Source organism: Capricornis sumatraensis, chromosome 2, assembly GCF_032405125.1.
Source record: "Capricornis sumatraensis isolate serow.1 chromosome 2, serow.2, whole genome shotgun sequence".
Taxonomy (NCBI): domain Eukaryota; kingdom Metazoa; phylum Chordata; class Mammalia; order Artiodactyla; family Bovidae; genus Capricornis; species Capricornis sumatraensis.
Window position 1 is genome coordinate 25703219 of NC_091070.1, and position 274642 is coordinate 25977860.

A 274642-nucleotide genomic window follows, 5' to 3' on the forward strand; every position below is an offset into this window, starting at 1 on the left:
TTTTAAATGGATGAAAAGCTTGAAGACATGTCACCAGAAATAATACAGATAGCCAATAAGTACATGAAAGGATGTTCAATATTATTAGTCATTAGGGAAATACAAATTAAAACCATAATGAGATAATACTATCTGCCTTCTAAAACGACTCAGATCCAAAAATCTGCCAATATCTAAAGCTGTTGAAGAGATGGAGTGGCTGGGGTACCCGTGGTGGGAATGCAAAATGGTACGGCCACTTTAGAAAACAGTTTGGCAGTTTCTTATAAAAATTAATCACATATTTAACACATGACCCAACAAACCTGCTAGGTAGTTACCCAAGAGAAAACTTACATCTACACAATGACTTATACAAAAATGTGTACAACAGCTTGACTTATGATTACAAAAAGCAGAAAACAAGCCACATTGGTAAATGAAAAAACTGAGGTACAGAGGAGTACTACTCAGCAAAGAAATGGAACAAGCTACTACAAGCAGCAACAGGGATGAATCTCAAAAACACTGTGCTACATGAAAGAAACCAGTCATGAAAAGCTCCCTGTTCACTATATGATTCCATTTATTAAGATTCTAGAAAAAGCTAAGTGATAAGGACAGAAATCAGATCAGCAGTCACTTGGGGCTGGGAGTAAGGGCAGGAGATTTGCTACAAAAGGGCAGAAGAGAATCTCTGGGGGCAATGGAAATAGTCTACATAATTAATTATTGTGATGATGCTTACATGACTATGTACATTTGTTGAAATTCATCTAGCCATACACTTTTAAAGAGTGATTTTACCATAGTATGTGTATAAGTATAATTACTATATAATGATATGCTAATTTTACTTCATCAATCTGACTTTTAAAAAACCATATTGTAATAAATACCAAAGAATATTCGGGGTGAGTGGAAGCAATGCATTCTCTTTAGAAAAATTCAAATAATCTCAAAGTATACATGATAAAAAAATGAAAATCCCCTCTCTGCCTTCTTCCATCCCGTTTCTTTTGTTTGTGTATATTGTGTTTTTTTTTAAGATTTTTTTGACAGGGACCATTTTTAAAGTCTTTACTGAATTTGTTACAATATTGTTTCTGTTTCATGTTTTGGTTTTTTGGCTAAGAGGCGTGTGGAATCTTAGCTCCCCAACCAGGGATTAAACCCTGCATTGGAAAGCAAAGTCATAACCACTGAACTGCCAGAGAAGTCCCAACAGTTTGTGTATATTTTTCAGATATTTTTATGCAGACTCATATTTGAAAAAATACGTAAATGTGGTACCATGTTATGCATTGTTTTGTAATCTACTTCACACGTGTCACTTTTCATTGCTGTTTACCAGCACATAAAAATCTCTCATCTCCCACCTCAGCACACCTTGCTGACAAGGGTACAGCAGGCTTTCCGTAACTGTTGATCATCACCATAATCACGAGTCAACTTGCCAGAGAGGGTCGGCCTGACCGACAAGAGAAACAGACTTACTCCAGCAGCTGTCAGTGTCCAGAGGACACTATGTTCCTTGGACCTATTACCAAACCAGCCAGGTCAGTTTCTCCTCCTATTTCAAAGCAAATTTCCTCCCATACTTCTTGAATGGCCATGGCATTTGGCCTGTAACTATGCTGCAGGGTGGGGGAAGAAGGGACTCTGGCCTAGAAGAAAATTTTCCTATAAACACAGAACATCATCATTCCTCATGATTTGTTTTAATCAACGTGCTTAGAGCTTAAACAACTCAATTGATCCTTGAGAGACTTGTTCGAAGTCAAATAAGCCACTGGCAGTGCCGGGAAAAAACAGGGTGAGAAGGCTGTGCTGACTGCAGCCAGCAGACTGGCCATGCCAGCACTGCTATCCCTACCAAGCCCAGAGAGAAATGCCAGAGGCTCAGGGTTTGCTGTTGGCGGCTGGAAGAGACGGCTGGATTTGGGGAAAGCATAGGACAGCTTAGGCAATGTTTTCTCCACTCACCCTAAGAAAGAGGACCTGAGTGCTCTGGACACATAACTGTCTACTTCACAGCCTGAACCTCTCGGACGACTGCCTTTCATTCCCCGAATACCCTTCACCTCCTTGGTAGTCAAGTGCATGGCAACTTCAGACTGTACTGATCACAGAAGGGTCCCACATAAGGAGTTTGCAAACCAGGGGTCTCCAACTCACTGTGCTACCAAACTAGAGAGGACAGGGAGCTTATCTATCAATAACTTGGTAGAGGGAGCGGCAACTGTGCTGAGTTTGATTAAAAGGAGTGGTTTGGGGCCGCATGACTAGGTAGGTCATTTCCAAAGTTTCCTTCCGTTCTAAATCTCTCTATTATGGTCCCAGCCAAGGCAGCGGTGCTGTGCTTAAGAGCAGGCATTTCAGCATCAGAGGGGCTTCCCAAGTGGCCTGTGTGCTTATGTGTGCTTAGTCGCTCTGTCGGTCCGACTCTGCGACCCCATGGATTGTAGCCCACCAGGCTCCACTGTCCATGGGGATTCTCCAGGCAAGAATATGGGAGTGGGTTGCCATGCCCTCCTCTAGGGATCATCCCACCCCAGGGATCAAACCTAGGTCTTCCGCATTGCGGGTGGATTCTTTACTGTCTGAGCCACCAGGGAAGCCCCAGGTGGCATAGTGGTAAAGACTCTGCCAGTCAATGCAGGAGAGGCAACAGACGCAGGTTCAGTCCCTGGGTCAGGAAGATATACTGGAGGAGGAAATGGCAACCCACTCCAATATTCTTGCCTGCAAAATCCCATGGACAGTGGAGCCTAACGGGCTACAGTCCATGGGGTCGCACAGTTGGACCAACTGAGCGAGCACACATGCACACAGGGCATCAGAGAGGCTTGGGTTCGGATCTTGGCTCAGCCCTTTATCAGCTAAGTGATGCAGGGCAAGTGACTTGACCTTGCTCAGCCTGTTTCTTCATCTTCACCGGGCTATTGGGAGGCTTCTGTGACACGATGCAGGACTCAGTCCAGCACCTGGCGCAGCAAAAATGCTCAGTACTATGGCTGCTATGCTATGCTTAGTTGCTCAGTGGTGTCCGACTCTTTGCAACCAACCCCATGGACCGTAGCCCGCCAGGCTCCTCTGTCCATGGGGATTCTCCAGGCAAGAATATTGGAGTGGGTCACCGTGCCCTGTGGCTACCATCATTATTACTATTTTAAAAAGTCTCTTTCTGGGGAAAACACAAAGTTTTTCTAAAAACCAGGATCCTTCCTTTTGAAACTGAGTAGAATAAAAGAGGATGTGGCAATCTGAAGGTTCAGCTGGTTCTTTTTAGTTTTTACTCTAAAAGGTCAGAGGGATAGCCATAAGGAACAATCCTCAGAGGTAATTACTGAAGGAAAGTGAGAGGGGAGGTCAAATGACTGCTCAAGGTCACAAAGCTAATTAATTGGCCAATCTGCTCTTAATTTCAGATTTCTCCTGTGTCCCAAGCAAGCATCCTATTTGAGCACCACACTGCCTAACTCTAACTGTGCTCTGAGATACCTTGGCATTAGAAGTATCACTCGGAGTCTCTGGGTTGTATTAGTATTAAGCTACCCTGGTGGCTCAGAGGTAAAGAATCGTCCTGCAATGCAGAAGACACATGCAGGAGAGGCAGACTCAGTCCCTTGGTCAGGAAGATCCCTTGGAGCAGGAAAAGGCAGCCCACTCTAGCACTCTCGCCTGGGAAATCCTGGCAGGCTGACAGTCCGTGGGGCTGCAAAGAGTAGGACACGACTTGGTGACTGGAAAACAATAACAATAACCATTTAGTAAGCACTTGCGATTTGCCTGGCACTGTACTTGAATTCAGTCCTGTTCATTCAGTCCTTAAAACACCCCATGTATAAGCATCACTTCCCTAATTTATGACAGAGAAATTCAGGCACAGAAAGGTTAATCATGTTGCCCGAGGTCCCACAGCCAGTAAGTGGCAGAGTCAGAATTCTGGCAGTGAATTAATTCAGTGGATCCAAGGGAATCAGAATGCAACAGAGTCCCTGTCAGCTCTAAATCACACCATATGGATCTGAGGAGTTAGGATTCTAAGGCACTCTGAGGCACCCAACATTTGAAGCACAAGATAAGCCCCCTAAAACTCTGTCTCTTTGTGCTTCCGTGTGGTGTTGGGAATGACCCACATCAAAGCAAGAGCTAGAGAGAAAGAACCCGACCCGTGCTTGGCAGCACACTCTCAGCCTGACCTTCTCAAACTAGAAGAGAAAGGTCATTCCACTGGACTTCCCCACATTCAGCAGGAGGCTTTCTTTCTAGAATATTCTCCAAATCTTCTCCAAAGACACAATGTGCAGCTTACAGCATGATTCAGAGGAAGCCAGTAAGTCTGAGAGCTGGGAGCACAGCCTGGCAGGGTAGACTTGTGGGTTTGGACTAAAGGAACAGCAGCGGAGCTCAGGGTTAGCTGGCAGAAAGTTTCATATCTGCCCATGTTCCAGCCTGGTGTCTGTGTGCAAAGAAATGCAGAAGGTACAATCTTAGAAGCATTAATAACTAGCAGTAACTCTCAGCAGCTAGGAGGCTAGCGCAGGGGAGCAGTTAAAAGGGTACAGTGTCTGGAATTCAGCACACTTGGATTTTATTGCCTGTGAGGTCTCTTATGAGCTGGGTTGTAATTGGTATGTCATTACCTTCTCTGGGCCTCATGTCCTCACGTGTAAGGTGGGATCATAACAGCAGTCAGTGTGAAAATACATGTAAAACAGGAAGCCCAATGCCCAGGACATGGAAAGTGCTCAACAGATGTCTGTCCATATTAACTGGGATTCGAAATAAATACTTTCCTTTGAAGAATTGCTCCAAATACTCAGTCAACCTTCTCAGCTAATTTCTGTGGCCTCTGTTTGTTAGTTTGGCAAACAGATTTAGAGTTGTCTCTGAAAATTCCTCCCAATACTGGGTAAGTTACTTTCTACTTGCCTTTAAAAGTGATGTGTAGAATTTTGACTTTTCAAAATATTGTCATACAAACTTATATATTGCCTCTGGGGATGCAAAATAGTACAGTCACTTTGAAAAACAGCCTGACAGTCTCTTATAAAATTAAACATACACTTACCATATGACCCAGCAATTCCACTCTTAGGTACTTATCCAAGAGAAATGAAAACTTATGTTCACACAAAAACCTGTATGCAAATGTTTATAGCGGCTCTATTCCTAGTTGTCAAAAGCTGGAAACAACCCACATGTCCTTCAGCTGGTGAATGGGTAAACAAGCTACTATCTCCATCAATGGAGCACCGCCTCACGGTAACAAGAACGACTGGTCACATATGCAAGAAGCTGGATGAATCCCAAACGCAAAGCGAAAAGGCTACATACTATATGATGCTGTTTCTGTGATATTCTAGAACAGGTAAAGTTACAGATATAGAAAATAGATCAGTTGTGGCTTTCAAAGGCTTGAGGGCATGGAGGGTGTTGACTAGAAAGGCATAGAAGAATTTGGGGGGATGGTAGAACAGTCCTATGCTTGATTGGATTGTGGTGATAGGTTGCATGACGGTCTGCATTTGTCAAACTGGCAGAAATGTACACTAAAAAGTGAATTTTACTTTATATAAATTATACCTCAGTTCTTAATAAACAAAAGAGAATATTGGCACATGCATAATCTCATTTTATCTGCATAGCTCCATCCCCTAGGGCAGGTTCTCTCCTGTTTGCTCTGGGATAGAGGCTTGTAGAAGCCCTGGGGCTCCAGTAGAATCAGGACCAACCCTTTACTTAGCTGCATCCACTCTGACTGTGGGGGACTCCAGGGTAATAGCCCCTACAGTCACTTCTTTCTCCCATCTTTCCTTCTCCATAAATATCTAATGTTTTGAGCCATCCATTTAAATAACACCAAGAATTAATCAATTTATTTGTTAATTAAATGTTTGGTGGTGGCTGTTTAAATTCCACAAAGCTTCAGAAAGACATATTCCTTCCATGGTCCCCAGTTTTGTCACAGGCAGGAGACAAAGGACATCTCTTTGAAGAAACCACGTGCCCTGGGGCATACATGTTCCTCTAATGTAAAAGGAACTTGGAGTTGGTAGGCAAAATGTTCTTGCCACAGTCAGCAAGAAGCTGGATCAAAGTTGCAAAATCTATCATATTTGATACTTAGTCGTGATTTCCAAATTGCCTTGAGGAGTACATTTTGATTTTGAAGAGCCTCACAATGAAGACTCTGACTGAAATATTATTTAAAATAAAAGCTGTTGTCCCATTCAACCTCAAACATCTCCATGAAAGATCTGTAATTTCTGTTTGTTTACTCTTCTTAAATTGGGCTTTGATTATATGGTCAAACATATGAGAAATATTATTCTATTATATTAAAATTTCTCCTACCTAATATGAAAAATATTATTCCATTATACTAAAATTTATCCTACCTAATAAACTATTGTATTCATATACCATACCAGTAAGCCAAAGTGATCAGTGTAACAACTTCCATGAACAAATACCAATGTCTATAACGAAACTAGCTTTATCAAACAAAACATCCTCTGCAGGCCCTTAAGAAAGCTGTGAACAGATGCCTTTGCTTTTCTGACAAAGGAGTCAAATTAGTTCAAGGACTACAAGAAAAGCATAGGCTAAACACAGATTGGCCCTTGACATAATCTCCTCCTCTCAATTCTGACCCCTAAGTCCTCAGAATTATTGAAACACATTTTGAGAAGAATTCAGAGCAGGGCATTATTAGCAGGGACTGCCCTGCCAAGCACAATGTGTGGAGCAAAACCCAAACAAATAGCCTCTTTGTTTCCTATCAGCCCCAGGGATTCAGGTCAGGTAGGGAAGCTCTACTTAGCTTTCTGGCAAAGAAGAAACCATTTTCATAATTCTTTCTCCAGATACTTCTAAGAATGAATTAACATTTACTGATGGATTCTGTGGTGTTGGAGAAGACTCTTGAGAGTCCCTTGGACTGCAAGGAGATCATACCAGTCCATCCTAAGGGAAATCAGTACTAAACATTCATTGGAAGGACTGATGCTGAAGCTGAAACTCCAGTACTTTGGCCACCTGATGCGAAGAACTGACTCAGGAAAAGATCCTGATGCTGGGAAATATTGAAGGCAGGAGTAGAAGGGGATGACAGAGGATGAGATGATTGGATGGCATCACCGATTTGATGGACATGAGTTTGAGTAAGCTCCAGGAGTTGGTGATGGACAGGGAAGCCTGGCGTGCTGCAGTCCATGGGGTCGCAAAGAGTCAGACATGACTGAGCCACTGAACTGACTGACTGATGGAGTCTATAAAGTATGATGGCCTTGAAATAAACAATTCTTAGGTTCAGGCCTACACTATTTATTGTGTACTTGCCACAGGCCAGCTACCATGCTAGATGCCAGGGATATGATTAAGAGCAAAATAGGCATGGTCCCTGACCTCACAGAGTTTATGGTCTAGTGGGGTGATAGTCCATAAACAAGTAAGTAAATATCAAATAAAAACAGATGGTGATTGTCTTAATCGATTCATGCTACTCTAACAAAATACCACAGACTGGATGGTTTATAAATACCTCTATCGCCCCCATGGTTCTGGAGGCTAAAAGTTCAAGGTACTGAACAGTCTACTCTATTCTGCAGAGAGAAAAAAATATAGTAGGAATACTGTGGCTCTGTGCTTCCTCTTTTATTACCCCCTAGAGGAGGAGTGACTCATCAGCTTGGAGAACAAGAGGAGAAACTGATTGCCTGTGGCTCACTCCATTCCCACTAATCCAGCTCTGGAGAATCCAGGAGAACTTCCTGGAGGAGGTGATGGCAAAGTCCCAAAGGATGAGAAGAAAAGGTGAATACGTGGGAATGGTTTTGGGGAGATACCAGAATGTGGAAATTCCTAGAGACAAAAGAAAACATGGTTGTTTGGGGGAAAGGCAAAAAGTTCTGCACAGTTGGAGTACAGAGGGTAAGAGATTATGAGCTAAGAGACAACGCTGGCAAAAAAGCCAGATCATGAAGAGCATTATGTGCCAAACTATAGAGTGTAAACTTTATCCTGAGGGCATTGAGAGGGATCGTTGGCCCAGTCTCTCAATCGTGTCTGACTCTCTGTGAGCCATGAACTTATAGCCTGCCAGGCTCCTCTGTCCATGGGATTTTCCAGGCAAGAATACTGGAGTGGGTTGCCTTTTCCTTCTCCAGTGGATATTCCCGACCCAGGGATCGACCCTGGGTATCCTCACATGGCAGACTGACTCTTTACTGTCTGAGCCACCAGAGAGAGATAGAAAGGTTTAATGAAGAGAGTGAAGATATACCATTCCTAGATCAAACTGGCTGGAGGGCAGAAAACAGACAAGGATTGCAATTCTTCCACGCTCTCTGAAAAGGTGAGAAAAGGAGGCAAGGGTGCTTTGCTGTGCTGTGTCATCTTCCTTTGGGTCCGCCACATCAGATGTCCTGGGCCCCAGCTCTGAGCTCCTGTCAGAGGGCCCTCTGCATGCAGCCCTTGTCCCAGCTCCAATAACCACTCCTTCCCTCGCCCCTGCAGGCCGAGCGGTGGGCACAGAGTCCCCACGGTTTTGTGCGATTCCTTGCAGTTTCTTTACACCCTGCCCACATATTTGTAAGCAACTTTGTTATTAATAACCCCTCAAGTGATCCTAATTTGAGTATGCCAGCTGGTTCCTGCTGGTATCTCTGTGGCTACACCCTCCGTCTCCCCTGCAAATAAAGAGAAAGCAAGCATAAGAGGCGTGGAAAAGGAGCCCTCCTCCTCGAGATGATGGCTTGAGAAGTTTGCTGCTTAGGAAAGATAACTGACTTACTGAGATAGTGCTTGTCTTTTAATAGCCCTACTGTTTGGGTGAGAATGATGCTGCTCACTTAAAAAGGAAAGAAAAAGAAAAATCTCTGGAAACCTCACCTCCCAGAGGCAAGTACTACTAACATTTTTGCTCCATATTCTCCTACATATTTCTCTGTACATACATACTCAAACAGATACATGCAACTTTATATAAATGAATTTTACTCCAAATGCTGAGCCAAACCTACTTTTTCTCATTCATAAGCCTCAGGTTTTGAGTTGCCTGTGGGTGATTCCAAGTAGACCTGTTGAGAAACAAACTGACTATAATCATGTAGAGTTCAAGTCTTGGGGCTGCCATCAGAGAGAAGAAAGACAACCATGAAAGCCTCAGAAGGCAGAGGATCCTGTCAGGCAGAGAGTAGGAGGGGAAGAGGTGGGGGCCACCACAGAGCCACTGGACCTCAAACACTGACAGGGCAGGAAGAACCAAAGGGTACAGAGAAGGAGCAGCTAAGGCGGTAAGAGGAAGCCGGAGAGTTCCCGGCCTTTGAGAAATAGGGGCGGTCCACAGTGAAGAAGGCTACTGTCAGCTCAAAGGATTTACCAATAAAAAGGTGGCTGGTAGCCTGGAAAAGAGTGCTTTTAGGTGGGAATTCCCTGGCAGTAAGTACCATAGCTAGGACTCGGTGCTTTCACGGCCAGGGCCCAGGCTCGATCCCCAGTTGGGCAAGTAAGATCCAGCAAGGAGCGCAGCGTGGCAAAAAAAAAAAAAAAAAAAAAGGAGAAAGAGTGACTTTAGTCAAGTGGTGGAGTGGAAGCCAAATTGAAAAGAGCTGAGGAGAAAATGGAGGTGACCTACTCTCCAGTTTGCTGTCCCCTTCCCCGCTCATCAGAGCTCTTGCCAACCCTATTGAGTTTGAAACTCTGTAAATCCACCTGAGCATACTGTTACAGTTCAGATCTGATTTGGTAGGTCTGGAGTGGGCTCTGTATTTCTAACAAGCTCCCTGGTGATGTGGATAGCACTGAACCAAACTTGAAGTAGCAAGGAGTGCGACTGGGCTGCCGAGTCAGTGTCAAGGCTCAGTCTTGATGAGTGCCTTACCAAAGACACTCACATATACAGAGATAAAAACGAATTCTTAGGGTCTTACATTATCATCCACATCAGAAAAATACTAAAAAGGAAAACAAGAGGAAATCTCTGCACTCCTATGTCTGGTTCTTTCCTGTATATGTGCCATCCTCATGAAAGTCCCTCCATTTCGGTCACTTAAAACTTACTAGGATTTTTAGTTATTATTTCCATTTTAATTGCATTAAGGAGCCTGGTAGCTACAGTCCATGGGGTCACTAAGAGTCGGACATGACTGAGCAACTTCACTTTCACCTTTCACTTTCATGCATTGGAGAAGGAAATGGCAACCCACTCCAGTGTTCTTGCCTGGAGAATCCCAGGGATGGGGAAGCCTGGTGGGCTGCCGTCTATGGGGTCGCACAGAGCCGGACACGACTGAAGTGACTTAGCAGCAGCAGCAGCCAGAACATGCTAAAATCGCAGTCCTTTGAAATTTGTTACTATTTGCTTCACGGCTCAAAACATGATGAATTTTTGTAAATGCTCTGTGAGTGCTTGAAAAGAACATATTCTGTAATTGGGTTCAAGGCTTTATGTCTATTAGGTCAAACTTAATAACTGGGTTTGACAGGTCTTCATAATCTATTGATTACTAAAATGAAATCTGTTAAAATCACCATTCTCTCTCTACCTGGAAAGTCTTTCCTCCTCACCTCTCCAACTTGCCCAGTCTTCCATCCAACAACTGGGGATTCATGGTGACCAAAATCTGACCAGGTCTCTGCAGAGTCAGTCCTTCCCCTCCTGGAGCTGACAGTCTAAGAAGGTTTATCTGGTCAACAACACCTCAGTTGTTGTTTTTCAGTCACTCAGTCGTGTTCAACTCTTTGCAACCCCATGGACTGCATGCCAGGCTTCCCTGTCTTCACTGTCTCCTGGACTTTGCTCAAATTCATATTTATTGAGTCAATGATGCCATTCAACCATTTCATCCTCTGTCGTCCCCTTCTCCTCCTGCCTTCAGTCTTTCCCAGCATCAGGGTCTTTTCCAATGAGTCAACTCTTCGCATCAGGTGGCCAAAGTATTGGAGCTTTAGCTTCAGCGTCTGTCCTTCCAATGAATATTCAGGGTTCATTTTCTTTAAAATTGACTGGTTTGATCTCTTTGCTATCCAAAGGACTCTCAAGAGTCTTCTCCAGCACCACAGTTTCAAAGCATCAATTCTTCAGCACTCAGCCTTCTTTAGGGTCCAACTCTCACATCTGTACAAGACTACTGGGAAAACCATAGCTTTGACTATACTGACTTTTGTTGGCAAAGTGATGTCTCTGCTTTTCAATACACTGTCTAGGTTTGTCATCTCTTTTCTTCCAAGGAGCAAGCATCTTTCAGTTTCATGGCCAAAGTGATTTTGGAGCCCAAGAAAATAAACTCTGTCACTGTTTCCTTTTTTTCCCCATCTATTTGCCATGAAGTGATAGGACCAGATGCCATGATCTTAGTTTTTGAATGTTGAGTTTTAAGCCAGCTTTTTCACTCTCCTCTTTCACCTTCATCGAGAGGCTCTTCAGTTGTTCTTCACTTTCTGCCATAAGGGTGTTGTCATCTGCATATCTGGGGTTATTGATATTTCTCTTGGCAATCTTGATTTGCTTCATCCAGCCTGGCATTTCCCATGATGTATTCTGCATACAAGTTAAATAAGCAGGGTAACAATATACAGTTCTGATGTACTCCTTTCCCAGTTTTGAACCAACCCGTTTTTCTATGTCCAGTTCTAATTGTTGCTTCTTGACCTGCCTACCAGATTCTCAGAAGGAGGTCAGGTGGTCTGGTATTCCCATCTCTTGAAGAATTTTCCACAGTTTGTGATTCACACAATCAAAGGCTTTGGTGGTATAATCAATAAAGCAGAAGTAGATGTTTTTCTGGAAGTCTCTTGCTTTTTCAATGATCCAACAGATGTTGGCAATCTGATCTCCGGTTCCTCTGCCTTTTCTAAATTCAGCTTGAACATCTGGAAGTTCATGGTTCACGTGTTGTTGAAGCCTGGCTTGGAGGATTTTGAGTATTACTTTGCTACTGTGTGTTGCTGCTGCTGCTAAGTCGCTCAGTCATGTCCGACTCTTAGTGACCCCATGGACTGCAGCCTACCAGGCTGCTCCGTTCATGGGATTTTCCAGGCAAGAGTACTGGAGTGGGTTGCCATTGTCTTCTCTGGCTAGTGTGTGAGATGAGTGCAATGGTGTGGTAATTTGAGCATTCTTTGTCATTGCCTTTCTTTGGGATTGGAATGGAAACTGACCTTTTCCAGTCCTGTGGCCACTGCTGAGTTTTCCAAATTTGCTGGCATATTAAGTGCAGCACTTTCACAGCATCATCTTTTAAGATTTGAAATAACTCAACTAGAATTCCATCACCTCCACTAGCTTTGTTCGTAGTGATGCTTCCTAAGGCCCACTTGACTTCACAGGATGTCTGGCTCTAGGTGAGTGATCACACCATCATGGTTATCTGGTTCGTGAATACCTTTTTTATATAGTTCTTCTGTATATCCTTGCCACTTCTTCTTAATATCTTCTGTTTCTGTTAGGTCCATACTGTTTCTGCATGAAATGTTTCATTGGTATCTCTAAATTGCTTGAAGAGATCTCTTGTCTTTTCCATTCTTTCCTCCTTCCTCTGAGCTCTTACATCACTCACTGCCTATGTAGCTAATGTAACACTCAGATTGTCTTCATTGCAATGATTTGTGTTCATAATTTACTCCAGCTTTTAAATTCCAGGTAAGCCAAGGTTATCCTGTTTTCTATATAACTGCTTTATTGAACTGTAATTATTGACAAACCATAAAATTCACTCATAAAGTATAAGATTCATTGGAAGAACATCTTATCTGGTATCCTCTGTAGCAGTGGTCCTCCATCTTGGTTGCATGTTGGAATTACCTGTAGATTTTTTTTTTTTTAAGAAACCCATGTTACCTGGTTCTCACCCCCAAGAGGTTCTGACTTAATTAGTTTGGAGTGTGGCCCAGGCATCAGAATTTGTAAAACCCCAGAGTGATTTTAACTTGTAGCCTGGGTTGCCTATAGTGCTTTGCACATAACTGCCACTCAATAATTGTAATCATGAATTAGTCCTAGGTTCCAGCCAATTAACTCGCCCAAGAACTACCTGCCATCCCTGTTTCCCTCTAGTCCAGCAGCTCTTACAATGATCTGTTTACGTCTATCTCCTCCACTTGGTGTGAAAGGAAGACTGAGACAAAAGTATTTAGAAAAGATAAGTTTACTTGCAAAGATGTGCAGATTTCAAATACAACAGATATTTAAAGGAAAAATGTAAAGATTACCATGTTTACATTTATCTCTTAGGCACAGATAGTGTGCTTACATGGGGAGATATGTCACAAATGACATATTTCCAAATTTCCATATTCAAAAGTCAGGAATAAAATGGTTCTCATTATAGATTCAGTAACTGATAGGGAAAACTCAAGATTTCATTCATTTCAGACACCAGACATAAGAGTAGCTTGGTAACTGTCTTAGGCTTGAAAGTGTCTTGCTCTTCTTCTATTTTTTCCTCCTGTGGGACTTAATATACACTTTTTTTTTTACAGTCCTCTAGATACGCTTTTATTTCCAAGGCAGTAATGTAACCATCCTATTTTAATTTCCAGTTGTCTCCATTGATGACATTAGACCATAAAGAATTTTTACTTAATCTTTCTTTCCACACTGCAGTAGAAATAATCCTAACATACAATGAAGACAGCTTTATTACGAAATCTATTTCCAAACTGCTTTCGACAATTTAAACATTCTAAGGTTTTTAAATTAAGGATTTATTGTAAAGGTACACTGTTAAAATTACAGCAGGGCAGTCTCACTTTTGCTTCCACAACTGTGAGCGTCATAAAGACAGGGTCCGTTCCAGTGTTACACATTATGTCAGTTCCATGCTGGCACATGTTGGATGTTCAATAAATATTAGTGAAATAGATACGATCACACCTCATGCCACAATATTTAAATAAGAGTTTAACTAGATAGGGAGCTGCATCAGTTTCCCATTTCGGTATTTTTTGCAGTTCTTAATTATAGTACTCTGAACTGGGGCACTCCTTAAACTTCTTACTCTACAACAAATTTAGAAGGCGCTTTTATTCCCATGTAAAGAGCCTGAAAGGATGACCCTCAAGTAAGGAGCAAGATGGTCAGTCCCGGATGAATGGACACTAGATTCTCGTGACTGGGAGAGGTTTCTCAGCGAGGCCGGTGGTCGGTCATTTTGCCAGGCCTGTGACATCATTCAACACCTGCCATTGACACCTCCCCAATGCCAGATCCCCAGGGTCTGCGTGGGCAATCGGAGCCGCGCCCCCTAATTCGCTGCTGTAGCATCCCCCAGCAGGAGGGTCACGCCCCAGGGAGCAACGCAGAGCGAATCAGTCATCCAAAGACAGAGTAAAACCAGTCGCACCAAGGAGAGGCAGCGTTATTTAGGCAGCTGGCTACTCCTCCAGAGCCTCCACCCTGTCCCCTGGGCCCGGCGCCCGGCGCTCAGCCTGCGCCCGGCTCCAGGAGCCCCAGCTCCCTCCACGTGTCCTGTCTTCCCAGCAGCCACCTCTGCCGCCTCGGGAGGAAAATCTCCTGACAACTCGCGGTCTACGGACTACGACTCCCAGCAAGCACCGCGCCGCTTCTCTCTCCGCCCCCTCCACGGGGCACGCAGGCGCTCTGGGCTCCGTCAACAAGCCGGGCTGGCGAAGACTGGATGCAGTTCCTTATGGGATTTGTAGTTTTTGTTTACTTAGTTGGGCCGTAAGTCAAAGGGACAAGAACTACAAGTCTCGGCGGCCCCAGCGTGACGAGCCCGGTCACGTGGCAGGGGGCCGACCGGGCGTGCGTGCCGCCGTTGATCCGGTGCTGCAGTGAGGAGGTGGTTCTCGCCCGTGTTGTGTGTGTGTGTGTGTGTGTGTGTGAGTGAGAGAGCGAGTGAGTGAGTGAGTGAGTGAGTGAGTGAGTGTGTGTGGGGGGGGACTCGGCTTGTTGTTGTCGGTGACTTCCCCCTCCCCTCCACCCCTCCCCCTTCCCCGCCGCCGCTGCAGTGGCCGCTCCCTGGGCCGTAGGAAATGAGCGATAACGATGACATCGAGGTGGAGAGCGACGTGAGTCCTGGGGCTTCTTCCTTCCCTTGCGGGTTGTCAGGCTGGGACAGCGGTCGGGGTTCTCAGCAGGGCGACGGCGGCAGGGGGCCGGGCAGCCGCCGCCTCCTTCCCCTTCCCCCGCTGGGCCGGGACCCGTCGCGCTCCCGGCTCGCTCGCTCCGGGCTCTTGGCCGGAGCGGCCTTTTGGGACTGGAGGTGGGGAGGAGACACGCGGCCTCTGGGACCCCAACCTCCCCCAGTGGAGGAAGGTGCTGCGGCCTCCCGTTCCCATCCTATCCCGTTCAGGATCCGGGGGACAGGGACGGGGTGCGCCGGGGATCCCATTGTCTGGATCATGGGGAAGGGGGACTGCGCTTAGGACCATGCCCCGTCCGCGCGCGACCCCGTGCTCCCGTGACCCGCGGATCCTGGGGAATGAAGGAGGGCGGAGAGGGATTGGGAGTGCCCACATGCCATGAGCTGGGTGCGAGGAGAGGAGACAGTGCTCTGGATCCCCTTCTGTCCCGGGTCGGATCCCGGAAGGTGGGGCGGCGCTCGAGACCCCCCTGCCCCGCTACCCGATCCCGCTAGGGGGGATGGGGGCGTAGGATGGGGAAGGGGGGGTAGGGCTGACTCCCCACCCGCCGCTTCCTCTGACGCCGGCATTTTCTTTCTTATTATTGAATGTGAAGTGTAAAAATAACTTCTATATTTTCTATTTTTTTTTCTCTCTTATTCCAGGAAGAGCAACCGAGGTTTCAATCTGCGGTACGTCTCCTACTCTCCATTTCATTTTCATTTCCGTTCAATTCTAGTCCTTTTTGGGGTCGGAGAGAAAAAGAGATTGTTCTGTTACTTGTAATGTTGTAGTAAACTCACCTGTTAACCGCTAAGGTGAGGTGGGGCCTTGCTCTGGGGTTCTAGGTGGTGGTGGGGGCGGAGGGTGGTTTGCGAATCTCATAATTCTGGAGTCTCAGGTGATAAGTTTCCGTGAATGTAGGTGAGTGAGAGAAGTTGTATGCAAGGAAGTGAATCCTTCCGTAGTTTTCAGATGGGGGCTCTAGTTGTCACTATATAAGTGGGAAATGAGAAGTGCATCATGCTGAAGTAAGCTGTAGTATTACTTCAGGGAAAAGTGGTCAGATTTACTTAGGAAGAAGTAGGTTCTAAACCATGGCTGTGTGAAGTTGAAGCCACATGCAGTAATCACCTTTAACCAAAAGTCATGTGACTGCTGTAGACCTATGGAATCTCTCACAATCTGGTGTTACTCTAATGCAGACATTGGGGATGTAGAGGAGCCAAAGGTTGAATCTGAACGTGTCACATTCAGCAGCTTATTGTGGTCTGACTATATTTTAGTTGAAGGAGCAGTATAAAGGCAATAAAAGAATGTTGAAGAAAAGCGGCATTGCAGAGAGAGGTTTGCTAAGAGGTGATGGTTGAGACTGTACAGTGTTGTTAGTAATTTCTCAAAGTTTTGTTATAAATCTTCTCAGTAGATGATTCTGTGGATTTAAGATAGACACTAATCTCATGTCCTTGAGACAGTACTATGGGTGTTCCATGAAGAGAAGGAAAAAAGAATAGATACAAGATAAATCATAATCAGGGAGGAAGAGAAATAAGTAAATCATGCTAACAGTTGACAGATGGGAGCAGTAGGGAGTGGATAGAATGGAGCCCCAAAATTGAGATGCTTCCAGAGGATCCAGGCAGTGAGATAGTCAGGAATGCAGTGGAGAGCAGAGGTGAGAACCGCAGCGCTAAAGAACACATGCGTCTTCTGAAAAGGCAGCCACTGTAGTCCAATGGGTTGTTATGTGAGAATCAGGCGAAGTGTTGTCTTATCTTCCTATTTTGGAAGAAAGATTAAAAATCCAGACTTTTATGTTATTTTTCTGATTTTTAAAATGATGTTTGAGACAATCAAGTTGTTTAGGGGCTTGTTAGAATTTCAAGGATGCCACTTAGAGACCTCTGGTCTAAGAATTTATCACAGAGTGAAAGCAAGCCCTCTTGTACCTGCTCAATTCTGAGGTTGTCAAAGCAGTTAGGTATTGAGAAAAAGTGTACTTGTTGAGAGCTGGTATTTCTGTAAAAATCCAACAATGCAGTTGTTCCAAATAGTAAAAAAGAATTTATTTTTCCTTGGAGTATTTGAAGACAATACTTTGAATATTTGCAGTATTGTTAGATACTTAATATCTCTTACATACATTTGAAAATTAAATTCCTTTTATTCAGTTACTATTATCCTTAATAATATAAACATGGAATTTCATGTTTGAAATCTGGTCTGTTTTCCTCCAAGTCTCCAGTTATAAAATCTGCCCTAGGGCTTGATCAGAATTGGAGAATAGGGGTTGTTTAGGCTTCCTTTGAAGGATTATTATTTAAATTGAAATTATATCAGCTTTCCACTGTGAGAAAATTTTTCTTTATGGAATTTTGGCGTATAGTTCCTGAGAGCTTTCTGCTTTTCAAAATATCCATGCACGTGGTTGTTGATGTAAATTGTTTTACTAAATTATTAAAATGTTTCCACTCTCCTAGAGTGCTAATCTCATTGTTTTGTCTAGATATTTTAAGTTTGATGTTAAGGTAATTAGGTTTTTCCCTTTTGATTTTGGAGGGTGGGCAGAGGGAGTGGGTTTGACCCTTTGTTTTTAATTTGACACATCTACTTGCTGAGATGTTTAAATGTTATCTGTTGTAAGATAATCACACTGGTATAGAGAGAAGAAGCAGTAGGCAAATTTTATAGCATATCAAGCAATTATTGTGAATACATAGGGTTAAAAGGATTTTATTTTTTTCCAGGTGTGACTATATCTGTCTATCTCCTGACATTTAATATAGATAAATATATATTTTTTTAACTTGGGGGGAAACTGTTAAGCTTTGCCTTAGTTCGGAAAAGGATATGGACTGTGAACAACCAAATATTTAGGACTACAGAAGAACTTTTAAGAAGTTATTTTGAAAAGGTCCTGTGGGTCCTAATACAGAAGGAGAAATTCATTCATGTTTTATAATGTAACTATAATAGCTACGGCTTTACTGCATAAGAAGTGTTGGATATTCAGCAAGAACAGAGGCTCGAAGTAACAGAAAGTGAAACTGACTTGACGAGTATTTTTTATTGTTGCCTCAGTGCAAACGGAAAACAGGTTCTCTAGTGACCAATAAGATTTGTTAAAGGAAGTAATCCCAAACAATAATTTTTATTAGTAAATTCACTGTATCTCAGAATGTCACTGATATTGTCTTTTTATTATTCTTTGGAAGAAAAAATTTGCATTTCAGAGTTTTCTGGGGCAGGTATATTTCATGCAGGGTAATACTTGTTTTATTTCTGTTTGGGATTTTTTCTTTCTTTTTTTTTTTTTTTGAAGGAATGAAAGTATATGAGAAACATAGGGCTAGGGTTAGTGTGTTAGAAACCCACGGTCTTTTTCAGCTTATTTTTCATGACAGCTGCACGTGTTTCAGTTACAGCATATCTATCTGGAGGGTGGTTAGAAACAGATTTGTGAAGTTCTGTTTCTGGAACTTTCTGGTATGAAATATTTTTAACCTCTCAGAGCTCTTTGTTTTTTTAGGAATTGCAATGTATTCAGAGGGGAATGAGCTTGGCTGGTCACCTTTGAGATCGAAATATAGTCAGGAAATTAGTGTGTTTTACCCTGAATTAGTTGCATGGCGAAAGTGCCACATGATACATGTACTTTGTGTCAGCTTAGAGTGTTCACAGTGATCTGGATGCCAAGTTTGGTTCCTAAAAATACTTATGGAAGGGTGATCTTATATATAAGTCGTTTTCCAAGATGCCAGTAATAGTAACATTGTTGGTCAAGGAAAATGGCTGTAGAATGATGGCATATTTATATGATATGTTTCCCAAGTTTTTTAAGGCACCAAGTGATTTTTTTGAGTAGCCTAGAAAACACACATATTTATTGGATATTAAAAACGTATATCAGGCAGTTGGCTTCAAGCTGGAAAGGTGTTGGGAAGTTGCCATTTATATCTCCTATTAAGGACCTTAGTGAGTTTCTCATCCAAGCTGCCTATAGTTTCATGTTGCAGTTTTCATGTTGATTAAAGTGAATTAAGTTGCTTAGAAGTTTTATTTATCCTATCTACTTCCCATCAGAGATAGTAAATCTTTTCTGATGAGAATTTTGAGCCTATGTATTTCCAGCATTAGTGTTAATAAGAATACCTTATTAAGTAATCATAAGCAACACTATCTTCCTTCTAAAATATAACTTTTAAATTTCTTGAAGGCAGTAAATGTTTACAGAGCAACTCTTAATCCCATATATGGTGGGAGTTTTCTATATTGATTCGAGAAGATTCCCCTTACAGACAGAATTAGGTGTCAGGTAATCTGCAAGAGATGGCATTGCTCTGGAGAACCTTAGGCATCCTTGCATAATGGAACATTCATTTCCCCATGCGATTTGCCTCCGTAGAACTTGTGGGAAATAATGCTGCTGTCTGATGTAACACCTCAAAGGAAGATGTAGTCTCTGTGCCGTTAGTTGGAAGGAAATAATTTTTTAAAATCCCTCAGTTTTGAACAGCTTTCCTTAGCTTGAATAACCTGCTGCCAGCTTAGCAACTTCTTGGCTAAGGAAATAATGTTTGCCTTCAACATTTAACAACACTTAAGATAACACGTGCTTGTTAGTGTCAGAGATGGACAAATTGTAGGTGAAGACTTGTGTTCTGGCTGCCAGTATGGAAAGTTTGGGGGAAATAATACTGAGAGGCTGAAGAAAAACCTTGGCAGAGATGTCAAAGCTGGAATCGATTTGGTGTTGGAGTTCCTGTTGAGCATCTGTGGGCCACGCTTCAGTATCACACGGCCCTTTAGTGTTGCTGTTAGCCTGGGATGCCCCGAAGGAGGGCTTGTCTGGCAGAAACTGCAAATCCAGCTTGCTTAAAGAGTGACAGCATCCAGCCCGCTCCTGTAGGATGTATAGGGGAGGTATTTGGGGGCCTGCTGTACAGCCCAGAATGCCTCTTTTGTCTTCTAGAACTTGTCTGGTAGCACCTGTTTTCATTATCAAACGTCTTCCTCAGTATAGATAAGAGAAAACTGACTCATCTGAGTTGAGCTTTATTTGTTCAAGACACACAATTGTTTGGCCCTTTCCCACCCACCCCCTTTTTTTTTCTTAATTAGTTTTGCATTTGTGGAAGGATCTCAGGTGCCTTATACGGGGAATCTTTACCCAGTTTTTCATTCTCAGTTCTGAAATCTTGGCCCTTTCAAAAAGGGTTGTCAGCAGGTGAAGATAGTTAATAAAGCAATGATAAGCCTGGCAATTGGCCCTCCATTTGGATGAATTGCGGGGGAGGGGAATTCATCCTGCTAGACATTTGGAAATTGTTTCCCAAACAGAATTCTCAGTCTTGTATAAAGGTTTTTCATACGGTCTTTCAAGCCACTAGAGGTATTATTTAATCAGAGTTGCCTGAAATTAGGCATGTTAGTTCTGCATGTTTTTAACTTGCTCTTTCAAATGAGGCTTGAGAAGAAGAAAAAATACATCATTGACATTGTCTCAGAGAGCTTTAAAATGGCCTCTGGTTAAGTGGAGCAGCTTGGGGATGGACATGGCAGCAGGGATTGGTCTAAGATTCCACTCTTCTGCTGGTTAAATGGGGCCTGGAACCACCGCAGAAATTCCATCCACTGCTTTGAGAACAGCGGTCCCCAGGCCAGGCTTTCTACCAGGCAGTGGACTGCTGCCTTTCCTTGTTGAGCCAACTTCTCAAAGTTGGCTGGCTCCCCAGATGAGAAGCCAAGATTTCTGCTGATGGTCCACAGCCAAGTTCACTTACAGTCCTCTAACCGAAAGACTTGTCCATTTGAGTCCTTTCAGGGCTCAGTGAATGGGAAGGGGGTAATGCATTGTGGGGATGATTTTGGTGTTAGATTATACTTAGCTCCACCCTTCTAGTGCAGGCCTGAGTGAAACCAAGTCCAACTTGATTCTAGCCATTTGAGATTTGCAGGGCTCTCCCAGAAAGAAAACAGACAATTAGAATTTTATGTGTATCAACAAGAAGGATTATGGGTAACTGGTGTCACTGCTTCTGTGCACAGCTCTTAAGCTGGGAGGAGGGCCAGGAATCAGGGTGATTTAGTAGACAGGAGTATCTTGGGCTGCTGCTGGATACCAAAGCTGGACAATTAATTTGCATGTAAATAAACCATCTTAGGGAGTGTGTAGCAAACACAGGGGAGACAGACAGATGCCAAATGCCATCTCTTAGCCCTCTGAAGTTTTTGGTCTAAGAACCAGCCCAACTTAACTACCTTATCAATAGATGACTAGAGGGAATGGTAAGTTAGATAAAGGACTAGGTACTTAAATATGTTTAATTCCTTCAAGCTATTCATACAGCTGACAGAAGGTACCTGCAATTTTCTTGCTCTAATGCTATGTGATACCTTCTAGCCTCAGGTGATCTGGTCATTCCCTCAGTCTCCCCGTAAATTCCACATTATCGCTGAAGTTCAGCAGACACTCATTTTTACAGAGAATCCAGACGTAAAATTAGGAGAGCTTTAGCTGTGTTCCAGGCATCTGCCCTAAAAACAAGCGCTATGCCATGGAGAACCGTGGCTGTGATGGGAACCGTGTGTCCTGTTCAACAGAGCTGTAGGTGAGGTGTTGTGCTTGAGAGACCAGGAAGTGACTAAAATTACCGCAGCTGCTCCCAGCCTCTTTTTCCTCTGTCATGACTCAGACTTTTAGGATTAGATACTAGGATTTCAAGTCCTTTCATTCCCGTAAGTCTTTTCTTTATAGACTTTTATCTGAGCATCTTGTCTAGTACAAAGATTCATTTGAGGCTTTCTTGTGCTAAGCCAATTTGCTCACTCCTGTTGCTTCATTTTTAAAATTGCGGGTTCTGTGTCTGGGTAGGTTAAAGCTACCTGAACTTCCTATGTCCAGACTTCCTCTTTAGGTTAGCTCAGTGCAGCCTCATGTATTGGGGGTAAATTCTCAGAGTACAGTATTTCCACTAATTCCCGAAGTGTGGATGTGACATTCCTGCTTTGGGTTAAGCCAGCATTTGCACTCCATTGGAGGGACTGCCCCTATAATGGGGATCTGCCGAAGCTCCCTGCAGTGTTCACCCGCACTGTCTTCCGTCTGAACCTAGTGTGTTTTGCCATCCCTGATTTGTTGGCTGTCTTTGCCCCTCTCAGCTGATTGTTCTTTGTGATTCTAAGCAGGACAGGATAAGGACTTTGGTCTGTGGGTATTTAGCTACTGCCAAATAAGCATGACATGCCACAGGTGCCTGAAGAAATTTATTCAGAGTATGTGAGTGTCAGAAGGTTTGCTGTCTAAGAACTACCTTTCTGGCAGCCTGTGAAGGGAAGGCCTTGGCAGAATAGCACTTGGATGCACTTAAAAAAAAAAAAGGAGCTCAGAATGCAGTTGGCGTCTATATCAGCTTTGTCATGGTGATCTCAGATTCATGCTTCTGGGTTTTCCAGAAGTTTTAGTTTCTCATATATGATTTGGCAATCAGGTCTTAAAACTAGTACCCTTTAGCAAGGTGGAGACCAGAGCAGACTCACGGTGATGTTTTCGCATGAAAGAAGTGCTGTACCAGTGACCTGACTCCTTTCCTGGGTCCCCACCAAGGGGAATCTCTTACAGTGGGGGTGATCACCTCTTATGAAGGGGCCCACTGCAGCTTTTCCCTGGCCACCTCCTAGCCATGGGACTGGCAGCTGTTGTGTCACATAAGTAAGTTGTGGGAGAAAACTGATGTTCCAGGAGAGTCACACTTTGTCCCCGTGAATAACTTTTATTTTACTTATGCATGAGCTGGATGCATCGAGCTCCTTTGGATGTTCCTGTCGCAAGCCTTGCTCACCCCTTTCTCCCCCTTTAGCAGAGCCTAATTCTGGAGACTCCTAACTGCCCACCTCGACAAATCCTTCCCAGTCCAGTCACCTGGGACTGCGCTGACAACACATACTTCCAGGCTGTACCCGCTCAGCTGTGCCCGGCAGGAGGAGTGCCACTGCTAATGTGATGTTTTTCCCATTCTTCCAGGCTGACAAACGGGCTCATCACAATGCACTGGAACGGAAACGCAGGGACCACATCAAAGACAGCTTTCACAGTTTGCGGGACTCGGTCCCCTCACTCCAAGGAGAGAAGGTGAGTTTATTGAGAAAGCTGAGGAGCCACCACTAGCTTAGAACGTGCTGTGGGGCTTAGCAGGGTGCTCAAGTTTCCAGAAAGAAATGGAGTCTGGGATATTTGGGTGACATGGTTTCCTTCATCTTTGATTCTTCGGGGAGTCATCACACACCTTACTTATTCTCTAGTTCATCCTTAACAAACGATGTCAGATGTAATGGAGCTGCTTGTTAAGACATCAGTAGGAGCTATCTTTTAAAATTAATATTACATATAATAAATTACTCATTCAAGAAATCATTATAACAAACATACAGTAGTTTGGGATAATGCTAAGGATTTCTGAGGTCAATGATTCTGTGGACCTCCATGGAAATTCTTTTCGTATGGTTCAAACTGGTACTCATTTTAAATGAAACCTCCCAGGAATGTATGTAAACCCATCTGGACATCAGTGATCTCCCAGTCTAAGAGTAGTTATTATTCCAAAGGCATATATAGAGAGAGCATTTTAAATGTGAACTTGAGTGAAGAGACATGTTCACACAAAATGAAAGAGAAAAATAACCACTATTCTTCCCTCATCCCCCTACCCCATTGGTGGCCTTCCAGAAACTGTTTTCCCTAGAGAGGTAGGCACCAACTGTTTTTACGTTTGAAAAACAAAGTCCAAAGCTTTGACTAAAAAGCCTATAGGTTAGGGTCAGTCCTTGAAATTTGGAGAAGATATGTGTTTGCACAGTTAGTTCCATCCTTGACACACAATATAACTGGCTGCTCTCTGCAGCTGTTCAGTGGTGTAAGTGGCAAATTTGGAAGAGGACCTGTTTTTTTATTTGTTTGTCTGTTTGGTTGTTTTGTTGGTTCAATAATGCAGTGTTTCAAGAAGCAACCATGTTAAGAAAAACCACTGCTCTCAGGTGTGCTTTGGGCTGTCTAGATTTAGCTCTGAGGTAGGAGTTTTGGGTTTGTTTGGTTATCCAGAATTAAACCTGGGCCAGTGAAACTGGATGCCATGATGGTTTCATTTTATTTATACTGCCACTCTGGTAAGCCATGTGCTGTATACCTAATCTAAGGTGTGACTGTGTGGTTGAAGCATGAGGTGGGTCTGACCTTTATGAAAAACATAAAACAGGCCATGTAAATACCTAGTATTGCAAAACCAGAATTTGCCATGGGTTAGGCCTACTTAGTGTGGACTTGACTTAATGGCCTTGGTACAAGGTGCTTACCTGGAATAACAGCATTCCTGGGTACAACACTGTCAGAGCACCACAGGAAATCTTTATGATGGGGAGAGAGGCTCACCCTTTTAGTCAGAGTGCACACATGCAAAGGATTATCTCTTGTGCTTACCTGAGCTGTTGACGTGGGTGTGTATTCATGTGCCATGATACCAATTAAAATGGCCTTGGTGAAGTAAACGGCCAAGAGCTACCTTTTTCCAAGTCTCACATCTAACAAAGAGTGGTGCCGCTACAGTATATCCCAAGAGATGGCCTGTAGACCATCTCCCTCAGAATCACTACTGAGTCTGTCTTTCTGGAGGTAGTCCTGGAGATCTTTATTTATAACTAGCAGTCAGATGATTCTTAAGTTTGAGAGCACTTTGGGAGAGGTCAGTTCTTAAGAGCTCAACTCTACCTTTTTCTTACGTAGTCTTTTTTACATTATTGTAACATTCTTCCTTAGGTCCTTAAAAATCACATTACCATAATCCTGTTGTCTCATTTCTTCAAGGAAGTTGACAGTTTGAATTTGGTAACCTTACAAACCTTACAGATAGTCGTCATTCATTGTAACCCATTCATTTACTCACTGACTCCATTCGCAAATACTGGGGATCTGCTGGATGCTAGGCATTGTCTTAGATACTAGGAATACAGCAGTGAACAAAGCAGCTCTTAGTCTGGTGAGGAAAAGATTGAAAACGAACTAATAATTAAATATATATATGTATTATGTCAGATAAGTGCTATAGAGAAAATTAAACAAGGAAAGCAGGGTTGCGGGTTTCATTGGGGCAGACCAAAAAAACACACACTGGCAAGACCATAGACTTCAACCATGTATCTGTCTGGTGAAGAGCATTCCACGCCAGGGGAGGCAAGTGGAGTAGCCCAGGGGCGGGAGCCTGGGAGCATCCCTGGGCCTCTTCAAGGAGACAGAGGCCGGGGTGGCCAGAATGGAGTGAGTGAAGGGATAGTGGCAGGAGATGAAGTCAGAGAAGTAGCAGGAATAGGGGAGAGGAGTGGTCAGGGGCCAGGTTTCTTTGAGCAGATGAACGGAGCACCAGTGGCAGTTTACCAGGTTCCTTACCAATTTCGGGATGCTTCTGTGGGTTCTAGTCCAAATGTTCGTGTTGAGCATGAATAAAGGAAGTGGCTATTACCTCTGGTTGAACCCCAGCCCTTTCCCACTAAGTTTCACAATCTATTATTTTGCTTGTCTGCTGACACTGTTCACAGGTGCTGTGCTGAGTCTCACAGAATACTCTGGTCCCTCAGACTTCCGAGTTTTCACTAAATGTTGCAATTTTTTTTTTAAAGTGGTATTCAAACCAAAGGAAATTGGCTAATTCTTGATTGGGATTGCAGCAGTCAAGGTTCTGACATTATGTAAATAATCCTGAAATGATAATTTTGCCCTGCGAGTTGTGGGGGTGCTTAGATCAGCTTTTTGGGAGGGAGGGCCCCTAGTCTCCTTTGGTTTGTGCATCTCTATGTTCCAGGTGACTTCTCTCTTAGAATTGGGACTATTTGGCCTACGTGTTCTAAGCCTTTTGTCTTTTAAAGGGAAACTAATACTGATTGAATTGGATCCTAACCAAGAATGGGGGATACTTTATGCTAAAAAACACCCCTCCCTCCAAAAAAACAGCTTTAAATGTGAGACCCAAACCCTATCCTTTGTTTCCTATATTTTACTATAAGATGTTCACCTTTTGCTTAAATAAAATGTCAGTAGTAACTAATATTTGTATTGCAATATAAGATGAAGTCTGCACAGTAGTTCTCTGAGGTGAGTATTACACACTGTCATAATTGGACAATTACTACTGCTAGCTCTTGCCATTGTTATGTATGAGAGATGAGGGAGCAGGCTACCACACCCTGGGGATAAACAACTTTAGAACATTTTAAAGAAATTTCCTTAAATTCTTATACCTTGTCTTCATATTGGGAGTTTCCCCTGGATAGAGCCAATATCTTGGCAGTGTGTCATACTAGGGTTAGTACAAATGTTCTCCCCTGAATTAGAATATGTAGGCAACACTGAAGTGCAGAGTTAAGCGTCACTGAAGTTTATAAATTTGTCTGGGTCTGTATTGCTGCTCTGAGGAATAGATGATTATAGTTGGCAGTCTAGTTGGGTTTTGCCATAGATTGAATTGTTTGCAAGTGGCCTCTTGAGCTCCTGTTGCTTGAGTCTTGTTTCCCATAGTTTTTCAGCTGGACTTGGAGCCCACAGGAAAAATAGAATGGAATTAGAACTATAAGCCAGTCAAGGAAAGTGAGTGTAAGTAAAGTCGCTCAGTCGTGTCCGACTCTTTGCGACCCCATGGACTGTAGCCTACCAGGCTCCTCCGTCCATGGGATTCTCTAGGCCAGAGTACTGGAGTGGGTTGCCATTCCCTTCTCCAGGGGATCTTCCTGACCCAGGAATCAAACCTAGGTCTCCCGGATTGCGATTGCTGGCAGACGCCTTACCGTCTGAGCCGCCAGGATTAATGAAACAAGGGCAAAAACAACTGTGACCCCATTTTGCAAAGGAAGACACTACTGTTCTTGAACAGGATTATTCTTTGTTTTAAGGGTCCTTAGTTGGGTCCTAGGGAGTGTTGCCCAATGGCTTGCTGGCTCTGAGCTCACCCTGTTGTGTGTGTTTGGGGTGGGGTGGGGTGGTGGGGAATGGTATACCTGGTGGTGAGTGTGTCAGTTTGCCTTTCATGGGGCCCTAACTCTGCCCCCACCCCCAATAAGTTAGCTCCAGCCCCTGCACCAGAGAAATTGCTTCCAATCACAGTGTCTGCTTGGCATGGTTGACTTTAGTGATACAAGGTTCTGTTTCAGCATTGCCATGTGTAGCTAAACGGTGGTTTATAGTAATTTCTCATCTTCTAAGTCTCTTCCTAAATGCCTGTTGATGATACTTCATTACTGTCTTAGGCATTGGTGCTCTGGATTTCTCCTTTTTGGATACAGCTATATTAAAAAGAGATTATAACCTAAGATGAAAATAAAGGAAAACAGTGTTTCTTCTACTCAACAATTGAGCGTTCTTCTAGGCAGTGAGTCAGAGTCCCTTCTATTTGGGTGAGACTGTGAAGACACTGCCTCTGCCAGCTCCTGTCACAGACTCCAGCTCGTGGTAGGTCCCCAGGATGGAGCTGAGGAGTGAGCGCCAGAGGAAACTGAGCTTGCTCAGCCCTGTGACAGCACAGCCAGCGTGGTTGTGCTCATGTGTTTAAATATGAGCATCGTAGAGGTTTAATACATGGTGTCTGCTCTTGAGCATCTAGCTCTCTTGTTAGGGGAGAGAATTATACGTAACACCGATAACAACATGATGAACATCAAGTAAGAGGTCAGAACACAGAGCTGATTTGTTTCATCTTCATTAAAGCCCAGTGTCCTTAACAGGTAAATGTTGAAATCAAATAGTTCCCTTATACCAGGAAACAACAGTTCCTACAGCTGAATATCCCTGTTAAACTCACTTAGCCCTGTGGCCCAGGCACTTATCCCAGGTGTAACTGTACATGTGTTTGTGTAGTTACTTAATGGCTGTCTACCCATCTCCCATATTTCACCGTAGTAAGTACTGAAGGCAGAGAGAATATCTTTGGTCGTATTTCTTCCCTTGGAGCCGGGCACACAGTAGGAAGCAGAGTGAGTGTTATTGGGAGGGGCTCACTCTGGTGGACACCCTTTGAGGCAGGCAGTTCATTTGGCAGCACTATTTCTACATCATATCTGGGCTGCTGAAAGGATTGTCTTTTAAGTGAAACGTAAACCACAGCCCTACCCATTTCACCTCATTACCCATCAGTTAGTATCTGACCAGACTCCAACTTGGGCATTTCTTCTTAAAATTTCTACATCTTAAGTTGTTGTCCACAGTTGCCCAGATTTCCCTTAAGCTCTGGGCTCAGTAACTGTAAATGTACAGTTTGTATCTGACTTCTTCATACTTCTGCACTGTGAAAGCCTCCAAGGGTTTCTCAGTGCCCATCGAGGTAAGGACTGGTATTCATGTTCTCTAAATAAGGTTCCCAGCTTGCCCTCCTGCTTTTTCTGCTGCTTCCCTTGCTGTGGAGCAGTGCACGCCCTCCTCTGTGCAGGAATGTCATCCTCAGGTTTATCTGAATTCTTTCCTTCCGCCAAGGTCCCAACTCCAGCCTCACCACCCGGATGACACTGGGGTTTCACAAGGAGGAGACCCACTTCAAGGACTCCCAGCTCCCTGCGTTTCCTGCTTTTGTGCCTTCCTGCATTTCTGCCTGCCAGTCAGTCTCCACCTACCCGTTGTCACGGCCCACATCAAATGCCTCAGCACCTTGAGAACCCTGGATATCACGGTCCCTGACACCCCAGTGGACCTTCACAGGGCCTCTCCTCTGTCTTCCTTTTTTTTGTGTGTAACAATCTTATCACCTAACTGAAGGGTGCACTCCCTGAGGGCAGGAACTTTGTCCATCCTTCTGGAAGTCTGTGCTACACAGTGCTAGAGGGCTCACTACGTACTGTAGAGCCATGAAACTCAGCAACTTGAAAGGATAGGAATTGCTTACTAGGCCTTCCCTTTAGCATGTTTTTTCTTTTTTCCCCTCTAATAAAGTTGCAAAAAACTGTGGGAAAATGGGAAGAAAAGGAACAGCCCTTCCATTCCTATAATAAAACTACAACCTTTGCTTTATTCTAAGATTCTAAGATAAGTGGTGTCCAGTGAAAGTTCAATGTAAGCCACAAATACATTTGAAATATAATTTAGTTTAAATACAACTAAATTTTCTAGTTGACATAGTAAAAAAACAAAAATAGTAGATAAAATTAATTTTAATAGTATGCTTTATTTATGCTTCCTGGGTGGCTCAAACATTAAAGAATCTGTCTGCAGTGCAGGAGACCCAGGTTCAGTCCCTGGGTTGGGAAGATCCCCTGGAGAAGGGAATGGCGACCCACTCCAGTATTCTGGCCTGGAAACCAATACCACCAGTTTGATAGACAGAGGAGCCTGGTGGGCTACAGTCACAAAGAGTCAGATAGGACTGAGCAAGTATTACAACACAAAAATAAGTATGACTTCCATATGTAATCAATATGTTAAGAATTACTAATGGGATTTTATATTATTTTCTTGCACTGTTTTATAATCTAGTATGTTTTATACTTACAGCACTTCTCAGTACAGACTAGTCACATTTCAGTACTCATTAGCCACACATGGCTAGTGGCTATTGTACCAGACGATGCAGTTCAGAGATACACTCTCCCATCCCATACCCCATTTTAATATGACCGAAGTTGGACATCTCCAAGTGGATGTCGCACAAAGGTGGCTGCTCTTCCCTCTCTCCCTAAAGCTGCTGTTATTAAATCCATGTGTCTGCTGATGGAGTCTCAGAAGCAGAAGTAAAGAGGTCTGCTCCTGGCCTTTTCGTATGCATGCTTCACATGGGTAAAGGCCATAGTTTGTTGCTTTCACATAACATGTCCTTTCCCCAAGTGACAGAATGTTCATATATAGACATCAGGCATGTTTCTTTGGACTATTTTGGTTTCCTCCAGTTTTTTAACTCAACAAATAATGTAGTGATGCACATCCTGGTGCATGTGGCTATTTCCATAAAATAGATTCCTGCAAGTTGGGTTGTTGGGTCTAGTGGTAAAAACACCTGATTTTTTGCTGTATTGCCAAAACGCTTTCCAGGAGGGTAGTTTTCATATGTTTTTTCTTTTCATTTTCAAGTAAATTCTAAAGATTAGTCTTTTGGTATTGTTTTGAGAGTACCGATTTTGCCATCACTGGGTTTTTTTTTTTTGAAGGGGGTGACTAATTTAGTAAGCCAAAGATAGTAATTAATTTTGTGTTTTGTCTGTTGCCTGTGAGAGTAAGTCTTTTTCCACATGTTTATTTACTAGTTGTATTTCCTCTTTGGAGGAGCCCTGTGATCCTGTCCCACGTGATCAAAGTTGGATGGGACAGTGTCACACCTTCATTTCAAACTACCAAGGGCCCAAGATAAAAGAATATAGAGTGAAACGTGACTTGTGTTGACCCTTAAACAGATGTCTGGCTCCCAGCTTTAACTAGGTCCTTTATGGAGTGTGATACCTTTGCCTCCTCTAGTAATCAAGAACATGGTCCCTTGGGCTAGGCACAGGAGACCTTGGCGGGGCCACACAGCTGTGCTGGTTCTGACCCCACAGCCTTCTAGCCTCCCTTGTTGGCACTGATGGTGGTTCCATTTTGGAATGAACTAGTTTACTGCAGACCCAAATTTATTGCCTATTTAATTTTTGTTTCCAGAAAATGGCTTAATCAGTTGAAAATATATATCAGCTTTGCCCTAGCCCTCCCTTTCTTTACCATATGTAAAAGTTTGTGCAGGTTTCAGAAAATAATGGTTTTATTTTCTTTAAAATAACTAGTGTAAAATAAAACATGTCAGTTGATAAGTCAGCCAGTGGTTTTTCATTCCTCAGGATATGGGGTTTTGGTTCTTAGGAGAACAGGGCAACTGTCGCATCAGCCCGGTAGGATCTGATTTTGACAGGAGGAAAAAAATGATAAATTCAGCAAAAATGACTGTTTCTTAGATCAGCATTAGGACCCTAGGGAACAGCAATGACGTTTCTGTTGTTAACAATCTAGTACGTCTTCTCTTCCTCACCTTTCCCCACCTGCTTTCTAAAACAACTTGGACTGATACACAAACACACACAAACACAAAGATGTACAGCTCCAGGAATGTATGGGACTCTTGCCCTGTATGAAAAATTTTGAGAGCCACTTCCTTAACTGGGATTTAATAACCATGGATGTCATTTTAAACATCATTGTTAAGTACTTCAAGAATCATTTGGGACCTTTAAAAGGTACAGATTAGAATCAAACTCTTGGGTTTGGAGCCTCTGGTGAAATACGTAGTTGATTCTTGCCACAGCACACAAGGTGAGTGTACTCTGTTCCCAAACAGAGTTCTGTTCACGTGGGCGCCTTTGGAGGCTGGGGTGGCCTTTTTCTCCATCTCCTCGCTGCTCGGGGCACAGATGCAAACAGGCAAGCAGCTGCAGACGAGCAGGAGGAGGCAGGAACCGCTGGGCCCCTGAGCCACGCTGGGCTGTCTCCACTATCCATTTTAGTTTTCTCCTCTTAGGTGATAAAGCCAGAGCAGTGTGGGGAGCCCGCATCTCCTCTTAGCCGTGGCCCGAGTTCACCCAGTTCTCTTCAAGCTAGCTTGCATGTTCTGGCTTTCCCTCTATATTTGCTGCCTCTCTGCTAAGAGACTTTTTGGGTTTCACTTGCCTCTCAAAGAAAAAGAAAAATAATCTTCCTTCTATGCTGCTATTATTATACACTACTTTTTTTTTTCCCATTTCTTACTTTTTCAACCTCATTGTAAAAACCGGTCTTCATCTTTGCTTCAGCTTCAAGTCACTTTTGCACCCATTGACCTATGTGAGGATGATTTGCCTAAACTCACTTCTTTAAGGAAACCACCCTCACCAGGCTCTTCACTGATGTCCTTATAGACAAATTGGGCAATTCTTTTGTAGTCCTTGTTTTCCTGCTCTGACTCTCCAAATTTCATTGATCTTCTTCCTTAGTTCCACAGCCTCCTCTCTGGTCCCAAAATAAGGGTGTCCTAGAGGCCTGGGTTCAAATCTTGACTATATTACCTACTGGTTATTTAACATCAGACAAGTTACAACTCTGTGCCTCAGTTTCCTTGTGTACAAAATAGGGGAACTAACACATCAGAACTAATGCAACAAAGGTCCATCTAGGCAAGGCTGTGGTTTTTCCAGTGGTCATGTATGGATGTGAGGGTTGGACTATGAAGAAAGCTGAGCGCTGAAGAATTGATGCTTTTGAACTGTGGTGTTGGAGAAGACTCTTGAGAGTCCCTCGGACTGCAAGGAGATCCAACCAGTCCATCCTAAAGGAGATCAGTCCTGAATATTCGTTGAAAAGACTGATGTTGAAGCTGAAGCTCCAGTACTTTGTCCACCTAATGCGAAGAACTGACTCATTTGAAAAGACCCTAATGCTGGGAAAGATTGAAGGCAGGAAGAAAAGGGGACGACAGAGGATGAGATGGCTGGATGGCATCACCGACTCAATGAACATGAGTTTGAGTCAACTCTGGGAGTTGGTGATGGACAGGGAGGCCTGGCGTGCTGCAGTCCATGGCATCGCAAAAAGTTGGGCACGACTGAGCAACTGAACTGAACACATCAGAAGGTTGTGTGAGGGTGCCTGACATTGTGTAAGTCCTCAGATGCTGCCATTGTCCTCATCATTGATACTGCTGTGTGCAGCCATGGCTCTGGAACACCATCTGGCAAGGGTGTCCAGTGTCCTTTCACGTGGCTCCCAGAGGGAAAGAGAAGCCTCAGTTGCTGTGCATTAACTCACTCAGCTATCCAGAAGGCCCAGTGCTGCTTCAGTCCCACAGCCACAGACCCTCCTGTGCTGGCATTGCCCAGACCATTGGAGGGTTCTGTTTCTGCTAGGAAAAGCAGATAAGAATTAGTGCCTTCTAATTGTAAAAACTAGCAGGAAAGATTATTTATTCAGATCCTTCCTGGATACCCAAAGGCAACAGTCGATCTATGGACATGTTGATCCTACCAAGTATTATCTGCTCAGGGACACTCACAGGAAGACTGCCGACTCAGCAACTGGGCACTGTTTAGAAAACAGAAACCGAAAGCCCAGGGCCACTCCATAGTCCAGGCCATGAGGCCCAGGATTCTTGCAGGCTTCATGTTTACTGTTCATAGTATAAATTCATAAAGGCAAGGTCCTGCCCACACCTTCCCCCTGTGGCCGGTCACATGATCTTGTATGGTTTGTTAAACTAGGGGGTTGGTTTGTAGAGGGGGGGTTTTCAATGAGTCTGTCCTGTTCTACCTTCAACCTTTTGCTTTTTCTTCCCTGTGGACTTCATGCACTTGTAAATTTGGGAGAATTCTGTCATTTGTACTTCAAATTTTTTCTTGTGGGATTTTACTTCTTGTTGAGAACACTGGAGAAGGCAAAATAAAGTTAACTGAACCATGCTTTTGAACTTGCTAAGGGGGGGGTCAGGGACAACCTGAAGTGGCCTGGGTACTTCTGCTTAGCAAGGGGTGGGTATGGAAGAAGGGCGGTGCTTGTTAGCATTCTAGAGGGTGCTGGGTTAATTCCAATCTCTCCTTCAATGGAGGCCTCTTGATCCTAATACATTCCGTTTTCTGAGCAGCTATGAATTGTATTTTCATCCAGAAAATGCCCTGAAGTAGAAAGACTTCCGTCTCTCGTGGCATCTTTCTCTTTGGTTTTTTGCGCTATGCTCACAGCTCACGTTTCACTTCATGATTTCATGTATGAACACCTCGTGATTTCATGTATGAACGTGTGAAGAAGAAAGTGGTAGCACTCAGGCCGCTACTCAGTGTGGTCATTTGTTAAAAATTATCACTAAGCATTTGCAAGTGCTCTCCTGTTCAGAGATTTTGCTTTTTTCCCTTGTGCTAGATAACGAATGCAGAGTTAAATGAGGTTAATGTTGCATTCTGGGAGCAACAGTTAGTCGGGGAAACAACAGCAAATTTAAAGAGAGGCTGTGATATAAATATGCATGGCAATTAGATCAGTGATGGAATGCATAGAATTTGGAAGGCTCAGTGGGGTCAGAGAGTTTCTTGTCAGATAAGAAATAACCCTGCGAGAAAGACTGTGTCTGCGGTCCCAGAGCACCTTAGGGACAGGACTCTGGAAGCACCTATCTGCTGGATTCCTAAGCTCTTCTCCCCACCCTGCCATCCTGCCACCTATCCGACTATACATGTTCTTAATCCCCTCTCTAGCATCCAGAGAGGCAGGGTATTTTAATTAGTCCCTTCTAAATATGTGCCCTTTCCCTGGCCCCCGTTTTATCACCCAGTAATTAACCCTAATAAGTCTCCTTTGGCAGAAATGGGAAACAGCCTCTGAAGTGGCCTTGTAATGAGAGTCGCATGCCCTGCCCCCCACCCCCCACTGGTAGGTGCCTTCACTTTCTCTCCATCAGCTGACTTACTCAACTGAAGATGGAGACCTGGTCCTGTCTCCACCCTCATGCCCTTGTCTACGCTGTTCTCCTTGCCCAGAGCAACCCTTTTTCACAAATTCTGCCTCAGTCTAACCCACCCTGACCCACTGGTTCAGATGGGAGCCTTTGTGTGCAGAGCCAAGGCTAATTCCTGGCACACACAAGGTGACCACCCCGGCCAAAAGCCGTCCTTCCCGTGGCCTTTGTAATCTGTACCACTCAAGTTACGCTGGTTGGTACTGCCCTGTGATTTGTCTGTATATAGATATGTTTATCTCCTCAACTAGATAGTAAGTAAGCATCTGGGCAAAGAGGCCATGACTAATACATTTTGTTTCCCTACAGTGTCTGCTCTGTGCCCGACACATAATTCACACCAGATAAAAATGGTTGAATATGAACAGTTTCCTTTTGAGGAAATTGCCTTAAGGATGCCATAAGAGGAAAGCCTGGAGACTAGTACTTGTGAGAACTGGTGAATAAACCTAGGTCTTCCAAACCTTTCTGATACTTGGCCATGCTGGAGTCTATGAGTTGCGATTGTCAGGGTTTACTACAAGTGGGTATAGTTTTGCTCGCCCAAGTGTGGCTGTTTTCTTTGCCATTTCAGAAGCTTTGCTCCTGCTCAGGAGTCTCAGTGGCATGACTGCCAGACTTCAGCCACTAGACTAGCTTGTCTTGGGCTTCAGTTCTCTGGGCCTTGTACCATTTTGCCAGTTCAGTCAGTTGACTGCTTGGTCATGAGTAACTCAGGCCATGTTTGCAACCCTGCAGGGAATCTCCCAGACAAGTTTGACCTCCAGGATCCAAGTAACCTGACATCCATTTTATTAGCTCATTAACTTGTTCCTCTACAGGGCAGTCCCTAGGCTACCCTCAGCCGTGGTAAAGGTGTGGTTGCTTCCTGAAGTGGCCCAATCTCATGCCCTTCCTGTGTTGACACCAAGCTCTGACAGCTTTCACAAACGTCTCTTTAGCCAGAGAGGTTGAAATAGTGACTCGGTCACATGGCTTAGTTGGAACTAGTTAACAACGATCTGAGTACTTGTCTGAAGTCTCAGACCTTGATGAAAACCTTTGTACCCGTCCCCATCCTGAGCCAGCTCCAGCTGAGATCTTGATTTTGTCTTTCTGGACCAGCTGCCTATAGCTAGGCCCAGCAGAGAGTGAGTGACCTTAGCTCTCAGTTAAGTAGTAGTTTAATTTTTTCAGAACAGCCTGGCCGAAGACGTGAAAGCAACCTAAAGAACCAAAGGGGCTGGCTGGGAAACAAGTTCAGGGTTGAGACAGAGCTGAGTTTGAATCCAGACTCTACACCCTTTAGCTGGTGATTTTGAATAAACCAGTAAACTTCTCTGAGACTCGGGTTCCTAGTGGAACCACCTTTCTTAGAGTGCCAGTGAGGTAAGCTGTGGAAAGCAGCTGGTGCCTTAACCGGCATAAAGAAGATTCTCGACAGCACTTAGCGCTTCGTGCCCTTCCCCTCCTACTTCTGTCCCCTCACATGGCCTTTGCTGAAAGGAATGGTTTCCTTGCTGCATGGACTAGGTCTTTATTTTGTCCCCTCTGCTTTTTCTCATATTGCAACAGGCATCCCGGGCCCAAATCCTAGACAAAGCCACAGAGTATATCCAGTATATGCGAAGGAAAAACCACACACACCAGCAAGATATTGATGACCTCAAGCGGCAGAATGCTCTCCTGGAGCAGCAAGGTGAGCAGTGGAGCTCGTGGGGCAGCTGGCCCTGCTGTGCACCAGCCAGGTCAGGGCCTCACGCCGGGGCCTGCAGAGTCAGAACCAGTGACGGAGCCATGCTCCTGAGCAGCTGCAGCCCTGCTGCTTGGGCCTGTAGTCGAGTGTAGCCATCCTGAGGAAGGACCTGAGCCCTTGGTGAGGGAACAGTGGAGTCTAAGGCTTAGCCATCTGGATTCTTTTTTCTGACCTGCTCGCTCTCCCCTTCTTGGGGCTCAAGTGTTTCACTGGTAGTAGAGATCGCAGCTGGCCTCAGGTGCCTCAAAAGAGCTGTGAGGTCTTTGGATTGGAGTGTGCTGTGTAAGCGCCAGAGACTCCAGGTGTTCAGGGACAGTGAGCGCTCCCCATGTCAACGGTAGTCCACTCAGGGCAGCCCATGGGCCAGGCCCATGCTGTTCTCCAATGCTCACACCCGCCTTTTCCTACAACCACAGGGGAAAGCGAGAGCTGATCAAGTTCTTTGTTCCTGGGGAATTCACTTCTCTTCCTCCCTCATGGAAGATGCAAGTAAAAGGAAATGCAAGTAACCATCTGGGTTAGAACATCTCAAATAAAATAAACTAAACCAAAATAAATGGGTTGACCTTCCAGGCTCAAGACGAGCTGAACCGAGGGATGGGCAGTGGGAGGCGGCAGCGGGTTGGTTACTGGGCCAAGCAGCCTGCATGTAGGGGCTCCGTGTTGGAAAACCCAGGTACTCTGTATATAGGTGACTTGCTTCCAAGTGTCCAGCTTGTCTTTCCAAGTGGATCTTGTACATGAGAGCTAAGCCAAAACTTTTCTTTGGCTGGTACATCTTCTGTCATCCTTCCCTGCTAATGTGTGACCCTCACACCCTTGTGGAGCCAGGCATTGCTGGGCCAGCTGCACTGTTACTGCACTGCTGGGTCCCGCAGCGAGCTCGTGTTCCTCTCTCTGTACTGGGCTTCCACGGCAGGATGGTGACCTCACACGCCTTCTCTTCAGGGTTGGGTGGCCTTGCAGAGTGGCTGGCCGTATCCACTGAGCACTCGTGTCTGGCTGGGAAAGGCGAAGGGAAGTGGGAGTGTGCAGGTGGGCCAGCCAGTGGAAGGGAGTTACTTAAGAGCCACCCTGAGCCTCAGGGGCCAGCATGCCCTTCGGAAGAACAGGCTGGACCCCAACCCAAGACTCAGTTCCTCCCCTAGTCTCCAGAAGGCTGTAACCCGCTCGCTTGGTTGCCTTTCAGTCCGTGCACTGGAGAAGGCGAGGTCGAGTGCCCAACTGCACACCAACTACCCCTCCTCAGACAGCAGCCTCTACACCAACGCCAAGGGCAGCACCATCTCTGCCTTCGATGGGGGCTCGGACTCCAGCTCGGAGTCAGAGCCCGAAGAGCCCCAAAGCAGGAAGAAGCTCCGGATGGAGGCCAGCTAAGCTCCACGGGGCAGGCCAGCAATAAAAACTGTCTGTCTCCTCCGTCGTCTTATCCTCCTTTCAGTTCATCTTTAGAACTCTCAGAACCATTTAAGAGACTCTTTGTTTTTTTTTTTTCCTCTTTCTCATTTTTTTTTTAAATTTTATTTTTACGTAGAAGCTCTTGGACAACAGCTCTCGTTCTCCTTCCCCGTTTCCACTTTTTTTTTTTTAACGTTTCCCTTCAGGGATTCCCTGTCCCCACCAGGAATTTTTAAACCAAAACACCCCAACTTGGCAGCTTTCTCTGTGGAGGACAGACGGCCGGCCAGACCTCTGAGCACATGGTGTCCTGACCACCCACCAGCTCCTCCAGCCCCTCCAGGCATGTGCCCGGGGGACTCCTGCCCCACCCAGGCCTCTCCTTCTGGGCCATCCTCACCTCTGTTTGATAGACTTTGTGAATCTGTGGACTGCTCTACTTTCAGAAGATGACCAGTTTGGAGTAATCAGAATTATTCCCCCTTCTTTTTAAGGATTTTTTTCCCCCTAAAAGGCTATTTATCGCTCCTATTGAAAGACCAGATCCTTGGAGAAGTTTGTGGTATAAAAGGAAGTGGGGACAGATTTGCAGCACAGAGTCTCGGCCTGCTTCACTCCTGCTTCTCTCAGCTAGCTTTAGGGAGGCCGTGTGACGCTTGTGTGGCGTGAGGGGACGGCAGCAGTGGAACAGGAGCTGCCAGGGGGTGGCAGAGGGTGGGTGGGCCAAGGAGGGAGGATCGGGTTGGGTAGAGGTTTTGTATTGAGGGCCAGTGATGATGTTTTGATATTTATTTCCTGCTACTGAAATTTGAACCCAAGTGAATTGTCCCTATTTCTGATGATGTCGGTATGGCAAAGCGACAGATTCATAAAGTAATGATCAAATCTTCCTTTCTTTCCGTGTGTATTTCTAAGAAATAGAGCCAACTGATTTTGTATGTAAATACCAAGAGCAGTTCACCTCGTACTAAACCCGCACCCCAGTGCGGACCCCTCCCCACCCTCGCCCGCCCCTCCCCTTCCGACTGTCCTGGAACCTGTCCCCATTATGTGATCCAGCCCTGGTTCTGGCTGCGGTCAGCAGATCCCAGTGAAGGGTTTTGTGTGTTTCGGCCTCATTTCTCTGTCTTTTTCCTACTCTGTTCCCGGCATTTGCTGATTTCTAGTGTATACTCTGTAGTCTCAGTCCGTGTTTGATTCCATTCCATGGAAATAAAAAGTATGTTGTACATACTGCTGAAGAATTGTCTTGCAAGTTAAGGCTTTCCCCTTTACTATAAGACTATAAATAAAAACTTATTTTATCCTTCTTGGTGGTGGTGTCTTCTTGCCCTGGCAAAGGCCAAGATGGTGGAGGCCACTGGGCCCATGTGGGGGCCTGAGAGAGGAGCCCACAGGCTGGGAGCCACCGTAGCCGGAGTGGTTCCCTTTGTGTTTTAAGGACTCAGCCTGGCCCGAACAGGGTGGGGGGTGGATAAACCAGTGGTGGTGACTTTGCTCATTGCATGGAAGCTTTGAAAGATCCAACAGGGATGGGGTTATCCAGGGCAACATTTCAGGATCCAGCTCCAGCTAAATAGATGACCCTTGGGGAACTGGTAGTGCAGAGCTGTGGCTTTGGGTTTCTTTTGGTAATGAATGTCATGTCCAGTCCAGGGGCGACTGGTATTCTCTAGGACTTTCCAGTTTCTAGAGAGTTCCAACATAGTAATAGCAGGGCTGCTATGGGCTGGAAGTCAAAGAGGCTTCAACAGCATCCAGTTAGCTCTCCTCAGGCTAGGGACCAACCCTGGCCTGAATTTGTTTGACCTTGAAAGAAAGGATTTATGGCCAGAATACAGCTCAGCTATGGTTTTCCTGTCTAGTTGACAGGAAATACTGCTGCTCCTGGACCAAGGGAGGGAGAGAAGTCAAATCAGGCCTTTGATTTGTCACTCTTTAGAGTGGTGGTGCCAGGGCTCCTATCTGTTGGATGTCGAATCTGTAGCATCTCTTGTGATTAACGGGAGTTGACAGGTGGTGGACTGTGTTTCTTTAAGAGGCATTTTTACAATGTTGTGTTAATTTCTGCTATATGGCAAAGTGACTCAGTTATATACATTCTTATTCATATTTATAAGAGGTGTTTTGTAACGTGACAAGCCAACTCCCAAAACCATGATCTCAATAAGGAAAACAAGGATGCAGGGAGAGAGCAGAATCCTGTTTATTAATGACATTCCTTTTCAAGACAAAAAGAGACATGAATAAGGGAGAAAAAATAGGGAATGAGCAGTCTGGTGACTTCCTCAGCCTTCAAAGTGAGTGTGCTTTCTTTCCTTCCCCTTTATTGCCCCTTGCTACATCCCTTTGTATATCCAGACTTCTAATTATAGATTCCATATTACACACAATGGCCTTGGTCAGGGTGGGCATTAGAACCAAGCTGCAGGTGTGGCCGTGTTGGTGAAGCAAACAGTCGAGCCATCCTGGAAGAGGTGGCGTCCCCGAGATCCAGTCCCCGGCTCCAGGATATTGGCTGGAAAAGGAGTTGAGTTTTAGGCGTCTCGAAATTCCCATAAACCAGTTGGAAGAAAAAGGCCACAACAGGATAGCGGGTTCACCTGGGAAAATCGAAACCTGGCTGGTGCGCTGACAAGCCGTGGAGAGGAAGAGGTGTTACTGGGAGCAGCTGCCTGAAAAGGAGAACCAGGTAAGAGCCCCTGGGCTGGAGGCTGTGCTCGCTAAAGGGAAACAAGTGAAAGCCATGGCTTAAGTTCCTTCCGGTGTGCGTGTCTAGGAAGCCAGTGTATGTCCCCCAGGTCACCCAAGTGACCACGGTTCACTTGCAGGTTACTCTGTGATTGGTCCTCAAGGCACTGCACTCAGGACAGCCAAGCACAAAGCCAGAGAAGCTGCTGAGGACTTGGTCCTGTGAAAAGCCACCTCTGTCTCTTGCCATGGGGAGAGCTTGATATTTTCCTCCCTTTACAATTTGCCCCAAGGGCAAGGGTATTAATGGCCCGGTTTTTAAAATTCTTAATATGCTAATCCCATCTGTAGAGTAGCTACCACTTCAGCAAAGAATTGCCTAAAGCTCACAAAGCTATCAACTCAGAAAGACTTAAAAAGCGGACTAGAGCAGATGATAGCCCTGAGCTAGGACTGAAGAGAGCTGAATTCGATCTCTAATATTAGAGTTGTAGTGTATTAACTCTTGGGTTCTGAAGTCTGCTTGCCTGAGTTCAAAATTCTGGCTCTTGTTTGTCGCTTTAATTTTGGGCAAGTTACTTCTCTCAGCTCAGTGTCCTCATATATAAAACGAGGATAATAATAGCTTTAACCTCACAATGTGATTGTGAGAAGCAGAGGAAATAATGTTTATAATGCACTTACCTCAGGACCAAGGGAGACTCGGGTGCCAGCTGCCCTTATCACACAGAACATGACCAGAACTAAATCTGCAAGATACAAAAAACCCAGGTCTCCCCTGGACTGCATGAGGGTGGACTTCTCCATGTCTCACAACTGCTTCCCGCCCGAGATGTGTGCTCCCCATACAAGGCAGGCTGAATGAAGAGAGGGCCAGGACCCCAGAACTGGTGACAGCCCAGTGCTCAAAACCAGAGAACGCACCTTAGTTCTGTTGTCACCCCAAGTGAGGCTGTGTTATCCCCTCCTTCTGCTACTCAGCGGTGGCTCTAAACTCGGGACGTTTGGTACTCTGGTTGGCAGAATTGCCCAGAAACCCCCGTGGTGATGTTACTTAAAGTGGACCCTTGGGCCATGCCCAAGGGTGCTTGTTAAGAGGATTCTCAGGCTCCTGCTCCCCTGACCAGCAGCCCACCATGGCCCTCCAACCAGTCGGGCTGTTTAACAAGGTGGTTCTTGTGCACTCAGGTTTGACTCCCCAAGGCAAAATAACCCAGAGAACAAAAGGAAACTGTTGGGACAAGTGAGTCAGCTGAGTTGAATTACCCAGGTAGGTCTGAGACCAGGCTCTTGAAGGCTTGGGGAAAGGGGGCAGGGAGACGCTTATTATAAGTTCGATGGATAGAACTACCTCAACGGTGTTTCCCTTCTCCCAGTGGTGCTCAAACGCTCATGAGGGCTGCCTCGCCACTTGTTGAAGCCCCAAGCAAAGGTGATATCATGGGGCAGCACCCATTTTTATGCCACACTGACTGTCCTGTGTCACCAAGCTGGTTTATAAGCCAGCCGGAGCAAGGCTATCTCTCAGGCCCATTTGTCAGGCTCCATTTTGCACAGCATGAAACTAGAGCTTTTCGTTGCTCAAAACAGTTTCTCTGGCCTGAGGAGGAAACCCATGTAGGCAAGAGGAGTTTGCCAGCCTCTACGTTGGATACACAGTGGAAAAATCATGTTAGGAACTAGGAGCCTCTGACTCTGCTGGATCATGAGTGGGCAAGTCAAAGTGTCCTTCAATTTTGAGGTTCGATAGTTTGGAGTTTACTGAAGGCATGGGCTTAATTAATATATCCCCATACTTTCCCTGGGAAGGGGATAAACAAAAATATTTTCTAGTTTATTTCTCAGATAGAGAATCAAATTGGCCAACTCATTCCCAGACCAGCTTGGAGAAGCAGGCTGAGGTGGACACAGGACTGACGGCACTGGGCAGGCCCCTGCTTGCCTTCTCTGGAGGCTTTCCCAGCAGCAGCATCACCCAGTGGGCAAGTGTTGTCATTGCTCCGTTAGGTCAAGCTAGGGACAAGGAGACAGAGCTTCAGAACCAGAGCCTGGGTGGTTTAGGTCACAGGCTCTGAGCCCACCTGTCTGGACTGCCTGGCTCTGGATGACTCTGCCATGGTTTCCTGAGGCATGACACGAGGACAGCAGTAGAACAGAGTGCCGCTGTGAGGCGTGAAGGCATAAGTTGGAACGTCTGGCACTTGGGGAGGACACACACGTTAGCAATTCTTAGGTCTGTCTGCCAGCATAGGTCCTGGCCATGCAGCCGTTTGAGTTTTGTTGAGGTATGGAGTGAATCAGCTCTCTCCTTCAGTATGTTAAAATTCTCACAAAGAAGGGGCAGTAAATACTTGTTGAATACCAAACGGCATGGTAACAGATAGGTTTTGTTTGATTTCTGAAGGGACTCTAGCAAAACATGGTCTGCTATTGTTTGAAAATATCTCAACTTGGGAAATGAAATACACCCTTGCTGTCTGGGTCAGAACCATTAGCCATGACCTTTCTGGTTTCTTCACCCCGTTCTCCATCCCGGTTTCAGTTCATATTTCTGCAGTGCCCTCCTGATGACCTGCATTAAGCTAGCCACAGAGACACTGAGAACCATCCTGTGCCTGCCCTGTGTTTCCTGCTGGGGCCTCGTTACGATAAGGGTGGAACCTTGGTATTTACAGGGCCCCTTGAGCAGGGGTGAGGTGGGGACAGACTCACCTGCTGGCTCCATGCGGTCTGATGACTGGATCCAGGGTCCACATGCTCTAGCTCTCCCTGGCTGACGTGTGTGCCCTGAGTGCACACACACACACCCCCCCAGCAGGACGGGTGTGTCTAGAAAAGAGCCAAACAGGTGGGCCTGGACAATTCACAACCAGCCGAGCCAGTTCCCTCCCGTGCCCATGTGGGATGCCAGCCGCACCAGCAGGCCCAGGTCTGACTGCCAGGCCCCATTTAGGGTTGTTTTCCTCTGATGTCCATTGCACAGGTGGGGCCCTTGTACACCTACAGCCTTCTCTGGGCCAAATTATCCAGCACAATCTCTGCTATTAATTTTTTCCAGTAAATTAAAGGCCAGAGGAGGAAAGAAAAGGAAACGAAGAATCAAGGATCCCATGTTAAGAAATCTGTGCCAGAACCTTCCACTCCAGCGCTGAACATGGTGAGGGTTTGAGCCTCCTGCCAAGAAAAGCAGAAAGCTGACAGCTCCACTGCAGGCCCAAAGGGAAAGGTAAGCCCTTCACAAGCCAGTTCCTGCAAGGCCCCCATGAGCCACACACAGTCTGGTTCAGAAAAGAACCAAACAGGCGTGCAGAGCTGCCGCCCACGCCCCTGGGCGCTCATCAGCAGAGAGGAGTCCAGCTGGCACTGTGGTCCCACACACAGGCTTGAGAGTCTCATTGTTTCGTATCTCCCGGAGGCATCAACGACTGGGAAGTGGCAGGGACAGATCTGGGGCTAAAGGACAGTGGCCAAAGGCTTTCGGCCAAAAGGCCACAGCAAGGCCAGCCAGCTGAGAGGAGGAATGTCACGTCCACAGCAGATATCTACTGCAGTGGAGACTTCGGGTACAGGAACTCTGGTTTGAATGACTTGACTATTCACCAACCAGGGAGTGAGTCCAGGGCCCCGTCCTTCTCAGAGAGCTGCCATGAGCCTTTCGGCAGGCCTTCTTTCCACCTGGTCGCTCCCACGAGCCCAGGTCTGGTCCTCATGTTTGCTGCCGCACCCCGAGCACAATGCCTGGCCTGTCACCAGTACCCCACGCATACACAGGAGTGTGTGGGCCAGTGGACTCCGGCTCTCTGGTGAATGTCCGTCTCTGAGCACTGTTGGGTTCGTCCTGGGGTCGGTTCTGCATAAGTTCAGTCCATGGGTATTTGAGCAGCCTGTATTCTCAGCCCAGCACTGTGTCAATCACTGGGGGGATTCGGGGCAGCTGATGAAGCCTGGGCCCTGCCTCCAAGAAGCTTAGAGTAGGTGGAGAGCAGATTCAGGCACATGGCACAAGTGTGCTTGTCCAGGCTACAGATGCCAGAGGCGTTCAGAGGCTGGGTTGGCATGTGGGGGGGGCAGGGAACAGGGCCAGGTCATCACTTCTCAAGCTCTTCCTGTGCTCTCCTTCCTGCCTCTCCCCACCACAGTGCCAGCCTCAGGCCCCCAGTGCATCCGGCAGAGGAGCAGGGTGGAGGCTATGGGGGGGAAGGAAGGTGGGCCAGAGCCTCTACCCTGCACGGGCTCCTGGCCTGTAGGCCCAGGCCATCACAGGTCTGGCAGATGGCAACATGAAGTCCCCCATCCAAGGTAACCAGCACGCAGTACCTTTTATTTTGAAAAGAATTTAGTTGTGACCAAAGATTGAGAAAGGAGTCTACTGAACCCTAAGGTACCCATTTTCCAATGTTGACAATTACCTACCAACATGCAATACTTCTTGAAAGAAAAAGAATAGAAAAATGCATTATTATTAAAAGAAAGAATGGGTATGAAAGAGGGACACAGGAGCCAATTGAAAGAGCTCCTAATAGCCAAATCTGGAACAATTGGAGCAGTAAAATAAACAACACAGTATTAAAACATTGATTTATAACCCAAAGTATAAAATATTAATCATGATATAAATGATTGAATGAATAAATAGAGCATAGATAAACTTCCCAAACGAACTGCAAATAATTTATGTAGCTACTCCGCCCTCAGGGATGTGGGGTATAACTCCCCACCCCTCAGCTGGGGTGTGCACATGGGCTTCCTTCTAAAGGGAACAGTGTGGAAAGGGGGAGAAAGAGGAACCTTACGGGGGGACAAACCTCAGCCAGGTGGCCAAGGTTAACAACGTCAGTGAGAGGCCATGTTGATAGCATGTACCACTGATAAGATGGGATGAAAAGGCACTTGACCTTTGTGGTCTTTCTCCCCAAAACTCAGTCTAATCATGAGAAAAAACTGACACAAATCCCAGTGGGTGGGCGGCCTGCAAAATACTTGATGAGTCCTCTTCAAAACTGTCAAGGTCACCCAAAGCAAGGTGAGTCTGAAAATATCACAGCCAAGCGCAAGCTAAATGTCATGAGGTAATGAGGTATCTCGAATGGGATCCTGGGACAGAGAAAGGGCATAGGTAAAAATGAAGGAATTCCAAATAAAGTATGTGCTCAATCATGTCCAACCTTTTGCAACCCCCTGAACTGTAGCCTGCCAGACTCCTCTGTCCATGCCATTTTCCAGGCAAGAAACTGGAGTGGGTTGCCATTTCCTTCTCCAGGGGAAATAAAGTATGGGCTTTAGTTAATAGGTCAATATTTGCCCTTAGTTATGATGAATGTACTATATTAATGTGAGATACTAACAAGAGGGGAAACTGGGTAAGGGGCAGAAGGGAACTCTGTGAAAGTTTATTATTTAAAATGTATTATTGTTGTTCTTTCTCACAGCTGTGTGTCTGCAGAGGGCAGAGAAAGTGTCCCATTAACCTGGGCTGTTGATGAGCCCTCCGCCCGCCTGCCTGGTTTTGTTGTTGGACGTGCCTAAGAAGTAGGAACGAGGAACAGTAGCCACTGGGTCCTGTGCTCTGAACCTCCTGCATCAGCTGGTAAAACACAGAGCCAAGGTTACTGCGAGGAAGTGAAAGAGGATGTCCAGGAACCAGTTAGGCGTGCCGGGCTGGAGTGGAGAAGGCTGGCTGTGGTCAGCTCCCGGGAAAACTGACTCACCGTGCCTTGCCTGTGAGTCACACCACGTCACTCTGTGCGCTGGGTGGCCCGCACGTGGTGCGGAGAGCGCTGCTTTATGCTGGGGACTGACAGTTGAGCGGTGGGGATGGCAGGGGGACTGCCCAGAAGGGTAAGGTGAGCCTGCCCCGACTCTTCATCATCATCATCCGCATCCTGGTGGAAGACGGGAGTAGGCATTCAAGGCCTCGGTCGTCCACCCTGGGGGAAACTCATGCACGTTTAGTCTGCTCCCCACCCCCTGAGACCACCCATTTCAGAGACTGGGAGTGGTGGGAGCACGTGGCCTTTGGAGGCAGCAGACCTGGGTTCAGATCCAGACTCCACTATTTGATAGCTGGTGAGTCACTCCAGCTCTCTGACCTGTTTCTCCAGCTGTAAAATACAGATAACACACCTGCCCCACCCACCTCGAGACTGAATCAAGCGTCAAGTGACGAGGGGCAGTGACCAGGAGGCTGTCTTCCCTGGGTTCTTGTTTGGATGGAGGTGGCAAGGACAATCAGCATTCTTTTTTTTTCTTTGTCTGTCCTGGGTCTTAGTTGCAGCATCAAGGATCCTTAGCTGTAGCATATGGGATCTAGTTCCCTGACCAGGAATCAGAGCTGGGCCCCACGCATTGGGAGCACAGACTCTTAGTCACTAGACCACTAGGGAATCCCTGACAATCAGCATTCTTCAGGCAGCAGGTGAGGACTCCGTAACTTGGGGGCTAATCTGGGATAGAATTTTGTGTGTGTCAGGATGCTTTTGGTTGCAAGCAATAGTAAATAATCAATCCAACTCAAATTGGCTTACCTAACTGAGAAGTCCAGAGGTAGATCCCGGCTGCAGGAGCAGTGTGACGGCGCTGTGGCTGTTTCTCAGTAAGTCTCTCAGGGAGTCTGTGTGGACTGGCCTCTAAGACAGGCTTCCTTCTAGGTAGGGAAATGGTTGTTGGAGTTCCAGGCCACACATTCCACCATCCCTAACAGGAGAGAGCTGCTTTCCCCAGTCATCAGATGTCTAGGGCTTCCCTCTCTTTGGTCTATTTTAGGCCACATCGTTGGCTCTAAATCAATCACTGAGGCTAGGACAAACCATGCTGGTTGGCTTAGGCCTGGGTCATTATTAAACCTGAACAAGCTGCTGAAGCAGGATAAATTAAAGTGATTGGCTTGGGCCAATCAGGACCTGGCCTGGATGGGGGTTGTGGGGGAAGACTCGCACAAGCCTTTTGGCTGCCACAGTTGGGGAGGGAAGGAATGGATGCCACAATGTCCATGACAGGCTTCTAGAATCCACCATTATGGAGAACATAATGATTAGATCGCTAGCATCCATCTCTCCCTTTTAAGAATCAGCCTGCAATGCAGGAAACCCTGGTTCAATTCCTGGGGTGGGAAGATCCACTGGAGAAAGGAAGCTCACTTATCCTTAAGATAAGCATACCCACTCCAGTATTCTTGGGCTTCCTTGGTGGCTCAGATGGTAAACAATCCACCTGCAATGCGGGAGACCGGGGTTTGAGCCCTGGGTTGGGAAGATCTCCTGGAGAAGGGAATGGCTACCCATTCCAGTTCTCTCGCCTGGAGAATTCCATGGACAAAGGAGCCTGGCAGGTTATAGTCCATGGGGTCACAAAAAGTCAGACACAACTGAGCCAATTTCACACACACTACGTATTTGTACTGAGGCTTCATTCTTTCCCCATTCTTGGTCTTTGTGCTTCTGATGGAGCCCCATTTCCTGCTCATGGGAGAAGCATGTGATCAATCAGTGTATTGTAGTCTCCTGGCCATGGGATTGAGTCTCAGAAAAGCACTTGGCTCGATCAAAGCCAGTGAAATGCTATGATACTCACTGGGAAGGAAGTGCCTGCTGCTCTTGTCTGCTGAACTTGACACTAAGGGTATGTAAGGTTGGAGTTATTGCTGCTGCCATTTTAGAATCATGTGGAGAGAGCCTGACGCCAGAGCTGTTATAGAAAGATGGAGAGAAACCTATTGAAGCCACTCACAAAGCTACACTAATTCCTGAACGTTACAGTTTATGAGTCAACACATTTCCTCTTTGCTTTAAGCCAGTTTGGGTCCGGTTTTCTGTCAGTTGCAACAGTTCTTTACATCATACAATTCTCCTTCCTGTTCAAGGGCAGTGAATGACCTGACCAATGCACACTGGTGGTTAAAATGTTTGGGCTGAATGTTAGCAAGTACATTTTGTCATTTAACACTAATATCATGTACATGGAAAGCATCCCAGCCATGAGATGTGGGAGAATGTTGAATGGGATGGGATTTAGCCTAGATTTCAGTTCAGTTCAGTTCAGTTCAGTCCCTCAGTCTTGTCCGACTCTTTGCAACCCCATGAATCGCAGCACGCCAGGCCTCCCTGTCCATCACCAACTCCCGGAGTTCACTCAAACTCAAGTCCATTGAGTTGGTGATGCCATCCAGCCATCTCATCCTCTGTCATCCCCTTCTCCTCCTGTCCCCAATCCCTCCCAGCATCAGAGTCTTTTCCAATGAGTCAACTCTTCGCATGAGGTGGCCAAAGTACTGGAGTTTCAGCTTTAGCATCATTCCTTCCAAAGAAATCCCAGGGCTGATCTCCTTCAGAATGGACTCAATGGATCTCCTTGCAGTCCAAGGGACTCTCAAGAGTCTTCTCCAACACCACAGTTCAAAAGCATCAATTCTTTGGTGCTCAGCCTTCTTCACAGTCCAATTCTCACATCCATACATGACCACAGGAAAAACCATAGCCTTGACTAGACAGACCTTTGTCGGCATAGTAGGGGTAGGCAAATACAGCCCATGGGCCAAATGACCCACTACATTTTCATAAAGTTTTATTGGCACATAGCCATACTTTGCAGCTGTCTTGTACTACAATGGTAGAGCAGAATTGAGTAGTTGCTTGCAAAGCCTAAAATATTTTATCAATAGCATTTGGCCACCTGAGGTGAAGAGCTGACTCATTTGAAAAGACCCTGATGTTGGGAAAGATTGAAGGCAGGAGGAGAAGGTTGAGATGACAGAGGATGAGATGGTTAAATGTCATTACCAACTCAATGGAGTTTGGGTAGACTCCAGGAGTTGATGATGGACAGGGAGGCCTGGCGTGCTGTGATTCATGGGGTCTGAACTGAACTGAACTTTGGCCTTTTAGAGAAATTTTGCTGCCCCCTGGTGTAAATGGTGGAAGAATAAAATATTAGCAGAATACTTCCCCCAGATGAATACCCACATCCTCAGATGGAAGCAACACTGAATAGCCCTGAATCATAGACCCACTAATCCCATCCATATCCAGCCCTATTCAGGAACAGAGATGCAGTAGAGAGTGGGCTTGTGGACACAGCGGGAGGAGGAGAGTGGAGCGAGCGGAAGCACTCAGTGACATATACACACTACCCTGCTGTGTGAACAGACAGCTAGCAGGGCGCTGCTGTCCAGCACAAGGGAGCTCAGCTCAGTGCTCTGTGATGGCTTAGGGGGGTGGGGGTTGGGGAGCAGTGGGCGGGAGGCTCAGGAAGGAGGGGATATGTGTGTACACCTAGCTGATTCCTGTTGTACAGCAGAAACTGAACACAACATTGTAAAGCAATTATATTTCAATAATAAAGCAAAAGGGAAAGGTCTCCAGAGTAGCATGGAAAGAACATGTGATTCAAACCCTACCATCAGCTTTAGGAAAGCAGTTTCCCAAATTTATCCCAGAATGGTATGTCCTGAGTCTTTGTTAAGATGTCAGCGCTGTTATCTATACATCTGACTTTTGAAGCCAACGGATTCCATGTCTACCAACAATAAGCACACGTAGGGCACTCAAGAAGCTCCATTTTTAACTCCCGGCTATCAAGCTCCTGCCAGAAGTGCAGCGTAGTTAATACTGATGAAAACAGCCAGGGCCATGTAAGCCACCACCCTGCCAGGGGTTTATAAACTCCATTCCTCTGCCAAATTAAATCACCAGGAGTCAGCATATCAAGATCCAAGGCTAGACCTCCATGGAAGGCTATCACAGAAATGTTATTTAATAGTATGGCCTCTGCTTTTGTGTGAGGTTTTCCCAAGAAGGTCTTCATCGAGGACACTCTTGCATTGTTACAGCACAGTGGCCATCATCTAACTTGCAACTTCTCAGAAATTATACCAGAGGGCAGTTTAATAACATTGTTGACTCATACTGTCATCTCAGTCAAGTTTGTGCTGGCTTATCCACAAGGACCCCTCTCTGCTCATAGTAGTCTGGCAGGCTTCCCAACTTACATAGCATTCAAGGTGGGTCTGGGATAGGTTCCAGGGGGATGTTGGGGCCCATCTGGAGATAGAGCTCTGTAGTCAATTTCTTTATTGATAGAGGAAATATTTGGGGCAACCTACCTTGAATGCTGTGGAAGTGCCTCTAACTTAAGGATCCATGATAAATCTGAGGACCCACTTGGAATGCTCTTTTAAGTCAGGAAACCCTCCAGACCCAAATGGGAGCAGAGAGAGGTCTCATGGATACACCAGTATAGACTCTCCTGAGGTAAGAATACCAGTGAACGATCCTCTCTTTTCTACCTTGCCAAATTTCCCTACCCTTCGGGGCCTGGCTCAAATCCTCCCTCCTTGGGATAAAGCCAGTGTAGACTGAAGCAATCCCTTCTCTTAACCACACCAATTACTACTGCAATTAATCTCTTAATACCTTGAGGCTACTGGTGTTAGAGGGCTGGCCTTTCATTGTAGTGATGGGAGGGTGCATTTCAGCATGTTGCATTGTAGCCTGAACATTTGTTAGCCTGGCAAGAACAGCACGAGGACAAGAATTACAAGCCAGGATATGGACCTGGTCGATCTCCACCTCTGTAGGCACCTTCTTCTTTCCCATCAAGGGGGGACAGGCCACAGAGCACCCGCCTTCTTGGCTTCTCCTTGGGAGAGAGTCTGACCAGGTGAGGAACACCAGGTGACTGCATGATGCCGACCTGCCCCTGCAGCAGCTGCCCTGCCTCTTGCCAGGATGTCACCCACTGCCGAGTTCCTGCATGAGGACTCAGCAGCAAGGTCCCTGCTCATAGCCAGGTGAAGGAGACAGACACACAGACCGGAACCTGTGTGTGTGGAATGCTGGACGAACTGAAGGGCTCCAGGGAGGGTGGAGGGCACAACTTCTCCCCCTCTTTGTTAGGTACTCCCTGTCCTCGACTGGAGAAGGTGTGGGCAGGAGGAAGCCAAGTCACACCTCTTTGTAAATACTGACTCGCCCGGTCTGGAATCACATACAGGAGGAGACAGGTGACCCACAAGCAACTTGGAGAGCTCCTAACGCTGGACACTCGGGAGTTTTCTTGGTACCAGTCATGAATGAGAGACGTCATAGAAAAGGTTATTTTTTTATTATTTCAAGGAGGTAATACATAGCTCAATACGCCAAAGCACTAGGAAATTAGAGGCAGCAGATGGCCAGAGTTTTTGAGATGAGCCTTACGCTGCATCTCTGGGTCCCCATCTGCCCACAGCCCACGGCTGCTTACAGGAAGGCCAGACCAGCGACATGGAGCTTGCTGTGACCATCGGAGTCGGGTGAGCCAACACCACCCCCACTAACCGAGAAAGGGTTGTTCTGTGTGGGCAGCAGGGGCCCTGCCAGGCTGGACACTCTGGGCAGCGCTCAGCCCTGCCCTGGCAGCATCCAGCTTATCTAGCACTAGGTTTTCTTTCTCTGAGCCTGGAGTAGGCAGGATGCAAATAAATCCTGAGTCAGAAATGAAGGTGAAAGACTTAGTAGTGTTAATACTCGGGGTGAGAGAAGACAACACTGTCTTTCAGAAGGGTGAGCAGGGAGTCGGGGCAAGAAAGACGGAAACAGCCTGGCTGAGGGCTGAAGGTGCTGCCTTGCAGTCTTCAGAGGGGCTGTTCAGGGCACGTGATGGGGTGGCTCTGGGGCTGCTTCCTCTGGCTCAGAGTTGAACAAGAATTTCGTTTTCCATTCATAATTGGTTCCTGGGTCTAAGCTACCACAACTGGGGCCGAGGCAAATCCTGCCCATGCGGCAAGCTGGCCTTGGAGATGTGTGGTCAGTGCCCAGTCTGGAGAGGGAGGGACTCACACCTCCCGAGCCCTTCTCCCCAACCCTAGCTCCTTCCCCTTGCAAGTAATCAGGCTGGGAGGCGAGGACCTTGGGCACCTCTGAGTGAAGCCCCAGCATGTTATTTTCCTGACGAACTCATTTTGGTGAGACTCAAAGCCCCTGCCTAGGCATGGAGCAGACTTCTTTCTGCCCACAGGAGGCCATCTTCCTGGTGACGCAGTGGTAGCACACGTGAGATTCGCAGCAACAACTCTGAATGCTGCAATACTCAGACGTCATTCATTTCGATGGACAGTCGCGCTGGCCAGCTGGCAGGGCGGGGCTGCTATTCCAGCATGCACTGCTCCCCAGCCAACCCTGGCCGGGCCAGAGCCGGGTCCAGATGCTACACAGCTGGTAGGTTTTTGGTAGGACGGGAGTGGAAAGAATTTTTAAAAAACCACACCAATGTGTTCTCTGAACCAAAAGCCATCAGTTTTGTTCTGTTTAACAAAAAAGGACAAAGAACCAAGCTTCACAGCGGCCAAGGCTTGTGCAGCACAAAATGCAGTATGTATCGACATGTATAAACCTTGGTCTGACTGGGGAGATGGGTGAACACAGAGCTGCAGGACCCCGTGTCCCCTAGTCAGTGGCAGGCTGCGCTGATGCCTCATCCTCATGTTCCTCAAAGCCTGGAACCGGCTTCTGCAGAAAGTACATGGTAGCCTGGATCACTTTGTCTGGTCCAATATTGTACACAGGGTGAGTGGGCTGCTGCAAAGGGAAGAACAAATGTCTATCAGTCACCTCATCCATGGTCCTTGGACATGTGCACAGCCTTTGCCCATTAAATGCACTTGTAAGAATATAACAAAAATCAGAGCTACACATGGAGATTTATCTTACAAGGCCCTAAGGTTCAACAACAGGGTACTGGTAAAAACATGTTCTAGCACATGGGACACAAAGGAATTATAGAGCCATTAAAAAAAATATGCTTTCAAATATTTGATGACATTGCCAAGTACTTACATTAAATGAGGATAACAGTATGTGTGATATCCCAATTACTTTTTAAAGTGTTTGTAGATGTGATGTATATAGAATATTCCACAATAGGAGCAGTGACATGACTATTTAAAATTTTTTAATTTATACTTGTATATATATCTCAATTATGAAAACAATGAACATGCATTTATATTTATAATCAAGAAAAAGGTACACAACCCTAACATTTAAGTAAATGTGTCAGGCCATATATAAATTATTTTATCCCACTGCACCACAGAGACTCTGGTTTGAGACAGGGTACAGTCCTGGGCCAGTATTCAGGATTCTTCCACTCTGGGACAATGAAGAAGGGGACATAATTGCAAGAGATTTAAAAACTTCAAAGAAAATACCGTCCCCAGCTTCATGCCAAAATATAAAAATTTTGATAAACTGAGCAGCTTTATAGAACAATATGGATTTTCAAAACTGCTCCAGAAGAAATTCTTTAAAACCTATATGAATAAGTTAAATAACAATTGTTTATTCTGCTACAACCATTTCCCACACGCCACCAAATACTAGGTCTACCTGTTTTTTCAAGCAAGTGTTAGCTTATGATCTCTAACTTACACAAAATTTTCCAAAGAAAAAGTAGGGTAGGAAGATACCTATCTAATTTTATGAGGCTATATTATCCTGAAACACAAACTGGAAAAGAACAGTACCATAAGATCAATCTTTCTCATGAACACACATGCAAAAAAAAAAATCCTACATAAAAACATGAGCCAAAAATACCAGCAGGGCAACTTCAGCAGCGTGATAAACCAGCACACACACACGCTCTCTATTATAACCAAGTAGGGTTTATCCTTCTAATGTAAAGTTAACATCACAATGTGTATTAACAAAACATAATACAGATTAAAGGAGAAAAACCCAGATGTGGAAAAAGCATTCAATAAAATTTAACACTAGATTATGATTCAAACAAAAAACAACTCAGCAGACTAGGAAAAGGGGGGAATATCCTTAACTTGACATGAAATATTTATCGAAACCTCAGTCAGCATCTTCCTGAATGGTGGAATTATAGAAGCTTTTCCATTACAATCTGAACACTTTCTATTACCACTTCTGGTCAACACTCCACAGAGCGTTTAGCCAACATAGCAAGATAAATAAAATTATCTTACATGGCAAGATAAATAAAATTCTTAAGCATCAGGGAGGAAATGGCAAAACTGTCCTTATTTGAAGATGACAGTATGGTCTAAATAAAAAAATCCAAGAGATTCTGTAGACAAACTATTAACAACTATTAGGAGGATTCAGTGGGAATTCCCTGGTGGTCCAGTGGTTAGGACTCCAGGCTTCCATTGCAGGGGGGCTGGATTTGACCCCTAGTCAGGTAACTAAGATCCCATAAGTTGCTTGCTGCTGCTGCTGCTAAGTTGCTTCAGTCATGTCCGACTCTGTGCGACCCCAGAGACGGCAGCCCACCAGGCTCCCCCGTCCCTGGGGTTCTCCAGGCAAGAACACTGGAGTGGGTTGCCATTTCCTTCTCCAATGCAGGAAAGTGAAAAGTGAAAGTGAAGTCGCTCAGTCCTGTCCGACCCTTAGCGACCCCATGGACTGCAGCCTACCAAGCTCTTCCGTCCATGGGATTTTCCAGGCAAGAGTACTGGAGTGGGGTGCCATTGCGTTCTCCAATAAGTTGCTTGGAGCAATCAAAAAAAAAGAATTCAGCAAGGCTGCTGGGTGCAAAGTTAAACAACAATTATCAACAGCATTTCTATACATTAATAGCCAATTATAAAATAAAATGGAAAAAAATACTGCAGTCACAATAGACACAAAAACTATACATTTCTTAAGACATAAATCTAACAAGATATGCTAGTCCTTTGTGGGAAATGATAAAAGACCATTAAAATATAGGTAAAAAATCTGAAAAATATTAAGGGAAGCCTTAATATTAAAGTCAGTTGTCTCCCATTAATATTACATTCAATGTAATACAAATTCCACTAGCTTTAGTGTTTGTGTGGAACTTAATAAGCTGATCCTAAAATGCACAGGAAATCCTAAAATGCAAAAGGCAAAGGATAATGAAACCAAAAAAAAAAAAAGAATGGGGTAGGTGAGTGAGACTTGCTTACATGCATTTAAGATTTGATAAGACAGTGAAGATAATAAAACAGACCCATGGAACAGAGTGTCCAGAAACAGAATCAACTCATAAACAGAAACCTGAGTATGTAACAAACATGTGATACACATCAGTAGGAAAGGTTGTAAACTTCAGTAAATGGTGCTGGTCAACTGGTATCCAAAACAGGACAAAGGTAAAATTATATCCAACCCTCACTACAGATGGAAATCCATTCCAAAAGAATTTTAAAAATTAGATGGGAAAAGCAAAATTTACGTTGTTTAGAAGAAAATGTGTTTATGACCTCAGGTAGGAAAAGATTTCTTAAGTAACCCCTTGCCCACCCAAACCTTTGAAAACCAAAAAGGCAAATAAAATTATTCACTTCAGAGTTAAAATCTTCTATTCAACAAAAAACACTAATAAGAAGGTGAAAAGTCACAAACTGGAAGAGACTCACCACACACACATACCATTGACAAAGAGCCAGTATCAAGAACACACAAAGAACTACAAAACGTATAAGAAAAGAGCAAACAAAATCACAAATCAGTAAGAAAATGAGCAAAGGCAATTTGCTGGCAATTTACAGAAGACGTAACACAAATGGCCAAAAAAATGTCTGAAAAGATGCTTAGCCTCACCAGTAACCAGGGAAATGCAAAACAAAACTGAGATAGCACTAGTCAAGTTAGCGGAAAGGAGATATCTAACCACAGCACAACTCAGCTTGGTGGTGTGTGAGTGAAAAAAAACCCAGTCACACAGGGGCACAGTTCAGGGCCATCCAGGGAAGATGAAGGTGGGTGTCCCAGAGAAACTGGAACAAGAATGTTCACTGCAACACCTCGTGTCACAGCACAAGCTGAAACCATCTCGATGCTGACCAACAGGAGGCTAGAAAATGCAACGAGTACACCTAGACAAGGGGATACCATACAGTAGTCCAGATGAAGAAATTAAAGCAATATACATGAAGTCGGCTAAACCTCAGGGTAATGTCAGTGAGAAAAGTGATGCAGAAGATACCTGTTATAAAGCAACGGAAAGCATACAAAACAACTCTATTATTTGTGGATACATACCTCTGTCGTGATAGCACAAAAACATCTGCAGGCATGATCAATGATGGATTTAGGATGGGGTTACAATGAGGAAGGAGGGGGGGAAAGGAACGGAAGAGGGCTGCGTAGCAGGCAACCACATGAGAAAACTCAAGGGTTGCTACTTGGATTTTCTCAACCAATTAGAGAGGCTGAGCATCTTTTCATCCACCTACTGGCCATCACTGTTTCTTCTGCTGAAATATTTCATGGCAGTCTGCACGGGCACATCATCTGATGGCCAAGGACAGTCTTGGTCAGAGCCAAATCTCAGGCTCCTGGCTAGGTTCAGAAGCATCGCCTATGGCCAGGCTGGCCTGAGGCTGGATGCCGCGGTGAACAACCCGCCCACAGGGGGCTGATGGTTTTTGAGGGAAGCAAACAAAACCCAGTTAAACACACACATGACAAATTGTGCTGGTGCTATGAGGGGCACAAATCGTGCTCTGGCCGAGCGTTTCTGGGCATCTCATTTATAGACGGTGGTCTGAGAGGGTTTCTCTGGATGCAGGGCTGCATGTTGAGAGCTCCAAGAGAAGACATCAGCCACACGGGGAGGGGCTGCTGCTGCAGATGCAGAAACCACTGCCTCCGAGCCAGCTTCCTCGGAGATGGGGATTAATGACAAGTGGTCTGGGTCCTAGACTCTGGGACACAGGCACACACCCTCCATTGCAGGCTGGATCCCTGCTTAGAACCTTGAGTTTGCCGGTCAGGTGCTCACAAATGGGGAATGGGCTGCAGACGGAGGGGGTGTGGGGATGGCGAGCTCACCAGCCCGTCCATGGAGGACACTCGTGCCTTCGGTTCTGGAGGCCCCACAGGGCTGCTCTGCCGTCCTGCCAGCCCCGTCCTGGGGGCCCTGTGGAGAAGCGGTGGTAAGCCCCAACCCCGCCACATCCCACCTTACCAGGGCGTTTTCAGGTACACCCAAGACCACATCGTGCAACATGGCTCCGCTGCCGAAGTGCTGGGCTATGGACAGGCCACTCAGGCAGTAGCAGGTGTGGTAGAAATCCCGGGACCTGCAAGGATGCGGTAGCCCTGAGCAGGTATCCTCTGCTCCCCACCCACCTTGGCACAGCCTCAGACAACAAGGCCACAGATGAGGCCCAGGAAGCGCTCAGGTGACCAAACCTGCCCTCCACAAGCCTAAAAGCCTGGCTTCCCCCAGCAGCATTTTTCAGAGCTCCACCCTGCCTGACCGCAGGAACTGTAGGTCCTCCTGACTTCCTTCTAGGAAGGGCTCTCCAGGGTAGTGTTGCTAAATTCATAGAGTACATTAAAAAAAAAAAAGCCATCCATAAAAAAACCCCACACCAAAATTTCTAGAAATGGGTCAAATTCTTTCTTCAAATGGGTCAAAATTTACAAATGGGTAAATTGCTGGGGGGCCAGCCTTCAGCTGAGCCTTCCCCTAGAGGCATGCAGGAGGAGGCAGGGTGTGGGGGTGTGTGTGTGTGTGCAGGGGGCAGGGAGGGGGTCAGGTCGGGGGATGAGGGGAGTGAGCAGCAAAGAGAACAGGACTTGACTGGCTTCCCTTTCCCTTTCAGTATATGGCACCTAAAGGTGTTCAATCTACTCTATGAAAGCTGTGATTATAATCTCTGTTTATGACATTCTTGAGAGTCCCTCAGACAGCAAGGAGATCAGTCAGTCCTAAAGGAAATCAACCCTGACTATTCATTGGAAGGACTGATGTTGAAGCTGAAGCTCCAATACTTTGGCCGTCTGATATGAAGAGCCAACTTACTGGAAAAGACCCTGATGCTGAGAAAGATTGAGGGCAGGAGGAGAAGGGGATGACAGAGGATGAGATGGTTGGATGGCATCACTGACTCGATGGACATAAATCTGAGCAAACTCCAGGAGATGGTGAAGCACAGGGAAGCCTGGCATGTTGCAGTTCATGGGGTCGCAAAGCGTCGGACTCGACTTAGTGACTAAACAACAGTGTGACACCCAGGAGTTTTAAAACCCTGTATCCTGATCTATTTAGGTCAGTTTGGTTAAATAAAAGAGGAAAGAAACGTTACCCACGCAGCAATCTGTTTACCTAACTGGTAAGGGGGTGCAGATAAGCCAGGAAAAGAAGGGAGCTGGGAGCGCAGGATGGGCGCATGGTGGACAGGGCTGCTCCGTGCCTGGTTGCTCCCACGCCCTGTGGGCACTAAGCAACTGCATGGAAAGGGCTGCCCCGTCGGGGTCTGAGCAGGCCGGCGTGCTCAGCCCCCTTGCCCCGCCCTCCCCAGAGACAAAGCACTCACTTGCCGGGTTTATCCAGAAGCCCCCCGGTGGGGCATTGGCAGCACATCAGGATGTACTCCTGCAGGGCCTGCTGGTGAAACATCCAGCGGCTCATGCTGAGGGCAGGGTCACCTGCAGAAGACAAAGGGTCAGTGCACGCCTGGGCCTGGGAGACAGCCGGCGGCAGGTCAATCCCTACTTTGTATTTTATGATCCAATAGGAAGTCAAGGTTTCCCCCCATTCTGCTTGGACTAATCTTGAAAATCACATTCTTGGGACACGTCCCTTCTCCGGAACCTTAAAATGGGTCAGAGAGCAGCAGGTCAGAGCAGCACTTGACTTTACCTGAAGCATCTCCTTCTCCTTACCTTGGACGGCAGTTCTAAACCACATGATGAGCTTTTTAGCTCAGCTTTCCACACTGACCTCTGCTACTGCGCCTGACTGGGTTCACAATTCCTCCCTTGGGCTTCTTAAGACTTTTTCTCTAGCACGTCTCTCTTGTCAACCAGACTCTTGATTAGCCGAGAGAACTCCAACAGGGGTAATACTGGCTGTTGCCTCCATTTCTCTTAGCCTGAATTTAATCCATCACTAAAGGGAATTCTCCAGGTAGTCTCTTGGCTCAAAAAGTTTCTCTAAGAAGAAATCTAATAACCGCCCTCCTGCATCATATGATAGTCTAAGCAGAAATTGGGATTCTGGTGATAATACTAAAGTACTGGCCAGCAACTGAGCTTCTTCACTCTGAAATTCAACCAGCGGTCAGAGAATCTGTGGACACGGTTATCAGGGGAGGAGGAGGAACAAATTACCACCCAGCAGATGTGCATGGAAACGTTTATATGAGAATTGTTTTTAAAAATACACATATAGGATGTGCATTAAGTCTTCAGTCAATTTTATACTTTGATGCCTTGGCTACAAAGGTAGTGAGTGAACACCCTGTAAATGGCAACTGAAAGATAATTTTTCTTTCTGTCTTTTTTTGTTTTATGCATTTTTCTATACAGGTATGATATTTTCTATACAGGTATGAAAGACATATGATTATGTCTTTCATTTAACTCTAGAGGCATACACTTTTCTGTTCTGCTACGTAATCTTCACAACCATCATTCTGAAAAGCCACAGAGTATTTCATAAGTGGACACATGTCACGGCATCAGTATAGGCACTGGACCCAAACTCGCACATATATGTGTAGAGAATCTTCTATGCTAAAAATTCATCAAAGTTTATAGCAAATGTGGTACATAAAAAGAACTTTCCAAAAGAGTTAATTTTGGAATATACATATACATAGACTACTACAGAAAATAATCATTTTCAGATTTCTTAAATGAGAGATGGGAGGAGAGATGGGGGCAGTTGGAAAATGACCGCTATCCCCCGGGTTGAGTCCTGGATGATGTGCACGGTCGGCTGATGTTTGGGGGCCACATACAAAAGCCACTCATCTTCAACACTCAAGTCCTGCCCGGCCCCTGAGATGCTCACACTGGAAGAGGCACACGGGAACTGAACCTAAGGAAGAGGAGCGCAGTCAGGGCCCCCTGCTTGTGCTCAGCCCAGGACACACACTTCCTGAAGTGCTCACAGTGTTATAATTGCTTTCCTCTTTGTTCTTTCTCCACCTGTGAGCACAACGCTGTAGGAGATACACACAGATATGATGGGACTTCTCTCTAGCGTACTTGTTGCCAAGGCTGTTTCCAGTTCCTTGCAATCATAAAAAATGCCGCAGTAAACACCTCTGTAAATCTTCTCTATGTTTAGGATTATTTTCTTGAAATAGATTCAAAGGAGTGGAATGATTCAGTTAAAAAAGAACAAACATTTTTAAGGCTTTTCATAGATACTGATAAACTGCTTTAAGACTTTATATAGCTGCCAGTAAAATTTAAGATTTTTCCTGTACTACCTCCAGCATTGGTTACTTTTAAAAAGTTCTCAGTGATGCATGTATAACTGAATCACTTTGCCATACACCTGAAACTAACACAGTTAATCAACTATGCTTCAGTATAAACTAAAAATAAGATAAAACATCATATACGGAAATAAGTTTTCAGCATTTAAAATGTTAAAGAGTACCTAATCATTTATCTTGCTTTTAATTACTAATTAGGGTGAAGTTTTTTCATAACTTGCTTACTAGTTGTATTTCCTTTTGAAAGTATCCTTTGTCTTCTGAGATACAAGAGTCGATTTTATTAACCTAACTTTTAACTATATTTACCCTTTATCTGTATCATATGGTATACTTCTTTCTCCCTTTTTGCTCTATTTTTTGGCTAAATGGGTTTTTTAAATTATATAAATATAGTTTACCTATATGCCATATGACACTTAATTTTTCCTTTGTGATTTCTTCTTTTAAGAAGCACATTCAATGGGCACAGTGATTGCGGCAGGGTGCGGAGGGGTTGGGGGTGGTGCATGAAAATTCTAAAACTGATCGCAGGGGTGGTTGCACAACTCTGAAAACACTAAGAACTGTTAAATTGTACACTTCAAATCAGTAGATTGTTCAGCCTGTATATTATATCTCAAGAAAGCTGTTATTTTAAAAAGCATATTTATCAAACTTTAGGATTAACTGTATGAAACATTAGTATAAAGTATACCTTTATTTCATATCCTATAATAAATAAAAGACTGTTACCTTAAGGTGAATGATAACCTATCGCTAAAATTGGAAACTGAGAAGAAAATGCTATGTTTATTATTAACTACATTATAGTGTTGCAGTTACCTCCTACATTTCTCAAAGTTCATAAACTCGACAAGAACTTCCTGAGATCCTGAATTCGCACGCATAATCACAGAGGGATAAAAGGAGATATGATTAGAGAGTGATAACTGTACCTTTTAAATCCTTTATCCCTCTCCCTTAAAATACAGATTCCCATTATAATGTCATTTTGCATTTCAAACATTCCTTTTATCTGAGAAATCAAAAGTTTTTCCAACAGTAACTCACAGGTACAGCCACATGGAGCTCAGTCTTGCAGGTGGACAACTATGGAGTATTCCCAAGCCAGCAACTAGTAACTATCAATCCAAACAGAAACTTACAGGCCTGTTATGGTCTTACTGCTCCACATCCACACGAAAAACAGCGACTTAGCATTGGACATTTTAAATATATTAATAATAATTCATTCTTCTACTCAAATACTGTCTTCTATGCCTAAGGCAGCCACCTCACGGACTACTGACGGCCTGACGACCACTCGCCAAGTCAGGGACGGCCTGGGTTCTTGTGCCACAGTGTGCTGGTCCCACGGCATCGTTTTAATTATCAGTGGTAGCATCATCACCTTCGAAAAACATGTTTGTTCACTTACTAAAATAAAAGTAATGCACATGGTAAAAGAACTGTGGTGTTGGAGAAGACTCCTGAGAGTCCCTTGGACTGCAAGGAGATCCAACCAGTTCATCCTAAAGGAAATCAGTCCTGAATTTTCATTGAAAGGACTGATGTTGAAGCTTAAACTCCAATACTTTGGCTACCTGATGCGAAAAACTGACTTATTTGAAAAGACCCTGATGCTGGGAAAGATTGAAGGCAGGAGGAGAAGGGGATGACAGAAGACGAGATGGTTGGATGGCATTACCGACTCAATGGACATGAGCTTGAGTAAACTCTGGGAGCTGGTGATGGACAGGGAGGCCTGGCGTGCTGCTGGCCATGGGGTTACAAAGAGTCGGACACACCTAAGCAACTGAATTGAATTGAACAGTGGGATATAAAACTTTAAAAGTATATTTCCTGGGACTTCCCAGGTGAATTGCATACATACTGCTTTGAAACCTAACTTTGACTACAGTATATTGTGAATATCTTTCTACATCGCATCTCCTTCTGATTCCCAACATCAGTATTTTGTCCACCACTCAAAACTTCCTCCCAGATCCCTGCCTGGTCCAAGTCCACTATTTGCTGAGAAGTGAGCTACAGGCCTAATATGGGCCTCCTCCCAGGGAGTGAAAAAAGCTAGAAGCACCAAAATTCACAGACAACAGACTTTCTTCCACAGGCAAATGTGGAAATATGACCAATCCTCCAAAACTTGTGCTATAAAAAGCAAAATGTAAAGCAGGGACCCTGTGAGGACTTGGGCAGGTAGGGCTCCTGTTACCCTCTCACCAGATTCTCCCGACAGCTACAGAATGACCGCATCTTATCCCTTCCAGGGACAGGCTTGTGAAAGGCGGAGGGTACTACCAGAGGTTTGACCTCACCAGTTCCAAAAACAGAGATCACTAAAACCCCAAGTTATTTCTTGTTTTGAAACATTGGACTCTCAGGGAATTTCTGATTTCCTACTATAGTGTCCAAAGCAGAGACCATGCAGGCTCCAGAGTCAGCAGGAGGCCTCAGCTCATCACCTTGAAACCTGGGCTCTAGGCAGAGGAATCTTAGGACAGGCTGCAACAGGGAGGGTGGGGTGACGGAGACACAGGAGAGAGCCTCGGTTTACTTCAAATAAGAAACTAATGCAAGGGACTCAGGAAAAAACAGCCAAACAAGAGAAAGCTGTGTATCCGGCAAGCGGGTGGGCGGGAGGATGGGGGGCAGTAGAAAAGAATTGTATCTCTACATTTGAGCAAAGAATAACCCAACTACTAAGCTTTCTTCTGGGCCAAGGGCTCACACTCCGAGACTGGTCAGCACGCAGCAGGGCCGCCACGACCTCCCCTCTCCCACCGGTTTCCTTCCTGTTCTCACATGAAGTAAATGAAAAAGATGATTCAGGTGGTGGCCTGAGATTTTGAGAGGTAACAAGGGAAGGCTCCAAGAAATTTGCTATTTCCCTGCTTGGAGCTGCATTTCCATCTGAGGTCCCACAGAGATGATGAACCTAGGTCTCTCTACTCCAGTGGTGCGGGGGTTGGGGGTAGGGAGGCAGTACTAACCTGCATCCAGGATTCTTCAGTGAATTTAAAATATGACACTTCTAATGGCAGCCGCCACGCAGCCAGCCTGGCATGGTGGGTCTTTGCTCCAGGGGTTCTTTCTGCCTTTTTGGCACTGTTGTGACCACATGCACAGTGTGGGTTTTCAGTCTGGCATGACTCACACAAAGCTCAGCATTGGAACCTATGGCTTCACACTCAGCTGAGGTGGCAGTCACCACACCGCCAGGCACCCACCTCCCCCACCTGCCACAGCCGGTGTGAAGCAGCAGTGACCTCTGAACCCAAGGATGAAATCCTAGCTGCCACACGTGTGCCTAGGGCGAGAGGGTCCACACTGGGTACTCAAAATCCAGGATGGACAGAGCCTGTTTCAACCCCTCTAACCAAGCACCCTGGCCTCCGACTCGGTCAGCAGCCGAGGGGAGCCGCCAGCCCCGCCAGCACCCCGGGCTCACCTTGGGCGTGCAGCGCGCGGTGAAGCAGGGGCAGGAGACCCGCCTGCCAGAAGGAGTAGCAGCCGTCCACCAGCTTGTTGCAGCGGCCCTGAAATCCACCTTCAAACCTCATCTGCCGGCTTGTCACCCATTGCTGAGCGTGAGACAGAGAAGAGAGAGGCGCCAGAGGTTAAAAGAGACACGTGATCCAGCCAGCTCTCCAGAGGCCGGTCTGGGAGGGAGAGTTCCCAGGTTTTAGCTTCTCAGCTCCCGTTCCCTTGCTTTGACCTCAGACATCCTTGCCCTCAACATCACAGAGGGCTCGACACTGCAACAGCTAGTTTAACCCTCTGGAGGCAACCAACATGTATTCCTGCTCAGGGCCTAACAGACAACTAACCGCCTGTCCTGGGTTCCAAGAGGGTTCTGGTGCTGAAAGAACAAAGGGGCCAGCCTGGCCTGGAAGGAGACCTGCAATAACGTCTCTTAATAAACAAGGTGTAACTGGGAAGTTTCAGGCCAGACTACACGGTGGCTTGTTTCTATTCACTTTCCTTGCTCAGGGAAGTTTATTAAAAGCAAATAAATGGAATTTTGTGCCACAGGTCATCAGAGGATTTCACACCATTTTGGGCAAGGAAATTCCCCCCAGGTTTCTTAGCACAGCCCTTGCCCCTTGCAGAACCAGGGGCAGAAGCCACCAGCCCTGGTGAACGAGGATGGCTCCATGGGCTCCAGCCACTCTGCTGCTCCAGGGCAAACTGGCTGGCTGACAGAAGAAGAGCCTTTACCCTGAACCTGTAAAATGGCTCTTGGTGCCACTCGGTGGTCACACATGATACATTCCTCCCTTATCACCAAGTTTTCTAAACACACTCTACTTCGAACATCAAGATAGTCAAGGGCTTGGCCTCGAGGAATGAGCAGACCAACTGGCCGAGCAGATAATATTTCCATGTCCCTCCCAGCCCCTCAAGACAGTCGCAGCCACCAGCCAGGATCTCAAGGAGCTGCTTCACCAAACTGAAAGGTACAGAGGAGGGCATTCCCCTGGACCTACGTTTTACTACACTGAGTTCCTGAAAAAAGTCACTGAGGACCCCCCCTTGGAAGAATCAGTCCAGGCCTCCTTGAATGAACAATTGTAGAGTTTAGATTCTATCCCTGTTCAAGGCAACACCACCCATAGAGTCACAATCCTAAAACTCTTAGAGAGACACAAAAGACACTGCACTGCAGGTACACACATTAATATATCCGCAGTCAGTCTTACATGAGCCAGTGCTTTAGGACTGATGCCATCTGATGAAAGCAGGCGAAGCACGACTCAAGAAAACAGGCACTACAGTAGGGAGTCTATGCTTCATTTTTGCTTACCCCACAGATTAAGTGTTTATAAGCCAGACTAAATAATTTTTTCCAGTGCCGAAGCCCATGGATTTATTCTGCTTCCCTTGGCTATATGAATTCATAAAATCCTTCAGATATGGGTCCTAGTTCTCCCAGAGCAAACAGAAGGGAGGGAGTAGTCTGGGTAAGAAGGATGCACCTACTACATACCAGGCTGTTTTATGTATATTATCTTCTCTGACCTTCAAAGAACTATTACCTCTACCTTATGGAGAAAAAGAGTTGAAGTTAAAACAGATTAGACAATTTTCCCAAGGTCACATGGCCATGAAGTGGCAGAGAAAGGGTTCAAATCCAGAACACTGCTACTGGAACTGAGACATCTGCTTATTTCTTATTTCTGCCTGGGAGATGGGGCTTTTACGTTTCACACATTGTTAGTGATCAGGTTTTTAAATGTCTGATAAACTCTAAGTCTATGCATAAAGTTGACCATTTGGGCATAAACCCTTCAGGCTCTAAGAACCTTCAAGAAGAGTATGCTACAGTAGGAGGCTTCCTAAAGGCCAAGACAAAATGCCACTGGTCACATCTGTACAGGGAAAAATATAAACTCTCTTGGGACCCCATGATGGGTCTCACAACAGTTCCTACAATGGCAACCTGACATCTGAACTAAGGGAGAGGAGATGAATGTCAGTTGCAGCTGATGTGCTTTGAGGTCATGATCAGGGAGTAAAAGTTTCACCAAAGACAGCTCCTTGGTGGCTCTGTGTGTGTGTATACCAGGCCTCCAGTGATAATTTAGCTACAATCTAACAAGCCCCTGAAGCTGACTGCACTCTGCATAATAAGTTCACTCTGAATAATGGGCAGGAGCTTGGAGCTGAGACATAAATGCCTGGGCCACCCGCTCTGTGTATTCCCAGCTGTGACCAGCTCGTGTAAAGGTAGCTACTAAACACTCACATGGTGCGGAGGATAATAAAAGCTCTTCTCATAATTTCTTCTCCCAGGAGAATCTTTCTAAGACACGTGAAAACCTCTAGTTTTAAGAGACTGAAGCTATACTCTCCTAGAAGTAGGAGGCAGGTACTGTGGCCCTCCCCAGATGTCTGAGGGACTCAAGAAGGGTCTGGGGTTGGCCTAACACATGATGTAGAAGGTTCAGAGCAAGAAGAAGGAAAGGCAGGAAGAAGGGAGCCGAGACCGAGAGCAGATGTTCACCCCCTGCACTCTCTTGTAACAGTGCTGGCCGATCCAACAACTGCATCTGAAGCTTTGTTACACGACTGCCAGCCCAGAGCTCAAGGGAGGAACTGCTAGCTCTTCACACAGACAAACGTCCCTGAAACCAGCATGTCTGAGCGGTTATGTCCCAGGGGCCTGGGGCCTGAGGGGAAGACAGATCACCAAGTACTTACTAGTAAGCTCTTCAAGTTCAAGGAGCGCTCCTTCTTGAGGATGACCAGCGCAGCCAGGCCACAGAACGTGTAGCCGCCATGGGCTTCCATTCCTGGTACCCCGCCAATCCCACCTTCCCAATTCTGACACCTGGGAGGAGGTCGAGAAAACCCAACTGAGTGTCAACCAGTGAGTACCCTGGATGGCAAAGAGTGAAGTGGCTCTGCTTAAGACATAGACTGCTGCACCTATAGTCAGTATCTTGTGATAAACTATAATGGAAAAGAATGTGAAAAAGAATATATATATATAATATATATATATATATAGGAATTAATTTACTGTACACCTGAAACACAACTTATAAATCAACTCTTCTCGACACGACTGAGCGACTGAACTGAACTGAATTCTATTTTAAAAATTGCAACTATGAATGGAAAGATGCTAGCTAATTAACTTTTAGAAATGCCTTTTCCTCCACCTGCAATGTGGGAAACCTGGGTTTTATCCCTGGGCTGGGAAGATCCCCTGGAGAAGGGAACGCCTATCCACTTCAGTATTCTGGCCTGGAGAATTCCATGGACTATAGTCCATGGGGTTGCAAAGAGTTGGACACAACTGAGTGACTTTCACGCTTTCCTCAAAAAAAAAGAAAAAAAGGAAACATAGTCTACTAATGAACAAACATAGAACCTCAAATCATTACTTTTTAGAAAGAGTTATAAAATCATATGTATACTGTGATAACCATCAGGTTAAAATAAAATTGAAGAATAATTGCTAATAATGGTTATCTTTTAATACAAATCCATTGCTGATACCTTTCCTCTTTATTTTTCTGTTTTCAAAAAGCTTCCAGAATGAACATATATACCTTTATAGCTATCCAAAGTAAATTTATTTCTCCAAATTACAAGTTCTTATATTTTCAAGTTATTACTATAATAATTGTTGGGATTATAAGATAATTAGATAATATAAGATAATATAGAAAATATGACTGTATTTTCTAGTCATAAAAACTTAATACTCTTTGGCCCAGCAATATTAGGGTCATTTCTAGTCATAAAAACTTAATACTCTTTGGCCCAGCAATATTAGGGTCATTTCTAGGAATTAAAGGGATTCCCTGATAGCTCAGTTGGTAAAGAACTCACCTGCAATGCAGGAGACCCAGGTTCAATCCTTGGGTTGGGAAGATGCCCTGGAGAAGGGAAAGGCTACCCACTCCAGTATCCTGGCCTAGAGAATTCCATAGACTGTATAGTCCATGGGGTAGCAAAGAGTCAGACACGACTGAGTGACTTTCATTTTTACTTTCTAGGAATTAATTCTACAAAGTAAGTACAAATGTGTCCAAAGATCAGATTATAAGAATGTTTATTGTATCCGCATTTGTAATAGTGAAATGTTAGAAACTCAGAAACTCAATAGTAAGGGACTGGTTATATAAATTATGATGTATCCATATAACAGAATACTATATAGTCATTTAAAATGACATTACGGAAGTATACTTTAAAATGTTCCAAATATATTAGATGAAAAAGTCATAAAATGATAATGTACTGCATGATTTTTCTGGAATTCTGGAAAGATAAGAAACATGAGTGGTTGGTGACTTCAGATTTTCTTTTTGCATGTCTTAATAAACCTGTTTCATCTGTGATATAAAGAAATTTTCCTTCCTATATATTTTCATATAACATAGAACTTTACTCCCAATGAGCTACAGATGTGTATATAGAGTCACATTCCCTACAGGTGTATCTGCCTCACAAATCCTCACAGGTATACAGGTCAATGAGCACTTAATCCAACTTCTGGGTGGAAGGAAAAGGAGTCTGTAGTACTTCCTGTCTTCCAGGCACCTCTCATTAAAGGAGAGGCCTTGGGAATTCAGAGGCCTTTTTCAGAGAGGCCTGATAACCTCAGATATGCAGATGACACCACTCTTATGGCAGAAAGTGAAGAACTAAAGAGCTTCCTATGAAAGTGAAAGAGGAGAGCGAAAAAGTTGGCTTAAAACTTAACATTCACAAAACTAAGATCATGGCATCTGGTCCCATCACTTCATGGGAAATAGATAGGGAAACAGTGACAGACTTTATTTGGGGGGGCTCCAAAATCACTGCAGATGGTGATTGCAGCCATGAAATTAAAAGACGCTTGCTCCTTGGAAGAAAAGTTATGATCAACCTAGACAGCATATTAAAAAGCAGAGACATTACTTTGCCAACCAAGGTCTGTCTAGTCAAAGCTATGGTTTTTCCAGTAGTCATGTATGGATGTGAGAGTTGGACTACAAATAAAGCTGAATGCCAAAGAATTGATGCTTTTGAACTGTGGTATTGAAGAAGGCTCTTGAGAGTCCTTTGGACTGCAAGGAGATCCAACCAGTACATCCTAAAGGAAATCAGTTCTAAATATTCATTGGAAGGACTGATGTTGAAGCTGAAACTCCAATACTTTGGCCATCTGATGCGAAGAGCTGAATCATTTGAAAAGACCCTGATGCTTGGAAAAATGAAAGGCAGAAGGAGAAGGGGACGACAGACGATGAGATAGTTGGATGGCATCACCAACTCAATGAACATGAGTTTGAATAAATTCCAGGAGTTGGTGATGGACAAGGAGGCTTGACGTGCTGCAGTCCATGGGGTCACAAAGAGTAGAACACGACTGAGCGACTGAACTAAACCGAGGCCTAGGGAGTTCACAGCAGAGTCAAAAACTGGCTGCTGCCCCCTGAAGAGCTTCTTCGGCATCCTCCATCTCTCAACCCCATGGCCACCCAAAGACACACAATCCAAATTTTCTCTCCAACGCATCTGGCCTCTTGGAGTATATGAACAGCTCAAGTTTGAAAGGTCTGATGAAAAAGGAAAACAAAAAAACAAAAAAAAAAAAATGAAAGGTCTGATGAGTGAAGAATATGCAAGGGATCTCTTAATTTTTTTTTCTTAACTTTTCTTAACTCAGCTTTAAAACACATACACATACACAATATGCATTTATTTACACATTCCACTTTCCATCCCTTTGTTTTCACATGCATGAGAGCAATTTAGCAAAATTCTTTGGGAATTTCTTCTAGCTAAATATAATGGATTGAAAAGAGCCCGGTAAAATGAAAGTAAAGGAATTTTTTAAAAGGATAAACCCATAAGGATAAAGAGAATAGAAGAGGATATGAATACAGACAGGAAATAACAAAACTGTGAAAGCTGGAAAAGGATGAAGGTAAGAAGTAACTGACTTAATAGAGCCGAGAAACCTACACCAGCCCTGAGAGGAAAGGAGGGATGAAGCAACAAAAAGCAAGGTGATGCTCTCCGATGACAAGTTGAGGGACGTAAGCTACCCCTAAAGTGGGAAGGTTTTTAACTGAGTTGACTGGTGGTAAATTGATAAAGAGACTCAGTTAGACCTCCAGGTACCCAGCAGATGGGAGGCTGCAGGGGCTTAATCAAGAAGTGTGAATTCCAGGATTTCCAGCACAGCTGAGAGCAGGCGGAGGCACTGTACTGAGCAGGAGGATTCAGTGGAAGTCTCTGACCTGAGCAAAAGCACTCCCAACCCCTTTCCCTGCCGTTGTTGTTGTTTAGTCACTATGTCGTGTCTGACTCTTTGCAACCCCATGAACTGTAGCCTGCCAGGCTCCTCCATCCATGGGATTTTCCAGGCAAGAATACTGGAGTGGGTTGCCATTTCCTTCTCCAGAGGGTCTTCTTGACCCAGGGATCAAACCTGCATCTCCTACATTGGAAGGTGGATTCTTTACTGCTGAGCCACCAGATAAGCCCCCTTCCCCTATTAGAATTACACAAAGCTGGCTGCCAGCTTCATACCATAACCAGGAATCTGGAAGGTTCTCCACAGAAAAATCCTATGGACACTGATATATGAGAATTCCCCATGAATGGCTGGATCCCAGGCCACTCTGGCAAACATAGCTCTCCATCAGCGTTCTAGCACCTGACTCTTAAATATGAACATCAAACATTTAAGCAAAGGCTCTTACGTGAAAGAGATTTTTATGTACACATGACATAGAAATAAAACAAATAAAAATAAATTGGAGGAACTAACATAAGGAGCAGAAGTAAACTTTCTAAACATTGTAAAGACAAAATATCCCTGAAACAAGAACAAGAAAGTACATAAAAAAGAAGTATTCTTTTTCTATATAAATGGAGTTTAAAAATAAGCTTTGAAAAATTTTGCATAGAATTACAGAAATAAAAACTCAACAGAAGGATTAGAAGATAAAAGGTAAGGGAACCTCTTAGTAAGTATGGGAGTAAAGTACGTGCAATTCTAGACTGAAGATACCTGCTGAGTACCCAGCACCATGGACAACAACAACAAAATCCTATCATGGCTCATCATGCATTTTCCAAACAGCAAGAATAAGAGAAATAAGACAGAAACAGACAATGGATTGGGAATACAGTGGACTGGGAGGCAGTAACGCACAGTGGAAACCATAACAAGTTTTACCACTTAAATTTCTTTGTATTTCAGCTTAATATCAAATTCAATATCCCATCATTTGACACATATGGAGACTATGACATGGAGAAGTTAAACAATTTGACCAAGGCCACTAAGCTAATAAATGACAAAACTGGGCTTCAAACCCAGGCAGTCAGAATCCTGCAAACATGAATAACTACATGCTCCAGACAAAACACACTAAAACTATTTCCTGAAGTCTCAGCAAATGAAAAAAGGTGGGGATTTGAAAGTTGGAACAGTCAGTCCCTCCTCTCCCCCATTCCTCCCTTTTTTCTTGATTTGCCCTGAGGATGGCTACAGTTGCCCAGCAGCGGCAAGCAGGTCAGTGGGAGGCAGCTGAAACTGAAAGCCCCATATTCCTGGCAAGAAGAACCAGAATAACAGAAACTGATGAGGAATCCCAGAAAGAGGAGAGTCAGAGAAGGAAAATACCAAATTCCACGTTTAAACTTCACTCAAATTTCTACCTGACCCTGAATCATGCCTGTACTGGACAAACTGAAAGGAGTTTCTAAGAACTGACCTAAGAGCTGAGCCCCTGCCCACTGCAATCAACTAACCAAGATAAGATTGCCTGCTAGAAGAGAAAGATCAACCCTCTTTAAAGCAATCTAATGACTCCAGTTTCTACAACATCCAGTAATGCGAGCTAAGTCATTCCAGTCATGTCTAACCCTGCAACGCTATGGACCATAGCCCACCAGGCTCCTCTATCCATGAGATACTCCAAGCCAGAATACTGGAGTGGGTTGCCACGACCTCCTGCAGGGGATCTTCCTGACCCAGGGATTGAACCCATGTGTCTTATGTCTCCTGCACTGGCAAGTGGGTTCTTTACCACTAGCGCCACCTGGGAAGCTGTAATGTCCAGGGTACAAGCCCAACACCACGTGACACAGGCACTCAGGAAAAGGTGACATGTCAACTCCAAGATAGCCAGATGGTGAAATTTCCAGGCAAGAATTTTAAAACAGATATTATAATTGTATATTTATCTTTATGAAGAAAAATATACTTGTAATGAATGAAAAAATGGGAAATCTCAACTGAGAAACAGAGGTATAAAAAAGAACCAAACCCAGGCCATCTAGCTCAAAAGGTTATATTCTCAATGTTTAAACTAGAGCTCCCTTACTATTAAGTATTACACACGAAGTCCTCAATAAAGGCTGGCCATCATTATGATCAGCCTTTTTAACAATGACACTGGGAGCCATAAGATAATGGAGCAAGGCTTAAAAAATCTGAACGAATACAATTTATAGTTTTCAATTTAGAAGTCTCTAACCAAATAAACTAGCCATCAAGGGTGAGACTAGAATAAAAATAATTGCAAAATCTTAAAAATCTATCTCCCAAGTTCTCTTTTTTGGGATCTGTTGAAATAAATGATTTATTCAAATGAGTGAGTAAACCAGGAGAAAGGAGGACTGGGGCTTTACCAAAGCAGAAAAGTGAATTTCATGCTGAAAGGAAGCTTCTGGATGCCTGCTGTGCAGCAAGCTGAGATCAATATGTCCAGACTGAAGCAGGAGGGCAGAGGCCCAGGGGTAGATGACTCAAAACACACAAGCACACACATGTACACAAACACACACACACACACAAAAGAGAACGGATACATCACCTGAATTGTTTGACCATATTGAGAGTCATTTTATAGCTCTGGCAGAAAATGTGGGAATCAGGAGGTAATGATTAATTCCAGAGGGGAAAAAAGTCATACAAAAAAAGTAAATGTGATCATAGTATATCATTTGGTTTAGCTGAAAATTGTATTTTCATAGCAGTTAAGTACTACTTTGATAAAAATTAAGACATGAAAAATAAAATGATACAGCTTGGATATAATTCCTCAATAGTATAGATAAACCTACTATACCTTTTCTTTTTTTTTTAAATTATGAGATAATTGGAAGGATCCTGGAAAGTATAGCAAATAATATATAGAACATATGTGTATCTAACACCAACCTTTGATTTATGCATTTCGTTTCTTTTTTTTAAATTTTAAACAAATAAACAGTTACAGATACAACTGAGGTCTCCTGAGTACAAGTGTGCATGCGTGCATGCAAAGTCACTTCAGTTGTGTTCAATTCTGCGACCCTACAAACTGTAGCCCACCAGGCTCCTCTGTCCATGGGTTTTTCCAGGCCAGAACACCGGAGTGGGTTGCTGCGCCCTCCTCTAGGGGATTTTCCCGACCCAGGGATTGAACCTGAGTCTCCTGCACTGGCAGGTGGGTTCCTTACCACTAGCGCCATCTAGGAAGCCCGAGGAAAAGTGCAGACTTTCTGTAATCTCATTTTGTTTGCTTTCCTCCCAGAAGTAACCACCATCCTAAATTTGGTGCTTATTCTTTCCAGCATGTTTTTATATTACTACATGTGATTCTGCCATAAAAAATACAGAATCTTTCTGCATGTTTTCAAATTTCCAGTCAATGTGCTAACCTGCATGTTTTCTTTAACATTTTTTTACACTAGTTTAACACTATCAAACGCAATAGTGCTCTGAGATTCACCCATATTGATACATGTAGCTTTAGCTTATTAATTTTAATTGCTATATTATATTCTAATGTGACTACATCACAACTCACTGAACCATCTCGTGCTTATGAACGTTTACTCCATTTCTAGCTTTATTTAGTATTATAAATGAGTCCTATGTTTGTCTCTCTCATGCATGTGCGTGAGTTTCTGGAGGAGTGGAATTTTGGGGTCATCAGCAAAGACATTTTTGAGATATTTCCAAATTTCTCTTCAAACTGGTTTAAATCCATTTAGACTCTGACTAATACTGTTTACCCAGAGTTTTGATCCTTGCCAATCACATTAAAGAAAACTAGCAAAAAGAAAACTTTTAAAGTATTTTTGAAATGTAAAATCTTTCAACCATAAGATGTCTCTTGTAATTTTACATTCTCTTCTGGTTCTTCTGCACTTCCTTTATTTTTCAGAAGTCTTGACCGCCTGCTGTCTAAGAAATGGGACAAATCCCAGCATCTCTCACCTTGCGATCCATTCAGCAGTGCCCTCAAACAGGTCTGGGGTGATGATGTTGGTCAACGAAGCTACCGAGGCAGCACAGTACGCACTTCTGGAAGGACAGAAACAGAGGGGCAAGGGTCACACTCTCAGGAAGAGCTCAAACAAGGCTCACTGAACTTCTTGGGTGGATTGCTCTCTGCCTCATAAGCTGTAATCACCACCTGTCCTCACTCCTGGTCTCCCACCAGGAGCTCCGACATTCCATTTGGATCAAGTTCCTCACAGCATGGTCTGAGAGAAAGAACATGACATTCTATCTCCCTACCTCCACACAGTCAAATCTACACCACACGAAATAACAGCCATATCAATTTATGTCAACAGTGAATTCAGCTCTTCTTTCAAAGACCTACAGTGGCTCCCAGAATTCCATGCTGTCATTCAGGTATTTCTGAGATGCTCCTTCATCCAGCTGTCAGTACTGTCCTTAGATCCAGGACTTGCCATGCTTATGGCATGGCCGCATTAAAGGTTAACCACATTTCTTTCAAACAGACAACCTCCAAAGCAGGCTGCCAGACCACATGGCTGCACAGACCAAGCAAGAGGGACCAGAACAGACGAGCTACTCAGATCCATTCCTTAGACTTCTAAAGTGAGAAAAGAGTTTTGATTTCAAGCACCCCTCCAGTACACACACACACTTTAAATAGAAAAAAGAACACATCCCACTTGATTTGGAGTAATTCTTGCCATTCCATCCTGCCAGCCCTAACTCTTCTCAGGACACATTTTATTTTAGCTTCTCCCTCTATGATAGAACACATCTACAAACTGTCTTTTCTTTTCCACTATGGGCTTCCCAGGTGGCGCTAGTGGTAAAGAACCTGCCTGGCAACGCAGAAGATGCAACAGACGCAGGTTCGATCCCTGGGGAGGGAAGATCTCCTGGAAATGGCAACCCAATCCAGCATTCTTGCCTGGAGAATCCCATGGACAGAGGAGCCTGACAGGCTACAGTTCATGGGATCGCAAAGAGTCAGACACGACTGAAGCAACTTAGCACATGGTCTTTTCAAACATCCAACATCTCAGCTTCATTTTATGTTGAAGACAAACCTGTTTGTTCTATTTTCTTTCAAGATCCTTTATCTAAGGGCTCCTAAGGAATATAAAAGAGAGGAGAGAGAAGAGTCTAGCTTCCATATTGTTCAATATGGACATAATACTAAGTCAAGCACACTGAAGGATTCCAGTGAGCTGCAGGTTATTATTCTCCTCCCAGCATTTTAATCAGCCTGCTCACACTGGCCAAAGGCACAGCAGAGGCTGAGTTAAACCAGCAGGCATCAGAAGCATGCAAGAATCCTTTCTGCCAAGTGTTATCATCTACTGTAAGTTAACTTCGAAAGTCTGACCTAACTCCTCTCAGGTCTTGAGTCTCACAAAGGGGTTCAAAAGTATTTGCTCTTGAATGTGAATATAACCTCTGAGGTAGGGAGGCAGTCAGCAGTGTGGCCTGTTTCATAAATGGAAGACCTGAGACCTGCTGCCAGATCTCACACTGAGACAATGAGTGAACAAAATACACTTTTCTTGAGCATCAGCTTCCTCTGTCTCTCTGTCCAGTCATCATCCTCTCAAATTTGTCAGCTGCCCTCTAGCCTCCTGCTGTCACCCAAATCCAAGTCATCTTTAATCTGGGTCAGTTTCCTGTCCAGTCTTCCTCCCTCCAGCCCTGAAACCAGAGGATTTTCACTAAAACACCATAATGCATTCACTTGTTCCTTTCAGTCGCTAAGTCATGTCTTTGCGACCCCATGAGCTGTAGCCTGCCAGGCTCCTCTGTCTTGCATGGAATTCTCCAGGCAAGAATACTGGAGTGGATTGCCATTTCCTTCTCTGGGGGATCTTCCCGACACAGGGATCAGGCACAGGGATCGAACCCAGGTCTCCTGCATTGGCAGGAGTTTTCCTCACTGCTCAGCCACCTGGGAAGCCCGATGTATTCCCCATAGAACTTCTAACAAAACACAAATCAGATCATGTCACTCCCTACTTAAAACTTGTCAGTGGCTTCTACTACCTTTAAAATAAGCTCCAGACTTCTCAAGGAGACTGCAGTGCTCCTCGGGCTATTCCCAGCCTGGCCAGCCAGCTTCATTTCCTGCCTGCACCCCTCTGCACTTCAGCAACACTGACCCCCTCCTTCCCCAAACACACTCTACATTCTGTTGCCAAAACTTTTGCAAACGCTGGGTCCCTATCTCCCCACTACCCTCCCGGAATACGCCAGGTTATATAACCTAGATTAGGAGGTCAGGAATAAATAATTGCTCCTTTCTTAAGAACTGAGGGGAAAGACGGTGCTGGCTACAAGCTGGCTTGGATTAGCGGCAGTCCATGGGAGCTGTGAATGCCTGAGTAAGCTCATCTCAGAAACGAGGACTTGTGACAGGCCTGGAATATCAAGAGATCGGTTCTAACCCAGAAGAAGACAGGCTAGCCTCCAGAGGTCCCTATCAACCACTGCTTATCTTCAGGTCAAATCCACCTGGCAGCACTCAGGAGTAACTGCTGATGCTCCCAGGCAAAGACAATTAAAGGAAAATCAAGTGAAAAGCGATGGAACTGGGGCATGAAAAACCATGCTGAGCAGGCGAACGGGACGCAGCCTGCTAGGTTGCATCCATCGTTCGCATCTTTAATCCTCTGTAAATGTAAAGCATGGTTCAAATGGCAGGATGTTACCAGAGGAAGCATATGGTTAAAGAGCTCTACAGAAACAAACCTATTTTATTGGAGGAGATTCCTAGCATTTGTCTGGCAGATATGAATAAGAACACAGAAGGAAACCGGCACCAGAATGAATAAGTTAGAGAATAATCATATCTGAAAAAGGTAAGTGATGAAATGCCAAAGCGATCTTGCCAGTGTTTGTCTGCTTTCACCTATAATCTCAGGAAACCTTAAAAAGCTACATTTGGAGTATCTGCAGAACAGGATGAAAATGTAGTGACCAAGAGGGGAAAAGCATCCTTTACATTTTTTTCTAAAGATGTCAACACAATACTGCTTCTCCTCAATAGTTATATTGGCTTCACTGGCACTGTGATCAGTTGCTAAGTTGTGTCCGATTCTTTGAGACTCCACAGACCATAGCTCACCAGGCTCCTCTGTCCATGGAATTTTCCAGGCAAGAATACTGGAGTGAGTTTCCATTTCCTCCTCCAGAGGATCTTCCTGACCCAGGGATCGAACCCACGTCTCCCGCATCTCCTGCATTGGCAGGTGGATTCTTTACCACTGAGCCACCCGGGTGGCCCTCACTGGCATATACAGTGCTAAAAAACAAAACAAGAGGTGCCAAAAGGAGTCCCTTATGCTAAACTCCACATCACCAAACCAAGACTTCATTATGGTTTCCGCTTTCCCAGAAATGGGATCTTCAACCAGTCAGTCAGGAACCACCTGATCAGTATTAGTGAGATGCTCTGCCGGTCAACCCCTGCAGTCCCGTCAAGGAAAGTGGCCTTGCAACAGCCAACCCACTCTTTAAGCGCCTGATGTCACTTCCTTGTCCCTGCTCCCTTCTGCCTACAGAAGTCTCACTGTGCACAGCTCTCCTCGGGCTTCCTTCCTATCTGAGAGATGGGATGCTGCCCTATTCGAATCAATTTTTGCTCAAATAAGTTCATAAAATTTTTAACATGCCCCTGTTTACCTTTTAACAACAGATACTGGGGTATTGTGATATAGTAAAAAAACATTATTTGGTCTTTTCAGCACAGAGATCATAAAACTAGTGGAATTTTTCCTGAGTAATGCGGTGAGAGTCTTGTAATTCATAACAAGCCCCATTCAACCATATCTGAGTTTATGCTACTGAGGTGACTCCTGGAGGGTGGGGGCTGGCTGCCAGAGGAACCAACCATGGGATCAGAGGGTTGGAACTTCCTGCCCCACTCCCCAGAAGACTGAGTTAGTCACCAATGGCCAATCAGTTAATCAATCATGCCTACATAATGGAACCTCCATTAAAACACTCTGGATGAAGAAGTTCAGGGAGCTTTTGGGTTGGTGGCTGCACCCAAGTGCCTGTCAGGAGGGTGTCACACCCCAACATCATGGGAACAGAAGTTCTTAGACTCTGGACCTTTCCAGACCTCATCCTATATGTATGCCCCTTCATGTGGCTGTTCATTTGTATCTTTATGATATCCTTTATAATAAATGGTATTAGAAAAATGTTTTCTGAGTTCTCTGAGCTGTCCTGGAAAATTACTGAACTGACAAGGGGGTCATGGGGACCCCCGATTTACAAATCAGGCAGAACTGGTTAACCAGGGAACCCACTACTTGTGACTGCTGTCTGAAGTGCAGACAGTCTTGCTGGACTGAGCCCGTAACCTGTAGGGTCTGTGCCAACTCTGAGTACTTAGTGTCATTAATATGAGGGTAAACACCCGCACATTTCAGGTCAGAGGTGTTGGGGGCAGAGAAACAGTTTTACAGGTACCCAGGTTTCCAGATACCTAGTCTTATTTATGGTTTGAACAGACAGGTTACAAATAGACAAAAACCCTTCATGAAGGTCTCTGCAGATAAAGGTTACCTCCTTTTATCTGCAATGTGTTCTGTGCTCCACAACCTTCATGTGTTTTCTTGCCCTATATTTTCAAACCAATAGTTAAGCCAGAGTATTTATCAACTCGTGTAGAGGACAACACATTTACAAATAGGCAATACGATGGCTTTGCTATAGAAACCTCATAACGATTTATTTATCAGACTAAACAATAATAATTTGGTATATATCTCAATGATCCACCGCTTGTGAGAAATGACTATTTCAGTGAATTCCCTAGATGTTTTATAGGGAACCTCCTGCCAGGTGAGTAAACGACTTGCTAGGTACATCAGACAATTCTTGAAAAAAAAGTATTATTTTGAGCCAATTGATTCCAATCAGTTAATGCCACTGTTTTTCAGAGACTCCACTGGCCCCTAATGGTTTCTGCATTGCCCAAAGCAGTTCTCACACAGGTGTTAAACATTCTCATGCTTTCATCAAATGCATCCAGAAAATATTTACTTAGTCCCCACTGGGCCTTCGCCTCCCTTCCCATACCAAAAAGATGAAAGATTATATTACACTATACAGTTACATCTATGGTATAGCATCTCATGCCAAACGAATGTATTTTTCATTTTTAAAACAAAAGCATTTGATTTTGTTTTTGTGTTACTTGTATTTGGCATCTACATAAAAGAAGTCAAGTGACAATGAGCCCTGAGGACATCTGGCCCATATTTGCAGGGATGATGAACCATGTCACTGACACGTCTCTCTGTGTGACATTCGGTGAGACAAGGTGGCGATGTCCTGTGTCCTTCCCTGGGTTTGGCATCTCTGATGGCAGATAAGCCTGAGAATCTGCTGATACAGCAGCCTGAGAAAAACCCCACTCACCTCACGTCCACCTCACCTCCATCGTGCATGAGAAAAGAGCCATCGGGTTGCTTCAGCGAGTACAAATACTGGAGAAGCTTCTCTCTGAGAAGGGAGGGAGGTGATAGTCAGCGCAGCGTCAGCAGATGGGAGCCCGGCTGGGTGTCCGGCCCTGCTGGCTTTGGCTGTACCTGTTAATGACCTCATAGGCCTCCTCGGTGCCAATGATGCACAGCGCGTTGACCGCTGCATACGTGGGTGCAAGGTGTGGGTACTGGCCAGGGCCCCCTCCAAAGCCGCCTTCTGGGCTCTGACACAGCTCCAGGAACTGACACACGCTAGGCACACGGCCAGAGGGAAAAACAAAGACAGCATTAATTCCAAAACACCGAATTCTACCAGAGTCCAGGCCTTTCCAAGGCTCTGCCCTGCCCAAAGAGAAGAAACACCCTCCCACCTAGTGAATATATATTGAATACATCTGTAAAGGATGTATTCTCTACCCTGCCTCGATCAGCTTTGTAGTTAAGCATTTGCCCGGTTGTGAAGCCAGGAACACAAGGCCGGGCAGAAACATATAGCCCTTCACAGAACTGGAGTGAGTCTCATGCTTCTTGACCCAGTCCTTCCCATACTTTTCTCTCAATTTGCCACCCCAGAGCTATGGAACCAGTCCCTTCTCCTTGCGTTTGGGGTAGCTCCGAGGTTTGGATTTCGCCTAAATCGTGGTGATGCTCAATTACTTTTTCCCCCACTAACTATGCTGGTCTAGAGCCCTCACATAGGCCTATCAGAAATATTTAAAGAGGTGCCTTCTCACTCTCGTTGAAGCCTCAGCCCTGGTGGGCTACTGATGTTTATTTGTATCACTGACAAGAAACAAGCTTCCAATGGAGTCTGTCTCCATGGTTAGGAGAATGAGAGGTGGGCTTCTGCACACTGAGCTCATGGTGGCAGACTTAAGCACTGCCAACTCCTATCACAAGAATGCATGCCAGGGACTTCCCTGGTGGTCCAGTGGCTAAAACTCTATGCTTCCAATGCAGGGGGCCCAGGTTCAAACCCTGGTCAGGGAACTAGATCCCGCATGCCACAACTAAAGATCAAAGAGTGTGTGCCACGACAAAGACCTGATGCAGCCAAATAAACAAGCAAATACTTTTCAAAAAAAACAAAAGAAAAGAAAACAAGAATGTATCCCCAGCTGTGGGCTTTTGAAGAATTTTTCAGAAACTCCAGTGCCTTCACTGAGGGAAACTGCTATATTGAGGGTTGGTCTCTAAGCCCTTCCTTCCAAGCATGTTGTCAGTTTGCCCAGAAGTTATCTTCTTGCTCTAGATGAAACCAAGAGAGCCCCTCTTTGTCAGAAGGTCCTCTGAAGTTCATCGGAAAGGAGACCCCAGGAGAGTTCTCAAGCTGTTTCCCCAACATAGCAGGATCCCAGCTTCCTATTGGGACAAGGCCTCAGTTAAAAGCATGCGTGCATGCAAGCTCAGCTGCTTGTGACCCCGTGGACTGTATGTAGCCCTCTAGGCTCCCCTGTCCATGGGATTTTCCAGATAAGAATACTGAGTGAGTTGCTATTTCCTTCTCCAGGGGATCTTCCAGATCTGGGGATCGAACCTGCATCTCCTACATTGGCAGGTGGATTCTTTACCACTGTGCCACCTGAGAAGCCCCTCATTTAAGAGAACCAGGGGCAAATCTGAGTCCTTCTAGTGCTCAGGCAGCCTTCTTTTCCTGGGCTTTTCCATCTCATTCCTTCTTATCCATGCTGCCAAAGAGATCACACAGTCTTCTTGATCTCAAGTAAGACATGAGTTAATGGCTGCTCTCTCAGGTCATATTTGATTACTTTTGATTTCAGACCTGCTACATCACCTGGGCAGGGACAGCCATAGAAAATGCTGCTGATTTCCTAGTAGAGTCCTGAAACTGTCACAGGTTAAAAGCAATACACACTCACTTCATGTTCCACCCACAATTTTACTGTAGGAAGCACACAGATTGAAACTAAAGTTGATGATCAGAGAAGGAAGACAATTCTGTGGCATGTGTTTAATAGCAGTTAATTTTTGCAAAGAAAATGAGCTTGTCACTAAAGTTTCCCAAACCTTCATCAATTCTTATACTATTTCCCGGAAACAAATGGCAAAGGAACTCCCAGTCTAACAAAAGTTGTCTGCACAAAAAGTTTTCTGTATCACAAAAACAAAATTTTTTGACTGATAGGAAACAGCACATGTTAAAAAAAGAAAAGGAAAAGGAAAAGTCATCTAGTTACCCATTCCCTTCCCCAGCTCCCATGACACAATTACACCAAATGCAATACTCCTGACCCTGAGGCCTAAAGTCTGGAGTAGGCTGGGATCTGAATGTACCAGAGACATCATTAAATCACCCCTCCACACCAACTGTCCCCAGCTGACAGGCTACATCTGAGTGACTCTGGGGCTGTGTTGGGGAACTGGGCTCGGCTCTTCTCAACTCGGAGGCACTTCTGAACTACAGAACATTTTGATCCATGGGCTTTCCAACTTGTACCTTAAGGAACTGGCAGACTGACCACGAAGCTACCAGCTGTTGTGGGCACAACTCCGAGCAATTCTGAAAAGCAAAATGTGAATGACACTCTAACTATCCAAAGGGGGAAAAAAACTTAGCTTAGAGACCAGAAATTCACCAACTTAATTTAAAAAATCGCAAGCAGGAAACACTGAGCCAACACCCAGAGGGGCACGCTTTGTGAAAAACAAGTATCACAGATCACTCGCTCACTCATAGAGGTAAGCAATCCAGTAGATCAGTTTTCTTTCAAGTCAACAAGGCATTTTGTTCTCACTTACACGACAATTTCCAACAAAGTGGGAAACTATCTCCTAGATCGGGGTTCTAAATAAACCCCAAATGCGTACATTGGAATCACTGGAGGGCTGATGAAGAATACAGAGACCCAGGCTTGCTGAAGCAGGAAAGAGCTGGGCCTCTGTATTTTTACCAAATTCCCAGGTGATGTGGATATATACAAAGTTTGAATACCACAAGTCTTTGCTGTGTAATTAGAATCACTTTGGGGATGTTTAAAAAAAAATTCCAACGCCCAGGCCATACCTAGTACCAATTAAATCAGAATTGCTGACGGTGGGCCCAAGTGGCAATAGTTAAAATTCCCCATGTGACTCCAGTGTACAGCCAGGTTTCAGTGCTTCTCTAACTTGAGTGTGTACAGAAGCCACCCAAGGATCTCATCAAACTGCAGATCTATTTCAGCAGAACTAGAAGGACCCAAGATTCTGCACGTCTAGCAAGTTCCCAAGTGACGGAGATACTGCTGGTCTGGGGACCACATTTTGGGTAGCAATGTGATACATCTGCTCTGTCCAACAGGTAGCCACTAGTCACATGAGGCTATTTACATTTTAATCATACTAATTAAAATTGAGCTCCTCAGTCACACAAGCCGCACTGCAACTGCTCCATAGCTACATAGGACTAGTGGCTGCCACAAAACATAAAACATTCCCATTGCTTTAGGAAGTTCTATTGAATACTACTGCTCTATCATCCAGCTATTAGAAAGTACATAAAACCTGTAAGAGGATCAAGTTCAAAGCAAGAGTATCAACGATTTACTTAGACTTTTAGGGGATGATTAAGGACAGATCTAAAGCTGGTTGATTCTGGACATCATTGTCACCAGTGTGGATGAAGGGCTTAAAAGCATGCATAGTATGTAAGCAAATAATCAAAACAAGCTGGGAAGTCTGTAAGGAGAGGAAGCCCACAATAATATTAAACAAATCAGAAGTCAACAAGAATAAAACAAATGAGGGAGTTCCCTGGTGGTCCAGTGGTTGGGAATCCTCCTGCCAATGCAAGGGACACGGGTTTGATCTCTGGTCCAGGAGGATCCCACATGCCATGCAGCAACTGAGCCTGTTACCCACACCTGTAGAGACCCACGTGCCCCAGAGCCCATACTCCTCAAAGAGAAGTGACCACAATGAGAAGCCCGTGCACTACAACGAAGAGTAGCCTCTGCTCTCTGCAACTAGAGAAAGCCCGCATGCAGCAGTGAAGACCAGTGCAGCCAAAAATAACAGAGAATAAAACAAATGAAACAGATGTAAGTAGCAAGTAATGTACTCAGGGATGGCAGGAGTGGGGTACGAACAGAGTATATAAATATAAGGTGGGAAACAACAAGGAACACAGCAGAAAAAGGACCAGAGGTTAGGGTTCATGAGTTGTGAACAATAATGAAAATGCTTCTTAAAAGCATCATAAACACAGTATTGGTCAGAACTATAACTGGTTCAAGACTCCATTTCCCAACTCAAAGGAAGTTGAGAACAGAGTTGTAAAAATGTCTCAATACAGAAGTGATTCCAAGGCTTATTATTACAGAATACCAAAGTGAGGGAGCTACCCAGCAAAGTATCTCAAGTATACAAAGGATAGGGCTTCCTGGTGGCTCAGACGGTAAAGAAACCCCCGCAATGTGGGAGACCTAAGTTCAATCCCTGGGTCAAGAAGATGCCCTGGAGAAGGGAACAGCTACCCACTCCAGTATTCTGGACTGGAGAATTTCATGGACAGAGCCTGGCAGACTACACAATCTGTGGGGTCCCAAAGAGTTGGACATGACTGAACGACTTAAAAAATAAAAAATACAAAGGATAATTACACAAATTTTCGGTAAAGAAATGAGAATTAAAGCTACTCTGTAGCAAGAAGAATTATATCTAAACTAAGATATAAGAAAAATTTAGTTTAGATTTAAGAAAAACTGAAGTTGGTTGTTTTAGAGCAGAGTTTCACCACTGTGGCACTATTGATATTTTGGGCTGGACAATTCTTTGTTGTAGGGACTGTCCTATGGAGAACATTTAGCACCATCCCTGACCTCTCCCTACTAGATGCCAGCAGCACCTGGCCAAAAATGCCCAGAAGACAAAAGAAGACATAAGCTATCTTCATTGAAAGATAAGGAAACAGACAGGTTAAATTTAAAATTAAAAGCAGAGATATTTTAGGAGCTATTCAAGAGACAAGCTACTGATAAACTTTCTAAAGGGAAATAACAAAACACTGGCACATGAAAATTTAAATTTAATATTTGGGAAAACTTTACAAATGGAAAGGTCCTAAAACAATTTTTAAGTTAAAGATAATTTTCAGATCTTATAGAAGCTAAAAGACCTAACTTAACATTGCCATGGTTCCCCTGGGGTTTTCATTTTACTCCATGTGTTTCATTAAGTAGCTTTCAATAACGAAGCAAGGGATTCTCATTTAAAAAAAATGCTTCCTTCAGTGCCAAAGTCATTAACAAAGCAAATGTACTTAGTGTGTTTCCAAAATACTAATTTATTTGAGGAAAACACATATATAAATTTATGGATACACTCTCTTAAGAAGGGCACACTTAATTCCTACAAATACATTATTATTGAATATATTATTCTTGAACTGAATATATCATTCCTGAAAGGTTTGACACCAGCAGTAAAAGCCTGGCCTTGCTGGCTCTGGTCAGCAGTCACAGGAGCTGACAAAAGTGGTTTGTCCACTAGAGGGACCTCAGCTTGTCATATTGTTCCCAGGACAAATGGAAGCACAAATGTGAACAAAACAGGAAAGAGAAAGAAACCCATGTGTGTGAATGTGTGTGCGTTGCACACTAGGTCGGGGAGCAGAGAGAGAGGACAGTAGAAGAATAAACTCCAGAGCTAAACACACCCTCTATGTCACCTTAACATTTGTATAAAGAAAAAAAAAAATCTGACCACATTTTCCAAGCATTTCTTCTCCCTGTGCAAAACAAATAAAAAAGCAATCTCCAAAATTAGGTAGTCTTTAAAAAAAAATCCCCATATTTTAATAGAAGTCATTAAGATTTCTCTATTTCTTACTAAAAAGAGTTTATACTATTATAAGTCAAGCTACTAGGCTCTGTTCATAACAAATATTATTAGCACCTAGAATTAACTGCCTGCTAGGCATAAGACAAAGTTCATTATTGGAAAGTCTAGGTAATTCTTTAAAAGTTTGTTAAATCAATGTTCAGAAGAACCACAGGTAAAGCTTTGAAGGTGGCTGTGAAACAGAAAATTTCAGTCATTAACTATCAAGTGGCTCTTGCAATCAGGACAAATCAGCTTCTAAATTTTAAAACATTCTTTTGATTACAAAACAATGGATTCATTGTAGAAATTTCAGAAAATGCAAATAAGATTAGAAAAGAAAAAAAATTACCTTTAACCCCATCATCCACACAAATAACTCCTATCGTGTTATCCTATACATGTTATCCTATACATGTTATCCTATACATCCTTCTGTTTATTTCTATGTGTAGAACCACCTTTAATTTTAATCTATAAAAAATGAATCTTTACCTTTTTTCATTTAAATCATGAGTATCTCTATTAAACACACACATTTTTATATATAAATATAGTACAGTGTAGTGAAAGTTGCTCAGTTATGTCCAACTCTTTGCGACCCCATGGACTATACAGTCCATGGAATTCTCCAGGCCAGAATACTGGAGTGGGTAGCCGTTCCCTTCCCCAGGGGATCTTCTCAACTCAGGGATCGAACCCAGGTCTCCCGCATTGCAGGCGGACTCTTTACCGTCTGGGCCACCAGTGAAGCCCATATATAAATACACACAATTATGTGTATATACAAATTTTTAAGTGAGGTACAACTGACACGTAACATTAGGTTCAGGTGTACAATGTTATGATTTGATATTTGTATATACTATGATATGATCACCATAGGCCTACCAAACACCTGCTAACTTTTTAATTTTTAAGTGGCTGCATAATATTTCACTGTATGTATCACGACACAGAGACTTCACCTAAACTTTACACTTACGACATCCCCAACTATTGATATTTAGGTTGTCTTCAACTGTTCAGTGTGAAAAGCCCTTCAACGGGGTCCTCTCTTCCTAGCTGATGTCATAAAAGCTGCTCCAACATTTATTTCCTCAGAAAAGCTTTACCAATACAACACCATAAAGCACTGAAGAATTGATGCTTTGAAACTCTGGTGTTGGAGAAGACTCTTGAGAGTCCCTTGGACTGCAAGGAGATCCAGCCAGTCAATCCTAAAGGAAATCAGTCTTGAATATTCATTGCAAGGACTGATGTTGAAGCTGAAGCTCCAGTACTTTGGCCACCTGATGCGAAGAGCTGACTCATTAGAAAAGACCCTGATGCTGGGAAAGACTGAAGGCAGGAGGAGAAGGGGACAACAGAGGACGAGATGGTTGGATGGCATCACTGACTCAACGGACATGAGTTTGAGCAAGCTCCAGGAGATGGTGAAGGACAGGGAAGCCTGGCGTGCTGCAGGCCATGGGGTCACAAAGAGCTGGACACGACTGACAGACTGAACAACATACAACTCCAAGTACAGAACCTAGAAAAACCCAGAACTGATGCTGATCCAAGTTCTTCCACTTCAGGAAGCCCTTTACCATCTTCCCACTTCCGATCAACTTACACCCACAGAGGGCCTCCTTCCTGCTCCAAATCGCTGTTTCTCTAGGGGGCGTCTGTACTTCACTCTCACCGACTCCTCCAGATTCTCTCACATCGGATTTTCCCATTCCATCTATCTTGACTGTGTATGTGACGGGTGGGGGGAGCTTCCCAAATAACCCCCAACCCCCAACTGGTATTTCAAAAACACACAGGCCTTTATTTTGACAATTAAATTCCTGTTACTGCAGAAACTGTGTCCAACTCTACATCCAGAGCTAGAAGCAACCAGGCTTGCAGCAGCTCTGTGATGTGGAAGACAATGCGTATTTTTCCTCTCCCTCTGAAAGCACTGTACACATCACAAGGGTTAATGGCCTAATTCTTTATTATCTTTTCTATCCACATTCATCACAAGACACCCTGCCCAGGAAGGCAAGAATGAGAGGTTATTGTTAAGACGGAATGAATGAGACAATGTGTGGTTCTGTTCGTCTGACCTGACAGCGTGACCCAGGCAGAGAGACTGTGGCCAGGGAGTAACACAGGCTGGCCTCCACACATCCCGGCACAGCCGCCCCTGTGCACCGTGGACAGACAAACCTGGCCCCAGGCCTCCCTCCGACTCTCTACCTTCGGAGCAGCAGGGGATGCTGTTGAGAGAAGGTGTTCTCTCTCAGTGAGAACTAGGGCATCAGAGACAATTCCTGGTAGCCCCTTCCTACCTTGGGTACCCCTCAGACTAGAGTGATGATCAGTTTTTTCCCTTAAAATATAAACTGTGGGGCTTCCCCGGTAGTCCACTGGTTCAGAATCCACCTTACAATGCAGGGGACAATGCTTCGATCCCCAGTCCGGAAAGATCCCGCATGTCATGGAGTAACTAAGCCCGTGGGCCACAGCTCCTGAGTCTGTGCTCCAGAGCCCACAAGCCGCAACTACTGAGCCCACATATGCAACTACTGGAGCCTAAAGCCCGTTTACAGCAACGAAGACACCCAGTGCAGCCAAAAATAAATAAAATCTTTTTTTAAAAAAATAAATGAAGTGTGATGAATTTCTAAGGATAAGAAGCCACAATGAGGGCACCCTCTGCAAAAGCACTTTGGGAAGAATCTTATTCAATTAGTTGCTTAGATCTCTAATCATTAACGAGAAGTTTAGGAAAACGATGTCCTGACATCTATACACCAAGCCAGTAACACATCCACTGCCATCAAGAGCCAGACCATCCCCCAGGCATTGGCGAGGAGGGACTTCTGGGCAGGTATTTATGGAAAGCAAAGGCATTTTTGTCCACAGGGTTGTCACGTGCTTCCCCACAGAAGCTATTCAAATGTATACTGTACTTTCTGGAAAAATCAGGTTTTTCTGGCGTTGATGAAGACTTTTCTCAAAGACCAGAGCAAGAGCCCAGAGAAAAGGCCACAGAAGAAACAGAATCCTTCTCTTGGAAGTTCAAAGTCTTGCTCTACCCAAGGGCACACAATGGGCTTCTGAAGTGGAGGAGTTTCAGGAAGTTACTGGAGGTCAAGAGAAGGGCAACGGTTTTCTTTGCAGCACTCTTGTGTTTTTCATTCAAAAGAAATAGAACAGAAACTGAACAGAAAGAACCCTCAAATTCAACACCCAATTTCAGGGGACACCAGGAGCGCCCCAAAGCCAGACTCACTCTGCGGCCACCATCTGGGGGATGGGCTCATCCAGGAGTTCCAGGCTATGCAGGATCCAGTAGCAGAGCCATGGGCGGCTGGCATCCAGACACTGTGAAAGGGGCAGGGCAGAAAACACACCCCTTATTCAGAATCGTTCCAAGACCCTGCTGACAAGGCGACATCTGTCTCCCTCCCAGCCGCCTGGCAAGAAGGAGAAGGGCCACCTCGGAGGGATGAAGGACACTTTGCCTGAAGGCCTTATCCCAGAGCCGAAGTGACCATATGTGAGCAAAAGACAATGGGACAAAGGCATTTAACCTGAACCCAATGGGTCCTTCCCTGACAGGCACTGAAAGAAGCCAAGCAGAGGACTTTTCCCACGGCAGAAACTCAAGTGCTACTGTTTTCTCAGTGCAGACCCAAGGAGAGCCACAATTACAGGGAAGGATTTCCTGCATTAACTCGTTGATTGATTTAACAAATATTTAATAAGTATCTCCTCATGCCCAGCACGAGGGGCACAAGAATGAAAAAAATTCAGTTCCTTCTCTTGAGGTGCTTGGGTTAGAATGTGTGCGGTTATCTGTAGAGGAGGGCGTTAGACAGACACGGAAGTACTAGTGTGTTTCTGGAATAAGGCAGAACAAAACAAGTGCATACACAGAGCTGGATAAATGCTGTAATGGGCACAAGGAAGAAACTGGCTAATTCTGCCTGAGCAGCTAGAAAATGTTTCCATAGGTGACCTGTGAATAGGTCCTGATCCTAATTCAAGCCATAAATATTCAAGCATTCAAGCCTAGGTAGGCAGGTAGTATTATCACCCCAGTTTTACGAATCTAAAGTATATAAATGGTGTATAAATGAGATCCAGAGAGATAAACTTTTTCCAGATGACAAAGACAGTAAATGTAAGAAACAAGAACCCAGGTTTTTAGACTCTCGATCCAGTGCTCTTTTCATTGGCCTAAGCTGCCCTCTTCATAAACTTGCTCACCACCTAGGGGCAGCTGGTGTGCTGACAGAAGCTGTTGCTATGGGTTTCAGTGCCAGCTCCTTCTCTCATTAGCTACGTGGTGGTGGTGGTTTAGTCACTAAGTCATGTCCAACTCTTTGTGACCCCCATGGACTGTGGCCTGCCAGGCTCCTCTGTCCACGGGATTCCCCAGGCAAGAATACTGGAGTGGGTTGCCATTTCCTTCTCCAAGGGATCTTCCTGACCCAGGCAACGAACCCACGTCTTCTGCTTGGCAGGTGGATTCTGTACCATTGAGCCCCTCACTAGCTATATGCCTTTGAGAAAATTAATTAATTAATCTTGCTAAGCCTATTTCCTAATCTAGAAAAAAATACTTACCTACCTCCTGGACTAGCTGTGAGGATTAAATGAGACAGTGAATGACAAATGTTAGCACACTATTCCATGAACTGTTAGCTTTCATGGTATTAACTGTATCAGGACTGACTTGACCCGAACCATCCAGGACTGGATACTGAAAGTCCACAGGCCAGATGCAGCCCATGGATGTGTTCTGTTTGTTCCCTGTAGTGTTTTGTTTGCTTAATTAGAATTAGTTGTAACAGCTACAAGTTGAGAGATCCATAGAGAAATCTGAATTTCTGGCTTCATTTCAAAGAACAAGAAGAGATCCGGCAACCCTGGGTCTGCAATGCTGCTTGACAGCGGCTGGCAGGAACAGAGCAAAAGCATGGTCCTCCGGTTTGCCTCAGTTCTGCTCCCCCGACCATCACCCACCACCGCAACCCAGCCCACATCCCTGGCTTATGCCACCTGCTTGAGTCTATAGGCCCAAACCCCTGCCGTAAATAATCAAATGTGGCCCAAAGAAAAAGCAAGTTAAAAGCAGAGCTGCTCTGTGGAAAGTAGGGCAGAAGACTGCAGCCTCTGGTTCACATGTACCCTCTGCCTGTCACTCAGCCCCTAGTCCCAACACCCTTCCCCTCCACTTCTGCTGCCCTCCCCTGAGCCCCTCTGTGGACCTCAAGGACTCTAAGGAATACTGACTTAAAATCCACTTCGTGTCTGAGCATTTTTACCATGTTAAATTGCAGAGTAGTTTCTGGGACTTATACATTGGTGCTTTGGCCAGTAGAGAAATTAGATCTGCTTACAGGGCAATGGGGTGAGGATAAACAGGTGAGGATATCTAGACTGCCTTTTAGCTAATAGTCAAAGAGCATCTAGAAGAATGCACATGAACCCCCCTCAGCCACGATGTAGGTGGAAGGAAGCCCCCCGGCCCCGAGCTGGGGGCTCCAGTACCTCTGAGCAAGGAGAGACTAGAGGAGCTTTAGTTTCAGAAGTAGGCGTCCCAGCTCTGTGGGGCCAGGCAGCTGTGCACCTGGATCCTACCAGAGCCACGTGGACAGCGACCGAACCTGCAACAGGCCAAGCCCACACATGCCTTTTACATCCAAACAGAAAAAAGAAAGATTAAGGCGGATAATCTGATAGAGAGAGCTCCTGGGCGAGGAGTTTACCTCGTAGGCATCTGTCAGCTGTCGGAGGCCTCTTTTCAGATAATGGAAGTGCTTCTCTCTCTGCAAAACAAGCCTGGAACGACAAAGAGCTTTAGTAAAACTACTCTCACAGCCCCTGCTTCCCCCAGTACAGAACACATGTGTGCACACGGGCACACCCGCACATTCACACCCACACACGCACGCTCACCTTCTGGTCACCCCCCCACAGTCAATGAGCAGAAAACAGCAACCTGTTCAGCTTCCCAGGACACCTACAACGGAGAAAAGAGGCCAGCCTCTGAATGCCCCTCAAGTGTCTGCAAATCATGCTGACCAATGTTTGGGGGGATCCTCTCCCTTGTGGCTGGTAGATTTGGGCGAGAAACGCCACCATAAGCACACTTAGCCAGGCAGCAAGAAACCACCCAGGAAGTTCCTCTGGGGTCCAGCTGAGAACAGATACGTTGTGGCTCTCCATCCTGAGCCTCGCTGTGTCCCTGACTTAGTTCACCTCTATCATTCCAGTCATTTCTTCTGGGGTCACTTCTCTGAGGTCTGAGGTTTGTACTCTGCCTGCCCCTCACTCATCCGTCTGTTACTGTGCTATGCTGTGCTAAGTCACTTCAATTGTGTCCGACTTTGTGACCCTACGGGCAATAGTCCTCCAGGCTCCTCTGTCCACGGGATTCTCCAAGCATGAATACTGGAGTGGGTTGCCATGCCCTCCTCCAGGTGATCTTCCCAACCCAGGGATCAAACTCACGTCTCATGTCTCCTGCATTGGCGGGCAGGTTCTTTACCATTAGCACCACCTGGGAAGCCCTCGGGCTATCATTCCCTCCCCCACATTCCACTTCCACGTGCTGCCCCACAGTCCTGGCTGGAGGAGCATGTCTGTATGCTGCAGCCAGTCGCTCTCCTTAGCCCTGATGTCAGCAGCACTGGCTCTAAGATGGACTGTATCTGCTGTGACCACCTGCACAGGCAGGCGAAGGGCAGGGGGCGGCTGTTTTTCGCTGGGTCTTACAGAAGGGGGTCTGTCTGTGTGGTTACAGAAGGAAAGAAAAAAGCAAAGAATCTGAGACATTCACTGTGCTTGCTGATTCCAGAAAAGAAACGAAAGAAGAAGCATTCTCTTCCCTAGGTATTCAATTCAACAATTGTTTATTGAACTCCCACGGTACTGTGCACAGAATAAGTAGTCTTTACTTCAAAAAGGCTTCCAGTTCAGTACTGGAAATGAGATACGGACATAAGTGGTTACAAGATGATGAAAAAAAAAAAAAAAGGGTAGGTTTCATAAAGAAAAAACATATAAAATGTTCCTGAGGCTCTCAAGTGGTTGGGGGAGGCATCTCATTCAGAAAGAAATGATCAGGGGAGGCTGCGTGAACAGGTGGAACTTGAGGTGGTGGCCCTGGAAGAGGGAGAATGTTTTTACAGGTAGAGGAGAAGAGGAGGTGAAGTGATGATGGGAAGACAGCTCAGCCAGAAGGAAGAGAAACAAAAGGAACCAAACCAGGGCCATCCGAGAGAACTTGCAGTGATGAGGAAGAGTCTTTGTCTGTACTGTCTAATAGGAAGCAACAAGCCACGTGGGGGTACTGAGCACTTGCAAGGTGGCTATTGTAACTGAGCAACTAAATTGTAAACTTTGTTAATTTACGTTTAAATGGGTGCAAGTGGCTAACAGCTTCACTACATTCTACAGATGAATATAAAGCATGCAGGGGAAGTGACAAGTTGGGGACTTGGCCGGGCTGTTAGGAGTGAAAGAGGAATGGTCAAGAAGGGACCTGGGATGCCAGCTAAGAAATTTAACACTCAAAGGGAACCTCCAGTAACATGGAGAGACTTGGAGGACATTATGCTAAGTGAAGTGAGTCAGACAAAAAGATGAATACTGCACAATCTCACTTGTATGTGACACTCTAGGGCTTCCACCAAAAAAAAAAAAAGCCCTGAGCTCATGGATACAGAAGACAGACTGGTAGCTGCCTAAGGTGGGAGGTGGAAGGGGATGGCAGTGAAATGGGTGACGGGAGTCAAAAGGTACAAAGTTCTAGTTATAAAATGAGTAAGTCATGAAGAAGTAATGTGCAGCATGGTGACCTTAGTCAATAATAATACTGTATTGCTTCATGTGGCAGCCTGAATGGGAGGCGAGTCTGGGGGAGAATGGATACATGCATATGTACAGCTGAGTTGCTCTGCTGTGTACCTGAAACTATCACTACATTGTTAATCAGCTATACTCCAATATATGATAAAGGGTTTTTTAATTTAAATAATAATACTGCATTGCATATTTGAAAGTAGCTACCAGAGAAGACGTTGAAACTTCTCATCATAGGAAAAAGAATTTGTGAGTACATATAGTGCTGAATGGGCTTCCCTGGTGGCTCAGATGGTAGAGAATCTGCCTGCAGTGCAGGAGACCTGGGTTCAATCCCTAGGTCAGGAAAATCAAGAAGGAGATGGCTAGCCACGCCAGTATTCTTGCCTGGAGAATTTCATGGACAGAGGAGCCTGGTGGGCTACAGTCCATTGGGTTGCCAAGAGTTGGACACAACTGAGTGATTTTCAATTTCACATGGTGCTGAATGTTAATTGGACTTACTGTGGTGACCATACTGCAGTATATACAAATACTGAATCATTACATTGCACACCTGCAATGAATATAATGTTAGGTCAGTTATACCTCAACAAAAAAAACTGGCACAAGAAACCTCTGAGGATTTTCAGCTGAGAAAAAAATAACTACAATCATGGCTTTAGAAAAATTATCCGACCCCACTAGGTACTCGGTATGTATTTACAAACTGGACTGATGAAAACACTTAGGTGGGAAGATAGATGAAGGAGGAAGACGGGGTAAGACACTGTTAAGGATCAGCCAGGGGGTGGTGGGGTGGGAGCTAGGCTCAAGAGGGAGGGGACATATGTATGCCTATGTCTGACTCACACTGGTTTGTTACTAAAGCTAATATATAATACATGGAAGAAAGTAAATCCGTAAGCATGTGAACAGTGAGACTGACTAACCAGAGGGAAGGAAAAATTAACTTTTATGGGAAAGCAGGATGCTGATAAACAAAACTGTTCAAAGCATGGTCCAAAGCCTTCTTGGGATGGACCACTTCACTCCAGAGAAGATGCATGTTTCACAGTCTGAGAGCAAGGAAAACCATTTCTGGGATGAGGAAAAAATGGCAGGATGTAACAACATTCAGCTTCAGCCTTGAATTTCAGCCAAATCTTCTACTTGGCAGTGGCTCTGAAAGGCTGAATAGATGGATGCCTCCTCAGACTCATCCCTGACATCCCTGGGCCAGGGCATGGCCAGTGGTCTCAGGAGTATGTGTGTGTTTCTATCACATCCAATCACCATCATGACCTCAGAGACACAAACAAGCTGTGTCACCTAGATTAATCGCTAACATCTGAATATTCACTGTAGCTAACAAGGAAGGTTTGTTCCTGCAATATAATATCAAAATTTTTAAATTTGACTGATGAAATGTTAAATATTATAATTGTGACAGTAATTTAAAATGCTGATTAAATTTTCATATCTCTTCTTATGTCCCAGAAATTCATTCTATGGTGAAGATGTTCGGCCCCAGCCTTATATTGATAAGCTGATTTACATTCTGTTATTCACCTACAATGTGTAATGCCTCTATATTAATTAGCATGCTGTGACATAAGATGCTATTTAGCATCCTTTAAAACACTCATTTTCATAGGCAACAATGATAAAATGGGAAATGTCAGATTTCTGAAATAAACCCAGAGCCCTAATGTATTCTATTTCCACAAAGGAGGAACACTTTTTGTTTTCTACCCACATCTGACCAAAAGACCTATGAATCAAGGGACTTCCCTCCTTTACTGTCCTCTACTACCACTCCCCAAACACAGCTTCTCAGATTATAACTTCCCATTCTCCCTCCCATCTCAGTAACGATAAAAGGAAAGCCCAAGGCCTCTACTCTTATGGTGGGTGACAAGGGAATGTCAAATGATCAAAGGTCCTCTGGGAACACAGAAGACATATGTCCACAGTGGACAGAGACTCAGAGAACAACAGGTGAGTCATCCCAGTGCAACTCTAACCACAAACCCCTCCTGAAGCCACCATGCCCCACAGCATTACCAAGTCCCACCACCTCTGGGAAAACAGCCTGTACTGGCCAGAGGGCTCCTTCTCCCTGAGCTGTTTACATGAACAGTGCCATTTGCTAAGCTCCAGCTGCCACTCATGACAAGAGCCATAATTCATTTTCTGAGGTCGGGGCTTTGGGTTAATGCAGAGATTTAGGTTAGCAGTTTGGAAAAAGACTTCTCTGCTTAGCTGATGCTTTCCTTCCCCAGGGAAGGAAGATCAAGAGAATTTTTCCACCTTGCTTTCCCTTTTTCTGACTCTTTTTCTGTCTTGGCGAATCAGAGTTTTCTAGCTAAACTTCTTTTTTAGGGAAATAGGGACAAAAAACAAAGACACAAAGTTAACTGAGGCTAGAAATATTTGTAATGCTCCAGTAAGTAAAAGTACCCAGAGACTGACTTGCCAGGAGTCAGTGTGTGAGGAGGTGTCAGGAAGTTGGGAGACGTGAACAAGATCGGGCCAGATTTTAGACCCATAAGCTTCCTACCCAGAGAGAACCAACCAGTGGCCCAACTCCTCTATGTTCAGAGATTGTCTAGGAAAAGTACTGTAACATCAATATAAAACGATGAGCAAACACAACTTGAACTACTGATGAGGAAAGATCGCACAGGGTGATTTCAGAGAAGCAATCTGTGATTACAAGAGAAACGCCCTTATGAAATTCTAGTGTGATACATTACAAAACTGGGGGGGAAAAAAGAGAAAATGAAGGTTCAAATTGATAAGTTTCTGTTTATAACCCCCCGTTTGGAATTTCTGCCTCAAAAGAGCTTAGAAGGCTTCAACTTGCTAAGCACCAAGGAAAACAAAAGGCATTGTCTTTCTCACTAAAAGTGTGGCCCTGAGAATCTGCCGCACAGCCACCAACAAGGGCCAGGCTAGGAGAGGCTCAAACACCCCACATTTCCCCAGTCAAGTCATAATATACACTAAAGGAATCCATCCTTTGCCTTCCCCCGACTCTACATCTGTTTCAAAGTGTTACGTGAAAGAGAAAACTTGAGAGTTCTGAACACCAGTGCAGCGGGTCAGAACTAAGCTACAGGATCACAAACTTTTTCTCTCTCTCCATCTTCAGAGCTCAGAGTTCAGGCCCTGCGGGGGATCCCCGTGTAACACCTGATGGCCCAGCTCAAGCGCACAACTCCTCCAGTCGGTATTTTAATAGTGGCAGGAGCTGGCGTCAGGAGCATCTGCAGGGAGCCACAAGGAGAGGAAACACCAGCCTCATAGCTACAACGCCCCGAGGTTGGACAAGCTCAAGGAGGAGAGAAGAAAGGCTTCCACGGGAGATGGTATTTCCCAGATCCACTCAGACAGCTTACCTTGGTACAAGGTGGTTGAACTTGTAAGAACTGAAGACCTCTTGGATCTTTCCTTCTACTTTTGCCTGGTAAGGATGTAGCAGACGGGAGAGAGAAAACAAAAGCAGGTAAGACTTTCATCAACTTTTTGTTCCTCTTGCTACAAATGCCTACTGGCTAGAGTTCCTCGGTGTGGCTTGGAGCCTAACAGCATGATATGACTGCGTGTAGGAGCTCTGCAGGATGACAGGTGTGGGACAAGGACAGAAAGAATGATCTGAACCACGTTAACATCACAACCCACTTCTCCAGTAAACTAATCCATAATATCCAAACTAATGGCGGTTCTGTGGTTTGGCATCCCGACACCAGCTACTCGGAGATAAAGACAGATCCCCTTTGCTTGAAAGATCTGTTTTCGCCTGCTCTATGAAGTTGTCTAGGTGTTCGTTAACTGGTCATTCTCAAATACTCAATTTCTGCCAAGGGTCCTCCTTCTTACTGTCAGATTTAATAATTTAAATACAGATTGAACAGTATTAAAATTCCTGAAGGGAATTACAAGAATATCGATCGTGGAGACACCAAAGAAACAGCACATCTGGTCATTAGACCTGTGTCACACAGCAACTCCACAGTCCCATAAAACGGAGAATCTCAGAAAGTCAAGTCACAAAGGAAATGAGATGACCCCTCTCCTCTGAAGACCACAGCATGATGTAAGGAAAGAGCACAGTAGTGCCGGAAGGGACTGACCAGCAGGACACAGGGTTTCACCTTCCCAGCCATCCTTGCTTTGTGAGGCCAGTCCTTGCTGAGATTACAAGATACGGAATAATGTCCTCTCGCGGCTGTTGTTCAGTTTCTAAGCTGTGTCCGACTCTTTGCGACCCCAAGGACTGCAGCACGCCAGGTTTTCCTGTCCTTCACTATCTCCCACAGTTTGCTCAAATTCATGTCCACTGAGTCAGTGATGCTATCTAACCATCTTGGGAAATATAAAAAATGCATTATTTAATATTTCTGAAACACCCACTGAAGTTAGAGGTTCGAGCTCTTTTGACAAGTGTGCAAGAATCAAGATGAGGGGAGCAGTGATGTGTATCAGCTAAAATGGCAGCCAATCTAAAATTTGTTTATATTCGGTTTCAGGATATGCTTTGGTATTTGCCTTTGAACATGAGTTTGGGGGATTGTCTGGCTAAGAATTTACAATACTTCAAAAAACAGACTGAAGTCACTGCGAGATTGTCTCACGAGGAGTAAGAAAGTTGTCCCAGACTCCTCAGGATTCTTTCTCCCTGCCAGACACTGATATGGGACTAATGCAAAGCAGCAGACTCGGCGGAACACAGACTGTATGGCCAGTCATGCCTTCCCGGGTATATGCTGAACAAGATTTAAAAAAAAGAAAGAAACATATGTCAGGAAGATCATTACATACAAAGATTTGTGTACTATATACTGGGGGGTTGTTGTTTTGTTTTTTTATAATATACTGTTATAGTTCAAGCGAACTGATGAATTTTGAATAAAACAAAAAGCAAGTAGGAGGAAAACTCACTTCCTGTACCTAAACACAAATCAATTCACATCCATATGACTTAATAATATTCAGAGGCTAATGGATGAGCATTCTAACTGACACTTAAGACCCCCAGGAGGCAAAGCTTCCAGCCAAGAACTTCTTAGGGAAGTCCCACCATCAGTCACCATTTGGGCAACATAAGCAGCCAGGAACCAGGTGACGAAAACCGAGGTATTCCTAAAGTAAGACACCTGACAGAAACACAGGTATGTCATACCTGCAAAGAAGAAATTGCTTAAACCATTCCCAACATAGTCTCATTTCTCTTCTGGTTTCCTAATCACTCCTCTTCAGAATGAACAAGTGATAGTACAATGAAGTTAGTAACTGACTTGTGTCTGAAAATATACATTATAAATTTTAATAAATACAAGAGTATTTCAGATCAGCTGTTCATGATAATGAACAAATAATTCACTTTATTTTTTCTTAAGAATGGGTACGTTTTTCCAACAGTTTTATCAAGATATAACTCACATACCATTCAATGTACCCATTTAAAGTGTATTATTCAGAGGTTTTTACTATATTCACAGAGCTGCATATCATCACCATAATCAATTTTAGAACACTTTCACTACTCCAAAAAGAAACCCCACACCCCTAAGCAATCACCCCCAATCCTTCCAGCCCCTGTCAATCACTGATCTACTTTCTTTCACAATCCATTTAGCTATTCTGAGTATTTTATATAAATGGAATCAGTTGATGAGCATTTAGGTTGCTTCTACTTTTTGGCCATTATGAATAATGCTGCTATGAATATTCTTGTCCAAGTTTTTGGATGGATATATGTTTTCATATGTATATACCTAGTGAAACTTCCCAGGTGGCGCTAGTGGTAAAGAACCTCCCTGCCAATGCAGGAGACATAAGAGATATGCATTCAGTCCCTGGGATGGGAAGATCCCCTGGAGTATGAACTGGAAACCCACTGCAGTAATCTTGCCTGGAGAATCCCATGGACAGAGGAGCCTGGTGGGCCATAGTCCATAGGGTCACAAAAAGTCAGACACAACTGAAGTGACTTAGCATGCACGCATGCATGAAACTGAGAAGGACCCTTTGAGCCTCCTGGGCACAGGAGCCTTTCTCTGCCAGCACCCTTTACCCATTCCTTGTTTGTAGGGAACAGACACCAGCCTCCATGATCTTCCCTGATTTCCAAAGGGCAGATTCAAACAGTTGCTAATCAGGGAAGGGTGGGGATGCGGAGATAAGGGAGTGTTAGCCAGGAAAGGACGGTGCAGCCTGGGACAGGGTCCTGGTGCTGTCTCAGTTCAGTCCAGTTCAGTCACTCAGCCGTGTCTGACTCTTTGCAACCCCATGAACTACAGCACGCCAGCCTTCCCTGGCCTTCACCAACTCCTGAAGCTTGATCAAACTCATGTCAATTGAGTTGGTGATGCCATCCAACCATCTCGTCTTCTGTCATCCCCTTCTCCTCCTGCCTTCAATCTTTCCCAGCATCAGGGTCTTTAACAATGAGCTAGTTCTTCACATCAGGGGGCCAAAGGATTGGAGTTTCAGCTTTAGCATCAATCCTTTCAATGAATATTCAGGATTAATTTCCTTTAGGATTCACTGATCTCCTAGCTGAGAAAAGAAGAGAAGCTAAAGCCAAAGGAGAAAATGAAAGATATACCCATCTGAATGCAGAATCCCAAAGAACAGCAAAGAGAGATAAAAAAGCCTTCCTCAGTGATCAATGCAAAGAAATAGAGGAAAACAACAGGATGGAAAAGACTAGAGAACTCTTCAAGAAAATTAGACATACCAAGAGAACATTTCAAATAAAGATGGGCACAATAAAGGACAGGAACAGTATGGACCTAACAGAAGCAGAAGACATTAAGAAAAGGTGGCAAGAACACACAGAAGAACTACACAAAAAAGATCTTCATAACCCAGATAACTATGATGGTGTGATCACTCACCTAGAGCCAGACACCTTGGAGTCTGAAGTGAAGTGGGCCTTAGGAAGCATCACTACGAACAAAGCTAGTGGAGGTAATGGAATTCCAGCTGAGCTATTTCAAATCCTAAAACATGATGCTGTGAAAGCGCTACACTCAATATGTCAGCAAATCTGGAAAACTCAGCAGTGGCCACAGAACTGGAAAAGGTCAGTTTTCATTCCAATCCCAAAGAAAGGCAATGCCAAAGAATGCTCAAACTACCGCACAGTTGCACTCATCCCACACACCAGCAAAGTAATGCTTAAAATTCTCCAAGCTGGCTTCAACAGTACATGAACTGAGAACTTCCAGATGTTCAAGCTGGATTTAGAAAAGGCAGAGGAACCAGAGATCAAATTGCCAACATTTGTTGGATCATAGAAAAAGCAAGAGAGTTCCAGAAAAACATCTACTTCTGCTTTACTGACTATACCAAAGCCTTTGACTGTGTGGATCACAACAAATTGTGGAAAATTCTTGAAGAGATGGGAATACCACACCACCTTACCTGCCTCCTAAGAAATCTGTATGCATGTCAAGAAGCAACAGTTAGAACTGGACATGGAACAACAGACTGGTTCCAAATAGGAAAAGGAGTAGGTCAAGGCTGTATATTGTCACCCTTCTTTTTTACCTTATATACAGAGCACATCATGCAAAACGCCGGCCTGGAGGAAGCACAAGCTGGAATCAAGATTGCCGGGAGAAATATCAATAACCTCAGATATGCAGATGACACCTCCCTTATGGCAGAAAGCAAAGAGGAAGTGAAGAGTCTCTTGATGAAAATGGAAAAGGAGAGTGAAACGGCTGGCTTAAAACTCCACATTCAAAAAACTAAGATCATGGCATCCAGTCCCATCACTTCATAGCAAATAGATGGGGAAACAATGGAAACAGTGAGAGACTTTATTTTCTTGGCTCCAAAATCCCTACAGAAGGTGACTGCAGCCATGAAATTAAAAGACACTTGCTCCTTGGAAGAAAAGCTATGACCAACCTAGACAGCATATTCAAAAGCAGAGACATTACTTTGCCGACCAAGGTCCATCTAGTCAAAGCTACGGTTTTTCCAGTAGTCATGTATGGATGTGAAAGTTGGACAATAAAGAAAGCTGAGTGCCAAAGAACTGATGTTTTGAACTGTGATGTTGGAGAAGACTCTTAAGAGTCCCTTGAACTGCAAGGAGATCAAACCAGTCAATCCTAAAGGAAATCAGTCCTGAAATTGGAAGGACTGATGCTGAAGCTGAAACTCCAATCCTTTGGCCACCTGATGTGAAGAACTGACTCATCTGAAAGACCCTGATGCTGGGAAAGATTGAAGGCAGGAGGAGAAGGGGACGACAGAGGATGAGATGGTTGGATGTCATCACCGACTCAATGGACATGAGTTTGAGCAAGCTCCAGGAGTTGGTGATGGACAGGGCAATCCATGGGGTCTCAAAGAGTCAGATATGACTGAGATACTGAACTGAACTGAACCAATCTCCTTGCTGTCCAAGGGACTCTCAAGAGTCTTCTCCAACACAATTTAAAAGCATCAGTTCTTTGGCACTCAATCTTTATGGCCCAACTCTCATATCCATACATGACTTCTGGGAAAACCATAGCTTTGACTATATGGACCTTTGTCAGCAATGTGATGTTTCTGCTTTTTACTACACTTTCCAGGTTTGTCATAGCTTTTCCAAGGATTAAGCGTCTTTTAATTTCATGGCCACAGTCACCCCATGATCCACAGTGATTTTGGAGCTCAAGAAAATAAAATCTGTTTCCACTGTTTCCACTTTTTCCCCATCTATTTGCCATGAAGTGATGGCACCAGATGCCATGATCCTTTGAATGTTGAGTTTTAAGCCAGCTTTTTCACTCCCTTCTTTCACCCTCCTCAAGTGGCTCTTCAGTTCCTCTTCACTAGCTGCCATTAGAGTGTTATCATCTGCATTTCTGAGGTTGCTGATATTTGTCCCAGCAAACTTGATTCCAGCCTGTAATTCATCCAGCCCAGTATTATTTTCTACTTCACCCAAAACTCTGCCTCTGAGATTTGATTTGGCCCTAGTGCCCAGAGGACAAGTTTTGGGCATCACTAGGAGTGAAACTGCTGGATCGTATATTAATGTGTAATCATTTGAGGAACTGCCAGACTTTTCCACAGCAGTCATACCATTTTATATTCCCATCAGCAGCATATGAGAGTCCCAGTTTCTTCATATCCTCAGCAACATGCTATTATGTGTTTTTATCATAGCCATCCTAGTGTTTCTGAAGCAGTAAGTCACTATAGTTTTGAATGCCTTTCCCTGATGGCTAATGATATTAAGCATCTTTTCACAGGTTTATTGGACACTTGTAGATATTAGTTGGAGAAATGTCTATTCAGATCTTTCTTCATTTTTTAAACTGGGTTATTTGTCTTTTGTCAATGAACTGTAATAAATCTTTATGTATTCTAGATACAAGTTCCCTATCCTACTCCCATTCTGTGGGTTGTTTTTAGGAACTGGTGTATTTTTTAAGAGAAAACAATCCAATCACTTCAAAGCACAAAGTATGATTTTCAGAGTACAACTTTCAAAATAGTACTAGCAATAAGCCTACAGTTTTTTAAACAAATAGTAGTGGATTGATACAGAAACTAAAAACTAGTCATCTGAGGATGAGAAAATGAAAGTAATCGCCAAAGCATGCAACATCCCTTTCTGCTTCCCCTTCTCTGCCAGTGTCATCTGCCAGTGTTATATAAATCTGAGTAATTTTGTCACTGAGAAGACATAAGCATTCTTTCAATGTTCTGATTTGCATAGCAGAAGGAAAGGAAAAAAGCTAGTCGTATATAAAAGAGTTTCAATGGCAGGCCTGAGACTGCTATCCTTAGGAAGGCCTCCTTGAAAGATAGATCCTCGCTGGAGTCTGGGAGCCTAGAACATGCCAGGGTTCCCACCATTCCCAGAGTTGACAAGACTGGCTCACTGAGCCTAAACTGTATCAGCAAGGTAGTTTATGCTGAGTAGCTACTTTCCTTCTGGGAGCCTGGAATTATTCTAAAAAGAGGGTGCTGGTTTTAGTGACCAGGCACACTAAAAACCATGAGCAACAAGTCTCTAATGGGCTTCCCTGGCAGTTCTGCATGTGCGGTCACAGTTTGATACCGGAGAAATTAAACTCCTTCTCTGTGACTCCACTGGGAGAGGACTCTTAGAAACTTGTCCTAGTTTCCTGCAGACTTCGCCCCATGAGCCTTCTCCCTTGGCTGATTTGCTTTCTAGTCTTTTGCTATAATAAATCATCACCTTGAGTACAGCTATATTCTGAGTACTCTGAATCTTTGTGTAAGCAGAAAAGGTAGAGGTCCCCAGAGAAAGAAAATCAGACATGATTTTCCTGACATAAGAGAAGCCATTTTTGGCCTAAGCCAAAGCCATTCTGGGACCTAAGTCTGGCCACAATGCTTGCCCGTGAACAGGTCTTAGTAATCAATGATCTTAAGAGACCAAAGAATGCAGAAATTATCAGGCAAGAAAAATAACAGTAGCAAAGATAACACATCAGTTGTGAAAATTCCTAATTCTCTTTTAATGGAAAAGAGTAGCTCGAGGCCTCAACCACCAGATCTACTGAAACCAAAGGCTGACCATGCTGACCTTTACTGATCCTTCTGACTTTAATCAACTAAAGCTTGGACTCAAGCCTAATCGTGAATATGCATGTACCCTAGCTTAAAACTTTCCCAGCTTTGCTGTTAAGGGAGATACTGCCTTGGGAAAGATTCCCCAGTGTCCTCTCTATTTTTATTAATAAATATTTCCTGCTTCCAATCTTTGATTTGGCTGTGTCTTTTGGCCCAACATCCACCAAGAGGGAAACCCAGTTTTCAGGAACATTAGTAGTGCTCAAAATTCTCCAAGCCAGGCTTCAACAATTCGTGAACTGTGAACTTCCAGATGTTCAAGCTGGTTTTAGAAAAGGCAGAGGAACCAGAGATAAAATTGCCAACATCTGCTGGATCATCGAAAAAGCAAGAAGAGTTCCAGAAAAACATCTATTTCTTCTTCAGTGAATATGCCAAAGCATTTGACTGTGTGAATCACAACAAACTGTGGAAAATTCTGAAAGAGATGGGAATACCAGACCACCTGACTTACCTCATGAGAAATCTGTGTGCAGGTTAGGAAGCAACAGTTAGAACTGGACATGGAACAACAGACTGGTTCCAAATAGGAAAAGGAGTACTTCAAGGCTGTATATTGTCACTCTGCTTATTTAACTTCTATGCAGAGTACATCATGAGAAACGCTGGGCTGGGTGAAACACAAGCTGGAATCAAGATTGCCGGGAGAAATATCAATAACCTCAGATATGCAGATGACACCACCCTTATGGCAGAAAGTGAAAAACTAAAGAGCCTCTTGATGAAAGTGAAAGAGGAAAGTGAAAAAGTTGGCTTAAAGCTCACCATTCAGAAAACTAAGATCATGGCATCTGGTCCCATCACTTCATGGCAAATAGATGGGGCAACAGTGGCAGGCTTTATTTTTGGGGCTCCAAAATCACTGCAGATGGTGACTGCAGCCATGAAATTAAAAGATGCTTACTCCTTGGAAGGAATGTTATGATCAACCTAGACAGCATATTAAAAAACAGAGACATTACTTTGCCAACAAAGCTCCCTCTAGTCAAAGCTATGGTTTTTCCAGTAGTCATGTATGGATGTGAGAGTTGGACTATAAAGAAAGCGGAGCACCAAAGAATTGATGCTTTTGAACTGTGATGTTGGAGAAGACTCTTGAGAGTCCCTTGGACTGCAGGGAGATCCAATCCAAAAGGAAATCAGTCCTGAATATTAACTGGAAGGACTGATGTTGAAGCCGAAACTCCAATACTTTGGCCAACTGGTGCGAAGAACTGACTCGTTTGAAAAGACCCTGATGCTAGGAAAGATTGAAGGCAGGAAGAGAAGGGGACAACAGAGGATGAGATAGTTGGATGGCATCACCGACTCAATGGACATGAGTTTGAATAAACTCTGGGAGTTGGTGATGGACAGGGAGGCCTAGTGTGCTGCAGTCCATAGGGTCGCAATGAGTTGGACACGACTGAGTGACTGAACCGAACTGAACTGAACTAGTAGTGAATCAGTGAATCTAAGAGTGGTCTTGGGGGCCTCCAAACATTAGTAAAATTAGAAATTTAGCCTTTGGGACAGAATTAAGAAAAGCAGTCACAACTGCATAGTGTCTATAGAACAAGAATTATAATTAAATTCCTTTTTAAAATTTTATCAAAATTCTCACTTTAAATATAGGAGAATTGAGGGTAACTATTTAAAAAGAAAGTTACCTAAATCATGAAGAACTCTAACACTGTTTAGCTCTCAAGTCAGAATTAGGAAGGAAGGGAGTAAGGAAGAAAGGAAGGAAGGTTCAGCTTCAATATAGAGATGCTAAAGCATGTCCCCTTTCCCTGGCCTTTCATTTCATCTTGAATTTTATCTTGAATTTCCATGTCTCCTTTTTATCTCAAAGCAAGAGACTATTCTGTTCTAGTTAATCTCTCCTTTCGGTAGCTAGGCAAGGCAGCTACCAACTGGCTACAACACAAAAGGTATTAAGAGCCCTACAGTAAAAGATAGTTTTCTCTTGTGTAAACAGCAAAAAGCCCATAGGTTCATTTTCCTTGAGGGCAAAGGACACAGTTTGTGACCACGTTAATGAAAGTGATTTGGCTCTCTTCAGAGGAGGATGACATCGGAAAGCATCTGTTTCAGAAACACTGCTACATGAAATGTTACAAGAAAGGTCATCAGGATTAGTCATAAGAAAATTCAATTCCCAAAGGATTAGCTCTTCAAAAATTTTAAACAACCTGAAATAAAGCATCTTTGATTGGCTCCAGATTCAAAACATACCAGAAAGCTATAAAAAGAATCTTGAGAAATTGGGGAAACTGAAAAACAAATGTGAACATTAGACGGTATTAAAGACTTATTTTTAATCTTCTTAGTTCAGTTGCTCAGTTGTGTCCAACTCTTTGCGACCCCATGGACTGCAGCATACCAGGCCTCCCTATCCATCACCAACTCCCGGAGTTTACTCAAACTCATGTCCCCTTCTTTTCTCACCTTCAATCTTTCCCAGCATCAGGGTCTTTTCAAACGAGTCAGCTCTTCGCATCAGGTGACAAAAGTATTGGAGCTTCAGCTACAAATCAGTCCTTCCAACAAATATTCAGGACTGATTTCCCTTAGGATGGATTGGTTTGATCTCCTCGCACTCCAAGGGACTCTCAAGAGTCTTCTCCAACATCACAGTTCAAAAGCATCAATTCTTTGGAAAAACGATAGTTTTGACTAGACAGACTTTTGTTGGCAAAGTAATGTCTCTGCTTTTGAATATGCTGTCTAGGTTGGTCATAGCTTATCTTCCAAGGAGCAAGTGTCTTTTAATTTCATGGCTGCAATCACCATCTGTAGGGATTTTGGAGCCCAAGAAAATAAAGTCTCTCACTGTTTCCACTGTTTTCCCATCTATTTCCCATGAAGTGATGGGACCAGATGCCATGATCTTCGTTTTATGAATGTTGAATTTTAAGCCAAGTTTTTCACTCTCTTCTTTCACTTTCATCAGGAAGCTCTTTAGTTCTTCTTCACTTTCTGCCATAAGGGTGGTGTCATCTGCATATCTGAGATTATTGATATTTCTCCTGGCAATCTTGATTCCAGCTTGTGTTTCACCCAGCCCAGCGTTTCTCATGATGTACTCTGCATAGAAGTTAAATAAGCAGAGTGACAATATACAGCCTTGAAGTACTCCTTTCCCTATTTGGAACCAGTCTGTTGTTCCATGTCCAGTTCTAACTGTTGCTTCCTGACCTGCATACAGATTTCTCATGAGGCAGGTCAGGTGGTCTGGTATTCCCATCTCCTTCAGAATTTTCCACAGTTTGTTGTGATTGGAAGGACTGATGTTGAAGCTGAAGCTCCAATACTTTGGCTACCTGATGCGAAGAACTGACTCATTTGAAAAGATGCTGATTCTGGGAAAGATTGAGGGCAGGAGGAGAAGGGGACGACAGAGGATGAGATGGTTGGATGGCATCACTGACTCAATAGACATGGGTTTGGGTGGACTCCGGGAGTTGGTGATGGACAGGGAGGCCTGGCATGCTGCAGGTCACTGGGTCTCAAAGAGTCGGACACGATTGAGTGACTGAACTGAACTAACACAGTCAAAGGCTTTGGCATAGTCAATAAAACAGAGTAGATGTTTTTCTGGAACTCTCTGCTTTTTCGATGATCCAGCGGATGTTGGCAATTTGATCTCTGGTTCCTCTGTCTTTTCTAAATCCAGCTTGAACATCTGGAAGTTCACGGTTCATGTATTATTGAAGCCTGGCTTGCAGAATTCTGAGCATTACTTTGCTAGCGTGTGCAATGAGTGCAACTGTGCAGTAGCTTGAACTTTCTTTGGCATTGCCTTTCTTTGGGATTGGAATGAAAACTGACTTTTTCCAGTCCTGTGGCCACTGCTGAGTTTTCCAAATTTGCTGGTGTATTGAGTCCAGCATTTTCACAGCATCATCTTTTAGGATTTGAAATAGCACAACTGGAATTCCATCACCTCCACTAGCTTTGTTCGTAGTGATGCTTTCTAAGGCCCACTCGACTTCGCACTTCAGGATGTCTGATCACTAGGTGAGTGACCATACCATCGTGATTATCTGATTATTAATCTTCTTAGATGTAATTTTATTGTCTTTATGTAGAATGTTATTCTTAAGAGATGCATGCTTTATTGTTTAGTGGTTAACTGTCAAAATAACTTCATCTTCTTTCCAAATCCAGGGGAAAAAACAGTCATATACATATAGTCTCATACACACACACACACACACGCACACACGCACACACCATGTAAACATACAGACACAACCCCTAAAGGAAAACTTGTGTCCTGGTTGGATGATCCATTATTGGGTTATCTCTACTAGGTTATCTCTAGTCTAGTTGTGAGACTAGACTATCTCACAACTCTGTAGAGATAGAAGTTAATTTGCAGAAAATTGACAGTAATGCAAATGGTTTCTGTCCACAGATATGCAAATTGTATCTAGTAAAGTGCAACTAACTATCACTCTATGACTATTGACCAGTTTTGCATCCATTTGCAAATCTATTTCCACATTCCTATCTGACTATAAATGTATGGCATGTTGAGATCTTATCTGAAGTTCTGGGTTCATCAGTCAAATAAAATCTTTGACAGGTGTTCATTTTATATCTGTATGAGTCATGATCTTATCTTTTAAAATTTATCCTTGAACAGTTTATGGGAGTCAGAGAAATTAGGTGGAAGGCAAACAAATACTATCAATTTTTCTGTATATTTGAAAAATTTTATAATAAGAAGTTAGAAATTATTAAGAATTAAAACAAAACACTTAATATCAAGCTTCTGGGCTTCCTGGTGGTGGTAGTGGTAAAGAACCCACCTGCCAATGCAGGAGACTGGGGTTTGATCCCTAGGTCAGGAAAATCCCCTGGAAGAGGGCAAGGCAACCCACTCCAATATTCTTGCCTGGAGACTCACATAAACCGTGGAGCCTGGAGGGCTATAGTCTACAGGGTGGCAAAGAGTTGGACACGACTGAAATGACTTAGCACACACGCACCAAAATTTCACCACAACTACTTTTTTGAAAAGTCAAACACATCTGCGCACACACACTGTAGATGTATTTATATGTATAGCAGTTAAATAGATGTTGAAATCAATTAGAGACCGCTTCTGTCGATTTAGAAGCAAATATTCTACACTGCAACACTGACAGAGACTATTGTTGTTGTGGTTCAGCCGCTCAGTCATGTCCAACTCTTTGCGACCCCATGGACTGCAGCATGCCAGACTTCCCTGTCCGTCACTATCTCCCGGAGTTTGCTCAAACTCATGTCCACTAAGTCAGTGATGCTATCCAACCATAGCATCCTCTGTTGTCCCCTTTCCCTCCTGCCTTCAATTTTTCCCAGCATCAGGGTCTTTTCCAATGAGTCAGCTCTTCACATCAGGTAGCCAAAGTACTAGAGTTTCAGCTTCAACATCAGTACTTCCAATGAATATTCAGAGTCGATCTCCTTTAGGATTGACTGATTTGATCTCCTTGCTGTCCAAGAGACTCTACTTAATGAAACTTTAATTATGCTCCTCTGAATTCTCCTCCCAATCAGGCCTTGACTTTTGTACTTCTGTGTCCATCTTTGCAGTATGAAAAGGCAAAAAGATAAGACACTGAAAGATGAACTCCCCAGGTCAGTAGGTGCCCAATATGCTACTGGAAAACAATGGAGAAATAACTACAGAAAGAATGAAGAGACAGAGCCAAAGCAAAAACAACACCCAGTTGTAGATGTGACTGGTGATGAAAGTAAAGTCTGGAAAGAACAATATTGCTTAGGAACCTGGAATATTAGGTCCATGAATCAAGGTAAATTGGAAGTGGTCAAACAGGAGATGGCAAGAGTGAACATCAACATTTTAGGAATCAGTGAACTAAAATGGACTGGAATGGGTGAATTTAACTCAGATGACCATTATATCTACTACTGTGGGCAAGAATCCCTTAGAAGAAATGGAGTAGCCATCATAGTCAACAAAAGAGTCCAAAATGCAGTATCGGATGCAATCTCAAAAACGAGAGAATGATCTCTGTTCGTTTCCAAGGCAAACCATTCAGTATCACAGTAATCCAAGTCTATGCCCAAACCAGTAATGCTGAAGAAGCTTAAGTTGAACGGTTCTATGAAGACCTACAACTTCTAAAACTAAAACCCAAAAAAGATGTCCTTTTCATTATAGGGGACTGCAATGCAAAAGTAGGAAGTCAAGAGATAACTGGAGTAACAGGCAAATTTGGTCTTGGAGTACAGAATGAAGCAGGGCAAAGGCTAACAGAGTTTTGCCAAGAGAATGCACTGGTCATAGCAAACACCCTCTTCCAACAACACAAGAGAAGACTCTTCACATGGACATCACCAGGTGGTCAATACTAAAATCAGATTGATTATATTCTTTGCAACCAAAGATGGAGAAGCGCTATACAGTCAGCAAAAACAAGACTGGGAGCTGACTGTGGCTCAGATCATGAACTCCTTATTACCAAATTCAGACTTAAATAGAAGAAAGTGGGGAAAACCACCAGACCATTCAAGTATGACTTAAATCAAATCCCTTATGACTATACAGTGGACATAACAAACAAATTCAAGGGATTAGATCTAATAGACAGAGTTCCTGAAGAACTATGGATGGAGGTTCGTGACATTGTACAGGAGGCAGTGATCAAGACCATCTGCAAGAAAAAAAAATGCAAAAAGGCAAAATGGTTGTCTGAGGAGGCCTTACAAATACTTGAGAAAAGAAGAGAAGCTAAAGGCAAAGGAGAAAAGGAAACATATACCCATCTGAATGGAGAGTTCCAAAGAATAGCAAGGAGAGATAAGAAAGCCTTCCTCAGTGATCAAAGCAAAGAAATAGAGGAAAACAATAGAATGGAAAAGACTAGAGAACTCTTCAAGAAAATTAGAGATACCAAGGGAACATTTCATGCAAAGATGGGCACAATAAAGGACAGAAATGGTACGGACCTAACAGAAGCAGAAGATATGAAGAAGAGGTGGCAAGAATACACAGAAGAACTACACAAAAAAGATCTTCATGACTCATAACCACGATGGTGTGATCACTCACCTAGAGCCAGACGTCCTGGAATGTGAAGTCAAGTGGGCCTTAGGACATATCACTACGTACGAAGCTAATGGAGGTGATGGAATTCCAGTTGAGCTATTTCAAATCCTAAAAGATGATGCTGTGAAAGTGCTGCATTCATATGCCAGCAAATCTGGAAAACTCAGCACAGGACTGGAAAAGGTCAGTTTTCATTCCAATCCCAAAGAAAGGCAATGCCAAAGAATGCTATCAACTCCCAATTTTCCTTGCTGTATTCAGACTTGAGCCCAATCTCTCTCCCCCACTGCAAAACACCATCATAGTAGTCCTCCTTGAATAAAGTCTTCTTTAACATGTGTCATGAATCATTTTTTCTTTAACAATACCCCTCCACATCCACTGGCAGAATGACTAAAGTTGAAAAGAGGGACAACACCAAATGTTGGCAAGGGTGTCAAGGAACCAGAGCCCTCACACTGCTGGTGAGAGGGTGACATGTACGATCACTCTGGAAAAGGCTAGTGGTTTCATTTAGAACTAAACATACACCTACCCTGTGATCCAACAATTCCACATGCAGGTTTTTAACCCATGAAAGCACATGATCGTAAAAAGACTTCTACGAGAATGTTTATAACAGCATTATTCATTATATCCAGAATCTGGCAACAGCCCAGTTGTCCGTCATTAGGAGAAAGGATTTAAAAAACCAACAATGGAAAAAAAAAAAAAAAACCAACAAGAGAAACCTTTAGAGCAAGTAGCTCAGAGGCAGTGCACCTGCAACCAAGCTGAGCTTGTTAAAAATATAAATTTTCAGGTCATAGATTTATCGAATCAGAAACTACTGGGATGGGGCCCACCCAGAGGATTCTTTTTAACAAGTCCTCCAGAGGATTCTGATGCATTCTTATGTTTGATAGATCAAAAAGGTTTTCTTTAATAGTCACAGCGGATTTCAGCTCAGAGGCTGATGCTTGAGTTGGACTCCAAATAGGACTTTCTTAATTTATAACTATCTTTTTTTTCAACTGCTCACCACACTTTTCTTCTTCTTAACTAGTAAAGGTTAAACAAAGGTGACAAGGTAAAACATTCCTCTGAACAAATATCCTAATACTTTGAGTACAAGATTCAGCGGGTGGTCAGAGAGTCTCTGTAATTAGCTGGCATTCCTCTCTATCAAGGCTGAGATCCTCTATGAATCCTTTATGAACCATGGGTTCTCAACCCTGGCTGCCTATTAGAAGAGCTTAAAAATACCAATGCCTGGGTCCCACCCCCAGGGGTTCTGTTTTAGTTGGTTGGGGGTACAACCCTGGAGGAGGGGATGGGGAGGCCAAAACTCCCCAGGTGATTCTAATGGTCAGCCAGGTTTGAGACCCACTGCCCTCACTGCCAATTCCTTTTTTAGAAAACCTTGTTTAAAAAAAAAAAAAAAGAAAACCTTGTTTTAACATCAGGTGTTCCAGAAGTAATGAAGGAAAATTAAGTTTAAATCATAAACAAAAATGAACACTAGGAAAGAGTTCCCAACGGCCACAGATCCACAGCTATGTTATCACTAGTAGCCCGCATCATTCAAAGGTCAGGCGCACAGCGTTACTGGGCTGTGCTGTTCAGGATGTCCTCTAGTAGCATCTTTTTTTTTTTTTTTTTTTGGCCATGCTGGGTCTTAGTTGTGTTTAGCTACTGCATGTGGAATCTACTTCCCTGACCAGGGATTGAACCTGCATTGGGCTCCCTGCATTGGGAGTACAGGGTCTTAGCAACGAGGCCACCAGGGAAGTCCCTTTAGCAGCATTTTTCATTAAAGAATTCCTAACAGCCCATGTACATATGAAAACTTGGTTTAAGGCAGAGATGGGAAAATCCAATATTAAAGGAAAAAACATGGACAGTAAGTGTTGCTAATAAAAACTGCCTTCCAACCTCACATCCTAAAAGTAAATAAGTAAAATCCATGTTGATTAAACTCAAACATGAAAAACTTGAGTCAAGTGATTAAAACAGCATATAGGAGAATATCTTTATACCAAACTATAAGGAAAAAGACAAAGAAGAGCATAAAAATAAGCAAGATTAAAGGCAAACAAGAGCCCAGGGGAAGATATTTGAAACGTATGTAAAAGATACTATTTTTCCCAAATTAAGACTGCTGACAACTAAGTCTCAGAGAGGGTGATGGCAAAATAGAACTCCACTAATTGCTCGCTCAGTTGTGTCCATCTCTTTGCGACCCCATGGACTGTAGCCTACCAGGCTCCATGGGATTTTCTAGGCAAGAGGACTGCAGTGGGTTGCCATTTCTTTCTCCAGGAGATCTTCCCGATCCAGGGGTGGAACCTGGGTCTCCCGCACTGTAGGCAGACGTTTTACTGTCTGGGCCAGCAGGGAAGTCCCACTAATTGTAGTACACCACTAATTAATGCTTAAATTGCTAGAGGGCAACACGGTAGCAGGTAATAACACTGAAAGGACACAGACCCTACAACCCAGCAATTCTAACTCTGCAATGGAGATATACCTAAAGAAACGCTTGTCTGCCCTCCCAAACCTCTTTAATGAACAACATAACTTAGTCCTAACAATACATCTCTCACTTTCTCCAGTCATGAGGCAACTGGTCACTTAGGATATGGCCAAAAGGGAACATAAGAGTTCAGAGTTAAGTCTACTCATTTGTCAAAAGTTTACCCCTGCTTCTGACAGGGCACAGGCTAAGTGTTTCTATGGACAGAATGGTTTTAAGTTTACTGAAGTCAGATTACACATATTGAGGAATCCCAGAATATGCCATCCCCAAACAGGCCTTTTTGGTATATAGATTATTTTAAGCTAAAGGCCACTGATAACCAGGAGATGAAGAAAAAGCTCTAAAAACAAGGCATTAAGTTTCCTTTTGTAAAGATGTCTCCCTCTCTATACCAGGGAGTGGAGGACTCCTAACAATTTTAATCAATGGAGAAGGAACTGACTTAAATCTGAATGGCAAACCTAACTAAACAACTCTTGTTTGCCATACTTTTCCTGGATCGTTCCCATGAGTTGTCTCCCCAGCCCCAAAGCCTAAAACCCTTTCTTTGTTTTAGCCTAAGGTGGCATACAAGGGCATGTAATTACCCTTTGGGTGACCCATCAATGGGTGTTCCCAGGTGTACATACACAATGCACATGTCAATAAATTTCTGTTTATTTTTCTCTTGTTAATTTGTTTTCGATCAGTCTAATTTACATGGCCCCATCTGGAGAATCTAAGCTGGGTACTGGAAAAGATTTTTTCCTTCCCTACTATATATTTAAATGGATGTACATCCACATGCAACTTTATATAATATGAACTATTAAATATGTGTGTGTGTGTGCCTAGTCTATGTACACGATATAAACTAATATGTGTATCAGTTTGTGGTTTTCAACAACCAAGAGACGATGTGAGAATCTAGGGGTCAGATGCAGTGACTGCCCCCAAGTCCCCAAGACACAGGTGCCATGGCAACACAAATGCAGATCTAGCCACCTGCCTGCATTCTCGACAGCTCTGTTTAAAAGACATCTCATGGGATTTTTCTAGAAGTTCAATCGGAAGCACAGAATAATTTCCATTCATAGCTGAGTGGTTAAAAAAAACAACAACTCATACATTTGGTACTTTCTCTTTCACAGCTTCTATCTAAAGCGAATCTCATGCTGCACCAACTTTCATAGCATAGATCATCACTTCCCTTCTCCCTACATCTCCCCCTCTCTCCCAGAGAAGGCCCATTCCAGAAAGCAGAGTTGCTGCCTGAGATTCATGCAAATGCTGCAGAAGTGGTAAAAGAACCACTAATAGATTAAATATAAGAAAAGGATTCATCCTAAAACAATTATCCCTCAGAAAAAACAAGTCACCTTATAAGAAAATACTTACAAAGTAACTCTTGCTGTGGGGAGTTCTTTCAATTCTTTATTTTGAATATGAACCAGTTAGGGTTGATACATCAGCCTAGAAGAACCTAAGTTAAGGTTGGTTTTGGCTGCCTACAGAGGTCACCTGATGGTATCAATGAAAGAAGACAAACACAGATTTAAATGCCTGGGGTTATGAGCTCACACTTTCATGTGCAAACGGCCACTGTAAACCCTTTCAAAGATCCCTTTAAAAAGTAATAAAGTGTTTAAATTGTGACGATCAAAGATATGCACCAACTGGACACATTGTAAAATAATAATAATTGTAACTTGTGATAAAATATTCAGTATCTTTTCCATATTCAAAAGGGATGTATCTAGAAAAACTAAAAGTGTGGCCTGCAAAAACATATTCATAGATCTAAGACGTAGCTCCAATGATAATAAAAACATTAAGGTCAAAGATGGATATGACGAATTTGAAGACAATGTTTTATGAATATGAGGAGGAGAAAGAACAAGATTTCTAAATTAGTGTGATTTTAATAACGTGATTTTAAATAGTTCAGTTCAGTTCAGTTCAGTCGCTCAGTCGTGTCTGACTCTTTGCGACCCCATGAATCGCAGCACGCCAGGCTTCCCTGTCCATCACCAACTCCTAAGAGTTCACTCAAACTCATGTCCATCGAGTCGGTGATGCCATCCAGCCATCTCATCCATAGATACCTAAATTTAAAATGTAAATCTTGTCAGTAGGCTTTTGGTTTGTTTTGTTGTTGTCCAGTTGATAAGTCGGGTCCAATTCTTGGCGACACCATCGACAGCAGCACGCCAGGCTTCCCTGTCCTTCACTATCTTCTGGAGTCTACTCAGACTCATGTCTCTTGTGTCAGTGATGCCATCCAGTCATCTCATACTCTGTCATCCCCTTCTCCTCCTGCCCTCAATCTTTCCCAGCCAGCATCAGGCTCTTTTCCAATGAGTTGGCTTATCCCATCAGGTGGCCAAAGTATTGGAGCTTCAGCTCCTACAAGTATGTGTACTTGTATATACTCCAAGTATACTCCAAAGTATACTCCAAGTATACTCCAAAAAGCACTTTAGGGAGCTTTTTAAAAGGAAAACTGGGAGATGTTGATATTTGCACTTTCTTATAGTTGAGTAACATGATATATGCTGAATTTCAATAAAATAAAATTGATTCACATAACTAGCCTACTAAGCATTTAACAAGCAAAGCTCTGGTCCCTTTTATCAGAAGCATAAAAAACTAGTTAGTCTGACCATATGTAGGAACTTGTTTCACTTCCATTTAATAATCTTTCAGAGACTAGAGCTTGAAACACGTCATCAGCAGCAGTTCAGGATTCATTCCTGGATTCCCAGTGCTCCCTCCTTCAGGATCTGCAGTGGTACAATGCCTGGCACTTGCAGCCAGCTCTCTGGCCTGGCTCTCTTCATCCCATTCTACCTTCCCCTCTTCCCCATCTACCATTAGATCAGCCCCTTCATCCATTGACCTAATTCCCTACCACAGCCAGACTGGTAAGACTTCCCTCTTTAGGGCTTCTCAAATTGGCATAGCTGCCCCTCAAACTCCATCTTTACAGCTCGACCCCATCCACATCCTCTATGAAGCTGTTCTGACTCCCTCAGCCCACAACAGATCAGCTTCCACTCCCTGAAACCTCATGCAACGCAGTCAGAATTAAGCACTTCATTATATGCTCTTGTGAGTCATTCTATGATTGCTTCAGGAGTATTCTTTTTTTTTTTTTTTCCTCTAAGAGAAAAGAATTCATCACCGACTCAATGCACATGAGTTTGCACAAACTCCAAGAGATGATGAAGGACAGGAAAGCTGTATATTGTCACCCTGCTTATTTAATTTATATGCAGAGTACATTATGAGAAACACTGGGCTGGATGAAGCACAAGCTGGAATCAAGATTGCCAGGAGAAACATTAATAACCTCAGATAGGCAGATGACACCACCCTTATGGCAGAAAGTGAAGAGGAACTAAAAAGCCTCTTGATGAAAGTGAAAGAAGAGAGTGAAAAAGTTGGCTTAAAGCTCAACATTCAGAAAACTAATGGGATGGCATCCAGTCCCATCACTTCATAGGGCTGACCGTGGCTGAGTTTATTTTGGGGGGCTCCAAAATCACTGCAGATGGTGATTGCAGCCATGAAATTAAAAGATGCTTACTCCTTGAAAGGAAAGTTATGACCAACCTAGACAGCATATTAAAAAGCAGAGACATTACTTTGTTAACAAAGGTCTGTCTAGTCAAGACTATGGTTCTTCCAGGAGTTATGTATAGATGTGAGAGTTTGACTATAAGGAAAGCTGAGCGCTGAAGAATTGATGCTTTTGAACTGTGGTGTTGGAGAAGACTCTTGAGAGTCCCTTGGACTGCAAGGAGACTGCAAGAACTCCAACCAGTCCATCCTAAAGGAAACAGGTCCTGGGTGTTCATTGGAAGGACTGATGTTGAAGCTGCAACTCCAATATTTTGGCCACTTGATGGGAAGAGCTGACACATTTGAAAAGACCCTGATGTTGGGAAAGATTGAAGGCAGGAGGAGAAGGGGACAACAGAGGATGAGATAGTTGGATGGCATCACCAACTCAATGGACATGGGTTTAGGTGAACTCCGGGAGTTGGTGATGGACAGGGAGGCCTGGCGTGCTGCGGTTCATGGGGTCGCAAAGAGTCGGACACGACTGAGTGACTGAACTGAACTGAGAGAAGCCTGGTGTGCTGCAGTACATGGGTTCGCAGAGTTGGACACAACCGAGCAATGGAACAACAACAAATTATTCTTCTAGATTTCCCTCAGAATTGACTGTTACTTGACTGAATGTTGTCTAATGACATCATGCCATTTCAGGTGAAGAATGCTTTTGCCTCTGTTCAAGGGCTGTCTGAAAGGAAAATGGGAGTAGTATCTTCACTAACAACTGCTTTTGGTAAGCCTGCTACCTCTGAGACTGTACTGGTATTACCCTACCAGCCTGAATTCTGGAACATTTGCAATGGGGTGGCTGCAGATGACACAAAAAGGAAGACAATCACTAATAATACAACAACATCTTGCTTTGTGGTCATCAAAGGTCCTCTGAGCATTAAGCTCGTCAGTTCGTTGAGAAGTAAAATAGCTTGTCAAGACAGAGACCTCCAAAAGACACCCAGAATCTCAGCACTGCTCATGACCTCCACCACCACAGCCTGAGCAAAGCCATCATCAATATTGCAATAGCCACCTAACTGGTTTCCCTGCACCCACGCTGGCCTCCTCACAGTCTACTCTCGACAGGGACCTAAATGGGCCTGCTCAAATGCTCAAAAGGTTGTGGCAAAATCCTCCAGTTACAGATCAGTCTGACCTCTGGTAGAAAACAGATGGCACATTCAAAGTGGGTGATCTGAGGAGAGTTCCTATCACGACACAAGGGCTAGCAGTATGGGGTACTTCACCCCATTCTAGACCTGAAGAATGAAAAGAAGGAGTGGAGAAGGAGACGGAGAGCTCCATGGAGGAGACACTTAATTAGAGATTGACCTTAAGCCTAGAGACTGCCCCACCCACACAATTCTTTGAGAAGAGAATACAGATGCCCATCTCATCCTTCTCTCTCACTCATTCCCTACTAATACTCCCTGTGAGCAAATGCGACCAGAAGTCAGAAAGCAAGGCTGCCTGTCAGTGCAGGTCTGCCTACTGGGACCTGCAGAGCAGGTTAGAAAAGGGTGGAGTGACTCTGGGGAGGTAAATGGAAGCTATTCAGCCAAACGGCTTCCCATCTCAACCAGAATATCTGAAAGACAAGATCCAACCTCAGCTCCTATTCCATTTGCTAACCTCTCTGCTCAGTGGCTCTCCACTCACCAGGCACACCCCTGCCTCAGGTACCCTGTACTTGCTGCCTTTTCTGCCCAGAATGCTTTTCCCCCTAATACAGGCATCACTTGTCCCCTCACCTACTTCAGGTCTCAGCCAAAACATCACATCAGCAGCAGCTTCCTTTATTACCAGCGTATATAAAAACCTCCCCTGCTCCTACCCTATCTATCCCTGACACATTCTATCTCCCTTATAGTGCTTTATTTTTCTCCACAGCACTTCTCTCTAACATTAGATAGAGATGGGTGGACAGGCACTTTTTTTTTTTCTCCTTTTTAATTTACTGCCTTCCCAGCCTAGAACAAAAGTTTCATAAAGGCATCAACTCAGCTTCTTTTGTTCACTCCCTTATGTCCAGCATCTAGAATAGTGCCTGGCACAAAGAAGGCACTCAAGTATTTGTTGGGTGAATAATAAAATGAATGAATGCAATGAAAAACCCAGAGCTAAGGACTCTTTCCACTGTTTAGAAGTTTAACTTCTATTATCAAATTATTGTTAAGCCAATAGTCTCCTGATAATCAGATGGGAAGCAGGTGACAAGGACTTGTTTTTACTGGCAATGGCACAAAATTGAGCTCTGTCAGTAAATCCCTAAGTATAAATGGAATCTTCAGGCAGAACCAAATGAATAACAGTAGTATCTTCTGTAAACAACTCCTAGCAAGGCTGTTTTTTCTATGACTATATAATCATTAACCTACCAACCTGGTCCTTCTCTAAGACTCAGTCTTCTCATCTATAAAATGCATAAGAACTGAATGATATATTGGGTATGGAAAATATATGCCCAATAAATGGATACTATAATGATTATTAAAATTACTGAGGCAGCTATGAAAATGAGATACTATGTTATCTTCCCATGATCTGGAACTGTTTATCCTAGACTTAAAATGTGAGCTGGAATAGCACCATGGAAAAGAAATGTAAGATGCTTTACTCTCCCCCACATAGTTGGGCCTAGACTTCAAAGACATCCTAATAGCACCAATGTTCCATATCAGAACCTAGCTTCCACACCTGGTCCAGACACTGGCCAACACTTTTGTAGACCTGTGTTGCATCCATTTCTGCATCGCTCATTAAACCTAAGCACTTAGAATTAAGTGCTGGATTTTCCCTGATAGAAACTAAGCAGGGCCTCAACTGAAAAAAAAAGTAGTGCAGGCAAAAGGGAAAGAACAGATCAGTAAAGTTCCCGATAAGGTTCCTTTTTTTGACTTACCCCTCTAACCCTGGACGTCTCTGTTCTCCTCTGTAAATTAGACCAAATTCTGATTCCCTTTTTTCCACTAACATCTTATCTATCTGTAGCCTTATCTGCTGGGTCAATTCAATTAACTGCACAAAAGGTGACCCTATAGTCTTAGGTCAGATAAAAAGAAAAAGGCTTGACCTGGATCAATTCAACAATCCATTACTTAGGAATACTGCCAAGATCCTGGAGCTTTTTTGTTGACGGGAGATTTCTCCGCAATCTTTTGCAAAAGACTTCTGTAAAAGGACACTGGTGGGCTAACTAACCTGGGATGCTAGATTCAAAAAGTAAGTTCCCTTTCTACCCTAAAACCCATGAAGCTTAGATCTCCAGTTAAAATATTCCCTCTCATACTGAATGTATAAGTATGTATTCAAACCCTTGTTTTGTTATTATAGTCAATACTTATAGTCAATACAATATAACACTTATCATTACTAATTTTACCAAAATTGAGGCTTCCAACCTCAGGTATGAAAATCAAAGGTTAAGCGTGGAGACTAATGTTACTAACAGATCGTATTTTTAGTAAGCAGCCTGATGCTTATTTGTTGGTGCTAAAAAGAATCGTTCTGATCATTTCTAGTGACAGATGGATAAGCATTTCCACAATAACTAACTTGGGAACAATTCCAATTGGAGGATGAGAAGAAAAACAAAACCATAGTTCACTACTCATTCCCCAAATACATTTCAAAGTGACAGCTTCTATCTACTTTGAGGCTTCAGTGAATGGCAAGAAGTCCAAAATTCATAGTCTTATTACAGTCTTACTTCCCAAACTGTATTATTTTCCAGTCTGTCCAGCCTAGCTGGGTTCTGCAGTGCTCAAGATCAGTGACTATTTTATTTCTTTGTATTTCCAGCATTCAACATTTTGTCCAACACATTGCTGGTGCTCAAATGATAGAAAAACTACTAAAATGCCCACCCATGAGGCAGGCCTCAAATCTGGCATTGCAGCTTAGAAATTAAACAGAACCTGGAACTGTTGTTAGGGAACTGTTGACCGAAACCACCCGCCTTGGCCAAAACCCACTTGCCTAAGCTGTCTCACAAAAGGAGGTCCCATGGTGCTTCGACCAAACACTAACTGGGAGAATTCAGGAGGGGCCAAAAGAGGAAGGAGATGACCAATCTCCCAGAGTCCTTCTCCCTGGAATCCATCTTGGCTGAGAGATGCATGTGCCACCAGAAGGACCCTGAATCAGACTACGGGGCAAGCCAGATGATTAGCCAGACAACCTGGAAACTAATCCCATGACCATAAAACCTGAGACCACGAGCCACGTGGCAGAGAAGTGCTTCTGGGTTCCCTGACCCTGCTACTCTCCACCCAGATGCCTCCTCCCAATAACGTTTCTTGCTTTGTCAGCAGATGTGCCTTCTCCAACAATTCATTTCTTAGTGTTAGACAAGAGTCCACTCTCAGGCCCTGGACGGGGTCCCCCTTCCTGTAACAACAGGCAACTCTGGTGGGACCCCTTTGATACGACTGACAGCCTGACCATTTGGGGAACTCAGGGGCCAGCTCACTCACCCACAAACCAGACCCAGCAGCTGCTACCAGAGCCCTTTTGTCCCCGGCCTCCCCTTGATCCAGATGACTGGCCAGAATGCCCCGACCAGGCAACAAACAAGAGACTTTGTTGCCCTTTTTTCCCCTCCCTCTCTTTTCTCTTTTCAATCCCTTCTATCCTACCCTCCTTTCTTCTGTCCTGGTACTGGACACAGAAGTCTGATTGGAGAGCCTCAGCCTGAGCTGAGGGACAGAGGCTGATCACCTCTGGTGGGCAAAGAACGCCAATGATCTTATCTGGTTTCTGGTAGGGCCAAGTTCCCATCCTCCCTTCCTATAAGCCCAGGAAAAATTCCTATAATGCCTGGGCATCTGCAGGTGTCAGGAGACGTCCATAAGACCACCCCTTTTTGTGCCGCCTTCTTCCCCTCTTCTTTCAATCTGTCCTCCTTTCCTCCCTTTGAAATCTTTGGCAACCTATTTCCATTTACTGTTTGTCAGTACTGAGGCTCTGTGACTCTGTAGGAGGTTTTCTGAGATCTGAAGTTTTGTGTCTCTGTAGGAGGTTTTCTGAGAGATTGCGATCTTGTGATGAAGGAAGTGTCTGATTACAAAACTGGGCCTATGTGTGTGTTCTACTCTGTGTCCTGGGTTGTGATTTATGATGGCCATTCTGCTCTGTGACATGGGAAAGTCTGGCTCTGTCCACTGCAGATGAATGCTGTCTGACTAGAAGGATTTTACCTATGAGCCTACGAAGAAGATGATATTTTATTAAGAGATTAAGACGATACTTTTATTATAGTCCTGTGTAGCCACAATATTCTTCAGGCTCCAGAGAAACTGGTTTAGGTGAAACTCTTAAAAAATTCCAGAATTGGTTATTTTTGTATATATGGTTAGAAAAAGAAAGCTTGATGAAACATCTTTTCAGAATTTTGACTTTGCGGGAACAAATTCTTCTAGGAGAACTTGTTCTTCTCACCCTGTACCTCGAGACCATGGCTCTCAGGATTATTTATCTTATCTAGATGATCACTAATTCTTGAGACTTAGAGGGGAAAAAAAAAGAGGAAAGAAGCTACTGAATTTTATGTTGTAATACCTGATTCATGATTACGTTTAAAAAATGAATCTATGAGTTCTCTGGTTGTATCTGTCTAAATGTCAGTGTACATTATATATATGCCCTTACCTTTCGATGGTATTATCAAATACCATCCAAATTACCAAATGGTGTTATAAAAATTAATTTGTCAATGAGCTCTACTTAATTGGCTTAAACAAAATAAAGTGCTTATGTAAGTGCTCAAAAATACAGAAAATTACTGGTTAGAATTAATTTCAGGTTTACAAGAACTGGGAAATATTCAGTATTAAATTAGTATCTGGTATTAAACCTTGTTTGTTGATTTAATTAACACAGACAAGTCTTTAGAGTTATTAGAGTATAATGCCCTTATTGTACCTAGGTTTGATAGAAATCAAATAAATAATAAATACATAAATTTTTTAAATAGATATTTTTAAAAAGCAAATGTTTTTAGAAACTATCACAGGCATTTATGTTCACCAACCTACAGAATATTAATTTAGAAGACATCATAATTGGTTACTTTCTCAGTTTTCACTAGAAATTAAGGTTTTTAAGAGTTGAGGACTCTATAATTTAAATATGTAATTAGGGAAGAATTTAAGTATATAGTAGGAAAATAGGATGTGTGTTTTCAGTGAACAAGGTATGAGAAATGGAATTGCATTTTATTAGGGGAAAAGACAGAGAAGGCAATGGCACCCCACTCTAGTACTTTTGCCTGGAAAATCCCATGGATGGAGGAGCCTGGTAGGCTGTAGTCCATGGGGTCACCAAAGGTCAGACACGACTGAGCGACTTCACTTTCACTTTTCACCTCCATGCATTGGAGAAGGAAATGGCAACCCATTCCAGTGTTTTTGCCTGGAGAATCCCAGGGACAGGGGAGCCTGGTGGGCTGCTGTCTATGGGGTCGCACAGAGTCGAACATGACTGAAGCGGCTTAGCAGCAGCAGCAGGGGAAGTGAGTCTGTCTTAGAGCTGGTTGTTTCTGTACGGAGAAGACCATGGGGAACAGACTAACACGGGAGATACAGACCATCCTGAGGGAGGTCAGGATTGGCTACGTTTAGACTGGAGTTAATTGAATTTTGTTGTTAAAGGCAAGCTGGTGCAAGACTAGATTTGCTTTTCACTCTCTATTAAGAAAACAAAGTTTCCTTTGAATGCTGTTTCGATAACAGGTTGTGTGAGTTTCTGTGCCTTTAAGCAGCCTGCATTTGCTGTTGATCTCTTGCAACTTTGGTTAAGGAATAAGTATTATCTCCCAGTGACCTATGCTCTTACTTGACCAAGTGTTTTGAAATTTTTGACAAACTTCCCACATACCAAATTTTGATTAAAGTTCTTTTGACCTCCAGTTAACTTTGGGACATTTTAGAGGGTCTCTGAGGCATCTTGGAGAGAAATATTTAACTAGTAGTATTTGATAGATTACACGGACAGCATTATCACATGAGTGATAAACCTACTTAGAATATACTGTATGTATAAATATTATTAATATAGACATTCTAAAAATTGTGTAATTTTTTAAAATTTCGGTATATCCTGATATCGGGCTTCCCAGGTGGTGCTAGTGGTAAAGAACCCGCCTGTCACTGTAAGAGATATGCGTTCAATCCCTGGGTATGGAAGATCCCCTGGAAGAGGGCATGGCAACCTACTCCAGCATTCTTGCCTGGAAAACCCCATGGGCAGAAGAGTCTGGCAGGCTGCAGTCCATGTGGTCAAAAAGAGTCAGACATTGAAGTGACTTAGCACAACGTCCTGATATCATGTTATAATTTAAGCTGTTATTTTAAAATGTGTATCACAGCAGTAACTAAGTTTCTCTCATCAATTACATTGTGATCAAATGTTTAACCATGACTTCTTAAGTCTTTCTCTCATTTATAGACAGTTACTGTACTCTGATAAATCTCAGATTATACAGGGGAACTAGGTAAGAGAAAAAAATCCTAATAAAAAAATCTGACGGCTTCATAAAAAGTTAACAAAAAGGATTAGTTACATAGGTTTGAGTAAACTAATTAACGTGGTTATAATTTTTATGGTTTCTGTCTGAAACATTATTAGTTTCTAATCTGTGTTTTCCAGATATGAAGAAACACTCTCAGACTTCCCTGGTGGTACAGTGGATAAGAATCCGCCTGCCAATGCAGGGGACACAGGTTCCGTCCCTTGTCCGAGAGGATTCTACATGCCATGGGGCAACTAAAGCACACATGCCACAACTACTGAGCCTGTGCTCTAGGGACCACAAGCCACAGCAAATAACACCTACCACAATCAAAAAGAAATTAATTAAAAAATAAGAAACCCCTTCAAACTAATTATGACTTACAGCAAATTCGTAAATTATACATTTATAAGCAGAATTAAAATTTTCTCTTTTCTCTCTACCTGAGCTCTCTGGAGACTGGAAACTCTTAGGTTCCTAGCAACTTCATCAGATAAATTAGGAAGGCCACCTCCTAACAGGTGCAGGAATCTCAAGGTATTCTGTGGACCTCAAAAAGGGAGGAATTCACTTAAATCTACAAGGCAAAATCTGTGACAAAAGCCCTCGGTATGGCCTTCCTGGCCTCAGGAGGACTTTTATCAATGAATCAGATTTAATTTGAGGACAAATTAATTTTGATTTGGCTATATTTGATAAACGGAGAAGGCAATGGCACCCCACTCCAGTACTCTTGCCTGGAAAATCCCATGGATGGAGGAGGCTGGTGGGCTGCAGTCCATGGGGTCGCTAAGAGTCGGACACCACTGAGCGACTTCACTTTCACTTTCCACTTTCATGCATTGGAGAAGGAACTGGCAATCCACTCCAGTGTTCTTGCCTGGAGAATCGCAGGGATGGGGGAGCCTGGTGGGCTGCCGTCAATGGGGTCACACAGAGTCGGACATGACTGAAGCGACTTAGCAGCAGCAGCAGCATATTTGATAAAAATGAGGGTGATTTTAGAGAAAAAAATGTTCCAGTAGATACTAAATTCTGTTTATTGAGGCCTATATTCACTAAGATTCACTTCTCAGATAATTCCTTGCTGTTATGTTACATTGCTGCAAAGTTTAATTGAATTATTAAAAAGACACACTTTGTTTCTGAAGCTTAACTCAGTAATCTATCTTTGGATGATAAGATGTTCCATGATCTGCAACCAGAAGGTTAGCATATGGTCATTTAAATGTAAAGGCTCCCTTATTTTGGTAACAATTAAAGGTTTCCGAGGTGGTGCAGTGGTAAAAAATCTGCCTGCCAGTGAAGGAAACAAGGGAGACGTGGGTTCGATCCCTGGATCAGGAAGATCCCCTGGAATAGGAAATGGCAACCCACTCCAGTATTCTTGCTTGGAAAATTCCATAGACAGAGGAGCCTGGCGGGCTATAGTCCATAGGGTTGCAAAGAGTTGGACATGACTGAGCATGCACACAACACACCACAAAACCACTAGGGATAACCAGACTAGTAATACTAGGAAATCGGGCTGGGTGCTTTATGGACAATGCCAATATATAATTTCCCTTGAAGATAAAGACTGATACAAAGCAGATTAAATCAGATGACCTGGGATATACTGGGCTGCACCTAATAGAAGTTCTTGACTTAAATTTTAATTTGTGACCTTACTAATTCTGCTAGCTGTACTATTTTTTTCTATATTGCCTGTTTTATAAAACTGTTGTTTCTTGCATTTCCAAATATGTGGCTGAGCCTCTGATACAATGATGATACATAGTTCCATGTGAGACCAATGATTATAAAAGCATAACTTTAGATATAGGAAGGAGCAACAGGAAGGAATATTTTCCTGGACCATAAGAGACTAAGGTGGTCTAGAGACGTTTGGCCACTGTTAATAGGGCCTAGTCCATCAGTGAAACCTTCACCAGACCTGGAAATGAGCAGTCCAAGCACTGTGGGACAAAATGGTCATGAAATGCCCCCCAAACTATGGTCGAATTTATGACCCGGAAGGGGCCCTGCCAACTGAAAATTGGCACTTGCCATCTGCCTCTGCAACAATGAGATCACTGGGCACTGTGGCCACTGACCTTCAACACATCCCTGAAAGGAGTTCAGTGCAGAGATCAAGGATGAGGTGCCCTGTGCGCTGGAAAAACTGACAGAACAAGCCTTCAGATGGTTATAGTTTCAAGAGATTTTATGAGCCCAAATTCTTACATCATCTCATACCTAGATAAAACTAAAATTTTTATCAGAGACACCTGCTTTGGCCAATTAAGGAGAAAAATGAAACTGAAAGTCAAAATGGAGTCGCTGTGGTTGAGACACTTAAGGTTATTAATATTAGGAGGCATTATGGACGTGATTTCAGACAAGGCCAAGTACTGCTGAGAACTTGAGTTTTCTGAGCTTTGTCAGCCATGGGATGTCACTGGCATTTCTCAAAACAATGTCCGCTGGTGACTGGTAGCTGCAACAATATGGTTTCAAGGTATCCTCTTGTAACTAAAAAATGAAAGTGTTTTAGATCAGATATTAACAAAAAGAAGAAATATATGTGTAGTGGCCAATAGCTCCTGTTATGTCAATGCTACATCAGAAGTTAAAACTTACTTAGGTGCAATTAGACAACTGGTTTCAAGTCTCCCAAAGGTGCGAGGTTCAGAAAGGCTTTCAAGCTTATTCTTCTAAATACCTCAGGGAACGAGATTTATTTTGCCTATTCCAGGTTTCACTCCTCTAATTACTTCTAATTAAGTCTGTTACACCAAAATGGTGGAACAAAGGATTGAGATCTTAATAATAAGGGACTCAGATCCAGTACCTGGAACTCAGAAACATTTCCAATTCAGTGTCTAGTCCCTAAACTGAGACAAGACTAGGCCCCATTTCAACAGGAATTTGCCACGGCTATTGTTGTCCCATTCCCTGAAAGACTGAGAAGTATCAAAGAAGGGACTGACACTGAGCAGGAATCTGTGGGGCTCCCACAGAGTACAAATCCTCTCTCTGTTTCCTGTTTGTAGGTTATAGGTTTCATTCAGCCTCCTTGACCTTCACTGAGTTCCAAAGGGCAGATTCAAACAGCTGCTAATCAGGGAAGGGAAAGGATGCAAAAACAGGGGAGGAACAGCCAAGTGGTGGGACAGCCTCGGGGCAGGGTCTTGGTTCCTACTCCAGACGCATGCATTACTGTATCTTTGAGTTCTAATGACAAACTGCCCCCCCTCCCTCACAACACAGACACAGACACAGACACACACACACATCACCACCACCCCCACCCCACCCTCCTCCCCCCCCACCCCCCCCCCCCCACAAGTGGAGGATGGTAACTTCAGGCTGAGCCCAAGATTCCTGGAACACCATACCTCACCACCCACCAATCAGAACAAAGTCACACACTCTGCAGCCCTCACCCCAAATGTTGCCTTTCTCCCCCACTCTCCCCCAAGCCCTCGCAATGAACATCCTATTAGGCCTCCTATTTAGCCCCTGTCTGTTTCATCTGCTTACAAGGTTTATCTCTGACAGCAACAGTTTCAGGCCAAATTGTTACTATAAGGGTGGAAGTCAGTTTTAGACACAGAATGCCTAGATTTAGATCAGGTGGAGAGAGATTTCTACTCTAGAAGGAAATGGCAACCCACTCCAGTGTTCCTGCCTGGAGAATCCCAGGGATGGGGGAGCCTGGTGGGCTGCTGTCTATGGGGTCACACAGAGTCGGACAGGACTGAAGCGACTTAGCAGCAGCAGCAGCAGATAAGAAGGTGCCCACTGCCAACAGGAAGTAGCTACAGAAGAAAGAAACCTCTGCCCCAATTCCCAATAAGTATGTTGAGTATGAAGTGTCTCAGGGGAGTTAGGTAAGTGTTGACCAAAATCACCCAACTTGGCCAACAAGAGGTCCCCATAAGCAACGTGGTGCTTCAGACAAAAACTAACCAGGAGAATTCAGGAGGGGCTCAACGATAGAGAAGACCAACCTCCCAGAGTCTTTCTCCCTGGAATCCATCTTGGCTGAGAGATGCATGCCAAAAAAGGACCCTGAGTTAGGCTATGAACCAAGCAACATGATCGGCCAGAGACAACCTAGTAATTAATCCCAATACCATAAAACCTGAAACTGTGAGCCACACGTGGCAGACCAGTTCCCCTGGGTTCCTTTACCCTGCTGCTCTCCACCCAGGCACCCCTTTCTCAGTAAAATCTCTTGCTCTGTCAGCACACGTATCTCCTTAGACAATTCATTTCTGAGTGTTAGGCAAAAGCCCACTATCAGGCCCTACAAAGGTTCCCCCTTCCTACAACAGAACGGCATGACCACAGTCTGGCCAATTCTCTTCCCTTCTTTGTCCCACAACTACAATCAGGCTGTAGAAAGTGAACTCTCCATCAGAGAACCTCCCAATGTCAGGCAGAAAGGAGTGGGCTGTAAATCCGCTTGGGCTGCTTCAGTCCTCCAGGTACGGAACAAAATCCTCTCTGCTCCCCAAGGCTTAGGTACTGTTCTCTCGCTCCAGCTTTGACATCGACCCCCTCCCCAACCTGGGCCAAAAAACCTCCACTCCCCCAGCCCAAGCCTGGGCGCCCGGAGCTTCCCAAAGGGGAAGCGCCGCGGTGCACCCTGGGAGCTGTAGTTCCCAGGTGAGTTCCGCGCCCCAGCAGCCCTGAAGACCGGACTCCCGCTCCCAGAAGCCCGCGCGCGGGTGCCTCGCCCAGTCAAGCCACCTCACCTGTTCTATGGACGTGACTGTTTCCACCGAGTCGTCCTGCAACCGCTCCCGCGCGTGCTCTGGCCTCAGACTGTACAGCGGCTCTGACCAGACAGGGGAGGAAGATGGAGGGCAACAATAGGTGAAGGAACTCGGAGAAGCCATGATCCGGAAAGCAGCAGGCGGTGTATAGGGCTCAGCTTCGGCAAGCCACAACGCGCATTGAAACTCGAGCGGGCTAAGGCGCTACGGTGAGCGGGTAGAGTCAAAAGATTCTGAACGCGAATTGCTCCTGCCACCTACACATCTTCAGGGAGTGGGATGCTGCCGCCCCCAACTGGACAGAGGGTTTGCTGCAAGAGGCTCAGTTTCCTAGCGGCAGGGAAGAATGTGTACGTCCGAATTTCATTTCACACACACCCCTCTTTTCAACATTCTGCTCATTCTCACTTAATTGTTATGTGAGTAGTTTGCAGTTGCGAGTGCCCAAGAGCCCAATGAGTGTAACTCTTAAAGCATTTCTGACAGCTCTCCTGTCTCAATCATGCTATTACGAATAGAATTATTGTTCACCTTTGGGTACATGACAGCCGCCCAGGAGAAGCCAGCAAGTAGCTTCTCCACAAAGGCATCGCCATCTCCGCACTTAGTGATGGAGGGAAGGGGCACTATAATTTTCTCCTATCTCATTGGGGTTACAGTGCAGTAGCAGAAACGAAAACGCAGTAGAAGGAACAAGTATAAGTGAAACAACCAAGAAATATTCACTCATTCATTTAGAAATTTTAAATGAAGTACCTACTTATGTCAGGGCACCCGTGCGAGGTGCCAGGAATACAAAAGTGAGCGAAGCAAATAAGGTCCTTGCCCGTGGGAATCCTACAGTCTGGTAGAATTGACAGAATTAAGTGAATGAACACAATAAATACATGAAGAGTTGTGATAAATTGTATGAAGGAAAACAACAGGATCTGTGAAAATAAAGGAGGAGGGGACTAATTAGACTGGCTGGTCTGGCCAAGCCTCTCCAGGTAAGTGACATGAAGAATGAGACTTGAGAGATGACAAGGAGCCATCCACATGAACAACATCAAGAACCTCACAAGAGAAAGGAACAGCAAGTTCCAAGAACATGCAATAAATATGCTCACGTGTGTTTGCATTCAATCTGATATTTAATCTGAAGGTGTTCCAAATAAAATTCCTCTTAAGTGGGGTTAATCATCATATACGTCTCCATTAAATGATCAAGTAGTGATTTTAGGAAAACTCTGCTACCTTTGGGCAAGCGATAGAAGAGACCCTCTTTCAGGGACCCACAACAAAAAGACTACTCCAAAATTATAATACCAAGAGGTTAAATTATTTAGAGTAGGGGTGGGGGCTTGGGGGTTTGAGATGACAAGATGGTAACAGACTTTCCAGATAAACCTGGACACAAGATCCATTTCCAGCTCAGAGGATTTTACTCTGTTCCCACTCAATTCCACGTCACATGTCTAGGACCCAGGAAACCGTGGTATGATATTTCACAACCAGCCATCCCCCTGTTCTCAGTGTCTAAAGATGAGGCCAGAATGGTCCAGGGGCCCAAGGTAGGTAAACACTATCACCATGTCCATTTTAGAAGTGCTGTTGTTGAGTGAAGTCCTGGAGGTGCCAGAATAATTCTCAATCTGGGAATAAGTAGGTCTGTGTGAGTTAGAGTCACGGATATAGCTGTACGACATGAAACGGTCTCTATTCTTTCCTCTGTATTGGCATCTTATTGCCTTTTATTTCTGTTTTGGAAAAAATGATCTGTTAAGGTCTGGGTCAAATCTAAGAACTCCACCATCTTTGTAAAGAGTTGTTTCGCTACCTAAAAATTTAAATTGAGCTACTGAAAGAGTAACTGGAACAATTCTGTAACAAATTATAACATCTGTTGCAAGTGCACCTAAAGCAATTGCAAATTGTATTCAAGAAATAGAAATCTATTTCTGAATGCAGTCTCCTCCACAGTGGGATCTGAAAGAGGTTAATAGGGAGGAAGCAAGAGCCTCCTGCAGGATAGTGTCTTGATGTGCTGCTCAGTGAACTAAGTTCTGAGGAGACAGTGGTGAATAAGCCACACACGTGCTCAGCCCTTGTGGGTCTCAAGATTTACCAGAAGAAACAGACATTAAACAATCTTACAGAACTGACTATTATTGCAGTTGGGGGAAATGGCATGAGGGAGAAAAAAGCACAGGATAGGGTGAGACTATATGGCAGGGGAGACTGAAGGTAGTCTGGAAGATCATGAGCAAATGATGAGGGTGGGAGGACAATCCTAGGCAGAGGGAACCCAGTGGCAACAAAATCAAGTGAAACAAGGAATGGGAAATACAAGGAGTTTATACTCTACATGGGATTGAGAAGACTTTTCAGCCTTGGATCAGCGATGGCCTACAAGTCATCTTTCCTCTGAGTTTAATAAAAATGGTTTGTTCAAGAAGCACAATGTACATAAATATTGGCAGTATGGCAGAAAATGATATATTTACAGGAGAAAGTCTTAGCAATGATAATAGCACCTCCAGCTTGGACTACAGATGGTTTGGGTTTATTTAACTCAAATGTATGACATTCTTCTAAATTAAACTGAATTGTAATTGTTTCTTTAAAAAATAAGATGTGGATAGTGCTATTTTGTATTAATACTTCTATCTAGAGCAATAAGAAAAAAGATTAATGGTCCAAATGAACCACTAGAGGGCGCTTCTGCCCCTGGAGTAGATTCCAGCTGCTGCTGCTGCTGCTAAGTCGCTTCAGTCTGTGTCCGACTCTGTGCGACCCCATAGATGGCAGCCCACCAGACTCCCCCGTCCCTGGGATTCTCCAGGCAAGAACACTGGAGTGGGTTGCCATTTCCTTCTCCAATGCATGAAAGGGAAGAGTGAAAGTAAAGCCACTCAGTCGTATCCGACTCACAGTGACCCCATGGACTGCAGCCTACCAGGCTCCTCTGTCCATGGGATTTTCCAGGCAAGAGTACTGGAATGGGGTGCCGTTGCCTTCTCCCAGAGTAGCTTCCAGAGAAAGCTTTAAAACTGCTCTCACTGCATTACTCACAGAAGCCCATATGTCAGCATGAATTGTTTCTTTTAATATCTTGCAAATCTATGTTGTCATACGTATTTTGGAAAGAACTCATCTATTATCCTGCTAGGTAATTAATTTTCTCCCCCACAATGACTTCTCTACCAGCATCTGCAGTCTCCTATTCTGCCTTCCCTGTCCCTGGCCCTCCTCAGGTGAAAGGGTTACCCAGCTCTTACCTAGGGCCAAACCCTCCCTCTCCCCTCACGCCCATCCTCCCTTACCTCTCCTAAGACATCTAATTGTTCCTGTACTTGATCATAGCCATCACCCACAAACAGGCTGCTTCTCCATTCACGGGGGGGAAAAAGACACTTTTAAGCCTCTTGATTCCACTCGTCCTTCAGCTACCTCCCTATTCCTCCTTCCCTCTCTACCAGTGGCTCCAGTTCCTCTCCTCCTCCTGTCTCCTGAACCCATTGCGATCTGACTTCCCCACTGGTTCTTGTCAAGTCCCCATTAAACTTTTAATTGCTAAATCCAAGGGCCAATCTCAGCTTTCATCCTGACCTCCTAGCAGCATGTGACAGGGTTGATCATTCCCTTCTCCTTGAAATACCTTCTTGCAATGCCTAGCACCAGCCTTTTCTATTTCCTCATCTCCCTCACGCTGTAACTTTGAAGTCCCTTGGAGTTCTCTGTCTACACTCACCTATGAGCTCAGTCAGGTTCAGTGTTGCAAATACTGCCAGTAGATTGGAAACACTCTCATTTATATCTCCAACCTGGATCTCTCTCCTGAACTCGCGTTTGTATCTAACATCCTATTTGCATTTCCACTTAGATAGCTAACGTACATCTTAGCACGGTAAATGTGTTCACAACAGAGCTACTGGTTTCTCTTCCAAACCTGTACCCTCAGCCTTCTCCCCTCAATTACCGTAACTCCATCCTCCCACTTTCCTACAAATCTCTTGGAGCCATCCTTGATGCCTCTCTTCCTCTCATTCCCCATAACCCTTAGTGAAAATACATCCAGAATTTAACCCCTGCTTAAGAAATCCCACAGCTGGGGTCCTGGGCCGAACCACCACCATGCCACTTGGATTCTTACTCTCATCTCTTAACTGTGTTCCCTGTTTCCACTCTTGTCCTCCAACAGTTTAATACAAACTCAAAAGCCAGACTGAACTTCTTCAGTGAAAGCAAATGACCCGTTCATCTGAAGACTTCTGATTATCTCAGAGGCAGCCTCGAGGTTCTTATCCTAGCCTAGAAGGCCCCACAACTTGGCCTTTTCCTGCACTTGCCTGCTCACTACGTCCACCACACTGGCCTCCTGCTGTTCTGCGTACACCCCGGGGCCAGCCTCCGAGGGTGGTGCTTGCTCTCGCCTCCCGCACAACGCTCCACCCCCAGATGTAGACCTGGCCTGCCCTCTCGCTTCTGCTCTTTACTCAAATTTTAATACTCTGTCCCACTCTCCTATATTCTTTTTCCCCAGAACACATATCACCAGCTGACAAACTCCATACTTTATGCATTTGTTAACTGTTTGTCTTCCTCCCACTAAACTGTAAGCTCTCAGGACAGGGATTTTTATATTGTTCATCGCTTACTCTCTAGAACATAATAGGCACTGAGTAAGTTCAATGACTCGAATGATTTCCAGTCATTGTAATAAACATTTGCGTGCTTATTTGTGTAACGTACTGTAAAAAATGATGACAATGGACATAATATTATACTAGTCTTGTCCTTCAAGAGCTCACTAGCTAATAAATACAGAACCGGTGTAAATATAAATAAATATAAACATACAAAATAGAAACATAAAATGTATAGATATAGACACAAAATAGGACATAACACACAGAATTCAGTGAAATAAAATAGGAAAGGAATAATTCATTCTAACCTATGAAGATGGCCTTTTAATATATAACATAAGCGTTTAGTTATATTTTCAATAGAGTAAATATTCTCTGGTAAATATTTTAAATAGTTACATTAGAATGTGGGAATTGTGAAATTCTACTTTTTATTCTTATTTCCTGTAGCACATACAACATATGGCTTCCCTGGTGACTCAGTAAAGAATCTGCCTGCCGTGTGGGAGACCCGGGTTCAGTTCCTGGGTTGGGGAGATCTCCTGGAGGAGGGCATGGCAGCCCACTCCAGTATTCTTGCCTGGAGAATCCCCATGGACAGAGAAGCCTGTCCATGGGCTACAGTCCATGAGGTTGCAAAGAGTCGGACATGGCTAAGCAACTAAGCACAGCAGCTTATGACTACGAGCTTCCTTGGTAGCAGCATGGTAAAGGATACACCTGCCAATGCAGGAGACACAAGAGACATGGGTTCAATCCTTGGGTCGAGAATCCCATGGACAGAGGAACCTGGCAGGCTGCAGTCCATAGGGCCACAAAGAGTTGCACACGACCAAAGCTACTTAGCACACATGCATATGTACAACATATACAAATATTTAATTGGTTTGCTGTGCACCTAAAACTAATATAATGTTATATGCCAATTATATTTCAATAAAACAAGGAAGAGAGGATGGGAAGAGAGGATTATTCTATTTACAGCACGCTGCCACTTGCTTTCTTCGGTGATGATGATTACATTCACCTTTCCATGTCAGCCCTCCTCCCTCCCCCTAGTTCCTTCTAACCTCTCCCTGGTCTCTGCTCCATCCTAGATTTTCCATCTGCAGCAACAAGACTACCCCAGCAGATGCTTGCACCTACTACTCTCTGAAATTTCGGAAGGGGACCACTGAGGGGAAAGAAGTTTTTCAAATCACTCCAAAAAGAATAGCTTTCTGAACAATGATTTTGTGGCATTGAGAACAGCTGTGAGCTTCTCAGAAATCAGTATATCATCAATCATAATACTTGCACCATTGTGTCAAATATTGAGGCAAAATTAACACCATTATATATTACTAATCATTGCATAGACTCTACTACTGAAAGCCTGTACAAAAGCATCGACTTTTAGTCCTACTTGGGATTTATTATGGTGAAAACTACTTTACCAGTACACACAGAATGGAAGCCAATTAGCATTGTTCACATTGAGAAAGCGGAGAAATGGTTTTAAAAACTGTTGAGAGGCAATGCCACACACATATGCTCCAGAGTTAACAAGAGAACTTCAACATCATCTGTGCCTTTAAAAATACAGATATTCCTGGGCATCCGTGCAGACCTACCCAATCAGAATCTCTGGGGCTGGGTCCCAGACACGTGCATTTTTAAAGCTCCACACGTGATGCTGATACACAGGCAGGATTGGGAGCCACCCCAGCCTTCTTTTTATGTGACAGAAATGCTGGCTATTCACTAAAGTCCTGCTTCCCTTCCACAGCGGGCATTGCAGCTGCGAAGTGACAGCCCAGCAGTCCCCAAATGCATGCAGGCAGAGCCTTCTGATTGAGTTCTGGCCAATAGAACATGGGCAAAATCAACATCCACCACATCCAGGCCTGGCCCTTTACCACCTTCCACTCACCCTCTCTTTCCCCTCTCTGCAAGCAGTCGGTTGATGCCTGGGGCAGCCCTCCCTAGGCTGTTAAAATTGAGATTTTTTTTTTTAACTTTCTAGGCCCTCCTTAGAAAGTTAAAAATCTCAATTAACAAAGAGATCTTCATGTTTTACTCCACTAGATAATGGTAAAATAGATTCAAAATGAGTTCCTGGATGAACATTGTGACTTCTTTCAAATGTGTATTAATATTACCACCCCTTCCCAACAGCCTTTTTGAAGCTTGTTAATTTATGACTGGTAGCTCAGCTGGTAAAGAATCTGCCTGCAATGCAGGAAACCCAGTTCAGTTCCTGGGTCAGGAAGATCCCCTAGAGAAGGGCATGACAACCCACTCCAGTAATCTTGCCTGGAGAATCCCCATGACAGAGGACCCTGGTGGGCTACAGTTCACGGGGTCAAAAGGAGTCGGACACAACTGAGCAACTGAGCACAGCAGTTTATGACTACGAGCTCCCTTGGTGGAGCTGTAGTAAAGAATCCTCCTGCCAATGCAGGAGACACAGAGACATGGGTTCAATCCTTGGGTCAGGAAGATCCTCCGGAGTAGGAAATGGCAACCCTCTCCAGTATTCTTGCCTAAGAGTCAGACATGACTGAACAAGTGAGCACACAGCTTATGGCTACAGGATCAACTCTTCTACATCTGTTGAATGTTGCAAAATTTCACCTTCCCTACCCAAGTGTCACAGAGCCCCTCCTCCCCTGCCATCTACAAGGCAACCTCAGAGGGGCTTTAGGTGTATATGCACTTGTCTCTGACAGCTTAGCTTGCCCTGTCCCCTTTTCCCTTGTCATTTCAGTCTCTTCCTTTTTCTATTTCTGAGACAGAGAAGGAAAAGGATTTGAATAGAAGACGGTACTGAGACAATCATGGGGTATGGGGTCTGTCTGTTTCCTCTGATCCTGAGATAAGGCAGAAATCCTGCTAGGTGAGCATAGTACTTACATTCACCCAGAGTTGGGAACCCGAATGTGAGCCTGGAAGAGGCATGGATTTGGCTAACCTGGGGTCCCACAGCCCACCTGTGTTGAGTCTCGGCAGCGGGCTGCCTGTTGGCTCATTTCTCCAGTTAATTCAGCCACTGTTACAACAGATCCCACAGCGGTGCCCTTGCTGGCTGTTTAAACACAGAGCACGCTCAATGTGGCTGGGGTGGAGGTGGTGGGGAGCGGGGAAGGCACTTGTCTCCCTGGTAAAAGAATCAGTTCAATGTACTTGAGAGAATGATTCTCGGAGGCATTTGGCAGGAGAAACATCCAGCAACCATTCCTCGGATGTCGCCCAGCTCTACTAAAGACGGCCCCAGTCCAAACTGACTTCCCCTGGAGAGGATGTCAAAATGTGCCACTGAGTGGTTGCAGCAAGGGGAGAATTAAGTATTTTCTTTACAAAGACCACGGTTAAAGCAAGCTTTGTTGTCTTGACCAGTTTTGTGGTTCTCTTGCTAACATTGTCCCCAAATCTCAGCTCTTCCACCTCAGAGTGTGTGCACAAGGGCACATGCCCATGTGTACACACACACACAAAATAGGGATCTCTCTATGACAGCTCTGAAAATAGGTGAGCTAGAAGTTTAGGCTTCTAGACTATTCCACTATTGATTCTGCTTTTTTAAAAAAGAAATGTAAGCTACCGAATTTGAGGTCAGCATAGTATGATGAAATCTCTTCTATTTTTTTTATGAGTCTGGGCATTCATTTCCCTGGATTTGTTTAAGAAGCCGCACTCCCTTGCCTGTCTTAACCTATGCAAAGCCATTTCCTTCAAAGCGAAGTTTCTTCTTGGACAAGGAACTTACCTCAGGTTTCATTTTCCTTCCCGTTCCCTTAACAGAAGCAAGCAGAGAGCCACTAATGTCCCAGTAAGGAGGCCTGTGGAAGTACTGACCATTACAGTGCCCATCCGTCGATGGGAGAGCAGCTGCGGTGCCCAGAGGGGGCCAGGCTGAGCTGAACCTTCCCCCCGGCCATGTATGGTGGTATGGATGAAAATCACGACAGGACGATGGGAGTGCCTTGAAAACATCCCTGACCATCTGTAGGATATGCTTACCACCTACGTGGTGGCTCAGATGGTCAAGAATCTGACTGCAATGGGGTAGACGCGGGTTTGATCCCCGGGTCAGGAAGATCCCCTGGAAAAGGGAATGACAACCCACTCCAGTATTCTTGCCTGGAGAATCCCCTGGACAGAGGAGCCTGGCGGGATACAGTCCATGGGGTCGCAAAGAGTCACATAAGATTGAGTGACTAACAAAAACACACACATATGCACAGGGAAATTAAAGAAGGGTGATTTCCATCCCTCAGCATTTACTGAGTACTGGGGTTCAATAACATGCTCAACACTGCAGAGCTGGTGAGGGGAAGAGCTAGGACTGGAACCCAAGTGAGCCCAACTCCAGAGCCCACAGCATGTATTTGAAACCCAATGTAACGCCAGTGAAGAGAATCACACCTGGACATCCTAGAGGATTCCGCAAAATAGGTTTCCTTGGCTTTTAATGCCATCTAAGTAACTGTCAGTTCAGGATTTTTCCCCTCTTTATTATAAATTTATACCCTTTGCCTGCAATATAGCTCTTCAAGCCAAGTAAACGGACTTACTGCTTTCTTTGACCTACTACTGAAAAACATATTCACATCCAATACTCGGCCTGAAAACAGTCAAACACACCCAATTTTTCATCACTTTTTAAAGATCTAATGGGCTAGATGTATTCTCCCTTTGTACTTATTCTCAGGAATAGGCCATTTTCTAGACTCCAGAGAGCATTTATTTGCCTCTCTCTGGTGCTAACACATTCAGTGGTAGTAAATTGGGTCTTGAACAGAGGTCCATTCATTCTTTGGAGCCATTGGTGTGCACCAGCAGAAATACTTAGTGGGTTGAAATAATACATTGGCATCCTGAGCACCGACCCTAAGCAGCTTAGACTCAAAACAGACTTGCCCGCACAACACTTCCGAAGGACTGTGCATTTGGAAGTGTTTTTATGATCCGCTGTCTTTTCAGCCTGGTGAAGGTCAGCAGACATTTCCCCTGGGGTTAGTGGGGGAGGGGGAGGTTGAAGGGAGGACACAGTCATGCAAGGTTATGGAGAAGCCAGATGGCAGAGAGGGAGAATTCTAGCAATACTCTCCAGGGTTTCTGGAGGCCGCGACTTCTAAGCGAAAACGCGCGCTTTAATCCAGACCCAGACCGAGGCCTTCCGACCCGGGGTGAGCCCAGGTGAGGACCAACCACTGTCCCTCTCGGGCCCTCTCCCCGGGCGGGGGGCGGGCGCTCGGCTAGGGCGGAGCTATCAGGGCCAGGTTCGGGATGGGATTGGGGGACAAGTGAGGAGTTTGGTGGAGGTGGGCTGGATAGCTCATCCCAGCATCCCAGTGCACTCGGAAGGTCTACAGGAAAACAAAACCGTTCCCCAACCCGCTCACCCCTGCGTCTCGGATCCTCGCCCAAAGCAGGCGGGAGGGGGTCGGGCCCCGGCCGGGGCAGCACACCCTGGGGACGGGGAGCGCGCACCGGCCTCGCCCTCGCCCCCGCCGAGGGGTCGGCTCCCCGGCGCGCGCTCCCCGCCTCTTCCCCGGGCGGCGGCGGCGGCGCGGGGGAAGGGGCGGGCGGGGGCCGGCTCTCTCCTCCCACCGCGCTCCCGCCGCACACGCTTCCCAGCACCGAGCTAGCGGCGGCCAGGCGGCGGTGCCAGCCCAGCTCCCTTCTCGCCGCCGGCGCCGTTCTCGGCCGGGCGAGCGCGCGCCGCGATGGCCCCGGCGGAGCAGGGCTGAGCCCGCCGCCCGCAGCCCCCGGCCCTCTCCGGCCCAGCCATGGCGAAACAGTACGACGTGCTGTTCCGGCTGCTTCTGATCGGGGACTCTGGGGTGGGCAAGACCTGCCTGCTGTGCCGCTTCACCGACAACGAGTTCCACTCCTCGCACATCTCCACCATCGGTAAGGGGCGATGGCCGGGAGGCGCCCCACCCTCCCCGCCGCCGCCGCCTCCACCTGTCCGGGCGGCCGTGCCCCTTCTCCATCCCGGGAGCAAGGGTCCGCCGCTCCGGCTAGAGGCGGAGGCTCCAGAGGCAAGGGCGCGGGGATGAACCCCAGGGTGCGGGACCGCCGGCTGGGGATTTAAGCCTGGGTTCCTGGAGATAACAGGCCGCCTACTGCTCTCGGTGACTAGGGTAGGCGCTCGGGCCTCAGGCTGGGGCGCCTCCCCGCAGAAGCCGAGAAAACGGGGTGGCCTAGGCCTGGGGACTCCAAGCTGGGGCAGTGGAGAATCATAGCCACCGATATGACACCCCTCACCCCCAGGTGCAGAGGGGGAGGGGAAGGAAAGCTTGTGCTCAGAGTGAGGGGGTTCAGAGTAGGGGGAGCCGAGCCACTGGGTACCCCTCGGTTCAGGGGTGACCCAGTGTGGAGCCAAAGCGGAGAAGAGCGGAGGAAGGGAGGGGCCAAAGGGATTGAATTGACAGGGCGCAGCTGCGAAGGTAAGCCACAAGGTGGGACACACCTGGAGGAGGGCATAGGTAAGGGCGAGCCAGTGCGCGGAATGGGACATGGCTAGCCAGCTCCAGAAAAACGTCAGCGGAGGCGTTTGTTTTGAAGGAGGCTGAGGGGGATGAGGGCCAGGAGGGTTACTTGCGAGGCAAGGGGCTCAGAAGGCAGGCCGGACTCAGAATACATCTCTGCTCCGGCAGTGCCCGAGCCGGTGCTTAGAGGGGACAAGGCCTGTGGCATATGCTGGACAGGACTGTTATGGAATCACTCATTCTGGGAGAGAATGGGTGGCCGCCCCTCTGAGCCGTCTTTCGCCCTGAGTGGCCGCCTCCTCTGAGAGGCCTGAGTTCAGGGCGTTTCACCCACGTCTAGCAGGTTCTCTGATGACGCCCCCGAGTGGCCTCAGCACTGACCAGGCCCTTCTCCCGTCAGGAAGGGCCCCACACTCGGCTTCCACTTGAGACTTCCACCCTCCCTTCCCACACCCACTCCTTGCCAAGAGAGGACAGGAGGCAGGTAGAGCCAGGAGGAGCAGAGCCCCGTGGTTTAGAGGCAGTCTTTGTTGTCAGACAAACCTGGGAACCTCACTTTGGGGCAGGGCGTCCTGGAATATCACGTAAGCGTCTCACCTGTAGAATGGGGAGGATAACACACTCCTGCCTGTCCAGGTGTTGTAAAGATTAGATGAGGTGATGTCTGTAAAAGCACTTAGAGTCAGACACAGAACCTGGAAAAGGCTGGTCATTACTCCTGTTGTCATCATCATGGAGCTCCTAGGACCTCATTCTCTCTTTGCTTCACTGTCTTCAAGGGACTCAGGGTCAGGGGACAGGCGCATTCATCTTCCTCAGGGGAGCGGTTAGCCTAGCTCCTTGGATGTCCAGGAGCTTGGGCTGGGCTGCTGTTTGAGTGAGAGACATCTCAGGGATGGGGAGGGTCTGGAGGCCAAGGGAGGGCTACAGGCCTCTGGGGCAGGCTCAGGGGAGAGGAGATGTGGGGGAAATGCTGGGAGTGGCTGAGGAACCAGACGGGAAGTGAGGACAGGTTGCAGCAGGTGAGGGCTCTCTCTGTGCTCACAGCTGGGCCTGCCTTTCCCTAGGATGCAGAGACTGTATAGGAGCGTGGATTCTATGGAAGAGAAAGAAACCTGCCGTTCTTCACACCAGCCTTTTAAAATCTGCCCCACTGGGTTTCTTGAATGCTTTCCTGTTTAAAGCTTACTGTTACGTTTGTGATTTGCGTTGTCTTGGTCATATTTTTCAGCTGTAACTAAGAACCTAGGGGAGAAGTTGGATGGTCAAGAAAAGCATTCCCTTTTGTGATGCAGAAAGGTCCTCGGGGAGCTGGGAGGGGCAGCCAAGAGACAAATCAAGGAGCCACAAGGATGGGTACTACCAAGCCCTATTCATTAGTTTATCCATTCCCCCCACCCCACCCCCCACAAAAAACTGTGTTCTGTAACTAGGCTCAGCACTGCGACCTGAAGATTCTCAGATGAATAAAACCTGGAGTCACCTCTCCCGAGCTGCTCCTTGTCTAAGACACATTCTCTTACCATCTTGGACATTGATCTCGGCACCTTTCCCAGGGCTGCTTCTGTGAATAGGGAAAATGGGGCAATTTTCCAGTTACTGCCAAGACGGAGTTCAGATTCTTGGACCATGTCGATTTGTGATTCACTGTTGAGGTCACTTACTGTAAGAGCATGTGACATTCCAGAGAAGAACCTGCAGGGGGTGATGAGGAGGCCTACCGCCTCTCCTCTTTCGTAGGTGGGTAGGTGGCCCTGAGCTGGCATTTCTTTCCCATGCAGCTCTGCTGACCTGGAAGGGGGCCCACGCAGAGGAGGGCAGTCAGTGCCATGATGTTCCCTACTATTTCTTCACCTGTTAAACTAATTCATTAAGCATTCACCATGAAGTACAGTGCCAGGTGTGTTAGATTGCAATCCACCTTTGCCTGCCCACAGAAGCCTGTGATCCAGCCGGGAAAGCAACACAGGCCAAGAAAGAGCCTTGGTCACAGGGAGAGAGTCTGTCTGAGAGCACGTGGTGAAGCATTCTTCAAGTGTAAGGGAGGGATGACGATCCTTATCATTACTAGTAATGAAGGTATCACGCTCAGTACCAGCAGCTGAATAACCCTGGAAGACCTGCCTGAGGCAGCCCGTGAATGGTGAGGGGCCCGTGCACAAGTGCTGATGCTCCCCGAAGTGTTCGATGGAGGAGGCCACAGAAGGAGAGGCGGCCCGGTGGATGGGAAGTGGCAGGAAGGCTCAGGGAGGAGGGGAGGCTGGAGCGAGGCCTTGCAGTGTGGGCTGCCTCTCAGTTCCTCCTGCAAGGGAAGGAGCAGACGGAGTGGCAGGAGCGGAGATGACAGAGGTGGGAGCTCAGTGGGTGTTCACAGAACTCTGGGCAGTCTGGCTGGAACCGAAGAGAGGGAAGGAGTGAGAACATTCCTCTGTTTGTCTCTCTGTCTGCCAAACTGTAGTTCAGGTGCCTTGAGGGTCAGACCAAACCTCATTCCTCGTTGTTTGCATCGTCCTACTACAGGGCCAGGCACGCTCTCCATAAACATCCCACTGGTGAGGGAAGGAGGGTAGGGGGTACCGCGGGCCTGGCTGAGGAGCTGGCTGAGCCCCTTCGTGATGGTGTCAAGGGTTTCTGAGCAGGGGGATAACAGGAAGAAGGGAGAAAATGGCATTTAGAATGTTGGCTGGGAGACCAGTCAAGGGAGACCAGTGGTAGTATCTGGGCATGTCAGACCCTCTCAGCTCATCCCTTCTCTCTCTTCCCCCCCTCCCCATCCTGTGGCCCCAACACCTGTTCTGGAGCCCCTCACAGTCACCTGTTCTTGTGTCCCTCCAGAAGTGGAGAGTAGTTCAAATCCATTGACCTAGCCCCTTCCGAGAGGCCTCATGTAGCTGGCACTGCCTGCCCAGCAGGGAGACAATGTCCCGTCCTAATGGACATCTCCGTGCAGTGACCTTTGACTTCGTTTCTGCACAGCGGCCACATGTCAGCCAGGCATGGAAGCTGTCGGGATGGCCCATGAGTTGGCGTTCTCCCTCCAGTCCTTGGTCTTCCCTTCTTCCTTGGAAGACCTGTCACCTGGTCTTGAGACTGTTTTCTCTTAAAGGCCACCTTCTGGGCTCATAGGAGGCTTTGGCCTATGATTTTCCGGTTTGACTGGTTGAATGGCTGTGGCTTCGGGCCTGGTTCCTCAGCTGGGTTTGCTGATGCCATATCATCTTTCTCAGGAAGTTCTGTTCTCTCCCTGCCTGGGGCAAGGGCTTGTGGCTAACTGAAGAAGGGAAAGTGGGCTGGGGAAGGACCAGCGGGGAGAGATCTGAGCCTGCTGTCGAGTGGCCTAACAAACACGGGGGCTGATGCTTGGGCACCACAGTCCCGAGGTCTCTGGGCCCCCAGACCATAAGGCGCTGTGTATACATGCTTTGTGAACTGTGGGAGGGTCAGGAGGGTCTCTGTGCCCCCCAGCTCCCCCAGACCCTGAAGAAGGGGAGGTAAGAAGCTGAGTTGAACAAAAAGAGCACATGCCTGAGGTTCGCCATGGCCTTACAGACAGTTAACGTCTCTGTCATTAATTTCCACATCTGTATATTGAAGATAGTAACAGAATCTGCCTTAATGCTCGTTGTGAAGATTACAGGGGCTAACAGATACAAAGCACTTGGCAGAGCTCTCAGAAAAAATGGCAGCTGTCCTCATTGTGTTATTGTGGTTATTCCTAGTTCACAAGAACGTTGGAGATGAACAATACGTGCTCTGAGGCCCTCCTGTCCATCACTCATGCATTCGGTCATTCAGGCACTATCAGTGGAGCACCCGCCACTCCAAGCCAGGAGCCAGGCGAGGAGCTGGGGAGACACCAGTGAGCAACACAGGAACTGGGGGGCACATGAGTAGGCTCTGGGTTTTAGTGCAGTTTTGGTGCCGGTTTCCCCCTTGCCCTGGCAGAGCCAGGGGCTGAGAAGGAAGAGTGAGTTTGTGAGGACATGCAGAGGTGGAGGAGTGGGGCAAGAGGTGACCTGAGGGGACAGGGTGGCCCTGCCTTAAGGCTCTGACCTCAGCCACCTGTTACTCGGCTCCCTGGCCCTGCTGCACACACCCCCTCCCCCGAGGACGTGATCCCCGAGCACGGCTGGAAAACCCTGCTTTCGGCTGCTCTGTGCTCCCGTACCACCTGCACAGCTCTGCAGATTCACCCACGGCTTCGAGCACCCTGGTGCCGCCTTCTTCCTCCCCTCTCCTCCTGCCTGCTTCCCAGACAGCTGGGTGATGAGCTTCATAATGTCCAAATCAATATTTGGCCATTACCCTTCCACCCTGATTGCCAGCTCTTCTCAGCGTGCCTTCTGCTGTAATCTAATATTTGTGCCTGTTTCCCTGTAAAATTGCCAGTTTTCTGCACAGGCCCCTGACCTCTCCTTGGCTGTTGTGCCCTGGGCAATGTGCTTTGTCAAGCGGATCACAGAGCTTCCTGGACACTCAATTCCTCCCACTGAGGAGGAAAGAATGAATCATCGGCCCTATTTTATTACTAGGAAAACTGAGGCCCTAGAGAAGTGATGACTCACGTCTTACACGCAGGTGAACCCAACGTGAACCATCGCCTCCCCTCCACTTGCCCCAAACTGCACTGGGCGTGTCCTTGCTCACCCCAGAAGGCCCTCCAAAGGCACCAAGCAGACCCTCTCTCCTGTGAGCCAAGGGGGAGACAGTGCCTCCCTCACCTGCTCTGAGTGCTCCGGGCTGGAGGGCCAGTTGTGCCTCCGCTATTGGCTGAGTCTGGGGACTGTCAGGGGCCATGATTGAGGAGTCTGGCTGGGGGCACCTCTGAAGTTGAGATCTGAGTATTGCCCTCATGTTACTTTTCTGAGAACGTATTTATGGAGAACTCGGTGACTGGAGCCCCCTGTTCCACAGAGAGGGCCAACAGTTGGCTATAAAATAGGGGTCATTCCCTGATCCCTCTTCTCTGATTAAAATTTTCTTTCTACTCATCTTTTCTCCTAGAACGTAATGACTTCATTCATTCACTCATTTATTCCCTCACCTATGCATTCTTTTTTTTTCTTTCATTTATTCAATTTTGTTGAATAATATATACTGAGTGGACATCCCTGGTGGCTCAGATGGTAAAGAATCTGCCTGCAACGCAGGAGACCCAGGTCGGGAAGATCTCCTGGAGCAGGGAATGGCAACCCACTTCAGGAGTCTTGCCTGAAGAATTCCACGGACAGAGGAGCCTGGAGGGCTACAGTCTATGGGGTCACAACTAGCACAGAGACACATGTATACTGAGTGTCTGCCTTCTGCCAGGCCGTGAGAATATAGAGTGAAAAAGATGCTGTGCTGCCCTCTGGGACTCACAGTGCTGTTGAGGAGTCAGACATCCAAACAGACAACCAGAATATCATGCAAAAGCAATATCAGAATGCTTTGGAATCACAGAGGAGTGATATATTCCCCCTGCATTGGTTGGTGATGGCTTCACAGAAGAAGTGACATTTGAGTGAGGCCTCTGAACTGAGCAGGGTTTCCAAAAGGATGGGTGGAGGAAGGGTGTGTGGAAAACACCTCACAACTTGGGGCTGCTACTCTTCTGTCCAGCTGGCCCAGCTGGCAGTGGCTGGTCATAGTTTTGTCAACTAGACCCTTGCTGGAGTTTACTTTGTGGGCTCTGTGTGTGGGCAGACATGTCTAGAGGCCCTGTCCCCTCTGAGATGTTTGCTCCTGAGGCTCCAGGCCCTTGTTTCTTCCCCCTTTGCCTTCTGTTTCTGGGCCACATTGACAGGCCCACCCGGGAAAAGGCTTGGCAGAGGGTGGAGGAGTGGGTGGTCAGAAGCCTGGCAGACCTTGGCTGCCTCAGCAGTACCCACCAACCACTCGGCAGTCAGCTGCCCGAGCCAAGCCCAGGTCATGTGAGAGTGGGTCAGGATGGGGTTGGCTGGAGCTCATGGCACATGGCCCAGAGGCCCAGTGGGGGTCTGTGCATGCAACAGTAGGGAGGGCAAGGGGACCGATGTTTCCTGAACACCCACTCTGCACAGGAATGGGGCACTTACACACATGAGGTAGAAATCTCATCACAAAGTGGGTGTGCGGAGTCACCAAGTGGGCCTTGCCAGCATTTGAGGGGGTTTCTCAGTGCGTCCTTCAGTTAGAGCCTCCAGATGAGTTCCTGTGTACATGAAGGTGTGTGCACACATGTGCGTGATGAGGGTGGGTCCCCAGGAGCCCCCTTGCTGAGCTTTCCCTCTTTATCACAGAACAGAATGATGTGGCTCCTGTGTTTTTCCTCTTCTGAGGAACTGTGAGTTTCAGGGAAATGTGTTCCAGCCTGAGGGATATCTGCCGCCTTCCCTGTCTGGGGCCCCGACCCTTCAGACCCTCTCCCGGCAGGTGCCTTCCTGTCATTCTGACCTCAGCTCAGGTGTCACCTCCTCTAAAAGGTCTTCTCTGACCAGCCAGTCTAAAGCACGCCATACCTGGGTGTCCTCACCCTCTACCCATGATTCTGCTTTTGCATCAACACTTCCTATACTCTGGAATGACTGGTTTCCCTATTTATTATCTGTCTTCCCCACTGTAATAGAAGTCCACTGAAGACAAGGATATTTCTGTGTTATTCAAGGCTGTGTCCCCTGGCTTATTAGTTCCTGGCACATGAACTAACAATAACAGTTTGTTTTGAATGAATGAATGAATGCACACATTTCCTAGAGAACTTCCCTAGAGGGAATCTGCGGGGACTCACAGACAATAAGAAACTCACTCTGTACTCATGTGTTTGAGATTGTGAGAAGGTGGGGAGAGTTCTGTAAGCGGTGAACAGTTTCCAGTAAGTTCTCTGCTCAGATACATGCCACAGGATAAGCTCAGACGTAGCAGGGAGCAAGAAGGCAGCTCCTGTGGCCCCTATGTGAGTGGGGTCCTCCCTGGTGAATGCACACATGAGAGGTCAGTGTCTTAGACCAAGGTCAATATTGCCTGTTGCTCAGGGTCACTGCTGGTGTCAGACGACGCCCAGCACCTTAGCCAGGCTGCTGAAGTGACCCTCCAGGACTCTGGAGTAGGAGCCCCCAGGGCTCAGGCACTGGGGCATGCATTCCTCCCAGCATCATGGGAGTTCACGTTTGACTGGGAAACCCTTCTGCGTGATAACAGCCCTTGGGTTCCTGCATCTCCAGAGAATCTCAAGATCTGTTGTGAAAATAGTTGCCTCCAGAGTTGTTGCCCCTATCATCACGTGCACTGCATCTGATTGTGTCTTAGAAAAGAGAGAGAGAATGTTGTTCTGACATCACCAGTCTGCCTTGTGGGTGGACAGCTGAACCAGGGCCTTTGACCTCAGGTTGAATCACGGCCTTGGAGTTAGAGGATCAGGACTCTGCCAGAGGCCCTGCTTCCCATCCCTCCAGAGTGTGATGGTTCAAATGCTGTCTGATGCCCTTTCTCAGAGAGCCTGTGGACACCTTTTCCCCAGCATGAGGGACAGTCAACCCAGATCTGGATAAGGGGAAGTCAGTGGCATGCAGCCCCACGGACAGGGAGGCTGGAAGTCCCCAGACAGAAGGGAGGGAGGAAGAAGGATACAGCAAGTGGCAGGTTTGGAGCAGCGAACACTCTCCCCTGCCTTGCACCTGACCGGTGTGAGGCCTGTTGTGTGGCCTGAGCCTCTGTCTGAAATCTTCGCTCGAGCTTTGTCTCCCAGCTGTCCCTCGTCTTTCCCCCTCCTTGCTCTTCCCCTTATTTGTCCCTCAGCTGGCGGGGACATGGTGTTACACTTTGCTCTCTTGCTGAGGGAAGGGCATCACCCTGGTGCCTCATTTGGGTGGCAAAGTCAGAAAGCCACAGCCCCACAGGGTCTGCCCTTTCCTCCAGACAGCGTTGGGGTTTCTCAGGGTGACCTCCCGCCGTGTCCCCCAGGAGCACCTTGCACCCAGCACATACTGGTTTCCTGCAGGGGATGGGGCTGGGGGCCTTCCTAGGACTTGAGCTTCGTAACTGGAGCCACCACGGCTCCAGGGATTGGGTGTCTGCCTTGGGTTTCAGGTGTATTAAGTGGTTCCTGTGGTGGCGTCGCATTGCTGGGGAGAAGGCTCAGGTCCCCAGGCTGCCGGGCCTCTGGGCTGTGGTTGATCACAATGATAGCATTTGGCACAGAAAAACCCTGTTTCCACCTGAGGCCCGTGGCACCGGGCAGGCAGGCAACCTGGCACCTGATGTTAACCCATGACGTGCTGGCCCACCAACAGGCACAGCTAACTTTGCCAGATTTCAGGTTGTAGCCAGACTCTGGGGGCCATCTGGCTCCCACGGCAGGCAGCATTTTCACTTTTTGTTGAAATGCTGTGGCTTAGTGTAGCTGACTCCCCTCTTTGCACCTCCCTCCTTCCTTGTCCTAACACGAGCCCCTTCCAGCTTTCTAGGGCTCTTTCCATCCCCCAAGCCAGGACCCTAATTGCATCCCCTTCATAGGACACTGATAGCTTCCTCAACTAACATTTAATAAAACTCAATGTGCCAGGCTCTGTTGTGGGTTTATCTCATGATACTCACAGAAATCCTCTGACAATAGGGAATGTCATCCCCATTTTACAGGTGGGGAAACTGAGGCAAAGAGGAGTTGAGTAGCTTTCCCAAGACCACAGAGGTAATTAGTGGTAAAGGCAGGATTGGAACCAAACTCTGGCCCCACAGTTGTGTTGTTAATGACCTTGCCCGTCTGTTTCTTGAGCTGCACACTCCTGTGCTTTCCAGGGCTTTCTTTGGAGGCAGACAGAGACGAGGAGTGCTGGTCCCCTGGATGTATCTATCCCCTCATTTCCCTGGTCTTCATAGGCCCTCCGCCGCTAGACTGGGCTGGCAGTAAGCTCCTAAGCTTGTCTTAGGAGCGGGGCCAGTGGCAGCGCCGTGTTCCCCGCCTGGTCCCTCTGCTCCAAGCCTCCAGTCCTCTGACGTCAGTGCTGTGATTGCGCTCCAGGGTGCAGGTGCGGCTTGGCAGGCACTGCAGGTTGCTGCTGAAGGAGAGAGCCCCACAGCCAGGGACCTGGGAGGAGCCAGAGGCCACCAGGGTGGTGAGGGCACCACCATCACAGGTGCGTCAGGAGCTGGCACTGTGGCTTCACTGAGGCGTTTTCTTGTTGATGCGAGGTGTTCAGACAGCAGGACACACGCCCTGCTCTTGAGCCATGGGCACCCATCCCTCCTCCTCCTCTCTGGGGCAGGGGGGTGCCGCTAATGAAATTGCTACTCTTATGCCTGGCAGCGAGCAGGGATGGAGGCGGAGATTTTGAAAACAGACACAGAATTTTGTCAAATACAAAATTTCTCCCCTGCCTCATTGGTACTGTGCTTCTAGTGGGGGCTGGAAGAGAAGAAGGGGGGAGGTGAGGAGCAGGGTACCTCGTCCGTTCCCGGGCCCGTAGCTGAGACCACCAGCCTAGGGGAGCCGTGGGCAAGCACAGGCTGAGGCTCTTCTGGCATTCTCAGACGTGCTCTAAGGAAAGGGGTCTATGCTATAAGCACACTCACCAGCTGAGACCTGGAGCCTGGCACGGATGGGTGGCTGTGCTGCGACCCACGCCGCACATCTGTCTGCCTCCTGCTCCTCTTGCTGCCAGCTGGCCGGTCCCCTTTGCACCACCTGGAAGGCGCTGCTTTGGTAGGCTAAGCCAGCTCCCCTGCCCCTGTTGGCCAGGTCATGCTGTGGGTCACCGGCAAGCCCATTGAAGGCCCTCTTTGGAGTTAGACGTCCATGCTGGCCCAGGCAGGAGCTGCTTCTCCACAAAGAACATGCTGCGGCCAGCCCTGCTTTCCCCAGTGAAGGCTTCAGGCTATGCAGTTTCACCCAGAACGGATTGCTGGGTGTGGCAGACACCACGACTGATGGATCTGAGGTCCTGGGAGGAGACAGTGAGCTGCTTGTCATGCTTTGGACCCTTGGGTGGGAGACAACCACATCTTAACTTTCTTCTCCCTGGACCCCACGGTCTCCAAGAACCTCTGCCTGCGCCGTGTGGAGGGAGCTGCCAGTTCCTTCACACCCGAGTGTCCCCTGTGCCCGGGAAGGGATGTCAGCCGCTTGAGGAAACGCTGAGGTGGCGCTGTCCAGGGTGGTGCCTCTGGGCTTAAAATGGAATCACGAACTCTCGAGGAGCAAGAGGTCCCTTGGAAATAGTTGCGGTGGGCGTGCTCCACGCGTGCCCACTGCCTCACTGCTAGACGCCTCGTGATACAGGACAGGTGTGGGGAAGGCGGGGACGAGACAGAAAGGCAGTGGGATTCCACAGCCTCCGAGGGTTGGGAAGCCGCTGGGCAGGAGAGGTGCCCCGGGCAGGTCTTAAGAGACCGATTCGCAGTTCTGGCTCGGCCGTAGGATGTGGGGAGCAGGTCATTTGGGTTCTCTGTGCCCCATGGTGATAATCCCCACCCTGCCTCCTTTGTCGGACTGGTATGAGAACCAAGGGCTCTGGGTCCTCCAGCCAGGAGGTACTGCTTAGCAGTATCTTGAGCCATGCGTGTGGTTCTGCCTGGAAATAGGTTAGAAACTGGTTTTCAAGCATTAGTGTGCCTTAGGAGTAGTGGGTCTGGGGGGCCCAGAAGACTGGCATTTCTAACAGGCTCCCCAGTGACGTTGATGCTGCCAGACAAGCAAAGGTAGAGGCGTAGCGAGAGACTAGACTGTGCTGTCTCTCCTGACAAGGGTGTTCTGGGTTTGTTTTTCTGGCTCCTCCCCAGGAACCTTTATTTAGCAAAGGGAACTATCTTCTGTCTACTAGGAGGTGTACATATATTATCTAATTTATATCCTACACCGACCCTTAGGAGGCCAGTGATATTCTCATTCTTGTTGGTGTTGTTCAGTTGCTCAGTTGTGTCTGACTCTTTGCAACCCCATGGACTGCAGGGCGCCAGGCTTCCCTGTCCTTCTCTATCTCCTGGAGTTTGCTCAAACTCAGGTCCATTGAGTCGGTGATGCCATCCAACCATCTCATCCTCTGTCGTCCCCTTCTCCTGCCTTCGATCTTTCCAGTGAGTAGGCTCTTTGCATCAGGTGGCCAAAAAGTATTGGAGTTTCAGCTTCAGCATCAGTCCTTCCAGTGAATATTCAGTGTTGGTTTTCTTTAGGATTGACTGGTTTGATCTCCTTGCTGTCCAACGGATTCTCGAGAGTCTTCTCCAGCACCACAGTTCAAAAGCATCAATTCTTCGGCGCTCAGCCTTCTTTACAGTCCAACTCTCACATCCATACATGACTACTGGAAAAACCATAGCTTTGACTATATGGACCTTTGTTGGCAAGGTGATGTCTCTGCTACAGACAAGCAAACTGAGGCTCCAAGAAGTTGAAAGTTCCTCAAAGTCACACAGCCAGAATCAGGACTCAGACCCAGGTCTTTCTGACTCCAGTGCCAAGGATAGCTTTTCCACTAAATTAGAACCCTCAGACTTTCCTCTATCTAAAAATCACCCATGGGCCTTCCCTGGTGGCCCATGTTTAAGAATCTGCCTTCCAATGCAGGGGACACGGGTTTGATCCCTGCTCGGGAAACTAAGATCTCACACGCCACAGAACAACTAAGTTGGCATGCCTCAACTAGAGAGAAGCCTGCATGCCCCGATGAAAGAGCCCACACGCTGTAACTAAGACCCAACACAGCCAATAAATACATAATTTAAAAAGTAAAATCACTCATAGTCCTGTTAAAAATACAAACTTCAGCCCCTTACTTTCAAATTCTGACTCATCAGGTCTAGGAAAGCCAAAGTATTGGGTTGGCCACAAAGTTCATTCAGATTTTTCCATAACATCTTAAGCTACCCACTAGTGTCATTTTGTTTAAAAAAAAAAAAAATCACTTTGGGCGATTCTAAAGCTGAACTGCAGAGTAGCTGATCTTGAGAATCAGAGAATTCCTTTGCCTCCCTTGCGGCAAAGGAAATGCTTCACAGGCAAAGCTTATTTCAGATGGAATCCTCAGTCTTCATTCAGCGTGTACTAGAATCACCTGGAGAGCTTGTTAAACCACAGATTCCTATCCACCCCCACCCAGAGTTTTGGATGCTAGAGATCTGAGGAGCTGGCATTTCTAACAAGCCCTGGCTGAGGCTGAGGGCTTGGGGACCACACTTGGAGAACCTCTGTCCTGAGACGCCTGCTGTCGAGAGTGTGATCCGTGGGCCAGTGATATCTTCCTCACCCCGAGGCTTGTGAAGCATCTCGGGCGCATCTCACGCCCCGACTGAATCAGAATCTGCATTTCAGCACCGTCTCCACGTGATCTGCATGAACTTTAAAGCCTGAGAAGCGCTGCCTTAGAGGAGCCAGAGTGAGAACACTCCGGGGGTGGAGGCGGGTGAAGAATCTGTCTTCTCCCAGGAGAGGCTGCAGATGCAACACAGGTGAAACTTGGGATGTGCAGCCAGAGGGGCTGAGGACAGCTGAGAGGTGAGACTCGAAAAGCATAGAGGACTGTCCCCCCAGGGAAGGTGGAGATGGCAGGACGGCCCGAGAAAGTGACGTGGGCCTCAGAAGAAAGCTGCATCGCGTAGCAGTCACTTTGCCCGTAAGACAGTGGCCAAGGTGTTCTCTTGGATGCTTTCCGCGCTAGGGGAGGGGAGAGGGTGGGCCAGGGCTGAGCCCTTCTGCGTGAAGGACAGTGGCCGTGAGGAATGTGGTGGGTGAGCCGCCTCAAATAAACAGCTTCTGAGCAGCAGCGAGGGCTGGCTGGGGTGGCAAGGCATGATTTCCTGGGTGACTGAACAAGGCCAGCATTTTGACTCTGCCCGGCAGAGCTCAGCGGTGGAAAAAGCCAGCAGCCACACGGGGACAAGAAAGGGGCCACGGACGGGCCCAGGGCTGACTGTAGGTAGACATGGTGGAAGGCCCAGGGAGTGGGGAACCGAGTAGAGGAGCGGCTTCCAGGGCAAGATCTCTGGGCTGTTACTCTTTCCGTTTAAAAAGGAGGTGAGTGGGTGGGAGAGGAAACCCCTCAGAAGGCTTAGACTTTCTTCCCTCGTGCAGGGGAAGAGCTGATTTTTTTTTTTTCCACTTCTCAGAGGTGTTACAGGTTTGATGGGTGGTCAGGAGGGCCTCGGTTGCAAGACTGTGGGGTGTGGGGGGGTGCAGTGAGCCCCCAGAATTCCGCGGATTTGCTCCCTGGCCACACAGCTGAGAAGCGAGGGAAGAGAGGAGGCGGCCAAGCCCAGGGCAGCTCCCTGTCTTGTCAGCCCTGCTTCTCCTCAGACCTGCCTGCAGTCTCAGGGGGAAGCTTCCCGGCTCTGGGGGCTCCTCCCCTCGCCAAGTGCTTTTCCATTTTTTTCCAGAGAGAAACAGAAAAGTGTAGGTAAGACCCCTCCGCCTGGGTAACACACAGCTCTCCTCTCATTTCACCCCCCCACCCCGAGAGATAGTGCAAGGGCCCTGCCCTCTGACAGGCCCTGGCTACTTGCTGTGCCGACCTGGACACCTTATCTCACCTCCCTGGGCCTTTGTCTCCTGGCCAATAAACTCTGCACGGGCAGGGGCCATCTGTCTGCTTGGGCACTCTGTCTACCTAGCACTGCACAGGGCAAACAGTCCCCGTGGAAGTTTCTGGAATAAAGGAAATAGCCCTCTCTCTCACCAGCCCCTATGTGACCACTTGCGAAAGGCATCCTTGGACTGAGCTGGTATGACGATGAGCCAGGGTTTTTATAAAATGAACAGCATTACCTGTTCTCCTAGGAAGAAGGCACTGTAACAGGAAAGGTTTCTTGATTCCTTTCCATACCACGTGTTGCGGAGAAGCAAATTCTTGACAGATGTTTGTTTAGGGAGCGGGTGAACATGCTTCTGCCCCCCCCGCCCCCGCCCCCGCCATCAAGGCCAGGGGTCCCCTCTCCTTCCTTCTCTCTCTGCTTTTCTACTTTCTGGGCACCCTTGGAAGAATGGCTGCCAGATGTCGCACATTCGGAAAAGTACAGCTCAATAGATATGAATCAGCTTGGGCAGGTGAAAAATGATTCATGTCCGACCCACTTGATTCAGTTCAGGTTGTCTGGTCTGAGTCTTCTCCTCCCTTTTAATTAAATGATGCTTGCTCTTGATGCTGAATTTAATCTGTCTGTGTTTGTAGAAAGCTGGGGGCAGGATGGATAAGCGGAGAAGTACTCATACCGAGGTGGGGTGGCGCTGGGGATTTCAGCACTTTGGGGCTGTGCTGTGCAGCCCAGGGACTGTGGTCCAGAAGTCTGCCTTCAGCCTGTTCCCCACCTGAACACCGGTTAATGGTGCCCCTTCCCGACTTGTCTCCAGGGAGTGCACAAAGACCGCAGCTTCGCCACCTTACTAGACATAGCCCTTGAGTCACTGGTACAGCACCTCGCACAATTAGGGCTGGGGAGAGGCACCCCATCTCTGCTGTCACCAGACTGATGCTTGCCTGCTGCTGGTGGCCTGACTTCTGTCGCAAAAATCCCCGGATATATTTCCTCCCTGGGCTGGTTTGCCAGACCCCTTACGTTCCCTATGTCTCGTGGCAGTTTAGCTCCTCACGCCCCTAGGCAGGTGAGAACCCTGTCTGTCTATACCTCCCTCCCCGATGACGTGCTGTGCCACGACCCCTTCACATGGTCACTGGCAGTCACCCAGGAGCACCGGTGTGCACCAGGGCTGTACTTGGTACAGTGATAGCTGTGACCGAGTGAATGGCCACCAGGTGCCAGGCACAGGATGTCATTTGGTCTCCTTAGTGACCCTCTGAAATGACTGGTAATGTCCCCGTTTTCCTGATGAGGAAATGGAGGCTCAGAGATGCAAGATGCCCAGGGCCCTAGCTATGAATTATGTGGTCAGAGTCAGGATTCAAGTGCAGCCCTGACGTTCAAGCCCATGCTCCTTCTGGTAAACAGCAGTGCCTCTTGTGGCCAGGCCTAGTCAACAACGCATGCACTGGGCCATCTCCTCGGTGGGCCTTTGCTAGGAGCCGGAGGCTTGATACCCACCATGGGGCGGAAGTCTTCTTTTGCCACAATCTCTGCCTTTTCCACATTCATGACGGTGCCGTTAGCCCCTCCTAGTTGCTCATAAGGCAGAGAGAGAAACAACCCAGGCAAAGGAGGTAGACTTGTTCCTAGGGAGCAAAGTTCCAGGAGGGATGAATACAGGTGGTTCTGTGCAGAAGTAGAGACAGGAAGACCTCTCATGGGATTAGAGTTAGACACGCTTTGGGGCGACGTAAGACAGCGATGGAGTGGATTCTGACTTGCTGTGTGTCCCAGCCCCTTTACTCCTGGCAACTCTAAGCTCAGATAGGAAGGGAAGCCCCATTCAAAGCCCTGGACACTGCCCAGGCTCTGTTTTTGGTTCAAGAAGGCCTTTCCCTCATGCCATCTTTCTGCCAAATTAAACCCAAAGGAGAACCTTCAGGTATGAGTACCCTGGGCCTTACTTCAGGTCTCAGCAGGCACCGTTGCTAACTTCCTTGCTTGCTTCCTTTCCCCAGGTGTCGACTTTAAGATGAAGACCATAGAGGTAGATGGCATCAAAGTACGGATACAGATTTGGTGAGTTAGGTGGGAGGAGAGGCCCCGGGGCTGCACCTGAGCTGCCATGCACACAACCCCAAGGCTTCATCTGGAGAAACTGGCCACCTCTTTGATGGAAAGATGCAGAAGTCTCAGAGCCCATCTCCTGCTCCCATGAGCCTTAATCTCATCTTAGTTCCTCAACCAGGGATTGAAGTCAGGCGCTTGGCAGTGAAAGCACGGAGTCTTAACCACTGAACCACCGGGGAAGTCCATCTCATCTCTTTCTTAAGAAACTTTATGGGATTGACTGCAAGTCACCAAAAAGCAAGAATTAGAAGGAATTGGCAAACTAAGCACTGTGGGTTTGTCTTCGAATAAAGCTTCTCCGTTGAGGCCAAGCCCCCCACTGCACTGCACTGCGGTAGGATTAGAAAGAGGGAGGGCTTACTCCCCATCCTGGCATGAGAGTTCCTCGCCACAGCACAGTGCAGTTTCCACAAGTAGCCACAGGGGGCCGCTGTGACTCTAGCCTGGTGCTCTTGGAAGCACTGCCTTTCCAGCGTTGGGACCCCCCTTCCAATTTCAGAGCGGTATGGGCGTTGCCTTCAGAGGTCCCGGAGGGACTGGAGGTGGAGCCGTCCCACCAGTCTGGCCACAGTGGCCCGATCCTAGAGACAGTCCTCCAAGGCCCGCGTATGGTTGTGGCTGCCGGTGCAGGTATAGTTGACAAGGCCCCACAAGCCCCGTCAGCACCTATGACCAGTCCTCTCTCGCGTAGAGTCACACACGTTTGGATCTACCTGGGGACCAAAGCGCCACTGATTTTTCACTCGTAGCTCTCCAGTTTCTCCTGCGAAGGCACAGGGTCTCCCAGCTCCTGTTCTTCCCCTCCCCACCAGCTCCCACGGTCCCTGCCTTTCTGACCGGCTGCCTTTCTGTTGCAGGGACACGGCAGGGCAGGAGAGGTATCAGACCATCACAAAGCAGTACTATAGACGGGCCCAGGTGAGACACTGTTCTCAGCGTTTAGAGGGGGAGTGCTGCCCCCCACCACCTGGCACTGGGCATTTGAGATGTTTGTGCCACTGATCCCCAAGTGGGCCCTCGGATTGCCTCCTGGGGAGTGGGGCAGGATGGGCTCAGGGCAGTCTTTCAGTCACTTATTGATCATTTATTCACTCATCAGCTCCTCTGTGGGCACTCAACTACAGGCAGGTCCTTACCCTCAACTTCCACCCTCCTCTCCCCGCCAAAGACCCATGTGCCTTCCTGCCTGAGAGAGCTATGTGATCTAGGAAGTAGTGGCTTGGGGACACTGAGAGAGAAGGCAATTTTTCTGGGTGCTTATGAATCTTCATTATGCTGAGCAGGGAAGGGGGACCCAGCATGTGAGGTGCCCCCCTCCCCGCGGGGACCCAGCATGTAAGTGCCCCCCACCGCGGGGACCCAGCATGTAACGTGCCCCCCCCACCAGCTTCTGGCCCCTTGACTGCACTGTCTCCGTGTGTGTCTGCCTCCCCCATCTCTCTCTCCTCTCTCTCAGGGAATATTTTTAGTCTATGACATTAGCAGCGAGCGCTCTTACCAGCACATCATGAAGTGGGTCAGTGATGTGGACGAGGTAGGTCACGCGGCCTCACTGCGGTTGGGGGGCGGGTGGCAAGGGTGGGGAAGGGTACTGGGAGGGGAGAGCATGGCGAGGCCCACATGGGAAGGGCTAAGGTGGTCAGAGTTGGCGAGCAGACACTACCAGGAACTCTCCCCTTCCTCTGCAGCCCTGGCTGCGGCCCCCGTGGGTAAGGCACGGGGGTGAGTCCCCAGCAGCCATGCCCTCATGCTCTGTACCCTGCCAGGCCTCCATGGCTGTGTCTTCCCCAGAAACAAGCTAGTACAGAGCCTTCTCTGTGCATAGCTTCCTACCCGAAATCTCAGGACCAGCTGGAATTGGGAGACTGGGGTTCCGGTCTTGGCTCTGCCACCACAGCTCTGGAGCCTTGGGCATGCCCCTGGAGCTCTGAGTCCCCAGTTCCTCATCTGTAGAGTGAGAAGTTGGACTTAAGTCCAGGATCCTTTCCAGCTGTCCAACCCAAGGGAACACCAGCGTCTTCTATCCTCGACAGTCCCCACGACATCCCTCTAGGACCCCTGCGGTCAGCCGCGGTACTTGGGGGAACCTGGCGCCTGCACCCCATTGGCCCACTCTGTCCTTGGGGCTCTGAACCTTGGTGCTGGCATGCACGCCTGCGGAGGCTGTATGGTGGGGAGATGGGGTGGGATGGGGAAGGCCGCACTCACTGGCGGTTCTGCCTTCCTCTGGCCCTAGTACGCACCAGAAGGTGTCCAGAAGATACTTATAGGGAACAAGGCCGATGAAGAGCAGAAACGGCAGGTGGGAAGAGAACAAGGGCAGCAGGTAAGTGGGAGTGAGCTGGCCGAATCCATCCCTGGGTTTTCCACGGGCCTCCAGGGCCAGTCCTAGAAAGGACGGCCCAGGATTCTGTCACTATCAGGGACCCCTCCCTCCCACCTCACACAGCAGCCTAAGGCATTTGGTGAGTTGCCATCCTTGAGGACAGTGACTTGGGGTCTATCCTGAAACAAAGCCCTGTCTCAGCCCCAAGGCCCCCAGAGTGGGATTACCTCTGCCTGAGAGCCCATCCTGTTAATGAGGAAGAAGGGCTTTAGGTTGCTGTTTCTCTAGCAGCTCCAGGAGCAGCTTTGTCCCACCATCATCTCATCTCACCACCATCCCCACTCCCTGTCCTCCTGACACCTGGACAGAGGTTGGAAGGAAAATGCAGGAATGACAGGCTCACAGTCAGAGAAGCCACAGCAGCAGAGAGGTCGGGCGGATGGTGCTGAGGGAATGTCTGCGTAAACAGGGGGACCCTGCTCCCGGAGAACAGGAGGAACGATGGATGCCAGTGAGGCCAGAGTCACCCACTTACTCTAAGGGGTCTCAAGAGTTTTTCTGTCCCTCTTCAGTCAATAGCACCCATTAGCCCTTGAAATAAAATTGTTTCAGTTCAGTCGCTCAGTCGTGTCCGACTCTTTGCGACCCCATGAATCGCAGCACGCCAGGCCTCCCTGTCCATCACCAACTCCCAGAGTTCACTCAGACTCACGTCCATTGAGTCAGTGATGCCATCCAACCATCTCATCCTCTGTTGTCCCCTTCTCCTCCTGCCCCCAATCCCTCCCAGCATCAGAGTCTTTTCCAATGAGTCAACTCTTTGCATGAGGTGGCCAAAGTACTGGAGTTTCAGCTTTAGCATCATTCCTGCCAAAGAAAGGAAGGATCTCCTGGAAGGATCTCCAGGGCTGATCTCCTTTAGAATGGACTGGTTGGATCTCCTTGCAGTCCAAGGGACTCTCAAGAGTCTACTCCAACACCACAGTTCAAAAGCATCAATTCTTCGGTGCTCAGCCTTCTTCGCAGTCCAACTCTCACCTCCATACATGACCACAGGAAAAACCATAGCCTTGACTAAACGGACCTTAGTCGGCAAAGTAATGTCTCTGCTTTTGAATATACTTTCTAGGTTGGTCATAACTTTTCTTCCAAGGAGTAAGCGTCTTTTAATTTCATGGCTGCAGTCACCATCTGCAGTGATTTTGGAGCCCAAAAAAATAAAGTTTGACACTGTTTCCACTGTTTCCTCATCTATTTCCCATGAAGTGATGGGACCAGATGCCATGATCTTTGTTTTCTGAATGTTAAGCTTTAGGCCAACTTTTTCACTCTCCTCTTTCACTTTCATCAAGAGGCTTTTTAGTTTCTCTTCACTTTCTGCCATAAGGGTGGTATCATCTGCATATCTGAGGTTATTGATATTTCTCCAGCTTGTGCTTCTTCCAGTCCAGCGTTTCTCATGATGTACTCTGCATATAAATTGTTGTTTAGGATTTAATAAAAAAGAATACATGGTCATTGAAAAGTTTGAAAGTAGAAGCTAGCTCCTACTAGAATATTGTATTTGAGTACTGTATGTGTGGCCCTGTGCTAAGCAAGTGTTTAGAGATAGATGCATTTAATCCTTCCACAACCTTGGCTGATAGACACACTCATCCCCTTTGAGCAGATGACGAAGCTGGGAGGCTTAAAGGGAATCAGTAAGTTGTCATCCAGCTCTTAAGTGACAGCACTGGTTTTCAAGTCTGGGTTTGTTTGACCGCCAAGCCCGTGTTTTTCATTGATTCGCCACAACATTTTGGGCCTCTCTGTCTCCTGATACATGATGTGTGCATGCTGGGTGTGTATGTGTGCCTGTGTGTAGCTGGGTGGGGTGGGGGTGCATGGGTGGAGCACCTTCTCCTGACCTCTGCTGGCCTGTGTCTTTGGAGCTCCCAGTCTCATCCGAGAAGTGATCTACTTATCTCCTGAGAAATGGTCACGACATAGCAAGGGCCCTGAGTGCGTTGGCAGGAGGATGTGCCAGGTGCTGCGGGGCACCTCCCTTCCCTTGCTGACTCCCTTTCAGGAATGTTCTTCTCTTGCAGCTGGCTAGAGAGTATGGCATGGACTTCTACGAAACAAGTGCCTGCACCAACCTCAACATTAAAGAGGTGAGCATTCCTGGGCTGAGTCCAATGGAGTGGTAAGCAGCCGAGGGGCCAAGAGCAGATGAGCCCTGCTTGGGCAGGGGGTGGGGCAGGGGTCAGCCACAGGGGCACTGGGGAAGAGAGGGAGATGCCCGGCCAACTGTGCTCCTTGCCTTCCCAGTCCTTCACGCGCCTGACAGAGCTGGTGCTGCAAGCCCACAGGAAGGAGCTGGAAGGTCTGCGGACACGTGCTAACCACGAGTTGGCCTTGGCGGAGCTGGAGGAGGATGAAGGCAAACCCGAGGGCCCGGAAAACTCTTCAAAAACCTGCTGGTGCTGAGCATCCTGCGTGGAGCACCCCCGCACAACCCCCCTCTCCCTGCAGGAGGCCTGTGGGCACAAGGGAGCCTGGGCCTCGCCCCGCTGCCCCTCTCCTTCGGGTGACCCTGCGGCATGTTGGCCGCTGCTCCTCCTCCCCTGCCTGGCCCCGGGGAGCACCCTCGCCCCCAGCCCTCCACCCGGGGGGGCCCACCAGCCTGTGTCCCCAGCCACAGGCCTGCTGCGAGCCCCCCGATGTGTGACGAGCACGTCTTCACTGCCCGGGGCTCCCAGGCGATGCCCGAGTCTGGAATCAAGGCCACTGTAGGCTCCTTGTCTCTCGGTGCGTCTGGTCTCCTCTCCGCTGTTTCTCGCTTCTTCCCACTTCTCTGTCTGTCCCTTCTGCTCGGCTGTACTCATATGGAAGCCCTCACCTCCCCATGCCCATGTGTCACTGCTGGGGCAGCGCCTTCCCCTTCCTCCTCACTCAGGCCCAGGGCCGCACTCCCCCTTCTCTGCTCCCAGGAGAAGCCCCACCTGCAGCCCCCCATCTCCCCTGGCCACCACCCGCCACTTCTTGTGCCACCCGGCCTGCCTCCCGGGTGCCCAGGCAGAGAGGAACGCAGGGGAGGAAGGAAAGCCCTAACTCGTGGTCCCCACATCTGGGGCTCTCCTCCCTCCCACCCCAGTTTACCCCGTGCTTGGCTGCCTGCCCGCCCACCTGCCTCTTGGGGGACCTGAGCTTGGAGACAGGTGCTTCAGAGAAGAAAAAAAATGATGAGGGGTGGCAGGGATAAAAAGTCACCTCCATTCTCTACCTCCCATACCCCCTGGGCTCCTGAATTTCAAGATGTGGATCAAGGCCTGTGGGCACTGCAGGGGTGAGGAGAGCCCCCCTACCCTACCCCGGAGTCAGCCACACACTGCAGGAAGGGGAGTGTTTGGAAGAGAAGGGCCAGCTCCTGCAAGTTAAGAGCTGGGACAGCAGTTTGCAAACCAGAGGGGAATTGGGCAGCTGCAGGAATTCCGGGTCCCCATCTTCCATTTCTTATGTAAGAAGGGCATTTCCCCAACACCCCCTGGCAGGTGACAGGGGACAGAACCAGGCTGGTGGTCTTTCATTGAACCCAGCCTTCGGCTCTTAAGGTTCTCCCAAGACCCAGAGTCTGTGGGAGAAGGGCGGGAGCGCGTGGGCAGGAGGCAGGCAAGCCCTGGGTGGGAATGCATGGTGCTGTCCCTTCAGCCTTCAGGACCAAGTGCTCATCTTGTTCCTCGAGCTCCTGAGTCAGAGGCTCATGAGTTTGCCAACTGCCCTGTGGCGACAGGTAGGGGGAAGCCGATTCCCTCCTCCGGGGCCCTTTGTTTCAGGAAGAAGTTTCTTTAACTCCATACAGTCCAGAGTAGTTTGCAGGAGGCCCTTTGAGAGAGGGAAAGCATGTCAGTTAGCAGCCCTAGGAGGGTTCTTCCCCACCTTCCCAAGATGGGAGAAGCCTCGGGAGGAGGATCAGTCGTAAACTGTGAGGCATGGCTGGTGCTGGAGCAAAAACAAAGAACTACGCCTTGCACATTCACCAGTTGTTAATAAGTCCAGGACACACGTGTGTGAAGGATTAAGAGCCCCACTGACTCCTCTGGAAAAAATAGTGAGGGATGAAATCGTCAAACCTTCCCTCCTGACTCTTAAGATACCACATCAGGAGAGGGCAGCTCAGGATGTAGGGATGTGGAACAGGTTATATGGGAGGAAAAAGAAAGCCAGAGTAATTATAATTGTCGGCTGATGAGAAATGTAAAGAGCTGACTCTAGGATGAAGTCGCAACCACAGCTGAGAATGCTTCCTTGAGGACTTGACTCCTCAAACATCTAGACATAGGCAGCACCATCTCTGGGGTGGGGGGTTGACAGTGCCAGCCCTTGGTGTGCCCTCCATCAGGGACCTGAGGGAGGGGGAGTTTATGCTGGCCATTGGCTCCAGTCTGTGGATCAGTGTCGCCACTTCCTGAAGGTCTGGCCGAGCACCATTGCCTTCCTCTCCTACCCCCTCAGGAAAGGGACTGTATTATTACTGTGCCCTAGGGGTTCTGGAAGGGAAACCTTGGGGTTGAGACTCTATGGCCTGAGAAGCTGCATCCACGGGGCCACTGCTGGGGAGAGGTATGGGGCAGGAGGGGCGCTGGGATTTTAGGGTGCAGCTAGGCTCACCAGGTACCAGAGTCGGCCTCTCATCCCTGAACTCTGATCCAGGAGGCGGCCTGGGCCCCGGCCTTAGACTGTTGAGCAGGCGCACCTGCCTGTGGACTCCTGACCACATCTGCATTTGCTGTCTTGAGACTCAGAGCCACCCCTGGCACCTGCTAGTGAGCCCCACCTTCTCCCTGTGACGGGTGAAATTTTGTGTGCTGTGTCTCGGGTCCAGTAGAGGAATTGTGAGCAGGGTTCATCTATTTTAAACACAGATGTTTACAAAATAAAGAATATTTCCAATCACAGTTGTGACTGCCTGTGTGAATCCCCGGGCGTGGGTCTCCATGGGACCCTGGTGGTTCAGGGGAAGGGGCAGTGCCGGTAGAAGAGGCTCCAGAACCCTTAAACAACAGCAGTAGAAGGACATTGCAGGCAGCAAGTCATCCACTTGGTGCCTCTCCTAATGCCACCTGCAGGGAGCCCAAGCAGAGCAACCATTGCTCTGCTGTGGACACACACTGCAGAAATAAGATTGAGTTGTCATAGGTGGGCTGAGAGTGGGGGGAATGCTGGATATCTAAGAGCCAAGAAGGTTCTCATCTCTTGGAATGGAACAGGTCTTCCTAAAGGCATGAGGCAGTATTAAGTAATCTTTCAGAAGTTCATCTTAGCCTTATGCTTGGATGGGCTTCCCTGATAGTTCAGTTGGTAAAGAATCTGCTTGCAATGCAGGAGACCCTGGTTCAGTTCCTAGGTCGGGAAGATCCCCTGGGAGAAGCAACAGGCTACCCACCCCAGTATTCTTGGGCTTCCCTTGTGGCTCAGCTGGTAAAGAATCCACCTGCAATGTGGGAGACCTGGGTCCAATTCCTGGGTTGGGAAAATCCTCTGGAGAAGGGAAAGGCTACCCACTCCAGTATTCTGGCCTGGAGAATTCCACAGACTCTATAGTCCATGGGGTCACAAAGAGTCAGGCACGACTGAGCGACTTTCACTTCACTTCACTATGCTTGGATACCCCCAGAGAATGAGACAGTCTGGAGTCTAGGGGTCTGGGGGCTGGAGTTGATGGAAGAAGCAGAGAATGAAGATAAAGCTAAAACAAGAAGGACGGAGTAAAACAAGGCAGGGCAATGGTAGCCTAAAATTTTAAATCTGTATTTTCCAATTTACAGAGAACTCATAAACCTTTATCTCCTCCATTGGAACAATCACTTCTCTGTGAGATAAGGAAGGTGATTATCCAGGTTCAATGGAAAAGGGAACAGGTGCCTAGGGAACCCAAGGTACAGCGGCAGAGTCAAGCTGAAAAGGACCAACCTGAATGGAGATCTCTGGAGGGGAAAGCTCTAACTGCAATTCTCATTTGCAGCCAGAGTTGGGAGCCACTGACCAAGGCTTTCTGCCTACTAAGCCAGTGCAGTTTCCAGAACAACAACTGTCCTTGCAGAAAGCTGTGTTAGTGCATGTCCAAAATTACAAGCTTCCGAAAAGTAGGCCAGTTTGAGGGAAAGTTGGAAACAAAGAGCTGCCTTAGCAGAGCTTCATCAATTTTATTCAATCATGTGAGGTGAGAGCCCGGGTGACTCAAAGTGTCCTGAAGGAAAGAGATGGCATGTACCTAAGGAAGAGAGAACCCCTATCTCTCATCTCAGGATGTGCGTGGTCTTCCTAGAGAGGGTCCCAGAAGGGCCGTCAGTAAGAGGCTTCTGGAAGCCTGAGAGTACTTGGGGAGTGCCAGGCACGCAGGTGAATCTGGCAAGTTCATGTTAATGTTCAGCCCACTGTCAGGGCCAAGTTCTGACTCAGCGGCTTCAGGGGGATGTTTATTGGTTTTTCCCAGGAATTCCACCCAGCCTCAGCAGGGAACATACTTCTCTCTGTGTTTCCTGCCGCCTCTTCTAGTGGCAAAAGTTTCCCTCCCCACTTAGGTAATGGAGGCTTGTTTGTGGGGAGCAGCCCGTGGAGATACGTGGGCTTCCCTGTTGCCAAGAACAGCCACAAATAGGCTACAAAACACAGAAAAGCCAGGTGCTGCCTGGAGAGTTGCTCCATCCTCCCAGCAAATCAGATTCTCAAGACCAGCTGCTCCCCAGCCTGGTTTCTTCTTGGTCTTGGAGACGGTTCCCAAGGGACACATACCTGTGAACACACTCTCTAGTAAACAACTGCACTGTTACTGAATTTTCACTCTAAAATCCCCAAACCAGGTAAAGCCTAACTGCCAGCTTTACTGATGGAAAAATCCAGGCATTAAAAAATAAATAAGAACAAAACAAACCCCTGATTTGTTGTATCCGTGGGCGTTTGGAAGGATAAAGTGAAGTATTAGGCCTTTATAGTTTCTGTGGGCTTCCGGGGCTCTGCTCCCCTGAGAACCCTTAGCAGGTCCCCAGATGTGTTGAAAAACTGAGTGGCTTAGCTGGGTCTAGAACCACAGCAGCTTCGACTCCATGCACACTTTCTTCTGTGGAGAATGACCAGCACAACCGCCTCTGGAAAGTCTGCAGGACCTGAGCCTCTGTCTGAAAAAAGGTAAACCCCGCCCCGAGTTTACCCACCTGCTCTATGACTCTTCTCTGCCATCCCAGCCACAATCGACTGCATCCTCCTCACCCTTTGGGAGCGGGGTGAGGGGTATTAGAGGAGATGGCCCAGAGTAGGGGCAAGGGCAGATGTACCCTCTGGGACAAGTACCATCATTCACTGAAAGACTTTTCAAGACAAACCTAGCCTCACCTCTTCAGACTGGGTGCTAGCTGAAGCACCGAAAGTCATTCTTTTAGAAAATCACACACCATCCTCCCAAGGGTCCCTTTGATTTTATCCTTGTGGAGGGTAATGGCCAAATGTGAACAGTAACATGTATATTTCGATGGTAGTCTGAGTCAAGGGGACATGCACCCAATTCCCTTCCTTGTCGTTCAGCCCTCAGCAGACCCTGGCCTCTCGATTGCACAGTTCACAGCTCAGCACTCAGCAGGCACGCACTAAATGTCTGTGCCAAGTGAAAACCACTTGCTGGGGCAAACAGGAGTCAGTCTTGCTTCCCTCCCTCCCTTTTTTCCTCCTCTCCGACCTCTGGGGCTCTGGTTTCCTGCAAGCAGTGAATTATTGATATCTACTGAGAGATAACACATTGGCCCTTCCCAGGTTGCTAGAGGGGTAGGGCAGGGAGGTGGCTTTGTTCAGAGTCTGTAAATAGGAGGAGCAAGTTTCTTGTTCAAACAGCACTTACAGGTAGGTGACTATTTTTGCTAAGTCATCCTGGGGATGTTCAAAGCCCCATTGTGAGATCCTTCCTGGCTCCTCCTTCCTCCCCACCCCTTTAATCGACCCTTAAGTGGGCTCACAAGGCTCTGCCGCTCACTCTGCACATCCATCATGGCTTACATTGCCAAGTCCTTCTACGACCTAAGTGCTATCAGCCTGGATGGGGAGAAGGTAGATTTCAATACATTCCGAGGCAGGGCAGTGCTGATTGAGAATGTGGCCTCGCTTTGAGGCACAACCACCCGGGACTTCACCCAACTCAACGAGCTGCAATGCCGCTTCCCCAGGCGCCTGGTGGTTCTTGGCTTCCCTTGCAATCAATTTGGACATCAGGTGAGAGGCCCCTGGAGTTGGACTGCTGAAGCTCTAGGGGACTAAGGAGGGGGGAGAATGGCTGTGTGCTGGAGTGTCTGGAATTATGGGGTATGTTTTGTTAAGCTAGGTCTGTAGGTACAGGTGAGTACCAGGGGGAAGTCAGTTGAGTCTGTCTGTGATAGCACACCAAAGATGTGGATTTTCATGGTTTCTTGTCTTCTACTACACTTACTCCATGAGGGCTGGTACCAGGTCTGGTTTTCTCTCCATTGTGTCCTCAGCGCCTAGGGTATAGAAGACACTCATTAAATATTTGTTGAATGAATGACTGGAGGAAACAGAAGATAAAGAATCAAATTAGGATTGAACTGACTCAGGAGACCATTGTTCTCACTAGACTTGGTTCTGCTATTTAATGGGTCAGTGCCCACTCGATTTTTCTGTTTTGGTTTCCTCGTCCATAAACTAGGGATAATACCACTTGTCTCATATAGGAGGGCTTCCCTGGTGGCTCAGCAGTAAAGAATCTGCCTGCAGTGTAGGAGACAAGGAATCGATCCCTGGGTCGGGAAGACCCCCTGGAAAAGGAAATGGCAACTCGTTCCAGTATTCTTGCCAGGGAAATCCCATGGATAGAGGAGCCTGGTGGGCTACAGTCCATGGGGTCAGAAGAGCTGGGAACTAAGGATTATTGTGAGGTTGATAGTGTAAGAGCTACAAAAGTAACTTGGAAAATACAAAGTAATATGAAAAAGCAAGCAACTTTATTATTTAGATTGAAAGGTTTTGTTTGTTTGTTTGAAACCAGCCAAGTGGAGAGTGAATTTGGGGGAAGGCAAAGGGTTTGTAAAGTGCATGTCTCCTCTGGGTATCATATGCTCCTCAATGTCCCTGATTAATGGGTCAAGTTGTTACACATCTTTAGCCCACACACCTCAAGTTATCTTTTAGGGATTCTTCTATTTTCACTTAGGATTTTAACAGCACAAGCAGGCAGAATGTCCCTAAGTGAACCCTCCGAGTATAATCCCTTTGGTTCAATTCACAGAGGCCTGAAGGCAAGAAAGAGATTGGCAGAGATACAGGCAGGAAGGCTGAAATGTCATTGGTGTAACAAACCTGAGCCCAAACCATGCGTGCTCTCACTGTACCTTCCCTGTCTCAATTCCGCTTCTAGGCTTGGCCAGGACAAGAGACATAGAAAAGGCAAAACCTCTTCAGAGGTGCCTCCAGCCATCACTTCAGGCCAGCCAGTTGCTGGAGGGAATTCATAACATAACAGTAGCCAGCCAGCCATGTGCATTAGGAGATAAGACTTTAATAGCCATCAACTCCAGGCTCAAGATGTCATGATGGCCTGGAACTGACTGTACTAATTGGTTCTAGTAGGTCAGAGGCAGGAACTTTTTCCCAGAGGGAGATATCTGACTCTTAGACTTGGGGGTGGGGGTGGAAAATAAGGGTTTCCATGGGGCTTTGAGGGTTGTCAGGGGAGGAGAATCCTAAGCAGGGATAAGACAGGGCTGGCAGCAGGGAGAGAAGACAGGTAATAGGGCTAAAGCATTCTAGCTGAGGGCAAGGTCTAAGAGGAAGGGACCATAATTACACATGCATACCTTTTGGCCCTCTTGCACTTCTTTCCTTAACTTCCCCTTCCCCTGGCCTATTCCAGAAGCCTAAGCCCTTTATCCTATTTGATTCATGCCTAGTGGCCATGAAGTAATTTCATATACAGTATATTCCTTGTTGGTGCTAACCTATTTTATCTTTATATGGCACCTGAAAGCTAGTCTTCCTTGGATGGGGTTTTCCTTCATCAAAGTTTCTGCCTACTTGTACTTCAGATCTAGGATGAGGCAAGATGAAAGGAAGAAGCTATAAATCCCATTCTTCTAGACCTCAATTTCACCTTTAGTTTGAGGAGCTGAGTAGGGCAGAGGCCAAGGCTATATTCAACATCACAGGTAATTAGAAGAGAGGCACAATCAGGGCAGAAGGAAAGGGAAGGTGGCGGCACGCATGTGAGTGTGTGTGCATGCAGATGTGAGTGTGTGCGTGTAGCTACATAAGTGGAAGAAGGGTTCTAGGCAGTGTGATCTGAGCCTCCTTTCCCTTTCTTTCTACTTCCCTGAGCTGAAGGGTTCCTTGAAGATTCAGACATACCCTAAGAACTGCTCAGGGTGGATAGGAGAGAGAACCAACAGCTCAAAAGCGCTAAATCTTCAGTACAAGAACAGCCAAACTAGGATCTTTCAGAAACGACAGCAAAGCATCAGGATGATAGCTCTGAGAGGGAAAACTCTGATTCAAGAGAAGGGCAAAACGAATGAAGAAGAGACGGAATAGGAAGGGGGAAGATACCTAGAAAGAATGACCCTGGGGAGTACAGAAGAGTGAAAGGCTTTGTAGAGCCTCCATCTTCCCCTTGCCTTTTCCAAGCTCTTTGTCTCTTTGCTCCCCCAGGAGAACTGTCAGAATGAAGAGATCTTGAACAGCCTCAAGTATGTCCGCCCTGGGGGTGGATTCCAGCCCACCTTCACCCTTGTCCAGAAGTGTGATGTGAATGGTCAGAATGAGCATCCTGTCTTCGCCTACCTGAAGGATAAGCTCCCCTACCCTTATGACGACCCGTTTTCCCTCATGACCGATCCCAAGTTCATCATTTGGAGCCCCGTGCGCCGCTCAGATGTGTCCTGGAACTTTGAGAAGTTCCTCATTGGGCCGGAAGGGGAGCCCTTCCGCCGCTACAGCCGCACCTTCCAAACCATTAACATCGAGCCTGACATCAAGCGCCTCCTCAAAGTTGCCATATAGACACTAGCAGGTCTATTTCCTCCTGCCCTGAGTGTCTTTCCTGAGCATCCACTGTGCCCTCAGAAGACTGCTGGGCCCAGGCTTTCCCTTCAGATAGTCCCCTTCACTGAAGAGCCTTGCCTTTCTGGTCTGCCTGTTTCCTTCCCCTCCCTGCAACCTTCTGGTTGGTGATTCAGCCTGAGGCTCCAAGGCATGGGCGGGCTCTGTGCCTTCACAGAATGATGGCACCGTCCTAAATCTGTATGGGCAGTGTCTGAGAAGAGTGAAGGCCTGGAGCCAGCCTGTGGGCTGAGTCCAATAAAGGGTGGGTGTGGAAACGGCCAGGCTCTGCGTGTCTTCTTCCCTGACCAAGTGGGGAGGGGTGGTGGGGCTGCAGGCAGAACTGAGGGTGGGCAGCACACAAAAGCTGAGGAGAGGGAGCCTCTGATCAAGGGGACATCCCAATTCCTGTCCGGAAAGCAAGCTCTGGTCAAGGTCTACAGTGGCAGGTGGAGTTTCGGGAAATGTGAGTTGTCTTATTCCTTTACGACTCTTCTTCCGGACTGGGGAAAGAAAGTGATAATGAGAAGAAAGGGGAAGTGGCAGAAGCACTGGGAAGGTGGTCAGAGGATTCCAGTCAGGAAGATGCCAGTTTCTCTGTGGGTACTGGGCTGACTAAATGTTATCTGCATCTTGAGAAGGTGAATTTGGTCCACTTACTGACAGCAAGGGTGTGGAGGGTACAGTTAGCAGGAACACAAAGAGCTCTTTGCCCATCTCCTGATCACCTTGTGGAGCAATGTTTGTTTTGGATCCATTGTTATATGGACTCGTCCTCCTTTTTAAAGTTTGCGTTCCACCCTTGTCGTTCTCACACGCCCCCACGTTCACAAAAGGGACAGGTTTAGGCGTGAACGGTTGGTTTCACTTCCTTTCCTGCGAGGGTAGGGAAGGGAGAGAGCCTCCCTTCAGTCAGCCTGTTTATAACCCGCTGACATGATAGCTGCTCTCTGTGAGGACTGAGTTCTGCCTAACGGCTTGGAAGGATGGTGCCCTAGACTCCTCACCTAGTGCAGGCATTCTCAGAAGCACCACCGAGGCCAGGCTCTGTCATACTCCAGAAAAGACGAGTCACCGCCCCCAACTTCGTCCCACAAACCTCTTCCTGGAAACCTCAATTTGCCTTTCCTTCTTTGATCACTATATGGAATATTTTACTTCTCAGGGACAGTTCTCCCAGCTGGACACATCAGTTTGAGAACCCCACACGGAGGGGAAAATGCTTTTTATAGGATGTTCCCCGTAACTGTTTTCCAAGCACTCACATCATCTGAAAAGTAAATGTGGGATAGAGGTTAAGGATCCCCACTGTCTGACCTTCTACTAAAGCTGTCATCCACGGTGCTTTATTTCAAAACGGTAACCTGAGTGGTACAGTGGGAATCCCCTGGCATGTTTCTGAAGGCCTCCTGCTAAATTAAGGTCGCCCTTAACTTGACTCTTGAGAACTCAAGCCTTTTAAGATTTCTACTGTCAGAGCCAACAGCTAGGGTATGGGTTCTATTTTTTTCGTAGGGGGCAAGATTAAGCACTGATTCTAGAGTAAAAACTGCTTCCCTGCAGAAGTAAAATGGGACTTCCTGTGGAATGCCGGCATGATTTGCTCATTATCTTCACAGTGCCACTGCCTGCTGGGATGTCCAACAGCAGAGCCAGCTCTCCTGGGCGCAGACACTACGCCATAGGTAACTGGGGACCTCATATGCCAGACCAATGTCTTGGGTCTTCCCCAGGAGGCTCAAGTTGAGAGAATTATTTAGAGAGTCCCAAAGGAATGTGAATTACACTCTAAGTGACTTGGCAGAGAGAGTCAGAATGGGCCATGATGCTAGAAGAGCCCTCCTCATTTGGGCAGGGAAATGTTGTTTGCTTCAGAAATGAGGGAATTATTTCCTTTCCTTTATTCCTCATCTTGTTTGTCCCCTTTACCTCCTCAGAAGTATCAGTTTATGGTCATAAACAGCCATGGCAAACCTTAATACAGTCACCCACTTTCCTAGATCAACATGATGTTTTAATCAAATTTCCCCACGGGCACTCAGGAAGCAAGAAGTCATAAACAGGCTTTTCCAGAAGTGCTGAGATAATGCTACTTTAGAGGAGGGACAGAGAGAATCATTCCCCCAGGGCTCTTAAAAAAAACACAGTTTAGAATAAGTGATTTTAGGGGCCCAGATACATACACTGAAACTGATGGTTATTTCCATGACTGTGTTCCCGTAACTAAATCTCCTCAGTTTAAGATGAAGAAAGTCCAAGCCAAACGTTTACAGGTGATTTCAAATAATCACCATCACAACCGTCATCCAAACTACCATATACCATACCCCCACACTGCGCTGAGTACTTTCTATACCCTAGGTTATTTAATCCTCATACTGATCCTGAGGAATATTTATCTCTATTTAAAGACTAGGTAATTGAGAAAGAAACTTCATGGACAAAGGTCTAGTGAGGGGCAGGGTTGAAAGGTAAACCCAGGTCAGTCTACAAAGTTTCTACAATTAACCATGACACAACAGTGCTTTCTTCTATCTCAGAGTTCCTGCATTAAGACCCCTGACAGCTGCCTGTACACAGCACTGTATGACCTAATGATGCTCTCACTTAACATTGTATCATGATTTTAAAACTCTGTGAAGGAGGCATGATTGTGTCTACTTTTCCCCTGAAGATATCAAGGTACAGAGAGAATGACTTGCCCAATGTCCCACAATGAGCAGGTGGCAGAGCGAATTTCAAACCCAGGTCTCTTGATTTCCCTTCTACCCAACCACAGCATATCTCACAATGGAGACTTGTACTATAGTCAAGAAACACACATTTTAAAACTGACAGCCTCAAATTCAGTCAAGTTTAACTTAGCTTTGCTTGCAAAAGAGAAGAATGAAACTGAAAAGGATTGTTACACTGAAATAAAGAACAGTGAATGTATACTTCTCAGTGATGACTTACAAGATAATAAGCCATATCTGGCTCTGTCTAGACTATATCACATGTCAATTAATTAGTATTTGGAGAACTCAAGACCATTTGAGTAAGATACAGCAAATTAAAACTACAGCAAACGTGCTGAGCTTTGAGTTTCAAGAGCCTCACTAGGTCGACCCCAACCTGTACATCATGAAGCAGGGAGAGAAAGAATGAAATGCCAGCACCAGTGCATGCTTCCCACTACACTCCCACTACGGTCCTTTCTTCCCCTTCTTACATCTCAGAGAAGGAAATAAGACAAATGCTTTCGCCTGGTTCCCCTTTACTTAAACAGAGAAATATAAAAGAAGTAGAACTGCGTTTAAGAGGTCTTTATTCTATTAGATCCACAAAAAAATGCTATAAGATATATAAGGAAGATCGCCAAACACAGTACAATGCCGGTTTAATAATAACGAAATATGTAAGTAGGATCTTACGTTTAAATTTTTTGTAATATATTGTCCCAAAACAGATAATTATAGAGATGAGGATATCAGGAAGGGCATATAAATTCATACTCTTGAACTCCAAAAGACTTAAGTTGGAAGTAATAGCAAACTCTAAGAAGGGGCAATTCAGAAACTGTAATGGGCTTAGTGCTGCTATTTAAAGTAATGAAACATTTTCTCTGCTTTCTGGATTCAATTCACCAAATGATTTCCTCAGCAGGTCAGATATAGATTTGCAGAAAGTGGAAAACATTTTCCAGGAATAAAACAACTGATCCCTAAGAACAGCTGTGTTTTCTGAATAATAAATCTTAGCCTGACATGCCTAAATTCCTCAGTGCTGTCACTGATATTCTTGACCTCTTCCTAACCTTGCCAGACTCTCACACTTCATGTGTACTGAACACTATGACTGTGAGAGCACCACTGGACTACGTGACCTGGACTCAGCTGCTTAACTTCTTTTTGCCTTAGTTTATCTGGCTCTAAAACTGGGGTAACAATAGTACCTATCCTCATAGAATGGTTAATGAGGATGAAACAAGTGCTTAAAATGGCCTTGGCACATAGTAAGTATTCAGTAAACCTCGGCTATCATCATTATTCCTGTTGCATAACAAAGCTTTCCTCTGAAAGTTGGAAACAACTTGGCTCACTCCGTTCAGAGGGTCTGAGATATGGACAAGAAACAATTCTGCTTTAATGCCTGACCCTTAAGTTTTGATTTCAGAACAAGAACTAACTAAAACAATCTCATCCTATCTAGTACTTTATATGCCTTCCAAAGAATTTTACATTTACATGATTTTTGGATCTTCTAACAATACCATGAAGGAAGTATAATATCAATTTATACTATACCAATTCTATAGAAAGGGGACAATAAAGTCTAGTATGACGCTTTAATGGTTATACTGCTACCAAACGGCAGAGGCCTAAATGCCAGGTTTTATGACACCCAAGCCAGTGTTCTTTCAACTATGCAAGGTAAGATCTCTTTGGAGCAACTGAACCATTCTATTTTATTAACTAAAGTCTGTTCTTTATTCAGATTTCCCTAGTTTAACCAAATGTCCTTTTTCTGGTGCAGGATCTCATTCAGGATACCAGATTACATTTAATAGTCAGGTGTCTTTAGGCTCTTTTTGGCTGTGAGAGCTCCTCAGATTTCCTTTCTTTGATGACCTTGACAGTTTTGAGGGGTACTGGTCAGGTATTTTCCTCAATTGGGATTTCTCTCTCAACTGGGATTTGTCTGAAGTTTTTCTCATGATTAGACTGAAGTTTTGGGTTTGGGGGAGGAAGACCTCAAAGGTAACATGTCATTCTTATCACATATCAAGGGTAGTGCTATCAACATGGCTTATCATCAGTGACGTTAATCTTGATCACCAGGCTAATGTCTGTCAGATCTCTCATTTAAATAAAAGTTAAAATTACTTTTCCCCCTTTCCATACTCTACTCTTTGGAAGGAAGTCATGCAAACCCATAGTTAAGGAGTTAGGAGTATCTACATACATTATTTGAAATTTTCCTATGTGGGGGACTTAACTATTCTCTCCAATATATGTATTTATTCAGTCATTCACGTAGGGACTCATGAATATTTATTTTATAGTTTGGGTTATAATCCGATACTACTTTATTTTGCTGCTAAGATTGTTCCAGCCTTGGTCACTGGGAGGTTCTTTGGGGGGTTCTTCTGTCCCTTTGACATACTCCCAATCACTGTGATTTCCCTTCAAGCTCTTCCTTTTTTTGTGGCTCAAGATACTCCAAGCTCATCTTGTATATTTACTGCCCCAGTCCTAGACTCAGTCACTTCTCCAAGGAGTCCTAGATTCCTTTTGTTGGAACCAAGATCTGGGCACTAGATGTGCTTTCCATCCTAGTTATTTTTCAGCCACATAACAGCTAACAAAGATGCCTCATTCTGGTTGCACTGAAATGCACTGGGAACTTTAGCAGAAGAGCTCAGCAATTTCCTAAATTACTTTTTTTGTGGGGGCAGTGGGGCCTGCACTATACAGCTTGTGGGGTCTTAGTTTCCCAGCCAGGGACTGAACCCTGGCCACAGCAGTGAAAGTGCCAAGTCCTAAAAACTGGACTGCCAGGGAACTCTTTTTCTTTCAAAGAACAGGTGAATCTAAGCAGCAAAAAATAATATGCAAATAATTTCCATTATAAGCTAAGCAAACCATCAGGCTTGCTGTATTGTAAACCAACACAACAGTGTTATTACAGAACTGCAGAAGGATCCTTAGAATAACAGAGTCATTTGTCGGGGGTCATCCGGGAGAATGCTGATAGTATCTTCGGCTTTACCACATAACAGACACAGCATGGTATATTCCTGGAACAAGAGAAAGTGCACAATTACCTTGAGGAACCAGCAGAAACAGGCTTCATAACTTTCTCTGGTAAACCTGTTCTCTGTAAATTGTCATGGATATACTATCTGTACAGTACATCAATTTCTTCAACTTTCTTCCTATAAGTGAAATCTTAGGTTTAGTCTGTGTATCCCACAACATTTTCTTTATATAAATTGAATACATGCTGATACTCTATGCTGTATTTACTATGTATACAAGAATGTCATCTTGGAAAGGCATGGCTATTTCCTGGATTTAGAAAACACATATACTGGGCTTACTTAGTGCTGCCATTTAAAGTAATGAAACAATTTGAGTGTGCGCCCCTGAGGACAAATTTCTGTTCTTAGAGCCGTTCCTTTCTAAATTATTCAACACTAATATGCAATAGAAACGATTTTTAAAACAACAAAAAAGGGGAAAACATTTCCAAACCCAAAAGGCTTTTATAACTCCAGAAAAAATAAACAATTATGTTAAATCCACTAGTATCTCATGTCTCATATTTAGATAGCTAGTTTTCTAGAATTTGATCTTTCTAAGGAGTTTTATGTTTCCTGGACTTAACAAATGTTCAGACTGGCGACAGAAGGTATTTTGTTTAAAGCAAAAATCCTTAGGGCAAAGTTCTGTTTTTATAGCTGTTCCTTTCTAGAATTTGTAATATGGTCATAAACTATAGAAACATATTTCTTTCAAATCGTTTACTCAAAAACCTTTTATCTTCTTTAGGAAAACAAGCATCTACACTAAATCCATTAGTATTTCCACACCTGACATTGAGATTGCTGGCTGCCTGGAAATTGATCAGTCAAGGCAGTTTGAGTTTCATGGGTCTGAACAGTCACTAGAGAGGGTCACAGAGGTAAACAGTGACTACAGTACAAAGACTCAGAACCAGCAACTGCTACCATTTCTTGCTAGAGAGTTCAGCAGGAGGACTTAGTTATAGTAGTAGAAAGACTGTTTCTTAAAAGACCACATTTAATTTTAAAGTCTATTCCACTCACACAGTAGAAATAGAGGCTAGAGCTCAGCAAACAAATAAGAGTCTCATGAATCAAAAATAGTTAAAATCCACTCTCCAAGGTTTTTCAAATTCTGCTTTCACTCACTAGACATTATTAGTAGAATGTCAACCTCTCACTGGAAAAGAAGAAGAAAATAATAATAAAGCCAATATGGGAAAATATGTGAAGCTAGACAACTATTTGAATTTTCTACCAACCTACCCAATGACAAGTTTTCATTAAGTGCCTAAAGGCTCTGTAATATGCCAGGTACACTGGCAGACATGGGAAAAGGCAAGAACAAGGTCTGACCTTGCAAAATTTACAGTGCAACTTGACAGAAAGAAAAAACCTAACATATGGTATAATCTGGAAAAACTGTTACATCAGTAAGACTGATTATACCTATAATCTTTAATTTATAGGCAGTCTGGAATCCAAATTTCATTGCAGGTCAATTATTTGGAATGCAGAAGCAGTTTCCCACAGAAGTAACATTACACAAAGCAGTTAGGTTCCCAGGGAAATCCAGGGAGTCTTTTAAATTTATACTGTACAAGTCCTATAGAATCTAACCACACAGAGAAGTGTTTCTATGGGAAAATATGCCTAGAATTCTCACTTGGGATGCCAGGAACATATCTTCTCATGCTGCCAAGACGATGGGATCAGGACACTTTTCACCCAAACTGGCCAAGTTAGGAGAATCAGAATTCCCCCTAGTCATTCACAGAGATCTTCAAAGGTTCCACCTGGGCAAAGCCTGTGGGGAGTGATCTGGAAGAAATGCTGGGATGGGTGGAATCCCCTTTGGGCAAGATCAGATCCTGTGTTTTACGCTGAGGGTCCCATAGGCCTCTTCCCTCTATTACTACCTGCTAATTCTGACCCTCAGTCCTCTCCTTCCCTGGTCCACAGACAAAGAAAAAGCAATCTCAGTTTCCTTCTTCTTTACTAAGGTAAATATATAGCCCTTTTAATGGATTTTAGGGTGATATATTTACAGAAGTAGTAAATGTTGGGATTTGCTTCCAAATAGTCCTGAGAGGTACAAATAAAGCAAACTGAGGCTGAGAACTGAAGATTACTATGCTATTCTGCCTTTTTCTCTTTTGCACACCCCGTGGCATGCAGAACTTCCCTGACCAGGGAGTGTCCCTGAGGCCCCTGCAGTGGAAGCACACAGTCTTAACCACGGGACCTCTGTAAGTCCTCGTCTGCCTACTTCTGATTTAAATTTCTCATAAGACATTTCAAACAAAGCAAAATATTACCAACGGTGGGAATCCCACCCTGAACCTGAACTAATATTGGAATAAGATGGGGGCTGGAGTGGGGTGAGGCTGAGGAAAGTAAGTCACAGCAGCTGAGAATGAGGACTCCTTGGGATCATCAGGCTGAGATGGAACTAACCAATTGGCTAGTCACGAGTTGGGGGCTGCAATAGATACAAGAAGAGTTCAAAAAAGGGCTGGATTACTAAGAAGCAGAAGGAGACACAATTTAAGCACAGCTTAAAAGAGGTAAGATTTAGTTAGCATGAACATAGTGAAAGGGACAAGTTAAGCAAAGGAAACTGCACGAATAAATACAGTGATACGGAACAGGGCAAGCACATCGCGTAAGGAGTAGCAGAGGAGTGGCAGGATGGTGTGTTTCCAGAAGATTAATTTGAGGGCAGTGTGCATGACTACAGTGTGGAGACTGCTGCAGTATTTTAGGTTTGAGCGGTAAGGTCCCTCACATGAAGCGTGACAGTGGAGCCAAACAAAAGAAAGAGACACAAAGGGCGAAAGGAGGGCAGAGAGAACGTTAGGGTTAGAGGAGATCCGGGACATGCCCTATAGGTTTCATCAGAGACTGAGTATATGTGTGCTCAGCATCTGAGAGAGTAAAGAGAAGGTTCCTAGACCAGAGACCAAAGCTCAGGAGAAAAGATGTTAGGGAGAAATAGGAAAGGAAACCACAGAAAAAGCAAGGGAACTGTCAAAATGATTTAAAAAGAAAGAAAAAAAGTCTAGCACTATGGACCCCAGAAGATAAAATGCTCCAAAAAGACAATGGTTAAAAAAACCAGATCCAGAAAGATGTTAAGAGAGATGAGAAGGTAAGGTCATAGGATTTGGCTACATTATAGGGAATCTATGAGAGAATAATTTCAGTAAAGTGAAAATGAAATTTGAAAGTAAAGTGAAATTTGAAATTCGAAAGTAAAGTGAAAACCAATTTTTAGATTGTTAGGAGGAGCAAAGGGAAATAAGGAAAATAGGGTAAAGAACTATTCAAGTAAAGAAGCAAAAGGAAGGAGAGAGATGATCAGAGGATGAATCAAAGAAGCAGCTGAGTGAAACAAAAGGATTCTAATTTACTTTTAACAAACAGAGAAGAACTAAATATATTTAATGTAAAAATGCTTTAAATCTCACTGAGAAAAAGCTAGGAGAGAAGGTAACATGAAGTTCCTGAGGAAATGCATTGTGGGGATAACAGAGAGGAGGAAATAAAAATTTCTACAACAGGAGGGAAGGAGGAGAGACTAAAGCTGGGACAATGCTATGAATGGTGTGCAAAAGGAGAGCAGTGAGAAATGAGAAAGGGAGGCTGCCAACCCAGGGAGAACCTTGGGATGGGAAGCTTGGACAGTATACTGGAGCCAAAGACAGTTATTCTAGAAAAGCCAAAGAGGTAGTCTGAAAGCATCATTTTAAGACAAATATGCTGATAGCAAAATAAAGAACACGGGGGTGGCAGGGAGTGGATGTTGGGAAAGAGAGGACTGGAGGTAGAGTCCAGTCTAAGAGTTTATTCCCAAGAGAATTCCACACTATCTAGGCATTGTGACTATAGCCATCTTCCTTTCCCTTCTTCCTACCCCAGAGAACTTCTGGGACAGCTTTGAAAATGGCTGTGCTCAGTCATAAAGGAAAATCTGCTAGGCTCTGGTCTCGTGGTGGTGACACACTATGGCTCAATGAGGGCATAAACAGGCAATCTCACGATTCACTTAGGGACTCTAAAAACCTCACAGGAGCTTCAGGAACCGCTGAAAAATAGCTATAAGCACACCCGTCCTCCCATGAATGGAGAGAGATGCTCCTTTAAGTCCTTGACATGTTCACTCCCCTATTTGGCCACTACTCATTCACTGAGATCTTGATTTTGCCCAAAGAGACACCTATCATACAAGAATCTTTGAGGCATAATTTTTGGATGCTGGGGAGATGTGGTCAGGATGTTATTTAGATGGACCACAAGATATTAGACCAGATTCTGACAGGTGACTAAGTGCCTTCTTCCACACTGAAGTAAAAATGAAAGTGGTTCTCCTGTACTATTTTATAAGATTCTACTGTAGAAGATTTTTTTCCCTAATCATAGTAGTACCAAAAAAAAAATTCCCTTGACAGTAAAAAGCTCTTACCTGACGTTTATATCCTATGAACATGTAGTTCACAGGAAATAAGTAACTCAATCTGAAGCCTTGAAAGCGGAAGCAGTGAGGGATGGACATGGATGAGTGTGTCCTTGGGCTTTCCAGTTTGTCCTTGGCTCTCCCCTACTGTCCAGCTTTTCTTCCTCACTGTTAGATCTGTGAATCTTCAGCAAATGCAGGCCTATGCCTGTAGGATTCTGTAGAATTCTTCACATGCTCTCACAGTTGTATAAGGACTAATCTTTTAATAGATCCCTATTCTCTACCCTTACAGTGGTTCAGCTTCTCTCCTCCAACCATGATACACCTATCGTGTTATTTAACTTAGCAAATAATATTCAAATATCCTATCAAAATTGAAACCACAGAGTTGCTGACTACAGTCCTACAACAGAAACAGAGATAATCTCACTATTACGATTACCATGCTCTACAGAATGGTGGCAGTGGGCAGATCAACACTTAAAGCCAACAATTGTGCAATCAAATAACTGGGTAGAGAAAAAAGAGGCACAATGATAACCTTATAAGAAGCCATAAGGTGCTATTCTCTATAAGCAAAAATGACAGGACAGTGATATCATCTGTAAGGCATGCATTTTGCTTTGTGACTCTTGTGAAGACAGGTTTGAACAGATCCACCCACATCTAAAGTATCTGTCTCAACTTACACAAGTGGAAGAGAGGGACGGTCTCCTCTAACATCTGCAAGCACTTCATTTATGAAGATTATACCTAAATTTGTCAAGTGTACTCTTATCCCCCTTCCCCTCAATAACACACCCACATATATACATTTACCTGAAATTCATCCATGATACTGAATGTATACTCATGCCTGGCTATTACGTGATGACAATTCTTACACAGATCTGCTGAAACAGAGAGAAACTTAAATAATTAAATCTTAGATGGTGTCTGAAGACAGTAAAATTTCTATTCTTAGCATGGTATTGCTTTAAAAGAATCTTAACTCTGTCAAATTTAACACAAAGGAAACCCATTGTAATGTCCCTCTTGATAAAAAAAAAATACAGACCCTATTACACAGCAACGCTATATAATTAAGGACCTGAACTCAGAGACTTAATGTGCAATTCCCACTGGAAGCTAAGGTAAGCAATTAACAGATATGTGTATTTTTTAAACTAGCTGGACCTACCTAATTATATAGGAGCTTTTATTCTCAGGAATGATAGAAACTGTGCTACTACCCAAACATAAACAAAAAGTTAACACAAGACATTAAAGTGAATTTAGCAGTAACAAGACTCTAGTAAAAACAATATTGTAATAACTATGATATATTGAGTGCTTATTATGTGCCAGATACTGTTTTAAACACTTTTAATCTTCTCAAAAACCCAACAAGGTAGATACTGTTCTTATCACCTTTGTGAAGTGAAGTCGCTCACTCATGTCCGACTCTTTGCGACCCCATGGACTATACATGGAATTCTCCAGGCTAGAATACTGAAGTGGGTGGCCATTCCCTTTTCCAGGGGATCTTCCCAACCCAGGGATCAGGTCTCCCACATTGCAGGCAGATTCCCTACCAGCTGAGCCACCAGGGAAGCCCTTTGTAAGGATAAGTAAAAAAACACACACTGTGTGTCAGTAACTAGGAAGACCACGCCAAGTTAGGAAGTGTTGGAACCAGAATTCAAACCCAAGCTTTCTCGCTCCAGAGCCTTTGCTTTTGACCACTATCCTCTAAGTGTTTTATTTTAGAAAAATAAAAATTAAATATGCTAAAAGAAAGAAGAGTCTTCTAATATAGCACATTTTTCTATTTTCTGACTCTATTCTAAAGGCTTAGTGTCTTTTTATACCCGTCTTTAAAAATATCATTATTTACACATTTATTTCATATAGTCAGAACATACCAAAAAATCAGGAGACAATCAAAAAGGAAATGTGACTAGTTAAAACAGCTGCCACAGTATCTCAGCACTAAAGTCTGCTGCTGCTGCTGCTGCTAAGTCGCTTCAGTCGTGTCTGACTCTGTGCGACCCCATAGACGGCAGCTCACCAAGCTCCCCCGACCCTGGGATTCTCCAGGCAAGAACACTAGAGTGGGTTGCCATTTCCTTCTCCACTGCATTAAAGTGAAAAGTGAAAGTGAAATCGCTCGGTTATGTCCGACTCTTCGAGACCCCATAGACTGCAGCCCACCAGGCTCCTCCATCTATGGGATATTCCAGACAAGAGTACTGGAGTGGGAAGCCATTGCCTTCTCTGCACTAAAGTCTACATGTTCGTAAATTTACTCAGAGATTCTTAGTGCCAACCTCAGAACTGATTTTTTATTATACAGTTATTTATTTCATTTCCCAGTATCAAGGATGAGGAACAGCGCATGAAGATGGCACCATCCTTACAGCAGCAAAAGAAACGATAGGCTGACAGTAACAAAAGAGACAAAAGCTATAAAAGCAGAAATAAGACTTAAAAAAACAGTTTCTCAGAGCCATTTAGTATAAGGACAAACAGCCCTAAACACTTAAGAGCTGCTGAAGCACATCATTGCATTATACTATAATAGAAGGTGAAAATTCACATGGATGACCCTAAGTTTAAAAAAAAGTCCCTATATCTTATTTCAGAAGACATAGTCTTTAAAGATAAACAAAAGAAAACTGGTGCCTAAATCATAAGCTTCAGCTATCTGCAAGTCATTTATGAGGAATATATGATGTTGCTAGATACATGAGATGTTACCTATATTCTCCTCTTAAAAAACTAGTGATTACGTGTTGCAATATGACAGTAATATAGACCTCATAATACTTTGCACAACCTAGTTCCCAAAAGATGACATCTGCTAACAGACTTAGATGTTAAAAAAAGTCTACTTACGATCATAGGTAACTATTTCTTCTCCGTCTTCCTCTTTCAAAGATTTGTTTGTGATCAGCATAAAATCTCGCTTACTGCACACTGCACAGCCTGTAAAGTTCAGCAAGAAAGATCCATTTTCCAGGCAGATGTTACCCTAAAATAAGAAAAATAGGGATTTAATTTTCTTTTGAGGGGGGAGATTTAATTTTCTTATATTTAAAAATCCTTGGAGAAAATGATTAATAGACTTAAAGTCTCTAAAGGCAAAAAACATGACCACAATTTACTTGCTTGAAGTTTATGCCAAGTAATTTTTGAAATTACTAGCTTTCCTCTAGAAGTATTATTCATAGTAAATAAACCTGAGGCAGTGTTACGGCTGCAAGTCTCTGAAGTCTGCAACTGTGTTTGAGAGAGAAGACTAAATGCAATTAGGAAACAACTTAATGAAGTTTTAATATAACACATGAAAAGGAAAAGTTAGAAAATCTAATAGCCAACACCACTAAATGAGGTATCATAAAACTAGAATGAAAATTTAATCAAAATGGAAACTCTGAGCTAATAATAAAAATGATCTTATGCAATGCGATACTCAGTTGACTGTTGAAAAAGCATTTTCTCAAGCCTTAAAAATATCAGAAAATAAATACGGATAAATAAACTTTCAGCTCTTATAGATACCAGTCCTTAGGATATGTATGATTCAAGCAAAGAAGAGAATTTCTGCAATTCATCAGATTGACACCATGACATTTAAAAGAGAAAGAAACTGTAACTAAGAAACTAAATAACATATGTTCCTGGCTCAAGTGAGGCCTTTGCTAAGGCCTTACTAGTAATTGTTCAGAACTTAATTAATTCATAAGCAACCTAATTAACCTTATTTATTTATATTGAAGTATAGTTGATTTAACAATGTTGTATTAGCTCCAGGTGTACAGCAAAGTGATTCAGTTATACATACACATGTATCTATTCTTTTTCAAGTTCTTTTCCTAGTTACATGATTGTTGTTGCTGTTCAGTTGCTAAGTCATGTCAACATGACAACAGCACGCCAGGCTTTTCCACGTCAGGCTTCCCCTTTCTTCACAATCTCCCAGAGTTTGCTCAAACTCATGACCATTAAGTCGGTGATGCTGTTCAACCATCTCATCCTCTGTTGCCCACTTCTCCTCCTGCCCTCAATCTTTCCCAGCATCAGGGTCTTTTCCAATGAGTTGGCTCTATCAGGTGGCCAAAGTATTGGACCTTTAGCTTCAGTATCAGTCCTTCCAATGAATATGCAGGGTTGATTTCCTTTAGGATTGACTGGTTTGATCTCCTTGCTGTCCAAGGGACTCTCAAGAGTTTTTTCCAGCACAGTTCAAAAGCATCAATTCTTCAGTGCTCAGCCTTCTTTTACAGTCCAACTCTCACATCCATACATGACTACTGGAAAAACCCAGTTTTAACTGTACGGACCTTTGTTGGCAACATAAGGTGTCTGCTTTTTAATATGCTGTCTGGGTTTGTCATAGCTTTTCTTCCAAGAAGCAAGCATCTTTTAATTTCGTGGCTGCAGTCACTGTCCACAGTAATTTTGGAGTCCAAGAAAATAAAATCTACCTCTGTTTCCACTTTTTCCCCAACTATTTGCCATGAAGTAACAGGACCAGATGCCATGATCTTAGGTTTTTTAAGGTTGAGTTTTAAGCCAGTTTTTTCACTCTCTTCTTTCACCTCCATCAAGAGGCTCTTTAGTTCCTCTTCGCCTTCCACCAGCAGAGTGGTATCATGTGCATACATGAGTTGTTGATATTTCTCCTGGTGACCTTGATTCCAGCTTGTGATTCACCCAGCCTGGCATTTCACATGATGTACTCTGCATAAAAATTAAATAAGCAGGGTGACAATATACAGCCTTGACGCACTAGTTTCCCAGTTATGAACTAGTCCACTGCTCCATGTCCGGTTCTAACTATTGCTTCTTGACCATACACGTTTCCCAGGAGGCAGGTAAAGTGGTCTGGTATTCCCATCTCTTTATGAATTTTCCACAGTCTGTTCTGATCTACAGTCAAAGGCTTTAGTGTAGTCAATGAAATAGATGTTTTGAAATAGATGTTTTTCAATGAAACAGATGTTTAGTGTAGTCAATGAAATAGAAATTCCTTCGCTTTTTCTACAATCCAACAAAAGTAGGCAATTTGATCTCTGGTTCCTCTGCCTTTTCTAAACCCAGCTTATATATCTGGAAGTTCTTGGTTTATGTACTGTTGAAGTCTAGCTTGAAGGATTTTGAGCATTACCTTGCTAGCATGTGAAATGAGGGCAACTCTATGGTAGTTTGAACATTCTTTGGCATTGCCTTTCTGAGGCTGGAATAAAAACTGACCTTTTCCAGTCTTGTGGCCATTGTTGAGTTTTCCAAATTTTCCAGCATATTGAGTGCAGCACTTTAACAGCATTATCTTTTAGGATTTTAAATAGCTCAGCTAGAATTTAATAAACTTTGACAAAAAGCCTGTTGAGGTCTGAACTGTTACTGCCTTGAATTCAGAAAAGTTGACTGTCAAAGACTCCAAGAAATTAAGGAATTTTTAAAAAACTCTTAAAAGAATAAACATCTAAATACCATGTTCAAATAAATTATTAACAGAACTCTGAGCAGAAGTGCATACATAAACACAGGCACTTAATACAATATGGTCTAACCTCTGTAATCTGACCATATAAGCAGGGCAAATGTAAACTCTAAATACTGAAGGAAGAGAAAAGATACCTATGTACATGTTGTGAGGTAAGGAAATAAATTCTTGAAATGGGAAAATGCAAGTAAAGTACCTAAGAAACTGATGGGGCTTTCTCTAAGGGCCCTGGTCATTTGAAAGTGAGGGTAACCTTCATCAGTGAGGCATGATTATTTTATTAGATAAAGCAAGATTATTAATGTCCAAATTTGGGAAAGAAAATTAAAGAATACAGTATTCAGAGAAGCGTTTGAGGTTTTCACACCAGGAGGAAAGAGAAGAATAAAATCTAAATCAACTCCGCAGTAATAATAGTAAGCTATAACAGTTTCAAAAAGATAGGAAAAAAGTCAAAAGTTAACAATCTTTAGAAAGTGTGATTCAGCCAAATCCTGATTGAAGATCTGTAAAGGTATACAAATACATAGGAAAAAATGGTTAAATACTATGATGATTAGTATGAAAGTATATTATGATAAAATCTTACAAATTTGAGAAATCTGCAAAAATATTGACAAGGATTGGGCCAGTTTGTTTCTTTCAAAAAACTATTATTTCAGATAGTATAACTTATCAGCGTATACGTTTTGACAGGGAGTACTTAAAAATGGAAAATACAGTTTTTAAAGAATCAAATTTTAATTTTGCTGATTTCCTCTATTTTCTCTCTATTTCATTCATTGCCACTCTAATCTGTATCATTTCTAATGCTTGCTTTGGGTTCAGTCTGCTCTCACTTTTTCACTGTCTTAAAGTGGAAAGTTAAGTTACTGATTACAGATTGTTTTTAAAATATTTATTTATTTGGTTGCTCCAAGTCTTAGTTGTGGCATATAGAATCTAGTCCCCTGACCATGGTTCAAACCCAACACCCCTGCACTGGGAACAATGAGTCTTAGCCGCTGGACCACCAGGACAGTCCCGTGTTTTGTTTTGTTTTGTTTTTTATAGACATTTTAAAATGCAGACCATCATTTTAAAGCATCCATTTCCATACAACTGTTTTACAAATTATATATCAGACTCAGCATTTAATCAAATATGGTTTGATGCTGAACAACAATTTGGGCTTCCCAGGTGGTGCAGTGGTAAAGAATCTGCCTGCCAACACAGGAGTCGTGGAAAATTCCCTGGAGTAAGCTATGGCAACCCACGCCAGTATTCTTGCCCGGAGAAACCCATGGGCAGAGGCGCCTAGCAGGGTATACTCCATAGGGTCACAAAGAGGCAGGCATGACTGAGCAAAATGCACACGCACATAGCAATGAGTACATGAACTTTCACAGCTTAATTTTACAGTAAAGTATATAAAACAATTTCTAATTTAAACATGTAACCAATTTACACTGATTACTTCCCTCTGATTAGTCTAAATTTATGCTCTATTTCTGTATGGCTTGGACTTCCCTGGTGGCTCAGACAGTAAAGCGTCTGTCTACAATGCGGGAGACCCGGGTTCGATCCCTGGGTCAGGAAGATCTCCTGGAGAAGGAAATGGCAATCTACTCCACAACTATTGCCTGGAAAATCCCATGGACAGAGGAGCCTGGTAGGCTACAGTCCATGGGGTCGCAAAGAGTCGGACACGACTGAGCTATTTCACTTCTGTATGGCTGCTACATTACTAAGAATGTTAAAGCTGAAACTTGAACTATATGAAGTATAGGTTTCATTTCTAGTTTGATATAGAAATGTTTTATTACAATTTTGTGCCTAATCAGTTATTTTAGAAAATGCAGTAGAGTTCTAGTTCTAACTGGTTTGCTAAATGCTTTTCTAAATGAAAAAAGTAATCTGGTTCATAGATGAGTAAAAAAAGTTGTTCAAAAAATTAGTATGGTTCATTTCCAATTTGATTCAAGTCTGACTTCGAGTTCTTGGTGTAATATTACAAACAAGAGGGCCAGAGCTCTGTAAGAAATCTTCTAGGCTGTGAAAAACATTCACCACCAAAGTTCAGACGTTTTAGGAAACCAAGTGAAATGAAAGTCCCTCAGTTGTGTCCGACTCTTTGCGACCCCATGGACTATACAGTCCATGGAATTCTCCAGGCCAGAATACCGGAGGGGATCTTCCCAACCCAGGAATCGAACCCAGGTCTCCTGCATTGCAGGCAGATTCTTTACCAGTTGAGCCACAAGGGAAGCCCAAAGATAAACAATTAAATATTTATTACCTACTCATTCTGCATTTAGACCTACCCAACATGTTAACCCATTATTTTTCTCTGCCAAATTTTTGGAATAAGTGGACTATACTTGCTACCACCACCTTAGTACCTTTTCCTTTGCTAGGTTCAAGCAGAGTGGCTTCTGCTCTTACTGTCCTTAAAAATATCTCATGACTTCAAAACATCCCAGAGTTGGAGGGATCCCTGAGACTTCAAGATATCATTTAGTCTCTATTGAATGAAAGGAAGAGTTCAATTTCTCTAAGGTTATCCATTCCATTAAGAAAAAAAAATCTGTTAGAAAGTTCTTTATTCTGATTTAAAGCCTATAGCCCCCTAACAACCATCCACGAATTATTTCTGAATCTGCCTTCTGGAATTTCAAATAAAAGTCCAATTCTTCCTCATGACAGTTTTTAATCACTTTAGAACAGAATAAAAATCAGAGAAAACTGCTTCAGGCACTTTCCTGGTTTTCCAATCACCTCAAAGCTTTACTTTTCTTTTCTTCTTCCTATATTTTTATTTTCACTTTCTAAATTCATTTAATCCTTGAAGCTCAGTTCTCGATAGTGGTTGATTCTCTACATTCTTTTCCTAAGTGAACAAATTCTTCCTGACTCCTTTATTTGGTTGACTCATCTGTTTGAATCTCTTACCCAAACTGTCTTCCTATATTTTTAGCCTATTTCTGGAGTGTTACAGTTTCAACCTCAGATGAAACATGATTAAAAAAAAAAAAAAAGCAATCTGATCATTTGCTCCCCCAATTTTGTTTCTCCTTCCCATATGGCTCAAACTTCTGTAATACTTCCAAACTTCCCAGCTGCCTAGAAAACTCTTGAGATTATGAATGCTCTTCTCTTCTTCCCTCCTACATTAAACTGGTTTAGTCCTGTTAATTCTTTCTTTGATATGAGGTCTTCATCATCCCATGCCTATACTACAGCTGCCATTTGGTTTCCCCAAATGCTCTGTAGGGCTGTCCTTTTACATTTCCCCCCATCCCATCATCTCAACATACAACCATACGATCCACTTTCCTATATAGCAGGTTTCAGAGTCATTTCTTTGCTCTTTTTTTTTTTTTTTTTGGATGGCTGCCCAAAGCCTAAAGTGTATAGTCTAAACTTCAATATAATTTTTGTCTTCTGATGAGCTCAACTCTTAAAAATCCACCCATATATATATATATATATCCACTCCGCCCCCCCCCCCACCCCGAGATTTTAATTCCCAGACCAGGGATTGAACCTGTTTCCCCTGCAGTGGAAGTGGAGGCAGGGAATTCCCCAATTTAATATCTTATATTATCCACAGCAAACATCTTCCTCATGGTGCTTATAATGTGCAGTTTTCAGTACTGGATTCACAACAATCTCTCTTTAAACTTAAAAAAAAAAAAGTATGAAATAGACCATAATACAGAAAAGTATGTGAAATGTAAAGGCATAAGGCCTCTACCTATTAAGTGTCTGTAGGACCGCAGTTGTGATAACCAAAAATATCTCCCGCTATTGTCCAATGTCCCACAGGAGGCAAAACTGCTCCCAGTTGAGAGCCACTGCTCCATTCACTCATGGCGTTCCATTCTACGACCACACCACATTTTTCCAGCCTGGCAACCTACTCCAGTATTCTTGCCTGGAGAATCCCATGAACAGAAGAGCCTGGCAGGCTCCTCTGGGAAGAGCAGTCCACGGGGTCTCAAGAGTCGGACACGGCTTAGCGGCTAAACCACCACCACCACAAACAAGCTGTTATGAACATTCTTATACCAGTCTCCAGGAACATGCATTTATTTCTCTAGAAACAGAACTGCCAGGTCATTCGGGATACATCTTTTAACTTTTTTTTTTATAATGCTAGACCTTTACTTTCAGAGGTTATACGATATGAGCGTTCATGATGTGTTATAAAACCCTCCCAAAAGACTAAGTATTACTCAAATTATTAAAGAGACAGAAGCAGCCTATATGAGAATCCTTGTTATTTCCCCCAACCTTCAGTTCTTCCTTTCCTTTTCCACCCTAGTCACAACTATCCTTTAAGTCTCAAATGAACTCCACCTTTCTTTGGGGAGAACAACCACTATTTCCTATTGCTCTCCCCTTTCTCTACACCTGAATAGCATTTAGGTACTAGTCATTTTTTGCTAGCGAAGTGACCCTGTAAACGTACGCTCTTCGACGGCTCGCAAGTAAACACGCATACAAATGTTCAGTCAATATACGTTGAAGGAAATGAGAGTAAACAAGCTTCGCAATTTCCTGAGCTTGAAAGGAACAGAGATTTAAAAGAAAGTTAACAGCAAGGAAACCAGAATTCCAGTCTTGCCTTTCGTACTAACTAGATTGTGAACTTTCCGCAAGAGATTTCCCGCCTCCAGGCATTAATTTCATCAGCAAAGCTGGGTTAGAACAGATGACTTCAGAGGTCCCTTCTAGCGCTCGAATTCGGGAGAAGGACTGAACGCCATCAAATCAAGCTTGAGGATAAGACCAGGGTAGGGGTGGGGGCTTCCTCTGTTTTCGGCTGGGTTGGTGGCGGTGGTAGGGGTTTTTTTTCCTCCCCTGGAGCTCAAGAGAAATTAAGCGACGGCTGCTACCAGTCTCCAGGGTGGGGATCTGCAGGAAACGACGGCTGAAGCCGTCCCCACTGTCAGGCGCCTAAAAACAGCTACCGGGTCGCTGGATGGGGTGGAGCGGCTGAGTCCGCCCCACGCCAGACCTCCCAGGGGTACGAGAAGCCTCAGGGGCGGCCATGGGCCAAGGGAGCGGGCAGTTTTCGGCGCCCACTCGCTCACCCGGTTGGGATATTCCTTCTCCACACAGTCCACACACATCGCGACACAGTTAACAGCGAAGATCCTTCCGTGCTTCCGGGAAGACGAAACCTCGCGAGAGTTCAAAGAAGGTCGCCGCATGCGCCCAAAATACTAGATCCTCGAGTATTTGGTCCCAGGAATCATTTCCAAGTCTCCGCCCCTTAGCAACGGTTGTTAGGGAAGGATCTGGTCTCTCAGACAACAAGAACTGAGAGCCAAGAGGACTTAGGAAACCTTCCTTATAGAGCGGAAGAGACCCGGGACCTTGTGGCGGGAAGGGGAAAGGGATCTTGGACCTCGCAAAATTCTAATAGGTGCCTTCCTGAGGCTAGGCTGACAGAAAGGCAAGTCACAAAACTCACGAGAGGGAATTCTTTCTCACTTCCTCGACTTACTCCATATACATAAAGCTGAAATTATAATTTGGATACATTTTTCTTAGGGCAGTGAGAGTGATAGTTCAGATCTTGGCAGGTGAATAAGCAATAAATGAAGTGTTTGGGAAGAGCCACTTATATATAGCTCTGCAGAGAATCTCTTAAAAGTGTTAATAAGAAATGACCATCCTAGAGACCTCTGGAGGAAACCAAGGAAATAAGTGGTTAAAGGTCTTATCTAGGATAACAAAGCTACTCAGCCAACCAAGATAGGACTTGGTTCCTACCCTGGGCTCTGCACCTTTTTAATACAGTAGCCAGTAGCCACATGTGGCTATAAAAGCACTTATGATGTGGCAAATTTGAACTGAAATGTGTTGTAAGTACATCCTGCACACTAGCTTTGGAAGACTTAGTATGGAAAAAATGTGAAATATTTCATGAGTAATTTTTATATTGATTACCTGTTGAAATAATGGGGCTAAATAAAAATTATTAAAAGGAATTTTACCTATTTTTTAAATTTGGCTACTATAAAATTGAAAATTACACATGTAACTTGCATCATATTTCTACTACTTGGGGCTGGCCTATACAGTTCTCTCTTGATCAATTTTTAAATGTGTTGTCTGTTTTTAAAGCTTAATGCCAACAATTTTACTAACTACTGTATCTATTTTATTCAGTTCTATAGACATTTGTTGAATGCCTCACTATGCAAAGAATTGTGGGGACAACAGAAAGTTGAAAAATACATTGTTCTTTCGTACTATCCAGATATTCACAAGAAAGTCTGAGAGATAAAATGAGCACAAATACATATAATTAACTGGCAGATTGTGGTGTCAGTTCAGTTTAGTTCAGTCGCTCAGTCGTGTCCGACTCTTTGCTACCCCATGAATTATAGTACGCCAGGCCTCCCTGTTCACCACCAACTCCCGGAGTTCACTCAGACTCACGTCCATCAAGTCAGTGATGCCATCCAGCCATCTCGTCCTCTGTCGTCCCCTTCTTCTCCTGCCCCCAATCCCTCCCAGCATCATGGTCTTTTCCAGCGAGTCAACTCTTCGCATGAGGTAGCCAAAGTATTGGAGTTTGAGCTTTAGCATTAGTCCTTCCAATGAACACCCAGAACTGGTCTCCTTTATGATGGACTGGTTGGATCTCCTTGCAGTTCAAGGGACTCTCAAGAGTCTTCTCCAGCACCATAGTTCAAAAGCATCAATTCTTCGCTGCTCAGCTTTCTTCACAGTTCAACTCTCACATTCATACATGACCACTGGAAAAACCATAGCCTTGAATAGACGGACCTTTGTTGGCAAAGTAATATCTCTGCTTTCGAATATGCTATCTAGGTTGGTCATAACTTTCCTTCCAAGGAGTAAGTGTCTTTTAATTTCATGGCTGCAATCACCATCTGCAGTGATTTTGGAGCCCAGAAAAATAAAGTCTGACACTGTTTCCACTGTTTCCCCATCTATTTCCCATGAAGTGATGGGACCAGATGCCATGATCTTCGTTTTCTGAATGTTGAGCTTTAAGCCAACTTTTTCATTCTCCTCTTTCTCTTTCATCAAGAAGCTTTTTAGTTCCTCTTCACTTTCTGCCATAAGGGTGGTGTCATCTGCATATCTGAGGTTATTGATATTTCTCCCGGCAATCTTGATTCCAGCTTGTGCTTCTTCCAGTCCAGTGTTTCTCATGATGTACTCTGCATATAAGTTAAATAAGCAGGGTGACAATATACAGCCTTGACATACTCCTTTTCCTATTTGGCACCAGTCTGTTGTTCCATGTCCAGTTCTAACTGTTGCTTCCTGACCTGCATATAGGTTTCTCAAGAGATTGTGGTGTGGGCGCATAAAATGGAGAGACTACTTCCAGGTGGATTGGGAAAGAGGAATTTAAATCGTGAAGAATGTGTAAGATTTCAAAATGCAGAGAGTTTTAGTACATTAATTTCAGATGGACCATGCCAAGGCATTTGGATTTTATCCTGCAGGAAATAAGGAGCCACTGAAAGTTTGAGCAGGAGAGGGATAACAGAATGTGATTTAGAAAGATTATTTTAGCAGCATTTTATTAGGGTTGATTAGAACTGGAAGAAATTGTACATGGAAAGGCAGACACTAACAAGAACCACAAGGGGGAGATATATAGCTTTCTGTCTCATCAATAATAGAAAACATGCATGATTTTAAAAAAACCTTAACAAATAGAAAATTATGCTGCAGTCAAAGATCTCAAAGATTCAGTTTTTAGCGTGAACAGATTTAATTTTTCTGAGGCATGAAAGACAATCTTCATATTTACCAGCATCTTTTTTACCTTCCCAGAGTGAGATAGTATCTTGTTACTAAAATGAGCAAGTGAGTAAAAGGCCATCTTATTCACAGGCATAAAAGTTCCAGAGCTGATGGCTATCCACCTGATCTTGCGTGGCCTCAGCCTGCAGCGCTTGAAGCAGGCTTTCAGTTCCCCAGCCAGAGACTGAAGTCAGACTGCGGCAGTGAGAGTATAACAAGACCCAGGTCTGAACAGCTTTGCAGAAAATGAACTTCCACAAAGAAATGGAAAGTAGTGAAACAGGTAAAGTGTTTATCAGGAGAAAGAAGAGTAAATGTGAATAGACACACAGGCGAGCTCAGAGAGAGAGTCACGCCCTCACATGCTGTGCTTAGTTGCTCAGTCGTATCTGACTTTTTCTGACCCCGTGGACTGTAGCCCACCAGGCTCCTCTGTCCATGGGGATTCTTCAGGCAAGAATACTGGAATGGGTTGCCATGCCCTCCTCCAGGGCATCTTCCCAACCCAGGGATCGAACCCAGGTTTCCCACATTGCAGGTGGATTCTTTACTATCTGAGCCGCCAGGGAAGCCCAGTTCTGCATCCACATGTGATTTATCTCAGTGCTTGCCTGTGTGTGCACGCATCTCTTAACCAAGATGGATTCTAACTAAGAGGGCTGTGGATAGGTTGACATCACTCCCTTTTTGATCTCCCAGGAGCCTGTCTACACATGCATAGTTAGGAAGTTCTTCTTGACTTCAAGAATGAGAAATATGTTGTCTCTATTTGGGCAGGGCTTAGCTCCTCCTTTGGAGAAGGCAATGGCACCCCACTCCAGTACCCTTGCTTGGAAAATCCCATGGACAGAGGAGCCTGGTAGGCTGCAGTCCATGGGGTCTCAAAGAGTCGGACATGACTGAGCGACTTCACTTTCACTCTTCACTTTTATGCATTGGAGAGGGAAATGGCAACCCACTCAAGTGTTCTTGCCTGGAGAATCCCAGGGACGGGGGAGCCTGGTGGGCTGCTGTCTATGGGGTCGCACAGAGTCAGACACGACTGAAGCGACTTAGCAGCAGCAGCAGCAGCAGCAACAGCAGCTCCTCCTTTGCTTCATCCTGGAGCATCTGTCCACAGGGGCAGACTCCCGCTGCTCAGCCTGAAGCCCATCTATCTCCTGCTTCACACCCAGTGACATTTTCCATCCAAATCTGACTATGTCCAGGGGAGAGAGGCAGCAAATGAGACTGGTGGGAGGAGGTGAGCAGGACCAGAAACTGAAGTGTGCTTATGGTAATAGAAACTTGAAAGTCTCTGAGATTGACAGGTGGAAGAAAAGAAAATAGAGACCGCAAAACAGAAGCAGATTAGCACCTGAAAGGAATGGACCAAGTAGTGGTATAAAATTTGTAACAACAACAAAAAGTTGCCAAAAACTGTATTTTCTTTTCTTTTACAATAACTATATAAAATAAAGTTTGCAATAACAATTTTAAGGGTTACCTCCTAATAGCATTTTCACTGAGATAATACCCACAGGAATCTTTAATACACATGTAATGTCAATAATGTATATCATACATACCCATGTGTTGCAGTTTACGCATGATATTATCTCTTGGTAAAAGGAATCCATAGGAAACTAAATGTTTAAAATGGTTCAATTTCATATGCTAAACTACATTTCTGGGGCAAGATTTAAGTTTTCCCTTAAGACTGCAGACTGAATCTCTTTTTAACACCCTTCTTTTCTAGTACCTTTTTTCTTTTGCCTTTTATGATGCTTGAAGCCCAGAGGCTGCAAGGATGCAGTGCTGAGCATGCCTGCCCTCTTTGTCCTTTGTTCAAAGGGATAAGGAAGCACCCCAGAGCCTTAATTTCACAGGTGGAGGGAAGCTCATCTCCAAGGAGAAGCTCATTTTCTGGGTGAAGTTATGTATCATTCTTTCCATTGTCTCTGAGGGAAGTCATGAAATAGGAGTGGTGTCTTTACCTGACTTCACCTCCCTGGGATAAATGAATTAGCAGCAATCCTGGGTTAACCCTGTAAGCCCAGGTGAGCCTGGGTGAAGGCAGGTATGACAGAGCTTCTGAAAGTTCAGGGCTGGCCTCCGTTTTTTTTAATCTCAGTAGCCAAGTTGGACTTTCTTCCTTTTATGGTTCTCATAGCTATTCAGGCTTTAAACCCAAGCTTTTAAATACATGGCATTAAAAAGCATGGGACTAGCTACTGTTTCTTTTTATTCGGTTTTCCTCAGCTCTCCTCTCTCTTCACGCACAGATAATCATTTCTATATGCAATTTTCATGATTTATGTCAGAATCTAAGATGTAGTAGCCTTCGGGAAAATATCACTCAAATCTTACACGGATTTAATAATCAAAATGTATGTAACTGGGTTTTAGATATGCTTTTAATTTTAATCTATGTCTAATGTATGCCCCAAGGATATAGTAAGTCTCAGAGCAGACTTTTATTCATTACTACCTATATCAGCTCTGAGATGCCAATGAGTTTGGAATTTTCAGAAAAGTCAAGGGAGTAAGGAAAGGGAAGCCAAGAGGCTCCTGTTTTGCCCTGGACAATGGCCAGCAGAGGGAGGGTTTACATCAAGGAAATGCAGACACAAAAGCCATAGGAATCAAGAAGCTTGGGTAGGTTGTTTTCTGGCTACCCTACTGAGCAACTCTCACTTCACTTCACAAGGCTTGTGGGATCTTAGTTCCTCTATCAGGGATTAAACTCAGGTCCACAGCAGTGAAAGCCGGAGTCTTAACCACTAGACCACCAGAGAAAATCATGAAAAGGGTAGTTTTGACTTGGAATGGAGAAGGAATACATAAACGCTGCATGATATATTTGGGAAATAACATAGTGATATAAAGTTATAAGTTTAGATTCCAGTCCTAATCTTATCTTAATAAAAGTAGGGTCATAAGCAAGTCTCTTACTAGCTGGGCTTCAGTGTTTTTATCTGTAAAATAATGACAACAATGAATATAACTACTGTGCAGGATTGCTTTATAAAATGGTACACAAATGTTTTAGATATATGAGTAAATACACAAGATTCAAGCATCCTAAGAAAAAGAACTCTGGCCATAAGCGCAAGGTAGTAGAAGAGAGCATATTAAATTAGGAAAAGGGGGGGATGGATAATGACTAATAACCTGCTCAGCTTCCCTTGTGGCTCAGCTGGTAAAGAATCCGCCTGCAATGCAGGAGACCTGGGTTCAATCCCTGGATTGGGAAGATCCCCTGGAGAAGGGAAAGGCTACCCACTCCAGTGTTCTGGCCTGGAGAATTCCATGGACTATACCCATGGGGTCACAAAGAGTCAGACATGGCGGAGCGACTTTCACTTTCAACAGCCTGCCCCATGTGTGAATCTATGGCTAGCTGAATTGTATGAGACTCTGTATTTTAATTTGTGCAAGGTGGTTTGTGTGCACTTGGAAAGACTGAGTGAGCGTGTTGCTTTGAAGAGGACTCTGTGGGGGAAGAATTGTGCTTGGGAGGGAAACCACAGGAAATAGAGACCAAAAATGCTACTCCAGAAAGCGGTCTTAGAAACTTACCTAAAGGTCCAAAGAGACAGGCACTTCCCTGGTGACTCAGATGTTAAGGAATCTGCCTGCAATGCAGAAGACCCAGGTTCAATCCCTGGTTCAGGAAGACCCCCCTGGAGAAGAGAACGGCTAATATTCTTGCCTGGAGAATACTGTGAACAGAGGAGCCTGGTGGGGTCGCAAAGAGTCGGACATGACTGAGTGACTGACCCACACACACAAAGAGGCAGGAGCTTTATGTGTAAGTGATACTCTGGGTTCATACCTAATCAACAATTCCCAGCCCTATTGCTGGTTCCTTGTACGTTTTCCTCTTGAAAAAATCATCTTTGAGAATTAATGAGAAAGTATATACCAAGGTCTGAGAGAACTGAGGCATGTTATTAAACAACTATGCAAGTCAGTGGGCTTCACTTGTGGCTCAGCTGGTAAAGAATCCACCTGCAACGTGGGAGACCTGGGTTCGATCCCTGGATTGGGAGGTTCCCCTGGAGAAGGGAAAGGCTACCCACTCCAGTATTCTGGGCCTGGAGAATTCCATGGACTGCATAGTCATGGTGTTGCAAAGAGTCAGACACGACTGAGTGGCTTTCACTTTCATGCACGTTAGTGCTGAGACTGTAACAGAATCAGCCTCATTATGTCACTTAAAAAGCTCCATGATTGCCTTCAGGATAAAGACCAACTTGCTTACTTCAATATCCAAAGCCTTTTAAACAATTTGGTCCCAGCCTACTTTTCTCACTGCATGTCCTACCTCCTCTCCTTTTGCTGTCCTTCCCTCGTCATGCACACTTCCTATTTGTAGTCTCCCCAGACTTCTCATGGCCCTACCACACTAACTTCCTCCAGGTCTTCTCTCAAGCTTTTTGTGTTTTGCTCCCTCTGCCTAGAATGGCCCTTTCTCTGCCTGTTGGAATTATATTCAGTGTCTTAGATGCAGTTCGAACATAACCTCTTCCAAGAAGACGGAATATTAGTTTCTTACAATCACACAATTCATTCTTCAATATGGAAGCCATAGTCATCACTTGATTCCAAACTTCTTGAGAATGATGCCTGTTTCCCAGCTTTTAGCATTATACCTGACACATAGTGGGTGCTCAGTAACGTTTTTTGATTGGTTGTAAAACCTGAACACACAGTTTCATCCCACCTACCACCTTATACCAAATTTCACTCCCAAAAGCAGTCACCATTCCACCTGTCTCATTTAGACTTCACTGTGTTCACTCCAAGTCATTTGCTTTAAGTGATTTTAAAAAGTGAGAAGGAAAACATTTTTTAGGAGAAGGAGTTTTGGTTTAAAAAAATTTTTTTAAGTCCAATATCCTTTATTGCTGTCATATCGTCATGCTGTGCCCACCAAAAGGAGGATTCTGCCTAAGGAACAAATGACTCAACAAGGAAAAGAAAAGTGCCCCAATATCATTCAATTTAACACCTCATTGCTGCTCTCTAGGAAATGATCTGTAAACTTAGAGTTCAGTTTGTCACCTCATTCCTGGAAATTTAACAATGTCTTTCTGACTTAAATTGATTCTATACACTGCTTTTCCTTTTATAGGTAATTAGATCCACAATGATTTGTTGATTTGGGTTGAAGGGAGTAGGTGACTTCTACCAGCGTGATTCATTAGTCCTCTTTTACCAATTCAGTTAATACTTAAGATGTTGACATCAAAGAACCTTCCATCAGAAAATTTTAAATGGTGTTCAAAATGTAAATATATCTGGAAGAAGTAATGTTCTAACATTAAAGCTCAGGGATTCAATTTGGTTCCATTCATACAATGTTTGGAGTACCTATCCCATGCCTGCCTTCACTGTGTGTTAGTCACTCAGTTGTGTCTGACTCTTGGCAATCCCATGAACTGTAGCCCACCAGGCTCCTCTGTCCATGGAGTTCTCCAGGCAAGAATACTGGAGTGGGTTGCCATTTTCTTCTTCAGGGGATCTCCCCGGCCCAGGGATTGAACCTGGGTCTCCCCCATTGCAGGCAGATTCTTTACCATCTGAGCCACCAGCAGCTTGCGATCTGGGGGGAAATAAAACCCAATTATCACAATATAATGTAATAATTGCTCTTAGGAATGTTATTGGGGCCCAGAGAAAGGGCAAGCATCTCAGCCTGGGAGAGGCTGGAGAGAGAAGGGACACAGTGTCAGCAAACATTATCCAGAAGGGTTGATATTTCATTATTGGGAGAGAATTTGTAGTTGTTGTGCTCAGTCATGTGTGAATCTTTGCAGCCCCATGGACTGTAGCCCACCAGGCTCCTCTGCTGTGGAATTCTCCAGGCAAGAATACTGGAGAGGGGTACCATTTCCTCCTCCAAGGGATCTTCCTGACCGGGGGATCAAACTGTGTCTCTTGTGTCTCCTGCACTGGCAGGCAGAATAAAAATTTCAAAAAAAGAAAGAAAGAATTGGTGGACATTAGGGGTTATTGGACAGGATGTTCTCTAGAGGGGGGAACAACATGTGCAAAGATACAGAGGCATGTGGAAACAAGTTTGTAAGGCTGGTGTATAAAGTAGGTAGCAATCAAGTGAAGGATAAAGTTTTGACCACAATGTCAGGGAAGACTAACTTCATAATTACTCATAATATAGCCCTGGTAGAAGTTAACATGTAAATTTTTTAATTGCTCACTTTTCTTCCAGCATCACATTTATATATACCAGCATCACATTTTTCACCCAACTTGTTGTGTGGAGACATACAGATATGGATTCACATCCTGGCTGTGGCCCTTATTAGCTGTGACATATATTTAAGGTATTTAACTCCTGTGCCTTTTCCATTTGCAAACTGAGAATACATCTACCTCATCAAGTTGTTGAAAGAATTAAAAGAGATAACCTACTTAGCATAAGATCTGATACACATACTAAGTTAGCTATATTGATGAAAATGAATCCAGAGAACCTAATAAGGATATAAGAACAAGTGGGCAATAATCAAGGTATTGTAGTTAACAGCAGCCCAGAGTACGCCAGAGGAAAAAGAACTGTCAAGAAGCTGTCTAACATAGAACTCTGCCTCTAGGAAGATTAATGCTTAAATCAACAGTATTTGACCCTGCCTGCTATCAAAGGCCCTAAGTATATCTGAGGAAAAGATGAGGTAGGGAATAGAACAAAATAAAATCTCAAGCAGAAGAAAAGGAAATGAGAGAGAAAGGGAAAAGGAAGCAGAATGATTGGACAAAGGGGATAGGAGACACATTTCAGAGGAACATCTGCCATTAAGTTGCCTATTTCTGGCTTAAACTTTCTGAAAGAGATGGTGGCTTTGAGATAATGAAATGAAAGTTTTGGCAACAATAAGAGGTTATATATTCAGTTAGTACCAGAGAGGGCTAGATATAAAAATATTCTAAGTAGAAGGAAGAGGGGCATCTCTGGGAATATTTGAGAGTCTTCTTTTCCAAGGAGCTCTTCCTCAAACTTTAGAGAACACTTAGAGACTCGCTAGCTAGATTATTATGTTTTTAAGACCACTGATGTCAGGAAGGGCTGAGAGATTGCTAGTCAGTAGAACGGAAAATGTTAGGACAAAGATTTACAGATGAAATCTCTCTGAGAACCAAATTTTAGAAAAGCAATCCAGAGTAAAGTTCCTTGCGTTATTCCATTTAAAAATGGATGAATGCTGCCTGATGCTAGTCACCTAGTTGGCAGGAGGCATTTTAGTAAGATCCAAGCCATCAGTAGTTCGAATGAATTGGTTTTCCTTTCAGGAGCTTTCCAATAGCCCCTAACACCATCATGTGCACCTTCATGTGATTTTTAAAGATATATATGTATTTATTTATTTGGCTGCACCGGGTCTTAGTTGCAGCATGCGGGATCTGGTTCCCTGACCAGGGATTGAATCTGGGCCCCCTGCATGGGGGACGCGGAGTCTTAGTCTCTGGAGCACCAGGGAAGTGCCTCCATGTGAATTTTGACTTGATGCTCTTTTGTAACATGACTCTCTGTCGTGTGTTTACTCCTGAGAGATGATTCTGTCCTAATTATTTATTTTCCACTTGTCTTTCATTTTTCAGTTTTTATTCTGGTTTATTTTTGGAACCTAAGCTATCATGACTGCCTGCTGCCTTTTTCTGTTCTTAGGCCTTAGTCTTTTCCTCTTTTGATTATTGCTAGTTTAGCAGGGATGATGCTAAAAAAAAGGGGGCAGATGTTAATTAAGCAAAACAAGTCAAGCAAGTCAAAACTTCCAAATATTTGGTTTCAGGTTAGTTAGAGACAGCAGCATTTTCTTAGATGTGGTTTTATTTTGATGTGAGTTACATAAGGTCTCTGGTTGAGACTGTCAGCTTTCTTCTGTGTGGCATCATGACAAAGCAATGGAAAGGAGATTCTCTCAAGATAGAGAGCAAGGACATTGCTAAGTAACAAGGGCACAAGGCAGAATCATGTGCCAGAGGCCACGACCCAGGCCTCACCATAATCTTGAAGACATATTTTGATGTTACTATCTCTTTCTAGGGACAAAGAGAACTTTGTCTCCCTGCCAGAATGATAACTGAGTGAATTTACAGCTTTTGTAAATTCACTCGTACCCCAAGTTTCACTGCTAAATAACAGTGAAAACATCATCATGATGAAAGACAATTCTTTGTATATTGTGTGTAAGACACTGGCCAGGCAGCAGGTGAACAAAGAGGGAGAATACGTGATTTGTACTCATAGGATTGTCTGTTTTGAAATAAAGCACATACGCTTAAATACATCCATTCATTTTAACAAACAAACAAAACCTGCCAAACAGACTGAGGGCTAAATGAGCAATATGTAAATAGGTGATCATACGCCTCAGTTTGCCCCAGCTTATGCCTGTTGTTGCAGAGTAATTGTACCCTCTGTAATTCTCAAACATCACAGTTTAGATAGCAATTTATATGGTCACCCTGTGTATAGACCAGTGGTCTAGGAATTAAGGGGAGGGAGTCCTTATCGGTGGGTAAGACAGTTGGTGGGGAGTTCACGGAGCTGGCAAAACTTGAGTTGGGTCTTGACAGAGGCAAAAGGAGAGCGTTCTATAAGAGAGAATCTAGAGCAAAGGTACCGCCATGGATGTGGAAAGAAAGATAGCCATGGCCCAGTTCCAGGGGACCCTGTTCACATTATGTCTCTGTGCCTGAAGCCCTCTGGATTGTGCAAGTGTTGGGGCTCTAAGGGTGTGTCTTATTTGGGGAACAATTAGAAGATCCCTGTAGCTGGGGAAGAGAATTTGTGTAGAGGATGTGTGTGAGGTAAGAATAGAAGCAAGCAAAGAAAAGAGAGTGGTGGATATTAAATGCCAGATTAAGAAATTAAAATTTTTGTCCTGTGGTGGGCTGGAATTTAGCTGAAGAGTTTTGAGCAAGAAATGATACTTTCAACAGAAAGGTTTTAGAAGATTAGTATCCCCAACTAAAGTGTTTAGTGTGCTGAAAGAAGAAGAACTTGCTTCAGAAGTGTTGGAGGGACTTCCCTGGTGATCCAGTGGTTAAGAATCAGCCTTCCTAGGCAGAGGATGGGGGTTTGATCGCTGGTCCAGGAGGATCCCACTTGGCTCAGGGCAACTAAGCCCAACGAGAGAAGCCCTCACACTGGAACTAAAGAAAGCCCACGACGCTGCAACAAAGAGCCCACATGGCACAAAAACAGTGTTGAAAATCCCTACGAGAAAAGTGTGAAGTGTCTACACTAGTGGCAGTAGAGAGAAGCATGAGGAGACAGACTCGAGAGAACTTGCAAAGACGGGATTGATAGTATGTTGGTAACTAGGCCAGCGATGTGAGGACAGGAGACAATTGAGAATTGCTCAAAATTTAGATCCTGAGAACTGAGAAAATGATAGGATCCGTGATAAATGTGGCAGAGTTGAGAGAAGTTAGCTTTTAGGGGACACAGAGGAGTTCTTCTCCAGACATGAGGAGTTTGAGATGCCCATTTGGAAGTGCCCAACAGGAAGTACTGGAGCTGAGAAAGGCAGTGACAGCTAGAGATGTGGATTTAGGAATTCTGTAGATCATTGAATAATTGAATGAAAAAGTTTTCTCCTGGACTTCCCTGGTAATCCAGTGGCTAAAACTCTGGGCTCCCAATGCAGGGGGCCCAGGTTCGATCCCTGGTCAGGGAACTAGATCCCACATTCCTCAATTAAGACTCAGTGCAACCAAATAAATAAATATATTTTAAAAAAGAGAAAGTTTTCTCCTTCAATATCAGAAGTAGTAGGCAGCCCAAATTATCATCTGAATTACAATCATATTTTGTAGAGTAGGAAGGAATACAACTTGCCAGGATTACAGAAGAGAGATCCCTGAGGTGGAAGGAAACAGAATGTAGTCAAGAGGGACAAAGGAAAAGAAAGTTTCAAGCTTGAGAGGTTGATTGACAGAACCAAACGCTGGTCAAAGAGGACTAAGCTGAAAATTCATAGTTTTGAGTGGTGAGGATGACATGATTCTTTATTGTAATTGTGGAAGTGGGCTCCATGTTATAAGGGTTAAAGAATGAGAGATGAGGATTTTAGGGACATAATAAATGAAGGCTGATCTTATGAAAAACTTGGCAGTAAAGGGAAGAAAAAAATATGATGGAAGTTCAAGGATTAGCCAGGATTAAGGAAGGACTTTTTTAAAGAATATGATAAGGAATTTATGTTCTATATTAGACTGTAGATAGCACTTTATTTGCTTGGAATAAATTCTGATTTTTAAAATTGCTCATAGTACCTTTCTTCTTTTGAATTCCAAGCAAGAAGCTTACTAGAGCAAGGAAGGAAAAAAATACAGATAGGAAAAGAACTGATTAGAATTCAACAGTTAGTCATCAACAGGTGATGAAAATAGACCCAATCTCTTCCACGTAATTAGGGCCCCTTTCTGTTCAAGTGGAAAGTGTATGTATCTGTAGCTGGGGCAGACATTTGAGTTAGGAGAGGATCGCCCTAAAATACCGAGAAGACATGGGTTTTGTTTTTGTTTTTTTGAGGGTTCTCTAAACCCCGAAAACAACCCTCAGTTAAGAACCTTCAGTTCAGTTCAGTCGCTCAGTCGTGTCTGACTCTTTGCGACCCCATGAACTGCAGCACGCCAGGCCTCCCTGTCCATCACCAACTCCCAGAGTCCACCCAAACCCATGTCCATTGAGTCGGTGATGCCATCCAACGATCACAGTGGCCTATCAATTCCACAGCCTGACATCCGTCCTGCTTGCCACTTCCTCGGCCACCACCCTAGTTCAGGCCCCCAGTGTTTCTCACTTTGACTGCTATAATAGCCTATCTCCTGTCTCCCACTCCAGTTCTCCTGAGCACTGCTGGCAGATTAACTTCCTAAAGCACAGCTCTGATCCTATCTGTGCCTTACTTAAAAGCCTTCAGCAAATTCCTATTGTCAAATGAAATAGGTACAGGCCCCTCACCCTGGCTTTTAAAGCTAGCTACAGTAGGGCTTCGACTTAGCCTTTCTGTCTTAATCTCCACAATTTTCTTATATTCAAACTGATTTATAGCCATGAAAAAGAGAGAGTCAGTTGGTCTTTCTACCAGAATTGGTCATGTGAAATTTCTCCATGAAAAGTAATAACGGCTTCTCACAGAAAGGAAGGTAGGAGGTATGGGGTCATTTTCCATGTCTTGTTGAATGTGACCTTACTATCTGAACTCTTCTCCAAAATTTTTTGTTTGCAAGTTGTATAGGGCATTTACCAGAGTCTGCATTATAGTAGAGTCATTTGTGTGCTTCTCTCTCCATCTTATGAGAGTGACTGCAGTCTGAGGACAAAAATCATGTCCTCATCTTTTATCCCCTCCACTGCTAAGTCACTTCAGTCGTGTCCGACTCTGTGTGACCCCAAAGATGGCAGCCCACCAGGCTCCCCTGTCCCTGGGATTCTCCAGGCAAGAACACTGGAGTGGGTTGCCATTTCCTTCTCCAATGCATGAAAGTGAAAAGTCAAAGTGAAGCTGCTCAGTCATGTCCGACTCTTAGCGACCTCATGGACTGCAGCCTACCAGGCTCCTCCATCCATGGGATTTTCCAGGCCTTACCCTAGGGGTGTTCAATACATTAAAAAATATATATATATTCCCTGACTATATTGAAAAGAGGTTGCGGAGCCTTAAAAAACCTTGTCTTGGCCCACTGCCTCTCAATATGTCCTTACTCGATCCTATGAAGATGCAAATGTTTTTATTTTTCATGTAGCAACTGTATGTCCTTTACACGGATATCATGATGCTATATGTGTGCTGTGCTTAGATGCTCAGTCGTGTCCAACTCTTTGCGACTCCATGGACTGTTGCCTGCCAGGCTCCTCTGTCCATGGAATTTTCTAGGCAAGAATACTGGAGTGGGTTGCCATTTCCTTCTCCAGGGGATCTTCCTGACCCAAGGATCGAACCCATGTCTTTTGCATTTCCTGCCTTGGCAGGCGGATTCTTTACCACTGAGCCACCTGGGAAGTAAGTTATAAATAGCTAGAAGACAGGAACTTTTTATTGTTTAACCTACTGTTCATATCATGTTCAACTTAAGGATTTATGTACATAGCTCTCAATAAATGTTTTATAATAATAATTTTTAATGATAAATCCATTCACAGTGGGTTATTTAATAAATCAAGTGTTTTTTTTTTTTAAAAATGAGGTATATGAGACTTCCCTGGCAATCTAGTGGCTAAAATTCCATGCTTCCACTGCAGGGGTCATAGGTTCGATCCCTGGTCAGAGAATTAAGATCCAGTATGCTGCATGGCCAAAAATAAAAGCCAAAAAATATTGAGGTATAATTGACTTATCTATTTCAGTTGTGTAATGTAATGATTTGATATTTGCAATCACATACGCATATATACAAATACCATATATACTGATATATATTTGTATAACAGTATTTGTATTGCTGCGAAACAATCTCCGCAATAAGCCTAGTTAACATCTATCACCACGTATATTAATAATTATAAAATTTTTTTCTAATGTTGAGAACATTTACCATCTACTCTCTTAGCAACTTTCAAAAATGCAATACAGTATTATTAACTATAGTCACTACGCTGTACATTGAAATCTTACCCATGACTTACTTATTTTATAACTGTAAGTTTGTACCTTTTGATCTTCTTTGCCCATCTGGTCCACCCCCCACCTCCACCTCTGGCAACCAATCTGTTCTCTGTATCTATGAGTTTGTTTTCTCTTTCTTTTTTTGTTTTAAGATTCCACAAATGAGATCATATAGTACTTACCTTTTTTGTCTGACTCATTTCACTTAGCATAGAGATCCCCTGGAGGAAAGCATGGCAACCCACTCCAGTATTCTTGCCTGGAGAATCTCCATGGACAGAGGAGCCTGGTGGGCTACAGTCCATGGCATCACAAAGAGTCAGACACAATTGAGCAACTAAGCACAATATCCTCAAGGTGTTGTAGCCACGTGTTCCAGGAAACACACTCACTCAGAAGGACAATGCAGATAGTGGAGTGCGGCTTATTACACCGGAGGGCCCGATGCAGAGTCTCCTCTTCGCCAAGCACCCCGACCAGTTTCTGTGAAAACCTTATATACCCTAAGTGTACGTGCCCAAACCCACCTCCCCAAATTCCCTGAACAAAGGAAAAGAAAGATATAGTCAAAGATAACCCGTGATTCATATGCCTTAGACCTAGGTAGTTAAGAGTGGACAATTATCAATAGGCCTGTGGTCATACCCCAATAAGCATAATAGAATTTATGATTCTGTTCATTTACACAGATAATTAGGGTATTCTTTTAGGTGACGGAGAGTCTAGTTATGAGCCCTGGGGCTCTTCTATCCAGGGGGTCTGGTTTTCCAGTTGCTTTGTAATTTCCATAGATACTGGGCATATAGATCAAAGTCCATAGTCCAGCCCAAGATAGAGTCCTGTTTTCAAGACGGAGCCGGTTCTGTCTGTTTCCTTCTTCAAAGGTCCATCCATATTGTCACCAGTGGCAAGATTTCATTATTTTTTATGGCTGAAAAATATTCCATGTGTGTGTATATAAGTACACACATTTCTTTATTCATTCATCCACTGATGGACGTTCTTACATTGGTTCCATATCTTGGCTATTGTGCATGGGAGTGCAAATACCTTTTTGAGTTAGTGTTTTCATTTTTTGGATAAACATCCATTGGTACTAAAAAGCAAAGTTGCTGGATCATATGGTAGTTCTATTTGTAACTTTTTGAGGAAACTTCTTACTGTTTTTGGTAGTGACTACACCAATTTACATTCCCACCAACAGAGCACAGGTGTTCCCTTTTCTCTATATCCTCACAACTCTTTTTTCTTGTCTTTTTGCTAGTAACCATTTTAATGGATGTGATTGATATCTCGTTGTTTTGATTTGCATTTTGCTAATATTTAATTATGTTGAGCATCTTTTCATGTACCTGTTGGCCATCTGTAAGTCTAGGGTCTTAAACTAGGATGGAAGAGTATGTAAAATAATGTACAAAAATGTTCGATTTTCTCTGGGGAGAGGTCCATAGCTTCCATCAGATAGTCACAGGTGTCTATCAAAGAGAAAAGAGTGAGAGCCATTTTTATGAATTACTATATCTGTGGAAATGTTTTTACTTTGTCCCTATTCATTTCTTGCAAAAGAATTTTATAAAGTATCAGCAGTTGTCCCACAGGCAATAGAACTAGCACTGATAGAATCACTTAGAATTAATTCCTGATGCTTCTTCCAAACCTCTATGCTCTTCTCACTTTTGCTAAGTATCTTGCTTTGACTAGACTGAAGTACTGAATAATGCAGTCCCAGACATGTCGTATAAGGATCTCACCATTTGTTACATGCATCTTCCTTTTCTGTCCTTTTAATGTTAAGAGGGTTTTGCTATTTCCACAAGAAATTTTTACTCTATGCTCACTATCAAAATCCCTAAGTAATGCCATCTTTTTCATGCCAACACTTTGACTGGTCCCACAGTTTTGGTTAAAAGTTTAAGAGAAAAAAACTCTTCTAACAGGGCCAGTCTCAACATTAGATCATTAACTTTTCCTGATAAACTTTAGAAAAAAGAAGTGGAAAGTAAGCATTGATCTTATTATTAAAAACTTGCATCTTGTTTAATTTTCTTTTTTACAAAAGTAATCTCTTTCCTCTGACTATTAATAATTTTTTTCTGTATCTTTCTTTCTCCCTCATTCTCTTTGTGATTCACTTGCCTCCAGTGGCTTAATTTAGTTAATGTTCTCATTAGTGCAACTTTTACTCCAGCAGATTTCCTGGGCTTTCACATCAGTGTATTTCCATATGATAAACTCCATTAACAAGTCTGAACATTCAGGGAAAAGAAAGCAGTCATTCAAAGCAATGGGCTCTACTTCCTTTGCTCTCATCTTCTGATCCAACTTTCTCTGCTATTTTGGAGCTTCTTCAGCAGATAACTCCATCCGAAGAAAATAAGCACTGAGCTGTGGCATCGAAGCTGATGGCTGAACAGACTTATTTCCTAATAGGCACTGTTCATATATGTCATCACCATCAGTGAAAAATATATGTATATTTTTAGATTCAAGAAAGACACAATCCCTCAGAATGTTTTTCAAGCCATTTTTTCAAATAGTGAGGTAGATTTGTCCTGATACACTCATCTTTTTCTTCCAATCTCCAAGCTTCTCCAGACATGGTTAGGAGAATTGTATCATCTGGGTTATGAAATCAAAAACCTAAATGAACCACAACAGACTATTTGATCTGACATTCTTTTTTTTTTTTTCAGTCCATCTTAATTTTATTCTTGTGTACGATGTGACCTACACAAATAGATTTAATCCCCCACCATCACCACCCACGTTAAAGGCTAATTGTTCCAAGACCAGGTAAAATAGTTCAATCCTTCCTCCTGGTTTTCTTGCTCTGTTGATGTATTTCATTAGGGAAAGCCACAGGTGCAAAGGAAAGTCGTGAGATCTAGGCTCTGATCACAAACGCCACTCACTACCATGGGCCTTTGAGCCTCAGTCCAACAGGGTCAAGGTCTGAGAATGCCGAGTTCCTGGAGACGCCAGCATCACACAACAGGGTGGGCGCGGTGGGAATGGGCTCCCAGCTCCTAGGGGGCTCCAGGTGTCAGGCACAACCCCGGGGGCAATCCTGCGCCCCCCCCCCCAGGCCCTGCTTGCCACCCCGCCGACCCTGGCCTCACCTCACAGGGCCCCACAAAGAGGATCTTGGCCTTCAGCATCTCTGTCTCTTGATCTGACATTCTAAGTGATGCTTCTCAACCTATACTGTCAGATGGTAAAGAATCTGCCTGCAATGAGGGAGACTTGGGTTAGATCCCAGGGTTGGGAAGATCCTCTGGAGAAGGGAATGGCTACCAACTCTTGTATTCAGGCCTGGAGAATTCCATGGACAGAGAAGCCTGGTGGGCTACAATCCATGGAGTCTGAAAGAGTCAGACATGACTGCTGCTGCTGCTGCTGCTGCTGAGTCGCTTCAGTCGTGTCCGACTCTGTGCGACTCCATAGATGGCAGCCCACCAGGCTCTGCCATCCCTGGGATTCTCCAGCCAAGAACACTGGAGTGGGTTGCCATTTCCTTCTCCAATGCATGAAAGTGAAAACTGAAAGTGAAGTCACTGAGTCGTGTCCAACTCTCAGTGACCCCGTGGACTGCAGCCCACTAGGCTCCTCTGTCCATGGGATTTTCCAAGCAAGAGTACTGGAGTGGGGTGCCATTGCCTTCTCCCAGACATGACTGAGTGACTACCATTTTCACTTTACTTTCACCGTATGTTGCTAGTGACTGGAGAGTCTTAAAATTGATACTTGGGTCTCATCCCTAAAAGTTCTGATTTAATTGATGAGGGTGGGGTGTAGGAGCGGGGATCTTTAACAGCTAATAATGTATGTGTGTGCTCAGTCACATCCAACTCTTTTCAACCCCATGGACTGTAGCCTGCCAGGCTTGTCTGTCCATGGGATTTTCCAGGCAAGAATTCTGGAGCTGGCTGCCACTTCCTGCTCCTGGGCATCTTCCCCACCCAAGGACTGAACCCATGTTTCCTGCATTGGCAGGCAGATTCTTTACCACTGCACCACCTGGTCCCCAAAAGTCCCCAAAAGCTAATACAGTGACAGGCAAAGATAAGGGCCAGCCCTCTAAAGTAAAACAGGACTAATACAATCAGCTGCAAGCAATGAAGCCAAAATAATGCTATCCATATGATGTCATAATACTGTTGTAAGACAGTAGAGGGCAGAGTCGACAAATTTATATAAACTGTTTTAGGAAATAGCAATTAGTAATGTAATCTTCAGGTAATCTAACATAATCTAACGTGAACATTGTACTCTGTAGTCATCTTTTGTCACAAAGCTTTCATTTACTGCTAAAGACAAATTACTTTTTGTATGTTGGAATTTACTGGGAAGCCCCTTAGTGATGCCTGATCAATAGTGTTATTACATAATTTGTGTATTTTTGAGAGAGCAAAGGGACACTTGATTCTGCCGGGACAATAAGTGTAAGCCACGATTGTCTTAGGTAAGGGACATGTTACCTTACGGTCACTATGTCTTCTGTGGGATCTAGTAAAGAGCCAGAATTTGTAACATGGCTTAGGAAGTAAAGTAACCAGTGGTAACTATGTACTTATGCTGATTATTACAGTCTTCAGTGTTACATTTATGTATGGTCATCTATTACTGTTTAAGCATCTTGGGCAATTGAAAAGAAAGTAAAGACGTGCTTTTAACTATCAAGCATTATATAGTCTGCTTGAGAAAAGAAAATTAATACATGAAGCTGCATGTTTTTCAAAGTTGAGTGATAATTGATAAGATTATCAATTATCAAGATTGATTAGGCAACCTTAGGAAAATCAAACAGTTAAGGCAGAAGTGGTAAAGAATACAAAGTTACAGAGATGATTAGCCTTGGATTGAATCCAATGGCTGATCTGAAGGCTTGACAACTCTTCCCACTGTGCATAAGATGTATCAGGGAGTGAGCATGTATCAAGAAAATCCAGCATGTGATGACTGAGAGGATGGTGAAAAACAGATCAGCTGTGCCCAATTTGTGTAACAACAGTTTTTTACCTTCAAGGCACATATTTATTTCATTATCTGAATTACAGATGAAACTATTGACTCATTGTTTTCCTTTAGTTCACTGCTGTTTTGTCCTTACCCTAACCCTCTTCTCTATCAAAACTTGCTCACAGGAAAGGATCTAATATTTGCTACTTATATTTAATGATATTTTCCCCAAATTAAAAATAATTTTATCATTTGTTATGAAAATGTTCTATATGCACAAATAACCAAATATTATAGAAGAATAGAGAAGGAAGTAAGAATTAGTGTTAATTCTATTAATTAAAATAATTTAAGATTTTTTAGAGTATCCTTCCTTAGTCAATTTAGGATTATTTGATGGCTACTTAAACAGTATTTCATGATGTCTTTCCCTATCAATAAATATAAAACCACATTATCACTTAACTGGTTACATAGAATGTGTGTGTGTGTGTATACCCGCTATACTTGGTTTAATTAATTATATTGTGATGAACATTGAATTCCCAATTTTTCCTTTTAAAAACATTATTATAATGAACAGCTAGTATGTCTTTACTACAAGTGTGAGTGAGTGAGTGAGTGAAGTCGCTCAGTCATGTCTGACTCTTTGCGACCCCATGGACTGTAGCCCACCAGGCTCCTCTGTCTATGGGATTCTCTAGGCAAGAATACTGGAGTGGGTTGCCATTTCCTTCTCCACCGGCATCTTCCCAACCCAGGGATCAAACCCAGGTCTTCCGCATTGCAGGCAGACACTTTAACCTCTGAGCTACCACAAGTGTAAAATATAGAAAGCTAGAGCTGAAAGAGTCCTTGGAGACTAGCTAGTTCAATGCCATCATTTTGTGGAAGAAAAACAAAGACAGAGAAAGGCTAACAGGGAGTAGAAGCCAGGTCTTTTGACTCTATCTACTGATCTTTTCAGACAAGCCTATTACCATCTTTTAAAAAATTGCTTGGCTATTAAAATGCCACTAAATGGCATTGACTTTTCCTTACTCCAGTAGCTGAAAGCCTGTACCTTAAAAACTGACTCTTCCCAAGGTCATTTGCATTTTAATATTGGTTTTTAGTTATGGAATAAGTTAAAAGATTCATATATAGATAAAATTAGATCTTTGGAATGAGGGTAGGGAATGCCTTAAGTGCTTGAAATAGTATGGGGCAAGCTCTGACTCCAACTTCTGGCCATATTTGGTAGAGGGGAGGAGTGGGAGTTGAGAAATAGGTTTAAGCAGTAGTTGAGGTCAGTAATGGAACATTGATGTTCACTCACAGCTTTGAAACACTTCCAAAAGAAGGGTCAAAAACTTCCACTTATTTTGGTTTCTGCTATGGAAGGTCCCGAGCTAGATGCTTAATTAAGTGTATTCTGATGTTTAAGATGATGATGGAATAGAAAAGCAGCACTGACTTGTTACTTGCACATACTCAGCATAATTGGGGGCTAAATTTTTAATCTAATTATTGACTTAAAAAAATTAGTCTATAATATAGATCATTTACATTAACTATCATGGGATCTGTTAATTAAAAAACCCATGAGATACTGCTTTCTAGATAAATAACCGTTTCGTTAGAAAGGGATTTGGAGTTCTGTGTGATTTTTGGAGAATCACTTGAACTCTGAGTTTCTTGGTTTCTTTGTCTGGCAATAAGAATAATGATAGCAATTTACTTCATGAAATTGAATAAAAATGATTGTATGGCATTTGGCAAAAAGAAAATAAGTCTTTTAAAAATATAATTTGCCATACACAAAGGAAAATGAAGAAAAATTATGTTTTTGATAAGAACTAGTTATGTTACAAAATATATTATGTTTGAGTTTCTTGTAGACTTTAAAGCATTCAAGAAATATTCAAGCAGAAGTTGAGCAGCTGCAGATATAGCCCACTGAATAGAAAATGAGATGAATTTGCAGAGGTAATGAAATCTTTCATTGCAATATCTTCCCAAATTTTATTGAAAATTTCCCAAAGGTTTTGGTTAATATTATGAAAAAAAAAATGTGTAAACTTGGAAACTGCTCACTTACAAATTAAAGCAATTAACAAGATCATTTATGCTGGTAATAATTATCACATAAGCACAAAATGGTTTAATGGTTGAATTGTTAGCACTCTAGCTGTCATTCTTTGTTAACAAACTCAAGTTTTAAATTATATTTTCTCCCCTTGATTTGAGTTCCTGGCCTGATAAATATTTATAAAAGGAGAGAACAAAGGTTTCCAGTTTAGGTACTTCTGATTATCCACATACAGATTATTCACTTTGTGGAGTACCCAAGATAGAGCGTTAATGTCAAAACAAGATCAACTCACTGGTTATGATGCTTTCTGATCCATCTTCCTATATTTTTAATCTTTTGGCATATTGGACCATGGGGATTGAAGAGGGGCCACTGCCCAAGGAGGAAGTCTGAAAACAGCACTGAGATGGTGGAATAAACAGAGACAAAGTTCACATATCTGAACCATTACTATTGTATTTGCTGTATCTTATTATTGGAGAAGCAAATGGCAATGCACACCAGTACTCTTGCCTGGAGAATTCCATGGGCAGAGGAGCCAGGCAGGCTACAGTCCATGGGGTCACAGAGTTGGACACAACTAACACTTTATGAATGGAAGATGGCAGGTGAACTTCGTAGAGCGTGTGAACGGAAAGCCTGCTTTATTGATTCCATTTCTCATCCACAGGCAGTAAGTCCAGGTGTGAACGTGTCAAGGTGACCGAGGAGTTGGTGAAGTTCAGACATAGATACTACCAATTATGTTTTAGGGATGTGAATTTATTTAGATAACTACCTAAACATAAATAGGAAAATGATCCTCCTTAGAGGAATATAAATCACAAATTTATATTTTTACATCAAATAGAAATAACCCTGAATTACCTACTTCTTTGGTTGACCTCCAGAATTTGCAACTCTCTTTCAGTTCCCACGATTTGTTTATTCATTAATTTATTCATTCCCTCATTCACTCATCAGGCCTTTATTAGGTATATCTTGTGTGTCAGGAACTGTGCTAAGTCCTGGGAAACTCAAAACGGTATTCCAAAAGCAACAGGGAGCCACTGGGTGATTTAAAGTAGCGGAGTGACATGATCAGATTTCCTTTTCTGAAAGTGTATTTTGGCTACTCTGTGGGGGAAGAATTGAAAGAAAGTGAAACTGGAGAATGGTACAACAATCAGGAGGCTTATAAGAAGCAATTCATGTGAGAAAAGATGAGGTCTGGGTTATGGACTGACCCCCAAATTCATATGTTAAAATGCTAGCCCCCCAGTACCTCAGAAAGTGACCAGATTTGGCGACAGAGCCTTTAAAGAGGTAGTTAAGGTAAAATAAGGTCATACGGCTAGCCCTAATCCTGTATGGCTAGTCTCCTCACAAGAGGAGATTGGGACACAGACACACAAAGGAAAGAGCACGTGAAGACAGAGGGAAAAGAGGGCCGCCATCTTTGACTTGTAAACCAAAGAGGGTCAGAAGAAACAACCCCGCCAGTATCTTGATCTCAGACCTCTAATCTCCAGCATAGTGAGAAAACAAATTTTGCTGTTTAAGCCACCAAGTCTGTGGTATGCATCATGGAAGCCTGAGCAAAGTATTAATAGCACAGCCTGAACAAGGCAATTGCAGAATAGAAGTGCCTTCAGGCATCAGTTTATCAGCACACCCCAGTATAAGCCTGGTATTACATGTGCACAAACTCACATCCTTTAAGTAACAGAAAATCTAATCCCGAAAAGGAAGGAAAGCTCAGGCTCAGCTATGGAAGGAAAGATGCTCAAAGCCTGGTTAGTTCTTCCATGCACTGGTACATAACAGGACGTAAGCCTTGCTCTTTCACTTCTTTCCATTATTGGAGGGAAATGTGAAATCAGTTTCACTTGCTGCTTTAAAGAGTGGTCAGTTCGGTATTTAGCTTCAGGTTCCTTCCAGGGACCCATCTGTTGGAGGCATTGGAAGCAGAAGTTTGGTCCTTTGTCCTCAGGGCCCCTACATTGCAAATGGTTTTCCAACCGGTCCTGCTGCTGCTTTGTTTTTGGAATTTGTGGAGAGTGCGGTTCCCCTAGATGTTTCCAGAAATGGAATGGAAATTTCAGCCAAATTTTATGAAATGCATCTCTTGGTGACAAGGTAAATAAGGAGGGAACATTAGTTTTTTAAGCCCTAAGCACTATTTTGAAGTTTTCTCTTCATTATCATGAGTTCTTGATTTTTCCACTGTTAGCAAGAATTTGAATGAAGGGAATATTGGATAGGGTTGGGTTTATTTGGTTTGGTAGGTCTGTTTTTAAGCAGCTTTCTGATACATGTTCATTTCTAAGTCACAGCAGTTTTAAATTTCAAACAAATAACTTTGGTTTTGTGATTCAGTAAAAAATAACTTTAGGATTAATTTCATTCAAGGCATAGGAAGTTAGTCTAGCCTATATTCTTGGTTTACAGTTTAATTTTTTTTCAAGTTCTTGGGTCTTAATGAAATCAAATTAAATCAAATTTTAAACTATACATAAAATTTGTAAACTATGTTTAAAAATCTCCATCTTGCTTTAAGCTGCTTTTACTGGGAATCTGAAAATTCATAGTTTTCTTCAACGCTGAGAAATTTTATTCTACTTTCTCCTTATAATCATCTCATCTATGCTCTCTTTTCTCTTCTTTTGTAACTTCTATTGAACAGATACTGGAGTTGAGGCTCTCACCTCCATGGCTTTCAACCATTCTCCCAAACTTCCCATCACCCTGTTTTTCGCCCTGTGTTTGAGGAGAATTTGTTTCCACTAATCTGCTCTTTGACTTGATCAGTTCTTCTGATCAGCTAATGGATTTTAAATTTCAGGAACTACTTTTTAAATTTCTATGTTTTCTCACTGATTCTTTTTCATGGATACAATATCCTTTCAAATCTTGTTGAATAAAATTTAAAATCATTTAAAATTTATCTTCTGTTTCCTTTTCTTAGTTTCCTCTGATAATACTTCTTTGTTAGTTGAGTTTGGTGCTTTTCCTCTGACAGAATCTTTGGTGATTTTGATTGTTCGATCATCTTTCATTTGAGAATCAGTTTGCTTGCCTGTTCTGTTAATCATAGCCTCTCTTCAGGAACTGTGAAGGAAGGGTACAATATGCTATCCAGAGAGAGTGAAAGTTCCCTCTCACTTCCAGGGGTCAGTGGATACCTGGACTCTGCCCCTCTGGTCCCAATAGCCCCACTAACTTCATCCCACAGGCAAACATTTGATATCTAATGTCAGCAGGGGAGGAGGCTCTTCGGTGAATTATTCTATCCTAGGTTCCCCTCCATGTCTTGTATCCTTTGACTCCTACTTGGAATCCCTTTAAATGATCAGATCCTGTCTCTCTTTTATATTTCAGTATTTCCTAAGAATTTCTGGAAAATTGATCACATTTTTTCTTATTTTCTTGTGCTGTTAGATTTCTATTCTCTTTAAGACATATATATATATATATATTTTTTTTTTAATGGAAAATTCCTTCTTGTGTCAGATTCCTCTAATGTCCCAACTTATAGCCTCTTTTCTCCTACTGATTTTAGCTGGAGCTGGGTCGACATTTCTGTAAGAGCTTACCCTCTCTTCCTGTATAAGTCCCAATTCTTGGTTGACAACTTCTGTCTCAAATGCACACCTTCTCTCTGGCCCTGGAACTGTAGATTGCCTGTTAGGAGTTTGCTTGGTAGCTCAGAAGTGTGGGGTGTCAATATGGAATAGGGGGTTAGGGTGGCAGCCCCTTGACCAACCAGGATGAGGGCCAATCTCCCAACTTTCCTTTTCTTTAAAAAAATTAATTAGTTTATCTATTTTTGGCTCTGCTGTGTTTTCACTGCTGCACCAGGCATTTCTCCAGTTGTGGTGAGCAGGGGCTATTATTGTCCAGCTGCAGTGTGTGGCCTTCTCATTGCAGTGGCGTCTCTTGTTGCGGAGCATGCGCTCTAAGCGCATGAGAACTTCAGTAGTTGCAGCACCAGGGTTCAGAATTGCAGCTCGAGGGCTCTAGAGCACAGGCTCAATAGTTGTGACTCAGGGGCTTACTTGGGGCTTCCCAGGTGGTTCAGTGGTAAAGAATTCACCTGCCAATGCTGGAGACTTGAGTTCGATCCCTGCATCGGGAAGATCCCCCGGAGGAGGAAATGGCAACACACTCCAGTATGGACAGAGGAGCCTGCAGGGCTCCATGGGGTCACAAAGAGTCAGACACGACTTAGCAACTGAGCACAAGTGCATGGGTTTAGTTGCTCTGTGGCAAGTTGGATCTTCCCAGATTAGGGATTGAACCCATGTCTCTGGCACTGACAGACAGACTCTCTACTTCTGAGCCACCAGGGACGCCCCTCATCTCCCCAATGGACAATTCCGGGAGGCTTTAGGTACTCTTCTCAGAAAGTCCCTACAGAATTCATCCCTGCTGCCCACAACAATGACTTCAGTTATGAACCCTTATATGAGATTTTCCTTCTTACCTATTTCACTTTGCCTAATTTCTCATTCCCACTCCCTGGGATCTGCCATTTCCCTCCCTCATTTGACAATACCCTTTTCCTCTGTACTTCTAAACTTCCTCTCTCCCTCAGTCCTAATTTATCATTTCACTGTAACTCTATTAGCTGTAAAGCATTTGGAGATGCTGTCAGGATAACAGGCTCTGGAGCAAATGAGGTTGTATTGAATTATTTAGCTTTCAGCTGAAGTGGAGATAACTAAAGCAGCTGGGCTGGTTTGTAAAATCCTAGGGTAATCTGTCCACTGATTTGCTTTTATCATATTAATTTTTCCTTCGTGGTTGAAAATTATAAATTTTAGGGCTATAAAGAAATATATGTGGGCAACTTCAGTTTAGAACCACAAACCTAAAGCTAAGGAATTATCTGTTTTAGTAGTATATAATTATGTAGCTGCAGAGCTGCAATTCTAGGGAATCATGAATTTATTTAATAAGTTTATTCACACAAGGCTTTTTAAAAACATAAATACATAATTTACTCCATTTTTTTTTCTTTCAAAAATAGATCAAGGATTGCTACTTGAGATATATGATAGTCTCAGCCTTTGAAGCTGGCCTGTTTTTCTTGAGTGTTCCTTGCCAGAATTTGGTTCTTAATTTTTAAATGAAAGAGACCTTTTTGTTTCTGAAAGTGAAAGTGAAGTCGCTCAGTCGTGTCCAACTGTTTGCGACCGTGGACTGTAGCCCACCAAGCTCCTCCGTCCATGGGATTCTCCAGGCAAGAATACTGGAGTGGGTTGCCATTTCCATCTCCAGGGGATCTTCCCGACCCAGGGATCGAACCCAGGTCTCCCACGTTGCAGGCAGACGCTTTAACCTCTGCATCTAACTCAGTAAAAAAAAACAACAAATGAACTCTTAAATGATATCAGAAAGGGATAAGAGTGGATCATTGCTAATCTAATGCATGACCACAAATATTCTTCTATTATCTTCCCTATATTACTAGAGTGTCTTGGGAAATTGAGCTTAATAAGGGCCCAGAAAACAAGATGGGGGTGTGGAGAGTTGTGCGGCTTTGTGACATCTGTGGGGTTTGCCCCACTTAGCACAAATCAGGATCTAAATACTCACTCTCAAGACGTGTGACTGCAGCAGGAAGTGAAGTATCTTTGCATATGTTCAGTATATAGACTAAGAACTCACATCTGGCACTTAAACACCCTTTTCCTGGTGAATCCTGGAAAACAGCATAATTATACTCCCAAGAAAATAACTCAGTAGCAAGACTGTCCCGTTGTGAAGAACACCAGGCATCATCAAAGTTAAAACTCTTTTCTACATCTTTGCACTTCACATCGCCACTGCCATCTCCAAAACACCTGAGATTCCCTGGGTTGTTGTCTGGGTAGAAACCGTTCCAGCAAGGCTGATGGAGAAGAGATGAAAACTGCGGAAAGGAGTATCACGAAGGCTTGCTGAACAATGACCTTGTATAGTAAGAAAGTCAAGAAAGTGGACAGCCTTGCAAGCTGCCACTTCTGTGTCTCTCCCGAGGTGAGCGGAGGTGCTGTTGTCTTTCCTCTTTGGCACCAGCGTTTCTAGTGTTTTCTCAGGCCTACAGCATCCCACCCCACCCAGGCTTGCGGCGAGAAAACCTCGGCTCCCTGGAAACCAGGGCCGGCCAGGAGATGTCGGTGGGCTGGGGTGGCAGCTTGCCTGTTGATTACAGTCCCTGTAACATGCAAGCCGTGGGACTGCGCGCTGTGCCCCTCTGGCTTTGCGGGGTCTGCCCAGACCACACCAGGTTTGCAAACAGAGACACCAAGCTCTCTGGCTGGGGGCGAGGGTCTCCCGCCCAGTGCCCACGCCAGCCCTCCCAGCGTCTGCTCTTACTGCCAGCCCCGAGAAGCCTGCCCCACAGTGCGCTTTCTAACACACCAGCCCCCGGGAACAATCTGTCTCTCCCCAACCCGCCGCAGCGAGGGCGCGCTGCCCGGGCGCCCGCCTCTCCTAACCTACGGCCTCAGCGGGTCTTTTAACATATTTGAAAAGCCTGACTGTATACAGTGGGGACGTGGGGTGGGAAAGGTTGGAGGGCTCATTTTCCTGGCCAGGCTTGCCGCTCTGGGTGCACGAATTAGGCCGGAGCTGCAGCCAAATCTTTTCCCCGCTGCAGGGGGCTCGGGGTAGCGCGCGGTGAGGGGAGGTGAGCGGCGATGGGGGCGCTGCGGACCGCTCCGGCTTCGGGTGGCCCGGACTCGGGCCGTCCTCCGGGAGGCGGAGGCTGGCCGGGGGAGCCGGGCGGAGGCCGGGCAGGTGGCCCGGGGCTCGGAGGCTGATTGGCAGGTGCGGGAGTGGGTGGGGAAGGCGGGGGCTGGGCCTGGCGCTGCGGGAGGCTGCGGCCCCGCCTCTCCGCCCCCGCCGCGGGACTATCTGGTCCCGGCAGCAGCGATGTCCCCCGGCAGGAATGTCCCTCCTCAGATAATGTTATTTATATCTCTGGGCGGGTCCGCGGCTCGGCAGCACCAGGCGCCCGGCGGCCGCTGTGCCAGGAGCCCCGCGCTGCCCTCCTCCCCCTGCGCCGCCGCCGCTGCCGCCCCCGGGCTCGGGGTGGCCGCCGCTACAGCCCCAGCGCAGGTGAGTCCCGGGAGGGCCCCGCGGCCGGAGGGAGCTGGGTGCGGGTGAGGATGCGCGAGGCTGGGGCGCGCGGCGCGAGCGCAGAGGAGGCGCTGGGCCCAGGGGGCGCGTGACGCACGGCGCCCAGGGGACCGGGTGGGGGCCCAGCCCTGGGTGCCGGGCGTAGAGCCCGCGGGAGGCCCTGGCGGCTGCGGCAGAGATCGCCCCGGGGCGCGGGAATCCGCGTGGGTTTCGGAGGCGCTTAGCGAGCTGGGCGCTTGCTTTGGAGAGCCGGATCCTGGAGCGTCGCCCGGGGGCGCTGGGAGGGCAGTGAGCGGGATGCGTGTTCTGGTCCCGCGGCTGCCTCCCCCAGAACCTTGGCATGGGGACGAAGAGGGTTCTGCCTTTAGCCTGTCCGACCTCCCCATTCCCCTCTCTGCTGGGTTTCTCAGCCCTGGGGCTGCTCAGATTCCCTTCTGGGGAACTTGTCTGCGCGCTGCTGGCAGCTCCGCGCTTAGGCTGGGAGAGAAGGGCAGCGGAAGGGCCCGGGGAACGAAGCGGAGTGGCCGGGTGCAGCCCCAAGGAGAGGAGCTCAGCGTGCCCCAAACTATCCTCCAAGGACCCTTACCCTTCCACTCCTAAAGAGTTCCACTCCTCCAAGCTGCTACATACTACAGTCACCCGCCTCACCAGTTTCTCTTTCTCCAACAACTTGGCCCTGAGAAACAGCAGAAAGAGGGAGAAATTAATAGCGTTAAGACAATCCCCAACTTCCACCAACTCGCCCAGACTTCCAAGGGTGGGGAAGTAGTGGCGGGCTTGAGTATCGTTTCCGTGACAACGAGCCCCAGGTAGGGTTCTTGATTTTCAGCCTATTAATATCCAAACCACTGTTTTCAGTGAGCAATTAGAGGCGCCTGGAGTTAATAATAACACGCTGAAGGAAAATGAAAAGAAGCCGTAGTTTAGCTTCTTAGATGCTTCAGATGGGGGTGGTAGTGGTGGGTATCTAGTGACAGTATTTTTGCACCCAGAACTCCTGTGCCTTGAGTCTAGGCTGTCACTTCTAGGTAGGAGGCAGCCGTGCAAGACCCACAGCAGTGAGTTAGTCACGATCTATATACTTCAGTTCCTAAGGGAAATGATTCAGGTGGCTCTTGAATGAGAGGAGTCTGCAAATCAAAAATTTTAGGCACCTATATACTATTTGCTACCCGATTCTTAGTTTCACAGATGGTACCAAATTTTATTCTAGAATCCCTTCTTTGATCACCCTCTGATCCTATATGACCTAGAGCAGGTCATTTCCTATTCCAGTTTCAGACTTTAACTCTTTTGCTAGGAGACCTGGGTTCCAGAATGTCTTGGGCAACTCTTTTTTTTTTTTTTTTTTTCTGTAAATGCAAAATATTTGAGTCCTGAATGCTCAGTACCCAGCACAGCTAGGCTTGTACTTGCCCAAAGGCTGTGGGCTAATTAGAAAAAGAAATATTAAGCTCACATTGAAGAAAAGCCCACCAGCCTTGAGACCACCTGACTTCTCAGCGGTGGGTTATTTACACAGAACTTTATCAAACCCTGAAGTTAAGTATAGCTGAAAGACATCAGCCCTACACTAAAAAAAGGTGGCCTTTAGACACCCCCGCCCTTAGCTCTTGCCCTTAGCTTTATAGGTGGTCCAGTCACAATGACTGGGGATGAGCCAGTCCTGTTAATCCCAGTTCTCGGAAGACTCAGTCCGCTTGTGGAATTGAAAGCACCCCAAACCTTTCAGGCATCCAGGACGGGCCTGGGTGCACAGGCGTATCAAGTTTTCCTGAGTGGCTTGCTCTGCTGAGAGCTGGAATACCACCTTTTGCTCTGGTCATTGGTTCTTCCAAATGTTCTGAAGGCGTCTTTTAGCAGAACACCTGCTAGATGGTTAGCTTCAGGGTAGGTAAAGGTTGGCCGGAGGCAGACTCACACCTGGGATCCTATATGACTAATTAAAAATGACTGTTTTAGGCAAACTAGCTGTGAATGAAAGTGTTGATCTAAATTAAAAATCTGACGAATCTGCCACAGTTCTGGACACAGGCTGTTTTTAGTAAATAAAAGTAATGGACTTTTTCTTTTTTCTTTTTTTTTTTTTCTGTTTTTTTACATACCAAACCAGTGCCTAACCCAGTACCTGGCTGTGGTGGACACTCAGTTAATCTTTGCTGAATAAATGAGAGAATGAGTAAATGAACGCTCAGACTTTTCTTTATATTATCCTACTCAGTTGTCATTCTGTGAGGTAGCTCATATTATCAGCATTTTACAAGTGAGGAAACAGGTTCAAGGAGATTAAATAGTTTGCCTCACATCACACAGCTGATGAGTGGTGGGGCTAGGATTCAGACTCAGCTGGTCAACCTTGTTTTTGAGGTTTGGCAGTCAGCAGTGGATATAGAAGTACAAGGTGGAAAGAGCTGGTATAGGGTTGTCTCTTAGCTTCACTGTCTTTCACTCCCCAGACCTTGGGTGATAATTCTGCATATATCAGAGAAGCTTAAAAAATATTGCTGAAGGGACAGGCCACCTCCTCGACTGTTCCCACCAGTGCCCCCTTCCCTGTGGCAAGCCACCACTGACTTGTCCTCCATGGGAGATCCTCCAACCCTAGCAGGATGAAGCCTGCTATTCTGAACCAAACCTGCAAAGCCCCCAAGGTTTACTTTCAAATCACATGGGTTATTTCTCTCACACGGTGGCCGCTTTCCAGAAGATCTGTTTTGCAGGAAGAAAATAATCATGAATATCAGTCAACACTTTGAGGAAGAGCAGGTATCAATGTTAAAATAAGCTATTTACATCCTGTTGTAAAAATATATATATTGCTGAAGGTATTGGAGACTCACTTGCTCAGAGGTATTTAGCCATGCCCATTATGTGCCTGTCATTGTTTCAAGGACAGAACTGTAATTTTGGCAGTAGTCGAAGCATGGGTTTTTTTTGAAAACAGATTTTCCTTTCAGTCGTGGACGTGGCCAGGAGGGCTTGATGATGCATGGGGACAGGGTGATAGGACAGAAGATAATTATAAAAAATTCATGAGGCAACGCTGTTGGACTGGGAAGGGACCTTGGAGGTCACTGAGTCTCGCCTTCCATTTGTGTAGCTGTTTGCTTACAGGTGAGGCCCACCGGTAATGCACCTGATGATTCCTGTACAGTGGTGGTACGGACCTTGCCTGCTTCTTATCATTTTAGCCTGCTTCTTTCCTTTCTCCCTCTCAAGGCCAGTATTGGGTTTATTTCCTGAAGTTCTGCCTAATATTAAACCACTGCCATTTTCTTTCCTTTGAGAGAGATTGTGAGAGGGTATATTTTCATGTCCAATACTTCCATCCTAGTAAAATCTTTAAAAGGTATTAGAGATAGGATAGAAGACATGAAGGGGCATTCAACTCCAAACTGCTCTATAACCTCCCCATTGCCTGTTAGGTGTACAGATGTATGCGTTTTTGCATAATAGGTATTAATATCTTGAGTTGATACAGATTTTAAGACAAATAATTATGTAGCATTTCTGGAGCAGTGGAGAAGGAAAAGACTTTAGAGAGTTACTGAGAGTGTCAAATACCTGTTTTAATCTAAACCCAGTCACTAAATTGCTCTTGAAGTATGTTTTTCCAAATTTCAAACTCAAACACAAAATTATGCTCTCTGTTCAAGACCTGAAATGGTAGAAAACATGACCAGCGGGAAGTTTAGAGTAATATAAAGTACATTTCTTCATAATTTTTAAAATAACCTTGACCTGCAGATTAACATTTATCAATTGACTTGGGAGGATCAAGAATGAAAGTAACTCTGCTGTGTGGGCTGATGAGAAATTTAGTTTTGGAATGAGGACTGGCAGGGAATTCATGGATGCTGGGTGCTGAAATCATAGGGATATGACTAGTTGCAAATTACCATGGAAAGAAATATTTTATCTTGAAAGTAGTTTGTATCGACTTAGTTTTTTTTTTTTTTTTAAACAGCTGTTCAGTTACTCCTCTGCTTTAGATAAGACACCTGGGGAGAAAGAGTAAATGCGGTGGTCTGTGTGCCAGAATCATCGTGTAGCATTTGCTGGGTTTATCACAGAGAGGCAGCTTTCCCTCTAACACCCCAAGAGGGGAAGGTTACCTGGTTTCAGAGATGGAGATGGTGATTGAGGGAAGGTGTAGGAGGCAGTCAGGAGAATTCACTCTCAGGTCTGGCTGCACTCACTGAATTGTCAACTCCCCTTGGTAAATATTTAGAAAATGTCATAGCGCGTTTCCCTTTGTTGCTGTGCTTATTTCTTAACTCACAAGCCAGGCACTCCACCTTCTTCCATTTTCATCCAGCCTTAGCTGACTATCAAACCACCAGGGGATTCCGAGCCTTCCAGCTCACAGTCTTAGAGGGGGACATAGACAGAAATGCCTCCTCAGTGGATTGTTATCTAGCTAGCTTATGACATTCCCAGGCCTCCTTTTCATTTTTCTTTTGCCTTTTCCTGGTAACTAGAGATATTACAAAGCTGTCGTGTCCTCCTACCTCAGTGAGGCCTTTTCAGGCTTTGCCATAATGTTTAATTTCTGCATTATACCTGTGCAGACCTGGCCAAGGGTATAATTACAAGGGCAATTAAAACCCAGACACATATCATGTTAGCAGTGGGGGCAAAAGTGGGGCTTCCTTTCTTCCTTTCATTTGAATGCTGTAAATTTAGCAACTGAAAAGGTACAGGGCTAAAGAAAAAAAAAAGACTTTGTGATGAACTGGGCTCAGATCATCCAGGATATTTATGAAAAGAATAACAGGGCACCTTGACAGCTAAAGAACAATAATTGCTTTGAATTATGTTCAGCTCAAGAGTTTCCTCCATCTTGAAAAGGAGAAACTTGGATAATCCTGAAAATAGGTTGAAAATCATTTCCATTTATATCAGGTGTAAATATGGGTGTGGCTCACTTGAGAATTCAAAGCATCTCAAAATGAAGCATGCCTTGAAGACATAACTTACGAGGACCAGAAAGAGATTTCTAGCCTCATTCTGTCCCTCTGCTCACTTCCGGCCTGTTTCCAGCAGCCCCTTTGTTGTTGTTAAGTTGCTCAGTCATGTCCGACTCTTTTTCGACCCCATGGACTGCAGCACACCAGGCTTCCCTGTCCTTTACCATCTCCTGGAGCTTGCTCAAGCTCATGTCCATTGATTTGGTGATGCCATCTGACTGTCTCATCCTCTGTCCTCTTCTCCTCCAGCCGTCAATCTTTCCCAGCATCAGGGTCTTTTTTTTTTTTTTTTGATTGAAGGATAATTGCTTTACAGAATTTTGTGGTTTTCAGTCAGACATCAACAAGAATCAGCCATAGGTACACCCATATCTCCTCCCTCCCCAACCTCCCTCCCCGTCGTCGGGGTCTTTTTTTAATGAATTGGTGCTTCGCATCAGGTGGCCAAAGTTTTGGAGCTTCAGTTTCAGCATCAGTCCTTCCAATGAATATTCAGGACTAATTTCCTTTAGGATTGACTGATTTGATCTCCTTGCTGTCCATAGGACTCTCAAGAATCTTCTCCAACACCATAGTGCAAAAGCATCAATTCTGTGCTCAGGGTTCCTTATGGTCCAACTCTCATATCCATACATGACTACTGGAATAACCATAGCTTTGACTAGATGGACCTTTGTTGACAAAGTAACCTCTCTGCTTTTTAATATGCTGTCTAGGTTGATCATAGCTTTTCTTCCAAGGAGCAAGTATCTTTTAATTCCGTGGCTGCAGTCACCATCTGCAGGGATTTTGGAGCCCAAGAAAATAAAGTCTGACACTGTTTCCATTGTTTCCCCATCTATTTGCCATGAATTGATGGAACTGGATGCCATGATCTTCATTTTTTGAATGTTAAGCCAGCTTTTTCACTCTCCTCTTTCACCTTCATCAAGAGGCACTTTAGTTCCTCTTTGCTTTCTGCCATAAGGGTGGTGTCATCTGCATATCTGAGGTTATTGATATTTCTCACAGCAATTTTGATTCCAGCTTGTGCTTCATCCAGTCCAGCATTTTGCATGATGTACTCTGCATATAAGTTAAATAAGCAGGGTGACAATATACAGCCTTGACCTACTCCTTTCCCAATTTGGAACCAGTTCATTGTTCCATGTCCGATTCTAACTGTTGCTTCTTGACATGCATACAGATTTCTCAGGAGGCAGTAAGGTGGTCTGGTATTCCCATCTCTTGAAGAATTTTCCACACTTTGTTGTGATCCACACAGTCAAAGGCTTTAGTGTAGTCAATGAAGCAGAAGTAGATGCTTTTGTGGAATTCTTTTGCCTTTTCTATGATCCAGCAGGTTTTGGCAATTTGATCTCTAGTTCTTTTGCCTGTCTAAATCCAGCTTGAACATTTGGGAGTTCTCAGGTCTGTTGAAGCCTCTTAGGAGTGTTCAGTCAGTTTCACCTTCATGAATATTTCCTTCAGGGTGAAAGAGTTAGAAAAGGCCTTTCATAATACTGACTCCAAGCTGTAAGTCATAGAGCCTTAGAGCTTGAAAGGCCTGAGAGAGCCACCTGAGAAATATTTAGAAAGAGCAGATGTTGGATACCTACTGTATGCATTTCCCTGTCATATCCTGAGGACATAAAAAGGTGTCCAGTGGAGACTCACTGGTCTGGTGGGGAAAGGACTTGCAAACAGTGATTCTACAGGACGCCTGAGAAATTGCCCCACTGGGGAAGAGTCTGATTCAGGCTGGAGGGTGTCTGTGGTTTTCCTGATGGAAGAAGGGAGAATGGGCTCGGGTGGGACTCTAGCTCACAGCCTGTCAGAGGCGTGCAATCGAGTGTGGTCAGATTAGCAGAAGAGCAGTAGTTCTCTGTGCCTGGAGTATAGACCACAGTCCATGAATGGGCTAGATATGTGGCCCTAAAGATGGCATGAGTTTAGTGTGTGAGGAAGTTGAACCATTGAAGGTTCAAGTTGAAATCAATAAACGTTTTGAGCAGAGGAGAGACCTGATCAGATCCTTGTTTAGACAAAGCTCACTGGCAGCAGCAAAGAGAATGTGAACTAAAATCAGCCAGAACAAGATGATGACCACACATGATATATGGTTCACTTAGTTTTCAGGAGGCCTTTCTTAAGTGTGTCACTTCATTTTATTCTGCAATGACCATGTGACAAAACAGGGAACAGTCAAGGAAACAGGATCAGAAACATACAAGGGTTTGTCCAAAATCCCTGAATTTGTGGTAGAACTTGACTTCAGTCAGTTTCCTTATTTCAAGGCTGGGACTTTGTCCAGATCTTCTCAGTGGAATAGTTGAATATTCTGGGCCTTCATGTTGAGATAGTAATTGCTTTCTTTCTTCTTCAGAACTTTTAGTCTAAGTTCTTTGTTCCTGGAGAGGAGAAGAAAAGTTGTTACAGTATTTACTCTTTAGCCACAAAACCTTAAGAGTGGCCCTTCAGCTTCTACATGGATGATGTTACAAAGTAGTGTCAAGCATACATGTGGATTCCCAGCATGCTATAGATAAGTGATGGATTTATGTTTATTAATTGATGTTTTGGCTTTTTCAGTCTCTTACCCCAAATTTACTGGATGTTATTATGCATATGTCTCATTTTGGGCTTCAAGAACCTCTTTTTGTCCAGTGATCCTATGTGCCTTGATTTGTGCTTACTTCAGTCTTCAACAAATACTTAATGAGATCTCATTTACTTGCCAGTAATATTTTAGGCCCAGGGGATACAGCAGTGAAGATGGTAAAAATAGTCTGACATCATAGCGCACCCTCTAGTTGGGTGAGACAGGTACTAAACAACAACAAACCACAGATGAACATCTACCATAATTTTAGGTGATAGAAAAGGAAAAATAGTGCAAAGAGAAAGAGAGGGAGGTGATTCTACTAGTTGATGTAGGATGGCTGGGAAGGGCCTCTCTGAATTTTCTGTTGAGTTGAGACCCAAATGGAACAAAGAACAGGGATGAGGATGTTTCGGGGGAAGAGATTCAGGTCGAGCGGGAAGGTCCAGAGATGGGTGTCACTGCTATGTCCATGGAGTGGCAGGAAGCCAGTATGTCTGGAGTGGAGGGATCCAGAGGGGAGCACAGGATGTGATGTTGGGGAGGAAACTGGGTCTGGATCATGCAGGCTTTGTAGCCAGGTGACAACTTTGGGTTTTAGCCCTACAATTAGCCCTTCCTGTGACTACAGGAAGTTGTGGGTGGGGAGTGACTAGCTCATATTGGTGTTCTAGGAGAATTTTTTCTGGCTGTCCTGTGGAAGATTGATTGTAGGAGAGTGAAATGAAAGCTACTGCAAGTGGTCCAGGGTAGAGTTGTAGACCCAGTGTGATGGTGGTGGGCGTGGAGAGATGCAGCTGGCTTCCGGATGAATCAGTTAGGTAGAGTTGATGGAACTTGGATACAGAAGATGGGAGAAAAATAATAAATCAAGGATGATTCAACTGGTTTTGATCTGAGCTACTAGCAATGAAAAAGCCATATAGTGAGATGGGGATATGTCTTATCAAACGTACTGTGGGCTACTATTTTTAATTTTTGTTTTCATTGAGGAATTGATTTGGAATAGACTCAGGCAGGTAATACCAGAAAGGTGTTTTATTATGAGTGACTCATCTGTTTGTTTTGAGGTAAAGCCTCAAATGTGCAGTTAGTTTTCTGTGCTTTGTACCTTTAGTTTTAGGTCGTTCTCACAACGTCTCCATTATGTGATAGAAATTAAGACACAATACAGACAAGGTTGAGATGCATTTCACTTTCTGTAATTAGAACTGTTTTCAGTTTGCTGATTAGAGCCTACTTTTGAACACTTTTTGGTTATCATTTTTAAAAAGAACTTTTAAAATTATGAAGTGAGTGGTTGAAAACTGTATCCACTCTGTACAAGGGAACGCAGTGAAAAGTAAAAGTCTTTCTTCCCCTCCCTTCAGTCCTACTCCTGAAAAGTTACCAATGTCAACCATATCCTGTGTATCCTTTAAGAAAAATTCAGTGCATCTATAAGCATATGACCTGAGACATACTTCCTGAGTCCTGAACATTTCTCCCAGAGTCCTTTCCATCAGTCTTCCTGGAATAGTCCTGGCCCAAGTAATCTCTCCCTTATCCAAGTTTGTTACAGGTCTAGTTACATATACTACTTAATTTGAACATAATTATATACTTCTATTTATATTTAGCTGTTCTGGAAAAGTGTTAGTTGCTCAGTTGTGTCCAACTCTTTGCAACCCCATGGACTGTCCATGGGATTCGCCAGGCAAGAATACTGGAGTGGGTTGCCATTTCCTTGTGTCCATCTATTATTCAACAAGACATATCTTAAGAGCAAGAACTGATTTGAATTGTATTTTATCAGGTTATAATTTGATATGAATTATAGTCACGGGTCTTACATAAAGCTCTGCCTAATGATTCTACACATAGAAATTCAGTTGGTAATTTTTGGAATGTGCACTTTGACAGTCAATCCCTACTGGGGCGATGCTGGTACACTGGGATTATTTTAATTAAAACTTGTCAGATGATAGCTGCCAACAAAGCCACCTTCTTAGTGGGTCACAAAGGTGTCCATTCCCAGGGAATGGTAACCGGATACTGCTCCTTTGGATGAAGAGCTTTCTAATATGCTCGGGCTCAGTTTCTCATCCCCTCTTCAGATGGCATTGCATCTAAATGTCAGAAATGAGATATTTTTATTTGCCCTGAAATGAACAGGTATTTAATGAGCATGCATGTGTGCGTGCTCGGTCACTTCAGGCATGTCTGACTCTTTGCGACCCTATAGACAGTAACCCGCCAGAGGATTACTGTGGGATCTGTGCGATTCTGTCTGTGGGATTCTCCAGGCAAGAATACTGGAGTAGGTTGCCATGCCCTCCTCCAGGGAATCTTCCTGACCCAGGGATCGAACCTGCATCTCCTGCATTGCAGGCAGATTCTTTACCTCTGAGCCACCAGGTAAGCCCTTAATGAGCATGGCAGCCATTCAATTTTTTAAATTACAAAAAGCATATATAACATGAAAGTTACCGCTTTAACTATTTTAAGTGCTCAGTTCAGTGACATAGGGCTTCCCTTATGGCTCAGCTGGTAAAGAATCTGCCTGCAATGTGGGAGACCTGGGTTTGATCCTTGGGTTGGGAAGATCCCCTGGAGAAGAGAAAGGCTACCCATTTCAGTATTCTGGCCTGGAGAATCCCATGGACTGTACAGTCCATGGGGTTGCAAAGAGTCGGACACGACTTTTGCTTTCAGTGACATAAGCACACGCTCATTGTTGTGTAGCCATCATCACCATTCATTGTTTCTCATTTTCCACAACTCAAACTCTGTACCCACTCAACACTAACTCCCATGAATCACCTAGCAACCACCACTTTACTTTCTGTCTCTATGTATTTGAGCACTGTATATGCTGCATGTAAATATCAATAGATCAAATAATACTGTATTTGTTCTTTTGTGACTGGCTTATTTCACTTAGTATGTTTTCAAAGTTCACTCTTGTTGTTATATGGGTCAGAATTCCCTTCCTGAATAGTATTCCATTGTATGTATTTTTTCACATCTTTATCTGTTCATCCATTGATGGGTACCTGAGTTGCTTCCATTCTTGTCTGTTGTGATTAATGCTGCTATGAACATGGATATACGAGCATCTCTTCCAGAGTCTGCTTTCCCTTCTTTTGGGTATATACTCAGAAGTTACCCCAGTATATTGCTGGATAGTCTATTTTTAGCTTTTTAAGAAACCAAACTATGCAGTTTTAATGTTTCTCCCTGATATTTGTTGTTTTCAAAGGGAAGGACAAAATCTGTTAACATCCTCACCTTTGGGACTGAACTGATCTTGAAAATTGTTCCTTTGAGAACTCTACCTTAAGCAGGTAGTTTGTCATCAAAGTTCTTCAATTTGTCCATTAATTAGTTAGCTATTTTTAAACTGTAGACTTTTAGAGGACAGGCAAGAGATGTTTAATTTGCTTTGTAGAACGTGGAGCCCAAGCTCAAGGGGTAAGTGTGTAAATATTACATGATGATTGTTTCAGCCAAAATATATCCTTGGGCTGAATGACAAGAGTTTGGGTTGCTTCCAGCTCCTTTTCTCTTGCTGTTTGCCCTTGGGCAAAGAACCTTCTTTTCTGACATATTTTTTCAGTGATGTGTGTGTGTATGTGTGTGTGATGGCACCTTAATATTTATTATTATCCTTTAAATTGCTTCAGATTTTCTTGTAATGATTGAATGTTACCTCATCTGACAGCCGCTCTCCTTCCCCAGGACCTGGGGTAGCACCGAGTGCTTCCTCCTGCATATTTTTGAGTACCTTCCTCATTCTTTTGTTACAGGAAGGATCATCTTGTTTTTTAATTGACCACTTGCCTTCTACACATTTAGGCCATGCTTCTTGTGATGGGGAACAGGATTGCACTCTTTTTTTTAAGTTAATATTCCCAGCACCTAGAGACTTGCTTGGTACATGGAGGCGAGTGACTCAAAAATAGTTATTGATTAAAAAAGTAAAGACTAATGAAATATTATTATAATTATAATGTAATGATGAAACATTACTGTAATTGCATAATTAGAATAATGAGTTTTTCTAATTCAACATTTATTATGTGCTGGCACTGTGCTGAGAGTTTTTATATGTATTTGTTATTTCTGTTATCATCCTAATTAGATGAAAAAAAATCAGTCTTAGGGAAGTTTAATTACCCTAAATTATATACCTAGAGGATCAAAGCTGAACCCTGGTATATTTTTCTAGCATGCTCACCTGGAGTCACCACACCCATCATATTTGGATATACATCAATATTCCACAGGTCTTAATTCTAAGACTTTTTTTCTTTTATCCTGCATCTTTAATGATCTGAATTTGGAAAGATAATTAGTTGTATACCTTTATGTGTTTCTGTATATTTTCAATGATTTACCTTATAGGCTTGAATACCCTGATTAGCTGTTAATAAATAATGTTCTGAATCCTGTTTCTGAAATAGTTCTTTGACATCTGAGGATGAAGATGCTAATTAGTATTATACAATATACCCTCTGTCATAAGGCAGCTCTCCCTATCGCTGTTCGAAGGGGTCTGATATGTCAGACACAGTGGCCTCCTTCCAGACCCAAGTCCCAGGTTCTCTGCAATATTTGACCGGTAACCACTCTTGCTTTGAAACTGTGCCCTCTCTTGGCACCTTTCCTCTCCTCCCAGCTTGCTTACCATTGCGTCTTTCTGGTTTTTCTGTTCCTTCCTCTCTGTGCTGTGCCAAGTCGCTTCAGTCATGTCTGACTCCTGGCAACCCTACGGACTTAGCCCATCAGACTCCTCTGTCCGTGGGATTCTCCAGGCAAGAATACTGGAGTGGGTTGCCATCCCTCCAGGGTATCTTCCCAACTCAGGGATCAAACCCGCATCTCCTTCCTCTCTACCAGTTTGCAACTATTGGGGTGGCAAATGCATCCGAATCTGTATCTCTAGCCCCAGTCTCCTCTCTCAGTTCCATATCTGCCTTCAAGCTGTCTACCAGCTGTCTCCATTTGGCTGTAACAAGAGGTCCAAACTCCCCATGTAGCAGTGGGACTTCTCAGTCCCCTTCTTTGCCTCCAGACCTGCTCTTCTGCCCTTTTTCATAGCTAGGTTCATGCTGTCGCCATCCTTCCAAGTAAGAACCTCAACAACTTTGTAGTTTTTCTTCTTTTCATACTTCTACATCCTGTTGGCTGCCAGCTCCTATTCATTTTTCCTCTAACAATTTCAAGTTAGTTTCTTTCTTTCAATTTCCTGTCCCTATTCTTATCTCGTGTTTGAATAATTGGCCTCCAGTCTCTGTCTTCCTAACCTGATCTCAGAATTATTTTTAAAAACATGAGACTGACCGAGTCCTTCAACTGCTTCAAAATCCTTAAGGGTTCCCTGTTGCCCCCAAATAAAGCTTAAACAGGCAGACAGGGACCTTTGCAACTTGTTCTAACCTTCTTTCCAAGCTTCATTCCCTCTCCATTAACCCCACATTGGGATGCAATTTTTTTTTTTTTTTTTCTGGCCACACTGAGTGGCATGGGGAATCTTAGTTCCCTGACCAGGGATTGAACCATGTGCCCTGTGTTGGGAGCTCAGAGTCTTAACCACTGAACCACCAGGGAAGTTCCCATTTATCCCACATTGGATGCTTGTGACTGTTTAAATTTGGGGTGCATTTTCATGCCTCCATGACGTTTCTTCTATTGTTTTCTAGGCCTGGAATATCGTTTTCCCTTTCCTCGACCTTGAACTTTCGCACAAATACCGCTAAAGGCCCTGATCAAACATAACCACTTTGATTCTTTCCCTCTTCTGTAACCCAGGAAGACACCTTACTCCCCTCTGAGTTCTTACGCTGTCACTTTTCACATGGTACCCTGGCTGCTTGTACACAGGTGTGGCTTTCCTCTAGATTATGAGTTCCTTGAAGAAGAGATATTTGTCTGGTGCCCATGGGTGCTTAACTCAGGGTCTGGCTCGTGTATGATGCTCAAAAAATGCTGGTTGAGGGGACTTCCCTGGTGGTCCAGTGGTTATGATTTTGCCTTTCAATGCAGGGGGCGCAGGTTTGATCCCTTGTTGGGGAACTAAGATCCCACATAGTTGAGTTGGGTGATAGAGGAAGTTTTAAGAATATCTAACCCAGAAAATAATCCCCCACATTTTGACCTATAGAAGATTGTGAAGAAGGGTTAATGGGAGGCACCAGCTGTTGACAGGGGTGGGTAAGAAGTAGAGTGCGTGCTTTAGACCTCAGGAGGCTGTCTTCCCACCTCTGTATGCCCTGATTGCTTTTCGCTTAGTGGAGGGAAAAGTAACCTCTGACTTTTAAGTTATGTCATCGGAATATGTGTATTGCTAGAAAAATTTAGTTACTCATCAAGAATACAGTCACTCCTACCTCATTTTTCAGTGAATGTTTGAGGCTGACCCTCAGAATGTAGCTATGTAAAGATCTTTCAGTGGGTGTTTTAGGCCAATATACACAAGATTTGCTTTATCATGGTGAAGAGTTAAGAAAGACATTTCAGAAATAAAAAGACCCCCAAATTCCTGTATAGAGGTTTTGTGTTTTTTTCTGGGTGCATTTAACCTTTGTTTGTCCTTAAGGCATGTCAAAGCAGAAACAATCTTGTAAAGTATTACAGCGTATTTCTTGGTATGTTCTGCCCTCCTTTTTGCCTTACCCAGACAAAAAGTGAGTTTCACCAGGGGCTGGACTCCCAGCATACTGCTTGCTCAGGCCTTTGAGAGCGTTTTGTTTCTTTCAACAAAATTCTTTGTCATGGACACACTCCCACTGCAATCCAGCCACTCTCTTCTTTTGCTCTGTTCTGTGCCCAATTGATAGGAGTTGGTTTTTAGCTTCCAAAGACTATGAGTGGGGCTGCTAGACCTTTATAAACATGTGCAGAGGTTCTGAGGGGAACCAATAAACAAAAGGTCCTCATAATGCCTTGGAGAGGGACCTCCCTGGTGGTCCAGTGGTTAAAACTCCCTGCTTCCACTGCAGGGCAATGGCTTCGACCCCTGGTAGGGAAACTGAGATCCTGCGTGGAATAGCCAAAAAGATTTTATTAAAATGCCTTGGAAAGATGTGTCTGGGATAAAGAGGGCCATAGAGGGACCCGGAAGTAAAGAAACAAAGGAAAAAGGGACTTGACCAAGACAACCAAAGGCCCCAGGGATCCCTGAGGGGCATAATTAGGTCTCTGGTGAACAGATGACAGCCAACAAATCTGATGCAGAGGTGACAGTGAGCATAGGATCAACTCATAGCTACCTCTAGAAGGTCTAGATAGAATGGCATGGAGGTCAGTGCTCACTCTCCATCTCAAGGTGCCATCGTAAAGGCTACCAGCAGGCCGACTACTGGTTAGTGGCCTGGCTGCATGCTTTTTGAGTGGACAAGCCTTTTTCTTTTATTTTCAGGGATGCCTTACTTTGTAGTACGTTAGCTGTGCTCTCGTCTTGGTTTTCCCATTTAAAATCTAGGCTATTGCTGACGGCTCAGGCTCTTCCTTTCTCTGCAAGGCGGATGTGTGCATTCTGTACGTGCTTTCTGCAACTGCTGGGAAATATCAATGCCCAGACACTTCAGGTCTGAAGCAGGAGGGTCCCTCATGGTAGAAAGTTATCAGAAGAACAGAGGTGTTTACAGGCACAGAGAGTGAGGTGCTGTGTTAGAACCGAAGCAGACTGCTCTGGGGCAGGAAGTAGATACCCTTTGCAAGGCAGGGACCTGCACCTGTGAGGACAAACGAGGTCACTTGCATTCAAAGCCGTGTGCAGTCACTTTGTCCAGGAGACTGGAAAAATACTCGGACCAGCAGCAGGTCGTTGGGTGAGCTGGTAGGTGCGTAGAAGAGCAGGTAACTCAGTACTGTGCCCTCAATGTAGCGACTCCATCAGCAGCCTCGGTTTAGCTGCTCTCACTGCTTCTGACCCAGAAAACACTCAGAAAATGACTGCAGTGAGACACATCTGCAAGGTGAAGCTTTCAGTCCAGGTGGGGGGAGGGATGCGGAGCTGATCCCCAGGGTTCAATACTTACTTCCTAAATGTGCTGGGAGTGAGCTTGGTTTATACTCCGACCCAGGGGAAGTCACTTTACATCTCGCCCTGTTTCCACCAGCGAACAGCGCTTTCTGCTTGTTTTGCATAAGCCTTGTGCCTCCTCTGCGGAAGAGGCAGGGAATGAACTGGGAGCTATAAAACTCCTGGCGTCATAAATCTTTGCAAACAGCAGTCTAGTGAGCAGTGTATTTGGTTGGCAAGTAATCATCACAGTCTATACTTGGTTTCTCTGCCTGTGAAATGGTGGGAAAGCTTTCTCATTGAAATGTGAAAGAGGTCAAAATGAAATAGTGTATTTTCCTTTTTAAAAACCTGATGCTTAAAGCATCAAAACAGCTCAAAGAGAGATGTTCTACAGATAAAATGCGCTCTCTGCGCACCTTGCAGACACCCCTAATAACCTAGAAATTTTCTCCAAAGATCATCTGGTTAAGCTCCTCAGCTCCCTTTTTTATAATACCAGTAAGGGAGATCTGCGGAGCGAAGGTGGTTTGCCTGAGGTTGCAAAGTTAGCTGGTTGCAGGGCTACAAGTGGAACCCAGCTCTCTTAATCCATGGCATAGTTCTTCCTCTCTCCCTGTTTCTCCTCCTCCCTTTCTTCCTTCTCTCCCTACAGCTCTTAAAAACTGGCTTTAAAAAAATTGCAACATGAACACATATCCATGATAAAAATAATTCAAACAGTACAGAAGAGTGTAAATGGCACTCCTAGACCTATTACTGGAGGCAACCACCATTAACTATTTCTCATATATCCCTCTAGAGATTTTCTAGGCATGTATAGACATATAGATATAGGTATGTGGTTGTGTTCGTGTATGTATGTGCATATGTATGTGTATGTAACACAGATATATGTATGCATATGTAAGTGTATATAACATATATAGGTTTATATATTTACATATGTGTGTAACATACATACATGCACATCTGTGTATATGTGTGTTGTGGTTATTTTTTGTACTATTCTGCACCTTGGTCTTTTCATTTCATGATGAGATGCTTTGGATGTCTTCTGTATCAGATTATTAGATTGCCTGCTTTCATTCTTTTTTAAAAAAAAATTATTTGTTTGGCTGCACCGGGTCTTAGTTGTGGCATGCAGGATCCAGTTCCCTGACTAGGGATCAAACCCAGGCCCCCCACATTGGGGGTGCAGAATCCCAGCCACTGGATCACCAGGGAAGTCCCACCTTCTCGCATTCCTAAAAGCAGTATGGTATCATATACTCCTATCTCTTCATGATGACTTTAATACATACAAGCAGCACCATGGAGTTTATCATGTTACCGATGTAATAATATTTTATTTTAGCATCCAGAAAGAGGAAGAACTTCTGTCAAGGTCAGGTGGTTTGAGAAATCTGAGACCTTGCTTCTGTTTCCTGTTGCTAGTTAACTTGTGAGCCAATGTCATATGTCAGGTATCATGCTTGGGACTTTAAGTGCCTTAACTCATTTAATTTCTCACAACGGTCCATTGAGTTAGATGTAATTCCTCTTTTACTGGTGAGGAGGTTGAGGCTGCTCAAGCCAACTTTGCTTAAGGGTCACACAGTCAATCAAGTGCCAGAGTCCAGGTTTGAACCCAGATCTGCTTGACTCCAGAGCCTTTTTCATTGTCTGAAATCTGGGGCATTAGGAAGAATGGTTATAGTGGGTTTGAAGTTCAGTTTTCATAGCTTCCAAGTTTTGCTGGTATAGACCTAGCTAAGGGTCTACTTAGGAGGCACTAGTGGTAAAGAACCCACCTGCCAGTGCAGGAGACATAAGAGACGAGGGTTTGATCCTGGGTCGGGAAGATCCCCTGGAGGAGGGCCTGGAAACCCATTTCAGTATTCTTGCCTGGAGAATCCCATGAACAGAGGAGCCTGGGGAACTACAGTCCATAGGGTCACAAAGAGTCGGACGTGAGTAAGGTGACTTAGCACAGCACAGGGATCTACTGCACACTCCAGCAATGATGCGGAGGACCAAGCAGCAGTGGAGCCGAGAGAGAATGATGTCGGGAGGAGGGACAGGAGGTGGCCGCATTTCAGGGCACAGTACTGTCTGTTATGAGCTAGACTGTGAGGGAAACACGGAGGTGATTGGCACACAGCTCTCTGCTCTGCCTTGGGAAGTCTCTGGTTTGGCAGTGGGGGACTCATGTGGAACTGAGTGTATCACAAACTGCTCCAGGGTCTCTAGGAAGCTAAGATTGGTCTGGACCAGGGACCCTGGGCAGGCAGCCCTCACTGAGGAGCAGCCATCTGAACTGATCCTGGAGACAAGTGCCAGTTGCCCTCTGGCCACAGAGGGGAGAGGGCATTCCACAGGGCAGATGAGGGCACATGGGACATAGGAGTCTGGTATGGCTGCAGCAGAGGATGGGGTAGTGACGAGGGGTCTAAGAGGTAGGGTGGAGTTGGACTGTAGCAGCCTTGAATGCTGTGGAAAGAGCTTGTAGCTTAGATGCCAGGTCCTGGAGCACTATCCAGATATTTGAACATGGGAGTGATATGCTGTCCTTTGTGTTTTAAGACATCCTGAAGAAATATAGAGCTTCCCTTGTGGCACAGAAATATAACAAAAGGCTCAAGTGGGTCCAAGCCAGGGCAATGGAAGTGGAAGGGAGGGGATGAATTCAAGAGATTCTGAGAAGTCAAAATGAGAAGTCTGATCTTCCTGTGTGAGATCAGACCCCTTGTTTCTCTTTGTGAGCCCTGACACATAAAGGGTCAAACATGTTAAAATTTGCCAGTAATCTACATTAAATTCAGTGTTTTTGCTGCCAAAAATATTTGAAGAGATTTTGGAATTATTTTTTAGCAAGTATATTAGTTTTTTTTAATTGAAATATAGTTGATTTACAATGGGTTAGTTTCAGGTTTATAGCACAGTGATTCCTGTATATGTATATATAAATAACACACACATATATATACATATGCTGCTGCTGCTGCTAAGTCGCTTCAGTCGTGTCCAACTCTGTGCGACCCCATAGACGGCAGCCCACCAGGCTCCACTGTCCCTGGGATTCTCCAGGCAAGAACACTGGAGTGGGTTGCCATTTCCTTCTCATATATATATATACTGCTGTTGTTATTTAGTCACTAAGTCACTTCCAACTCTTTGCAACCCCATGGACTGTATGTAGCCTGCCAGGCTCTTCTGTCCATGGGATTTCCCAGGCAAGAATACTGGAATGAGTTGTCTTTTCCTCCTCCAGGAGATCTTCCCAACCTAGAGATTGAATCTGTATCTCCTGCACTGACAGGCAGATTCTTTACTGAGCCACCAGGGAAGCCCATATATATGTATATATATTCTTTTTCAAATTCTTTTTCCTTAAGGTTATTACAAAATATTGAGTATAGTTCCCGGTACTATACAGTAGGTCCTTACTGGTTATCTGTTTTATATAGAGAGTGTAAATATGTGAAGGACAGGGCAGCCTGGCATGCTGCAATCCATGGGGTCGCAAAGAGTCAGACACAACTGAGCAACTGAGAACAGCAATATGTCAGTCCCGAACTCCTAGTTCACCCCTCCCTCCATTGGTATTATTCTTAGTTTTGATTTTACAGTCTTAATTTTATACTCTGGTACAAGTCAGTTTTTTTTTCAAGTCTTAGAGTATTTTTGCTGGTCCTTAAAACTCAGTGGCACTGAAGTAGAGGGGAAGGGGAGCTAATGAATGTGACAGCGTTCTCTACCTCAGGTGTCTGGCATATTGACATTGCTGATTTACTGAGATTTACATCTTAGAAGAAGGAGAGGCTCTGAGAGTGGGGAGGAGGCACAAAGAACGAGTTCAGGTGACACGGTGGAGTGGGGAGCGTCAGTGGCCTGTTTCAGTGGAGCTGCTGCAGTGATTCTGGAGGCCAGAAGCTGCTGGGGCTGGGGGTGTTGATCTGACAGCCCTTGGTCAGCCCGGAAAGAAGAGACAGTCACATGAGGGAAAAGAATAGACTTTAACTTTGGGCAATACCCACATTTAAGGGATAGGTGGAGGATCTAGAGAACATGATTGTGATGTAGCAACCCTGAGGATGAAGGAACCAAGGGAATCTAAAGCCATGCAAATCCAGCTTCAAGAAAAGGATGGGTAATGTCTGATGCAGGAGGAGGCTGAGAGGAAAGGCGGGGAGGATGCTGTTACCCTTATGAGAGGCTCAGTTCAGTTCAGTTCAGTCACTCAGTCGTGTCCGACTCTTTGCGACCCCATGAATTGCAGCACGCCAGGCCTCCCTGTCCATCACCAACTCCCGGAGTTCACTCAGACTCAAGTCCATCGAGTCCGTGATGCCATCCAGCCATTTCATCCTCTGTCATCCCCTTCTCCTCCTGCCCCCAATCCCTCCCAGCATCAGGGTCTTTTCCAATGAGTCAACTCTTCGCATGAGGTGGCCAAAGTACTGGAGTTTCAGCTTTAGCATCATTCCTTCCAAAGAAATCCCAGGGCTGATCTCCTTCAGAATGGACTGGTTGGATCTCCTTGCAGTCCAAGGGACTCTCAAGAGTCTTCTCCAACACCACAGTTCAAAAGCATCAATTCTTCGGTGCTCAGCCTTCTTCACAGTCCAACTCTCACATCCATGAGAGGCTCAAGTGACCCTCAAAGTTTTAGTGGAAGGTCTCACGCAATTACCAGAAATAAGAGTGAAGCCATGGTGAGGAGCAGAAGGCGGTGAATGCAGACCACAAAGAAAGTTTGGAGAGATATATTTTGCACTGAGAGGTTGAGGAATCTTTGGAAAGGAAGTTGGACTGAGAAAGGATTGGTGGCTGGTGGAAGTCTGGGGGGCTGAGAAAGCACTGAGTGGTAAGGCCGACCAGCCTGGTCTCACCTGTGCCCTGACATTGATGAAGTATGATCTTTATTTTTTCGGCTCCAAAATCACTGCAGATGGTGACTGCAGCCATGAAATTAAAAGGTACTTGCTCCTTGGAAGAAAAGCTATGACCAATCTAGACAGCATATTAAAAAACAGAGATAATTTTTTGCCGACAAAAGTCCATCTAGTCAAAGCTATGGTTTTTCCAATAGTTATGTATGGATGTGAGAGTTGGACTATAAAGAAAGCTGAGCGCCAAAGAATTGATGCTTTTGAACTGTGGCATTGGAGAAGACTCTTGAGAGTCCCATGGACTGCAAGGAGATCAAAATAGTTAATCCTAAAGGAAATCAGTCCTGAATATTCATTGGAAGGACTGATGCTGAAGTTGAAATTCCAATACTTTGGCCACCTGATGAGAACTGACTCCTTGGAAAAGACTCTGATGCTGGGAAAGATTGAGGGCAGGAGGAGAAGGGATGATAGAGGATGAGATTGTTGGATGGCATCACCTACTCAATGGACTTGAGTTTGAGTAGGCTCCGGGAGTTGGTGATGGACAGGGAAGCCTAGCGTGCCACAGTCCATGGGGTCGCAGAGAGTTGGACATGACCGAGCAACTGAACAGAACTGAACTAAACTGATCTTGTGAAGGTTATCAAGTATTTCCACATACAAGGCCCCGTGATGGGATCCCAGTGCATCCCACAGTGCTGTGAGGCTGTGAGGCTGTGAGGTGACTCTGCTCCTCAAGAACAGGGGCTTTATGTTGACAGCTTGTTCTCTGTGCCTTGAGTAGTGCCTAGAATGGGATGATGGATGCATCACTGTGTATTTGTTAGAGCGCTGGTGGACTCAGGCCGCCTGTCCCACAACATACCGAGGCAGGCTCCATCGCTTTTCTTTTTTCATGTTCTACTGTGGGACATATGATGTAGGTGCCGCTCATGGAAGTTGGGACGCTTAGTTATAATGCAAACATTCCTGCAGGCACACCTTGCACCTACCTGCAGTTCCCTCCCCTTTTCTCAGTGGCCCACCATCTCGGGTCCTGGCTCTCTTAAAAATGTGGACAAGTAAATTTGCCCTGGGACTGCTTCTCTGCCTCTCCATGCTGAATTCTGGGGCATCTCTGGACTTTGTAGAAGCCGGGAAAGAATATATGATGATCCTTAAGGAAAAACAAAGGGGCTCATTCAATGAGTTGGTGAAAAATGAGTCTCCTTTGTTGATGGAGATAAGAGAGGATCTGGTTTCCTGAAAGCTCTCTGGGTGTGAATGCACTTTCTTTGCTTGGTTCATGTCGCTAGGGGATTTCCTTGATGCCCAATGAACAAGAGGGATCTTTGCTAGGAAGTCCAGTTCCTACCACCTCAAGCTGTATTTTGGGGAAAGGCAGAAAGCCAAGGATCAGGCTGTATTTGGTGTGATTCTCTTAGATTCTAAGAGTATGAAGCCTTTCATTCAATGGGAAGAATCTGACTTACGGCTTGGCGGTTTTACCTTTCCTGATTGTGATGAGGTGAGAGACTTTTTATTTATAGCCTTTTCAGGAATACTTATTTTCCTTTCTATTTACAAACACCATAGAAAGTTTTACTAATGTTAAATATTGCAGACATACAGACCATAGAAAATGAAAGTTCCTCATTATCTACCTTCCTTATCTGCTAGATAATCATTCACTAAAATTTGATGTATATTCTGCCAATATTTTTTACATATATGCTAATAAAATATATGGTTGCTATTTATTTTTACAGAAAAGGATTTCTATTATGCATACTATATTGTTTGGCAGTTTACATTATTTTGCTCATCATATACAAGGTCATCTTTCCCATATGTATACTTGTATATTTTCCTCATTAACATGGTTTCAGTGTATGAAGAAACCACATTACTTAACCATTTCTTTTTGTCCATGCAGCACAGCTTGACAGGATCTCAGCTCCCCAACCAGGGACTGAACACAGGCCACAACAGTGAAACCCTGAAATCCTTAACCACAGGCCACCAGAGAACTCACTTAATCAGTTTTTTTTAATTATTTATTTACATTAAGTGATATGTTAGCATCCAGCATGTAATATCTCTTTTTAGTTGCAACATGAGAACTCTTAGTTGTGGCACATGGGATCTAGTTCCCTGACCAGGGATCAAACCCAGGTCTCCTGCCTTGGGAGCACGACATATTAGCCACTGGACCACTAGGAAAGTCCCTAACCAACTTTTTTTTTTAACCAATTTTTAATGATGTCAAATTAGATTATTTTTACTTTTGTGGGGTTTTTTTTTTTTTTTTTTTTGGCTTTAATCAATAATATGGAGCTAGTTTTAAACTCCTGGAAGCAGATAAGCTGTTTAAGCTAAAGTGTGCATGCATGCTTAGTCATGTCTGACTCTTTGCAACCCCATAAACTAGCCCACCAGGCTCCTCTATCCATGGGATTTTCCAGGCAAGAATATGGGAGTGGGTTGCCGTTTCTTCCTCCAGGGACTCTTTCTGACCCAGGGATTGAAGCCACGTCTCTTGTGTCTCCTGCATCGAGCAGGCAGATTCTTTACCAATGAGCCACCTGGGAAGCCCCGTGTAAGCTAAAGGGGCTAGAAAATGAGGCCAAGTTTGTTGGGAAAGTGGAAGGCTGTCTCTGTGATTCTCTCCATTCTCTCCTGACAGACAGGATAGGGAAAGACCTCTCCTGCAGCCCAGGGCAGTCCCCTGCCCCTTCTCCCCAGCAGGACCCTGGCACAGACGCTTTGTTATGGAGCGGCTTGGACCGGACTATACTGCCATTTCGGTTTGCCTCTCCTGCTTCCTTCCTTCCTTCCTGTCTTCCTCCCATCTTCCTTCCTCTTTTTCACTCGGTGTCCAGTGGCAGCTTCCCTCCCATTCTCCTCTCTTCAGTCCCCCGTGAGTGTCCAGGCTCTGCCGCCTTCCTCTCCCAGAGCCGGCCTCCCACCACTCCTGACTTTGATCTCATTTTATCCCCTGCTCGTGTTTCCAGTTTCTCTGGGCGGTGCCCTTGTTAGTATCCTCTGGCTTCCCCTGTGGTCTCATCTGCAAAATATTTTAAATCTAAGGCTCTCCCAAGTCACTTGCCCTACCCTTTAAAGGATTTAATATCAATACAAACCAAGCTTAACACAGCTGCCCCTTTGCCCCACGTGCCTGGTACTTATCCTCACTCTCTGTTCACTGTACTCTGAATAGTAAATTTCCATTCCTCATGAGGCGACTTCATTTCTAGTGGAAACTCCTGCTCTGTGTTGTGGCAAAGAGAGTACATGCTTTGGCTATGGCCCGACCTGGCTTCGAATCTAGGTTTCAACACTTACTAACTCTGTGGCCTCAGCAGGTAATTTAATCTTTTTGATCTTCATTTTCCTCTTTGGTAAAATGGAGAATAAGGATACCTACCTTGCAGATAGGATTGCTCTATGGACTGGATAAAAATGTGTGTCAGATGGCAAATGGGAGGTGAGCAAAAATGATAGTTGCTATTGTCATATAACTTGGTTTCTCTTTAGCAAACTTGTGAATTTTTAGTTAATCTCATTACATGGTATAAGGGGGGGTCAAAGAAAATGTATCCAAGGTTCTACTAGAAATGGATCCTATAATGATGTGTAAAAATTTGAACATAAATATTTGGCCAATATTTTTGGCAATAGTAAGCAACATATTAATAATTAATAAAATGAAAATTTTGGCCAAGAGTTTAGATGTCTTTTTGAAGAAAACCAGTGCCATTTTAATCTATGATAAACTCCCAAATGAACTGGGGAAGTCTTTGCTGAGAAACTCTTTATGCACATTTGTAGCAAGGATTAAACCACAAAGAGCATTCTTCAACTCAGTTGCTGGACCTCAGAGGGGGAAAAAATCCAGATTCTAGAAACCATTTGAGATAAATGGAAACCACCATTCTCTGGAAAATACAAATGCTTTCTAGCACAAGGGACTTCAAAAACCAGCATGCTTTGGTTCCTTGCAGAAGGCCTGCTGGATTTTGCGGTTTCACGCACAGCATTCTGGAGTCACTTGGTTTGGAGTCCATTCTTCATCTACTGATTTCTAGTGCTAATCCCCCAAAGTGATGCGCTGGACAGAATGGGCAAATGATGAGATTAAAACACAGGCAAATTTCCTTCACGTCCCAAAGGAAAACCAAGCTCTTTGTTCCTTGCACACAGAGGTCGTGATCTGGTCCAAGGCCTCCAGCAGATCAACAGCAGGTGGAACTTGCTTTGTCTTGGCCAGCGAGGCTATGGCCTCTTCCACACTTGGGGTGAGTTGTCCTCCTTCTCATGCCCACTGAGGAAGAGATTTTGAGGACTTCTGTTCTCTAGGCAGAGCCCATCTCTTCTGAGGTGTTTTGAATTCTCGTATAGACAGGCATTCCATGAAGCCTGGGAATCTTTCATTGCCTTGGATGGAGGGGTTAGAAAACTCAAGCCATTCTGTTTGTAAAGTTTGCTCCTGCTGATCCTTTGGGGGCAGGTTGGATAGTACAGCCTCTTCCTTTTCAAGTGGAAGAAGGCTTTGTGAGTAAGAGAAATGACTCACCAAGAGCATCCCAAAGTTACCATCAGCAGGACTGAATTTTCCCATCAAAGCCTGGCGACTCTTACTCCCTGGCTGAACTTGGCTGAGCCTTGAGGGGCGTCGTGCTGAGCTCACTAAGCAGATGGCTCCGAGGCAGGTCTGTGGAGCTGACGAAGTTGGTTGGTCTGATGCAGAGGGAAAGAACTTGGCGGTGGGCTCCTCCCACCCCCGCCTCCGGATCTTCCCTCTCAAATGGCTGTTGTGCAGAGTCCTGGGGAGGAGGCCTCAGGGAGGGATCTTGGCCTGACCTTGTAACCTGTGCTTCCAGAAGCTTGTGTCTGTGGAGATGAGCTGCCTTGTAGAACAACAGCTGGCCTGTCTGCTCCCGAAGCCCGGTGCCTGGAGAGACGGCCACCCTGGCTTCACTGCTTTTTTGCCTGCTGAGCCAGTAGAAGCTATGGACCCAGCATTAGCCCGTGGCTTTCTCTTCCCTCCCCCGAACCAGGCAAGGAGGCTGCGAGGCCCGCTGGGCGCTGTGTGTCCTTGCCATCTGCCAGGCCTCACTCCTCGGGCCAGAGCCTGGGCTTCCGCCAGGGCGTCCACGGCTCTGCCCAGCGTCCAGCCCTGCAGGTCGCTTGGTGACACCGGCCGGGGTCCCACTGGGGTCCTGCTCCAGTCCTGTGAGGCGCTGTGGCTGAGAAAAGGTGGGAGGGGTTCGGAACTTCCTGCCCTGCTGGTGTTCAGACACTCACCACAGTCCCTCGGTTGCTTGCTCTGTTTTGTGTGTGTGTTTCGACTTTTGTGGTCCCAGTGGCTGCAAGATGAATTGTATCGAAGATCCAAGTTTGGAGGCCACTTACTTAAGAAGAGCTTACCTTTCTCTTCAGCCAGGTACACTGTCTTAGGATACAAGGGGCGATGATGTCTTGTGATAGAAATACTTTATCTAACACAATCTCTCTCTCTATCAACTCGAACTATAAAGAGTAATTGTTTAAGGGGTTGTTTTCATATTTCAAAAAGAATAGTGTTTAGGGGGTGTGTCAGGGTCCCCATGTCGGTGTACTCATTGAATCACCTAGACTTTTCTTCTTCTCCCGGGCATCTCCCTGAAGGTTGGTCTGTCCGTCTCACACGTTTTCACCTTCTCTTGTTACTTTTTCCAAGCTGCTGCTTGTTTGTTCTGTTTATCATTCGTCCCAGCTTTCTGTTGGTTGGGAAGCCCTTTGCTTGGTTAGTCACCCATGGGGGTCACCCTTCTCTTCCACGGAGCCTGCTACTTGCAGGAGCCCCTGCTGTCACTCGGCCAGCGTGGTGGTGAGAGGTGCCTACTTTCTGGCGAGTTGCCGTCAGTCAGTGAAGGGGCAGGGTCCCCAGGGTGATTTCATGGGGCGCCACTTCCTGAAAGTGGTGAGCGCGGAGCCAGGCCCATCTAAGGACGTCAGCCACCCTTCTCAGCCAGCCTCTCTGTGCACAGAGAACTCATTTGTAGGCAAGTTTCTGGGGTGTGGTAGCGCTTTTGTTTTGCTCACCAGGAAATAATACCAGGTTTCTCCGTGTTCCACTTAGCGAAGGGCAGAGCCTTGGCCTGGAGCAGCGATTGTCTCCCAGATTCCCAGAGAGTCGGGTGGGCAGCGGGTGACTTGAAGAGTGTCCCTCTTACCCACGTGGCTTTCCGGGCCTGGCCTAGTGAGTGGGGATTCTACAAAATCAGCTGAGACCTAAGCGATATAGTGAGTCGGGAATTGGACCCTGTCGTGGAGGGAGAAAGATAGTATCCAGTCACGGGTATGGAAGGTTTTGGCCCAATGATAAGTGCTGATGTGTGCACCGTGGGAGACCCCAAGCTATTCTGAATTCATCATCCTTCCCTCTCTCTTGCTGTTTTCCTAGAGCCTCTAGACATGCCCAGGTTTCTCTCATTGCTTAACTGTCCTCTGGCCCTTCATCTCTATCTTGTTATTGTTGTTGCTTTAGTCACTAAGTTGTGTCCAGCTCTTTTGCAACCCCCAGACCCCTCTGTCCATGGGATTGCCCAGGCAAGAATACTGGCGTGGGTTGCCATTTCTGTCTCTAGGGGATCTTCCCAACCCAGGGATTGAACCCCTGTCTCCTGCACTGGCAGACACATTCTTTCCCACTGAGCCACTTGGGAAGCCCCACATCTCTGTCTGCCCACCCTCAAAGCTTCATACCCTCCCTCAGCAGACAGTGTGAAGGAATGGGCTATACGTATGATTTTACGTCATTTATTCCACTCGCCACGTCCCTGGGCTTCCATCCCCACAACTTTATAGAAACTCTTCTCACTGTGGTCACCAGTTACTAAAGCTCCCTGGGTACCTGATGCTGCTATGTGCTCCCTGCTTCCAGAAATCCTTTCCCCCAAGACTTCTAGGTATGGTCATCTCCTGCCTTCCCTTGTTCTTTGCTGGCTTCTCCTCCTCAGTGTACCCCCAGGAAGGAGTTCCCCAGGGTTCCTCCTCAGCTTCCATTCTGAACACTTATAGCCTCTTTTGGGATAATCTTGCCCACTTTCAGTGGTTCTGATGCCACCTATTTATCTCTGATTCTGAAATACCTCCAACCCAGATGATTTCCTTAGGACTTGAACACTCAGCCTCCAGCTAAACATTTCCCTTGGAGGTCTCACGGGTGTCTAGAAACTCTAATGTTGGCCTCGTACAAGCTCTTGCCCCATTTGTTGCCCTACTGATTATTCTTCCATAGGTATCAATGTAAGGGCCACTTGCTCAGGGAAGCTGTCCCATGTCCCCCGGACTAGGTGAAGCTTCCTTGTTAACCTTTAGCCTAGTTCTCTACACTTTCCTCTGCAGCATTATACAATTTGTAAATTATAAATTAAGTATTTGTAAATATTCATTGGCTATTTGCCTCCTCCACTGCGCTAAAGCACCATGAGAGCAAAACGCCTCTCTCTTTTGCCTCATTATCACATCTCCAGCACCTAACACCATGGCTAACACAGCTTTAGGGCTGATACGTATTTCTAATGCATTGAAATCTTCATTCCTTTGCCCAAGTTCTTCCTTCTCTTGTAATCACCCTCTGGGTTAATAGACCCGCCATCCACTTAGTCACTCAAGGTGAAGTCATTCTTGACTTCTCCCCTCTTCTAACTTGCCATTTCCACTAAACCCATCAGTATCCTGAATAGTTTTGTGACCTGATCTCTCTTCGCCACCTTGACTACCTACCCTGGTTTGTGGCCCACAGCATCTCTTGTCTCTGAGGCTACTCCTACTATAACATCCTAACCATCTTCTCTGCCTGTTATCTTGTCCCTCCCCCTTTAAATCAATCCCTCCACACACCTACCAGAGGGATCTTTCTAGAAGGCAAATCTAGCCACTCCATCCATTTAGAACCCTTCTCTGACTCCCTGTTATTCAGTTTCCTTAGCATGGAATAGAAAGGCCAACTGTGATAGGGCGCTTGTCCATTTCACATCCTTCACCAGGCTCCTGGCTGTTTCTCCCTTCCTTCGTGCCTGGGATATGCTTTCCTCTTACTGAGAATGCCTTTGCCTGCCAGGCCTGCCTCTTCTTCTCCATCTCCCACAACTGTACCTAGATAACTCCTGACTCTGATCCCTACTCCTGGCTTCCCTGGTGGCTCAGATGGTGAAGAATCGGCCTGCAATGCAGGAGACCTGGGTTCAATCCCTGGCTTGGGAAGATCCCCTGGAGAAGGGAACGGCTACCCACTCCAGTATTCTGGCCTGCAGAATTCCATGGACAGAGGAGCCTGGCAGGCTACAGTCATAGGGTCTCAAAGAGTTGGACACGCCTAAGTGACTTTCACTTCACTGATTTCCTACCCACCCACACTTGCAGAGGCCTCCTATATACTTCTGCTGTGCTCCCATAAAGCACTGGGTTTTTCTCTCTCTCCACCTTGGGGTTACTGCCAATGTAACCCCCAAACAGGGTTTTTATGACTATCTCACATACTCATCCACCAGCGCCTAAGAACAAAGACCAGGTTTTAATCATCTTAGAAACTCCCGTGCCTAGCAGAGTGTCTGGCACATAGCATGCCTTTTAAAGAAAAGAACAGATGAGCTCAGAACAATGGGATTGAGGAACAAACTACTACTATTGATATTAATAGGTATTTTTTACATTCTTTCTAGGTACCAAGAATTTTTCTGGGTATTTTACATATTTGAAGTCCTTATTTTTTTATAACCATCTCATGTAGTAGGTAATGTTGGTTCCTTCAGTTATAGATGAAGGAACCAAGGCACAAAGAGGTTAAGTTATTTTGACCTAGGTGGCACAGCAGATAAAAGGCAGAGCTGGAATTTGAATTCTGGTGGTCTGCTCCAGAGCCCTGGCTCTGAATCCTGTCCATTGTACTGCCTTTCCATTAGCAGAGATAACATCCATGGACTTTTAAAAAACTGTGCCTCTAACTTGTTGTGCTATTCAGAGAGTCTGATATGGGTCTCTTTCCTTGGAGGGTTAAAAGAATCCAAAAAGGGCTAAGTGAGCAGGGAATGGGTCTCTCTAGACATTGCTTCCATCCAAGTACTAACCAGGCCTGACTCTGCTTAACTTCCGAGATCAGACGAGATCGGGCGTGTCCAGGGTGGTATGGCCATAGACTCTCTAGGCATTTCTGTGAGAAGTGAGTTATTGCTAGGGAAGTAGTGTTAGGTTTATGAGGAATATGACCACTAGATAGATGGAAAGCAGACCATATCCAGCCAGCTTGTCCCACATTTAGCACTTCTGTGTCTAATGCCTCAAAGACCACCTTCAACCGTCTGGTCCTTTGACTATCACTCTATTGGACAAAGGTGGGAACACATTTAAACTCTGGCATCTTTGGTCCCTCAGAGCAGAGTTTGATGGGAAGAAAGGGAAGGGGGAGAGAGAGAAAGAATGATAGCATTATTGGGAGAAGAGGCTGTGAATAGGGAAACTGAGGTCCTCATAAAATAATATAACAGGCAACCTAACGTTCAGGTTCATGGTCAACTTATTTTGAAGCCAATAGGAGGTATGTGTTTGTAATTCAGAATTTCTTTCTTTTCTCTTCTTCTTCTTTAGTAAACTATGACCAAGGAGTCAATGACTAAGTGATATACTGACTATATTGCAAAAAACATGATACAGCCTTTAAGGGGATGGGTTTAGAATTAGCCTGGAATTCAGAATTTCTTAGATTTAGAAAAATTATACTGTGTTTGGGGTGGCATCCTATAATTGGGCTTGATATCTTGGCAGCAAAACATTCACATGAAGGTGGATGCTGCTGCTGCTGCTAAGTCACTTCAGTCATGTCCAACTCTGTGCGACTCCATAGATGGCAGCCCACTAGGCTCCCCCGTCCCTGAGATTCCCCAGGCAAGAACACTGGAATGGATTGCCATTTCCTTCTCCAATGCATGAAAGTGAAAAGTCAAAGTGAAGTTGCTCAGTCATGTCCGACTCTGCCACCCCATAGACAGCAGCCTACCAGGCTCCTCCACCCATGGGATTCTCCAGGCAAGAGTACTGGAATGGGGTGCCATTGCCTTCTCCTATTAAGGTGGATAAATGAAGAATATAAATTAGCCTAACTTCGTTCAGGGCAGACTCTACCACCAAATGATTACAAATTTTTCTGTGCTTTCAAAGCTTTTTGAATTTCAGAATTGTTACAGATAAGGGACTATGATCTGTATGACGTCTAACTGGGTCTGAAAACTCTGCGAGTATAGATGTGTCCAGGTGTGGTACATGTACATAGTAGGTGCTCATTAAAAGTCAGTTGATTTTTTTTTTATTAACATAAACGTGATGTAAGTCAAGAGTGTTATGCTTCTGTTAAACAACCGGCTCTTATTTATTTTTCCATTTTTTAAAAATTTCAAAGTGTATCTATTAGCAGTCGATTGATGAAAACAATGTCAGAGGAGGCTTGTTGGGCTAGAGCCTTAACTACTCATCTAAACCATGAATGGAAAATGACTAAGTGACGTACTGACAATGTTGCAAAGTTGCCAACAGGAGAGGAACCACGAAGTCATACTTCCAAAACATCTGACTGGTCCTTCACAGGGATAAGTCTCTCTGAGGAGGTCCCAGTTAGAGAGAAATGAAGGAAACTGGAGTGGGTATTAATGAGACCAGAAAAAAAAACAAAAAACAGGAATGTGATTTTTAAGGATCCTCAATAAAAGCCAAAAGGATTTGGATTATGATATTAGAAAACAAGCAGAGTAAGAATGATTTTCTCTAAGTATGTGTCCATAATCAGACCTCTATCTTTATATTGAAGGTAAACTAGGAACCATCATTTGGTTGTTATTTTTTTCAGGTAGATTTAAATGGCAATAAAAGAATTAAAACTTATAAATGTGACAGTTGTGAGTCATCAGAGGGGTCATGAAAAAGTGTCACGGACGCCCGTATTCTCAGAGGGTGTTTAAGGATGCCATTCTCTGTCTTGAAGGGTGTCAAAGTGAGGGCACAGATGAGAGGGCTGAGAGCATTTTACAGGGAAGGTAAAATGGTCACCTGGTCAGAAGCTGAACTGGAAGTGTGTGTTGATATGGAATGCCTCGCTTTGCCTACTCATCCATAGGGTGGCATTGAAGGAAACAGGAAGCTTGTTTTCTCTTTGTTCCCCTATTTTTAATTCATATTTATTCATATTTGCTTTTATTTCAAATTGAAGTATAGTCGATTTACAATGTTGTGTTAGTTTCTGGTATACAACAAAGTGAGTCAATTACACATATACATATATATTCTCTTTCATATTCTTTTCCATTGTGGTTTATTACAGATGATTGAATATAGTTCCCTGTGCTATACAGTAAGACCACCCTTGTGGTTTATTTTGAATATTGTAGTTTGTATTTGCTAATCCAGAACTCCTAATTTATCCCTCTCCCACCGCCTTTCTGCTTTGATAACCATAAGTGTGTTTTCTATGTCAGTGATTCTGTTCCTGTTTCACAGGTAAGTTCGTTTGTATCACATTTTAGACTCCACATGTAAGTGAGATCATATGGTACTTGTCATTCCCTGTCTGGCTGACTTTACTTGGTATAATAATCTCCAGGTCCATCCATGTTGCTCCATATGACATTACTTCACTCTTTTATGGCTAAATAGTATTCCATTGCACGCGCGCATGCGTGTGTGTGTGTGTGTGTGTGTATCACATCTTCTTTATTCATTCATCTGTAGATGGACATTAAGGTTATTACCATGTCTTGGCTATTGTGAATAGTAGAAGGCAGCTTCTTTCCAAGAGCTGGCCTGCTCTGTCCAACATAACGGCAAAGGGTGGCTTCCCTGTTAGGCATGGATTCCACAGTGAATTTCAAGTAGTTTATTTAGACTATAGCTGAAAAAGGAAGGGACTATAACAGGTCAGCATTTCCCAACAGCTGGCACTGTGTCTCATGGTAGTAAATGCTCTCACTTCAGGCTCTGAGTCCTGCTTGCTGTTTTAACTTAGGAGTTTGGTGGTTCCTCCCAGTCTGGGATTTACATTTCTGAATTGATGTTCTGATTCAAGGCCAGTGTGTCTTGAAGGAGCCACAGTCGATCTGTCAAGGTACCTGAAGGCTAGATGAACAGGCTTTTCTCTACTCATCCACTTATTCCCCAATGCCCACTGGATCCATCTTGGAAAAGTCTTCCTAGAAGCCCACATGAGGGTCCTCTTAGCCTGAGCTCTGGTCTATAGTTGAAGACTATCTGCAGATATGTTCTGCCCATTCTCCTTTATATGGCTAGACCACACCTTCAAATGGGGCCAGGATTTTGGTATTTGATGTTTCTTTGGGAGAAGACCAGCAGCTAAGTTGGTTTAAACTGGCCTGTTGAATCATTGTTTTCTGTTGAAATTCTATTTCAATTACCTGAGGCTTTTTGAACTAAATGTGCTAAAAAGTGGTTAGGCTTGATGCTGCAAAGCTTGTGGAAAACTGGGGAAATCACACCTGGAGATGATTCGACATATAGACAAGTGGCTTTTATGGCTGTTAAGACATATGGGGGCACTTCTCCAGCAGTCCAGTGGTTAAGGCTTCTCTTTCCGGTGTAGTGGGTACAAGTTCAATTCCTGGTCGGGGATCTAAGATCCCACATTCCTCAGAGCCAAAAAACCAAAGTATAAAACAGAAGCTATATTATAACAAATTCAATAAAGACTTAAAAATGGTCCACATTAAAAAATCTAAAAAAAAAAAGACATATGGGGATGTGGAGCTACTGGTGGATGGTGAGTTCCTGATAGCTTAATGGGCTGGCTGCAGACCACCCTAGATCTTGATATCCATGCTTTCAACAAATGCTTCTACACACATCCACACAGATGCACACACATACACACAGCTTCTCTGCCCTGAGGTTGTGTTTAGAGCTCCTGATGTCCTCTTTCACCTTATCAAGCAGAACTAGAGCAGATTGGAATTTGATTGTTGAGTTGACTTCTTTCTTGCTGTCAGCCTTCAAGAATTTGAAGGATCAGTGAGACAAAGGCCCGATTTAAACAAGCCGTGCGTATATATGGTTCATGCAGTCCCTGACTACACTCAGTTACATTTCCTTGTCATCGTCTTATTGTAAGGCAATCATGAGTTCCTTGAAGGCGGGAGATACTGTCTTTCCCCACAGTAAGCAGCCATAAGCCCTGCAGGTGCTCAGTAACTATTAATTGAATTAATCAACTGCCACAACACAGGTGCACACATTTATCTGCCTTGTGCTTTCATCCAGCGATAGATACAACTTGTGCATTCAGCTGACCCCAGGAGCATGGCTTCCCCACCCCACCCCCCATATCTGCAGGGCTTTCTGCAGCTGCCTGTCATCTAGACCCCTGTAGCTACACATGTTCTGAGGCCCCATCAGTCCTCTTACACACAGCTCATGTGATACATACACCAACTTTGAGGGTCTCTACAACCCCTGCTCTCTCTCCCTCCCTCAGTGTTTCCTGACCCTTCGAAGACTTTTAAGGAGAATGAGGTCCACCTCCCACTCCACTTCTGGGGCAGGGTTTTTAATTACCATGTGGGCTTTTGTTCTGTTGTTAAGATCAGGCTTCTCAGTGCAGGGAGAAGGGAATTCCAGTCATCCTGACGCATTATAATCAAGTTACTTACCACAAGTCAGGAGTAACAGTTCTCTGCTTTCATTCTGATCACAGCAGGTGATACAGGGAAGGTGCAGCTCGAATTTCACTAGGTGCTTTAAGCCATGGCTGCAACAGTGCTTTATGGTGGTGGTTTCCATCTTTTAAGAACTATTCAGCCAGTAAACATTTTATCTTGACTCCATGATCTACCGACTTTATGCATAAAACGTAGTTCTGTGTTTTTAAAAACCAACAAACATTGGCCCCAAATGTCTGACCATGAAATATATTTAACAAATGACAAGCACATTTTAAAAACCAAAATGCTAAACTTTAAAGAGTCAAAAATAATTTGACTCAGAAATGAAGGGAGTCGATGAGGCTGTTGCTGAGTCTTTGTTTCCCAATGTCGGAAATGCACATGATACCACTTGACCCCAAAAGCAATAACTTCACATTGTCAACCACTATTGTGCTAAGTCGCTCCAGTCATGTCCCGACTCTTTGAGACCTAGTTACGAATTACTTTGGATCTTTCATTTTCCATTGTTTTTGTGTGTCTGTGCATCCCTTTGACCCTATGGACTGTAGGCCGCCAGGCTCCTCTGTCCTTGGGGATTCTCCAGGCAAGAATACTGGAGTGGGTTGCCATGCCCTCCTCTAGGGGCAACCAGGGATCAAACTCACGTCTCTTACGTCTCCTGCATTGTCAGGAATGTTCTTTACCACTGGCACCACCTAGGAATCCTGTCAAAGGCTCTTACCTTGTGGCAAGTCTGATGCTGGATGATCCTGTTGCCTCCTGATACCAGTGTCATAAAAAGAACTAGGGGACAACTTTCTTCTCATCTCTAGAATCCTACAGTTTGGTAAAACTTTAAGAGCACACAGTGCTCAGAATGGAGTGAATGAATAATTCAGAGATGGCAAGTTTTGTTCTCCTGGTTGCTGGGAAAGAGGAGAGTGGCAGGTATTTTGTAATAGGTTGACAGTTTCCAAAGACACACAGACCACTTGTGCCCTGCAGTCAGTGTCTGTTCTGTGGTCATGAGCTTTCTGTACGTGTTCACAATATATGAATCAATAGTTATGCAAAGTTATTGATGTTTGGCGGGCTAAACAGCTACTTCTGTTCAAAGGCAAACGCTTGTTGTGTGTGGGTATTTTCTGATAAGGATGTCCACACGCAGTGGGTGTAGCAAGCTGTGTAGGTACAAAGAGAGATAAGTTGGGGAGTGGGCCAATTCTGCCAAGCCCAGATAATGGGCCAGGGCTTAGAGGAGTTCATTTCAAATGCGAGCCCCGGTCTGGTTTGGTTATAGGTTACTTTGGATCTTTCATTTTCCAGTGTTTTTGTGTGTCTGTGTGTCCCTCTGTCTCTCTCTTTTACAAGGGAGTGTTATATGTAGACAGAACAATAGCTCGAGGTCTCTGGACGTCCAGGTCTTATATCTGGTGGGTTAGTGACCTGAAATGGTCAGGCCTTCAGGAGGAGCCATGTGCTTGCCTCTTCTAAAGTGGCTTGCTGTGGTCACAAAGGGAACAGGATGCAGATAGACTTCTAAACACCAGGCAGAAACCTTAGAGCAGGTAGGATCCCCCGAATGTGTTTTAAATGTATCTTGGGTAGAGATGGGATGCGGTGTCGGGGAGAATAGTAAACCTGACTTTTATACATAGGAGGTGTTTCTATAATGGGACCTCTGGCATCATCTTCACGTTTCTTTTTGACTGAGGCCCTGCTAGGTGTCAACATGGATTACTGGACTGTTAACAAAGTTAAAATTTACCATGAGTGGCAATTCATCCTAAAGTCAGACCAGTTGTGGGTTGCACCTCACCCCTTGCTTCTACAGTTGTGTGACCTGGGGAAGTTCCTGAATGCCAGTAAGCTTCACTTTCTTCCTTTATAAAATGGAGAAAGTGGAAATTACTCACAGCTGGTTTCATTATCAATACACTCCCGTGTAGGCCTGGCACTTCGCATAATGCATCTCGTGTACTGAGTCATCGCTGAATACGTGTGTTACTGTATTTGTTATTGTTATTATCATTGTTGTTCTGTGATGGTGTTCTACAAACATTTGTTGTTGGAGATACAAATTCCTATCGTGCGTTGGGACCTGATCTTATCCCATGAATAGCCAGAGGTCTGACTGCATAAAATGCTGGGAGAGGGTTTAGATGGGGAGAGCTGTGGATAGCTCACAACTGAGGGCATTCATTCACTGGTAATCAAGGGTAACTGTAAAAATAAAGGCAGGCTGGGTTTTCTAGCCCTCATTTTTACACAGGAACTCCTGCTAAGCAGCTCTTGGCAGGCACCACTGTCACTTATTCATGTGAGGACAGTCTACTCAGCTTGGGGGCACCATTTTGAGGATGGGTAGACTGCTATTGTCGAATCTCCACTGCAGCCTGTTTCGTTGGATTTTCTAAAGGCCTGGCATATAACACTTCTATACTTAAAAAATGATCTAGGGACTTCCTGGCAGTCCAGTGGCTAAGACTTTGCCTTCCAATGTAGGTGGTCTTCGATCCCTGGTCGGGGAACTAAGATCCCACATGCCTCGGGGCCAAAAATCCTAAGACGTAAAAACAGAAGCAATACTGTGACAAATTCAGTAAAGACTTTCAAAATGGTCCACATCAAAAAATCTTCTAAAGAATCTAATAAAACATATTAGGTTGGCTAAAAGGAAATACACAAAATTAATAATGGTCCTGTCCTAGGCAGTGCTGGGACGGGAGGTTGGATGGTGGTGGTGGTGGTGGTGGAGGTGGAATGGTTCAGGTCGAGGCATGGGAGCTAATGCTAGGAGATGGTTCGTGTCAGTGTTCTCCATGCCTGCCAAGTGACACAGGGTGGGGAAGCTGCCCAGGTGGGACAGGCAGCATCCCCCTCTATGCAAAGCCACTCTTGTCTCATAGCCCAGCTCCTCAGGTTAGTTTGACAGCTGATGGCCTTTATCCAGAGAAGGCAGCTTGAGCAAGCCAGAAACCTGTCCTAACTCTCAACAAAATGTCACTCCTGTCCCTTTCTTCTAGCCTGAGAAGTAAGGATTGTGATGGAATAAGGGCATTGTGATGGGCTGTGACCAAGGGAAAATGAGAAAGTCAGGAAGTTACTGTTGTGTTTGTTGTGAAGAATTGTGATGAATATTCAAACGCTGCTTTTATCCCCACCCCCACCCCATGGAATAAAGACATCTTTCCCTTCTTTGGAAGGAAAGAGGGGGCGTCAGATGACAAATCTGGAGTGGGATCAGCATGACTGCTCCACGTCCCTCCCCGAGTCTTTGACACACGGGAGATGGTTGCTTCCTCGTGTCTGCTCCCGGCACCATCAAAACTCGAGAAGTGCAAAAGTGTAGCCTGCTTGTTTTCATCAGAAGTCTGTCATCCAGCATTTGGAGGATCTGCACAGATACCAAAAAGGGCGAGATGGCCAGTCCCCGAGTAGATGCCACGTAAACACTGGATACCATTTCTGATGATTAAAGAAACCCTCTACTTCTGCATTTCCCCAGCTTTGAAGTGCCATCAGTAGAGGCGGGGGAAGAGCAGTTGCTGTTTTCTTGCTGGAGAAACTGAGGTACAAAGAGGGGCAACAATTCATTCTTCTCAGTTGTGAGGCCAGCCACAGACCTGGTATAGCACATACGTATTCAGGGCTGCACCCCGAGCCAGGCTTTCTGTTAAAGACTCTTAAATACATCGTCTCATTTGATCCAAACAGCAGTGCTTTGTTTTTATTGGTATATAATTGCATGACAATGTTGTGTTAGTTTCCGCTGTACAATGAAGTGAATCATCTATGTGTATACATATATCTCCTCCCTCTTGAACCTCCTTGCCACCCCCCAGATCCCACCAATCTAGGTTGTCACAGAACCCTGAGTTGAGCTCCCTGCACAGCAGCTTCCCACTAGCTGTCTGTTTCACACATGGTAGTGTATATATGTCAGGGTCACTTTCTCAATTGTTCCACCATCCTCTTCTCTCCCTATGTCCACCTGTCTGTCCACTGCATCAGTGTGTCTATTCCTGCCCTGCCAACAGGCCCATTAGTCCCATCTTCCTAGACTCCATCTATATGCGTGAATATACAATACTTGTTTTTCTCTTTCTGACTTATTTCACTCTGTGTGACAGACTCCAGGTCCACCCATATCTACAGGTCCATGCAGATGACCCAGTTTTATTCCTTTCTATGGCTGAGTAATATTACATTGTAAATAGGTACCAATCTTTATCCATTCATCTGTCGACAGACATTTAGGTTGCTTCCATGTCCTGGCTATTGTAAGTAGTGCTGCACTGAACATTGGGGTACACATGTCTTTAACTCCACTTTCTATATAGATGAAGAAACAGAAGCTTAGAGTTTAAAGAAATGGCCTAAGGCCACACAGCTAATGAGTGGCTAAATCCGGGGTCATCCCGTGGCTGCCTACAGATGTCCCCAACCACTGGCGCGGCACTGCCTGGTTCACTTTCCCAAGTCAAAGTCACCTTAGTCTACTATTTCTGGACTAAATCTCCCATGTGCTACCCTGCGGTTCTTTCTGGAAGCTAGCTCAAACCCTTGGAATGGTCGAGTATTGCTACCACATACTAGAGAATGTTGAGGCATAGCGAGCTTTGGGGAGCTACTTGCTGACTATTTTAGCAATGACCGCTCATTTCTCCACACTGTTCAGATGACTGCCCCTGGCTTATGTGTCCACCACCCTGGCCACACACACACGCCTCCCTGGGAACGGCAGGCACTTGGCACCTCTCGCTGCCCTGGCCCCAGCCAAGCTATTTGGAGTCAGGCCTCTTTAAGAGAGGAATGTGGTAGCGGTTCCTTGCATGCTCAGCCTGATTATGGGGTGAGGCACTGACGTACTGTCCAGTTGCTGTCCAGTTCTGGGTAGCCCACTTCCAGTGCTCAGAACCAGGGGTACCCTGACCTCAGCTGCGTTCAGGTGATAATATTTGCCGCACACTTTAACAGATGGGCGGAGAGTGTTATCAAGCTGCAGCACCTTGGAAAACCTGCAGAAACCCTCTTCTGGCTCCACACATTGGGTTTCCCTTCTTCTGAAAATAGATGGATGTGTGTGGTGTTAAGGAGGGACCCTAAAATTAGACTGCAGCTTCAAAGAAGAGCTGGGGGATTAAACACAGACATTTCCCTTCCGATGCTGCCACTGGTTTGTCCTAGGAAAGTTACCCCACCTTTCTTTCCTGTCGTCTCTCCATCTGTGAGGATTTGGGGGAGAAAGGTGCTTGGCGATCCTCAGAGGAAATGTGAATCTGATGCCCACTACAGGCCTGGTATATTTGTGTTCTGAAATCTCAGGGTTGGATTAACTGTGACCCTAAAAGGCCTCGTGGCCTCCCAACATAGATCATCTTTCTTTCCTGTTGCCTTCCTTGATGTTCTTGTTGCCTGGTGTTGAGCTGGGTGTGGAAGAATCTGTCCCAGATGATTTAAAAACTGTTTACAGGCACCCTGATCCTTTGATGTCTCATTCCTTCCTGCAGAGGGCTCAGGTCAGGCAGGGCTGTGATCACAGTGGTTAAGGGCAGGGGCTCTGAGCCCGATTGCCTGAGTTTGAATCCTGGCTCCATCGCTTGCTGGCTAATGGACAGGGGCAAATCGCCAAACTCTCTAAGCCTCAGTTTCCTCACCCATAAAATGGGGATAATAAGGGTTATAAGCAAATGAGACCTCAATTAACTTAAAATTTTTTGACACAATGAAAAGGCAACCTACTGAATGGGAGAAAATATTTGCAAATGGTGTGACTGGTAAGGGATTAATATCCAAATATATAAACAGCTCATACAGTTCAACATGAAAAGAGAAACCCAAACAGCTTGATTAGAAATATGCAAAAGACTTGAATAGACATTTTACCAAAGAGCACAGACCGATGGCCAACAGGCACATGAAAAGATTCTCAACATCACTATTCATCAGGAAATGCAAATCAAAGGCACAGTGAGATATCACCTCGTATCTGTCAGAATGGCTGTCATCAAAAAAACAAAGATAACATGTTGACAAGAATGTGGAGAAAAGGTAACCCTCTTACACTGTTGGTGGGAATGTAAATTGTTGCAGCAATTGTGGAAAACAGTATGGAGGTTTCTCAAAAAACTAAAGATAGAACTATCAAACTCTCATATGGCCCAGCAATTCCACTCCTGGGTATATAGCCAAAAGGAACAAAAATACTAATTTGAAAAGATACGTGTTCCCCGATGTTTGTAGAAACATTATTTACAATTGCCAAAGTATGGAGGCAGCCCCAGTGTCCATCAGCAGATGAGTGGCTAAAGAAGGCGTGGCAGATAAATACACCCAACAGAAGGCTCCTCAGCCATAAAAAAGAGTGATTTGCCATCTGCAACAATATAGATGGACAGGGAGGGTATTATGCTAAATGAAATAAGTCTGACAGAGAAAGAAATGTATTGTATGATATCACATGAGTTTTACAAGTATTTTCTCCCAGTCTGCGGCTTATATTTTCATTGTCTTAACAATATCTTTCAAAGAGCAGACATTTTTATTTCTGACGTCAAATTAATGAGTTCTTTTCTTCTATAATACTCGATCTTCTATGGATCATACTTTTGGTGTTGTACCTAAAATATTTTGTTTAACCCAGCATTACAAAGATTTTTCTCCTGGTTTTTTTCCTAGAGGTTTCAGGTTTTACATTTAGGTCTATAATCTATATTGAGTTACCCTCAATATGTGTTGTGAGGTAGAGTTTCATTTTATTTTTCATTTGATGTCCAGTTGTTCAACACCATTTGTTGAAAAAGACTACCCTTTCTCTGTTACATTGTTTTGACACCTTTGCCAGTAATCATTTGCTTATTGATCCTGGACATGTTTTGTTCTGTTTATACTTAAGTATTTCATGGCTTTTGGGGCGTGCTTTATTCAATTAAAAAATGTTAAATTAATAAACAGTATCAACCTACCTGTGAATACTTATCTTGATTCTGTAGTCATATACAAGATGCTAGAATAGCATTGGAAAATTCATCAAAGTCCTTGGTTATGGTCAGGCCAGCAGTAAGGCTGAAAGGTCTGAGTATAAATCTAGAAGGTAGGAAATAGGGCCTCATTCTGCATTTCTCTTGCTAAGTTCTTTAACTCTGGATGGTTCCTTCTCCCACCCAGAGTCTGCCTCCTAGCACAGGTCATACATTGAGTTAAGGCTACGCCTTTCAGGGGCTCTCTAGGCAAAACTGACTTTCCCTGTAGGTATAATACACAGCTGCCTCCCTCACACAATTTGAATGTGCTGAGTGGCCTGTCCAACCAACTGCTTATCACCCATTTGTCTGGTTTGGCTCTAACGTTGTATCTTTTATATCCATCCTTTGAATAAGGTAATCTATTTTCATAAGGTACTTATTAAGATGAGTTTCCTGGGAGAGATACTCTGCCCCTTGGGAAGGTAGATACATCAGTTTCATTCAATTAACATGTTCCACCCAGTTCCTATGATATGCCAGGCAAAAGTCCCTACCATATTAAAGGCAAAAGGAAAAGAGGGGAGCGGAGGGTAGGATGGTTAGACAGCATCACCAACTCAATGAACATAACTTGAGCAAACTCTGGGAAATAGTGGAGGACAGGGAAACCTGGCACGCTGCAGTCCACGCGGTTGCAAAGAGTCAGACACGACTTAGTGACTGAACAGCAGCAACAACCATAGGCAAAGACTTTCAGGGTGGAAATGGCATCCTTCTGTTTGCGGAGTTTACTGAGATAAGAAATTAGGCTGTCAGAGTCAATTTCGTTTTGAAGTAGGGATGGAAGTAGGTCTAAAGGACGAATTAGACTTGAGTCATTAGACTCAGTAGAGGAACCTGGTATTAAGGGAGGTGGGGAAAGCTTAGATGCTTGAAGCAGAGTTGAAAGGGAAAGACAGTTGCAGAAGGGGCAGAGGGGAAATGACTATAGACTCCATCAACTATGAACTCTTCTTTTCGCTGTGAGTGTCTGTATTGAGCAGACTCAAAACTTGATACTGAGAGATACTGCATTTTTTTTTTTGTAAATAATACCTTGGGGTTTAGGGTACTTTGTAATTTATACATCATTTTCATATAACTTTATAGTATCTATACAATAGCTTTATATGGTAAATGATGAATATATTGATTAGGGCATTGTAACTGCTCTAATAAAGAACTGTAAAATAGAATGTTACTTCTGGCTCACATCATAGATGAGTAAATGAGTATAAATTGTGGGGGAGACTTTGTTCCCCATAGTCATCCAGGAAAGCAGGTTCTTCTCATCTTGGCCCTTTAGTCTAGACCTTGAAGTGGTGTCACTTGTGCTCATTCAATCACACAGCCACACCTAACCACAGGGATGACTGGAAGAGGCCTCCAAGCTGTTTGTAGAAAGAGCCAGTCAGGCATTGTTAGGCCTGATCCTGTGCATGGAAGCACAAGGTATTCCCATTTTACAGATGGGGAAAGCAAGGTACGACATGGGTGAGTGACGTATAGATAGAAGAGCACATGACTACTAAGTTAAGTATGGGAGTTAGGATCTCAACCCGGGTCTGCTGTTTTGATAGAGCAGGCACAGTAATACTAACAGCAGCGATAACAGTAATAATATCTAATAGTTTCTGAATGTGGGCACATATAAAATGAGGCAGTATATATTGGGTTGGACAAAAAGTTCATTTAGGTTTCTCTATGCTAGTTCATGGAAAACCCGAAGGAACTTTTCAGCCAACCCAATATGATGGTCTTAGTAAATTCCGTGTTCCCTTCCTCGCCTTGGGCTTTGCTGCATAGTCCTACAGAGAGCCAAGTCCTTTTCCTGAGGACCGTGGGCAGCAGAGTGACTGCATGAGCCAGCAGTGGGGGCTTCCCCATCAGCAGCACCCAGAGAAGAAGGCTGAGTGGATTCCAGGAGCCAAGAGATGCTCTCCCTGCAGGGTGGGGGATCATGCACAGGAAGGGCAGGCCCTACAGGGCCGGAAGAGGCTGCCTGTGGCTTTGCTGGGAGACAGGAGCCTTGCCAGCAACTTCCTGTGTGTCTCCAGGGGACGGCCCAACTGCGTCAGGCTTGTGCCCTGGGCCAGGATGGGGAGTTCTTCCAGCTAGCTCCCGTTCCCTCGGGAGTCCTTGTGGGCCTGAGCAACATCTAAAAGATTAATTTTAATTGAATTATTTGAAAAGCTCTAATGTGAATGAATACCAAGTTGGCACCCATGACTTATATATTATTTATAGGTTCAACTCTTAAAGTCGCTCTCTTTGTTTGGGTAGCAGAGCTGTAGAGATAGAAACCATTCTGTGACTGACATTTCTGTGACACATGAAAGAATATCTAAAAGACTTCTTGGCTGAGTGGGCGTGGCATCCCTGTCTAGATGAGTTCTGGGTGAGAGGAGGCTGCTTTCATCAGTGTTTCAGTGCTGGGTGAGGAGATTGAGGCGTGGGTTGAGTCAGAGCTGCTCTGAAAGGTTTCAAGATGGGATCATAGGAGCTGGATCCTGTTGCCACTGCCCGCTCTTCTGCCTGCACAGTCCAGCAAAAGAGGAGGTGATGGAAGGATTGTGACGTTGAAGGAGCAGGGACAAGAGCAAGAACGTCAGGACCAGCCCGCATCCACAGCACTCCTGTATGTGCCGTGTCCCCAGCCTCTTCACCACCTTGACCTCCAGACTGGCCGTCTGATAGCGTGTCCTCTGCAGTAGCTGTTCTTAGCTCTTCAGGAGCCCTTCTTGGCATTTCTCCCTTCTCACCCATTTGTTCAGCGTCTTCTAGCCTCATTTTATGTTCCTGGAGTTATCCTGGGTAGTTGGGATGAAACGAATTAGTAAGACTGTCCCTGGCTTCAAGCCACTTATTATCTATTGGGAAAGACAGAAAAATAGATTATTCTCCTAGGCCATGGAAAGTGCTCTGATGACAGTGAGGGGAGCCTGGAAGACGTGCCCCCACCTACTGCCACTGCAGGGGACATGCGTGGAGATGGGGAGCTTTCTCAACAGAAGTGAGGCTGAGATGAGTTCAAACAGATAAGAAATTACTGTGAAAAAGAGGAATGTGTTTCAGGCTTATGTGTATACATGGGTGCGTGGTCAGTCATGTCCAACTATTTGCGACCCTATGGACAGTAGCCCTCCAGGCTCCTCCCTCCATGGGATTTCCCAGGCAAGAATACTGGAGTGGGTTGCTGTTCCCTTCTCTAGGGGCCCTTTGCAACCTAGGGATTGAACCTCTGTCTCCTGAGTCTCCTGCAATGGCAGGCAGATCCTTTACCAGTGAGCCACTGTTTCAGGCTTAGGGAAAAGTATATGCAACAAGATATATAGACAGAGAGAGAGAGAGAGAGAGAGAGAGAGCGCGCGCTGAGGACCTGAATTGAGTTTGTTGTGACTGGAAAGTAGGATTGCGGAAGTAGGGAGGGTTGGATAGAACAGTGTTCAGGTAGGGGATAAATCACAAAGGGCGCTGACTATGACTTAAACTATGGGTTTTAAACTTCCTTCTTAGAGAGAGAGAAACTATTAAAGTATGGAAGTGACATCATATTTATATTCCGAGAAGATCTTTCTGACCACAAGGTAGAAGATGGGTCGGGATGGTAGGCAAAAGAGCAAACGTGGGTACAAAGAACTCATCAGGATACCATGAGACTTGAGATGGCGGTGGTGAGAAGTGAGTGGGTGCAGAAGAGACAGAGAAGAATGGAGATTTGAGAGACACTGAGGGCCTTAGTTGATAAGATGCTGGGTCCTATCACCCCAGGTTTGAGTTTGGGCCATTGGGATATTGATGGACTAGGACCATGGCTATAAGGACCAATGGTGATAGATTCAACTGGGGATAATGCTGAGTATGAGTGGCCTGTGGTCCTTCAGGTGGATGTTCAGAAGTCAGTTGAAGGTGATAGATGGGAGTTGAGACAGACTTGGAAGCCATTTGCATGAGATCATTTAGGTCATAGAGGTGCAGGAGATAGTCTAAGAAGAGTGTGTAGACAGACCAAGAGTGGAGCGGCCCCAGGATAGAGCTCTGGGGAACATCGCCATTCAAGGGACAGTAGGGGAAAAGAAGCCCACAGAGCAAGCCAAGGACGAAGGTTCAGACAGTTAAGAGAGAAGGAGGAGCAAGTCCTGGAAGACAAAGGAGGTGATCTCAGGAAACCTGGGGACCACCAAAAGAGCCTAAGCCTCCTGAGAAGTCAAGATAAAGGCCTGAAAAGCATCTGTTGTTTTAAGGAACTAGGAAGGGAGGTGTCCATGAATAGCTTCAAGAATAGCTTCAAGAACTGATGGGGGAAGCCAGCTTTCAGTGCAATAAGGAGTGAGTTAGGTATGGCATGAGGAGGTTCTCATGAATATATTATAGATAAATACACTGTATCTATTTTTACTTTAGAAGCAGAGGCTTCATCATACTTCTCAGTTCATCGTCCTTATTTTCTAGTCAAGGTACCTCTCCTGGTTGGTTGGTTGGTTTCTTTCGTCCCCATTTCCCTAACTCCATCTAGAGGCAACCATTTTCATGTGTTTAAGTTTTCCTTTTGTTTGAATGGCTTCCCTCGTGGCTCAGCTGGTAGAGAATCCTCCTGCAATACAGGAGACCTGGGTTTGATCCTTGGGTCGGGAAGATCCCCTGCAGAAGGGAATGGCTACCCACTCCAGTATTCTTGCCTGGAGAATTCCATGGACTGGTGGGCTACAGTCCATGGGCTTGCAAAGAGTCGGACACGACTGAGCGACTAACACTTTGAAATTATGTCAGTGGTGTGCTATAAATCTCATTCTGTTTATTTTATCCACTATTTTTTAAGATCCTCCATGTGTACATTCATCCCATTTTACTGTCCATCCCCAAGTGATGGACACACCGTTTGTCTTCGCCTTCCCGCCACACAGTCAATACTGCGGTGAGCTTCTCTTCATATGTACTCTTTCTTGGCCTGTGTGAGAATTTCTTCAGTCTGTATGCCCAGGAACAGGGTTGTAGATATGTAACCTGACTGAGAACTAGCTTCTAGAATGGCTGGGCCAGTCCATACTCCCACCAGCAAGCAATATACAAGGTGCCTGCTCTGCACATCACCACCTTGTGTTACCCAGTTTGATAATGTTTGCTTCTGGTGTCTCCTTATTTTAATCAGCATTTCTTGTTAGCTAATGAACTTGAGTATCTCTTTTTAGGGTCTTAGCCTCTTGGATTTCCTCTTCTGTAAATCACCTGTTCTTATTCTTGGCAACTTTGTCAAGAAATTTGACTTTGAAAGGGAGAAATGAAAGGACGACAAGGAGGAGTTTTATTGAAGATGAGAAAGACTTAAACGTGTTAAAATGAAGATGGAAGGAAGAAAAAACTAAAGACTCATCTTACTCCCAGGATGGGAAGGATGGCTAGAAGAAAAGATGATGAGGATCTGGCCTCACCAGGGATTAAACATGAGACTGGGGGAGGGAGTGGAACTGAGGAGGCGTCAGCACACAGACCAGCAGCAGCTTTCCCTGAGCCCACCCGCCTGCCCCCTGCACCTGGCGGTCATAGAAGCAGTGTGGGATCCATGGAGCTGAATAGAAGGGGAAAGGTGACCTCCCTCAGCTTCTAGGAAAATGCTACATTGTGTTTCTAAATGTGTGAAAATAGTATTTGTTTTAAATTGCCAGGAGAGAGGAAAGATGCCTGAATTTCAGCATATGGGTTGCTCCAACAAATAAAGTTGTAGAAACACATGACACAAAGGTGGGAGCGCAGGACACGTGGACCCTCTTCGTTGGAGCAGAGTTAGCATAAGAGAGCGTATGCGCTCAACACCAAATGGCATAGAACTCCAGGTTAGCGTGTGCGTCAGAGAGTTGCTGAAAACTATGGAACGGAGGCGAGTCATTGTGAGGAGGGCTGTTGCAGGATGGATCGAAGAGGTTGAGTGCAGACAAATTTGGACCATTACCCATGTCCTGGTGGGTAATGGTAAGGGCCTGGAGTGAAATGGAAGCTTTAGAACATAAAGGTATGAGGGATAGAAGACAGTTTACAGAGGCTTAATGACTGGCTATGATGATGAATCAATATTGAATAAGTGCTCAATGCACGTAAGTAGGCTGTGTGAATGCGCAGTGAATGGATCGGGAATAAGGTGGGATAGTGGATCTAGAGTTTGAGCTTAAATCTTGAGGAGGAGCAGAATATTCACTGAGCACCTCTATGTGCCAAGCACAGTGCTGGGCACTGCAATAGAATAATGGATGAGACAGGCTTGGCTGCTGCCTGCAAGGAACCTATAGTCTAGGCATGCTAAGTCACTTCAGTCATGTCTGACTCTGTGCGACCCTATGGACAGCAGCCCACCAGGCTCCTCTGTCCACAGGATTCTCCAGGCAAGAATACTGGAGTGGGTTGCCATTTCCTTCTCCAATGCATGAAAGTAAAAAGTGAAAGTGAAGTCGCTCAGTCGTGTCCGACTCTTAGCGTCCCCATGGACTGCAGCCCCCCAGGCTCCTCCGTCCATGGGTTTCTCCAGGCAAGAGTACTGGAGTGGGCTGCCATTGCCTCCTCCAATCATCTAGGCAGGGAGAGGCAAAAACGAAGGTAGACTGACAAATGCATGAGTGATCACAGTTATGGTAAGGGCTGCAAAGGGGTCAAGCGAAGGGCCCAGACTGGGGATGACAAAGGACTTAAGTCTCTATGGCGTGCTGGGGGGGGGACTTCAACATGGGAATATTCCCTAAGAGGAGGCCTGAGAAAAGAGGAAGAGCCAGACATGCAGAATGCTCCAGAAAATGTCCCAAGCTGAGGACATGGTGTCCACAAGAGCCGGAGCTGGGGGAGTGACAGTTGAGAAGAGCTGAAAGGAGTCTTGCAGGATGCAGGAAGTGGTGGGGGGCTGGGTTGGGGAATGAGCTTGGAGCAGGAGGAAGAAGCCAGACTGGGCTGGGCACTAGGGCTCTAGTAACATAACCTTACTGTCATGATCACACCTAACATAATTGACTATATAGTTCCTGGTTATCATCCACTATTCAGTCCACAATTCAGATATCCCTGGTTGTCTAAAAACGTGTTTGGGTGTGTTTTGGTGTTGATTCAAGCCCCAAAGTATGTGATCCATTCACTGTTGCATCTCCTGAGTCCCTTTTGATCTACAGCAGTCCCTACCCTCTGCCTCTTTTACAGTCTGTTTTAATGCCATTGACTTGTTGAAGAAGTGGAGCCAGTTGTCTGCAAAATGACCCACCTCCTGGATCTGTCTCTTTGTTTCCTGATGTTGTCATTTAACTTGTCTCTTCAACGTATAATTCCTGTAAATGGAAAACTAGTTCTACAGACTTGATCAGATTGAGATTTAACTGTTTTGGTAAGAATGTCATAGGCCATGATACTCTTCATAATGCCTCATATCTGGAGGCACAGTATCTTATTGTCTTATTCTTAATGATACTAAAACTCATCACTGAATTCAGGTGTTGGAAATGTGATCTTGTATAATTCTCCATCAACCTGTTATTTAATAGTTTCATTTTTCCTTATCTTTTCCAAATCAATTGTTTTATGAGAAATATCTCAACTATTGTTGTTCAGTCACTAAGTCATGTCCAACTCTTTGTGGCCCCATGGACTGCAACACACCAGGCTTCCCTGTCCTTCACTGTCTCCCTGAGTTTGCTCAAACTCATGTCCATTGAGTTAGTGATGCCATCCAATCATCTCATCCTCTGCTGCCCTCTTCTCCTCTTGGCCTCAGTCTTTGCCAGCATCAGGGTCTTTTCCAATGAGTCAGCTCTTCGCAACTATTTCAACCTATTCTTTTAAAATTTATATTATTGAAGTATAGTTGATTTACAATATGTTAATTTCTGCCATACAGTAAAGTGATCCTGTTTTACACGAGTATACATTCTTTTTCATATTCTTTTCCATTGTAGTTTATCACAGGATGTTGAATATAGTTCCCTGTGCTAAATCAGTAGCACCTTGTTGTTTATCCATTTTATATATAATGGTTTCCATTGATAATCCCAAACTCACAGTCCATCCTTACTCCCCTCTCCCTTAGAAACCACAATCTGTTCTTCATGTCTGTGAGTCTGTGTCTTTTTTGTAGATAAGTTCATTTATGTCATATTTCAGATTCCATGTATAAGTGTTATCATATTGTTTTTGTCTTTCTCTTTCTGACTTGTAGTATGATAATCTCTAGGTTTATCCATGTTGCTGTTAATACAAGTGGCATTATTTCATTCTTTTTGGTAGCTCAGTAGTATTCCATTGTATATATGTACCACAGCATCTTTATCCATTATCTATCAATGGACATTTAGGTTATTTCCATGTCTTAGCTGTTGTGAATAGTGCTGCTATGAACATAGGAGTGCCTGTGTCTTTTTGAATAGTTTTGTCAGGATATATGCCCAGGAGTGGGATTGCTGGATCATATAGCAACTCTATTTTTAGTTTTCTAAGAAACCTCCTTACTGTTTCCCAATATGAAAATTTACATTCCCAACAGCAGGGTAAGAGGCCTCCCTTTTCTCCACAGCCTCTCTAACATTAACAATTTGCAGACTGTTTAATGATGGCCATTCTGACTGGTGTGAGGTGGTACCTCACTGTAGTTTTGATTTGCATTTCTCTAATAATTAGCAGTGTTGAGCATCTTTCCATGTGCCTGTTTACCATCTGAATGTCTTCTTGGGAGAAATGTCTGTTTAGGTCTTTTGCCCATTTTTTGATTGGGTGTTTGTTTTTATTGTTGAATTGTATGAGCTTGTTATGCATTTTGAAAATTAAGGCCTTGTTGGTTGCATCATTTGCAAATATTTTCTCCCAGTCTCTAGGTATTTTAATCTATTCTTTACTACTTCAAATATTGAGACCATACTACCTCCCTGTGCAGTTTTCATCAGAGAAGAGAGAGGTAACTAGAAAAGTCTTCATGGAAGAACAGAAATTGGGCATTCAGGTTTTTAATTTGATGACTATAGAATTTGCTTTTTTGCAGGAAGGAGGCCAGTGGCTATCTTGAAAGAAGTGAGTTGGGAGAGAGAAGAAGTAGGACAGGGTTATAATAGCTTTCTGTAAATGTAGATATTAAGCCCAAGAAGCAGAATAGAAGATAATCTGTACAAACCATGTAGGGACTTCCCTGGTGGCCCAGTGGTAAAGACCCTGCATTCCCAATGCAGAGGACCCTAGTTCAATCCCTGGTGGTGGAACTAGATCCCACATGCCACAACTAAAAGTTTTTGTTTCTTTTTTTTAATGTATATTAAGATCGCCTCTCCCCTTGCCTTTAATCATTCCCAGTAGACATTTGCCTCTGTGTTGGATGTGAGGTGCTGATAGGTGGTGTTAAGATAGAGGGTTGATGGCCCAATCCCTGTATCAGAGCTGGACAGCACCTGTTCCCCAATCAAATCCCTGTAAGAACTGTTGGGGCCAGGATCCCACCCCTCCTCCCCCATCCAAGCAGCTGCAGCATGACTGAAGCCAGTTCTTAGTAGGAGATTTTTCCATGATGAAGACGGGCAAGTTGTGACATGTGGGCCTGAAGTCCCTGCCTGTTGATAGAAACGGGAGCAGAAGGGTCTGGGCAAAGCGTTACCAAACAGTAGTGAACCAGAATGGCCAGGATGTTGCAGATGGATGGATATCCTCGATGGTGGCCACCATGGAGAGAAATCTTGAGACTTTAAGAACCCCCAAACCATACCCTGCTAATGATGAACTGGCAGCCAGGCTGGGTTGGGATGGGAGCTGTGGAATGTGGGAAAGCAGAGCATGCTCTAAGGAGAGGCAGTGGCTTGGCCCAGGCACAGCTGGTGATGTCCAGATGCAGGAATGGTTATCCACAGGTGGTACGCTTGTCTGGGCCTCACTGTCACCCCATGGTCCCAAAACTCCCCTGCTCTGCTGTGCTGGGAGCCTTGGGCTCAGCCTCAGCCATACTGAGACTGAGCCGTAATTTCTAGGTGGAGACGTCTGCTAGACACATGAAGGTGCCAGACTGGAGCTGGGGGATGGGAAGGCGGGTGGGGGTGGAGATAGATTTAGAGTACTCTGCACTGGGTGTCTCACTGGTTCTCATGCTGTTTTAGTGAGTGTTTATGTATTTATTCTTCAAGGTGTCTGTGAATATGCAGTGAGATTACGATCAAAGGGAGTAGAGGAATGTTCTGTTTTGGTAAAAAGCATTGGCAGGAAGGTTCCAGGGAAATTTTAGGATTTAATCTTCTGACCTGGGTTGGCATGGTACCAAAACACGTTAAAAGCAGGCTAGAGGTAGCATAAAGGGGCAGGACAAAATAGGAAGCAAGTAAGGGGTCAAATCTTATAGCTAAAGACAAAGAGAGACTCTAAGATCTCTGCTTATGGAAGACTGTATTTAAGCTATTGTAATAGCCTGTACCCGTGACCCTGCTAAGGAAACAGCGCCAGCCTGTATTTCTTCCATTTCTCACTCCTGGGCTTTGTTACTGCTCACATTTGTGTGGTCCAGGGAAGAGGAGATGGGGTGCAGAGAGGAAGGAAAAAGCATCTATCCTGCTCAGATACCTTGACAGCCACTTCCTGGGTTCCTACCCACCCCGGGGATTAACAGGACGTAGCACATGGGGTTGAAATTCCGAGGCCTAACGCCTGATCTCAAAAGCAGATGGTCCCTAGGCACACCAGAAAAGGGTGGAGCTGTGGGTTGCATCAGTGATATTGTGAAATCCATTTCCCAGGCAGGCGCTCGTTATGCAAGTGAGTGTGCTGTGTAAGCGTATGAGCTTTTCAGTACAGAGCTGTGGGCAAGTTTTCTAGCGACCTGACCCATCCCACTCAAAGTGTATCCTGGAGTCATGGGGTGACAGAAGCCTACCAGGTGAGGCTGAGCCTCAGATTGTGGTTTTGGAGACAGACTTGCTCAGCTGCTTGTCAGGCCGGTAGATGGACAGGGAAGGCAGGTTCTCCTGGACACAGACCAGAGAAGACCCACCTACACTCTGACGAGGCCCTGGTGGTGGGTCATGAGAAGGACTTCTAGGGGGCTTCAGAGTAAACTAGGGAGTAAATGGACATGGAACTACTTCTTTTTTTTTTTTTTCCTGGACTTGCTGGCAGGGAAGTGAGGTGCAATTTGGGGCCTGTTTTTAGCCATTTAATTGCTGTCCGCCATACTTAGGGCTCAGATGGTAAAGAATCTGCCTGAAGTGTGGAAGACCCAGGTTCAGTCCCTGGGTCAGGAAGATCCTCTGGAGAAGGCGATGGCTATCCACTCCAGTATTCTTGTCTGGAGAATTCCATGGACAGAGGAGCCTGGTGAGCCACAGTCCATGGGGTCACAAAGAGTTGGACACAACTGAGTAACTAACATACTCATGGAGGGCCAGTCTGACTGCAGAGATTACTTATATCCCTAAAAACATGACTGAATCGCCTCAGCTCCAGCTTCCCCTCCAATACCAATTTAAATGTCATTTTCATGGCCCCACATTTGGTTAGGTGTTCCCACCATGTGTCCCCAGCATATGCTATTCTTTTCAATCACGGTGGTTTGTTTATTGCCAGGCCTTGCAAGGGACATTGTAGCGGTTATGGGTGACCCTGGGTTGAATTTGTTTTTAGGCAAGTTTTGCTTTGTTTTCCTGGCGTCACCATCTGTAGCTTTCCTTTTTTCTTATTTTCTTCTCCTGCCTCTCACACCCGATTCTGCCCTTGCCACTGAGCACAGCAGCCCACCCCTACCCCCTTTGCCCTGGTGGGATGCCATCTGGGCAGGCCACTGGGGTGGGAAAGGCTGGGGAGCCAGAGGAAGAGGGCCTTTCTTTAGTTTCTGAGTCTTTCCTTGGTGTTTGTCTTTGGGGACCTGACCCTTCTAAAGAAAAAAGAAAAAACACCTTGAGTTGTGTGTTTAGACACGCACATGTGTTTTTTCACGTTCCCGGCAGAGCCACTGCCTGGCTGCTACCTCCTCTGAGCTCCAGTCGCAGGAGGCAGGGCGGGTTTAAGCAGGATGAATGGCTGTCGAGTGGCTGCTCCTCTGCACCCAGGGCCATCAATCTTGTCTTGAACGCCTGTCCTGCTGGTTTGCCCGCTCAGGCTCATCTTTCTGGGGCAGACTTATTTACGGAGCCGCTGCAAAGGTAATCTCACTCCCCAGGCCCCGCGGCTGGCCTGGGCCTCGCTCAGCTCATCCACTCTTAAAAATAGCCCTAGATGAGAAGGAGAGCCAGGGTCCGGTTACCTCCTGCACGCAGGATCTGATCTCATCTCCCCGCGTGCGTCTGGCAGCTCAGCCCAGCTCAGCCGATCAGCCTGTTGGTCCCGCCCCGCTCACAGCTCCAAGCTGCTGGTGATGTCCCTAAGGGGTCCCCCCCACCCACCCCTGCCTGGCCAGCTGAGTGGGACATCTCAGCCGCAGAAGCAGCACACCTGACTGTGGAAGATGACAGGTTGTCAGAGGGGATGAGGGTGTTCTGGGTCCCAGGTCTGGAATCACAGGACGGACCTGGTGGGGTGATGGCTGACTTCCCCATCTTTACCCTCCCCTCCCCCAGTAGCAAACACCTTGGCAAGCTCTGGAAGCTGAGGAGTGCCCTCTGGCCCCCTGGGCCATGTTCTTTCCTCACCTGCTTCTTTAAAATCCACCTGCCCACTAGAAGTGGGTACAGCAGCCCCTTCCCAGCTTGGCCTCCTTCCCAGCCAACAGCCGTCATTCCTTAGATGACCTTGGGGAAGCCTCATCTTAGCAGGCCCTGGTTTCCTCCCTTGCGCAATTAGGGTGGATAACTCCAGCTCCAGTCTTACCTCGAAGGGATGTGGTGGGATTGATTAGTCAGGTGAGGGAAAGAGAGCTTGAAGGGATTCTGTCTGAAAAACAAGGGCCCTGGTGCTGCAGTGATGCTTGGGCTCATTAGCTTGCTTCATTTCTTCCTCAGGCACGCGTCTGCTTGGGTGGCTGTGTGTGTTGGATGACTGTGTGTGTGCACGCACACTCCTGGAGGGAGTGGCTTACCTCACAGCTCACTAGTTGTCAACACTTGTCATTTGTCTGCCTCACAGCCTCCCCACCCCCTCCCCCTTTTGTCCTCTTGGATAGGAAGGCTCTGGGCTCCCTGTTCTCTTTTACAGACTTGATCTTGGAGTCTCTTAAGCTCCCTGGGGGGATGACTGAAGGACAGGTACAGGTTAGGCCGTTAAGACTGAAAGGAAGCCCGTCTTGCTTCAAAAGCCCAGGACATCAGGTCCCAGCCTGGCTGCTCTAGCCTCCTTCTCCCTGACCTTTTCTCCCTGACCTTACCCTCATCCTCCAGCTACATCATAAGATTGCTAAATGTTGCCACACCCTTTCTCACCATCAGAACTTTGCACCTGCTCTTCATTCCTTTTTTTTGGACTCGTTCCTTTCCATCTATCTTCCCTTTACAGGATGCCTCCAAGCTCCCTCTAGGAGCCCGCTTAAACTCTCTTTCCCCTGACACCCAGCATCCAGCATGCGTCCCTCACACTACCCTTCTTTCCCAATTGTGCCAAAGCATCACACCTTATTGTACTTGCTTCTTTAATCATCCCGCTTGCTGCTGGGTTATAAGCTGCATGAGGACAGGGCCCTTCTGTCTCACTCATAAGGTGCTATGCCTGGCATAGCATCTGCCTCCTCGTAGGGACTTGG

General features: G+C 44.9%; 5 protein-coding genes across 10 annotated transcripts; 3 read left to right on the forward strand and 2 right to left on the reverse strand.

The window, feature by feature from the left end:
* Positions 1-14794: 14794 nt before the first annotated feature.
* On the forward strand, positions 14795-38899 carry MAX (MYC associated factor X). 4 transcript variants are annotated; one of them, XM_068964101.1, is made up of 5 exons: positions 14795-15021; positions 15741-15767; positions 23099-23206; positions 36087-36210; positions 37457-38899. In XM_068964101.1, exons 1-5 carry the CDS (start codon positions 14986-14988, stop codon positions 37642-37644), a joined length of 483 nt encoding a protein of 160 aa, XP_068820202.1. In that variant the 5' UTR covers positions 14795-14985; the 3' UTR covers positions 37645-38899. The 4 variants fall into 4 exon arrangements, with proteins under 4 accessions (XP_068820202.1, XP_068820203.1, XP_068820204.1 ...); XM_068964102.1 differs by having other exon boundaries at positions 23099-23205; positions 36080-36210; XM_068964103.1 differs by lacking the exon at positions 15741-15767.
* Positions 38900-51876: 12977 nt separating this feature from the next.
* On the reverse strand, positions 51877-129639 carry FNTB (farnesyltransferase, CAAX box, subunit beta). The gene is made up of 12 exons (XM_068966647.1): positions 129496-129639; positions 96862-96926; positions 91381-91453; positions 88896-88987; positions 79913-80059; positions 79743-79826; positions 74292-74378; positions 66770-66899; positions 64017-64149; positions 58652-58763; positions 57295-57409; positions 51877-52904 (listed from the first exon to the last, which is right to left on the reverse strand). The coding sequence occupies exons 1-12, from the start codon at positions 129637-129639 to the stop codon at positions 52773-52775; spliced, it is 1314 nt and encodes a 437-aa protein (XP_068822748.1). The 3' UTR covers positions 51877-52772.
* A 10282-nt stretch (positions 129640-139921) lies between these two features.
* RAB15 (RAB15, member RAS oncogene family) lies at positions 139922-161015 on the forward strand. Its single transcript, XM_068966280.1, has 7 exons — positions 139922-140045; positions 156109-156169; positions 157078-157138; positions 157677-157754; positions 158457-158546; positions 160634-160699; positions 160857-161015. Exons 1-7 carry the CDS (start codon positions 139922-139924, stop codon positions 161013-161015), a joined length of 639 nt encoding a protein of 212 aa, XP_068822381.1.
* Positions 161016-166562: 5547 nt separating this feature from the next.
* On the forward strand, positions 166563-169743 carry GPX2 (glutathione peroxidase 2). The gene is made up of 2 exons (XM_068965215.1): positions 166563-166784; positions 169230-169743. Exons 1-2 carry the CDS (start codon positions 166563-166565, stop codon positions 169578-169580), a joined length of 573 nt encoding a protein of 190 aa, XP_068821316.1. The 3' UTR covers positions 169581-169743.
* Positions 169744-172969: 3226 nt separating this feature from the next.
* Positions 172970-190515, reverse strand: CHURC1 (churchill domain containing 1). 3 transcript variants are annotated; one of them, XM_068966648.1, is made up of 4 exons: positions 190415-190515; positions 182723-182858; positions 180665-180735; positions 172970-175398 (listed from the first exon to the last, which is right to left on the reverse strand). In XM_068966648.1, the coding sequence occupies exons 1-4, from the start codon at positions 190451-190453 to the stop codon at positions 175306-175308; spliced, it is 339 nt and encodes a 112-aa protein (XP_068822749.1). In that variant the 5' UTR covers positions 190454-190515; the 3' UTR covers positions 172970-175305. The 3 variants fall into 3 exon arrangements, with proteins under 3 accessions (XP_068822749.1, XP_068822750.1, XP_068822751.1); XM_068966649.1 differs by having other exon boundaries at positions 180665-180738; positions 190415-190490; XM_068966650.1 differs by lacking the exon at positions 180665-180735 and having other exon boundaries at positions 190415-190490.
* Between the last annotated feature and the right edge of the window lie 84127 nt (positions 190516-274642).

Bases quoted from the DNA above. Each gene is read 5' to 3' on its own strand.
- MAX (XM_068964102.1), top strand. From the start codon at position 14,986: ATGAGCGATAACGATGACATCGAGGTGGAGAGCGAC. The intron at 15,768-23,098 runs GTACGTCTCCTA...CCATTCTTCCAG, and splicing joins AACCGAGGTTTCAATCTGCG to GCTGACAAACGGGCTCATCA. The intron at 23,206-36,079 runs GGTGAGTTTATT...TTTTCTCATATT, and splicing joins CCCTCACTCCAAGGAGAGAA to GCAACAGGCATCCCGGGCCC.
- FNTB (XM_068966647.1), bottom strand. From the start codon at position 129,639: ATGGCTTCTCCGAGTTCCTTCACCTATTGTTGCCCTCCATCTTCCTCC. The intron at 79,827-79,912 runs GTACAGCCAAAG...CTCCCTTCTCAG, and splicing joins GCCTATGAGGTCATTAACAG to AGAGAAGCTTCTCCAGTATT. The intron at 57,410-58,651 runs GTGAGTGCTTTG...GCATCCTTGCAG, and splicing joins CTTCTGGATAAACCCGGCAA to GTCCCGGGATTTCTACCACA.
- RAB15 (XM_068966280.1), top strand. From the start codon at position 139,922: ATGGCGAAACAGTACGACGTGCTGTTCCGGCTGCTTCTGATCGGGGAC. The intron at 157,139-157,676 runs GTGAGACACTGT...CCTCTCTCTCAG, and splicing joins AGTACTATAGACGGGCCCAG to GGAATATTTTTAGTCTATGA. The intron at 157,755-158,456 runs GTAGGTCACGCG...CTCTGGCCCTAG, and splicing joins GGGTCAGTGATGTGGACGAG to TACGCACCAGAAGGTGTCCA.
- CHURC1 (XM_068966649.1), bottom strand. From the start codon at position 190,453: ATGTGTGTGGACTGTGTGGAGAAGGAATATCCCAACCGG. The intron at 182,859-190,414 runs GTGAGCGAGTGG...TTCTTATTTTAG, and splicing joins AGAAGGAATATCCCAACCGG to GGTAACATCTGCCTGGAAAA. The intron at 175,399-180,664 runs GTAAATGTATAT...CTCTTGTTCCAG, and splicing joins GTATCATGGATGAATTTCAG to GAATATACCATGCTGTGTCT.